General features: G+C 44.9%; 6 protein-coding genes, 1 long non-coding RNA gene, 1 other non-coding gene and 3 pseudogenes across 44 annotated transcripts; 7 read left to right on the plus strand and 4 right to left on the minus strand.

Annotated features, from left to right (window-relative positions):
• Positions 1 to 26,250: 26,250 nt before the first annotated feature.
• On the minus strand, positions 26,251 to 27,492 carry LOC129143400 (guanine nucleotide-binding protein G(q) subunit alpha-like; annotated as a pseudogene).
• A 17,160-nt stretch (positions 27,493 to 44,652) lies between these two features.
• On the minus strand, positions 44,653 to 47,407 carry LOC129143397 (nucleolar complex protein 2 homolog). Its single transcript, XM_054679751.2, is given in 1 exon segment — positions 44,653 to 47,407. A coding segment is annotated over 1 exon segment (2,229 nt). The 5' UTR covers positions 47,388 to 47,407; the 3' UTR covers positions 44,653 to 45,158.
• A 15,797-nt stretch (positions 47,408 to 63,204) lies between these two features.
• Positions 63,205 to 64,147, plus strand: LOC129143403 (rho-related GTP-binding protein RhoQ-like; annotated as a pseudogene).
• Positions 64,148 to 72,120: 7,973 nt separating this feature from the next.
• Positions 72,121 to 95,430, minus strand: LOC129135332 (mitotic-spindle organizing protein 2B). 12 transcript variants are annotated; one of them, XM_063791091.1, is made up of 8 exons: positions 95,352 to 95,430; positions 94,917 to 95,077; positions 94,238 to 94,334; positions 93,080 to 93,237; positions 86,341 to 86,595; positions 75,163 to 75,298; positions 74,457 to 74,571; positions 72,121 to 72,743 (listed from the first exon to the last, which is right to left on the minus strand). In XM_063791091.1, the coding sequence occupies exons 2-8, from the start codon at positions 95,007 to 95,009 to the stop codon at positions 72,716 to 72,718; spliced, it is 882 nt and encodes a 293-aa protein (XP_063647161.1). In that variant the 5' UTR covers positions 95,010 to 95,077; positions 95,352 to 95,430; the 3' UTR covers positions 72,121 to 72,715. The 12 variants fall into 12 exon arrangements, with proteins under 12 accessions (XP_063647161.1, XP_063647162.1, XP_063647165.1 ...); XM_063791092.1 differs by lacking the exon at positions 95,352 to 95,430 and adding an exon at positions 95,228 to 95,314; XM_063791095.1 differs by lacking the exons at positions 94,917 to 95,077; positions 95,352 to 95,430 and adding an exon at positions 95,078 to 95,347.
• LOC129143398 (tubulin alpha-3 chain) lies at positions 78,483 to 85,308 on the plus strand. The gene is made up of 5 exons (NM_001246650.2): positions 78,483 to 78,586; positions 80,547 to 80,769; positions 81,691 to 81,839; positions 82,451 to 83,131; positions 84,925 to 85,308. The coding sequence occupies exons 1-5, from the start codon at positions 78,584 to 78,586 to the stop codon at positions 85,219 to 85,221; spliced, it is 1,353 nt and encodes a 450-aa protein (NP_001233579.1). The 5' UTR covers positions 78,483 to 78,583; the 3' UTR covers positions 85,222 to 85,308.
• Positions 95,346 to 122,770, plus strand: LOC100608221 (sphingomyelin phosphodiesterase 4). The gene is given in 21 exon segments (XM_063791099.1): positions 95,346 to 95,444; positions 95,446 to 95,500; positions 99,271 to 99,354; positions 100,929 to 101,015; positions 102,261 to 102,403; positions 102,563 to 102,638; positions 103,019 to 103,127; positions 103,237 to 103,289; positions 103,414 to 103,565; positions 108,661 to 108,791; positions 110,885 to 110,977; positions 114,062 to 114,144; positions 117,941 to 118,086; positions 118,658 to 118,748; positions 119,194 to 119,294; positions 120,065 to 120,228; positions 120,840 to 121,045; positions 121,387 to 121,620; positions 121,872 to 122,003; positions 122,151 to 122,279; positions 122,430 to 122,770. Coding segments are annotated over 21 exon segments (2,616 nt in total). The 5' UTR covers positions 95,346 to 95,427; the 3' UTR covers positions 122,760 to 122,770.
• Positions 122,771 to 130,164: 7,394 nt separating this feature from the next.
• On the plus strand, positions 130,165 to 135,981 carry LOC107971412 (coiled-coil domain-containing protein 74A). Of its 3 annotated transcripts, XM_054679759.2 has the most exons (8): positions 130,165 to 130,551; positions 131,975 to 132,019; positions 132,907 to 133,155; positions 133,979 to 134,117; positions 134,904 to 135,096; positions 135,179 to 135,252; positions 135,328 to 135,384; positions 135,584 to 135,981. In XM_054679759.2, the coding sequence occupies exons 1-8, from the start codon at positions 130,302 to 130,304 to the stop codon at positions 135,711 to 135,713; spliced, it is 1,137 nt and encodes a 378-aa protein (XP_054535734.1). In that variant the 5' UTR covers positions 130,165 to 130,301; the 3' UTR covers positions 135,714 to 135,981. The 3 variants fall into 3 exon arrangements, with proteins under 3 accessions (XP_054535734.1, XP_054535735.1, XP_054535733.1); XM_054679760.2 differs by lacking the exon at positions 134,904 to 135,096 and having other exon boundaries at positions 130,204 to 130,551; XM_054679758.2 differs by lacking the exons at positions 130,165 to 130,551; positions 131,975 to 132,019 and having other exon boundaries at positions 132,208 to 133,155.
• A 1,470-nt stretch (positions 135,982 to 137,451) lies between these two features.
• Positions 137,452 to 144,513, minus strand: LOC129143266 (uncharacterized; annotated as a pseudogene).
• Positions 144,514 to 153,944: 9,431 nt separating this feature from the next.
• LOC107973633 (POTE ankyrin domain family member G-like) lies at positions 153,945 to 229,075 on the plus strand. 16 transcript variants are annotated; one of them, XM_063791075.1, is made up of 27 exons: positions 153,945 to 154,054; positions 154,259 to 154,412; positions 156,323 to 156,433; positions 158,619 to 158,731; positions 160,829 to 160,868; positions 165,280 to 165,341; positions 167,161 to 167,272; positions 170,331 to 170,513; positions 170,785 to 170,871; positions 174,777 to 174,810; positions 177,073 to 177,245; positions 182,069 to 182,181; positions 183,866 to 183,977; positions 186,809 to 188,444; positions 190,436 to 190,555; positions 192,647 to 192,742; positions 193,429 to 194,042; positions 198,784 to 198,898; positions 199,058 to 199,231; positions 202,005 to 202,111; positions 203,426 to 203,563; positions 206,019 to 206,089; positions 211,395 to 211,465; positions 213,145 to 213,189; positions 213,537 to 213,721; positions 222,335 to 222,455; positions 223,964 to 229,075. In XM_063791075.1, exons 17-27 carry the CDS (start codon positions 193,522 to 193,524, stop codon positions 225,287 to 225,289), a joined length of 2,874 nt encoding a protein of 957 aa, XP_063647145.1. In that variant the 5' UTR covers positions 153,945 to 154,054; positions 154,259 to 154,412; positions 156,323 to 156,433; positions 158,619 to 158,731; positions 160,829 to 160,868; positions 165,280 to 165,341; positions 167,161 to 167,272; positions 170,331 to 170,513; positions 170,785 to 170,871; positions 174,777 to 174,810; positions 177,073 to 177,245; positions 182,069 to 182,181; positions 183,866 to 183,977; positions 186,809 to 188,444; positions 190,436 to 190,555; positions 192,647 to 192,742; positions 193,429 to 193,521; the 3' UTR covers positions 225,290 to 229,075. The 16 variants fall into 16 exon arrangements, with proteins under 16 accessions (XP_063647145.1, XP_063647147.1, XP_063647148.1 ...); XM_063791077.1 differs by lacking the exons at positions 170,331 to 170,513; positions 170,785 to 170,871; positions 174,777 to 174,810; positions 182,069 to 182,181; positions 186,809 to 188,444; XM_063791078.1 differs by lacking the exons at positions 160,829 to 160,868; positions 170,331 to 170,513; positions 170,785 to 170,871; positions 174,777 to 174,810; positions 186,809 to 188,444.
• On the plus strand, positions 204,791 to 204,897 carry LOC112208450 (U6 spliceosomal RNA). The gene has a single exon (XR_002942935.1). It is a non-coding gene; the product is annotated as a U6 spliceosomal RNA (small nuclear RNA).
• A 16,351-nt stretch (positions 229,076 to 245,426) lies between the features above and the next one.
• On the plus strand, positions 245,427 to 277,313 carry LOC134808038 (uncharacterized). 9 transcript variants are annotated; one of them, XR_010150029.1, is made up of 13 exons: positions 246,168 to 247,422; positions 247,774 to 248,118; positions 248,569 to 248,762; positions 249,848 to 250,045; positions 251,649 to 251,872; positions 256,653 to 256,823; positions 258,029 to 258,073; positions 267,896 to 267,993; positions 268,122 to 268,246; positions 268,549 to 268,692; positions 268,999 to 269,172; positions 274,854 to 275,028; positions 275,801 to 277,313. It is a non-coding gene; the product is annotated as an uncharacterized LOC134808038 (long non-coding RNA). The 9 variants fall into 9 exon arrangements; XR_010150036.1 differs by lacking the exons at positions 268,549 to 268,692; positions 268,999 to 269,172 and adding an exon at positions 249,444 to 249,496 and having other exon boundaries at positions 246,056 to 247,382; XR_010150030.1 differs by lacking the exons at positions 268,549 to 268,692; positions 268,999 to 269,172 and having other exon boundaries at positions 246,056 to 247,382.
• Positions 277,314 to 286,330: the final 9,017 nt, after the last annotated feature.

The raw sequence follows: 286,330 nt of genomic DNA on the forward strand, positions 1-286,330 counted from the left end.
TATTGTCACAGCCCTAAATTCCAAAGGGTGTCCTTTCCAAGTCTTCCTTCCTAGGGTTTTTCAGCAAGACTATTTTTGCCCCAACTGATATCCTTTTCTCAGATGAGTGGGGTCAGCCATTTCCGTTTAAATGTTTTTAACAGGCATTTAGTTATTGATTTGATATTTTTCTGCTTTTTCATTGGTGAAATTCTGCTATAAGCTTCCTTCAGGGCATGGTTTTCAATTAATCCTGTAAGTTTTTTTAGGTTTTCTCTGCTTTTTCATTTATCTTAAAATACTGTCTTATACTACTTGTGGTTTCTTTTTTGGCCTTTTATTATTTTGGAAAGTTTCTGCTAAAGTTCACATTTTTAGGAGTTTCCCAGATTTCTTCCTTTCATTGATCCCTAATTTGCTTTTATCATGATGAGAAAATATTCTTTGTATTATTTTAATCCTTCAATTTAATTGATGTTTGTTTTATGGCTTTGCATAGTGTCTTAGAAAATGTTCTGTGTGCATTTGGGAAGAATACAGATTGTGCTGTTGAATGGTGCGTTCCATATGTATCTGTTAGGTGTATTTGGTTTCTAATGTTGTTCATATTTTCTATTTCCTTGTTATCTTGTGTCTAGTTGTTATACCCATTAGTGTAAGTGGGGTATTAAAGTCTCCAACTATCATTGCTGAATTATTTCATTTCTGTCAAGTTTTGCTTCTTGTGTTTCTGTACTCTTTCCCTGAGTGCATACATGTCAATAAGTTTTACATTTTCCTGATTAATTTACCCTTTGTCGTTATAAAATATCCTTATTTCTGTTAATATTTTTGTTGTTGTTTTAAAGTCAGTTTGTCTAATTTTAGACAATTCCTTTTGTCCCTCTAAGAAACAGTCTATTCAGAAGGTGCCGTGATTGTCCCTGGCAGGGAGGGTTGGTGCCCTGGACTTGGTGGAGAGAGCAGCAATGCTGTGTCCACAGGGCTGAGTGCAGCTGCCTAACAGCAGGGACTCACAGTAACAGTGGCCAGGACACCTTGGGCACATTGGCCACAATGATGCCAGTGAGGAATATAACAGAGTCCAGGATGTGATACTGCAGGGACACTGCCATGATGAAGAAAAGGGTGCCGGTGGAGATGGCCATTCCCGCCACAAACCAACACAGTGCCCCCTCTCAGCGGCAATGGCGTCTTCTCATTTCCAACTCCTGAGATCAAGGAGGCAATATGACCAGTGGTGTGCGGTCACCGTGCCGATCGCTATGCCGTGGCGATGCCTACCAGGGAAGTAGACATTTTATTCCAGGGATGTTAGCTATGAGGGGCACACAGCCAGCTTGTAGCCCTCGCTCAGCGCTTGCATGATCCATGAACGTGTGATGTTACGAAGACCAAACGTGTCATCTACGCCCTTCAGTTTCATGCTTCCTCTACGACAAGCTTTGTAACAAGGTGTCACAAAGAACATACATGAGGCCCCAGAAGGGAGAAGGGGTGTGGGTGGGCATGCAGCCCGAGAGCTAGCAGCCTCACCTCCCAGACAGGTTGGAGAAGAGAAACAGATGTTCTTGTTCCCAAGAGGGTCTCGTGTGCAACTCAGAGGAGCGGGCCTAGGGCTCAGACTCCCCCACGACAGGTGAGTTACCCACCTAGAAGAAATGTGGAAAACAGATCAAAATTAGGCACCTTGTTCCTTGCCTCTTACACTGAGGTAGGGAAAGGTGGAACACCAGCTGCTCTAAGCACAGTCCCCAGGGCTGGTGCCCCTGCCACTTGCCCAACACCCCGTAGAAGGCAGCACCTTGATATCTGCAGAGATCTGGTCTCCTCTTTAGCCTCCACAATGTCCACACCCCAGCTGCTCTGCAGCGATGATCTCCTCAGAATCTCAGATGACAAGAGCTTGCTGCAGAAGAAAGCTGTGACAGGTGCCTCATATCCTAGAAGGACCCCAGCCCTCCTCTCCAATCTGTGCTGCAGCAAACCCCAGCATGGAGGCCTTGGAACCTGAAGCTGTCACATTGGCAAGAATACAACTGAAGATGGTTTGACCTAGGAGCTGAAGACTCTAAGAACTATTCTTTCTTAAGCTCAAAGAGATGTTCTTGGAACCAGAAAAGGCTGCTGTCAGGCAGATCTAACAAAGCAAGAGCCCTGGACCTCATAGAAAGGGAAATAAGGGTGAGCTATACTGGCTGGGCATCTGGGAAGAACACTGAAGGTGTTAATAATCTCGTGAGGGTCAGGGAAATTCTAACAAGGTGATCTCCTGCTTTGAGCTCGGCAGGAGGCATCCTTTGCACCTAGAACCTTCACTCCAGCCAGCAGTTCCCTGAGCCAGGGCCAGCATGGCTTTCCTGCCTCGGACACCTGTCAGGGTTCCTGGGGAGAGGGGAGTGCTAGTTCCCCTGGCTGAGTGCATTTTGGGACTCAGACTGTCTCAGAAGAGTCACAGATCAACAATCCCAGGTGGGTCTCCTCTGCTGTTGGTTAAGAAACTCCCTGACCTTCTATAGGCTCCTCCCAGAAACCCCCAGATAACTGTCCACAAATGCTGAGAGCAGGCATAGATGTTGGACAGTGATTCACATTTTCCTGGATGGGAACATGCTTGATCATCAAAATCCTGTGAGGAACAGGGTTCAGAGAGATGTAACTTGCCCAAGCTTTCTCAGACAGGGAAGGGCAGGCTGGAGCTTGAGCAGGGACTCTCGGCTCCTGGGGCCCCAAGCTCCTACTCTCCTGAGGCTTCCTCACCTGGGAGTCACCAGAGACCAGAGGAGCGGTGGCTGGCACCCACCTGAGGATCATCTTGAAAAGATGGACACGATGTCAGTGCTTTTTATCTCTTGCTAACAGGTAAAGATCCCTATCAAAATGACAACTAGGACAAGTACAGAGCCAAGTACACCTGGGTGAGGAGCAGGGGCATCAGCCAGAGAAACAGGCAGCAGCAAGGACCCAAGCCTGGAGGCTGGAGCTCTCCATAGGAGGATGTGATGCTGGCAGCTGTGTCCTGGTGTGATTTACAGGCCACAGCATTCACCTATGTTAAGTGCACCATTTGTTGACTTTTTTGTAAGTTTGCAGAGTTGTGCCACCATCCTGCACTCCAGCCTCAGCATCTCCATGCTGCCAGCAGATGCGCCCTGCCCTTCTGCAGTACCCTCTGCTCCATCCCCAGCCCCGGCACCACTGATCTGCTTCCTGCCCTGTGGATGTGCCTGTTCTGCACATTTCACATCAATTTAACCCTGCGACACCTTGCTGCCTCTGGTTTCTGTCTGTCAGCGTCATGTGGCGGACTCAATTTTGTGATTTGATTTCCCAGGTCTCATCAGGCACACATGCTCTCCATGTTAAAGGGAAAGGCTAGCTTGGAGGAAACAGAGCCCAAAGATACTACACATGGATGCAGATTTTCTTGCTCTTAAAAATGGAAGGTGCTTCATGTCTGTCTCTCTCTTTTGTAAAATTCATGCACAGACTGCCTGTGAGACATTGGAAACGCAGGTACCATTTCTGTTTTACAGTGGAGGAAATGACTGTTTTTCCCACACCCATGCAGTGACAGCCTCTGTTCTCCCTGTTACTGCCTGAGCAAAACCAGGAGGGGACACTCAGGAGCCTTATATTGTCCAGGGACTGTTGGGAGTGCTGATTCCCACATGCGATCCAGCACAGGAAGGCACCTGTCCATAGGAGGAGGGAGAACCTTCCACCATCTGCTTGAGGAACCTGACAATCTCTGGTGTCTGCTTGGGAGGTGTGAGGACACTGGGCCCATGGTGGGCCAGCAGCTTGGCTGCTCTGGTGCTGGAGAGACCCTGAGAAGGCCAAGCAAAGCACACGCACAAAGAGAAATAGGAAGCAGACATTTCTTCTCCTTCGGGGGTTGGGCTGCATATTTTTGCAGCTTAGGGTTAGGCATCCATGTGCCCAAAGAAGGTCCTGGGAAAAGGGGGCCATGCCTCATCCCTCCAGCTGCCCACCCTTTTTGAAAGAATATGTAATGCTTAATACCAGTCAGGCAATATGCTGTGTATACTTCCTTACTTATTCTTCAAAATAACCCTCCAAGGAAGGGACCATTTGAGGTTATCAGAACTCTCCATTTAGAAAATCATTCTTTACATCCTCTCCAGCACCTGTTGTTTCCTGACTTTTTAATGATCGCCATTCTAACTGCTGTGTGATGGTATCTCATTGTGGTTTTGATTTGCATTTCTCTGATGACCAGTGATGATGAGCATTTTTTCATGTGTCTTTTGGCTGCATAAATGTCTTCTTTTGAGAAGTGTCTGTTCATATCCTTTGCCCACTTTTTGATGGGGTTGTTTGTTTTTTTCTTGTAAATTTGTTTGAGTTCATTGTAGATTCTGGATATTAGCCCTTTGTCAGATGAGTAGATTGCAAAAATGTTCTCCCATTCTGTAGGCTGCCTGTTCACTCTGATGGTAGTTTCTTTTGCTGTGCAGAAGCTCTTTAGTTTAATTAGATCCCATTTGTCAATTTTGGCTTTTGTCACCAAGGGAATTGAACAATGAGAACACTTGGACACAGGAAGGGGAACATCACACACCGGGGCCTGTTGTGGGATGGGGGGAGTTGGGAGGGATAGCATTAGGAGATATACCTAATGTTAAATGACGAGTTAATGGGTGCAGCACACCCACATGGCACATGTATACTAGGTAACAAATCTGCACGTTGTGTACATGTATCTAAAACTTCTACCCTAAAACTTAAAGTATAATAAAAAAAAGAAAATCACTCTTTATATATTTTCAAACAACACATTGGTAAACATGTAATGCTGCTTTTTTCAGCATCTCCGAGTGAATAGCCAGTCTTTCATATACACATTGACAGAGAAATCTCTCAATGAACTCAGAAATTCAGAAATTAGTAAGTATGAAAACTTAGTTGCATAGAGAAAAACAGTAGATAACATAGATAGCTGATAAGAGAAGATTTCATACAATTACCGTGAGATATTCTTAGAGATTGACTTTTAAAATTTGAATTTATGGTAAGGCATTTTAAACTTTAATCTGGAACAAATTTAAAATTTCTGAATAGAGAAATTTCTGATGACTCAGGAATAGTAAAAATGGGTGGGGATAATGTTTCAAATCAAGGAAGGAACCTCATTTTATTCTGAACATATTAGTTTTGACTGTTTTCACCCTGAAATTTTCACTACTAAATATATTTGAAAGCAAGTCTTTTTTCCTTAACATTTGTTTCATACACAGAGAATAACACTGTGGGTCTGGGATTCCGATTTTGAAATGAAGCATGGACTCTGAGTGGCCCCTTGTCCTTGTGAAAGTGCACTGGTCTAGAGAGCGGCAGTTGGACCCCAGAGTGTGGCACGTGTTCCTGTGTTCATTTGAATATTCTGTGATGACCTGTCACGGAGGTCATGTGATGATGTATATCCTGCCCTCCATCCCAACTGCCACTGGGTTTCAACTGCCACCTGGGAGACTGCTGGTAAAGATGGAAGGTGGCCTTTGCCGCTTTCCATCTTCTCACTGCAGTTTCTTCACATGGGCCACTTGTACTTAAAATGTCTTCTTAATTTATTTTTTTTACTTCCCCAGCTCCAATTTGTCTACAGATTTACAAATTTGTTTTATAGTTTTATGACTCAATTTGTATTTTTGATCCTATGAAGCTTTTTGCCTTAAATATTTTTCTCTGTTTATAAAAATGTGCTGTTTCCTAGGCCAGTTTTGTACACACTCTTCCATAGAATAGATCCAGAAGAAACACAACAATACTGCCTTCATCATATCAGGAGATCTTGATACCAAATACGGTAAGAGACATTCCATGAAAGGGGGATTACAGGCCAAAGTCTTCTGAATAGAGATGTGAAAATCTTAAATCAGATATCGGAACATCTTAAATCCGGAGTTTTTTTAGAAAATAAACAGATTTTCTGATGGGAAACATAATAGCCTAGTTAAGAGGTTTCGAGGAATTGTTTTAAATTAAAGACATTTTTAAAAGATAAATACGATCAGGTGGATATAAAAAGTTACAAAATAGAAAAAATCATTAGAGGTTATAAAAGGTTTATGAAAATCTTACTTTGTAGTCAAAATTGACTAGGGTAAGAGATTTATTTACAAGGTCTTATTAAAATTAGCTACAATATTAAAAATACACTAATACCAAACTAAAATTTTGATTTAAAAAATAAGCTTTTCTTAAGATATTAATTTGTTCTCAATGAAATTACAAGAGGTAATAATTTTTCATTCTGAAATCTATTATTTTTTAAACTTCTCAGATTTATACCTCAGAAGTTCGACTTTTACTGTGTCTCTTTACACGTAATTTACAGGTCCCATATTATTGCCTTTTGTTTCTTTTCTCCTGGAAAAGGTGCATCTTTTCCAGGCTGGGATGATAACTCTCTCCTTCAAATTTTCATCAGCTCCTTTAACTCCACCCCGCCGCCTCCCCCACCGCAGGTTCTAATTCTGCTGCTGTAATACTAAAATGCTTATTTTTAAAGGTCTAAAATACTAATGTTTGTCTCAGATGCAACACGATTTTGTACTCTTGGCTTTTTGATGTCTTAATTGTTTCAGGTGACCAGGAAACCTCCCATGTTGTTCGTTAGAGCCAGGTACCCCCCTGCTCAAGTTACTAGCTCTTCTGCTTACATTTCTTTTATAGTACAATATTCACTCATGACTGAACACACGCCGTGTCTTGTCAGGTGTGACTTTGAAGTTATTCAATAAACTTCATTTAGACACTGCCCACTCTCAGGCAGGCCTTAGTTCAGCCTGCTCAGATCAGTAGTCAGAAGACAGTGGGGTTCACAGATTTAATTCCCTAAATCACTTAAGCACCAGCCTTGATGGCCACATTTCAGTTAACTTCCACACTCGGAAGAGAGAACTGAGGCACAGAAGGCTCTATAGAACTTCTCAGGTTCATGTAGCTTCCAAATAAGGACTTGAGCCAGACCTTTGTGCACCAGGCCCCGTGCTCTTTGTCACTCCCATCTGCCACCTTTCTACCTCGTCTCATCTCAGTACAGGGATTTGCCTACACAGTCGGTCTGCACAGTTTTAAGTGCAACCTACAGTGCAAGTTCTTCCTAACGCCCAACTCAGATTCAGGAGGCTTATTTCTGCAGATGGTGAACAGGGGACAATGGTTCAAACATTGAACTTAGTGGTCCCCAGCCTTTTTGACACTAGGGACTGTTTTCATGGAAGATAATTTTTCAGTGGACCGGGATGGGGTGGAAGGATTCTTTCAGGATGAACCTAGCACATTTATTGTGCACTTTATTTCTATTATTATTACATTGTAATATATGATGAAATAATTATACAACTCTCCTAGGAGGGCAAACCCTACTGTGAGCTGTACAGGCCAGGGATCTAGGCCACGTGCACTTTATGCGAATCTAATGCCATGGCTAATCTGACAGGAGGTGGAGCTCAGACGGTGATGCAAGTGATGAGAGCGGCTGTGAATACAGATGAAGCTTTGCTCCCAGCCGCTGCTCAAGCCTGGTTCCTAACAGGCCACACACCATCGGTGGCCCAGGGTTTGGGAACCCCTGACTTAACCCATTTCCCATTTAGAAAATAAAAGTGCAGCTCGCTGGGAGCACAGTGTTCTCGGGGAACACAGGAAATGGGTTAAACTGTGAATAAACGGTGCCTCCTTTCTCTGTGGTCTTCTGCAGCAAGATATCAACAGCTGTCTTTATTTAATCCATTTCCCAGAGTGTTGCCTCCAAGATGCAAGACCCTGAGGGCTCCAAAGAATCCACTGTCCGTCGCAAATCGACGGTCCGCCAGCTCAGTTTCAGAGACGTGGTGCTCCACTGCAGGCCTCCTCCTCATGTGCACCCTGGCAGTCAGCCATCTGAAGGTACTATGGAAATTCAGTTACTCGCTCTTGGGAGCAGAAGGATTCCAGACCATTCCTGTGTGCACCCTGGCAGGGAGCCATCTGAAGGTACTGTGGAAATTCAGTTACTCACCCTTGCAAGCATAAGGATTCCAGATTCTTCAGGGTCCCAAACTTCAGATAACTCTAAAATTGCTACACTATATTCTTCTTTATTTCATGTGTGCCAATTTAAATGTACAAGTCAATCACTAGTGCTACAAATGCAGAAGTAAAGATGTATTTCCACTTCAAGTTTGGTTCACTTTTAATAGTAAAGAACACGTCAATGCAAGGTTTAGATATTAATGCAAGGTTTAGATATAATGTCTAGCTGATTGTTAGACATTAGCTAAAATGGAACTCTTCCTGAGATAGTGTTGCCACATTTTCAAACAAATGGACATCATGTGAAACTTGTAAATTAACTTAAAAATTGCAGTAGTACAGAAAGTTCCCATATACCCTCCCCCCTCAGTATCTTTTTTGTGACCACATCTTACATGAATGTGGTGCATTTGTTATAGTGGTTGAAGCAATAGTGATATCTTCTTCTTAATGAAAGTCTAGAGTTTGCACTAAGGCTCACCCTGTGTTGTTCAGCCTATGGATTTTGACAAACTCGTAATGTCATCCATCACCCAGACAGAAGAGTTTCACACCCAAAACATGACCAATGCTGAACCTATTAATCCCTTTCTTCTTTTCCTAGGACCCCTGACTACTATAGATCATTTATTTTATTGCCTCTATGGATTTTCTTTCCCAAAATTCTATAGAATTGGAATCATAAAGTATGCAGCCACTTAGGACTAACTGATTTCGCTTAGCAACATACATGCAAGATTTCATATCTTTTTGTAGCTTAATGGCTTACAAATTTTTATCAGTGAATCGTATTCCATTGGGTCCATGTAATGGTGTGGGTTGGTGCACTCACTGCCTGAAGAGCATCTCAGCTTCTTCCAGTTCAGGCAATTACGAATACAGCTGCCCTCATTCTTGTGCAGATTTTGCAATGGGTGTAATTTAAAAATTTAACTGGGTAAATGTTTAGAATTTTAATCAGTTTTTTGTATAATAACACTATGTTTTCCTTTGTAAGAATTAGGTAGAATTCAGTAAAATCTACTGGGCATTTTTAAAAAAGTTATTGTTGATTTAATTTCTATAATAGATACAAGCCTACTCAGATTATCTGAGTCTCCTTTATGGTTTCTGCCTTTGAAGGAATTTTGCTCTCAGATTTGTGAGCATAGAGTTATTCTAAGTATTCCTTTATTATCTTATTCATATTCATGGGATCAGCAGGAATGATTCCTCTTTTTATTTACATTATTTATAAATTGTGTCTTCTATCTTTTCTCTGCCGTTAGCCTGGCTGGAGGTTTATCAATTCTGTTTATCTTTTCTAAGAAGCAGCTTTTGGTTTTGTTTTGGTCTCTGTTTATTTTATTATTTCTATTATAATGAATATATTTTTTTCTATGTTAATGTTGGGTTTACATTACACAATACTTTTTTCTCTAGTTTCCCAAGGTGGAAGGTAAGAAAACTGAATTAAGATTGTTTTTAGTTTTCTAGATAGCATTGTGAATGGAACTGATGTCACAGAAGTGTGCATTTAATAATCAAAATAATACATATTGTGTATTTTTCACCACAATAATGATTTAAAATCCAGTAATATAGATGGTAAGTGCAGAAGGAGCATATGTAGATTCAGGAACGTTAAACATTGTAACTTTTTTTAAAAAGAGGATATTTACCAGGCCTCTTTCTGTGAGGAGACCCTGTCCTGGAGTGATGCCGTGCATTTGTGTGCTGCCTGGGTGAACACTGCCTACTTCACAGTGATAAGGGTGGCTTAGACAGATACCCGAGGCTCTGTCCCCCAGGGCTCTCCTGATGGTCTCCTTTACCTTCCTTCACCACCAAGGAGGGTGGCCCAGCAGCAGCTCAGCCTGTGCTCTCACCCACCTCCTCTGCACACACCAGTCCTTGTCCTCAGCACCCAAGGCTGCCAGAGGTCCTTCAGCAGCTCCCGTGGCTGACAGTGACTCTATGTTTCCTAGATTTCAGGGACCACCTGGAGGGGAGTGGACCAGAGAGACTTCCTCGGAATAGGCTGTGGCTCTTCACAAGGTAAAGTCTTCTTTCTTTGTCTGAGATGGCAATTTTATTTCTTTAGGTTTCTATTTCATTTGAACTAAGATATGCAAATCTTACCATGGACATTGTAGATGAGTTACAGAATTTCTTGGTGGGCAAATGTATGTGAGAGCCCATTACCAAACTGGAACTTGGTCCAGATGGCACTCATAGATGACAGCTTCAGTGACAAACTGCATGGCAGAGAGCATTTTCCTCAGGAGAAATGTGTTCTTGAAAATAGTGTTGAGTGTGCAACCAAAATCATTTTGAAAATCTTACACAAACTCTTGGGTCTTTCCACAGGTGTCTTCTATGCTTTATTTGGGAGCCATTGCCTTGAGCGCTATTTCCCAGATGGTTTTCTAATGTCACCAACTGAAGAAAAGACCCATGCACACAGGACACAGCATGATCTGATGCTCACAGCGTTTTCCTTCCTCTCTGAAAACGGACTCAGCGATTCTGGCAAGCGGTACTTACTCTGAGATCACCCGTTTGCTAAGGAAAAATCTTAGTACTGAGAAAGGTGACACTTTCCTCCCTGCTTTTGCTGGAGAAACACTTTGGTTATGAGTTATTTCTAGCATAACACAGTTTATTTCAGAAGTCCAGCTCAGTAGCAGACCAAGGCATGAACAACACATGAAAATTTATGTTGGGAAAATATATATTGTACGTCTGCTTGAACTGTGGGTTCTTGATTAATACAAAACTGGTTGATGAAGGTTGTTACCTTCAGGAAAATGCAAATCTAGTGGAGGGACAAAACTCACGGTAACAGTATTTCATCATAGCCACCATGAGGCTGTACATTATGAAGCATGTCAGTGATGAATGACTGGCAGGCTGGTCTGTCATTGAAGCTACACTCTGTTTCTAGCTTCTGTTGCTTCTGCTGTCTCTCTCCTAACATCTGCATATTCCTCCACTTTGTGGTGGAGGAAGCATTAGGGCTGATATAGGGGATTTCCAGTGAGTGTATAATTCAGTGCAGAATTGGCAGGAATATATTCCATGGTTAGGAGCTGGAGAAAGTAAGAAATAAAAATAGACCTTGAAGAATGGGTAGGATTTTCAAAATCAGAGATAAAGATGCAAGAAAGAGAATTCACTTTTTCAAGTTTCTAAGCAATCATATTTACATGCATAGACATTTTGCTGGTTTCTGTCTTACTAATGTATACTATACTGTGTCTAATCACTCTGAGGGCTGGTATTTCGGGTCTGTTCCAGACACTCAGGAATCATTTGTTCAGCTTGTTCTATATGCTGGAAACTGTTGCAGGGATGGATATATGCAGTCCTTGTCCCAAAGCAGCTTATGACTCCAAGAGCAAGGGATAGAATATGAACATGTGTCTTAGGGTTACTTGTAGGGGTAAGAATGAGTTCTGTGGGCAGATGCATACAGGAAGTGGGGAGAGGGAGAATGAGATACAAACTATCCAGGCAGGAGGCATTGCAGTAATCAAAGTGAACTATGAGAGAAGCCTGGGGTGTTGTAAAAAGAAAGAAACTTTGTCATAAGTGGAATGATCAGACAAGTCTTAGAAGGCTGTATTGCAGCCACAGTTCTGACTGGCTACCAATCAGAAGAAGAGGGAAACGAGAACTCTTCTTGGCTTGAGTACCTGAGTAAAGGATCTAACCATTCCCAGACAGGCGGCCCACAAGAGAGAAGCAGGTTAGAAGGAAATACCACGAGTTGTGTTTTGGTCATGTTAGGTAGAGGACATTTGAATGCAGAGTAAGTCAAACTCTTAGGGCAGGGGAGTCAAGAATGCTCCATTGCAGTGGTGTCAGCAAAATGGCAGGGAAGGCAGCTCTAAGCTCCCATCCTTCCATAGGAATGTTGAATAAACAACCAGACACTGTCAGAACCAACTTTGTGAGAACTGGGAAAATAATCAAAGGTGTACGGCAACTAAAAGAATGCTGGATCAACACAAAGGAAACTTAAAAATGATATGAAAGCTGTGTGGCCTTTTTGCTTGTCCCACAAGTCCAGCTTGGTGATAGTCTTGAAGACGGCAGGCTGGATTCCCCAGGCTGGGACCCTTAGCCCTGGTTCCAGAGAGGAGAGCAGATCTGACTCACAAATGATTATGCTTGTCTGTTTTAATCTTTCCAGAGGCTGTCTGAACAAGGTATTCATCATCTCTGTTTTACCTGACCCAGAAACCGTTCTGCTAGGAAAAACAGTGGGCATTGCTTGAAAACAGTGTTCTGTGGTTGAAAAACCCACAGTCACCTTGGGCTGGTGGGAATGTAAAATGGCGCCTCTTCTGGATCATCGTTTGGCAGTTTCTCAAAAGGTCAAACATATAATCACTATTTGATCCAACAATTCTACTCCTAGGTATATCCCCAAAAGAACTGAAAACAAGGACGCAAACATATGCGTGTACACTAATGTTTATAGAAAAAATATTCACAATAATCAAAAGGCAGAAACAACCCAAGTGTCCAATAACAGAAGAATGAATAAACAGTGTGATATAAACATAAATGGAATATCTAGCCATGAAAAGGAATTAAGTATTGATACATACTGCAACATGGATGAATCTTGAAAACATTTTGCTAAATGAAACATCAGACACAGAACACATATTGATGCTTTCACTTATATTAGGTACATAGAACAGGCAATTATAGAGATAAAAAGTAAATATACAGCTTGGGGCTGAAGGAAACGTGAAATTATAAGTTATTGCTTAATGAGTATAGAGTTTTAAGTTGATGAAATATTTTGGAGATAGTTTGTGGTGATGGTTGCAAACCACATAAATGTCATTAATACCATTGATTTGTACACTTAAATTGCTGAAATTGCAAATTTTATACACACAACCCTGACATATTGCCAGGATTAAAAAAATAGTAACAAAAATAGTGAAATAAGGAAGAATGATTTCCTAGACAAGCATGAAAATCCCTTGTAAGATAAGTCTTCAAAACCCTCTCCAAAATGATGCAAAATTAAGCTACTTTTACATTTTTAAAAGAAAATGCATGTAATCTTAACATCAAAACCCTTAACTAAAGTAAGCATTTCTGATCAGAGTGTAAATTAGTTCAACCATTGTGGAAGACAGTGTGGCAATTCCTCAAAGACCTAGAACCAGAAATATCATTTGACCCAGCAATCCCATTACTGGGTAGATACCCAAAGGAATATAAATCCTTCTATTATAAAGATACATGCAGGTGTATGTTCATGGCAGAACTATTCACAATAGCAAGACATGGAATCAACCCAAATGCCCATCAGTGACAGATGAGATAAAGAAAATGTGGTACCTATACACCATGGACTACTATGCAGCCATTTGCAGGGACATGGATGGCATTGGAAGCCGTCACCCTTAGCAACTAATGCAGTAACAGAAAACCAAACACCGCATGTTCTCACTTATAAGTGGGAACTGAACGATGAGAACACATGGACATATGCGGGGGGAACAACACACACTGGGGCCTGTCAGGAGATGGGGCAAAGGAGAGCATCGGGAAGAATAGCTAATGGATGCTGGGCTCAATACCTAGGTGATGGGATGATCTGTGCAGCAAACCAACCCGACACACATTGACCTGTGTACCCTGCACATCCTGCACATTTGTACCCCTAAACTTAAAAGTTGAAGAAAAAAGGCCGGGCGCGGTGGCTCACGCCTGTAATCCCAGCACTTTGGGAGGCCGAAGCAGGTGGATCACGAGGTCCAGAGATCGAGACCATCCTGGCTAACACGGTGAAACCCCGTCTCTACTAAAAAGAAAAATACAAAAAATTAGCCAGGCGTGGTGGTGGCGGGTGCCTGTAGTTCCAGCTACTCAGGAGGCTGAGGCAGGAGAATGGTGTGAACCCGGGAGGCGGAGCTTGCAGTGAGCCGAGATGGCACCACTACACTCCAGCCTGGGTGACAGAGCGAGACTCCGTCTGAAAAAAAAAATTTTTTTTGAAGAAAAAAGTAAGCCTTTAATAAAGCTCTTAAAGAGATATTTTAAAATAAAGGATTTTTTTTTAAACAAAATATAACAATAACAGCAAGCTCCCTAATCTCTTTCCTGGGCATCTCTGACCTGAGAGTCCTGCTGAACCCCCAGCTGCTCCCCCAGGCCACCCCACAGCCCCCTTAACACTCCAGCCTGTCCATCATGTTCAGAAGGAGCTGCTCAATCAGTCCTGGTGTCTTTCTCAGCCCCTTCCAATTCTCTTTCTCACCTTTGGCCTAACCAGCAGTTCTGAATCCTGGAATGAGTTGGGTAGAAAGCTGTGCTTGCTCACAAGTTACTGTTTTTGACCCTGTCACAAATATTTGTTCATTATGTAAATGTTCTGTGACTGCTTACTTGCTCAATCAGGCTGTCTATAGATAAAGAAAAAGGCCCATCTCCCTGTTCTGATTTGTGTGCAAAACTCCCAATATGGAAACTGGTAACTGCTTACTTAGAGATTAATATACAGCACTGTCATTTATTTTATTATGCAATCTTTATTTTTCTAGAACTTTGAGAAGATAACACATAAGTTCATATTAACATATAATCAAAAGACTTAATGTATATAAATGCACACAACATGCAACAAGATAATTCGGGGAGGAGCATGGAATGTGGAGAAGAAGACAATAGGAGAGATCAAATAAAGCCAGGAGTAGAGTTAAATACAAATGCATATACTGCCTATTTAAAATGGGTCGAAATTTTGACTCTAAACTTTCTTGCAGAAAACTCTGAAAAGCTGGCATATACATTTATATAATTTGCAAGCTGCAGGACAATGCAGGCTGTGTGCCTAACTCCCTGATGGTAAGATAATGCAGATGTCCCCAGTGATAGGAGGTAGTAAGCCAATTTTGTTTTTGTTTCCTCTCTAACGATGTATTCTGAATGACGTTTTCTGCAGTGGCATGCTCTTAAGCCCATAGCCAGAGTAATATGCACTTCCCAGCATGTTAGCTGCGACACCCTCCTTTCCATTCCACTCAGGAGAACATACTGGATTACAGACGAGTGAGAATAATGTTGAATGATTAACTTTCTTAAGTAATTTCTTAACTCTAACATTAATAAAATTAAGACTTACAGCCGGGTGCAGTGGCTCACGCCTATAATCCCAGCACTTTGGAAGGCCAAGGCAGGCAGATCACTGGAGATCGGGAGTTCGAGACCAGCCTGACCAACATGGAGAAACCCTGTCTCTACTAAAAAAAAAAAAAAAAAAAATTAGCAGGGCATGGTGGAGGCTGAGGCAGGAGAATCACTTGAACCCAGGAGGCGGAGGTTGCAGTGAGCCAAGATCGCACCATTGCACTCTAGCCTGGGCAACAAGAGCCAAACTCCATCTCAAAAAAAAAAAGACCCACAAACTTTGATCCTTCAGCATTAGTAACAGATTACTCCAATATTTTCATATTCCAACATAATGTTTGAGAAACATAATGTTTGTGAACAGCGTTAAATTATACAAAATCTAGTTATGTACATGGGAGTTATCAGTAAGGATATTTCTCAGTTTTTTTCCAGAATGCATTAAAAAAAAAGTAAATCAATTATTGGCTTCCTTTAGATTGTGTAGAGAAATAAGTACAGTAAATATCTCACTTCCCACACTTCCTTAACCTTCCCTGCTCCTGCAGGCTGAATATTATTATCTGCTGCTTTACATGGCCTGATAGTATTTGGGTATTAACAATATGATTGTGCACTGCTATTGCCTCAAGAGTGGTCCGGCTCTTTGAATGCGTTGGAAAAAACAAACAAAAACTCTCTTAAACGTGATACTGTATTTCACCAGCGGAAGGCAAGCTACACTCAGTTGTGCCTATATGTGACGAATTCTGTACAAAGATTTCGTACACAAGCCATAAAGGCTTTCTAATTGAAGTAAGTAGCCAGAAATCTAATAATATCTAAAGACATCGATCCAATTAAGCTTTAATTTGAGTTCATCTTGGTCTCAAGGGGATTGAATTTAGTGGGTGGAACACAGCAACAAGAGGCAGACATGCAAGGACTGGGGTTGGCAGTACCTGGAAATATCTTCTTCCCCCTGGGGAAGAAAGATTTTAAAAGGCTAGAAAGTCACCTGGGCCTCAGCTTAGTGGGCTGGTCTTGAAATTTAGCTGGACGTTAGGCAGTAAAATCATGTCCTGGACCATTGTGGCTGAGGCAAGTAAAGACTGAAAAATCAGTGGAAAAACTTGGAGCTTGGGGCTGAGAACTGTCAAGAGATGAGATACCCATTTGGTGGGATGTGGGTCTGAATTCAGGGACAGGCTCAATAAGTAGGCAATGGGACCCCTGTGCAGGAAGCGCCTCTATCCCAACAGCCAAACAGATTAGGAGGATCTTGCTGGGATGAGGTCAATGTCTGCATGAATTCCCCGAGACAGAACAGTCTCTATTCTTTAGTACTGGCTCAGTCATGCACCTTGACCCTAAAGCCAGAGTCTGATGGCCCCACTCAGTCCCTCCAGCCCTGTTCCATGACAGGACACACAAAGCATTCTTGATTCAAGCCTAATGCTCTCCAGCACCTTCCTGGCATGCCCTGTGGAAAATGGACAGATTTTGCAAAATATGCTGTCCTCTATTTGCAGCCCTCTAGCTGGACTGTCGTGGCCCCCTTTCTGCACACTGAAGGGGATCTCTGACACTGACACCTGTCAGTACTATGTCTCAACCTGCTGACCCATTGGAAGCTACTTCGGATGACCTCCAAAGTGGGACATTTTATGCTTTCCAAAAAGGGAGAAAATTGACTCAGGAATTGTCCACATGATTTTCAGCTCCTGAAATACTTCAATGACATAATAAATATTTTAAATGATTAGAGTTATTATGAAAATGTTAATGAACTTTAAAAATCCATCAGTTTGAATTAACAATGTTATTTTAGATTTCTTTTGGTACCATGATGAAATTTTATTTATAATACCATTTTTTTGGCTTAACTTAAGGTCTTTACATCTTGTTATATTATTCAAGTTCTCATAATTTTATGAAATTTAGAAATAGTTCTCCGATTATGAATCCTCTCTGTTAGCTAAATTTAATTGTTAGTATAGTATATTCTTTTCCCTTTTCTTTTCTTTCTTTCTTTTCTTTTCTTTTTTTTTTCTTTTTTTTTTTGAGATGGAGTTTTGCTCTTGTTGCCCAGGCTGGAGTGCAATGGCGCGATCTTGGCTCACTGCAACTTCTGCCTCCCAGGTTTGAGTGATTCTCCTGCTTCAGCCTCCTGAGTAGCTGGGATTACAGGTGTGTGCCACAACGCCCGGCTAATTTTTTGTATTTTTAGTAAAGACAGGGTTTCTCCATGTTGGCCGGGCTGGTCTTGAACGCCTCACCTCAGGTGATCCACCTGCCTCGGCCTCCCAAAGTGCTGAGATTACAAGAGTGACCCATTGTGCCTGGCTTCTTTTCCCTTTTCATACTACATCATTAAAGTGAGCCATACTGGCCACTATAAAGTAGTTCTCATTGAGATACTGCAGGTGCATGTTTTGGTTATAAAATTGTTCTCATATAAATATCACAGCTAATATATTAGACCTATGCCGTAAAGGCAAAATTATACACTATGGCTTTGTTCTTGCCATTAATTACCTTTTTGAAAATATTTTATTACATTCTAGTGGAAAAAGATTTCTCTCAGTCAGCAGAGCAAATAAATACCGTAAGATCTATAGTGTGATCAACGTATTCTGTCTTCAATAAATTTGAAATAAAAGAGACATGAAAAGGCATGAAGACAAAAGTCCAAGGTTTAGGGATTAAATTGTGTGTGGCTGCCAATTACAGAAATTAACGGAGACATTTTGTTGCTTGACACTACTTTATAGATTGTGCTAGAAAATGTAGTGGTCAAATTTTAATGTTTTTATGATTGTCATACTGTGATGACTGTGAGAATGAGAATCACAACCTCCAACTACAGGACAGGAGCCATAATTGACAAGGGTTCTGTTATATCCCTGCACTCTGAAATTCATTGCCACCTTTGCAGCAAGACCACTCTACCTATGGGTTGCTCCCAGTCAGTGACTGAGCACACCAAGATACTTAGAGCTGCCCCTGGGAGATGAGGGATTCCTTTGACAGATGACTGGCTCAAGACTCCCAAACAGCCTTGCCAAACCTTCTTAGACATCGCAGCAATCCGGAATGCTTCCACCCAGCATTCCTTCTCTCTTCCCTCTCTCCTTCACTCACGGTGGACATCCATTGTGCTCTGACAGCTCTCCCAGCCCTACCCAGATCTGCCCCCCATTCTCTCTCATGGGCATTTTGCCCATTTAATTCTGTTTTGGCATTTGCTTCTCCGAGGACCCAGATGAAAACACATATGATCAAGGGTATAGTTTTCAAGTTAGCATGTCTAAATGACTTTAAACCAAACTACATTCTATATCTATCTCTGATAATATTTTTGTAGTATCTGATAATTATAAAAGTAACACATGTTCATTAGACAAAATACAGAAAACATGTAAGCCTTGCACTTTTTTATGCCAATGTTTTTTATGATCTTGAGTATTCAATAATGGTGGAAATTTATTTGTGTCACAGAAACCTTTCTTACCCTGGCATGTCTTGGGAACCACATTTAAAAGTCGGTTTTCATAAATTATTGGTAAAATAAACTCATACATCTACACTATGCAACTGTGCAATATAAACATACTGTTACGTTTCCTTACATGGAGAAATTTTCATGCTGCCTTACTAAGTTTAAACACTAAAACAGAAAGAAAGCCCGGGAGGATTCACACCAAAATGCTAACTTTGACATTTTGAGTAGCTACTTTGGGATTTGTGGTGTTTTTGTTTTATTTTCTTGCTTATCTCTGTTGTTTGATAAAGGCGGATATTTCATTGCTATCCTAGGTTTAAGCATCTTCTTTAGGGTAGTTTAAAGTGGATACTCTTATCTTGGGTGCTTCATTCATCTGGAGAACATGGCATGCTTCCTTATCAGTTAAGTCACAAATTTGACAATTAACTGATATTGTTGGTTGACATGTCTTTGATTATGATGTAATACATATTTCAGGGAAAAATGCTTTTCAAAAGTATTTTCCACTAGGAAATATCATTAGTATTAGCGTATATCAGACTATAACAAGAAACAGAAATTTCATTATCCCATTGCTCTTTTTATGATGCTAAATAAGTAGTCCCCCTAGCAGCCCAGATTTATGTTACCAAAAAATCAGTACACTTTGGTTTGTCAAATTAAAATTCAGAAGACTCGAGGGCCCAGATCTGTCTGTAACTATGTGCGAGAAGTCAGATGAACTTTCACACAGCCTTTCTCCAACAAGCGAGATTATAACTTCTGAGGTCTCATTCAACCGTTTCCTTCCATGATTCCAAATAACCATTTTTGCTTTTTGAATTGGTGATAATAGCAGATAGAAACTTGTGGTAAAAATGGGCCCTTCGGCCGGGTGTGGTGGCTTACGCCTGTAATCCCAGCACTTTGGGAGGCCAAGGTGGGCAGATTACAAGATCAGGAGTTCAAGACCAGCCTGGCCAACATGGTGAAACCCCGTCTCTACTGAAAATACAAAACTTAGCTGGGCATGGTGGTGCGTGCCTGCAATCCCAGCTACTCGGGAGGCTGAGGCAGGAGAATTGCTTGAACAGGGACCTGGGAGGCAGAGGTTGCGGTGAGCCAAGATTGTGCCACTGTACTCCAGCCTGGGCTACAGAGTGAGACTCTGTCTCAAAAAACAAAAAACAAAAAACAAAAAACTGCCCTTCTTTTTCACTCAGGGACAGGTTCCCCCAACAGGAAACATCCTCAAGCTAGTACAAGTCCAGGGGTTTTGTTGTAATAATAGAATAATTTTATAGGTATCCAAGGAAAGAAACCAAAAGTATGGTCAGTCTGCATTTGTTTAGAACTGGAAAGTAAAAGCTAAGACTATTTCTGTAGGTTCTCATGTATCTTAAAAGGAGGCAAGGCAGAGAAGATCTATTGGCAGCTCTGCTATTAATTCTTCAGTTTCTCTAGTTAACCAGTTACATTATTAATAATAATAATAATTATTAAGTGCGATTATTAAGTGTGACTTATTATTAAGTGTGATTATTATTAAGTGTGAGTCATTAAAAAATAGAGGAGGTTGCATAGGCATTTCTGGCAGTTAAGAAATCAATCATCTATCCATCCATCCATTTAGCTATATACTTTGAGATGCTCAAATCACTCACTTTCCCAGCTGCCAGGAGTGTTGGAAGTGCTGAGAATGTTGTTAGCTGATGGCTCACAGATGAAGGGAGGCGGCTTGCCCAAGGTGGTCACCAGTTCCAACTTTAAATGTATAACAAATATGGGGAGGGAGAAACAATCTTAGGGGTTGAAAGTCAGCATTTCCATACACCGATGGTCCAAGCATTCTGGGGCATAATTGACAACATGATGAATAATTTTCCTTGCTGAGCATACTCCTTGGCCCAACAATGCTATTTAAACCAATTTATCCCAAGGCACTAATGAAGGATGTGCACAGATGTTTGGCTATTGAGATGTTTATTCAGTGTGGTCAATGAAGAAATAAACTAAGTATCCAAGAGCAAAGGGTTTGTTGAGTAATGCCTAGTATGGAATATAACACAGCTGTTAGAAATGAGGTGGTATCCGCTTTCTTGACATGAAAACTGATCTCAATAGGGACCGAGTGAAGGAGGCAGGTTAGGAAACACATGTATAGTAGGCTCCTAATTTTATTTGTTCAAATCATTTTATAAGTGCGTAAGAAACACTTGGAGAATTATATGTCAAAATACTAACAGTGATTACCTCTGTGTAGTGGTGAGTGGGATTAGATAGGATTTTAATTCCTCTTGACATTGTGCGTTTATTGAATGCTTTATAGAGAATACATGCTTACTGTGTTAGCAAAAGGCCAATATATTTTTTTTTTGAGATGGAGTTTCGCTTGTGTTGCCCAGGCTGGAGTGCAATGGCATGATCTCAGCTCACTGCAACCTCCGCCTCCAGGGTTCAAGTGATTCTCCTGCCTCAGCTCTCCAAGTAGCTGGGATTACAGGTGCCCACTACCACACGCGGCTAATTTTGTATTTTTGGTAGAGATGGGGTTTCTCCATGTTGGTCAGGCTGGTCTTGAACTCCTGACCTCAGGTGAGCTGCCTGCCTCGGCCTCCCAAAGTGCTGGGATTACAGGTGTGAGCCACCGCGCCTGGCTGGCTATTCTTATACTTGAGAGTTGGCCGACTAATTAGTACCTGAGTCCTAATGGACAAAGTCACTTTCTGGTGCTGCTCAAAACGGTGTTGACAAGAAGCATCATGATCATGAAATGAAAGAATGTCTACCATGGCAGGGTAACCAGGAAACAGGAATCCAGACACTTCTGTCTCTCTTTTATTTATTTTTCTTTGTTATTATTTTAGTTTTTAGAGTTTCTAGCTAAAAACAGAGCAGAAATCTTTGTAAAACACACACACACATATACACACAAACACATTATAATTTTCCATATGCTACTTCTCTAGATTTTTCAAAAATCCTCTCATCACAAAAATCCTTCTGCAGACCGTAAACACATGAAGATCTTTTAAACATTCATTCCACTGGCTTTCCTCCTTAGAAGCATTATATTTTCGATCACATTTTAAAACACTAACATTGTAACAACAGAATTCAAACAGAAATAAAACATATTGTAAAAAGATAGGTGTTTTGTTTGAAATAATGGTGTTTATTTTACAATGCATATAATTAGGTCAAATTGTAAAAAGCATTTTTTTCCCCACACAAGAGATTTCATAAAGTATGCACACAGGTTATCCGGAATGCAATAAGCCTTTTCCACCAGTTTTAATGCACCTTTTGTACCAAAGGGCAAACCTATCACTATGGCTTGTGGTGGCTTAAAAAGAAAAACAAGCATAGTATTAAGAGAAATGCTGCAAGATGTGTCTATGAAGAGTACTACAGTGAGTTGTTAGGGCAAGGGGCACGTGGCCTTACACAGGCTGTCCCAGGAAATGCCCGGCCTCATCCTCTGAGGAGGTCTCCGTTTTGGAAAACAGCTCACGTTCTTTTCGGGTTTGTTCATTCCTGGATACTCCTAGTTTTACTGCGCGGGAGCGGGCGGCTTTCCCTTTGGTTTTAGGGGATTACTAAGTCTGGTGCACCCTGCTGTTTTCTTCTTGTCCCGAATTGTTCTCTGCTGTTCCTGCAGCCTCCCTTCCCACTGCTGGAAAGCAATTTGTCAGCATGACTACCAAATCATCTTACCCTTTATGCTGTTCAGCTAATATGAGAATTAAAGCAAGTTTTTTACTGTAATATACTAATATCGACAACAATTGTAACAGCTACCCTATGTCAAGCACTTACCATGTACCAGGTGACTTGGAAAGTCCTCAGTATGTGATGAAGCTTTTTTTTTTTCTTTCATTATGCAGCCCTTTCTTCCCATTATTATTTTTTTTTTTGCAAATAAGTCATTTTGACCCAAATCCAGCATAAATAGCTTTTCACCAATTCCTAACTTAAGACAACTAAAATTTACAATCATGTGGCAGTATAAATTTTAAAATTACAGTTCGTACACTTTGACAATCAAGATAGTCTGAAGTACAAAAAAGTAAATTGCCCTTTAGCTGAATTACCTTTTTAAAATAGGCCTGCTAGTTAATCTACCAAAAAAAAAATACAAGTTTCACGTGTTCTTCAAATTCCTTTTGTAGTTGTCATCTGCTAGTAAACAACATATGCAGGTTCCTAAAAATTTTTTTTCCAGTCTATTCATGACATTCAACAGGGCTTTTTATATGGAAATGTTAAAAACAAGAACTTCTAGGAGATTTATTTACTTTTGAATGGGTGTGTTATTTCCCTTTGTTTCAGATATGAGGCACAAACTTCTGAATTTAAGCTCTGTAAGGCACAGTAGAAACTTCCAATTTACAAATAAGGAATTCTCTGGGGGTTAGAACTGCCATGTCATGCAAAAAGGGAAAAATCATCTGTAAACTGCTACACTGCAATGTGTTAAGTCAGTCATGAAATGGCTGCTTGCCTTGGTATGCAGAAGAAAAGTTTCTGTGTTTTATGTTTTTGTTTTTCAATAAGACATGCCCAAGTCACTATAAAACTCACCACAGGCCTCCATTACCTAAGCATCAACAATAGGAGGCCAGTGGCACACGCTTATAACGCTTGCAATCACAATATAATATAAAGCATGAGTAAACTTTGTTTTTATACAAAACTGAAAAGAATCCCATCCCGCCCCTAGCCCCTTCAATAAAACCCCAAAGAAACAAAAAAGAAAATCCTTTAGCTTCGATTGACTGGTGTGGCTAAAATTAGGTTTCTATGCATCACTGCTGCTAGGGTGATCAATTTTGTCCTTTCTCAAGAGAAGGGATCTTGTCATGCACCCTACAGGAACAGTGAAGCCACAAACCTCAATTCTGCATAGCAAATTCCATCCCAATTTCATAATGACAAATATAACAATCTTTCCCTGTTTTGCTCAGCTTCTTCAAGCTTTGAGATCAGGTTTAATTGACTACATCTACTATAGCTCTATTAAATAGAATATCTTGATTCCCTAAAACCGTGACACTTATGATCTTGTGATGAGGTTTTCTCTATACACAATGTAGGCCGTCAAATGTTGTTTAATTTTTTTTTTTTTTTTGATGCACCAAATTTAAGAATGCCCTTTCAGGCAAGCAGTGGTCTCTAGCTGTTAAAACATTTCCTTAGTGGATCACAATAGCTTCTAAAACTGCCTTTCTAGTAAAGGCCATCAGAGAGGTAAAACTAAACTGTGCATTTGCCAAATAAGAATATGAATTGTATAAAAGCTCATATTCCAATCCTAGATCAAACAGCAAAAGTTCCACTAAGTTGGTTTCCATGTTTGTATAAAAGCTCCGACTGATTTTATGTATTTTGCTATGAAATTACCTTTGGGTCTTATAATCAGTATACCTCTACTCAGGAATGTCCAAATGATTTTATACAGCATGACGCTAGTACCGCTCTGTATGACAGTAAGGTTTTTTTTTTCTTCTTTTCTAAATAGAAAGAAAATATCCCTAGTCAGAAATAAACTGAGAAATTTACATTCTCCTCCCTTAAAAAAGTAAATAAAATAACATTATTCAAAATGTGAATTAGCTATAGACATACAATTACATAGATACATATCGATATAGCACATTCAATCTGCCAAAAAATTAATGATTACAAAGCCAGTATGGATGCTGCAATATCAAGAGAGATGTGCATACAATGATTAGAGCATTTGTAATTGCACTATACCTGCAGGCAGTCTGTTTGTTAAATTACAGGTGCTTTCTGAGCAAGGGGAAAAAAAAGTAACCTGTGTTGTTTGAGGCTGGGAGAATCAAGGATGAGAACATCTCAGTACTGTTTGGTGGTTTTGGTACTCATCTAACAGGCCGTGATTTTTCTCCCTCCCCATTTTGTTGTTCCAAAACAGTGATTTATATGGAAGTTTAGACTAGTGCCAAATAGCACTATAGTTAAAATGAGACCAGTATCATGGCCTAATTCTGACGTCCCAGCAGCTTTAAACAATCATGATTTATTTTCTTAAATCAAATTTCAACTCAAGCTGCTTGACAGAAGCTTGTCAATACATGTGCTGTATTTTTTTTGCATTTGTTGAAAAATTGCACATATAGAATTCCAAACATTTCTCTTGGTAGGTTCAGTTACACAAATACATGTTCTATAGAACATTGAGAGGTTACTTTTAAGTCCACAAATCTTCTGTAAGTTCAACCTAATCAGTTACCAGTTCAAGAAGATCTTGAAGGTGGTAAACTAGCAGGAACTTCAGACTTAGGAAATTAAAGGTGTCAGAATAATACCATCAACCAATGTCCCTGGCAGACTTAATTGAACTTAAAGAACCATTGAGAGTAAAACTGGTTTCAAATAAAGAGACATAAACAGATTTCCTGTTAAACCTCACAAGATACTTTTTACATTGCCGGTTTGGACACTGAACATGGGACGTGAACACTAACAACGTCATCTTAAGGACAAAGAAAAGAATGGACCGTGAGAATCAAATTTACAGTTACAACTGTTTGGCAATTGGCATTTCTAGTTCATTCTCAGCCAGTCATTTTAGGCTTCACAGTCTTACTCGCTAACATTTTAAGATACCAGCTTTTATTTTTTCAGTTCTTATTCATTTTATTTGACAAAAAGTCATTTTAAAATTGTGGCCCAAACACTAAGGAAAAAAAAAGGAAGGAAAAGCTCGAACAACAACAATAAAAGATTAAGAACAACCTCTAAAAAGTTTCTGGGTAGCAGCCATTAGGGTAATGTAGTGTGTGTTGGCATCTTTTTTGGCATCTGCAATTGAAAGAGAGGGTAAGAAAAAGAAGCAAAGAAGGGAGGAAAGACAATGGCACGTGGCATTTCAAAAGAAAGGACTCCTGCGTGTCTTTGATCCTGCCTTCTGCATATTTCTCTGAGCAATCAAGCTATGGCTGAAGGCAAACATCTAAAAGAAATGACACTTAACTGTTAGACGGGCATCCATTGTCCCAGTCCAAAGTGAGACAAGACAGTATATTCTATTAAAAAAGAAACTATGTGTGTATCCAGAGCAACACATTTAAAACCATAGTATTAATACATATAATCCTTCAGCAAAAACTACAAACTTATATTAAGCTGATGATGGCTTACATCGAACGATGTGTCCTGACTGTAACATTTGAGAGAAAAACTTGACCAAGAATGGAACTAGGATAAAGGCCATTGTAACCTGGGAAAAAAATCAGGAGGGAAGTATGAATTAGGGGGAAAAAAAGGGAAATCAGCTTTGTTTTGCTCCATAGAAAAGAAAAAGAGGGAAAGAGAGAGAGAGAAACAAGTCTTATCTTTGTTGAGTGCATGACTGAGAATTTAAAATACATTGAGTCACAAGGTTTTGCCTAAAAAAAAGATAGAGAGGAAATGTGCTGGGACTGTACTTCAGCATCCTCTGTTTTTCCTCTGAATAGTTTAAATAAAATCATAATGTTTACTACAAACTCTGTGGACACGCTCACACAGAGTCCAGGACGGCAATAAATTAGTATTATGCAAATTGTTTTCCACAGAAATACAGTCCCTCTTGTGTATCTTCAATAGCCCACCAGGGAAGGGCAGGGTGGGTGTCTAGGAGGCACAACTAGACCAGATTGTAATCCTTCAGGTTCAACTGGAGGATGGTGTCCTTGACGGCAGCAAACACAAAGCGGATATTCTCGGTGTCTGTGGCGCATGTGAAGTGGGAGTAGATAATTTCGTCACTGGGTTCAGGTCCACGAACATCTTCAGAATGAATTCTCGGGCTGCCTGGGCATCTCTCTGGGGTCCATCATATTCTGGGAAGTAGTCGACTAGATGGGAATACGCGATTTTCTCCTCTGGAAGATCTTTCTTGTTTAACAACAGAATAACCGAGGAGTTCTGGAACCAGGGATACGTGATAATTGTACTAAAGAGAGCCTTGCTTTCCTCCATTCGGTTCTCATTGTCTGACTCCACGAGAACTTGATCATATTCACTAAGCGCTACTAGAAACATGATAGAGGTGACATTTTCAAAGCAGTGTATCCATTTTCTTCTCTCTGACCTTTGGCCCCCTACATCGAACATTCTGAAAATGACACTTTGTAAGTCAAAGGGGTATTCGACGATCCCTGTGGTGGGGACTCGAACTCTAAGCACATCTTGTTGCGTAGCCAGGGTCAGCTACGCGGTCCAAGTCATTAAGATAGTATTTGGTAGAGTCAGATAATTGATATTCTCGTCGTCTATCATAGCATTCCTGGATTCCAGGATCATTCCATAAACTCTTTATTGCATCTACATATGGATTCTCAAAAGCAGACCCCTTCTCCACATCAACTTCTCGAACTAATTGTGCATGAGCTCATACTTGTATGTGCTCATACTTGTATGGGATCTTGAGTGAGTCCATGGCTCTGATCATGGCCTGCATGGCCGTGAAGATGTTCTGATACACCAGCTTGGTGAAGCCCCTTTTATCTTCATCAGAGTATCCTGACCCATGGATGATTCTCAACTGCTTGATAAAGGTACTCTTGCCACTCTCTCCTGTCCGGAGCAGCAGCAGCTTGAGCTCCCGGCGGGCGTCCCGCTTGTCCCTGCGGAGCTGCCGCTCGATCTCGTCGTTGATCCGCCGGGCTTCCTTGGCCTCCTCGCTCAGGCAGCACGCCATGATGGACTCCAGAGTCATTCTTCCAAAGTGCCTCCGCTGCAGCCCCGCCGGCACCCCCTGCTCACAGCGCGCACACACGCCTTCCCGCCATCGCTCCCCCGAGGCAGCGGTGGCTGCCGAGCCCCCGCCGCCTGGGCGCGCGTCCGGGACGAGCTCCGGGAACCGCCGCGGAGGCGGCGGCCAGGGCCGGGGCCACCAGGTGGGCCGGGGGCGCGGTGGAAGCGGATGGTCTGGGTCGACGGGAGAAGCGAGGCGGGCGCGGGAGGCGGGCGCGGGAGGCGGGCGCGGGAGGCGGGCGCGGGAGGCGGGCGCGGGAGGCGGGCGCGGGAGGCGGGCGCGGGAGGCGGGCGCGGGAGGCGGGCGCGGGAGGCGGGCGCGGGAGGCGGGCGCGGGAGGCGGGCGCGGGAGGCGGGCGCGGGAGGCGGGCGCGGGAGGCGGGCGCGGGAGGCGGGCGCGGGAGGCGGGCGCGGGAGGCGGGCGCTGGCTCGGCCGCCGCCGCCGCCGTAGGCCGTAGGGGCCTCGGCAGGCCAGTGACTGATAATTCTTGCACAGGTTGGCAAACTGCTGATGGGCATTTCTTATTCCCAGTGCCAAAAAATAACTTTATGTATTGTGACTTTATACGTTTTTTGTGCTTAAATGGAAGTATGACCATGAAGTTTGGGTAGAGATAAGGTTTCACCATAGCCTAAAAGCCCACAGGCATTGCTGGCAATACAACAAAGGTGAAACTGTAATAGTTTTATTCTCATCTCATAGCATTCAAAATCAGTTTTAGAGAAATGTGTTTTAATATATTCCTCAGTCTTTTCTTCACTTAGTCAACATGACTTCTATAAGTAATGCACAAATAGCATGTACCCAGTAAATAAAATCCTAGTTGAAAATTATCGACCAGCATGACCAACATGGAGAAAACCCATCTCTACTAAAAATACAAAAATTAGTTGGGTGTGATGGTGCATGTCTGTAATTTCAGCTACTCGGGAGGCTGAGGCAGGAGAATCGCTTGAACCCGGGATACAGAGGTTGCATGAGCTGAGATCGCACCATTGCACTCCAGCCTGGGCAACAAGAGTGAAACTCTCTCAAAAAAGAAAAAAGAAAATTATCAATTATCCTTCCAAGTCAAGGCCATTTGATATGGACTTCTGTCTTCTACTCTATGAGATGGGCATAATAATGATAGTATCTAATTCAACGGTGGTTGCTGTGCTTGAATAAAAAAACTCTGGAGAGAACCTGACACAAAACAAGTGCTCATTGATGTAGACTGAGGTTGAGACTACTTTTATTTTCTTCTGTCTTTAAAATGTTAAGTGCAAAATGCCAGGGCTCATGACAGGTATATTTACTAAGGGGAAATTACTGCTTTTTAAAAAAACTACATGTATATCATACCTGATGTTGCCTGAGTGTGGCTAGGGGTGGCTGCATGTTTCTGCACATGGGTGTGAGCAATGAGGAACAGACAGAGACACCTTAGGGAATGGTCCAGCTGATGGGTCCAGGGGAGCCCATAGAGGACACTGCCTTTGTAGGCGTCCAGGACCCAGCTTTAATCTATAGCAGATGCATACAGTCATACAGGTTTGATTTTTGTTGGTCCATGGAGGATTTGTCAGGATCTCAGGGGAAAGCCAGAGGTAGAAGGCATCTAACATTTTGAGCATTTATTGCTTGCAAAGCTGTGTGCTACACACTACAAATGCTGTTTCATTTAACCCTAACAACCCCCATACACTGCCTGTTTGTAAGAAGTGGAGAAAACTTAGGCTCATAGACTGTTCAAATGACTTGAAGGTCACACAATGCTAATAAGGGATTGAATCACATTTGAACTCAGGTACATATGATTTCAAACCCTCATCCTTTCTACTACATGGCACAGCCTTCCTCACAGGCTGACATGCACTAAGCGATTTAATTTAGGAGACTGGGAAGTAAACCAGAAAAGCCATGCGTTATTTCACAATGTGTTTCAAACCTTTCCAGTGAGTGGAATACTTAAATCTGCCATTTTGGATATTCAGTTATGATTTAAAAATTACTTGAGAAGTAAAATTTCCAATCAGAACAAAATCCACCTAGTCTGGAGGGATCATTCTGAGTTTATTGGATTCTGCCTGGCTAAATCTCTCTGTCTGTGTTGGGTGTTCCTCCCATGCAGGTCGGCTACTGCTCTACCAGCCAAGGTCTGGGGAAGGCAGCACCGTGCACCAAGGCACAAACTTCCTTCCTTGTCCTTGCTCCTTTTCCTCTGTTGCCGGTGGGTCTACTCTGTGTGCCCTTTTGCTGAACTGGGAGTGGTAAAACCTACTTGTGTTGGGACTTGCAGTAGAATGGACAGAACTAGTAATTTCGCCTGCTCTGGCCTGTGGCTACTTTGGCCTCCACTTCCTCCACTTGGTCTAGCCTGATTGACCAGAGGTCCACAGAAGTGCTCGGGGCCAGAGTTCCAGCTTAGTAATGGTGATGACTTGCTTTGCTTTGTCTCCTGAGCTTGCTCCATTGTGGATCCTTGACAGGGACAGGGAAATGAAATATTCCTAAATCTCAGCCAAAATAACAACACATCACTTTGATCTCCTAATTGTCCCGAACATTCTGTGTGTGACTGCCAGATTCCATATCTTCCTCTCTTGGACACAGTTAGATAAACACTGCCAAATCCTTGGTTTTAGATTCCCTAACTAAACTCCATGTAAACCAACTTCCTTCTGCTAAAACACTGTCTTCGGACAAAATGACAACATCCAGTGTTTTTTTACATCTGCCCAATTCTGATGAAACTGATGAGGCTGCATTTCAATGGCAATCTTGCCTTCATTGGACTTCATAATTTCTCCAGTTTTTTAGCCCAAAACTTGAAGACCTTCTCTTTCTGTGGTGTATATCTCTAAATCGCTAATTTACTCATTCATTAGGTATTGTTCTCATATTTCCAATCACAGAGCTTAATCTTATCTCCAAGTTTGGGGCACCTAAATTTAGCCCATTTATGTCTGATTTTGTTAAGTAGATTTGCTGCTCCACTCTTCTAGAGACACATGGATTCATCTAAACGGAAAATTTAACAAACTTTTATTTTTATTTTTATTTTTTGAGATGGAGTCTCATCCTGTCGCTCAGGCTGGAGTGCAGCAGCGCCATCTCTGCTCACCGCAACCTCCGCCTCCCCGATTCAAGCGATTCTCCTGCCTCAGCCTCCTGAGTAGCTGGGATTACAGACATGCGCCACCACGGCTGGCTAATTTTTGTATTTTTAGTAGAGACGGGGCTTCACCATATTGGCCAGGCTGGTCTCAAACTCCTGACTTCATGATCCACCTGCCTAGGACTCCCAGAGTTCTGGGATTACAGGCGTGAGCCACCGCACCCAGCCAACAAACTTATTTTTGAGCAGACTGGTTGTACTAAATGATTACATATGGCAGGAGTCTGGGGAAAATTTTTACTTATCTCTATTCCAGAACATCTACTGCAAATGCCATAATAGACTATTGTTCTTATATTATCTGAGCTATTTGAATTATCTGAATAAAGCTGTTTCTGTTTTTCTTGACTCAGGAAATACAGAGTTCTAATGACTGAACTGGGAAGGTAAGGATTGGGTTTAGAAAGAATAAGATGGACTTGACAGCTTTCAAAATTACTTGATAATCCATTATTATCCAATGACTACCTGCATAATAATATAATTTCCATACAAAGTTAAACTGAAAGAGTCCTTTGAGGTTCAATTTCTACACACTTGAATATACCACAATGCAGAACTTCAGTTGTTATGAGTAGACAAAATAAAACTCATTTTAAATTTATTTAACTGAAAAGCAGAGAAATTATTCCCCAAACCAGCAGGCTTTCTCTTTAAGGCTATTTTTCTTTCTCACTGAACGGCAGCATCTACTGTGAGATGCACAGGCGGGGAACAGCTCTAAGTTTCTGATAGGAGGGGCCAATGGTTCATGGTTCAGGAAAGAACGGTTAGTCCGGAAATTCTCTAATTTAGAGAAACATAAAGGGGAGGCATCTGAACTGAAATTCTCTAAAGTGCTGCTTCCTTGTGGCTTACACCGTTCTCGTGTTTATTCATCAGTATGTATCAACAGCCCTTTGGACTGAGAGTTTATGCTGATAAATGCTTTCTCCTCCTCCCCTACATTCTTCCTTTTTTCTTCTTCCACTCCTCCTCCTTCTCTTTCTTCCTCTTGTTTTTCTCCTCCTCCTCCTTCTCTTTCTTCCTCTTGTTTTCATCCTCCTCCTCCCCTTCTTTCTCCGCCTCTTTTTGCTGCTTGGGATATAGTTAGACCATTTGAGCTAGATACGGTTATAGGATTGCTATCACCATGGTATGTGTTGGTATTAAAGATAAGACATATATGGATCTAAGTAATGTCTTCAGTGCCAAGATATTAGAAGCTTTGAAATCCATCTTAAACATCTTTGCAGCACTATTAGTTATTTTTTATGTGACAACAGTTATGGTGATAGGAACGTGTGCTTTCTGGGAGGAAATTATGAAAGGTGTTAAGTACAGGGAGGTTTAAGTTATAAGAAACAACATAAAAGCACACTTTTTTTTTTTTTTTGAGAGGGAGTCTCAGTCTTTCACCCAGGCTGGAGTGCAGTGGCACTATCTTGGCTCACTGCAACCTCTGCCTCCTGGGTTCAAGCGCTTCTCCTGTCTCAGCCTCCCAAGTAGCTGGGACTACAGGCACACGCCACCACCCCCAGCTAATTTTTGTATTTTTAGTAGAGGTGGGGTTTTGCTATGTTGGTCAGGCCGGTCTTGAATTGCTGACCTCAGGTGATCCACCTGTCTTGGCCTCCCAAAGTGCTGGGATTACAGCATGAGCCACTGCGCCAGCCAAAAGCATACGCTTATGCTGGGCTTGAGATGTCACACTTTGCCTACTCCCATTATTCTAATGTCCACTTTAAGGTTATTAAAATGTCCTAAGATCATTCAAGACAGACCAGTCTACATCTTCACTTTATTATCCCCAAGCCCTCAGAGATGCCACAGCTACTGAGAAAAGGTCACCTAACACTTCAGAATCAGAAAGTTCTGCAAAAGCCAAGGGCTCTTCTAAAAAGAGACCACATTGCAACTGCTTCCCGTACATGCCCGTCAACTAATGTGATCACAGAAGTGTTTTAGAAACAGCTTTTATCTTACTTGGTTTTCTCCTCATCAAATGTTTTCAATTTAGTTTTTAGACATTTTAATTTTTCTTGAAAAAGAATCCCCCATTTTATAATTGAATCCTGGCTCTGTCATTTGCCAGTTCTGTGGTCTTCTGCAAATAACCTGTGTGCTTGTTTCTTGCCCCTGCCAATGGTGCCTACAAGACTTTTGTTTCAATGAAATGAACGTATGTGAAAGCTTCATCACAGGGTTGCCGGGCGGGCGGGGAACCGGGTCTGCGCGCCAGCCGGGCGGTGGGCGCGGACAGGGCCGAGGGCGCCCGGGAGCCGTGTCAGGCGGCGGCGAGGAGCGGGCGCGGGGAGCCTTCGGCGGCCGCTCGCTGCGGGGACACCCCGGTGGATGAGCTCTCGCTGCCAGGGGCACGGCGTAGGGGGCCTCGGCAGGCAGTCACTGAGAGGTTCCAGGGCATGCAGGAGTAAGGTAGAAAAATGTTGCCACCCACTTCTGCCAAAAGTCTGGCCCATCAATCAGAAAGCCAGCAGTCATCTCCTTTACTGAGAGAGAGTTGTATTCGTGGCAGCTGAAGCCACCCCTTTATCCTCAATTTTCACCCCACTCCTCTTCAACAGCACCTCTTTCCCTGAATCAGTGTCAGATAATACAAATTGTAGCAGCATCCAAGAGTGGAATAGGATAGGTAATGGGGCCATTGTTAACATTTCATGAAGTCTGCAAAAGAGAGAAAAAGATCTGAGGATTGTAGTTTTCAGGCTAAAGAAGTATCACTGGCTCCAAATGATTAGGAACCGTTTGTTTTTTATAATACTATGGATCTATTTTTCTTCTTTAAAAACTAAAAGTAGCTTACATTTTACACAAATCTGATAATTAATGACATTAATGAGTAAAATATCTGATTGCTAATTAGATAACCCATTGTATTCATTCAGATTTGTTGAGCATTCATTTATTGAGCATTATTACTGAGGCCCTCCTACATGCAAAACGTTCTTCTAGGCACTGGGGATACAGTCAAGGAGACAGTCGAAATCTTCCCTTCAGGGAGCCTGCATTCTGCTGAGGGGGAGACAGACAACACACAGACAATTTAAAAAACCAGAGAGTGAAAAGAACTACCCAGAGTGGATGGAATGGAGTGAATAAATAGTTCCTTATGATGAGAGTAGTCAGGGAAGGCCTTTTTGAGGAGGTGCCTTTTAATTTGAGGTTCCAATATCGGGAAGAAGCTGGTCAGGAGAAGTTCCAATGGGTCACATTTCTAGGTAGAGGGAATAGTTGAAGCAAAGGCTGTGGCTGCAAGGAGTTCATTTTGTTTGAGGAACTGTACAGGCCAAGTAGATGGAGCTTGGTGGCTGAGACCTTCAAAGAGAGCGGATCCAGATGAGGCAAAAGAGACCAGGGAGGGCCAGACCTCACATGCTGGAGTGGCCACAGCGAGTCTGATCTTTTTCTAAGGCCAATGGGAAGTCATTGGAAGGTTTTCAGTGATGACTCACAAGATCGGATTTATATTTTACAAGATCTTCCTGCCTGTTTTGTGGAAATGGATGGTAGGGGTGTGAGAGAGAAAGTGAGAGGTCAGGGTATGTTTGGAAGAAGAGTCGGTGGGACTTGTTGATGGATTAACTGTGGAAGGTGAGGGAGGAAGGAGGAGTTGACGAAATCCAGCCTAGTGTTGGTCATGATGAAATTTACATAATATTCAGAAAACTAGATAAACAGTGGCAGGAGGAAACCTCTCAATCTAGTATCTAGTGGACTAATGTGTGTGTGTGCTATTAGAACTATGGAGAAAATTTTATTAATTATGAAATAATGTGTATATGTTCATGCTTGTGTCTGTCTGTGATGCTATGTAATAGAATATCAAATAGATTTTTTTCCGTTTTCATGGCTCAAAGCCAAGGAGACCAGCCACATCTTGCTTTTACTGAAAGGCATTAATGAAGATTTGGCTCTACCACTAACTCCTGCATATATCTCCTCCCCCTTCCTATAAGCCAAGGTCCGTGAAGGGAGAAGTCTCACTGGGTGTGCACAGCTTCCAAACAGCAGATCTGCCATCCCTGGCCCACTTTACTCATGAAACTGAGTATGTTTGTCTGTCCTCTGGCGAGACTAGCATCTTGCTACTCACTTGAGCATCTGCTTAGACAGAAAAAAATTTGAAGATAAATATTTTAAAAATCAATAGTTTCCTAAATACGAGAAATAATTAGAAATAAAACCAAAAAATTCTATTTACACCATCATTAGGAAAACAGAATGTTAGGAATAATCCTTACAAGACATTTGTGAAACCTCTACTTAAAAAAATACATACACTTTATAAATGCACAGCAATATGTAATGATTTTTAACCAATTTTTAAATCTATCTACTAGTTTACAGAAATATGGTTTTTTTCAATTGAGTATAAGGGTTAAAAGTATCTAATTCCAATCCCAAAAGGATTTTCTTTGCAATTTGACAAAATAATTTCAAAGTTCATCTGGAGAAAGGAACAGTTGAGATTAGTGGGAAAAAAGGAAGCAGAGCTGTGGACACTCCCTGTGAAATGCTATGTACGAAACAAAGTGTTCATAGAAAGCTGCACAGACTCTACAATTCACAGATAAACCACTGAGCACAATGATCTTAAAACAGAAACATGAATTTAACATTTCATAGCGAAGCATCCTAAAGCCATGTAAGGGATAGGCTTTCTTACCAAAGAGTATGTGGAAAGTCATCTATTTCATTCAGGAAAGAAGTCTAATTGGAGACTTAACTCATACCACACACTGGAATAAGTTGTCATACATTAAACAGATAGATGTGAAAACAATATGAAACCACTCCAGAATTTTTTTAAGGCTGCTAAAATAAAAAGTAGGCAAACATAACCTAATCTTGGTTTGAAAAAATTTAAGAAAAAAGAAAGCATTGAATGAAACCACACAGGAAAAAAGAGAACTGACAATATAAACCTGTCTATATGTACATATACATATAAAAATAAAGGAGATTAAAAACAACTGGAGAAAAATCTTATAATGTATTTCCTACATAACATGACATTTTACTAAGCAATTGAAATATAGCTTATTAAAAAAATAGGTAAAAGATACAAGGAGACATCCATAAAAGAAGACAAAAAGCTAATAAATGGCCAGATGCGGTGGCTCACACCTGTAATCCCAGCACTTTGAGAGGCCGAGGTGGGTGGATCACGACATCAGGAGATTGAGACCATCCTGGCTAACACAGTGAAACCCCGTCTCTACTAAAAATACAAAAAATTAGCCGAGTGTGGTGGCAGGAGCCTGTAGTCCCAGCTACTCGGGAGGCTGAGGCAGGAGAATGGCATGAACCTGGAAGGCGGAGCTTGCAGTGAGCTGGGATCATGCCACTGTACTCCAGCCTGGGCGACACAGTGAGACTCCGTCTCAAAAAAAAAAAAAAAAGAATCTGATGGATGCTTTTAGATGAATCTGAATAAAGCACCTCGGTAAATGAGAGAGAAAGCAAGTAACTTTTTACAGGGTCATAATAGGATTTGAGTTGGGAAGGAGTTTGCTGGGCAGAGAACCAAGTTCATGATAATCTAGGAGGAAGAACCAGTGAGTAAATATTCAACCGTATGGAAAAGCTCTGCCCTGTTTGAAATGGCTAACATTTAAGTTCAAACACTGGCAGAGGCATAGGTTGAGGCTAAAATTTTGACTGCGACTGGGTTTTGAAGGGCAGTCCAGTTAATGCTGCTGAGTTTGGCCTTCCTCATGTATGCAACAACAGGATAATAAAGATTTCTAGAGAGGAATTTTTTTTTTTTATTTTTTGGAAGGTAATTGTTGCAAGCAATGTACAGAAAAGACTGGAGGGTGGAGAGAACAGTTTCAGGGAGATCAGTTAAGAGGTGGTTGCACTTTTCCAGTAAGAAAAGTTGCAGCCTGAGGAAAGTAGACTCTGCTAAAAATACTGATACTAATAGAACAGCTGTGGCTCTTTCCACTGTCCTGGCTCAAAGTGAAGTTTTGAACTGTTTTTGTTTTTGTTTTTTGTTTTTCTGAAACCACCCAAGTTGAGCTGCTGGTTCTCTCTGCACTACCCAGTCCCGTCGGGCATCCACGGTTCTACCCTTTCTTTTAGGGGCCTTAAAAAGTGCTGGGTTATTGAAAAATATTTATAGTAGAGTCGAGATGGGCTGACTGAAACATCAGGATGTATACGGGTCACATTTCTCCTGGGTGCTCATGGAGTGAGGTGCAAGCAGCGATCAGAGGAAGACCTTCACGGGGGGCAATGAAGGCAATGCTAGCAGTTCTCCTGGCGGGACGGGGAACAGCACTCCCCTGAACGGTGGTGGACAGACTTCAGCGTGGCTTGGTTCCATCACCTGCCCGACTGCCCTTGGTTTGGCTGTATTGGTCTTCTTTAGGGCAGAAACTGAGTTCTTTCCAAGTATGATCTCTACTCTTCTCTGTGTGATCCCTGGAAGCCATGCAGGTCACCCTGACCTCGTTCTTGTCAGGTTCTCTGTCATCCTATTGACTCCCTGGAAAACCGCAACCTTAATTGTTTATTTGTAGGCTAATGTTATACCTTTATCTTTGAAATCTTTGCCTTTTGATTTTCAAAAATTGTTCTTTCAAAAATCTTGGTTCTTATAAACTAACAGCTTTCCAAACTATCATCTTTTATGTGGACTTCAAAAAATTCACTCTCTTTGTTTTTCTTTACTTTTTTTTTTGAGACGGAGTTTTGCTCTCATTGCCCAGGCTGGAGTGCAATGGTACGATCTCTGCTCACTGCAACCTCTGCCTCCCAGGTTCAAGCGATTCTCCTGCCTCAGCCTCTCAAGTAGCTAGGATTATAGGCGTGAGCCACCATGCCGGCTAATTTTTGTATTTTTAGTAGAGACGGGGTTTCACTATGTTGGTCAGGCTGGTCTGGAACTTCTCACCTAGTTATCCACCCACCTCGCCTCCCAAAGTGCTGGGATTACAGGCGTGAGCCACTGCGCCCGGCCGACTCTCTTTTTCTTTGTGTTTGACTAAATAAGTTTTAAACCTCTGTTCTCACATTCCCCTTAAAAATCTCTCTTAACAGTTTGCATTCTCTTTGCGTTTGAGCTAAATAAATTTTAAACTTCTTTTCTTTCATTTCTCTTAAACTAAAGATATCACTAGCAGTTTGTATCCCTCTATAGGGACATACATGATCAGACAGATATGGAAAAGAAAAGCATACTAAATTATTTTCTAAATATAATTTATTACAATAATTCTTTTAAAAGCTAACTAAAATTATGATATCCTAGGAGGATAAAAATTACTGAAATGGACTCAAGAAGAAACAGAAAAAAGAAAAGGCTAATTCAAATGATAGAAAAAAAAGCTGAAAAGGATGTCAAAGTCCTCAACTATTTCATAATAGAGATGCCCAGTTTTATGCATGTAGCCTTTGAGGATTATATATAATGCCTATGATTATTTTTTAAATTGCTCTGAAGCATTGGTTTTCAAAATATTGGCTGGGCATGGTGGCTCACTCCTGTAATCCCAGCATTTTGGGGGAGGCCAAGGTAGGCAGATTACTTGAGGTCAGGAGTTCGAGACCAACCTGGCCAACATGGTGAAAACCCATCTCTACTAAAAATACAAAATTCAGCTGGGTGTGTAGCTGGGTCTGTAGTCTCAGCTACTTGGGGCGCTGAGGCACAAGAATTGCTTGAATCTGGAAAGTGGACGTTGCAGTGAGCTGAGATTGTGCCACTGCACTCCAGCCTGGGCAACAGAGCAAGACTCTGTCTCAAATAAATAAATATATATCTGCACAATAATCACTTGGGGAGTTTATTAAACATATGAATTCCTTTCTCCTCTCTCCCCATCTTCTCTTTGGGACTTTGATATAGTAGTTATGGGATGGGATCTGGGAATCTGAATTTTAAACAAACAGATGCTTAGAGAACCATACTGTCCTTAGAGAAACCTGTTCTAAAGCCATAGTCTTTTTAAATACGAAGTTTGCACAAACAATTCATTAGAATGGATTAAAGAAATAGAACTTTAGTTATTTTTCCTAATAAAATAATAAATTTCAGTTTCACTTTAATAGCATTTAACTGCTTGAGCTGGCCCCCTCTCTGAGTTCTTATGTCAAATGGCCAATTCACATGCATGGTCCAACAGATATTCTTTTTTTTTTATACTTTAAGTTTTAGGGTACATGTGCACAATGTGCAGGTTAGTTACATATGTATATATGTGCCATGCTGGTGTGCTGCACCCATTAACTCGTCATTTAACATTAGGTATATCTCCTAATGCTATCCCTCCCCCCTCCCCCCACCCCGCAACAGGCCCTAGTGTGTGATGTTCCCCTTCCTGTATCCATGGGTTCTTATTGTTCAGTTCCCATCTATGAGTGAGAACATGCAGTATTTGGTTTTTTGTCCTTGTGATAGTTTGCTGAGAATGATGGTTTCCAGCTTCATCCATGTCCCTACGAAGGACATGAACTCATCATTTTTTTATGGCTGCATAGTATTCCATGGTGTATATGTGCCATATTTTCTTAATCCAGTCTATCATTGTTGGACATTTGGCTTGGTTCCAAGTCTTTGCTATTGTGAATAGTGCCACAATAAATATACTTGTGCATGTGTCTTTATAGCAGCATGATTTATAATCCTTTGGGTATATACCCAGTAATGGGATGGCTGGGTCAAATGGTATTTCTAGTTCAAGATCCCTGAGGAATCACCACACTGACTTCCACAATGGTTGAACTAGTTTACAGTCCCACCAAGAGTGTAAAAATGTTCCTGTTTCTCCACATCCTCTCCAGCACCTGTTGTTTCCTGACTTTTTAATGATCGCCATTCTAACTGGTGTGAGATGGTATCTCATTGTGGTTTTGATTTGCATTTCTCTGATGGCCAGTGATGATGAGCATTTTTTCATGTGTTTTTTGCCTGCATAAATGTCTTCTTTTCAGAAGTGTCTGTTCATATCCTTCGTCCACTTTTTGATGGGGCTGTTTGTTTTTTTCTTGTAAATTTGTTTGAGTTCATTGTAGATTCTGGATATTAGCCCTTTATCAGATGAGTTGATTGCAAAAATTTTCTCCCATTCTGTAGGTTGCCTCCAACAGATATTCTTGAAAGAAAGCGTAGGTGCCACCTGGTCCCCTCACCAGTGTGTTTGCTCTTTAAACGCTGCATGGCAATTTCTAATTATGTGGGTTATACAATATAGTTGTCACTAAAGGAATCCTCACAAAATGAACAAGTGGCATGATTATATTCCTGAAGAGAAGCCACAGATTGAAGACAGAGCACTACTGGATGATGCTTTTCCTATTTGTAGTTCAAGGAAAAGATTTCATCAATCACATTATGAGTCAAACACAAGGATGATCCAATCAGATATGAAAAGCATTGGCTCAGTAATTTTAAGTGATCAGAAATGTTACCGGAAAATAGAGATCCATACACAGTATCAGCAATAGCAAACCTTATCTTAATTGGATATTGTACCTGCGAATTAACTAATAAAAGGATGAGGTCGGCTGGGCGCGGTGGCTCAGGCCTGTAATCCCAGCACTTTGGGATGCTGAAGCGGGCGGATCACGAGGTCAGGAGATCAAGACCATCCTGGCTAACACGGTGAAACTCCATCTCTGCTGAAAATACAAAAAATTAGCCGGGCGTGGTGGCAGGCACCTGTAGTCCCAGCTACTCAGGAGGCTGAGGCAGGAGAATGGCGTGAACCCGGGAGGCGGAGCTTGCAGTGAGCGGAGATCAGGCCACTGCACTCCAGCCTGGGCGACAGAGCGAGACGCAAGACTCCGTCACAAAAAAAAAAAAAAAAAAAAAAAAAGATGAGGTCTTTAATATGCTGAGTACTTAAAATCTAAGCATCCAGAATATTATTAAAATAAATTTAATTAGAGATATCATTTGTAAATAAATGAACATTCACATATTATGGTAATATTTCAACAGCATTGTTTTTGCTGATAAATGTGCATCATTAAACATATTAAGCGTCTTCTTTCAAGCAGCACTATTCAAAGTGTGGTCCATGGGCTTCTGGTGGTCATGAACTATTTGTTACAAGTTCAGGATAAATATGGCAATAAGAGTCAGCATTTAGAGACTTTTACAGCAATTTGGTAGAGTAATTTAGTGTCTATTGAATGTAATCATAAAGAAATTAAACTTTTATTTCGATTGTTTGTGGCTTCTTATTTTACTTTTCTACTAATTTCTTTTTGTTTTGTTTTAACCAAAATAGCAGTACATGATGGATGGGAAACTGCAAAAAAGGATTTCACACAGATAATTTGAAAAACATTGTTTTAAAGCATAGAAAACAATCCTAATTTATGTATAACGTATAATATCCTAATTTATTTTATAAATTAGCTTAGTCCTGAAATAAAAACCTGACAAATATCCCACAATAAGAAACCTACAATTACATTATGAGTAAAATATTAGCAAATCCATCCAGTCTCAAATTAAAATACTAATATGCTATGACCAAATTGAATTTTGTTTTTTCTTCTTTAACTTTTAAACTGCAGTGATGGTTTAATTTTTAATAATGTGTTATTTATGTTATAGTATTGGCTTAAAAGAGACAACAATATAATTACACTGCTAAATATTCATGAAAAATTATTTCATCAACAAAACAGGATATTAAGCAGTAATGAGTACAACTTTTCATAATCATATATTTACTTAGTAGAAAAAATCTGAAATATTATAAACTAAAACATTTACAGTGGCTGTTTTTGTTTTGATTTATATTTTCTTCTTTTGTTTATTGCTAAGTTGCTATGTTCTAAACTTTTAATAACACTTTTTTTTTTTTTTTTTTGAGATGGAGTCTCACTCTGTCGCCAGGCTGGAGTGCAACGGTGCGATCTCGGCTCACTGCAACCTCCACCTTCCAGGTTCAAGCGATTCTCCTGCCTCAGCCTCCCGAGTAGCTGGGACTACAGGCGTGTGTCACCACGCCCACCTAATTTTTGTATTTTTAGTAGAGACGGGGTTTCACCATGTTGAAGAGGTCAAGAGATCATGAGGTCTCCCAAAGTGCTGGGATTACAGGCTTGAGCCATTGCGCCCAACCAGTACTTTTTTTTTTTTTTTTTTAAGAGACAGGATCTTGCCCTGTCACCTAGGCTAGAGTACAATGGCATGATTATAGCTAACTGCAACCTTGATGTCCTGGGCTCAAGTGTTCCTCTTAGCCTCCCAAGTAGCTGGGACTACAGGTGTGTACCACCACTCCTGGCTAATTTATTTATTTATTTGTTGTAGAGATAGGGTCTTGCTATGTTGCCAAGGCTGATCTCAGACTCACAGCCTTAAGCGATCCTTCTGCCTTGACCTCCTAAAGTACTGGGACTAGAAGCGTGAGCCACTGTGCCTGGACTATAACATATATAATTTTATGTAATAAGTTAAAAAATGTATAGTCATTATCGGTATAAAACATTGTATGTGCCTGGAGTCTAAATTCCTATAAAACATGTAAGGATTTAATATTACTCACTTACAGGTTTACACGTTTTCCACCAGCTTCTTTTGGAAGTAATTTACTCAATGGCTCATTTTAGTTTCATCTTCAGGAATGAGCAATTTGTAATTGACAAAGAAAAGCAATAAAAAAACCCATTAGCCTCTCTCAAACTACTGTGCATTACATGCATTTGCATTAACAAAGACAGATTTTTTGTTCTCTGAAAAGTATCAAGCCTTTTTTTCTCCCCGCACTGTGGCCTTACTTATTTCCCAGGTAACAGGGTGGTAGGTCCAGTCTTCTTCCCTTGAAATTTCCCTCCACCTGATGGGTCTGCCTTCTAGATAGATCCTTTCTTTGTTTATGTGATTACTCTGAACTTCCCACCCTTCTTTACTGCCTACCTGTCGAATGCTTTTTCTAATAGTTCTAGTCATCGATAATCATCCTTGGGTTTGACTCATAATGTGATTAATGAAATCTTTTTTTTGAACTACAAATGGGAAAATCATCATCTTTTTTCTTTGAACACTTAAATCACGATAGCATTATTTATTATAAAATCACTAATACTCTCTAAATGTCTTGCTGAAATAATTTAGTTCAGTAGTCCCTTTCCTTTCATGTGTATTTAGACTAGATTCCTTAAAGAAATCATAATTTCTTTTAGAAGAATACTTGTCACACACACCAAAAAACAACCCAAAGTGATTGCGTTGAGTGAAAAGAACAAGGTGAGAAATTGTGAATGTATTTAATAGTATTGCATCTTCATTCGTTCTCTCAAAAGAATATTTGCTGAATATTTACTATGTGACAGTTACTGCTGTAGGAGCTGGTGATATGACAAGGAACATACAAGATGGGGTCTTTGCCATCAAGTTGCACGCATGTATACGTACATGCATATGTGCATATGCATAGACATACAGTAAAACATCAGTCTGCAACAAAACAGATTAAGAGGACAGAGAGTGTATACTGGTTATTCTTCATCATCTATCTAGATCTATTCTCTGCCCTTTGCTGCTTGGCTCTTTGTGGCTCCTGTTTTCTATTGCTCATGAAGAGCGAATGCCCTGTTCTTTAGGAAAACATTGTTGGGCTTTTAGACGGTGGGCCAGGAGGGCAGATCCCATTCTCTGTTATGGGACATTTCATCAGAAGTGAGTGGAGACTTGGAACTAATGGGACTTTTGCAGATTACTGACAGTTCTGGGGACTCAACAAAGATGGCAGTGGTGTGGCATGGTCCACGTTCAGAAGAGGGGTGCCACCTTTTAAACAAAGGAAACAGTCAAGGGAAGCTGAGATTTATGTTCAGTATAGAAGGCTTTCTGAGGAGGTGCCATGCAAATTTCTGATTGAATTGAGAAAGTGAGTCATTCAAATATCTGAGTGAAGTGTTCCAGACAGAGAAAACCACAGTACAAAGGAAAGTGAGGAGCAGCAAGAAAGCCAATGTGGCTGATGAAGTGACTGAGGGGGTAGTGATAGGAGCTGAGGGTGGAGAGGTAGCCAGAAGCTGGCTACATAGAGTTTTTTAGGCCATATTTTGAAGACTTAACAAAAAATTATGAGTGAGGTTGGAAGGCATTCAAAGGTTTCAACTTCGCGATTTGAAAGTGACAAACTATGACTTACATTTTAAAAAGATAACTGATGACTGTGTGGCAAATAGACTGTCAAGGGCAGAAGTAAAAGCCAAGAGGCCTATGACACTAGAAGACTAGGTGACTCAGGACAGAAACTTGTACCGGGGTTGCAAGTAGTGAAGGTCGTGACTGGTCGGATTTAGGAAATATTTTGAAGGTAGAGCTTGCAGGACTTGGTGGATTGAATGTAGAATGTGAGAGAAAAGTGCGAAGTTCAGGATGGCTATAATGATTTTGGCCTGAATAACTGGAAAAATGGAGTTGATATTTATTGACATGGGGAAAACTATGGGAAGAATTTGGGTGGGAAATGAAAGTCCCATTTTGGACATATTAAGTTTGAGTGCATTTCATATATTCAGTGCACATGGAGAACAGAGGGTTGAATATTTGAATCTGAAGTAAAATGGAGAGATTGGTGTTGAAGGTAAGATGTGAAGCTTGTTGCTGAATGTGGCATCTAAAGCCAATTGGGTTGGACGAGATCATTTATAGATGAGCACTGAGCAGGTGCTTTGCTGCATTCTGAGGATGGGAACAGGGCTTCACGGGCACAAGATCTTTGCAATCACGCAAGACCTCTTGTTCAGAAGGGCCCCATGCTTTGTTGAGTGCTCTGCTCTCACTATCTTGAAACTTTTAATAATTTTTGAATAAGAGCCCTGCATTTTCATTCTGCACTGCACCCTGCAAATTATGCAACGGGTTCTAGTTGGGAACATAAAGATCCAGCCAAAGAAAGAGCCAATGAAGTAGACCGAAAACCAAGCAAGTGTGAGGAGGTGTCATAAAAGCCAAGGGAGTAAATTGTGTGACATGGACAGCATGACCCACAGACTCAAAAAGATGCTGCAAGGTCAAATTACCTCAGGACTGAACATCAACCATTGGATTTAGCAACTTGGGTGTGCTTGTTGCCCATGCTGGAGTGGGTTGAAGAGAGAAGAAACGAAAAAATGTTGAATGTGAACAACTTTTTTTTTTATATATATACAATGGCCCTGCCTCCCACAGCTTTATTTCTTTCAGTTTTAGATGCAAAACAAAAAACTTTAAAGGAAAATATGACTTCAAAGGAAAGGAACAAATTTCCAAAGACTTGGGGGAGTGAATGCAGAGCCTGGTGCGGACGGACAAGGTCTGTAGACGGAGGGCAGAGGTGGTGGAAGGGGCCAGGGACCTGCAGGCCTCCCCCTGGAACTGGGACTGGTCTCCGTCTGCTGACGTCAAGGTCAGCTCCCCCGCGGAGCTGACTTCAACAGCCCACAACTGTGGGGCTTCAGCAGCCACGCCAGCCCAGCCTAGCTCTCGGTAGGTTTGGCCGTTCATGCTGAAAAATAAATATTAAAGCCTGTCCCCTGTCTACTGCTTCCCCCAACTGCACAGACGCCAGCCTCTAGGCCTGAGAGGTGGAAACACTGGCCACCAGCCCGGCAGCCCCTATAGGCCCCCCAGATAGGCTGCCTCAGTCCTCCTCTGAGAGCTGCAGATCCTCCAGCTCATCCTCCGGCCCCTGGGCCAGCCGCTGCAGCTCCCCAGGGGCCAGCCCCGCCTCTGCGTCTGGGTCTCCATCCTCCAAGTTGCTGCTGTCCTCCTCGCCCTCCTCCTCGTCCTCTTTATCCTCTTCCACCCCATGCCGAGTGCTCAGGAGCCCCAGTATTCCTCTTTGCAAGAATCCCTCGGTGTCGTCCTATTCAGAGCTGTTCAAGTCAAAGAGGTCTTTAAATTGCTTCCTGTCCTCATCCTTCCTGTCAGCCACCTTCCTTCGTTTGATCTCAGGGAAGTTCAGGTCTTCCAGCCGCTCTTTGCCACTGATCTCCAGCTGGATCTCCCAGTCACGCAGCTTGCGCCAGTGGCTGTAGTACAAGGTCAGGGGGGTCCCCTCTTCCAGGGTCAGCTTCTGCCAGGCTTCCACTGCCTGCTGGTCAGAGACGCCGAAGGAAACCCTCTGGCGGTGGCTGCAGATGTGTTCCGAGTTCTCCTGAACCTTCCCAAGCAGCTGCTGCACCTGCCGGCAGTAGTTGGCCACCTTGCACTCCCGGAGGAACGACTTCAGCTGCAGGACCACAGGCAGCGCCAGCTCCGGGAAGCCGATGCAGTGTGCCTGGCTGTGCAGGTACTCCAGGGTGAGGTTGTACAGCTGCTCCACCAGGCTGTCCTGGTACGCCTTCTCCTGCAGGTTGACATTGGACAGCTTCAGGATCACGGAGAAGTTGATGGGCTTGGAGCTCATGCGCCCCAGCTTCCTGCTGAAGTCGACCTGCTGGAACATCTCCAGGATGAAAGGCAGCACTGGGATGAAGGCCCTCGAGCTCCCCGAGAGCAGCGTCAGGGCACGGATGCAGTGCATTCGCAGTGGGTAGAAGCGGGCAGTGGGGATGAGCTTGATACAGCCAATGATGACCCGGGCATGGGAGTAGACCAAGGGCTGGAGGGCTTCGCTGGGGCCCACAGTGCTCAGGACCCAGCACCACAGGAAGAGGCAGTGCACGTACTGCCAGTTGTACACAGACGTTTCGTTCTTGCAGGTGGTCATGGCGTTGTGCAGGTGTAGGGCGAGCTGGCGGATGTAGAGGAAGGCGTGCTGGTAGGCCACACCCGGCTCCAAGGCCAGCAGCTCCCTCAGGGTCCGCTGCATGAAACTGATGAAGGGGAGGGCACCAGGCGAGGTGAACTTGCAGTTCCTCACATACATGATGTACATTTGCTTGAGGACGGGGCCAAGGAAAGTGTCCTTCTTGTGCCGGCAGACCCTGCTGAGGACCAGGAAAGCCAGCACCCGCAGGGACTCCTCCCCTGTGCTCCATACGACCACCATTCTCTTAAGCAGCATGCGGCACTGCTTGGGGAAGGTCAAGAAGCAGGGCACCAGCACGCTGATGTGCCACAGCACGGCCGCCAACACCATCGTCTCCGACACACAGGACACCAGCTGTATGACCCAGCCCAGGTACGCCTTGATGTCCACACGGAGCTTCCCCCAGAGCGGGCTGCTGGACGGCTGCAGCATCCTGCTGCTGTCCTTTGCCGCCTTTCCAAACAGCAGCTTCTGGAGACAGCCAATAAGGTCTCTGATGCAGAAGGTGACCAGAGCATTGAACACAGCACTGTCCGTGACCTGGAATTTGTTGGCCTCAGCACTTTCCTGGTCCCCTTGGGTGGTGGCCACAGCTGCTCCGAATGCCTGTACCACTTCATGGAACAGCTTTGGAGTGAGGTGTTGCTTTGCTGCCTGCTTCCATCTCTCAACCATGGCGAGGGTCACAGGAACACAATTCTTCCCCTTCAGCCCTCTGGGGACTCTGTCCCCATCTTCCCCCGCCTCCGCTCCATCCTCATCCTCACTGGCTTCCTCCAGCACATCTGGCAGGGAGTTGAACGGCTCCTCTTCCTCCTCAGAGCTGTCCGAGTCACTGAAGTTTAGCTGGCTCTGGTCATTCTCCTGCAGGAACTTGTAGAACTCGGGGTCTCTGTCCTTCAGCTGAGAGAGCTGATCTTTGTGCTCAGAGGCACAGCCTTTACGCCGGCTGGCCGAGGGGCTCCGGCCCGGCTCATCCGGACTCCGGGCAGCCTCGCGTGCCTCCCGCGTCTCCGCTTCTGGAGAGTATTCGGACTTAGAGTCAAAGCCCGAAGCTAGGAACTCGTCCACCGTCAGCTCCGCCAGGCGCCTCCTGCGCCGCCGCGCACCTGCCATGATACCAGCCCGCAGCTTGCGCCCCACTTCCGGCCCCAGAATGCCTCGTGGCTGCGCACTTCCGTCGCCCAGGCCCCGCCCCGTTCCCCGCCCCGCCGCGCCACACCCAGCCGAGTGGCTCTACGGTTCTCCGACCGCAGCGCCCGCGGCCTCCGGGCGGGAGGGCGCGTTCGCGTGCTCGGTGCGGGCAGCCCCGGTGGGGCCCAGATGCGCCTCCCGCTCGGCGCCCGGCTTCGTAGGACGCGGCGACGCCGGTGTCCGTCCTGGGGAAGAGAGACCAGGAGTCCCGCCGCGCCCGCAGCCCACCCGGCGTTCCGAGGGCACGCGCCTGCGAGAACGCGAGGCTGTGACGGCGGGCCCCTATGCAAAGAGCTCCCACAAATCAACAATAAAAAGCAGAGGGTCCAGTAGAAAGCGCGAATGGCGGTGGGAACCGCACTGATGTTGCCAGCTCGACAGAAGCCGGGCGACCCGAGAGCCAGGCTGGCTTCGCTTCCGATCCGCAGAGACCAGGCCAGCGCCACGAACACCACGCAGGGCGCTCCCTGTCCATGGCCCTCTGGGTGCGGACGGCGGCTCTTCCGCGACCCTTCCCGGGGACGCCGCATGGGGCGAAGGCGGTGGGGAGGCCAGCGCCTTCCTTCCTGCTACCAGCCTGACACCCGGGCCCCCGGGCCTGGACAGCCAGACCCCGCGACAGGGTCGCCCCGGGGCGCAGGCGTGGATCCCCCAGACCTGGCGCTGAAGGGGCGCGTGAGGCGGACGCAGGCAGAGTGGCCTCAGGGTCCCATTCGGCCTCTTGGTGCCGCGGGGCCCCATGGCTCCCCAGAGGAGAGCAAGTTAGGGGGTCGGGGGAGCGGGGATGGCTTCCGGGGGAGGAGGAGGGCGAGGCCTAGGGGGCTTCTCGGAGGAGGAGGAGGGCGAGGCTTAGGGGGTTTCCCGGGGGAGGAGGAGGGCGAGGCCTGGGGGGCTTCTCGGAGGAGGAGGAGGGCGAGGCCTAGGTGGGGCTTCTCAGAGGAGAACGGCAAGGCCTGGGGGGTTCCCGGAGGAGAAGGCGAGGCCTAGGGGGGCTTCCCGGAGGAGGAGGAGGGCTAGGCCTGAGGGGGGAGCTTCCCGGAGGAGGAGGAGGGGTAGGCCTGGGGGCGGGGCTTCCCGGAGAAGGAGGATGGCGGGGCCTGGGGGGCTTCTCGGAGGAGGAGGCAGACCCGGGGCTCAGCGCTGGAAGGATCCGCGTCCAAGGTCTAGTCCCCGAAGCCTCTCGGGAGGCCGGGCGGGCGGCGCCGAGCGAATGTGAACAACTCTTGCAGTCACTTTTCTTGGAAATGGGAAGCTTAAAATTGGGTAGGAGCTGAGAAAGATACAGGTTCAAGAGAGGGCTTTTTTAAGATGGAGGTATGTGTTATAAATGAGGGATTAAGTACCCCTTGTGGAGTCCTTAAGGAACATTCCAATAGGCTGTGGAGATGACATTGGGAAGGCATATGAATAAAGGATTTACTGTACTCACAGGTTCCAAAGAGGGAGGCACGACATACCTTGTGGGGATCACCTGGGCAGAGCACCAACAAAGCGGGCTCAACCAAGCAGGTGGGGAGCCAAGGGCAAACAGGTTCCTGTGGACAGTTACCCTTATTGGGCATCAGGGTGGGGTTCACCAGCAAAGGCAGGAGGGGATATCATGGGTGTGCTTAAATGTCACTAGGCCATGGTCAGGGGAGAGCAAGAAGGGGAACTTGTGACAGGGACCAGCCTTGTCACATTGGTGTACCTGGTCATCTGGGAAAGGTGCCCACAGCTTGTTTGTGGAGATACTGAGGAATCAGGAAAATGGGAAGTTTTTAGAAGTTGCAATTCAAGATGTTACGGTACATCATTTTTCTTGGCAATGACTCATTAAAAAAGAAGAAAAAACTAATGAGGCAGGAATGGAAATAATTCCAGGAGCAAAGTCCTTTAGGAGGAGTGGGGAACAGGATCCAGTGCAAAGTGGGGGGTTGGCCCTAGGAGCCAGGGAAAGCCGAGTGCATGGAGACAGATGTCTGTGCCTGCTGCATGTTGTAGAATGATCCATTCTGATTTCTCCTGTATCAAAATTGAAGCCTTCAGCTGAGAGTGAGAAGCAGAGAGGAAATGTTGAGGTTTGAAGAAGAGAAGAATACAGAACGGTCATCTAGGAGGATGGGCAAGCAAGGAGACCAGAATTGGCAGGCAGTGCAAGGGCTGCTGAACAGCCCGAGCAGTGAAGTGGCTGAAATAAGAACATCAGGTGTCTCTGGTGATTATTTCTTTTTTGTAGTTTTCTGATTTTCCGGATGTTCCCTAATAGGCATATCTTACTTCCACAGTTATCCTTTTTTAGACTGTTACAGAGGGGTGAAAAATAGAACATATAATGTAGGAGAGAGGACTTAGGATTTGGGGAGGTGAGTGGGGAAACAGAAAGAGATAGAAGACCTCATTCTGTTTGCCTATAAAAACAATGCCTGCAATAGATGAAAAGTCCAGTTTTCTGCAGAAATGTACAAAATGTTTTTGACCTTTTATTCAGGCCAACAGATTTACTCCATTTCTAGGTCTGAGCCACCAATTGGGTTTCTTCGTTGAGTCTGAGTGTTTGATAGGCCAAGTGGTGGAAACTGTTCCCAAGTTCTGAAACTAGGGGAGCCTCCATTCTGGGCTCTGCAGTGGTGAGGTGCACTCTCATCCCTGCCACATTTTAGTGGGAAGCCTGGTGAGGCTCATTCAGGGACTATGAAAACATCTCTTACACCAGAACCTCACTAATCTTGTAAAGTTTGCTTATTTGTTAAAATGATTAAAAGTAAACATTAGAAGTTGAGGTCCTTGATATCTGTTTTCAGAGTGTCTTAGCCACTCTCTATTTATTATGTCTTAATAGATTTGCCTGATTTTTTTAAAATTTCAAATCAAGGTCACTGTTGTGAATGGGAATTTCAGAGATAATACATTGTTATGAAGGGCCGGGCGTGGTGGCTTACACCTGTAATCCCAACACTTTGGGAGGCTGAGGTGGGTGGATCATGAGGTCAGGAGTTTGAGACCAGCCTGGCCAACATAATGAAACCCCGTCTCTACTAAAAATACAAAATTTAGCTGGGTGTGGTTGTGCACACCTATAATCCCAGCTACTCGGGAGGCTGAGGCAGGAGAATCGCTTGAACCCCGGAGGTGGAGGTTGCAGTGAGCCGGGATCATGCCACAGCACTTCAGCCTGGGCGACAAAGCCAGACTGTGTCTCAAAAATAAATAAATAAATAAATAAGTTCCTCTGAGTTATTTACCATCTTTCTGTTGAAATCTTTATTGAAATTATAAATCTCAGCTATCAGAACAAGATGTGGGAATTAAATGCTATGACTGTTAAAACACACGGAGCTCAGCTGTGTGGACACAGAGTAACTCTGCGTGGGGTGTGAGGTAGGGTGTGTGTTTAGAACTCTGCAAGTTGAAGATTTCAGAGACAAGGGCAGCTGCAGAAGTCCTGAGTTTTACACTAGGACAAAAGAGAATAGATTTTTCTCTTATGGTGGAAAGAACATTTAACCCCGCAATATGTATTTAGATGATGTCATACTTTCTTCTTGAAATATACAAGCCCTTTGATGAATTTCTTTCATCTTTAAACTCTTTCATAAGGAATCTCTTAAATAATAAATCTTTCTAATACATTTTTCAGTCTTTGTATTCATACACCAATGTAAATTCTTTTTTTTTTTTTTTTTTTTTTTTTTGAGACAGAGTCTCGCCCTGTCGCCCAGGCTGGAGTGCAGTGGATCTCAGCTCACTGCAAGCTCCGCCTCCCGGGTTCAAGCGATTCTCCTGCCTCAGCTTCCTGAGTAGCTGGGACTACAGGTGCCCACCACCATACCCGGATAATTTTTAGTAGAGTCGGGGTTTCACCATGTTGGCCAGGATCGTCTCCATCTTCTGACCTCGTGATCCACAGACCTTGGCCTCCCAAAGTGCTGGGAGTATAGGCTTGAGCCACCACACCCGACCGTAAATTCTTAAAAAGACAGCATATTTATTAAGTTCATGTGTTATTGCTATTGGAAACAAAGACACAGTAGATAAGGAGTATTGCATGAGCACTGGATCTGAGTTGAAAACTATGGAAGACACTAACAGAACTATCTTCAAGTCCGTTAAAGGGAATTATTTGCAGCCAGGCATTTTTTTCCGTGAAGTAATATCTATGACTTCTTAGTAGATGGTCTGAAGTGGCAAGGTAGGAACTTCAGTTATTGTAGGTGAAAACCTCAAGCTATGGCTGGGCATGGTGGCACATGCCTGTAGCCTGTACTCAGGAGGCTGAGGCGGGAGGATCTCTTGAGTTGAGGAGTTTGACACTATAGTGCACTATGATCACTCCTGTGAATGGCCGTGGCACTCCAGCCAGGCCAACATAGTGAGACCCCATCTCTAAAAAAAATTGAAAATTAAAAAAACTTTCAGATATGCTTAGAAGCAGATTTTTCAAATCCCATGGGGAAGGGCTTTAAGAAGAGTATGATCAGTAACCAGCTAAACAATGATTAAAGCATCATCTTTAGAAGATGGTGAACGAAAGGAATCTAAATCATTGCCTGAAACTCTTTGCAGTCAGGCAGCTTAATTGGGTGTCTTTGAGAAAATTATTGTCTCATTTATCATATTTGTGCAATGAAAATAATACCTACATTGTACGCTTGTGGAATTTAAATAACAAAATATTTTATGTATCTACATATCTCCTGGATATAGTACAAGTTTAAAACATTGTAGTTTATCATCAGTTTCCTGAGAGATGGCACCAATGGCAAAACGGTCACCAAAGCTATTCCTTTAGAATTAGAGGACAGTCCCCACTTCATGGACAACATGTGAGTCTATGCACCCACAGCATCCGTCAGCCTGTCCTCTCTCCTTTTTTAAAGAGCAAAACAGGAATTCTGTTGTGATTGAAGGACTTTCTGTCCGTCCCTGGAATCCTAGATGCTTTGAGATACCTGCATAGAAGTTGCAGACTTTTTTCAAACACTGATGGAATGAAATACTGTCATTGTCTCTCTTTTTTCATAGCTAGCATAGAAGACTGATCTTTTTGGGGGGGATTGGGTGGGTGGCAACCTCATCCAAGGAGGGGCTACATAAGTCATAGAAGACCTTGCCAATCCAGGTAGGTTGTAACTTTAGGTTCTGTATGGCTGGTCAGGGAGTCAGTCACTGGCTTGACTCTGACCTTCCAGGAGCCTGGCAGTTGAAGAGGATCTCAGGGTGATCAGATAGAGAACTGCAGAAGGTGAGAGTCAAGTTAGCCTCTTCCAGACTTATTACAGTCCCCTAAAGCATTAATGACCTTTTTGCCTAAAGCCGATACATGGACATTTTTAGTTCATTGACCTTCAAATAATTGCAGCTGTTTGGAAAGCTATTGGTCATAGAAACTGGTAGTACTTCCAAACTTTTCAGTGATGTTTATCATTTTTTTTTTTTTGAGATGGGGTTTTGCTTTTGTTGCCCAGGCTGGAGTGCAATGGCGCGATCTTGGCTCACCACAACCTCTGCCTCCTGGGTTCAAGCAATTCTCCTGCCTCAGCCTCTGGAGTAGCTGGGATTACAGGCATGTGCCACCATGCCCGGCTAATATTGTATTTTTAGTAGAGACGGAGTTTCTCCATGTTGGTCAGATTGGTCTTGAACTCCCAACATCAGGTGATCCCTCCGCCTTGGCCTCCCAAAGTGCTGGGATTACAGGCGTGAGCCACCGCACCTGGCTGATGTTTATCATCTTAATAGCATCTGTCCTTTAACCCTGCACACACACTCCAAAAAAGTTAACTAAAAGAGACAATGATTAATTTTATATTCTGATGTTTTCTTATGAACACATTTGTGGCCACTTTAGTGTCCAGCAAAGCATTTCTTTGGCGAGTGATTTAAGGAGGGGTGGAAAGTGGAATAGAAGAAGTCTCTGGAAAGTCTTTAACAATGCGGCTTATTTTCTCCCTGTTTGACTCCAAGGAATTACCACTCATGGAATCTGGCCTATTAGAAAGAACTTTTTCCTTTTGTACTTGATTCAACTTAATAAATTATGTTAACCAGCTATGGCGAATGATGAGCATTCCTCAAACCACAGAACAATAGGCTTCATCGTTGAAGCTCTAAAAGAGCAGGAATCTATCTGCTCCAATTCTCTTCTGCTGGGCACCATCTTCTAGCTCTGCTGCAGTCTCTCATTCATAATTCTTCCCCTAGACCAAGTTCTTCTTTTTTACTGACCTCTAGGACACCTGACATGCATTCCTCTTCTGACTGCCTTTGTTGGCCTGAATGCTGAAATAACATCACTGAACTAACATCTCCTAAAGAAGACATTTGTTATCAGAGGCAAATCCTCAATGAAGATTAACCTGTCTTTAAAAGATCATGAGTGACTGGCATATGAGATGGCATGAGACTAAGAAGTGTTCCTTTGAGGCAGACCCACAATGGTCTGTGTGCTTGCCTCTCCGATCATATCACCAATTATCAAATCTTGGTGCACCGTCGCATCCCATTTGTCACACATCTGATTTTTCTTAAATAATTATACTGTTCCTTTGTGAGGATTAACCTGTCTTTGAAAGATCATGCGTAAATCAGCACAATCTGAAAGATTCAGAGCTTTTTTACCTTTCTCTCTGCTAGGCACAATGATTACCATCTCCAGCCTTATTCTTCACAGCCACTCAATCGTGGTCCTTGCAGTTTTGCTTCACTCCACATACACCATTTCATTTCCCTTCCCACAGTCACTTCCTAGAACAGATATAGAGGGAGGCCCTGCTTTGCATGCTAATGAGGGACCACAGAAATGACTGCAAACAGAAAATGGAACGCGATCTCGTGCATCAAAGGGGAATGTTCTGACTGTTCTGTGACTTTTAAAAATATTTTGTCAAAACATTAAAAACTATTGTAGGTTATAAATGCACAGGAACATTTTCAAAAATAGTAACACTAATATTTAGTGTAGTGTAATTTAAAACATCAGAAACACGAATCAATATTTTATTTCTTTGTAAAAATCTTAATGGAGTATAGTTTGAATGAAGCTGGCCCTCCTCTTCTTGTAGTACTTACAGTGCAGAGTGAGCTATACCTTGACAAACTGTCATTCTCCTAAGTTTGAATCAGCTTCCAACTATTTATTGTTTGTGCTTTCAATGTCATGAAATACCTCTGATAATTCCGTTAATGTGAGTTTTGTTTGTTTTGTTTTGTTTTGCCATGTCACTTTCTTGGGACATCTTTATCCTAAAATGAATGAACACATCTATTTTCATTTATGTTGTTAAGTCTGCCTTCCCTAAGTTCCTCCGGAATGCCTCAAACAGTGGCAAATTACCTCCAATAGCTATTTCTTCCATAACTCCATTTACACTCAATTTGAATTTCACTTTCAGAGTATATTAGTCAGCGTTCTCCAGAAAACAGTATACGCACACACAGAGGCATAAATATTTATTTCATCTTATATATATGAAGATTTATAAGATATATAAAGATTTATATAGGTATACATGAAGATTTATTTTATTATGGAAATTGGCTTACACAATTAGAGAGGCTGAGAAGTTCCACCATCTGCATTCTGGAGAACCAAGAAAACCAGTGGAATAATTCAGTCCAAAGTCCAAGTCCAAGGCTGGACAACCACAGTGCCAGTGTCCAAGTGCTGGAGAAGATGGATGTCCCAGCTCAAACAGGGGGAGTACATTTGCCCTTCCTCCACCTTCTTGTTCTATCAGATGATGCCCACATTGGTGAGGGTGATCTGATCTTTACTCAGTCTACTCATTTACATGGTAATGTCTTCTGCAAACACCCTCACAGACACACCAGAACTAATGTTTTACCAGCTGTCTGGACATCCCTTAGCTTAGCCAAGTTAATGCATAAAATTAACTAGCATTCAGAGTTCTCTATTTTTGTTTATTTGCTGTGCTTTTATCTTTCTGACACTTCACTGTTGGCCAGTTTTCTCTTTTGATTAGCCATTATTGAAAATGTTATGCAGGTTTATCATTGGAAGAAAAGGAAAAAACACAGCTGCATGGTTTGCTGCCAGTGTGTGAATTGAATAAAAGATGTGGGGCCGGGCGCGGTGGCTCACACCTGTAATGCCAGCACTTTTGGAGGCTGATGCGGGCGGATCACGATGTCAAGAGATCGAGACCATCCTGGCCAACATGGTGAAACTCTGTCTCTACTAAAAATACAAAAATTAGCTGGGCATGGTGGCACCTGCCTGCAGTCCCAGCTACTTGGGAGGCTGAGGCAGGAGAATCACTTGAACCCAGGAGGCAGAGGTTGCAGTGAGCCGAGATTGCGCCACTGCACTCCAGCCTGGTGACAGAGCGAGACACAAGACTCCGTGTCAAAAAAAAAAAAAAAGATGTGTGGTGACCAATCACCAATAGATATTGAAAGAAGTGACATGATTGGTCACTGATCATAATGCGCCTCTGGTATACATGCAGCAATTTATGGGTTGAAGGTCTAGCAGTGAAGTTTCTCCTTTATGCAATTATTCATAGTTAATAGACCATAGCAACTGATATCAGAACTGTGTTGTTGGGGGACTGGTGTCATTGGACTAAACTGTGGTAACTGAAATCTGCGTAATGTTGGAGCTGTGCTAAGCAAGGATGGACTGATTATTACTAGGACAACTTTCTGGCTTCTCTTTTTATTTTTAGTGCATCTAATTCATCTGACATTTAATCGATCCAGATTTTCTTCCAGGATGACTAATACCTTAGTCAAGGTATACCACTCAAGGACCTCACAATATCTTACATGTAGTTTTCACCTAAACTAGGGTATAACAATTATAACCATCTTCCTGGTCATCCTCAGCATGTATACTGCAGTTATATCCTAAGATTTCATCTCTATTAAGCTCCAGGGAGTAATAGGTGTTCTTTAGCCCTCTGCAGGATTAGAGAATTGAGGCTGCTTTGTTACTGTTGTTGTTCACAATCAACTTCCACAGGAAGTGAGTTACAAGACTCTAGACCTTTGTTAATCCTGAACTTTCTGGGCATCTTGTCTGAGTGATAGATCTTCAGTAAAGTGTATCCTAAGAGCTGTCCTTTCTGTTTCCTTGGCCTTCTTCACAAGCCTGCTCTCCAAATACCCCCACTCTGGGAGACTGACTAGCTCCCAAGTTGGAACACAGAGTTCTCAAGCTTGTTGCTTTGTAGGTGACACCAACAGAGGAACTTCTGCCTGATGTTCTATCTGCTAACTCCCAAATCAGAGTCTGGAAAGAGTAATCTTGCCTTGCTTATTTAGTCAAGGATACCTCTCTTCTTAGTACTGCTATAGAGGGATGTAAATGCCTCTTCTTCACAGTTGACTTCGGTAGCTGGGAAATAACAACAATATCTCTAAATTTTTATTTGTATGTAACACAAAACTCCTGCAAAAGAATAAGAGATAAACAGGCAGAGGCTGTTCTGCCTTTTTATTCTGAGCCCCCAAAGAAAAACCTGTAGTGTCATGCTGGGCAGAATTTTGTAACTATTTTGACCAATAGAGTATAATGGAAGTAATGCCATGGTGCCCTCCAAGCTAGATGGTAAGAACACCTTGCACTTCTGCCTTGCCTACTTAGGACATTTGTTCTTAGAACCCATCTGCTATACATGCTGTGAGGAGGACAGAATAACCCGTGTGCAGAGGCTGTGCAGAGGCAGTTTGGCCTGTAGTCCATCTGAGGTCCCAGCCAATAATCAGCATCAACTACCAGGTATGTGAATGAAGATACACACAGGTGATTCCTGTTCCCAGCTGCTGTCACACCTAAACTTTGAGTCTTCCAAGCAAATGCCCCAGATGTGACATAGCAGACATATAAGCAGTCTGCCCTGTGTCCAGACTAAACTCCTGACCCATAAAATCTGGGAATACAAATGTTGTTATTTTAATACAATTGTATGGCACTGAGATTGGGGTGGTTTGTTTTGCAGCAATTATAACTGGAACAAGAACACTTGACCCTGTAAGACACTTGAAATTATATGAGTTATGACATCAGTAAAGTATCTTTTCTTATCTACACTTTCTGTTGTAACCACAATGCATATGGATAATTTGTGAAGTGAATAAGGACATGGTGAAGGACTGATTCCAAGTGGCTGGGAGAGGGAAGGGTGTGCTGCATAGATTTCATGTTCTTAGATACTAGTGAGAAGAGCTGTAACACATTAATCACTCCCCTTCTCTCACTCGTACAATGGTAGCACTAGGAGCACATTATCTTTTCTTGTGAAAGTGTTGCATTAAGAAATTTCTTTTGGAGTAGCCCCCAAACTGTAACAGAATGTGACGTGATAATTTCCCACCATCATCAAGTACTGCTAAGATGTAGAAGTCTCCTTACTCCTTGTAGACAAATGGTTGATCCTTGGAGGGGCCTATTTGAATTTTTTTTGTTTTGTTGGTCTTTTTTTTTTTTTTTTTTTTGAGACAGGGTCTCACTCTGTTGCCCAGGCTGTAGTGCAGTGATGCAACCACAGCTCACTGATGCCTCGACCTTCCAGGCTCAGATCCTCCCACCTCAGCCTCCTGGGTAGCTGAGAATACAGGCATGCACCACAAAGTCTGGCTAATTTTTTGTAGTTTTTCATAGAGATGAGGTTTCCCCATGTTGCCCAGGCTGGTCTCGAACTCCTGGGCTCAAGCTGTCCACCCACTTCAGCCTCCCAAAGTGAGCCACCTTTCATCTCCCCATCTCATCTTATGACTCTGTGCTTGAACTGGTGTATTTAAAGATTAAGGACCTTTCTGACCAATGTCAAATGAGCCATCCAGATGGTTCTGGTTCTCAGAAAGATCAGAGGCAGTCTGAATAGCAAGTAAGGATCAAGTCAACCACCAATTCACCAAACAAAGCCAAAACATTGGCGTCAAGGAATAAGCGAATTGCTGACATAAGTACCTGCTGCCCCAGAAGTTACTTGTTTCAACTATTTGAGTTCAGCACATCATCGCAATTCTAAATACTTAAGTTATCTTCAGCAAGTGAATGCAACTTATAACCTATTCTTCCATCCTTGGGTAGGTGGGGGAACCATTTGCCATTTTCAGAGTAAATTCAACTGAGTTAGAAGGAAGCCCCTATAACATCAACAGAAAGCAAATTCTATAGTCAAGTCTCTCAACCATTAAATTTTAGGATTATATTCTAGTGGTACTTCTTAGAAAAAAGAAAGCAGTAAAGCTTCACCTATGAGATAAATTAGAGGACAAAGTGTTACTTCCTGTCTTCTTGCAATCTTGGCCGGGCACCGTGGCTCACGCCTGTAATCCCAGCACTTTGGGAGGCCGAGGCGGGCGGATCACGAGGTCAGGAGATCGACACCGTCCTGGCTAACACGGTGAAACCCCGTTTCTACTAAAAATACAAAAAAATTAGCTGGGCACGGTGGCGGGCACCTGTAGTCCCAGCTACTCCGGAGGTTGAGGCAGGAGAATGGCGTGAACTCAGGAGGCGGAGCTTGCAGTGAGCCGAGATCGCGCCTCTGCACTCCAGCCTCGGCGACAGCGAGACTCCGTCTCAAAAATAATAATAATAAAATATAAAAATAAAAAAGTTGTCTTGACCATCTTGGGGTGAAACAGCTGGAGATTAAAGGAAGAAATGGCCGCCGAGCACAGTGGCTCACGCCTGTAATCCCAGCACTTTGCGAGGCCAAGGCAGACAGATCCCGAGGTCAGGAGATTGAGACCATCCTGGCCAACATGGTGAAACCCCGTCTCTACTAAAAATACAAAGATTAGCTGGGCATGGTGGCGTGTGCCTGTAATCCCAGCTACTCGGGAGGCTGAGGCAGGAGAATCGCTTGAACTAGAGAGTCAGAGGTTGCCCTGAGCCGAGATCGCACCACTGCACTCCAGCCTGGTGACAGAGCGACACTCCATCTTAAAAAAAAAAAAAGCGGGGGACGGGGACGGGGGTGGGGGAAGAAATGGCAAGGCTCTGGGAGGAATAAAAAGAAAAAAAAAACAAACAAAACGAAAGAAAATAACCAGAATTATATCTTTGTTAAACGAGGGGCCAAAACCAGAAAGCTTTGTACAAGGTTTTGTGTCTTGGCAGCAAGCATTGCCCTTACAACATAGAATGTCATTGCAATCATATGGTATCAGTAACCAATGAATTACGGCCAGAACACCTAGGACCTGTTCTTCTAGACTTTAGATGTGAGTTCTCCTTCTCACAAATCTCAAATGCATGTTCATTCTGAACACTGGCTGGTTTTTTGACCCTTTTTGCTGACCTGAAAGGGTTATATAGGTAGAATAAGACTGAAACTATTGCCTGGAACATCCCTCAGAGTGGCCAAAATATTTCCTTTATGACCATAAAGCAATTCCAATTCACATTGCTTTCTGTAATAGAGCTTTCCTTTCCTTTCCTTCCTTCCTTTCTTCCTTTCTTTCTTTGTTGACAGAGTCTCACTCTGTCGACTAGGCTTGAGTACAGTGATGCTACCTCGGCTCACTGCAACCTCCGTCTCCCGGGTTCAAGTGATTCTCCTGCCTCAGCCTCCAGAGTAACTGGGATTACAGGTGCACGCTACCATGCCTGGCTTGATTTTGGGGTTTTTAGTAGAGACGGGGTTTCACCATGTTGGCAGGCTGGTCTCGAACTCCTGACCTCAGATGATCCACCTGCCTCAGCCACCCAAAGTGCTGGGGTTACAGGCATGAGCCAGGCATAAGCCAGTGCCCAGCCTGTAATAGAGCTTTCTGGACTACTGAGTTCTACAGTATTTTCCTGTATGATTATTTTCAATTTCTGTCTCAAGACTTGAGTTAGGCTCTTTCAATAAGGCCCAAACACACTACCAATTAATAGCATTATGCTGCGCTTTTTATTTCAACTTTGGTCCCAGAACCCAGAAATGGGAGCCTGTGTCTATTATCTATCTCATTTTTAGTGGTCTTTGTGGTCTGCATGGTGAAGATGTAAAAGCTTTAACTAAGATGTAGGAATGGAGAAAAGAAAACCAGGAGAGGACTTGCTTACATTCTAAAAGTGGGTTGTAGGGGAAGAGGAAGCAAAGCTGAGACTTCTGAGTAACTGGACTTATGCTAAGATGCCTAACTGAGGTGGGGGATTATTTAGTTTTGGATGGTTACATGCTAAACTAAAGAAAAAAAAGTATTGAAGTAAGACAAACATCTAAAAACTTTATAATATCTTAATTTGATTTTTTAAAAATTATACTTTAAGTTCTGGGATAAATGTGCAGAATGTGCAGGTTTGTTACATAGGTATATATGTGCCATGGTGGTTTGCTGCATCCATCAACCCATCATCTACATTAGGTATTTTTCCTAATGCTATCCCTCCCCTAGCCCCCCACCCCCGACAGGCCCCAGTGTGTGATGTTCCCCTCCCTGTGTCCATGTGTTCTCATTGTTAACCTCCCACTTATGAGTGAGAACATACAGTATTTGGTTTTCTGTTCCTGTGTTAGTTTGCTGAGAATGACGGTTTCCGGCTTCATCCATGTCCCTGTAAAGGACATGAACTCATCCTTTTTAATGGCTGTGTAGTATTCCATGGTGTATATGTGCCACATTTTCTTTATCCAGTCTATCATTGATGAGCATTTGGGTTGGTTCCAAGTCTTTGCTACTGTGAATAGTGCTGCAATGAACAAACATGTGCATGCGTCTTTATAGTAAAATGATTTATAATCCTTTGGAAATTTAAATCCTTATAATCCCAGTAATGGGATTGCTGGGTCAAATGGTATTTCTTGATCTAGATCCTTGAGGAATCACCACACTGTGTTCTACAATGGTTGAACTAATTTACAGCCTCACCAACAGTGTAAAAGTGTTCCTATTTCTCCACATCCTCTCCATGTGATCGCCATTCTAACTGACGTGACGTGGTATCTCATTGTGGTTTTGGTTTTTTAAAGAATTCTACATTAAACATCTTGATGAATTACTAAAGGAATTTCTGTTGGTAAGAGAAAAAGCATGACTACTTTCACTGAGAGTATTCAGTACTGTTCAGGTTTTATTCCCAGTGCAATATGACAGGAAAAATGAAATATACATATTAGAATTAAACATCAATTACACAGCCACTGATATAATTTTCAGAAAATGAAATTAAAAATTAATAAAAACAATGAGTTAAGAGGACAGATAAAAGATAAAGTGAAACTCAAAAGAATTCTCATGAATCAAACTGAATAAAATTGAATTTGTACAAGCAAAAAGTTTCTATTCACATTGAAAACTCTAAAATATCTTGATATACACTTAGAAAAAGTGAGTATTCCCTATGCGGATAAATCTACAGAATGTTACTTGGACTACAAGAGTTAATTAATGGAGAGACATCATCTGACTAGATGAGAATATCCAGCATTATTTATATCTTGATTATCTCAGCCTCCTCCAAACTAAATATGTTTTATAAAATTTTAATCAAATTATTGTTTTTTTTTTGGAACGTCAGTGCTTGACTTCAGATTTCTTTTGAAAGAAAAATGTATATGAATACCTTATATTCGATAAGAATGTGAAAAGATTTGCTCTACTATGTATCAAAAAATGTAAAGCTAATCAAAACAAAATTAAGGGAAAAGCTATATTATAAATATTGATTAAAATCATTATAAAAACCTTCTGCAATGGAATAGTAGGCAAAGCATTTCAACAGACAAGTCACAAAAAAAGAGAGAAAAGTAGGCTCTTCAAATGAAAAGCTGCTCAACTTTCTTCCCACAACAAAGATGTGAAACAGATAATTAGGGTTTGATCATTGGTTCTTTTGTTTTGTTTTGTTGGTTTCTCTTTTACATATAAGAGGTTTAACAATTTGACACCCAGTGTCTTTAAGACAGAAATGTCACTTATGTCAGTGTTAATGTAATTTTGGAGGAACAAACATCGGGCTGTATCTATAAAGTGTTCTTAGTTTTTTTGTTTGTTTGAGATGGAGTTTCACTCTTGTTGTCCAGGCTGGAGTGCAATGGCACGATCTCGGCTCACTACAACCTCCGCCTCCCGGGTTCAAGCGATTCTCCTGCCTCAGCCTCCCCAGTAGCTGGGATTATAGGCGCACACCCTGACGCCTGGCTAATTTTTGTATTTTTAGTAGAGACGGTTTCACCATGTTGGCCAGGCTGGTCTCGAACTCCTGACCTCAAGGTGATCTGCTTGCCTCAGCCTCCCAAAGTGCTGGGATTACAGGCGTGAGCCACCGTGCCTGGCCAAAAGTGTTCTTAGTTTTTGACCTAGCAATTCCACCTGTAGAATTTTTTTTTATATAAAATAGACATATAAAAAGATAAAAGATAGGCTGGGCACAGTGGCTTATGCCTGTAATCCCAGCACTTTGGGAGGCTGAGGTGGGCGGATCACCTGAGGTCAGGAGTTTGAGACCAGCCTGACCAACATGGAGAAACCCCATCTCTACTAAAAATACCAAATTAACTGGACGTGGTGGCGCATGCCTGCAATCCCAGCTACTTGGGAGGCTGAGGCAGGAGAATCGCTTGAATCCAGAAGGCGGAGGCTGCGGTGAGCCGAGATTGTGCCATTGCACTCCAGCCTGGACAACAAGAGCGAAACGCCACAAAAAAAAAAAAAAAAAAAAAAAAAAAAAAAGATGCTTATGATCCGGCGGATCCTCCTGGGTTGGCCAGGCCGGGGAGAGGGCGCGGGCGCCGAGTGGCGGGGGCAGCGGGCGGGCGCGGCGACCGGGGCCGGGGCGGGGATCCTGGCGGCGACCGCGGAGGCGGCACCGCCCCGGGCCCGCCGCCCCCTCCCCTCCGGCGAGGGGAGCCGCTGCATGGGGCCGGTCGGGGGGGCGGCCCTGCGGCGCAGAGCGGCGGCGACGGCGGCGGACCCCCCAGGCGGGCCGGGGCTGAGCCCGGGGCCGGGGCGGGGGCTCCGGGGGGACCATGCCCGGAGGCCGGCGGGCAGCAGCATGGCTCACGGGCCCGGCGCGCTGATGCTCAAGTGCGTGGTGGTCGGCGACGGGGCGGTGGGCAAGACGTGCCCACTCATGAGCTCTGCCAACGAAGCCTTCCCGGAGGAGTATGTGCCCACCGTCTTCCACCACTAAGCAGTCAGCGTCACCGTGGGGGGCAAGCAGTACCTCCTAGGACTCTATGACACGGCCGGACAGGAAGACTATGACTGTCTGAGGCCTTCATCTTACCCAGTGACCGACGTCTTCCTTATATGCTTCTCGGTGGTAAATCCAGCCTCATTTCAAAATGTGAAAGAGGAGTGGGTACCGGAACTTAAGGAATACGCACCAAATGTACCCTTTTTATTAATAGGAACTCAGATTGATCTCCGAGATGACCCCAAAAGTTTAGCAAGACTGAAGGATATGAAAGAAAAACCTATATGTGTGGAACAAGGACAGAAACTAGCAAAAGAGATAGGAGCATGCTGCTATGTGGAATGTTCAGCTTTAACCCAGAAGGGATTGAAGACTGTTTTTGATGAGGCTGTCATAGCCATTTTAACTCCAAAGAAACACACTGTAAAAAAAAGAATAGGATCAAGATGTATAAACTGTTGTTTAATTACGTGAGAAACATCTTCAGTGGCCAAGGAAACTGGCCATTTCTCTGAGAAAGCAAATGAAATGCTACAGCTATACCCAGACCATTTATAGGTAATGAAGCAGTTCAAAACTTGAAAGAAAACAAAACCTGTCCTCAGAATTCTATAAAGTTTATTAAGAATGTTCCTTAAAGGTTTAAGAAGCAGTAAGCAGTATCTGAAGCCACAATCTATTATAAATACTTTATTTCAACTAGAAGGTACAATCTCTCAGAGGTTTCATAGTTTAAAAAGCTACAATCACATCATGTTGTAACTACATAAAAAACAGAGCTGTAAATGGAACTGCTTGGCTTTGACCATATACATTTCTGCACAGCCCTTACAGAATCTGCACAAAGAAATATCTCCCTTTGTTCCGGTTAATTGTTCTTGTATGTAAGTTGCTTTCTATTCCAGTATATCCAGAGTGGTGAAATAACAAGGCCAGCCACATAGCCAAAGGTCGCTCCAAGCGTACAGGAGATGGGCCATACATGAGGAGAGAATGTATGAGATCAAAAAAGAACAAATGTTTTATTATTACTTGAGCACAAGTGTAACCTAAATATTTCTATATTAAAGCTTAATGTGCTTTCTTAAAGAATGCTGAAGTGTAATAAGGTCATAACTGCATTTATCATGAACACTAAAAATGTACACATTTTAGTTCACGTGCATTAAACTGTAACAAGGCTTCGGGCAATTGTAGATTTAGTTTGACGCTCCCCAAAGTGCATGAGACACATGCTAAAATTACAAATTAAAATTTTGGGTCAGACTTTGCCATAATGCTGGACTCAATTTAGCTCTCTGAACTAGATGGTAATTTTTTTTTAATTCCCACTTTGGCTGTGTACATCAAATGAAATGAGAAGTGTGTATGCTGACTAAACCACGAGAAACTTTCTTTAAGTTGTGTTAAAGAGGAAAGACCTAGAATCCAAGCATGTTACATGAAAATTGTAACAGAGCAGCTGCTTCCACCTTTCAGATATAGATGTTGGAACCACAGCAGAAGTTATAGTTACATACACACCTAGAATGTAAGTTAAACAAAATACCGGCTTCGGGAGACCCATTTTCTCCAGCCATATTACATTAGGCTAGAAGTAATTAATGTTGATTTATTTCATCTACAAGCAGTTGGTCCCTAAGTGACAGGCTCTGCTTCAAAAAAAAAAGTTGGAGAAAAATTTTCATGTTCTTCTGTGAAGCTTATTTGGTACACTGGAGCCTTTTCTAATCTTTCTCTGGGGGGAACAGGCCGCAGAACTGTGTTAGAGGTGAACCATCTTAATTACTAGTTCTATTACCTAATTCAGCTTCCTTGTTTGGTCTGCTGTGGATCTGCCTTATTGCATATGCCATGCATCAGATAATGGTGTTAGACAAAGCTTCATTGTGAACAACCTAATGCATTTTAGAGAAACAATCTCATCTACACATTTTTTTCTAGCCTTTCCTACATTTAAACTTGCTGTTGCCTAAATCATAATTTTTAAAATGTCTTTGGTGGGCTTCTGTTAATTCACATGACTTGAGTTTATAGCTGTGTCTACTGCACAGATTGGGTAATGGAACACTAAACTTTTATACTTGAAAATGACAGGCTTAAATGCTCATATCAGTCACAAATCCAGGATGTACTGTCTTGTTGTATGTGAGCTTTGCAGAGATTTTTAAAAATATAAGCATCACCTTCACATTGAAGAGTGGAGAGAGTCTACTGGATGACTGGCCAGGAACTTTCTCTCTGAATCAGACATTTGGATGTCTTCTTTCTTCCAAGAAATGGTGGTTCACATTAAAGTATCATGGCCTTATGTATGCTCAAATGGAATCTTATGTAACTTTCTTATTTAATTTTGGTCTGCTATTTTTAGATAAAATTGAAAGGAATTGTATAAATCAATGAACATATTAGCTAAGTTGTCCAACACATGTTATAAATGAATTACAACAGTAAACTATTATACATTTCCAAAAAAAAGATATATTGCACAATGTTCACTGCTATATAGTGTACAATATCAAAAATTGGAAACTAACTTGTATGTTATAATTTATTTCAGTTATGAGTGGTAGAAAAACCATTGTAGCTCTTGTCAAAACCTGCATAGGCAGTCTAAGGTAAATATAACGCTTGATTTTATCAGGGCCCAGGTTCCTTCTGTCTTGTGGCCACTGTATGAGCCGCAACCCCAAGGTGGAAGATGGCAGTATGTGTTTATACACAGCAATGAGGAAGGGAGATAGGAAAGCAGTGTGTCCCTTTAGGAAAGATCTTGGAATCTGCCATGCCGTATTTCTACTACATCCTGTTACTAAGAACTTAGGAACATGATTGCACCTTTATTGGTAGTCTTTATTCTGGGCAGCCATCTGCCTAGCTTAAAATGTGGAGGGTCCTTACCATAGAGGAAACAGAGAATGAATTTTAGCAAACAACTAGTGGTTTCTGCCACATGACTAAATGACCAACAGGGAAACATATTACAAGACATCATACAATTAACCTCTATTCAGTTGTTACAGACTCAAGCAACTCTACATGAATTGGCATGTGAACTTCTTGCAAAACAGGGTGTTTATTAAACAGTTTTTTAAAAGTGTGTGAAAAGCCTGCATATGTCCACCAAAAGACATGTAAAAATGCTTATTCCTTTATTATTTGTAATATCCCAAATTTTGAAATGCCACAAATATTCACCAGAAGTACAATGGATAAGTAAAGTGTAGCATATTTATCTAGTAAAATACCATAGGTTATGGGAATGAACAAAGTGTTGCCAGATACAATAATGTGGATGACTCCTAATGTTGCAGCAAAAGAAGACAGGCACAGAACATATAATTTACAACCCCACTTACATAAAGTTTAAAAACAAGTAAAATTAACCTACAGTGCTAGAAAGCAGAATAAAGTCAAGGAATGCTAGTGTCAGGAAAGGAGAAAGCAGCCTTCTGAGGGGCTTCTGAGGGGCTGCTAATGTTCTATTCCTAGAACTGGGTGTTGGTTTTTGGGGCATATTCACTGTGTAAAAATTCACCAAGTTACATGCTGTGATTTGTGCAATTTGTTGTATGGATGTTACACTTCAGTATGATTGCAGAAGCCTAGCTTATCTAACTGAGTTACTGACAGTAATTCTCAAAATGGAAGGTGGGCTCTCGTGCCTGGACAGATGTCCTCACTGCAAGCTGGCATGCAGGGAACAGGTGAGTGGCTTCTGGTCACCAAGGGCAGCTGTGTCACCTGGACATGAGGGCAGATCCCAGGTGAGAGCATCAGTAGGACAACGCTGTCTTACTTCCTGCGGTTCTGTGCTGGCAGCCACAGAAATTGATGGGGACGCTTCCAGCTTCAGTGCTTGTGTTTCTTGCTCACTAGCTCAGCTGGTCTGTAATAACAAAGAAATGAATAGTGGGGTGAAGACATATTCCACAGGATTCAGACTCTACTTACAAGTTCTTTACTTAAAAAGCGCACTCTGGGCCGGGCGCGGTGGCTCACGCCTGTAATCCCAGCACTTTCGGAGGCTGAGGCAGGAGGATCACGAGGTCAGGAGATCGAGACCATCCTGGCTAACATGGTGAAACCCCGTCTGTATTAAAAATACAAAAAATTAGCCGAGCATGGTGGCACGTGCCTGTGGTCCTAGCTACTCGGGAAGCTGAGGAAGGAAAATCACTTGAACCTGGGAGGTAGAGTGAGCCAAGACAGCGCCTCTGCACTCCAGCCTGGGCAACAGAGTGAGTCTCTGTCTCAAAAAAAAAGAAAAAGAAAAAAAAATGCACTCTGTCTGGTCTAGAGGTTCCCGTGGTTCTTACTCCTGGATCCTATCACCCCTCCTGTCTCTACACAGACCCCTACTCCACTCCCAGCTGGCCGCCTACCCAAGCACCACTGCCCTTGGCATCCTTGGCTAAAGTGGTGACTGCATGGGCAGGTGGAGTCTGACAAGTCACAGTGACCACTAGCAGTGGGAGGTCACTTGGCCTCACCTGACCACAGCCCTGACCACACCCTCTGGCATGTGAGTTTATCCACAAGGAACAAAGCTGAGATGAGACAATTTCACTACATAACTTGCTCACGCGGCATCCTGTGGTATGCTAGCATTATTAACACTGGAAGTTCTTTTGAAGATTTTGAAAGTTTAATTGTCATGAGATTTTTCCAAACTAAGTTCATGATATGGATTTTTAAATTGTATCTAATTTAAGCGACATTTCAATTCAAATCTAAATCTAAAACTGATAGACCTAATGATTTCAGGTGATTAATTCTTTTTTGTTTTTGTTTTTGTTTTGTTCAAGATGGACTCTCGCTCTGTCACCCAGGCTGGAGTACAGTGGCACAATCTTGGCTCACTGCAACCTCTGCCTCCCAGGTTCAAGTGATTCTCCTGCCTCAGCCTCCCAAGTAGCTGGGACTACAGACACCCACCACCAAGCCCGGCTAATTTTTGTATTTTTAGTAGAGACAAGGTTTCACCATGTTGGCCAGGCTGGTCTCAAACTCCTGACCTCAGGTGATCCACCTGCCTTGGCCTCCCAGAGTGCTGGGATTACAGGGGTGAGCCACCGGGCTGGCCTATTTAGCATCTTTTAACTGAATAAAAACATCCTATATAAAAGACCAAATACATTACTTCATTTGAAAATTAAAATATAGGGTTGGGCATGGTGGCTCACGCCTGTAATCCCAGCACTATGGGAGGCCGAGCCAGGTGGATCACCCGAGGTCAGGAGTTCTCATGAGATCTGGTTGTTTAAAGGTGTGTAGCATCTCCCCGCTCTCTCTCTTCCTCCTGCTCTGGCCATGTAAGATGTGCCTGCTTCCCCTTCCGCTATGATTGTTAAGTTTCCTGAGGCCTCCCCAGAAACAGAAGCCGGTACAGCCTGCAGAACTGTGAGCCAATTAAACCTGTTGGTTTTTTTTTTTTTTTAATAAATTACCCAGTCTCATGTAGTTCTTTTTTTTTTTTTTTTGAAATGGAGTCTTGCTCTGTCACCCAGGCTGGAGTGCAGTAGCGCAATCTCGGCTCGCTGCAACCTCCATCTCCCGGGTTCAAGCAATTCTTCTGCTTCAGCCTCCCGAGTAGCTGGGATTACAGGCGCCCACCACCACGCCTGGTTAATTTTTATATTTTTAATAGAGACGAGGTTTCACCATGTTGGCGAGGCTGGTGTCAAACTCCTGACCTCAGGTGCTCCACCCGCCTCGGTCTCCCAAACTGCTGAGATTACAGGCGTCGGCCACCGCGCCCGGCCTCAGGTAGTTGTTTATAGCAGTGTGAGAATGGACTAATACACTTGGCTATGAAAATGAAAACAATCACGAAGGCAGGGTCCCTCCCTACCTCCCCACATCCCTGTTTTGTCTGGAGCTGCCTTGGGTAACGCTCAGCCGGGACCAGCACATTACACAAGGTAATGTCCACGTGCCGGGATCAGTAAGGATGAGCTTTCTGTCTGGGGTAAGAGTAAAGACTCTAACCCAGCACCACCTCGAGGGCCTCAGGCTCACTTTCTGTTGCTTGAAGTCTGCGATGTGCTCAGGAAGTCTGCACTCCTTTGAGGCCTCAGCAACAGTGTCCTTGAGCTGAGCTTCCAGCTACAAAACGAAGACACACTTGTCATTAACACAAAGGAAGCACAGCCTTACCAGTTAGATCTTCCCCAAAGGACTTGTAAGAGAGCAAGACCTTAAAGGACCTTTGTATTTTTTCACCCTTTATCAAATCTTATCACAAATTAAAGTTTCAGAAATACACCGCAGGGCTCAGCTGAAGTGGTTGGTTAGTAATAAAACAAGTTTAAATTCGAATTTAAGTTGATATTTTGAGATGAGATTTCAAGAAAGGGTACTGATTTGTGAAAACAAGTACTTCTGATTTCTGTAAAACACTGATTCATTTTTTAAATGGACAATTTCAGACACACACACAGAATAACAGGAGAGAGTAATGAATCTCCTGTGCCTGGCACCCAGCTTTGACAGTGAGGAGAGGACCTTTTTTTTTTTTTTTTTTTTTTTTTTTAGACAAGAGTCTTACTCTGTCGCCCAGGCTGGAATGCAGTGGTGTGATCTCAGCTCACTGCAACATCCACCTCCTGGGTTCAAGCGATTCTTATGCCTCAGCCTCCAGTTTAGCTGGGATTACAGGCACACACCACCTCGCCCGGCTAGTTTTTGTATTTTTTTTAGTAGAGATGGGGTTTCACTGTGTTGGCCAGGCTAATCTCAAACTCCACCTCAGGTGATCCGCCCACCTCAGCCTCACCAAAGTGCTGGGATTACAGGCAAGCCACCGTAGTCGGCTGACGTGAGCAGCTTGAGCTGAGCTTGCTTCATCTCTGCCTACGCACAAACCGCTTGAGAACAAATCCCAGGCAACGTATCACTGCATCCGATGTGGAATGGTAATCCTTAGTTAGGGGTTTCATTAACTTGAGTTGTAACTGGCTGCAACTACAAATATATTTAGGTTGCAAAATAAACTAAGAAGAAAACAAACAGATATCCTGTGGCTAAACAGCAAAGAGCCCTGAACTTGAGCATGTGCTTTCAGACCTTCTCATTTGTGGGATTCGTTAAGTAAATTTTAATAGAATTTTTTTGAGACAGATTCTCACTCTGTCACCCAGGCTGGAGTACAGTGGCACAATCTCGGCTCACTGCAACCTCCACCTCCCAGGCTCAAGTGATCCTCCCACTAAGCCTCCTGAGTACTTCATGCTAGATGTGCATGCCACCACACCCAGCTAACTTTTTGTATTTTTGGTAGAGATGGGGTTTCACTATGTTGCCCAGACTGGTCTTGAACTCCTCAGCTCAATCGATCGGCCCACCTCGGCCTCCCAAAGACCTAGGATTAGAGGTGTGGGCCACAGCCCCTGGCCTTTAATCGAATTTTAAAGTAAGCATTGCTTAAAACATGTCACTCATCAACAGCAGAACATTCAGAATACCTAGGGCAGCAGTTCTCAAATTGTGGGCTGAGAACCTTGGGATCCTGAGACTTTGTCAGAGAATAAATACCCTCTACTTACTGAAAAGGGAATTTGTAAAACCTAGCACCACAGGAATCTCTTTTAATAATTAATTAGCTATCTGTGGGAACCAGGAGTTCTTCATGTACTTCATCCGGAACAGTGTATCCAAACAGATTGAGTGCAGAAACAGACATGAGAACCCGAGCACGTTCTATTAAGCCAGATATTAAAGAAACATTAAAAAATGTAAAAATGCGGCTGGGTGTGGTGGCTCACGCCTGTAATCCCAGGACTTTGGGAGGCTGAGGAGGGCAGATCACCTGAGGTCGGGAGTTCGAGACCAGCCTGGCCAACATGGTGAAACCCCATCTCTACTAAAAATACAAAAATTAGCCGAGAATGGTGGTGCATGTCTGTAATCCCAGCTACTCAAGAGGCTGAGGCACGAGAATCGCTTGAACCCGGGAGGTAGAGGCTGCAGTGAGCGGAGATTGTGCCACTGCACTCCAGCCTGGGTGACAGAGCAAGACTCCATCTTAAAATAAAATAAAAAAAATGTAAAAATGCCATTCTTCTCACTAGATTTTTAAAGAAATAGTTACTTTTCATTACAAACTTTACGTTAACATGTAATGGGTTTTTGTTGTATTGAAAGAATTCTCAGTTTTAATTTCTGCTGTGGTGCATATTGAGAGCTGTAATCTACCTAAGTAGAAGCTCTTTGGGATCCCCAGTAATTTGCAAGAGTGTAAAGGAGTGCTTAGGCCAAGACGCTTCAGAAGCACTGGTCTAAAGCAAGTGGCTTGAAGCGTCCTAGACTAAGATTTGTCTTTCTACTGCCATTGGCCCTTTATGGACTGCAGGTGCTCTTATTCAATTAAGCCGGGCCATATCACAGCTCAGCATAAATACCCTCTACTTACTTAAAAGGGAATTTTAAAAACTTAGGACTAGGAACCTCTTTTAATAATTTCACAAATAGATATTGAGGGATGAGCACAAAATAAATGCTTGGCAGATCAACTTACTTGGGTTCACATAAAACTTAAGATGATTTTAAAGTAATTTACATAACACAGCCCAAGTTTTCAAAGATGTTTTATTAAGGTCATACAAAAGTCCAGTCAATACCATCACTGAAATATCTAAATAGCTTCCTCCCCCCCCCACCTTTTTTTTTTGAGACAGAGTTTTGCTCTTGTTGCCCAGGCTGGAGTGCAGTGGCATGATCTTGGCTCACTGCAACCTCCGCCTCCCAGGTTCAAGCAATTCTCCTGCTTCAGCCTCCCAAGTAGCTAGGATTACAGGCACCCAATACCATGCCTGGTTAATTTTTGCATTTTTAATAGAGACGGGGTTTCACCATGTTGGCCAGGCTGGTCTCAAACTCTTGACCTCAGGCCATCCGCCCGCCTCGACCTCCCAAAGTGCTGGGATTACAGGCGTGAGCCACCGCATCTGGCTAAACAGCATCCTCTTTCTGAGCTTCTTGGATCTTCAGATCTCCTGCCACATCATGTCAGCTTTCTGCATGGCTACTTCCATCTCCTCCTCCTTGTCCCACACCTTCTGCTTCTGGGAGTAGAGCTCTGCCATGAGCTCATTGAGCTCCAAGAACTCCTGCAGGGCCAGCTTTTGCTGCTGATGGGCATCTTTCAGTTCTTTGGCTTGGGATTTCAATGTCTCTGAAGCTTCAACCAATTGCTGAAAAAAAAATTACAGATGTTTTATGTTTGCTTAACAAAGGTCTGGAAGGCTGTACATTTAGTCTTACACTATATTAAAGAGTTACAAGTGACAGCCAATGCTGGTTACAGATTAAAGCCACAGATGGGAGAAATCCCCTGCTTGGAAAAAGCCCTGTGCTCACCTCACCCCAGCCAAACATTCAATGGGAAGACCACCTGGGCTCAGGTGCTGAGCAACAACCCCACACCAAGAAAGACCCTGCAACTGCATGGAGTAACTTACAGCAGGACAGCTGGCTCTGTAATGCCAACCTCTGCCCGAGGTCTTCTACACAATTGCAAAGGTGAATAAAGCATTTGGGCACTCAATCTAGTTACTTAAACACAAGAAGAAGCAGAAGCAGAAAAAAATACATAGGCAAAGTGCTGAAGATTTAAATCAGGCCAGGCACTCATGCCTGTCATCCCAGCACTTTGGGAGGCTGAGGTGGGAGGATCACTTGAGCCCAGGAGTTCAAGACCAGCGCCTGGGCAAAATAGTGAGACCTCATCTCTTAAAAAAACTAAAAAAGAAAGAAAAGAAAATTAAGAAGAAAGAGATTTAAATCAAAGACTCCCTGGGTGGAGGGCCACAAGTAGGACTTACCACAAGTTCAGCTGCACTGACAACCCAACCTTACCACTTGCTGCACTGATGACCCTGACCTCCCTGCAGCTGATCTGGCCAACAGTCTGGCTGTTTAGTCACTGTCACACTTGCTGGACTAAGACTGGAAGTGATGAGACCTGGAGCAAGCTGGCAGGGTGGCTCCCACATGGGGAGGAAAGGCCTCCCCAGGCCTCTCTGGGTCCAGCTCAGAGTCACTGTGACTGTGTCAAGCAATGAGATGCCGCCCAGCCCACACTGCAATCCCAGACAAGTCATGCAGGGGGATGATACCACAGATGATCTTAAGAAGCAATTTGGGTTTAAAATCTGCCCCATTTTAGAGGACAGATCACAAACTACAGGTCCAAGGACTTCAGTGTATAAATGAATGTATTTTAGAAAACAGAGCCTATGCAGTGAGCTGAGATCGCATGACTGCAGCCTGGTGACAGAGAGAGACTCTGTCTCAAAAAAAAAAAAAGAGAAAAAAGAACCTAATTGTGTTATTACTATACTTAATGGCATTTGAATATAAAGTTCACATATCTTACTAAAAACCAAATTTATAAAGGAGTTACGGGGGAATCAGCCACATTTTAACATATGTCCTCTTTTGCAATTCCCTGTCCTTACTAAGATGCCCCTTCTAAGAGCAGGGGGCATGGTGTAGAGAGAAGGACGAGGTCACTGGTGTCAGGCGCAGCGTGTCACTGCAGATAACACAGTGCCCTCTGGACATCGTTCCTCATTCAGAATGGGCGGGGCTGGGGGAGTTGCTGCTTACTCTGCGGGGTTGAACTGGAGATGGCAGATGATGACTGTGAAGTGGGTGCCTGCTGCAGGCAGCATGCTGAAAGGCACCCATGGCAGGGAGCCAAGCCCAGCTAGCTGACATGGGCTGTGTAGCAACTGGGCACAGCAGGGGCCCTGGAACCAGGCTTGGCCCTGGTGTCCTGCGTGCAGCAGGGACAGTCCATGAGCGGGAGTCCCAAGGAGGTCTTTAAACATCTGTATGAACTGAACCTTACAAAACTCTGCAAAGCCTCTTAAGCCTTTCTCACCCAGAACCGAACTGCCTACCTTGTGCATGTCCTCCTTCTCCTGCCACACCATGTGGTGCTGCTTCTCTGGCCCGCGTAGCTGCTGTGTGAAATCTTGTCGAGGCACCGCCTTGTCCTCAAGTTGTCACTCAAGCCTGTTTGAATATGAGCAAAAGAGGAAATAATTTGTGTTCCTTTCTGTGTAGCAACTATATGTAAACGTTGTTAGCTGACTTATTGAAATGATTTAATAATTCACAGGACTCTTTTTAGTGCTGTATACTAAATAAAATACACAAGGCAGCAATACTTAGGGGCCAGAAACACTGTTTACTACAAGTCAGTTATGGAATCATAACTTACAGTAAAAATGGGCATGTCCAAGGCTCAATTTTTCTTTTGTCATTTACAGTAGAATAAATAGTTTGTTGCTAATTTTCTACACTGTCTACTGGGAATATGTGTTACTTTTATAATCAGAAAAATAAATATTGCAGCCATGTAGCATATAATGATGTTTCGGTCAACAACAGACAGCATATATATAACAGTGGTCCCATAAAGTTATAATACCATATTTTTCCTGTTTAGATACATTTTTCTGTGTTTAGATACATAAATCCTTGCTGTACAGGTCTGTTGCCAAGGGGCAATATGCTATACCATGTGGCCTAGGTGTGCAGTAGGCTGCACCACCTTGGTTGGTCTAAGAACACTCTGTGATGTTCTCACGTCAACGAAATTACCTGATGATGCATTGTCGAGAACGTATCCCAGCCGCTGAAGGACGCGTGGCTGGACTGAAGAGCACCGTGTGATGTGGGCTACAGCTGAGTTCTGTGCATGATGTGGTTGGAGCCCTGAGGAAGGGGGGGCTATGGACTGAATGGTGTCCCCCCCCCCGCCAATATTAGACGCTGAAGCTCTAATCCCCAATGTGACTGTAGTTGGGGACAGGGCCTATAAGGAGATGGTGAAGGTTAAGTGAGGTCATAAGGGTGGGCCCTGATCCAACAGGATTCGTGTCCTTATAAGAGACCAGAGAGCTTGGGTGCTACCTCCCCGTGGGAGGACATGGTGAGAGGTGGCTGTGTGCAAACCAGGAAGAGAGGCCTCTGGGGCTTTTAGCCTCCAGAACTGTGAGAAAATAAAACCCTGCTGTTTAAGCCACTCAGTCAGTGGTATTTTTTAGGGTGCCTGGGGCTAATACAGAAGGATTCACCCTCCTGGGGAGAAGGGGCCAGTGGCCTCCTCTGATTTTCTCGGCTGTCCGCAGAACTCCGTCCCTGCCCCTCCTCCTTTTGCCAAAGCATCTTTCTAAGGGAAGACCTGATTGCACTGTTCAGAGGTCCCCAAAGGCCACAGAAAAGTCTCAACTCCTGGACCTCATGAGTCCCATCCCACTGGGGGAGCTCCCTCTCTCTTCTCTGCTCTCCTCTCAGGAGGGAAAGTTAAGGGCCTGCTTGGCCACCCTCCAGGGAGATGCCATGGTGGGATGCTGCATCCTGGTGATGAGCTGGGGGTAAGCCAGCACGTCTCCTCCAGGGCTTTTCCCAGAACTGAATACACACTAAGATGATCTTTAGGGATGGAAGAATCAAACTGGGAAGAATCACACACCTGTAGTCCCACCCTACAAGGAAGTCTGAGGCTGGGGGATCACTTGAGCCCAGGAATTTGAGTCCAGCCTGGTCAACATAGTGAGAACCATGCCAAAAAAATAAATAAATAAAAAGGAAGAATCAGGTGACTGTTCCAAACTCCTCCAAAATGGGTATTGGGTCCCCACTCTGCTCTTCCCGGGACAGGGGTGTGCCTTTCCCTTTCTTGTTGGCCATAAACCCACTCCCTCTCACCAAAGAAATAAGAAAAGAAAAAGTGTTCACAGCACTTTGAGTTATGCGAGGTGTGCAGAATTTATCAGGCCCAGAGAGACAGGAATATGGACTTCAGTCACACGCCTTGTACTCATGCCCTGGGGTGACTGTTTAAAGGCATTTTGTTCCTGACTAGCTCAACCCATTATCTTCCTGTTCCTGGAATTTGTGATACCAAAGACAATGCAGACAATGTAGAGACAATAAATAGCTTTTTTTTTTTTTGAGACAGAGTCTCGCTGTGTTGCCCAGGCTGGAGTGCAGTGGTGTGATCTCGGCTCACTGCAAGCTCCACCTCCCGGGTTCATGCCATCCTCCTGCCTCGGCATCCAGAGTAGCTGGGACTAAAGGCACCCGCCGCCATGCCCGGCTAATTTTTTGTATTTTTAGTAGAGACGGGGTTTTACCGTGTTAGCCAGGATGGTCTCGATCTCCTGACCTTGTGATCCGCCTGCCTTGGCCTCCCTAAGTGCTGGGATTACAGGCATGAGCCACCGCGCCCAGTCTTCTTCTTTTTTTTTTTTTTGAGATGGAGTTTCACTCTATTGCCCAGGCTGGAGTGCAATGGTGTGATCTCGGCTCACTGCAAACTCCGCCTCCCAGGTTCAAGTGATTATCCTACCTCAGCCTCCCAAATAGCTGGGACTATAGGTGCTCACCACCATGCCTGGCTAATTTTTGTATTTTTAGTAGAGGAAGGGTTTCATCATGTTGGCCAGGCTGGTCTTGAACTCCTGACCTCAAGTGATCCTCCCACCTTGGCCTCCCAAAGTGCTGGGATTACAGGTGTGAGCCACCACGCCTGACCCAATAAATAGCTTACGTTATTTTCATATAAATTCCTCAGGCTAGGCCAGCCAAGGTGGGAGGATCCCTTCAGGTCAGGAGTTCAAGACTAGCCTGGACAACACAGCAAGACTTCCTCTCTAATTTCAAAATTCGTAGTAAACAACTTAGGAACTGCCTCTTCTTTTCCTTTATAAAACCCACGTATAACTGCTGCCAATATATTAAGACAACTTGCATCTCCAGGGTTGCACTTCCCAAACTTGGCCCAAATAAACTCTATTTTTTTTTCAAGATGGAGTTTCGCTCTGTTGCCCAGGCTTGAGTGCAGTGGCGTGATCTCAGCTCACTGCAACCTCTGCCTCCCAGGTTCAAGGGATTCTCCTGCCTCAGCCTCCTGAGTAGCTGGGATTACAGGCATGAGCCACCATGCCTTGCTAATTTTATTTTATTTTTTGTATTTTTTGTAAAAACGGGCAAGGTGGGTCTCACCACGTTGCCCAGGCTGGTCTTGAACTCCTAACCTGAAGCAATCCTCCTGCTGTGGCCTCCCAAAGCACTGGAATTACAGGCATGAGCTGGTGTGCCTGACCCAACCTCTCCACTTACGTTAATTTTGCCTCCTTTCTTCCTTTTTTTTTTTTTTTTTTTGAGACGGAGTATGGCTCTGTTGCCCAGGCTGGAGTGTGCAGTGGCCCAATCTCGGCTCACTGCAACAACTGCCTCCCAGGTTCAAGCGATTCTCCTACCTCAGCCTCCTGTGTAGCTGGCATTACAGGTGCCTACCACCAGCCCGGGGAATTTTTGTATTTTTAGTAGAGACGGGTTTTCACCATATTGGCCAGGCTGGTCTCGGGAACTCTTGACCTCAGGTGATCCACCCGCCTCGGCCTCCCAAAGTGCTGGGATTGCGGGCGTTAGCCATCACGCCCGGCCCGTTTTCTCCTTTTGGGTCACAAAAGTGATTGAATCCTGCCACTTCCCGGGTGCTGGGTGGGAACAGGGAAGAGGGGGATAATTGCGGTGCTGCTGTGACTTGGGTAGATGGCGGCAAGGCCTCTCAGAGGTGGCCTTGTTTGCAAAGATCTGAATTAGGCAGGGAGAGGAGCAGGCCTGGGGCAATCAGGGAGGGGCAGTGGCACACTGGGAGCAAGGCAATGTTCCCCGACCCACAGAGGCAGCGCAGTAGCTGTTCCAACCCTGGTCAGAAGACACCCCGGAAATGCCTCAGCAACCGCGCAGCCTTTGATGACCCCGCTGCCTTCCCGCCAATCCTACATCCAATCAGAGAGCGTCCCCAGTACACATGTTGAGCAATGGCCAATCAGAACTGGGATCCAGCCCTCAGCCCGCCTCCCAGGATCTCCAAGCCAATGGCGGCCTGGCACCGGCGGGCCAATCCCGTGCAGCGCGCACGGGCAGGAGGTTGCAGTTGGGCGCTCAGCAGCTGTGGCAGCCGGTTGAGGTCTGGAAGTAGCGTTGGGCTGAAGCAGCGGAGTTCGCCATGGTAAGACCCGGGTCACTCCCGCCCCGCTGATGCCCAGGCAGACGAAGTTGGCCTCGGGTGGACAGAGGGACGTTGTTGCGGGCCTGGGCGCTGAGAGGAGGCCAGAGAAGGACGCAGGGTCTAGTGCGGGACAGGAGGACACGGGATCGTTTCCTGGATCTTTGGGTCCCAGAGCAGGGACGGCGGCTTTTGTTTTAGATGAAGCTGCCGGCCTTTAGTGAACGGGAGCATTGACGGTGTCCCGTCCCCCAGAGAGCAAATAGTGGCGTCGCCTCCTGAAGACGGGAGGGCGCTGCTCCCACTTCACACGTCTTTGTGCTACTGGAAACAACTGAGGAGCCCCAGGAGCCTTCGCTGACGGGGGTTGGGGCTGTGGACATTGGTCAGATGAGGAATTAAGGCTCAGACGCTGCTGCAACATTGCCTCGTTCACCTAAAGGCAACCGTTAGGCCAGGCGCGGCGGCTCACGCCTGGAATCCCAGCCCTTGGGGAGGTGGAGGCGGGCGGATCCCCTGATGTCTGGAGTTCAAGATCAGCCTGACCAGCATGGCGGAACCCAGTCTCTACAAAAAAATACAAAAATTACCCGGGCATGGTGATGCGAGTCTGTGGTTCCAGCTACTCGGGAGGCTGAGGTGGGAGGATCAACCGAGCCTGGAACTTTGAGGCTGCAGTGAGTCGTGATGGCGCCACTGCACTCCAGCCTGGGCCACAGAGACCCTGCCTCAAAAAACACAAACAAAAAAAGCAGCCTATTAACATAGCAGATTCCCAAGTCCCAAGTCTGAATAGCTGTGGTTTGTCAGTTATCCTTTTTTTCCTTTCTTTTTCTTTCTTTTTTTTGTTTGAGACATCACTCAACAAATGTTGTGTTGCCCAGGCTGGAGCACAGTTGCAGGATCACGGCTCCCTGCAGCCTTGAACCCCTGGCTTCCAGCAGCCCTCCCACCTCAGCCTTCCGAGTAGCTGGTACTACAGGTGTGTGCCACCACACCTGGCTAATTTGTAAATTTTTCATAGGGACAGGGACTCACTATGTTACCCAGGCTGGTCTCAAACTGGTCCCAAGTGATCCTCTCACCTCAGCCTTCTAAAGTGCTGGGATTATAGGAATGAGCCACCACACCCAGCTTGGCAGGGTTTAAAGAAACCACCAAAGGACAGTGCAGTGTCCCAGCACTGATGACGTCTGGGAGCCATTACAGGCTTCAAGGGGTAGAGAGAGGGAGTGGTTACAAGAAATTGGGAGGGTAGTTTTATGAAGAGGGCAGCCTGCCAAAAGTGTGGCCTTGAGAGGGATTCAGGTCACCCACAGCAGTTGAGCAGGAAGGGGCCAAGGAGGGAGTACCCTGGCACTGCTTTCCTCCAGCCCCCCAGTATCCCACTGCTGCCTGCCATTGACCAAACCAGCAAGAAGCCAGAGGGCGAGGAAGGCCTCTGATGCTGTTCTCAAGGGTCAGCCTTCGAGAGCACAGAGCAGGTGGTGAATGATGGACGGGGTAGATCTGGGGGGCAGAGAGACACACACTGAGCACCTGGGCTTGGACCATGGTGACCTGGGACCTACTCTCTATTTCCTTACCCAACCCGACTACCTTATCCTTTGATCAGGACATAATCAAAAACTGCTACATATTCTTCAGAGAATTACTGTGACGGGCTATAATGTGGGGTTGATTATTGACATTACATGGCTTCCAAGTTTTAAAATAACCTAAGTTTTGTGTAGGGGCAAACAGGTTCTAGGGCTACCTCTAGAACTTACTAGCTAGTATGGTTTACAGCAATTAGTTTTCACAGCGACAAAGGGATCAGTCACTAACCCTCCTAGGAAATATCGATTGTGAAAGCGCCAGATACTGAAGCACTATATAAATATTAAATTAGAATATTTTGCATGCCATATAGTTTCAAGTTGCCTTGAAATGAATGGGTTCACTTTTATGTTCCTGTTCACAGCGCGAGTGTATCTCTATCCACGTGGGGCAGGCGGGTGTCCAGATCGGCAATGCCTGCTGGGAACTGTACTGTCTTGAACATGGAATTCAGCCCGATGGCCAAATGCCAAGTGATAAAACCATTGGTGGCGGGGACGACTCCTTCAACACGTTCTTCAGTGAGACTGGAGCTGGCAAACACGTGCCCAGAGCAGTGTTTGTGGACCTGGAGCCCACTGTGGTCGGTAGGTGCCTGGGCACTGGATGGCAGCTTTCCTGAGAGGGTGGGAGAGCATTGGTAAAGCCCCGTGTGGGCTCCTTTGAATCCTCCTGCTGAAAGGATGGGATAGACAGGCATATGCCCATGGCATTGTTAGGAGAGAAACTGAAAGGTTCGTAATGAAAGTGTCTGTGAGACTCGGCTCCTAATTTAGGAAAACCTGACCTACAGGGAAAAGCTGCTTTGCCAGCAGTAAGATGGGCTGTGAAGAGATTCCCTTGTGCGTGCCTCAGCCCTGCTCAGGTGGCCCTGCCTGCAGGGTGCAGTGGCATTGGTTCCCTCCCGAATGCTGTGCATTCTCTTATGCTGGTGCATGAGAGTCTTGACCTGCGTCTTAGGCATAGAAGGTAAGTACAGAACAGTCATTTGCTTCCTTCAGATTCGCAGCCTGAGGTAGTTTCCAAGGAGAGCTACAAAGAGGCAGCACCTTTCAGTGGCCCCCCAGGAGATGACAGCATCACCTGAAAGCCTGTGGGACCCAGGTCATCCAGGGTGCCCTGATGGGACTGCCCTGCAGAAGTCACACTGACCTGGTGACTGCCCAGGTTGTAAGAGTTTCTAACTTACAGCCTTTGATGTAGCTACACGTAGGAAAGAATTATGTACCTGCGTAGGAGTGCAAGAGCTTATTTCCTTTCACTGGGAACTGGTTGTGCTGACATTTATACAACAAGCTGAGTTTAACTTTGTAGAGTCATAAATTGCATATGCAGTTTGGTTATCACACAGAGACATTTTCTACCAGACACTGCCACTGTTGACCTATGACATGTAGGTCATGTACTTTGAACAGCATGTGCTCTGTAGAAGTGAACACTCCTGGAATGTGTCCATCTTGGTGAGTACAGGCCTTAAAAATTCACAGCACACACTGTCTCTTTTGCAGATGAAGTGCGCACAGGGACCTACAGGCAGCTCTTCCACCCGGAGCAGCTGATCACCGGGAAGGAAGATGCAGCCAATAATTACGCCAGGGGCCATTACACCATCGGCAAGGAGATTGTTGACCTAGTCCTGGACCGGATCCGCAAACTGGTAAGAAGAGAAGGTTTCATGTGGCCATTGTCTTGCATGGGAGAGGTAGTTCTTGGAATGTGAAAGGAAGTCATTTTATCAACACTTAGACCAGCATCTTGGCCGGGCGCGGTGGCTCACACATGTAATCCCAGCACTTTGGGAGGCTAAAGCGGGTGGATTACCTGAGGTCAGGAGTTTGAGACCAGCCTGGCCTACATGGTGAAACTCTATGTCTACTAAAAATATAAAAATTAGCTGGGTGTGGTGGCACACACCTGTCCTCCCAGCTACTTGAGAGGCTGAGGCAGGAGAATTGCTTGAACCCGGAAGGCGGAGGTTGCAATGAGCTGAGATTGCACCACTGCACTCTAGCCTGGGAAACAGAGCAAGATTCCGTCTCAAACAAACAAACAAAAACTTAGACCAGCATCTTGAGTCCTACTGAGTCTGCAATGGTGATTTGTCCGTAGATCTTTGCTTTTCTTTGCTTCAAAGTGTACTGCGTGTTTATTATGGATGATTTGAATCCATATCAACTCTTTAGAAGCAAAGAGAAGCGGCCCTGGCTTGTTGGAGGTTGGTGGTGTGGCTTCCACGGGCATTGGCTCACGTTGTCTGGTTTCTCTCAGGCGGATCTGTGCACAGGACTGCAGGGCTTCCTCATCTTCCACAGCTTTGGGGGCGGCACTGGCTCTGGGTTCGCATCTCTGCTCATGGAGCGGCTCTCAGTGGATTACGGCAAGAAGTCCAAGCTAGAGTTTGCCATTTACCCAGCCCCCCAGGTCTCCACAGCCGTGGTGGAGCCCTACAACTCCATCCTGACCACCCACACGACCCTGGAACATTCTGACTGTGCCTTCATGGTCGACAATGAAGCCATCTATGACATATGTCGGCGCAACCTGGACATTGAACGTCCCACGTACACCAACCTCAATCGCCTGATTGGGCAGATCGTGTCCTCCATCACGGCCTCCCTGCGATTCGATGGGGCCCTGAATGTGGACTTGACGGAATTCCAGACCAACCTCGTGCCGTACCCCCGCATCCACTTCCCCCTGGCCACCTACGCCCCAGTCATCTCAGCCGAGAAGGCCTACCATGAGCAGCTGTCTGTGGCCGAGATCACCAATGCCTGCTTCGAGCCAGCCAATCAGATGGTCAAGTGTGACCCCCGCCATGGCAAGTACATGGCCTGCTGCATGTTGTACAGGGGGGACGTGGTCCCCAAAGACGTCAACGCGGCCATCGCCACCATTAAGACCAAGCGCACTATCCAGTTTGTGGATTGGTGCCCGACTGGATTTAAGGTATGACTGGGTGATGTGGAGGCCTTTCAGCAAGCAGCAGATGCACAAAATAACACTGGCCCTGAAGGCCCACGTCCTTTGGGGAGATTATCCCTGTTCCATGGGCTAGGCATGTGGGCATAAATTAGTGAACCAGAGTTGATAATTGATTCAGTGATTTTTTTTTTTTTTTGAGACAGTCTTGCTCTGTCAACCAGGCTGGAATGCAGTGGTGCGATCTCAGCTAACTGCAATCTCTGCCTCCCGGGTTCAATCAATTCTCTGGCCTCACCCTCCCAAGTAGCTGGGATTACAGGTACCCGCTACCACGCCCGGCTAATTTTTGTATTTTTAGTAGAGATGGGGTTTCACCATGTTGGCCAGGTTGGTCTTGAACTCCTGACCTCAGGTGATCTGCCTGCCTCAGCCTCCCAAAGTGCTGGGATTACAGTCGTGAGCCACTGCACCCAGCTCAGTGATGTCTTTTGAACTCTCTTTCTGAGTCATCACACTATATATCTGTGGTGAGCTTTATTTATTTATTTATTTTTTGAGACAGGGTCTCGCTTTGTCCCCCAGGCTGGAGTATAGTAGTGTGATCTTGGCTCACTGCAACCTCTGCCTCCCAGGCTCCAGCGATTCTCTCACCTCAGCCTCCCAAGCAGCTGGGACCACAGACATGCACCACCATGCCCGGGTAATTTTTTTTTTTTTTTGAGACAGAGTCTTGCTCTGTCACCCAGGTTGGAATGCAGTGGCGTGATCTCGACTCAATGCAACCTCCACCTCCCGGGCTCAAGCAGTTCTCTGCCTCAGCCTCCCAAGTAGCTGGGATTACAGGCACCTGCCACCACGCCTGGCTAATTTTTGTATTTTTAGTAGAGATGGGATTTTGCCATGTTGGCCAGGCTGGTCTGGAACTCCTGGCCTCAGGTGATCCACCCGCCTTAGCCGCCCAAGTGCTGGATTACAGGCACAAGCCACTGCACCCAGCTAATATTTGTATTTTTAGTAGAGATGGGATTTTGCCATGTTAGCCAGGCTGGTCTCAAACCCCTGGCCTCACGTGATCTGCCCGCCTGTCTCCCAAAGTGCTGGGGTCACAGGCTTGAGCCACCACACCTGGCCTGATGTTGTCATTTATAGAACAAGTTTGCTGATCCCTGCTCTAGTTGACCCTGTGCACTGCTGCCAGGACCTCAGGTCATGCTATTCCCGAGTTCTGAAACTTGGAATGCTTCCCCTTTGGTTACCACCTTGGAATGTCACCCCCTACTTAGGCAGGCACATGGACCACTTTGACCACTTCCTGCTGCTGTGGTAACAGCATTCATATGACTCTTGACCCAGGATCTGCTACCTTTGCATATCCACAGTGGCTTGTTTTGTGGGTCAGAAGTGGGTATGATGTTCCTTGTGATAGCATGGGCAAGAGTTGTGTACTCTGAATCTATCTGGGTGGAAGAAGTTTAGCTACAGAATTTAATTGTAATCTACAAAGAAGACAAGCAGCATACATTTTCAGAGGGAAGACTGTCTTCACCTGGGCACCTATCACATGTCACAGGTACTAGGACACAGCCCTTTAGGTAGCTTGGGATCCCACCAGGGTGGCTACCTCCAAGGTTCCTTTCTCTATTCCTCGTCTGGAACTATCACCCTGCCTGGTGCAGAGAAGGGCTTAGTGATGTTTGTGAGGTGAACTGAGCATTCTCCGTGTCACCTACAGGGTGTCTTCTGTTTGAGGAAAAGTAGCTACCATTTCTAGGTTTGATATAAGCTTCACGGACTGCTTTCTTTCCCTTCTCTGGCAGGTGGGCATTAACTACCAGCCCCCCACAGTGGTCCCCGGGGGAGACCTGGCCAAGGTGCAGCGGGCTGTGTGCATGCTGAGCAACACCACGGCCATTGCGGAGGCCTGGGCCCGCCTGGACCATAAGTTCGATCTCATGTATGCCAAGCGGGCCTTTGTGCACTGGTACGTGGGCGAAGGCATGGAAGAGGGAGAGTTCTCTGAGGCCCGCGAGGACCTGGCAGCTCTAGAGAAGGATTATGAAGAGGTGGGTGTGGATTCCGTGGAAGCTGAGGCTGAAGAAGGCGAAGAATACTGATGGGAGGGTGTGGTGGGTTCTCCCCTGCCACCCCCAGGATGGCTGCTTCCAAGTTGTTTGCAATTAAAGGTTCTGTATAAAAACCAAGACCTCTGTGTGTCGTGCAGCTTAGCTCTGCCTACAGGAGCTAGTGGGACCCCAGAGCCTGCATGGACAGCGGTGGGGTGCCAGCCTGCCCTGCTGGCGTGGGGTTGGGTGCAGCAGGTCTGTACATAAGCAGCTGCCACAGAAGTAACCTGACCAGGGGAAAACAGTGTTTCTTCAAAGCCAGGCGTTCAATGTATAGATTTCCTAAATTCTAGGAAAGCAGAGTCAGGGTTTTCAACTGAATCTGTGATTTTTCGGGCTTCTTTATTGATGGGTCATGCTGGCTAAAAGGGAGACTAGAAGTGTTGGAGGTCTGTGGATGGGGCTTGTCCATGAAGTCTCTAAAGCTGTGGGTCAAATGTGTAAGGTCAGGACATTTTAGAGGGGGAAAGAATATTAACCGAGTTCCGCACAGCATTCGTGACCCACAGAAGGTTACAACACACCCATGCTGACCCCAGTGCTCCACGGTAACCTGGAAGGCAGCGTTCGCCCTCTGTGCACACACACAGCCACCCTGTCCCTCAGCACTGTCAACAGTCTTGGTAGAAAACCTCCCATGAGGTGGGAGATCGAGACCATCCTAGCTAACATGGTGAAACCCCGTCTCTACTAAAAATACAACAAAACTAGCCGGGCGTGGTGGTGGGCACCTGTAGGCCCAGCTACTTGGGAGGCTGAGGCAGGAGAATGGCATGAACCCGGAGGCGGAGCTTGTAGTGAGCCAAGATCGCACTACTGCACTCCAGCTTGGGTGACAGAGCAAGACTTCGTTTCAGAAAAAAACAAAACAAAACAAAACAAAAAAACCTCCCACATTTCACTCCAAGTGAAGCTTGTTGATGTCTATTTATAAAAGACCTGGCAATCCAGACACCTTTTCTCAGAACCCAAATCAGGTTCAGGAAGTTGACCCATGGTGAAGGGACCTGGTTAGTTCACTGTGGCACAACCAGGACCAGCACAGAAACTTCATTCTAAGTGTGCCTTAATATGAAAAAAAAAAAAAGAAAACGGTAGAGAGCATCTGACCTGGACCCTCTGCATCTCAGAAAGGTTTATTATCAACTGAAGGAGGTAACACGTAGCCTTTGCTGGGGACAAAGATGTGACAAGTCTCTGCGCCATCCTAGGTGCTGCCCTGCATAGGGCTCTTCCCAGGCCCGCCCCCCTTGGGCAGCCTGGTAGCGCTGGGCTGCCGTGGCATCCTCTGGCTGGATCCCTCGCGGCTGCTGCGTTCCGCCAGGGCCAATGCTCCCCCGAGGGCAGCGCTGCCTTTATTTCTCCCTAAGGAGACACAGAGCACAATGATTAGGAATGGACGTGCCCTGTAAATGCAGCACCTGCTGTACTCGTGCTCCTTGGCCAACATTTGTGTCTACACATTTCCATCAAAGTCGCTTCAGCTAGAGGCCCTGCATCAGCCTCAAGTCCTGAGACTCAGAACCACTAAAGACAGGTCACATCCCAGAAGCCCTTCGCAGTGTGCAGGGGACCCTTTTGGATGTGTCCTAGGAGCGAAGCCACGCAAGGAGCACACTGCCACGGGAACATTTTGAAAGGACACATGCCACGGGCCCATTTAGGGAAAGGTAGGTGTGCTGGTCCACACCTAGCCTGGTCAGCAAACCTAGTCTGCCCTGATGGTGCCATCAGCGGCAGCAGCAGCAGGGACGCGCTGCCTCATCCTCAAGGTGTGTTCATGCTGGACTGCACATCTGAGCTGCCCCAGATGGTGACAGGCAGGAAGTACTGCAGTCACCAAGTCCTGGAATTGGGTTTCTGATTTTGATTTTGGTAGCTCTTTCATTGTTTCCTACCTACCTGAGTGTTCTGCAGTGGTCAAGCCTCTTGCTTTCGGGTTTAGCTGCCAGATTCCATGACAGGGTTCCTGCCACAGTCTGAATGCTTGAGACTTTCCTTCTGACCACCAGAGGCTCTCTTGGATGAAGACCACTGGTTCAGAGTTTCTTTGATTTGCAATTTGCTTACTTTACTCTTTAAGATAGCCAAGAAAAATCTGGAACCACACTTGGGCCAGAGCTTTATTTTAATGGGATGGATTTCCCTGGACTCAGGGTGTTGACAGCATCGGCAAGACTGAGAGGACCCTCCAAGGTACAAACGTGCCCGGGTAGCAGGCTTGCCCGTGGGGTCACAGCCCCCCATGCGGAGTGCCTTGGCCAGGGCTCTCCCCTGCTCTGGCCTGGTGGGGTCTGGCCCGTGGGCTCTAAACAGGGCATGTGTCCCCTGCCTGACTCAGTGTTGGGTCCCCCATTTCATCCCCCCAGCGTTTCCTTTGTCCTGACTGAGGAAGTGCCTTGACCACTCCAACCTAATCAGCTACATGTTCCCCCTGCAGGCTCAAACCCTGGCTGGGGCTTGCATGTTCCCAGACACTGATACACGTTTAGGTTGTTGCCTGGAACACTGAAAGATCTGACATGTTGCTAAGCACGTGGAAACTGGTCCCACCCCAGCCAAATTCCTTGCACCCTCATAGAAACTCCACACCCCACCCCCTCAGTGCGGTGTGCCTAGGCACAACCTCTTTCCTGGCTGTCCCTCGTGAGGGCACGCTGCAGCCCCCTCTGTATGTAAGCTCCCTAACAAATGCTTTGGACTGACCTCCCTGGCATTAAGTGTTTCTTCCTTTGGAATCCCAACTGGCTCTCATCTTGGAAAGGTTTGGGGCAGTCTCTTGCGGGAACTCCCCTGCCATCACTTTTAGGGTGACTCCAGACAAGGGTTCAGCCAACAGAACACCCAGCCTCAATCCTGGTCCTTCCCTGGCCTCTTATCAAGTGTAGTCAAATACCCTGCAAAGGGAAACTGGATTCCTGGAGAAAAGATGCAACCGGGTGTCTAGGGATCCATTAGGTCATTTGTTTCACCATCTGTCACCCTGAACAAGCAGAGACTCCTGTGTCTGAGATGCCGTGGACCCCCGCTCTTCCAGAGGTACCTCCAGCTCCCTTTCTATGCTAATACCACAAAATTCTCCCCATACCCTGCAGGGATAGGACGGCCCTCCTTATGAGTTTCCGGGGAGTTCTTCCTCAGAGAATGAGATCTTTGCTCATTCTTGCCTGGTGGTGGTGAGGGTTACAGTGGTGTCATGCTGGGAACTCTGTCAGCTTGTCACACTTGACTCAACAAAGATGGAGTCAGGGTTGCCCTGAGCCAAGGAGGAGCGCAGTCAGGAACACTTGGTGGGTGATGATTGGCCACCTCAGCCCAGCAGTGACTCGTGAAAAAGGCACAAAGCAGACAATGGCCACCACGCATCTCTTGTGGTACAAACTGCCATAATTCTAGTCCCCACTGACTGGTCAAGGGGCAAGGATTCTGTCTTCCATGAGCAGACGGGCCCCGCCACCCTGCAGCAGCTCCCACACTGAGCCAGCATCCTCCTCTGAGGCCACAGTCCCTCCGCAGGCCAGGCCAGACAGAGTCAGATCTTCTGTAGCCGCAGCCTAATCTGGGTGCTTAGGTGCCCATGCGCTCTCAGCTCCCCACAGCACACGGCATGGCAGGCCGCAGACCTAGGCCTGACTCAGAGTCGGCTTCCCTTCAGCTTGCTGCCATCTGAGCTTCCTCTCCTCCCCTCAGTGACCCAGTCCCTTCTGGAAACAAGGATGAGAGCGAAGCAGAAAAGAGCAAATAATGCTTTTTTTTTTTTTAGAGTGGTGGGGGAGGGGGATTTAGAGACTGAGTCTTGCTCTGTCACCTGGGCTAGAGCACAGTGATGCAATTACAGTTCATTGCTGCCCGGAGCCCATGGCCTCGAGGGATCTTCCTGCCTCAGCCTCGATGTAGCTGGGACTACAAGCATGGGGCCACACCTGGCTAATAATGCTTATCTTTAAATCTGACAGGGTTGACAAACCCTGGAAATGTGAAACCAACATAACTGTAAGCCATAACTGATATTAAGAAAATCCTGGAAATCTTCAGGAATTGCGTGCTCTCGGGGCTAGTGGGGAGCCCTGTTCAGGCTTCCTCACTTTATGAAGGATGAGAAGGCCCAGAATAGAATGGCCTGCAGTGCCTTGCAGTGGCAAAACCAGCTTTGCTTAGCCCTGCTCCCTCAGGAGGGGCTACTGAGTCAGACGGGCTAGACAGTGGGATTGAACCAAGTGTGGCTGCAGGTTGGGGTGTGAGGGCGGGGTGACTGATGCCCCTACGCCTGGTCCCTGGAGGGCCCTCCTAAACGCCAAAGATAGTCAATGACCATTGAATGTTAAAAACAGCCTGGCTCAGCAGGGGTCAGTGGCTCATGCCTGTAATTCCAGTGCTTTGGGAGGCCAAGGTGGGAGGATCCTTTGAGGCCAGGAGCTAGAGACCAGCTGGGACAACATAGTGAGACCTCCATCTCCACAAAAAATTTAAAAATTAGCCAGGTGTGGTAGTGTGCACCTGTAGTCCCAGCTACTCAAGAGGAGGTGGGAGGATTGCCTGAGCCCAAGAGGTTGAGACTGCAATGAGCTATGAGTGTGCCACTGCACTCCAGCCTGGGTGACAGAGCAAGACTGTCTAAAAAATAAATAAATAAAAAGTAAAAGAAAATGCAGAATTAGCTCAAATACTTTAATCTAAAATATCCAACATATTATTTCAATATGTAGTCAGTACATAAGTTATTCATAAGATGTTGCATTCACCTTTGTTCTTTTTCTTGTTTCTTTGTAGAAATGGGTGGGGTCTTGCTATTTTGCCCAGGCTGGTCTCAAACTCTGAGCTTCAAGTGATGCTCCTGCCTCAGCCTCCCAAAATGTTGGGATTACAGGTGTGAACCAATGCCCAGCCTCATTCACTTTGGGGTTTTTTGTTTATTTTTGAGACAGGGTCTCACTCTCTCACCCAGGCTGGAGTGCAGTGGTGCAGTCACAGCTCACTGCAACCTCAACCTCCCAGGCTCAAGCAATCCTCCAACCTCAGCCTCACAAGTAGTTGGAACTACAGATGTGTGCCACCATGCCCTGCTAATTTTTGTGTGTTTTGTAGAGATTGGGTCTCCCTGTGTTGCCCTGGCTAGTCCTGAACTGCTGAGCTCAAGAGATCCAGCAGCCTCGGCCTCCCAAGGTGTGGTGGGTTTTTTGCATTCCCTTTTGTACCGGTCCTTTGGCATCTGCTGTGCATACCACACGCAGTGCAATGACCACGCCAGCCATGTGTGGCTCGAGGTTCCTGTAATCAGGCAGCACAGCTCAGGTGAGACTCACGGCTTCCACACTCCAAACGTCATCTTACACGCATGCTCTGGACAACTTTAAAAACGTATAGTTTCCCTAAACTTAAGTATAATGCTTGACTGAATTTATTTTTCCCTCAATGACTCCAGACTCTTACCAAGACAAGCATCGCCCCTCTGTGCTTCTAGGGTTTTCTATTTCCCCTTCCCTGTGGGTATGAGTGAATCTGGTGGTGGTTGTCCCCACAGGCCGTCTGGATGGCTGGGGGACAGGCATCCAGAGGACCCAGGGTGCCTGCTGCGGCTCACAGAGGCAAGCTCGAGAGGGCCTGGCCCACAGCCTGGAGAACTCCACACCCGAGTCCTGTGGGAAACCTATGGCCTCCATGCCCCCCAGCCAGATCACTCCGACAACCCCCCTGCCATCTGGGGTGGCAGAATCCTCCACCCCAGATTCTGCCATTACCAGGGCAGCTGGAGCTCTGTGTGGTCAGATGCTGTAATATGTGGGCCTCAGAGAGCTCTCAGCATTCCATCTGTGGCCTCTGCCTCTCACTCAGCAACACAAGTCTGCCCCATTTCCCTCCACCTCCTCCTCAGGTTCCACTCTATCCCCACGGGGCCTCGGTGCCCTCATGTCATGGCTTTCTGCCACCCAGCCTACAGGACCTGGGCTATGCTTCCAGGACACAGCCCTCGAGAAACAAATGACCCTGAGGGGCCCAGCACTCCAGGCCACTCCTGTCCTCGGGTAAATTCTCTTGGAGCCCCCATTCGCTCACACGGCACCCCCTAATCCTCCCGGCCCCTCTATGCCTGCATTTCCAGTGCCACAACCCCCATATACATCTTGACTGTGCCCCCCACCTGCCTCCTCCTGCCCTGGGCCTACCAGCACCTGGACAGCACTCTGCCTCTCCCACGCCCTCCCACTGCCCCAGCTCACACCTGTGGGGCTCTGCCGACCCTTCCTGCTCCACCCTGTGTAACCCTTGCTGCTCTCTGGGCTCTGAAGCCTCCTCCCAACTACATTGCTAGCGGTTTTTCTTTTCTTTTTTTTTTTTGAGACAGGGTCTTGCTCTGTTGCCCAGGCTGAAGTCCAGTCACAAGCTCTTGGCTCACTGCAACATCCCCCTCAGGCTCAGGCAATCCTCCACCTCAGCCTCCCAAGTAGCTGGGACTACAGATGGGTGCCACCACCACGCCCGCCTGGCTAGTTTTTTTTTTTTTTTTTTGAGACGGAGTCTCGCTCTGTCGCCCAGGCTGGAGTGCAGTGGCGCGATCTCGGCTCACTGTAAGCTCCACCTCCCAGGTTCACGCCATTCTCCTGCCTCAGCCTCCCAAGTAGCTGGGACTAAAGGCACCTGCCACCATGCCTGGCTAATTTTTTTTGTATTTTTAGTAGAGACGGGGTTTCACCATGATAGCCAGGATGGTCTCGATCTCCTGACCTCGAGATCCGCCCACCTCAGCCTCCCAAAGTGCTGGGATTACAGGCGTGAGCCACCGCGCTGGGCCCTGCCTGGCTAGTTTTTGTATTTTTTGTAGAGATGGGGTCTTGCTATGTTGCCCAGGCTGATCTTGAACTCCTGAGCTCAAGGGATCCACCTGCCTTGACTTCCCAAAGTGCTGGGATTACAGGTGTGAGCCACCACACTGGTCTTGCTGGTGGTTTTCCTCACTGCCTCTCACTGGACTGAGTGTGATCATCTCACTTCCCTGCCATGCCCTCTGCCCTGAGAGCTAGGCCTGGCACCCAGAGCCCTGAGTGAGTGCTGAGTGAGCAGCAACGTCTCCTGGAGTGACAAGGACTCTGCTCCCAGTTTCTCCCTCCTGCTGGACACTTGCCCCTCAATTGCTCATCTCAGCCTACAGTCCATACACCCCTACTCCAGGCCTGTCCTTCAGGCCCTCTCCACCCTCTCTTGGGCCTGAGCTCTGGGTGGCAGGGAGGTGGCCGCTGTCAGGAGGCGCATGCAGGAGGCGCGACCAAAGACCCCTGGGCTCTCATAGGCCCCTGGCTCTGGGCCCCTGATCACACCTGGTGACACCTGGAAAGTGTCCCAACTCAGGAGTGAGGCGGGCAAGGGGGCTGAGTGCTGGAGTGTGGCCATGGGACCAGCACATGGCAACTGTGTGGCACTGCCCAGGAGACTCTGGGAAGGTGGGAGTCTCTGTTTCAGCCTCCAGACTTCCTGTCCAGGTAGGGGACAACTTCTAAGAGGCCAAGGTGTTTGTCACGCCTGGGGCTGTGCTCTCCAGCAGAGCACACTGCACCCGGCCGGCTGTCTTACCCTGGAGAGGGGCTCTTTACACTCACCACTAGCTCGCCTCTGGGGTGTGGGGGTGTCGGTCCTGTCCCCGGATGCCAGCCCGACTGTGGGGTCTAGAGACTGCCACACCATGTCTCTAAGAAACCGAGTCAGAAATAGTGCCCTGTGGCTAAGCGGCAGGGCAGTGGTGGCCTGCATGATCCTGCCCTTGCAGCTCAAAGCTGCTTGGGCCTCTTGGGGCCATGCAGTTTCCACGAAAACAAGGGAGAGCACCAACCCCCAGAGATAAGCCAATAAACGCAACCTGCAAAAGGAGAGAACAGGCAGCAAGAGAGGCGGAGGGAACCCGGGGGGCCTGGAGAGAGAGGCGAGTGTGTGGCAGCTGGGCTGCGGAGCAGAACCGGAGAGGCCGCAGGCTGCGGGCTGGAGGAAAACGAGGGCCTTGCAGGGGGGCTACTGTTCCTGGCAGAGAGAAAGGAGGCCTCTGGAGGTCAGAGAGAGACACAAAGAGAGCAGACAGAGCGAGGGTCAGTGAAGAGGCCAGCATGCAGGTGCCCGGGCCCTCTGGGGTCAGCGGGCGTGGGTGCCCAGGCCCTGGCACTCCCCCCATGAAGGCAGCCTGCTCTCTACGCCTTCTCAGGATGCCTGTGCGGGTCTCCTCGTGCTTCCAGGCAGGGAGCCAGCTCTGGGCCTCCTTCCATTGGCCTGGGAGGTTGTGCTGCATTTCAGGGAGAGCCATCGGGAGCAGAAGCAACATGCGGAGAGGATGAGCAGGGACAGAGGCTCCACCATGACACTCTCAGTCCCAGCATCTCCTCAGCCCAGTCACCACACTGGAGAGGGAGGAGGCCCTTCAGACCCCGCAGGCCTCTGCACCCTGGGAGTTCCGCGTCTGACTCTCTTCCTGCAATCATCAGAGGCAGGAACTGGGCCCAGGTGGGGTAAAGGCAGGAAGACCTCTGCCTGCCCTGCTCCCTGGGCACTTCCCTGGATGCTGTATACCACAGGACAGAGATCGAGACTGTCTTTTGAAAAACATTTAGAGACAAGATCTCACCCTGTCACCCAGACTGGTCTCAAACTCGTGGCCTCAAAGGATCCTCCCGCCGTAGGGTCCCAAAGATTATAGGCGTGAGCCACGGCGCCCAGCCCCAAACCGTCTTGATTCCCGACTTTTAGGATGAAGGCCTGAGTGAAGAGGTGGGGAGGAGCTAAGCGGAGGAGCCCTACCCAGCCTGGACCACCCTGGGGCACGCACTCTGCGTCCACCTGACCTGGACGTGCCTCCTAAGGCTGGCAGCGAAGCCCAGGAGCAGAGCCCACGGATGGGCCCTGCAGGTGCTGGGCCTAGACCGACAGACAGGCCTGGCCACTCAGGGCCACGCCGCCGCTGTGCCGCGCCTGCCCCCTCCCCGCCCGCCACCCCCGCCACTGGGGCAGGGACAGCGGGCCCAGCTCTGACCTCGGGTCTCGGGCACGCTCGACGTGGGCAGAGACACGGCCGCAGGGTCCTGGGGCTCGCTCGCTAGCCTCTGCCCGGCACACATGGACTTCAGCATCTGGAAGACGGCGAGGGGGGCCACGTTCAGCTTCAGCAGGTCCACCAGGATCCCAGCGGGGACAGACGCGGGGCCGGTGAGCCCTCTCCGCCCGGCGCGGCCACCTCCCTGAAGACCGGACAAGGACGGGGGCGGGGGCGGGGGCTCCTCCTGACCAGCGGGCCGGGCGTACCCGGAGAGCAGAGGTCGGGGGTGTCTGGCGAGCATGCGGCCCCCACCCGCCCCGCTCACTTGAACACGTCGGGGTCGATACCGCCGCCCGCCGCCTGAGCCAGCTCGTACAGCTCCATCTCCTCGGTGCTCAGCACCTTCTTCCGCCGCAGCGCCAGCTTCTGCCGGGCCGCCTCCAGCCCCGGGGGCGCCGCCGACCCCGGCCCAGGCCCTACGCCCTGCGCCGCCATCCTCGCGGCCCGCCGAAAGGTGCGCCCCGCCCCGCCGCGCCCCCTAGCGGATGCGCCCACCGCCCTCTCCCTGCAGCGCCAGCGTCTGGCCTCCCGGGCTGCCCTGGCGGGAGCGGCGGGAGCGCGGGGACGGGGCCGCCTCCGCGGCGTCATTGGAGCCCAACAGTTGGTGGGCGCTCACGGTGGCTGAGCGGCGCGCTAGGCGTCGGGAGTGGCATGGCGGACTGCAGGGGCCAGCTGCTTGGCGGTCAGGGCGTCCCTGATAGACTTGCATTGGTCGTGCTCGCTTAGGTGGCAGCACCCAGCCCAGTACCAGGCATACATTGGGCGCTCAGTCAATACCTGTTTCAAGAAAGCGTGCCATTTTCTGGTCCGCACCGGTGCACCACTAGGGGTCGCTTTTCGGGGGTCGGGGGGGTGGGGGGCACTAATCAACAACCCTGCTTACGCGCACGCGCATTCCTTGCTAGGGAAAAAGTGCGTGAGCCCTACCTTGGGGCGACAGAGGCCGCCACAACGCAGGCGCATTCAGCTAAGGACCACTCCCTCTCCCCGCACTCCTGCCTAGCCATTTCCCCTCCACGGCCGGCCGGCCTTCTTCGCTTTGCGCACGCGCCTTTTGAGGTAACGGCCCAAAGAGGTAGAAGCGCTTTTCCCGCCCGGCCGCGGGGCGTGGCTCTGCGCGCAGCTTGATGACGACGTTTTGGCGCGGTGGCGGAATGGCGGCTTCCACCTCTGAGGCGGGCGACGCTATGGGTCCCACAGGTGAGTGGCGCGGGACGCGCGCGTGAGACGGTCCGGCGCCCTGGGGGCTTCCCCGAGCCCCTGCCGAGGCCATCTCCGTTCCTCCGCGAGCCCCAGGACTCGGGCGGCCCGGCGGCTCTGCCCAGGCCGGGCAGGCTGGGGAGTGGAGGGCCCCGGCTGAGTCTTCCTGCCACCCCTCTGGGCCATGCCTTTGTGCCACCTTCCCGCGCGGCTCGTACACTCTGTTCCGGTCCGGTAGGTGTTCGTTGAAGGTTACCCGTCGTTGAAGGAATTGAGGGAAGGAGAGTTTTGTGTCGAAGTTGAGCCTTGGGCTCAACAGGCGGTGTGGGAGGAAGAGCCGGGTGTGGGTCCCAGCTCGACCCTTCCCCTGTGTGCTCCACTTCTCCGAGCCTTGGTTTCGGAGGCTCCCGAAGCCCAATTCGCAGGAGAGTTGGGACCAAGTGGGCGCGTGCTGTTAAGGGAGGTTTTGGCATGACAGAATTTGCTTGGAATGATTGGCGTTGCCCAAGGGCTGTCGCTGTCAGAAAAACAAAACAAAACGAAACAAAAAAACAAACGGGTCCGAAGCAGCTCCTGGAGAAAATAGGTGTTGGAGAGTCGCGACGAAGTGGACTCTAGGTGCATGGCACGCAGAGACCTGTGACGGGGGAGGGTGGCCATGGCAGGGTCAGAGAACAGGGGTGTGGGAGACACCTTTTGGGAGTTCTCGGGTTTGAATTTCCTCTCTTTGAAAGTTCCTAGAAATTCCTCTGGGCCTCATTCTTTCAGTCGCTGCCCATGAAAGCTTTTACTGAGCAGAGATGCTCTCCCCTTCATCATCTCTAGAGCTCCGCACTTATCCAGCAGTCCACAGTTTAATGCTGCTTTGATCATTTTGCAGTAGTGCAGTGTTTTCTTGACCAAGTGCCTTAGGACTGAGGCGTTTTTCTTTAACACTGCAATTGATAGCTAGGTTAAGAATTGAGGCCGGGCGCGGTGGCTCACGCCTGTAATCCCAGCACTTTGGGAGGCTGAGGCGGGCGGATCACGAGGTCAGGATATCTAGACCATCCTGGCTAACATGTGACACCCACTCTACTAAAAATACAAAAGACAATTAGCCAGGCGTGGTGGCCGGCGCCTGTAGTCCCAGCTACTCGGGAGGCTGAGCCAGGAGAATGGCGTGAACCCAAGCGGAGCTTGCAGTGAGCCAAGATAGCACCACTGGACTCCAGCCTGGGCGACAGAGTGAGACTCCGTCTCAAAAAAAAAAAAAAAAAAAAAAAAATTGAAAAAACTTGGGAGATGTTCCTATTGCCAAGTGGCAGAGAGGCAGAGATTCCTGTCTCCTCTCACTCTACAACTGCCTACATGGCGTCTTTACACCCAGCCTCTCTTCCTCCACAGACTGCCAGGTGCCACCCCAGTGCTGTTACTTGTGCAGTGGGCAGAGCTGGGCCAGGAAAACTGTAACTAGGCCACCAGTGGGACTTGGCAGACTTCCTGTCTGTGAAGTCTAGGTCTGAGCATTTTTTATTTTTGACCTGGGTGAGCTGAGAGGTAGGAATCTGGAAAGCTGATCTTAGTTTTCTTTCCTTTTTTTCTTTTATTTTTCTTCCATTTTTTGAGACAGAGTTTCCCTCTGTCACCCCGGCTAGAGTGCAATGGTGTGATCTTGGCTCACTGCAACCTCCGCCTCCTGGGCTCAAGCATTTCTCATGCCTCAGCCTCCCGAGTCGCTGGGACTACAGGTGCCCGCCACCACACCCAGCTAATTTTTGTATTTTTAGTAGAGATGGGGTTTTGCCTTGTTGGCCACACTGGTCTCGAACTCCTGGCCTCAAGTGATCTGCCCACCGTGGCCTCCCAAAGTGCTGGGATTACAGGTGTGAGCCATGGCGCCCGGCCTTTGATCCTAGTTTTCTGATGGCTTATTCAAAGGCTCCCTTGGCAGAGCTTGCTCTTCCCCTCTGTTCATTGCATAGTGCACGGGTAATATGGAGGGGATTTGCCCCTGTCTCAGTTTTGTGAGGCGGTCTTTGTATTGGAATCTTGGTTCTGCCACTTACTAGCTGGGTGGGGGTAAGTGAGTTATCCCATTTCTGCCTCTCCTTCATCATCTGTACTGACCTGCAGTCATAGTACATCTGTACCCATCGGGTTGTTGTGAGGTTGGTTTTTCTATTCTTGTATGACAAACTTAGCAGTTTAAACCAGCACCCTTTTATTATCTCATAGTTATGTGTGCAGAAGTCCAGGCAAGCTCAGCTGTGCATTACAAGATTAAAATCAAGGTGTTGGCAGCTTTGCTCTTATCTGAAAACTCCAGGGAAGAAGCTGCTTCCAGGTTTATTTAGGTTGCTGGCAGAATCCAGTTCCTTGGAGTTGTAGAACTAAGGTCTTTGTTTCCTTGCTGGCTGTCAGCTGGGGACTACTCTGTAACTTAAGGTCCACTAACTTAGGACTCTAATTGGATGTGCAAAATGCCTTCACAGCAGTACCTAGATGAGTATTTGATTGAACAAACAGGGGTCGGGAATCTTGGGCTGCTATCTTTAGAATTCTGCCTACCACTGAGGATTAAATGAGGAGATATATAGAGAGCATTTAGAGCGAGTCCTGGTATATAACAAATGCTGTACAAGCATTACCAGGGATTCAGTACCACAAACTTGGCTCTGAAGCTGGCCACTATGGGCTGCAGGAGAACAGTGTTTCTTTTTTTTTTTTTTGAGACAGAGTCTTGCTCAGCCTTCTAGGCTGGAGTGTAGTAGCGTGATCTCAGCTCACTGCAACCACCTTCTCCTGGGTTCAAGGGATTCTCGGGTCTCAGCCTCCTGAGTAGCTGGGATTATAGGCACCCACCCTCATGTCCGGCTAATTTTTGTATTTTGGTAGAGACGGGGTTTTACCATGTTGGCCAGGCTGGTCTTGAACTCCTGACCTCAGGTGATCCTCCTGCCTCAGCCTCCCAAAGTACTAGGATTACAGGCAGGAGCCACCGTGCCCGGTTGAGAACAGCATTTGTATAAAAGATGGGAATTGCTGGCCGGGCGTGGTGGCTCACGCCTGTAATCCCACATTTTGGGAGGCTGAGGCGGATAAATCACTTGAGTCTGGGAGTTCAAGAGCAGTCTGAGCAACATGATGAAACCCCCATCTTTACAAAAAGTACAAAAATTAGCTGGGCTTGGTGATGTTTGCCTGTAGTTCCCGCTACTTGAGAGGCTGACGCAGGAGAATCACTTGAGCTCAGGAGTTTGAGGTTGCAATGAGCTATGATCGCACCACTGTACTGCAGCCTGAGTGAGCAAGCAAGACCCTGTCTCTAATCAATAAGTAAGACATGAGAATTGGCAATGTAATGTGTGTTGCGAATTGGTAATGTAATGTGTGATATTCTCCTGGGCATTGTGAAACTATGTAATATTTTGTTAGGGCCAGGTGCAGTGGCTCACACCTGTAACCCTAACACTTAGGAGGCCAAGGCAGGAGGATCAGTGGAGGCCAGGATCCTGGGCATCACAGCCTGACAAACTAGCCTGGGCAACATAGCAAGACCCTGTCTCTAAAAAAAAAGGAAAATTAGCCAGGCATAGTGGCATGTGCCTGTACTCAGGAGACTGAGGTGTGAGGATTGCTTGAACCCAGGAGTTTGAGGTTGCAGTGAGCTATGATCGTGCTGCCGCATGCCAGCCTGGGCAACAGAACGAGACCCTGTCTCTAAAGAAAAATATAAAAAGATTCTGCTGTGTTGCAGATGTTGAGATTTTGTCTTTGTTTTTCCACAGTGGTTTGGTAAGAAGGCCATTTTCAACTCTCCACTGGAGGCTGCTATGGCGTTCCCTCACCTGCAGCAGCCCAGCTTTCTACTGGTAAATATCAGCTGCTTGCATGAGTGTCAGTGTGGCCATAGTTCTGTAGCTGTGGGACTTGAGTGTTCTTCCCATTGACTTGAAGAACTCTGTAGTGGTTGTTTTTTAGGGGCATGTGATGGAAACAATGGCAGACTCCTTAACTTGACTGTGCCTCCTTATTACTACAGGACCTTGGGGTTACTCAACCTCTGGGCTCTGGGTTTTCTCATACAAGACAAGTTCATTCAAATTCTATTTTCTCTACTTCCCAAGGGTACGAGGGGGAGGAGCAAGTGAGAAGGATGTATATCAGAATGTTCATAACTTGTAAATTCTTAAATAGATACGAAGCATTCTAATAATCAGTCATAACTGTCATCAGTGAAAAATGGAGACACTGTTGTGCGGGGGGCTGCTAGGTTGCACTTTAAGTATTAAACATGATGCTGAGAACTGGGTGCAGTGGCTCATGCCTGGAGTTCCAGCTACTGAGGAGACTGAGGCAGGAGGATTACTTGAGCCCAAGAGTTTGAGACCAGCCTGGGCAACATAGTAAAGACTCAAAAAGGAAAAAAAAAATGATACTGAGAGGTGAGAAGTTAGATATAAGGCAAGTATTGGTGATGAAAGTTCCTAATTTTAGTTCTTAGGAGGTGTTTTTGTAAACATTTATGTGGAAGGACATTCTTCCTCAGTGCACCCCACTAGAGTCAACAGGTCTGGCCCATGGCCAGACAGCTCAGGTCTCCATCTCTGTCTCAATCACTGTGAAATCCACCGTCGTTTGGAGGTAGACAAGGCCTTAGATATCCTTTGGCAAAGCTCTCTAGGTTGAAATTCTAGCTGTTTCTCCTGATCTTAATCCATTCGCACAGATGCCCTTTTTCTCCTTGTAGTCAGGGTGCTTTCCTCACATCCCACGACTAGGTAGATTTCATTAGTCCTTGTCCTGAGTCTTTTCTGGCCTCTCCATTGCCGTCATGATTAGTGTCTACTTGGCTGAAGCGGTCTATAATTTTTGTCTGCCCTGTGTTTTAAGATCATTGGTTTAGTAGGTTCAGTGTCTATTGAATAAAGGACAGCTCGTTTAAGAGAGCTTCTGCCATAGCCGTGATGTTGTTGGGCGTTCTTACTGATGATCACAACGGTGTAATCACGGTGGTCCATCAGGCTGGAAATTTCCAGTTGATGCGTACAAACTCAGTGGTACTCTGTGGTTTGTGAGGGGTGCCCTTACACAATCAAGATCCTCTTCTGGCTCTGGGGCTGACTCTGGGACCAGCCCCTACTTATGGATTGGTAGAAGTCAATCCTGTTCTGATCATGTGCAGCACTCTGAGGGGGTACTGGGAAACAAGGCTGATAGTTCCTGGTCCAGAGAGCATAGAACTACAGCCTCTCCTAGGAGTACTCTTTGGGCCACTGACACACATGAGGGGCTGGGGAACCAGGCCAGTGGTTATGGGTCTGACTCATAACCTATTGCTTGGATTTCTGTTTGACTCAAGCCACAGTTTGACTCAAGCCAGAGTATCACTAAAAGCTGCAGAGTGAATGTCCTCATGAGTTTTTTGCTTTGTTCTGTTTTCTAGGCTAGCCTGAAAGCTGACTCTATAAATAAGCCCTTTGCACAGCAGTGCCAAGACTTGATTAAAGTCATTGAGGACTTTCCAGCAAAGGTATAGCTCTGCTAATGTCTCTCTTTGGAGCATGTCTTATACATTCGTTAAAGAACTTTATTATAATTCCTAATTTCCCTCCCCACCCCAACCCTGAGCACTGCCTGGCACAGAGGCCTGGCCATTATCATGACCATTATGTTTACGGACACATTTAAACATGTGAACTTGTAGATCAGGGGTTCTTAGCCACAGGTGCTCTGTCCCTCAAGGGACACTTGGCAATGTCAGAGACATTTTTGGTTGTCACATCTGGAGGTAGATGGGGAGTGTGTGCTACTGACATCTAGGAAGTAGAGGCCAGGGTTGCTGGAAACATTCTGCAAAGCACAGGACAGCTCCCTGCAACAAAGAAGTATCTAGCCCAAAACGTCAATAGCACCAAGGTTCAGAAACCCTAACGTAAATACTAAAAATATGTATTTAAATCACACCTGGAATTGTCAAGCCCAGGAAGCTGGCCTAGAGAAGGAGTTAATACCAAATGGCAATAGGTCAGTTAGGTTTCAGGGGCTTCACTCTGGAAAGGATGTTGCTTTCCTTTCTGATAGAGCATCCTTCAAGTCAGAAGTTTCCATCACTTTTTAAAGAATCTTTTTTTGTGGTGGCTCATGCCTGTAATCTCAACACTTTGGGAGGCCGAGGTGGGAGGATCACTTAAGCCCAGGAGCTCAAAACCAGTCTAGGCAACATACTGAGAACCTATCTCTACAAGAAATTTAAAAATTAGCTGAGTGTAGTGGTGTGTGCCTATAGTCCCAGCTACTCAGGAAGCTGAGGTGGGAGGATTGCTCGAGCCCAGGAAGTCAAGGCTGCAGTGAGCCATAATTGCATCACTGCACTCCAGCCAGGGCAACAGAGTGAGACCCTGTCTCAAAAAATATGTATTTCATGTATTTTTTATTTTATATTTTTTAATTTTCTTCATTGTTTATGTTTATTTATTTCTCTTAATTTAGTCTTCTATCACACACAAAAAATGTATTTTGATTGGAGGCTGACTTAGCTGGCCCAAGCCTAAAGCAACACTGCTTGGTATGCCATGTACCCCATTGGAAGAACCCAAAGCTGCTCTTGTCGTTGGCACCATGGCACCAGGGTTCCTTTGGGTGCAGGGTTGATCTCGTAGGTCTCAGCCAGGGAGTGGCCTCCTCAGAAGGAGCTGGGCAGCAGGTGGTGCAGGACTAGAGCCGGGGCAGTAGTGGGTGCTGGTCCTGCCCGCGGCCTCACCACACATTGTTTCAGGAGCTGCACACCATCTTCCCATGGCTGGTAGAGAGCATTTTCGGCAGCCTAGATGGTGTCCTCGTTGGCTGGAACCTCAGCTGCTTACAGGGGCGTGTGAATCCTGTGGAGTACAGCATCGTGATGGAATTTCTTGACCCTGGGTAGGTAGGTTGGTCACCGGAGAGAGGCTGGGTGATTCCTCATGGTGATTCCACCTTTAAACCACTCTCTGAATTTCTTAAGATTAAGAAACAATCAAAGCAAGATAATTCGCAGTTCATTTGCCCTGTTTTTGTTTGTTTGTTCAATTTCATGTTCAGTGGCCCAATGATGAAGTTGGTTTATAAGCTTCAAGCTGAAGACTGTAAATTTGACTTTCCTGTCTCCTACCTGCCTGTAAGTAAACCACAGTGACAGGAGTGGTGCTCGGGGCAGTGGGCCTTGCACAGCCCTGTGGTGATGGGCAATCTCCTTTAGTCCTCTGAGGGCAAATTGAGGAGCGATTTGTTCTGGGGATATGAGAGGCAAAGGAAATGGGTATTGCATGGCTGCTACCCTTGCTGTCTGCAGCTCTTTATGAGATGGTAGGAGAAGTTCTAAGCAAAGACTCTTGTTCAGGCACTGCTCAGAGGCAGGGCACTGTCCCCACAGGTGGGTTCTGTGTTTGGGTCTCTTCCCCAGCAGCCTTCCCAAAGTGCTGCCGTGCATGTGGGGCACTGCGTATCGGGCACTACGCGCCAGCACCTGCCCACAAGCCTCACTGCCTCTCTCTGCAGGGTCCTGTGAAGGCGTCCATCCAGGAATGCATCCTCCCTGACAGTCCTCTGTACCACAACAAGGTCCAGTTCACCCCTACTGGGGGCCTTGGTCTGAACCTGGCCCTGAGTATCCTTTGGTGGCCCTGAGGTAGGGAGGCTGTGGGTGGCCCAGCACTTGACACTGAGCAGGGGGTGGCTCATCAACCCTGCGTGTTTGCCCCTGACGCTGCTCTCAGATCCGTTCGAGTATTACATATTCTTCTTTGCCTTGAGCCTCATCACTCAGAAGGTAGGGAAGGGATGCCTTTTGCTGGGAGAGGTGGGGCCACGGCCCAGGGCTTCCCTGCACTTGTTGGTGCTTGGTGGCCTGGCAGTGTCCAGAGCCCACGCTAACAACTAGCTTGGTTTTCCAGCCACTCCCTGTGTCCCTCCACGTCCGTACTTCAGACTGTGCCTATTTCATCCTGGTGGACAGGTACCTGTCATGGTTCCTGCCCACCGAAGGCAGTGTGCCCCCACCACTCTCCTCCAGCCCAGGGGGGACCAGCCCCTCACCACCTCCTAGGTAAGGCTGCCCTTTGTTAAGACCTGGCCCTTCCATAAGGGAGTGGCCTGGTCACTTGCATCGCCCACGGGGACAATGTTGCCACCCTTTGTCCAGGGTTCCCCAATTTTTCTTATGCCTCATTCCCCATCCCCAGCTGTCTTAGCACAGACTGGAGGGTGGGGTGTGGAGGGCAATCTGTCCTTAGTGTTCAGTGTCTTTGGCCATCACTGAAGCTATCAGGTCCCTGGAGGCCTCCACGGCCTGCATGGCAATGGGCTGTGTTGTGTGTGGAGCAGCCCTCCCCACAGGCGGTGTCTGAGGCAGTGAGCAGGGTGGAAAGGTTGTCCTATGAGCAAAAAAAATGGAAATCTCTATGGGCCCCTGGAGCAGGTCTTGAAGGGGAGGCCCTGGGCCAAAGAGCCTGTTTTGCCAGTCCAAACAGGCTGAGCCTGATGCGTGCCTGCACAGGTCGGGAGTGTAAACCAGGGGCTCTCATGCCTGGCTGTCCTGGGTCCTCAGTGGGCACTAATGCAGGGCCTCTTGGCCGACTTCCCAGGAGACCCTCTTGCCCCAGCATCAGCTGCCTGTGCACCTCTGACCCTCCTTAATCTCACTGGCCTATCGCCTTCCCCAGGAACCTGCATGCAGGCCCCTTCCTGCAGATGCTGGCCCACCCCAGATCTGCTGGCATGTGTAAGGCAGGCCAGGCCTTTACCTAAAATTCACGTGTGGACAGATTCCCCAGAGGGTGGAGTGGAGAAAGGGAGCGGCAGGGAGGAGATGCTGCCCAGGTGGCGGCAGTGATCAGTGACCCTGAAATGTCGCTGATCCTGTGGAGGACTTGGAGGTGAGGCAGATTCACACCTTCTTAGATGCAGAATTCAGCTGCCAAGCAGTTTTTGATGCCTGGTTTTTTTGCTTGTTTTAACTTTTTGCATTTTTTATTTTAATTTTTTCTTTTAGAAATTGTATATGTGGGCTGGGAGTGGTGGCTGACGCCTGTAATCCCAGCACTTTGGGAGGCCGAGGTGGAGGGATCGCCTGAGGTCAGGAATTCGAGACCAGCCTGGCCAACATGGTGAAACCTCATCTCTACTAAAAATAGAAAAGTTAGCTGGGCATGGTGGTGCACCCATGCCCGAGTAGTAATCCCAGCTACTCGGGAGGCTGAGGCGGGAGAATCGCTGGAACCCAGGAGGCGGAGGTCGTGGTGAGCTGAGATCACACCATTGCACACGCACGTGCGCGCGCACGCACACACACACACACAGAAGAGAAATCACATACGTATGGTTTGGGTTTATTTATTTTATTTTATTTATTTATTTTTTGGAGATGGAGTCTCGCTCTGTCGCCCATGCTGGAGTGGTGCAGTGGCACGATCTTGGCTCACCACAACCTCCGCCTCCTGGGTTCAAGCGATTCTCCCACCTCAGCCTTGCAAGTAGCTGGGATTAGAGGCACAGGTCAGCGTGCCCGGGTAATTTTTGTATTTTTAGTAGAAACGCGGTTTCACCATGTTGGCCAGGCTGGCCTCAAACTCCTGACCTCAGGCAATCAATCCACCTCGGCCTCAGCGAAAGTGCTGGGATTACAAGTGTGAGCTACTGCGCCCAGCATTTTTTTTTTTTTTTTTTGAAACAGGGCCTGGCTGGGTTGCTCAGCCTGGAGTGCAGTGTTGTGATCACAACTCACAGCAACGTTAACCTCCTGAGCTCAAGTGATCCTCCCACTTCAACCTGCCAAGTAGCTAGTACTATAAGCATGCACCCCTACACCTAGCTTTTATTTTATTTTTTTGTAAGATGGGTCTTGCTGTGTTGCCCAGGCTGCTCTAGAACTCCTGGGCTCCAGCGATCCTCCTGCCTTAGCCTCCCAAAGTTCAGAGATTACAGGCATGAACCACCGTACTGGTCCATTGTGGGCTTTTTTTGTTTTTTTTTTGACAGGGTGTTTCTCTGTTGCCCAGGCTGGAGTGCAGTGGCGCTGTCTCTGCTTCAAGTGATTCTCCTGGCTCAGCCTCCCAAGTAGCTGGGACTACAGGTGCCTGTCACCACGCCCAGCTAATTTTTGTATCTTTAATAGAGACAGGGTTTCACCATGTTGGGCAGGCTGGTCTTGAACTCCTGACCACAAGTGATCTGCCCACCTCGACCCCCTAAAGTGCTGGGATTACAGGTGTGAGCCACCGCTCCTGGCCTAGCCATTATGTATTTTTAAAGACAGTCTTACTCTGTCACACAGGCTGGAGTGCAGTGTCATAATCATCACTTGGTGGCACAATCATCACTCAAGCCAGCCTGTCACCTCAGTGACTATAGGCATGCATCACCACAGCCAGCTAATTTTTTTTTTTTTTTTTGCAGAGATATGGGGATGCCTCGCTGTGTTGCCCAGGCTGGTCTTGAACTCCTGGCCTCAGCAATCTTCCTGCCTCAGCTTCCCAAGTAGCTGGAATTACAGGTGCAAGCCACCACACCTAACTTTTTATTTTGAAGTAACTTCAGACGTACAGATAAGTTTCCACACATAATAAAAATAACTTGCAGGCCGAACACAGTGGCTCACGCCTGTAATCCCAGCACTTTGGGAGGCCAAGGCGGGAGGATCGCTTGGGGCCAGGAATTCGAGACCAGCGTGGGCAACGTTGGGAGACCTCGTTTCTACAAAAAAAAAAAAAAAGGCCAAGTGTGATGATGTGCAACTATGGTCCCAGCTACTCAGGAGACTGAGGTGGGAGGATCTCTTGTGCCCAGGAGCAATAAGCTGTGAGCTGTGAGTGTGCCACTGCACTCTAGCCTGGGGTAACAGAACAAGATCCTGTCTCAGGGAAAAAAAAAAAAAAAAAAAACTTTCATAGACCCTTCACCCAGATTTCCAAATGGTTAACACTTTGCTGCATCTGTTGTTTTCCACCTCTATTGTATGTGTTTTTTTTCTCTAAGCCAATATGAGTAAGCTACAGGATATGACACCCCTTGACCTCTTAATATTTCAGTGTATTTCCTAGAAGCGAATGCATTATCCTATTTAGTCACAGTGCCTGTAACCACAGCAGGAAGTTAGTATTGCCACCAGGCCTCACACTGTGTGCAGTGATGTTTCACAGGCTCACCCACTGTATATAGTGATATTTCTAGTCCCCTTCAGTCAGGAATGGTCCCTTGCCTTTCTGTCTTTCCTGACCTTGACCCCTCCAGAGCATGTGGCCGCCCCTTAGGCTGTCTGGTATTTGCTGGTGACTAGGCCCAGCATGGGCTTTGTTGGGAGGAGCACTGTAGTGGGACACCTGGTTCTTGCCAGGTGCCCTTTTATCACTGGGTTAAAAAGGTGCCAGTCAGGTTTTTCCATTGTAAAATAATTACTTTGTGCCCAGATTAAATAGTAATGAGGCTGGGCGTGGTGGCTCATGCCTGTAATCCCAGCACTTTGAGAGGCTGAGGTGGGCGGATCACGAGCTCAGGAGTGTGAGACCAGCTCAGGCAACATAGCAAAATCCCATCTCTACCAAAAATTTAAAAATAACCAGGTGTGGTGGTGTGCGCCTGTAATCCCAGCTACTTGAGAGGCTGAGGTGGGAGGACTGCTTGCACCCAGGAGGCGGAGGTGGCAGTGAGCCGAGATCATGCCCCTGTACTCCAGCCTAGGCTACAGAGAGAGACCGTATCTCAACCAAAAAAAAAAAAAAAAATTGGCCAGGCGCAGTGGCTCACGCCTGTAATCCCAGCACTTTGGGAGGCCGAGGTGGGCGGATCACGAGGTCAGGAGATCGAGACCATCCTGGCTAACACGGTGAAACCCCATCTCTACTAAAAATACAGAAAAAAATTAGCCGGGCAAGGTGGCGGGCGCCTGTAGTCCCAGCTACTTGGGAGGCTGAGGCAGGAGAATGGCGAGAATCCTGGGGGGCGGAGCCTGCAGTGAGCCGAGATCGTGCCACTGCACTCCAGCCTGGGTAACAGTGAGACTCCGTCTCAAAAAACAAAACAAAACAAAACAAAAAATTAATAGTGAATGCCTGGGCAACATAGCATGACCTTGTTTCTACTAAAAAGAAAAACATCAGCCAGGCATGGTGGTGTTGGTCCCAGCTACTTGGGAGGCCTAAGTCTAGGAGGTTGAGGTTGCAGTGAGCTGTGATTGCATCATTGCACTCCAGCCTAGGCAACAGGATACGATCCTGTCTCAAAAAAAAAAAAAATTGATAATGAGAATTTACCAGGAAGATGTATGGAGACCATGTAATTATCAGTAGTATTAACATCCACTTTTGATTCTCCCCTTTTTTCAAATTGATTTTATTTGCAGACAGGGTCTTGTTCTCTTACCCCAGGCTGGAGTGCAGTGGTACGATCTCTGCTCACAGCAACCTCAGCCTCCTGGGCCCAAGAGATCCTCCCGTCTCAACCCCCCAAGTATCTGGGACTACAGGCAGGCATCACCACACCTGGCTAATTTTTATATATTTTTTTGTGGAGACAGGGTTTTGTCCTATTGCCCAGGCTGGAAATTTCTTAATTTTTTAGAAACAGGGTCTTGCTCTGTCACCCCAGGATGGAGTGAAGTTGGTATGATCATTTGTCACTATAGCCTCAACTCGTGGGCCCAGGCCATTCTCCCTCCTCAGCCTTCTAAGTAGCTAGGACTACAGGCACATGCCACCAGGCCCAGCTGTTTTATGTTTCAATGTTTTTGTGGAGATGGGTTCTCACTTTGTTGCCCAGGCTGATCTCAAATGCCTGGCCTCAAGAAATCCTCCTGCCTTGGTCTCCCAAGGTGCTGGGATTACAGGTGTGAGCCCCCATGCCCAACCTCACTATTGATTCTTGACCAAATCAGCTATTAATAGGGCGGTTACCAAATGGTGGTTCTCTAACTTATCCCTCCTTCATTGATTAGTGGGTCAGTGGTCACTCTGCGGTAAGGAAGACTTCTCTCTTTGCTCTTTATTCAGGTATATCAGTGTGGATCAGGGGGCTGGTGGGGAGGTATGCATTGTGCTATTGAACAAGTTGTAATCTGTCCCTGCTCTCGTTGATTTTGATATCCAGATTGCCCCTGGCTAGGCCAGCGGGAGCCTGTAAACTCGGGCCTGTTTCTGTGTCTCCCTCAGGACACCAACCATGCCCTTTGCTTCCTATGGCCTCCACCACACTAGCCTCCTGAAGCGACACATCTCTCATCAGAGGTCTGTGAATGCAGACCCCGCCTCCCACGAGATCTGGAGGTCAGAAACTGCTCCAGGTGAGAGTTGAGCTGGTCAAAAGAAACTGTTCAGCCAGCTGGGCACGGTGGCTCATGCCTATAATCCCCAGCACTTTGTGAGGCCGAGGTGGGCAGATCACCTGAGGTCAGGAGTTTGGGACCAACCTGGCCAACATGGTGAAACCATGTGTCTACTAAAAATACAAAAATTAGCCGGGCACGGAGGCAGGCGCCTGTAATTTCAGCTACTTGGGAGGCTGAGGCAGGAGAATCACTTGAACCCAGGAGGTGGATACAGCAGTAAGCTGAGATAGTGCCATTGCACTCCAGCCTGGGTGACAGAACTGGACTCCATCTCAAAAAAAAAAAAAAAGAAAAGAAAAGAAAAAAGAAACTGTTTAGCCACCTTCCACTATGTGGGGCAGAGTCCCAGAGGCGGCCCCTCAGCCTGGGGCTGATTCTAAATTGTTGGTATTTTCCTGCTGTGACATTTAGAAAACATGAAAATAAATCTGCCCACCCTTTTAACTTGAATGTCACTGATGGTGTTTTTCACCCCAGGATCCCCTGTCCATGGAAATTGTTTCGTTTTGCCTGTGGTGATATAATTGTTGCAGAGTCTTTTGGTTTCCATGACACTGAATGGTGAGGGGTCTGTGCAGCCTCCACAGGCCTTCCATTGATTCAAGGGATCCAAGTAGTAGGTGACAGATTTCCTTGTCTGCCCAGAGGGGCTCCAGCCTGTCAGGATGGTATGGGCTGGCTCACTTCCTGAGTGCTGGCCAACTCCCAGGTCCTGGCTGTATCTTCTAGGCACACATCAGAGAGATTCAGCAGGTGCTGCTTCTGACGCTGGATCCTGGGGCTGACTTGGTAGCCACAGCCTTGCTTTACAGCCTGACATGTAGATAAGATAGGATTCTATCTCCCATCTTGTATATAATAACTCCTAGTATTTGGGGTGCTACACTTTTTGAAGCCTCCATACCATTTCACAGCATCCTCGCAGGGTGGAATGGTAAGAACCGTTGCCCCTGTTCACAGAGGGGACCATGATGCCCAGATGGCTCTTGGCTGTGTAGACCGTGGGCTGTGCTGGCCATGAAGAGGGCAGAAGATCATGACACAGGGCTTATAGGGCAGAACTGGAAAGTTCTGCTGTTCCCTGGACCAAAGCATTTTTTTTTTTTTTTGAGATGGAGTCTCCCTCTGTTGTCCAGGCTGGAGTGCAGTGGCTTAATCTTGGCTCCGTGCAAACTTCACCTCTCAGGTTCAAGTGATTCTCCCACCTCAGCCTCCTGAGTAGCTAGGATTACAGGTGCCCACTGCCATGCTCAGCTAATTTTTGCATTTTTAGTAGAGATGGGGTTTCACCATGTCTCGAACTCCTGACCTCAAGTGATCCACCTGCCTTGGCCTCCCAAAGTGTTGGGATTACAGGCGTGAGCCACTGTGCCCAGCCCTTTTTTTTTTTTTTTTTTTTTTTTTTTTTAATCAGAGTCTAACTTTGTTGCCAGGCTAGAGTGCAGTGGTACAGTCTTGGCTCACTGCAGCCTCAAACTCCTGGGCACAAGCAATCCTCCCACCTCAGACTCCCAAGTAGCTGGGATTATAGGTGTGATGCCTCACCACACCCAGCTAATTTTTGTATTTTTTGTAGAGACAGATTTTCACTATGTTGGCCAGGCTGGTCTTGAACTCCTGGCCTCAGGTAATCCACCCACCTCGGCCTCCCAAAGTGCTGGGATGACAGGGTTGAGCCACCATGCCTGTTGGTTGCCTTTTTACTCTATCAATAGTATTTTTTCATGCTCAAGAGTGTTGATTTTAATGTAGTCTAGTTGTCTATTTTTTTTCCTTTTGTTGCCTGTGCTTTGGGCATCATATCTAATTAATCATTGCCAAATCTAGTGTTATGAAGTTTTCTCACATGTTTTCTTCTGAGAGTGTATGGTTTTAGTGCTTATCCTCAGGTTGCTTACCCATTTTGAGTTATTTTTTGGCGATGGTGTGAAGGAAGGGCCCAGCTTCGCTGCTCTGCACATGGAATGAGTTCCCAGCTCTGCTTGTTGGAGACACTGTCCTTTCCCCACTGGATGGTCTGGCACCATCGTCAAGAATGGTTTGACTAGCTAATGCTTTTTTGCAGGTTTTTGTTGAAATGTGGCTTCATCACTATTCCTTGGAGATGTATCAAAAAATGCAGTCCCCTCACACCAAGGTATGTTTCCACAGTTTTTCTTCCCACCTCCTGCTTCTGACCCTGCTCAGCCTGCTGCTTCTTATCCTGCCTCGGAGCGAGTTTTCACAGGCTGGATGGTGGGAAGCAGAAACCCACCACCCACCTGTCACTCAGAAGCCGAGTAAGAAGTGGGCATCATTCTCTAGTTTCCGGTGGCGGGCAGGGGGCGTTGCACACTGACGTGTAGACACTTGAGGCCTGGAAGTCTGGCCTCTCTGGGGCCCTCCCTGTGCAGCTTCCTGAGCCCCCTCCCTGGCAGCAGGAACAGATGAGGTTGTGGTGCTCTTGCTCGGGGAGTGGGGGAGCTGCGATGCCTCTGGGAGCCACTTTCTCGTCTGTCTCCTCGACCATCAGCGGTGCCTTTGTGCTTTCCCATGAAGGGGTGGCCTGGAGCCTTCTTTGCCTGCTCCCCCTACTCCCCCACCTCCTCCAGAGCATGAGCAAGCAGCCCTTCTCGTGGCGAGTGGCACCTGGTGCCCTCCTGCATGCAGCCTGGCTTGCCTCCTCTCCCTCCTCCTCGCCTCTCCCCACTCTCTCTCTGGGCAGCATGCTGCCTTCAGATGCATGGAGGTGGCGGAGGCCCTGGGTCGTTCCTGCTGTTGCCGTTCCTGGAGCTAGCACCACCCCTGGACCGGTCAGAGTGAGAAAGCAGCTAGGTGAACCTTAGATCTCCAGTCAGTCATCTCCATGGAGCAGCTTGACTCATGCCCATCCGTGCCCTTGCCTGAAGTGGCATCAGCCACGTAGTCTGGTGCCCATGGCGTCTGTGCATCAGTATACTTGGGAAACTTTGGCTTTGTCACTGACAGAATTATTGAGGGCTTCCTCCAGAATGTGGGTGATGGAGTTAAACTTCAGAAGAGCATCCTGTCACTTTTCCTCTGGTTCTGGCAAAGAGCTGTGGGTCTGCTTCTGCCACAGTCTGCAGCCAGTTCCATGGCCCCATGCTTTGCCATGTGGAGGCTCTCTCAGAGCATAGGGTCCCCCAAATCCTCACCCTCAGAATCACATGGGTGGAGAGTGGGGAAAAGCTGAGGACCCCATCTTGGGCCTCCTGAGTCACGAAGAGCCTGTAGTGCCCTTCCTGCTTCCAGAGCAGACTTGCTGCATGTCCCTGGCTGGTGCCTGGGGGCCTGGTTATTCCCCGGGCCCGCTCCTCCCACAGGGCTCTGGGACACTCACTCAGCACTCGTGCATGTGGCGTGGCGTGGCCTGGCAGGGGCAGGGGCCACTGCACTGCATTGTGTTCCTGTTGCTCCTTCTGCCTTCTGAGGGAGTGTAGTAAGCACACCTACTTTCAAGAGTCAGCCAGAAAGGCTCTTTTGGGCTGTCACCTGTGAGGATTCTGTGTCCTCACGGGCCAGAGGAAGGGCAGGGGGCTGTCCCTGTGGAGGGCAGGAGGTGCAGTTCCCTTCTTCCCCACATTTGCTTCCTCTTGGCCAGACCTTGGGGTAGGTGGGCCCTGCCCAGAATACCTTGCAGTAGCTGGACCAAGTACCCAGAGACGCTCCACTCTTCGCCTCTTCCAGTTCAGGCAAAACACAAAACGCAAGAAAACTTGGTGGGTGGGAGTCAGAGAAAGGCAGCTGTGGAGGTCTGTGTCTCCTAAGGCTTCTTGTCGCTTGCCCAGGCCTGTGCTACACGTACTGCCATACAGAAATCCCTGTCCGTCCCCACTAGCCCTTATTTTCAGATGCAGGAAGTGAGGCTCTTGGGGTCATCCTCCTCACCCTGCTTGAGTCCAGGATGCGTGCTTGCTCCCCAGTGGCCCTGTGGGCAGTAAGGATGGCTATGGCACTGTAGGCCACTGTGTTCCTGCAAGCAAGGGCAGAGCCACACTCTATGTGTCTGATTCCTCCCTGAGCCCCAGGTCTGGCACAGAGGAAGGCTGTGGAGGGCAACACCTCCCTGCCCTGCTCCTTCACTCCCTGCTCTGCGTGTCATGGCGACTGGCGTGTGTTCTGATTTCTCCTGTGTGGAGCCCAGTGGGTGTGCTGCTTGGGCAGGAGGCATGCTGCTGGCGGGGCAGGATGTGCACCAGGCCGGCTGTGGCTGCACTGGGCTGAAGGGGTGCTTCGGCAGCCCGTGGTGCTGCAGGGCAGCAGGTCGGAGGGTCCTGGCTAGGAGCCAGCTCAGCCTCAGGTTCTTGCTGCCTCTGGGTGTGTGTGGCTGTGGCCAGATCCTCAGGGGCTCCCGCCCTTGGGAACCCGCTGTATCTGGAGGGTGGGAGTTTCTGGTGCGGTAGGAGAGGCTGCCTCCAGGAGTCAGAGCTGATGTGCACACCACCTTAGCTGACGTCCGCACTGTGAGGGTGGAGGGCAGGGCCTGGTGGCCTGAGCCTGTGCTCCTCGTCTCTGTGCTACCCTTGGGGACCTGTCCTCCCCCTCAGTTCTCAGAGAGCCAGTCATGGAGGGGACATTGATTGAGTTTTAGACACAGAGGAATTGATCATGTCTTATACCAATTTGGTAAATTTCTTAAGACAACCCAGGGAAATCCAGTCAATTCCACATGTGTTTTCTGGGCAGAGTCCTCCTCCTGGAACATGCTCTGCTGGTTTCTTTTCTGAGCCTCAGGATCTTGAGGTCTTGGTGGCTGGCAGCATGTCCCAGCGAGGGCCCTGGGCTCTTGGAGGGCTCTGGTTTGCATGTGCCACACGTAGTGTGACCTCAGAGTCACTGGGGAGAGTGGGTCCCATTTTGAAGGGCAGTGAGCTGGGCCCTTCCAAGGAGCTAGAGAGGCCTTTAGGCCCCAGCAATACTGAGGGGCCACCCAGGTGACCTGGAGGCCCCTCTGCCCGGGCCTCCAAAGCGAGGAGAGTGTGGCCACAGCCCCGGCCTGGCTGCGGAGGCGGGTGCTGCGCTGGCCCGTGGCTGCTGGGACTGCAATTGTTTGGATTTTCACTGACCGTGCTTTGTTTTTGTTTTTTTCTCCTCACTCCTGGGCTCGTTCTCATTGCTTTCTTTCTCTCTCCGCTTCCCCCTCCCGTGTCTGGTCCTATCTCTCCCCTTCCCCACCCCGCCCTCTTGTCCTCTGCTCTTCTGCCTCTTCTGACATCTCTCTGTTCCTTGTCTCAACTACCGACTCAGTGTCTCCAGCGCCCTCTACAGCCCTGCCCAACCCAGCCTCCAGGCCCTCCACGCCTACTAAGTACTGGCTCATTCGTTCCCTTCCCCCTGCCCAGAGTGCATGTCCATGCCTGGCAAAGCAAGGGGCCGCCGGGGCCGGCTGCTGGTGACTCAGAGGCTAGTTCCAAGCAGAGTGTAGCCCCTGTGTCGGGGGGAGGCAGGGGTCAGCCTCCAGCCTGGCTTGGCCCCTGGCTTTGTAGACTAGTTTGGTTGGGGGTGGGGGTGGTGACTGTGTGGCAGAACGAGGCATGTGGGCATGTGGCCCTGGCTGTCCAGGTTCCCGGCCAGTGGAGGTGTCACAAGCTCTCCAGTGTTGGAGGCCCCGTGCTTGGCCCTGGTTTGAAGAGCTGGAGTCCTCAGGCCTCAGCAGTGGCTGGGTTCACTGCACTCTGCAGGGTCTGGCGCATAGGAAGGAGCTGAAGACGCAGAGGCCTGGGACTTAACGGGTGGTGTGGGTTCTGCCTTGTTCAGAACTGTCACCCAGCCTGGAGGTGCTGTGACCCAGAGCCTGCATGTGAGGCAGGGGGGTGGGAAGGACCTGGGGCTTGACCCTATAGCCCACAGAAGCTGTCAGTCCTTGACAGCCCAGCCAGGACCCGGCCTTCACCTGGGGAGCCCTGGCCGCTCATACACACCTCCAGAGGCAGATTAGAGTGGGTGGTGACCTCATAGAGGTTGCAGCTGCCTAGGCAGAAATGACAAGTGTGTGGATGGATTTGAGGTCAGTGAAGCAGAGTTCAGACCTCTAGGGAACTTCAGGGATGACAGAGGAATCTGTGAGAGCCGGGGGAGACGGGCTGTGCTCACAGCCAGTGATCTGTCCCGTTCACCTGGGAAGGAGCACACATGATTGAACAGGAATTTGAGCACAAGATGAGAAAATGTGTTGGCCCCTTAGCGCTGGTGGGCTGGATGGCGGCCACAGCACACGGGGGCACCTCATTCCGCAGGAGCCACTGCAGAGGAGAGGAGGGACCCGAGGGCTTGTGCCAGGGAGGGAGGACAGTGTCCAGAAAGCATCTGGCAAACCCCATGGTGGGAGGGTGACCAGCGAGACCCAGGTGGGGTGAGCTGAGGTGCTGTGAGTCTCAGCCCAGTGGGAAATGTGCGGCTTTGGGGACACATCCTTAAGAAGCAAGCAGGTGACTGTGGCCAGGGACTCCATGTGGGAACATGGCCCAGGAGGGGTGCAGAGCTGAGGGAGAAGTTTGGCTCAGCAAACCTGTGGGAAAATAGCCTGAGAGGGTTCCATGTGACTGCCGGCGGCAGGGGTGGACAGTGGGCCCTCCAGACCCTTCAGAAGGACCAGGTGAGGTGGGTCAAGTGCACCAGCAGGGGAAGGCAGTTTTCCAGTTCCCATGTGGAGGTCTTCCCTCCCCTGAGCTGCAGGGAGGATGTTACGGCTCAGGATCCCAGGCCAGGATTGGAGGGAGGGCCTGGGCTGAGACTGGAGGAGGAGAAAGATCCTGGTCTAACTTCCCACCCCACTGGTGCCCTACTAGTTGGGCAGTATAGGTACAGGTATTATGTCTCATACTTTTCTCCTTCCGTCTTTTTTTTTTTTTTTTGAGACAGAGTCTCACTCCGTTGCCTAGGCTGGAATGCATTGACATGGTCTCGGCTCACTGCAATCTCCACCTCCCAGATTGAAGTGATTCTCCTGCCTCAGCCTCTTGAGTAGCTGGGATTACAGGCATGTGCCACCCACCCGGCTAATTTTTGTGTTTCTAGTAGAGACGTAGTTTCACCATGTTGGCCAGGCTGGTCTCAAACTCCTGACCTCAAGTGATCCGCCTGTCTTGGCCTCCCAAAGTGTTGGGATTACAGGTGTGAGCCACTGCACCCAGCCTTTTCTTCCAAAACAATGCAAATTCATTGCCCAAAGACTTAACGATACAGATAGAGAAAAATAGCCAGCCACGATGGCTCATGCTTGTAATCCCAGCACTTTGGGAGGTTGAGGCAGGCGGATTGCTTGAGCTCAGGAGTTTGAGACCAGCCTGGGCAACATGGCGAGACCCCTGTCTCTACAAAGAAATACAAAAATTAGCCTGGTGTGGTGGTGTGTGTGCCTGTGTTCCCAGCTACCCAGGAGGCTGAGGTGGGAGGATCCCTTAAGCCCTGGAGGCAGAGGCTGCAGTGAGCCCAGACCACGACACCACACTCCAGCGTGGGTGACAGAGTGAGACCCTGTCTCAAAAAAAAGAATGCCTCCCACCCCATAGCTCCATTTTCAGACTCAGCCACTGATCTCTGGGCTGTGTCACTTGGACCTGTGGGGACAGTTTCCTGACGGGGAGACTTGAGTGGGTAGCAATATGGGCAGTGGCCCGTGTGGGGTCTACAGCATCCCAGGATATACCCAGAGGCTGGGCCCTGCACCAGCCTCAGCAGCACAGATGTGTTAAGGCCCAAAGGGCTAGGGGACAAGTGTGGAGAGGCGAGCGTGTCCACTCAGACTCAGGGTCCTGCCCTCAGCACCCCCACTTCCCTGCCCTCGTCTACTCTCGATGCTCCCACCTGCCCTCCCAGTGCTAAGCAACCAGAGGAAGCCCATGGCCACCAAAAAGGCTTTCCTCTCCGGCTAGATCTCCAGGATCCTGCTTGTATGTTACAAATCAAAAGTTTGGCCTAGGCTGGACACAGTGGCTCACGCCTGTATTCCCAGCACTTTGGGAGACCTGAGGTCAGGCCAACATGGTGAAACCCCATCTCTATGAAAAATAAGAATTAGCTGGGCATGGTGGCACACACTTGTCGTCCCAGCTACTCAGGAGGCTGAGTCAGGAGAGTCGCTTGAACCTGGATGCGGAGGTTGCAGTGAGCTGAGATCGCGCCACTGTGCTCCAGCCTGGGCGACAGAAGAAGACCTTGTCTCAAGAAAAAAAAAAGTTTGGCCTAATATGCTTGACTGTGCTTTTGTCTTGGGGTTTTCCTGACCACAGGTCCCTGGGCAACAGAGGAAGTGACGCCCGGGGCTTCTACTGGGCCGAGTTCTCATCTGGCTGTGTCCAGGATGAGGAGCAGTTGGAAGGAATTGGGGAGGAAAGTGAAGCCATGGGGTTCTTAGTTTTGAACAAGATCTTAACTCTCACCAAGGCTGGAGTGCAGTGGCACGATCCTAGCTCACTGCAGCCTCAAACTCCTGGGCTGAAGTGATCCTCCCACCCTAGCCTCCTGAGTCATTAGGACTATAGGTGTGCACCACGACACCCAGCTAACTTTTAAAAATTTTTTGTAGAGACAGGGTGTCCCTATGTTGTCTAGGCTAATCTCGAACTTTTTAGTGATCTTTCCGCCTCGGCCTCCCAAAGTGCTGGAATTACAGGTCCAAGGCACCACACCTGGGTTCCATGTGCTTTCTGCACACGCTTGGGAGGCAGGTGGGAGACCCTGGATCCAGAGCTTGTGGGTGATGCTGGCTTTCTCCTGCCCTGGGGATCAAGACGGGCACCAGTGCCCAAGGGCACAGCCTGTGCCACCCGCTGCGGATTTGCAGCGGTGCAGAAGCAGGGCTGGGAGGCCCTCTGCAGATGTGTCTGTCTTAGTGAGGCCTCCCCAGGGTGGGCTGTGTGGGCGCTGGGCCAAGCACTTCCCTACCACAAGCTGGTCACAGTTCAGACCAAGCAGTGCAAGGCACGTCTGCTGAGTGCCAGACCCAGTGGTGCCCCAGGGGTTGGCCCCACTCCTAGCCTGGCTCGTGCCTCCTGTGGGGAAGCAGAGCAATTTGCTCGGGGTGGGATGTGGTCAGACCTGGAGGCCGAGTGCTATGGGTGCCGCGCTCCTTCCCAGGCCCTCACCCCTCCTTCTCCACCCAGGAGTCGTTCACGCCTACTGAGGAGCATATGTTGGTGGTGCGCCTGCTGCTGAAGCACCTGCACGCCTTTGCCAACAGCCTGAAGCCAGAGCACACCTCACCCTCCGCCCATTCCCACGCCAGCAGCCCCCTGGAGGAGTTCAAACGGTGGGTGGCCCTTGCGGCTTCCCACCGCTGCCGTCTCCCCCACTTTCCCCTCCTAAGGTGTCGCCCACAGCGACCTCTCCCCAGGGCATGGAGGGCAGGGTGACGGGAGTCCCTTTCTGTTCAGAGCACGTGAGGCCTCTCCAGGCCTAGGCAGGTGTCCTCTCACCCCGCCCAGTTGGCTCCCAGAGCCTCTCTCTCCAGACTGGCCAGAGAGGCCCCATTGTGCTGCCATCTCTTGCATCTCATATTCTTCAACCCTGTCAGAAGAGCTGGGGTGTCCATGACTGCCAGGCCCACCAGGGCCAGCAGAGTGGGCTGTCTGTATGGGACTGAGGGTGAGGCGTGTGCAGGAGCTGCACTGACTCGGCCGCCTGCGTGCTGTGTGTCCTTGGGATGTTCCCTAGCCTCTCTGAACCTTGGTTTCTTCCTCTGAAGAATGGGGCTGAACCTCCCGGAGGTGTCCAGTGCTCTCCCCCGGTGGAGCCAACCCTCACTGATGGGCCCTGGGGTCATCTGTGAGCAGGGCCTCCTTACTGGGCAAGCAGCAGGTGACCCTCCCCATCCCCTGCAGGGCTGCTGTCCCGAGGTTCGTCCAGCAGAAACGCTACCTCTTCTTGGAGCATTGCTTTGGCCACTGGCCCCTGGACGCATCGTTCAGAGCTGTGAGTGTTGGCCCCGTCACACGTGTGCCTGTGTCCTCTGTGTGCCTTGAGGTGGGAGGTCCTCTGGGGCAGATAAAGGAGGAGAGCAAGTGTTATCACAGAGGCCTTGGCAAGGAGGGGGTCTTGGAGGGCCACATTGTTCTGTTTGAGTTTCCAAAGCCAACCCTCAGGAAAGCCTTGCCCTGTCCCACCTGTCTGGTGCAGGGCAGGTTCCTACCCTTACCTGACCAGGGAGTACTCTGCCCCCTGGGCTGGGAAAAGCCCACCCTGGCTTCTGGAGGGCCAGCAAGAGCCAAACCTCACAGGGCTGTGCACGTCTCTCCTGCGCCCTCTGGAGGAAGTGAGAAGAGTCAGTCCCACCCAGCTGCCGCCTGGTATCTGGGCTCCAGGCCACTGAGTATTTGGCCCCCAGCCACTGAGCCCTTGGCACACACCTCCCCCACAGGTCCTGGAGATGTGGCTGAGCTACCTGCAGCCGTGGCGGTACGCGCCTGACAAGCAGGCTTCAGGCAGCGACTCCCAGCCCCGGTGTGTGTCGGAGAAATGGTGAGCCTCAGCTACTCTCACAGACATGCCACTGGCTCCCCCAGGTGGATATTGTTCCAGTGGGTGGAGGCCAAGCCAGCGGCCTGTGCTGGGGCCAGCCTGGCCCTGGCCCCCGTGGCCTCCTGAAGTCCTCTCCCAGCCCCTGCTGAGTGGAACACAGACCAGCCGTTTCTAGGCTCAACTTTGCCAGGCCCTAGAATTGGTTTCTCATAGAAGCCGTGGGTGACCCATCCTGCCCTGTCCCCTCTCCCTTCTGTCCCAGACAAGTGTTCAGCCACCCTGAAACTATCCCTTGATCTTCATCAGCACAGAGCAGAGCAGCAGTGATCAAGCAGGGGATGAGGGAAGCCGTCTTCCCCTCATCCCCTGCTTGATCCTCACAGCAGACCCCAGGCTTCCGTGGCACCTGGCATGGCCACTGACCCCTCCCCTCCTTGCCCAAGGCATTCCCCTTTGGACCCTCTGGGGGATCCTCCCTCAGCCTCCTCAGGCTCTGGGCTGGCCTCTGCCATGGTGGCTTCCATCCACTTGGAAAGGGGCCTCAGCCTTGCTAAGGATGTGGCATCCTCAGAAGGCCTGGGTCTTACCTGCCTCTGTCCTGCCCTCCCTGCCTGCCCGTGGCCCCCTGGGCTGTCATCTGTGACAGCTTGTCACCTTGGCCAGGGAGAGTCTGAAAGCCCAAGGGTGAGCAAGGGCATTAGGGGCATGGACCGGCGCAGACCCCGCCTCCAGTTGGAAGGCTGGCGCCAACCTGCCACCTTGGTCCCCAGGGCGCCCTTTGTCCAGGAGAACCTGCTGATGTACACCAAGTTGTTTGTGGGCTTCCTGAACCGCGCACTCCGCACAGACCTGGTCAGCCCCAAGCACGTGCTCATGGTGTTCCGAGTGGCCAAAGTCTTTGCCCAGCCCAACCTGGCTGAGATGATTCAGAAAGGTAAGTCCACAGCCTGGGCCAGCCGGGTAGACGTCAGCCCAGCCAGACCAGGGCCAGGCCCTTAGCTGGGGGTGGCTGGTCTTTAAGAGGGACCCACACGTCCAGAGTGGGCCCCGGCAAAGGGTGCTGTGGAGACTCCTGGGACACATCTGTGCGGTGAAGTCTGAAACTGGCTGGATCCTGCCTGCCCTGCAGCCACCAGGCACTGGGTGGGGGATCGCAGGTGTGCCCACAGAGCGGGCCGGCACAGTCCAAGTGCGGCCCCGTGACCCCGCCGTTTCTCCCTGGCAACTCGTGGTGGCCGCTTCAGGAGGTGAGCCTGGTCTCTGCCTTGCATTCATCCTGGCTGGGTTGGGCGTTGGTTTCTGTCGATCCTCCTGTTGTTTACCTCCTGCAGACACTGCTAGGGGCTCTGTGAGCCAGCAGCTCCCCCATCCGCCCTCCCCATGTCAGCCACCTACTGTGTGGGAGATGCTGCCAGGCAGGGCCTCAGGAGGACACCCCTGGGTCATGGCTCCCCAGACACCTCAAAGACACCCCAGAATCCTAAGGGCAGCAGTCGGGTACTCTGCCCCCGGGAAGTGGGTGCCAGTTCGTCTCCTGCCTTCTAGGTGAGCAGCTATTCCTGGAGCCAGAGCTGGTCATCCCCCACCGCCAGCACCGACTCTTCACGGCCCCCACATTCACTGGGAGCTTCCTGTCACCCTGGCCACCAGCGGTCACTGATGCCTCCTTCAAGGTGAAGAGCCACGTCTACAGCCTGGAGGGCCAGGACTGCAAGTACACCCCGATGTTTGGGCCCGAGGTCCGCACCCTGGTGAGTGGATCGGCGGTGCCTGTCCTCAGGGCCCCTGGAGCCATGGGGCTGAGCAGAACCTGGGAAGTGCTATGATCCGGCAGGAAGGAGGGAGGCTGGGTGTAGATTTCACGCCATATCTCCTTCCCCCGTTTTAGTAAAGTCTAATTTTTTCCTGATAACGAAGGCAGTGTTTGTTGGGAAATTTCAAATGTAGAAGATCATCCTTTAGTCTTTAAAAATCCTCTGGCAGAAGCCACTCCTCCTGACGCTCAGCAGTCTGGCTGTGCATTGCTCTTGGGGCTGCCTGGGTGGCAGCACAGGCCTGTCCTGCTGGTGACCTGCCCGCGCCTCCCTTGCAGGTCCTGCGCCTCGCTCAGCTCATCACACAGGCCAAACACACAGCCAAGTCCATCTCCGACCAGTGTGCGGAGAGCCCGGCTGGCCACTCCTTCCTCTCATGGCTGGGCTTTAGCTCCATGGACACCAACGGCTCCTACACAGCCAACGACCTGGACGAGATGGGGCAAGACAGCGTCCGGAAGACAGATGAATACCTGGAGAAGGCCCTGGAGTACCTGCGCCAGATATTCCGGGTACGAGCTATGGGGCCTGCCCCACCACCATCAGGGTCCCCTTCCCTGAAGGATCCACTCCACCCAGCCTGTGGTCAGCCACGTACCAGTCCCAGGCCCCACACATATGGACCCAGTGTTGTGGGAGGCAGGCCCACACCCCGAGCAGCATATCTGGGTCCCCTTGTTGCCACTGTTGTAGGCTGGTGGGGTGAAGACTGGTCCCCTCTCTTCATCTTGATGCTGAGGGCAGTGGCATTTCTCTCTGGCAGCTCAGCGAAGCGCAGCTTAGGCAGTTCACACTCGCCTTGGGCACCACCCAGGATGAGAATGGAAAAAAGCAACTCCCCGACTGCATCGTGGGTGAGGACGGACTCATCCTTACGCCCCTGGGGCGGTACCAGGTGAGAGGCCCGTGTCTCAGAGGCGCATGGGCTGGGCCCTGACCCGTCCCCAGCTCCCTCCTCCCTCGTGAGCAGAGGCCATCAGGCTTCTCTGAGTTGTGTGCGGGGCTGTGTTTTCTGACCCGACCCCATGGCCTGGCTTTCTAGATCATCAGTGGGCTGCGAAGGTTTGAAATTGAGTACCAGGGGGACCCGGAGCTGCAGCCCATCTGGAGCTATGAGATCGCCAGCTTGGTCCGCACGCTCTTCAGGCTGTCGTCTGCCATCAACCACAGAGTGCGCAGGAGGGCAGGCCTGGCCTCTTCAGAGAGGGTTCTAGATGCTCCTGCTTGGGGTGCAGTCCCGGGGTGGCCTGTGAGGGTGGGGTACTGCTGTCCTGAGGCCTCTGGTGCCACCACCCCACACCCCCGTGCCTCTGTGCTTCAGTTTGCAGGATAGATGGCGGCTCTGTGTTCCCGGGATGACTTCCTCGGCAGCTTCTGTCGCTACCACCTCACAGAACCTGGGCTGGCCAGCAGGCACCTGCTGAGTCTTGTGGGGCGGAGGCAGGTGGCCGGCCACACCCGCGGCCCCAGGCTCAGCCTGCGCTTCCTGGGCAGTTACCGGACGCTGGTCTCGCTGCTGCTGGCCGCCTTCGTGGCCTCTCTGTTCTGCGTCGGGCCCCTCCCATGCACGCTGCTGCTCACCCTGGGCTATGTCCTCTACGCCTCTGCCATGACACTGCTGACCGAGCGGGGGAAGCTGCACCAGCCCTGAAGGTGTCAGCTGCCTTCAGAGCAGGCTGGAGGGATTTGCCATACAGCCCCACCCTTGGGCTGAGAGGACCTGGGAAGCCCCTCCAGGAGGGAACACGGTCATCCTCGGGCTTCTGGAGCAGGGTTCCTGTAGCCGCAGAGGCATCTGGAGGAAACGCAACCAAGAAGGGAAGGCAGGTGGGCCCCAGCAAAGGAGTGGCTACCAGGGCTCAACAGCCACGCTCTGTGACAGTGCAGAGCTCAGCGCCGGCCTTTCCGTCCCTCCGCCAAGGACTCATGGCCAAGCCAGCTCTCGGGGCCTTTTTTCCAGTGCCCATTTGGCTACTCTGCTGCACCAAGCTTGGGAGCCAGCCTGCCAAGAGCCGCCTGGGCCTCGCCTCCCCACTGGCTGGCCTTGAGGTGGGCAGAGTGGGTTGTGGCGCCTCCTCTCTCTGTGTGGGACCAGGACGGTGGCTTAAGTCTCCACTCCAGGAAAGAATCAAAGTTTCTAGAGTTGTGAGAAAACCAGAGAGTGGCTCTCCTGATTCTTCACTCTGGGGTGCGTTCTTCATGTTCTCCCAGCTGTTCCAAGACTGGGCCGTAGAATTCCATGTTTCAGGAGCCTAAGACCCTCCCAGAGCCCAGGTGCTTCACCGCAGACCCCAAGCCATTGAGCACATCACCCAAAGCAGTGGCCAACATCGCGGACCCCTGTGCCTTGTCACAGATGGGTGCTGGTCCTCAGGCGTTGGGGACACTGCTGGGTCAATGGGGTCGGATTTTGCCAGTTTCTGCTCTGCAGCCAAAGATGGTCAGAAGCATTGTCACTTCACTAACATCAAGTTCTCAAAGACATGGCAACCGTTCAATGGTACTTAAGTATTCAAAATATTTGTATATTTTGAGAGAATCTACAGATTCTCTGACAGAAACCAGCACGGGGTCTTCACCTTCATTCACCCCACAGGTGACATGCGAGGGAGAACAGCATCTCGGTGGTGATTTCCAAACCAAGCCTTTGTTTTCGGTGTGGGGTTTTGGGGGTTTGCTTTAATGTTTTTAAAATTGTAAATGTTGGGCTTTGTATTTTGATGTAAACGGAGAATAATGGCATTTTAGGGCCTGTGACCAAAAATCAAGCTTGTAACGACCATGGATCTGAATAAACCTGTCCTTGCTTGTGAGTCTTCTGGCACCTGGGCTCAGTCTCTAGGAGGTTCACCTGTACAGAGTCCCTGAGCACATGGGGGCTGCAGAAACAACTGTTGGGCACCCTGTCGGCCCCTCCCCCCAGTGTCCAGAGGCCTGGGCCTCTGGCTTCCTATGCTTTCCTCTCTCAGAGGCACAGTAGACTTTGCCCTGCCTTTACAAAAGATTCAAAAAGTTAGGCATGGTGGTTCACATGTGTGGTCCCAGCTACTTGGGATGCTGAGTTTGGAGGATCGTCAGGGTCCAGGAAATCAAGGCTGTAGTGAGCCTTCATCACGCCACTATACTCCAGCCTGGGTGACAGAGTGAGACCCTGTTCTCAAAGAAAAGCTGACCACCGGGAACATGTGCTGCCAAGTCTATGGCTTCCAGAAGCTCTGAGGATTGCGGGAGTTGCTGGGAGCTGAACTGTCTGGCCAGGAGCGGGGGGCAGACAAAAATGCATTGAGAACCAAGAACAGCAAAGCTGAGTGAGGGGTCAGGGTCCTGGGGGCTGGGACCTGGACAGCGATGGCCACAAGGCCAGCTGGTGCTCAGTGGCTTCTGCCTGGGGAGCAAGGGCGGCAGCCGGCAGCTGGGTTCCAGCCACTTCCAGGTAGGGGGGTAGGGACCTCGCCAATAAAATGGGATTTAAATTTTGCCAAGAACTCTCACTGTAGAGAAAATGGGACTGCTGGGACGAGAGCAAAATGCAGTTGGGGCCCGGCCAGGAGGCACTTGTGAGGGACTTCTGGGGAAAGACTGGAGTTGGAGCAACTGAGGGGAAGCAGTTCTGTCTGGGGCACAAGGAGGAGGGACGCCAGGCTGGAGGCAGGAGCTCCTGCACATTCTCGTCTCCACCCCTGGATGCTTCCAGAGTGGTTTGCCCTAACTGCCACTGCCACCGCCTCCTCAGCTCCTAGGATGCCCTTGACTTTTTGCCATTGGGCCACACTCCCCTGCTGACAGGCCAACTCCAGATGCTTTTCTGACCACGTGGCCCAGAGCCTCTGGCAGCGCAGCTTCAGGCTGTCCTGACACCACCCCTGCCCCCTGCACCTCCGCATCGGCCTCCTTGCCCCGAGGCAATCCCGTTCCCTGGATCCCATTCGTGGCCCACTCCCTTCCATGATCTACCGCTAGGATATACCAGCGCCCCTGTGATCCGAGGTAAGTCAGATTCTGATCATCTTGTGCAAGCAACTCACAAGCAGAGGCCCTGTGCAGTCAGGAGAAATCTATACCTTTCCCCTTGGACATCCAACAGCAAGTTAGATCCCCTAAAGGCCAGCTCTCACCAATAACCCTGACATTTCCAATATAAATGAGAGAGAACTCTCTGTTTTGAGACAAGGTCTTGCTATATTGCCCAGGCTGGAGTGCACTGCACCATCACCGCTCACTGCAGCCTCTTAACTCCTGGGCTTAAGCAATCCTTCCGCCTCAGCATCCCAAGTAGCCAGGACTACAGGCATGCACCACCGCACCCTGCTAATTTTAAAATTTTTTTTGTAGAGACGGGGTCTCACTGTGTTACCAGGCTGATCTTGAACTCCTAGGCTCAAGTGATGGGACCGCCTCCGCATCCTGAAGTGCTAGGGTTACAGGTGTGAGCCACCACGCTGGAGAGCGGACTCTTATGTAGCCTTCACTGTAAAAATTAAGCTAGCTTCCCTTGACTCCCCAAACCAGAATTCCTAGCATAATTTTCTCAAGTCACAAGGTGCCGAAATATATCAAATTATTTCCCAGTCAAGAATTCCTACTTTTGGCCAGGCACAGTGGCTCACGCCTGTAATCCCAGCACTTTAGGAGGCTGAGGCAGGAAGATCACCTGACGTCAGGAGTTTGAGACCAGCCTGGCCAACATGGTGAAATCCCATCTCTACTAAAAATACAAAAATTAGCTAGTGTGGTGGCGCATGCCTCTAATATCAGCTACTTGGGAGGCTGAGGCAGGAAAATCGCTTGAACCTGGGATGCAGAGGTTGCAGTAAGCCGAGATTGCACCACTGTACTCCAGCCTGGGTGACAGAGACTCCCTCTCAAAAAATAAATAAAAAATAAAAGTGATAAATTGGCAGCTGGCGCCAGGGACAGGCCATTTCTTGATGGGCCACACCTATTTCACTAAAGTGTTAACTGAATGCCGATTCCAGGGAGAATCAACTTCCCAGGCATGTGCATTAAGAGACAAAGTGGTGGAGTATGACCTTCCGGGGGCACCCCACCCGAAAACCTCAGATGGGCATGCATACAGTTTCCTAAACACACTGCATGTCTTTAGGAACTCCCAAGGGTAGGGAGGGTACTGTACATGTGGGCAGCCCACCCTAAGGGAAGGATCATGGGAAAGGGGCTAGTCTAGAAAGTCCTAGGATCAAGGTTAAACACCACACTTGACTTTCATGTGCCCACTTAGGTCTCTTCCAAGCGTACTTTCCTTTCTTTCCTGTTCTAAAGCCTTTTAAAATACACTTCCACTCCTGCTCTGAAACTTGCTTCGGTCTCTTTTTCTGCCTTATGCCCCTCAGTCGAATTCCTTCTTCTGAGGAGCCAAGAATTGTGGTTGCTGAAGACCCATCCGGATTCACTGCCAGTGACTTGGACACCTTCCACTGCTAACACTATTAACTCGGACACCTTCCACTGCTAACACAATAACACTGGGTTATTGTGTTTATTTGGAGAGTAAGTATGGTTTAAGGAGATGTGTATGGGTGCCAGGTTGACAAGGGGTGGACTTGTGATGGTTAATTCTATATGTCAACTCGTCTGGGCCACTGGATGCACTCATATCTGGTTACACATTATTTCCTGGCAGGTCTGTAAGGGTGTTTTCAGAAGAAAGTGGCATTTAAATTGGTGGTGCAAGCAGCCATGCATGCATTTCTGGAGTAGCTTCCCTATAGTTTGCAGGAACCAGAGCGGGCAATAAGAGCCCCATCCTCCAAATACTGGGGATCTGTGCTCTGATTGATGATGGCTGCTGTTGATTGTGAAAATGCAGACAAAGAGGCAGGCAGCCACTGCTGCAATCTCCACTGCTATGTTTGCAACCTCCCTCCTCAACCCTCACTGCCTCCCCAGGGACACACCTTCCAGGAGGTTTTTATGGATCACCACCTCCTCTTGCCTTCATTTTTCTTTTCTCCTTCCTGGGAACCAGATGTTTAGGACTAGGACATTCAAAAGCAACCACATACCAGGCACAGTGGCTCATACCTGTAATTTCAACACTTCTGGAGGCTGAGGGAGGAAGAGAGCCTCAGCCCAGGAGTTTGAGACCAGTCTGGGCAACATAGTAAGACAAAAAAAAAAAAAATTAGCCAGGCGTGGTGGTGTGTGCCTGTAATCCCAGTTACTAGGGAAGCTGAGGCAGGCGGATGGCTTGAGCCCAGGAGTTCCAGGCTGCAAGTGACCTATAATCGCGCCACTGCACTCCTGCCTGGATGAATTTCTCTCCACTCAGGATATCCTCCCTCCCAGCAATAATATTGCTGCCATTAATTCCAGCTGTCCATAAACCATAATTACTGAATACATGTTGCCATAATTTTTTTGAGCAAACTGTCATCTGTTAAAAATAATAATAAAGATTATATTTTATCTTAATTTATTCCTTCTCTAATGCACTTCCCTTTTTTTAGATCCAAATTTCCTATATCATTTTCCTTCTTTTTTTGAAACAAGGTCTCTCTGTGTTGCCCAAGCTGGAGTGCAGTGGTGCAATCATGGCTCACTGCATCTCAGCCTTCTCAGTAACTGGGACTGCAGGTGTGCACCACCATGCAGGCAAATTTTTTAGTTCTTTGTGGAGACAGGGTCTGGCTATATTGCCCAGGCTGGTCTCCAACTCTTGGGCTCAAGAGATGCTCCTGCTTTGGCCTCTCAAAGTGCTGGGATTACAGGCATCAGCCATGCACCTGACTTTTCATTTCTGTTGTGTTTTTGACTTCTTACATTTTCTTTTAGTTTTTTGAGACAGAATCTCACTCTGTTGCTCGGGATGGAGTGCAGTGGCAGGATCCCAGCTTGCTGGAAACTCCACCTCCTGAGTTCAAGCAATTCTTCGGCCTCGGCCTCCTGAGTAGTTGGGATTACAGACATAAACCACTATGCCTGCCTTTTTTTTTTTTTTTTTTTTTGAGATGGAGTCTTGTTCTGTCGCCCAGGCTGGAGTGCAGTGGTACGATCTTGGCTCACTGCAAGCTCTGCCTCCCGGGTTCACGCCATTCTCCTACCTCAGCTTCCCGAGTAGCTGGGACCACAGGTGCCCACCACCATGCCCGGCTAATTTTTTGTATTTTTAGTAGAAATGGGGTTTCACTGTGTTAGCCAGGATGGTCTCGATCTCCTGACCTCGTGATCCGCCAGCCTCAGCCTCCCAATAATTTTTGTATTTTTAGTAGAGATGGGTTTTCACCATGTTGCCCAGGCTGGTCTTGAACTCCTGACCTCAAGTGATTCGCCCACCTCAGCCTCCCAAAGTGTTGGGATTAGAGGTGTGAGCCACTTTGCCTGGCCAACTTCTCGCATTTTCTTTTCTTTTTTTTCCTTTTTTTTTTGAGATGGAGTCTTACTCTGTTGCCCAGGCTTGAAGGCAGTGGCATGATCTCGGCTCACTGCAACCTCCGCCTCCTGGATTCAAGCAATCCTCCCACCTTAGCCTCCCAAGTAGCTGGAATTACAGGTGCATGCCACCACGCTAGCTAATTTTTGTATTTTTTAGTAGAGATGGGGTATCACCATGTTGGCCAGGCTGGTCTTGAGCTCCTGACCTCAAATGATCTGCCCAACTCAGCCTCCCAAAGTGCTGGGATTACAGACATAAGCCACCCTGCCTGGCCTTCACATTTTCTTTAGATTATTTCTTAGAATGTCTACCTCTCTGTTCCCATTATCAGTCTGTAATCTCATGTTGTCCACTTTTTCCATTAGAGCCCTTAGCATATTAATCATAGTCGTATTCCATTTCTTGGTCTGATAATTCCAACATCTCTGCCATATTTAAGTATGGCTCTGATGTTTGCTGTGTCTTCAAACTGTGTTGTTTTTTATTATGCCTTGCAAGTTTTTGTTGAGGGCTGGTCGTGCTCAACCAGTAAATGGACTTTCTGTGTGAAGTTTTATGTTGGTCTGGTTAGGGGTTGCGCCATGTGTGCTGTTTGTTAACTGGAGGTGTCAGAGGCTTAAACCTCCGCTAGTGTCTTAGTTTTTGTCTCCCTGTTGTCTTTACGGTTTCCTAGAGATTTCTCGAATAAGCTCTGAGATGAGCAGTTCTTTCACTTGTACCCCCTGTTATTATACAGGAGCCCCGCTGACGTGGCAGTAAGATGTGGGGAAGGCGAGCCAGAGCAGGCTGGGGTTAGCTATGTTCCCTTCCTCCAGGTTTGCTGGTATCTGGCAAAATTATGATTGGCCTGGCTGTGATTTTTTTTTTTTTGAGGGCAGGCCTTGTAAAAAAAAATAAGACTTACTTTTTATTTCTATTATTTTTAAATTTATTTATTATTATTATTATTATTTTTTGAGACAGAGTCTCACCCTGTCGCCCAGGCTGGAGTGCAATGGCGCGATCTTGGCTCACTGCAACCTCCACCTCCTGGGTTCAAGTGATTCTCCTGCCTCAGCCTCCGGAGTAGCTGGGATTACAGGTGTGAGCCACCCCGCCCGGCCTCTTATTTTTAGGCAGCATCTCACTCTGTCACTTAGGCTGGAGTTCAGTGGTGCCATCATAGCTCACTGCAGCCTCGACCTCCGGGGTTCCAGCAATCCTCCTGCCTCAGCCTCCCGAGCAGTTGGGACTACAGGCGCAAGACACCATGCCCGGGTTTTTTTTCTTTTAATTTTTATAGAGACGGGGTCTCACTTTCCATTCAGGCTGGAAAGGATGCCTGGATGCCTTTTATTATTTTTTTTTTAGACAGAGTCTCTGTCGTCCAGATTGGAGTGCAGCGGTGCGATCTCGGCTCACTGCAACCTCTGCCTCCCGGTTCAAGCTATTCTCCTGCCTCAGCCTCCAGAGTAGCTGGGATTACTGGCTCCCGCCACTACGCCCGGCTAAATTTTGTATTTTTAGTAAAGTCGGGGTTTCGCCATGTTGGTCAGGCTGGTCACGAACTCCTGACCTCAAGTGATCCGTCCGCCTCGGCCTCCCAAAGTTCGGGGATTACAGGCGTGAGCCCGGGCGCCCAGCCCTGGATGCCTTGTAAATCACTACTCACCCAGGAAGAGCCAGCGACAGGCCCCGCCCCCGCCAACCGCCTCGCGCCCTCCGTCGCCCGGTTTCCATGGTGACGGGGCGCCAGGCTAGGGCGGCCTGGCCACTGACCCGGGGTGCAGTGGCAGCGGGAGGGTACCTGGCGATGGCGATATGAGCGGTGCAGGGGTGGCGGCTGGGACGCGGCCCCCCAGCTCGCCGACCCCGGGCTCTCGGCGCCGGCGCCAGCGCCCCTCTGTGGGCGTCCAGTCCTTGAGGCCGCAGAGCCCGCAGCTCAGGCAGAGCGACCCGCAGAAACGGAACCTGGACCTGGAGAAGAGCCTGCAGTTCCTGCAGCAGCAGCACTCGGAGATGCTGGCCAAGCTCCATGAGGAGATCGAGCACCTGAAGCGGGAGAACAAGGGTGAGCCGGCGCGGGGCCCTAGGCCGGCCCTGCCTCCCCAGGCACACTCAACACTGCCGCTCCCGCAGCACAGAAACACAGCCATCAACTCCAGCACACGCCTGGGCTCGGGGGAACACAGGACAGTAAGCCCGCCCTGCCACGCTGAGCTGTCCCCTCCTCCCAGAGGGAGACCCGCGTGGCCCCCGGGTAGTGCCGACCCTGTCTGCCTGTCTCGTAGGGCAGCAGCATTTCAGATGCTGACTCCGCCAGTCCTCCCCTCTCCAGGCAGGGTCAGACACACCTCTGTTAAAAACTTTATAGAGGGGCCCGGGCGCGGCGGCTCACGCCTGTAATTCCAGCACTTTGGGAGGCCGAGGCGGGCGGATCACGAGGTCAGGAGATCGAGACCATCCTGGCTAACACGGTGAAATCCCGTCTCTACTAAAAATACAAAACAATTAGCTAGGCGTGGTGGTGGGCGCCTGCAGTCCCAGCTACTGGGGAGGCTGAAGGAGAATGGCGTGAACCCGGGAGGCGGAGCTTGCAGTGAGCCGAGATCTTGCCACTGCACTCCAGTCTCGGTGACAGAGCGAGACTCCGTCTCAAAAAAACAAAAACAAAAACTTTATACAGGGAAACATGCCCAAGTGCGAGTGCGCAGCTCAATGAATTTCTTCCAGCTAAACACATCGGATCAGGAGCAGGCATTCCCCCGCCCCCCACCCCGTCCCCGCTTCGCCTGTGCCCATGCTGTCCTCCGGCGGGGCCTTCCCAACTGCACCCTTAGCTGCTCCTCACCCCCACGCCCCCCTTTCTCCTTTCCTCCTCCCCCACCCCTCCTGCCCCGAGCAGAAGGAGGGCCCGCCAGGATGTGGGATGTGGCTCCGCTCCTCGCTCTTGCTTCAGGAGGGCTCCAGTAAGGGCACCAGTGCCCGTGGCCTCTTCTCCCGCCCCGTTCCCTGGTGCTGCCTTACCTGAGTGCCGAGTATCCCATCACCAGGCGTCTGTTTTGTCAGGACCCCCCTTCCCCATGTCTTCTCGAGCCTCAGGACGCCCAGTTCCTCATGTCTTCTTGAGCCTCCGCCGCAGTCCCTGATCCCCAAGGGATCATGACACTGCCATAGCCAGGGGTTCCGGAGTTCACCTCTGTACCCCTAAAGCCCAGGCCCTGCCTGGGCAGTGTGGATGCCCTCCAGTCATCTCAGATGGATGAGGCCCATACGCCAGGTGGGCTCTGCCTAGGGAACAGGCAGGGCCATTCCTGGCCTGACACCCACGACGAAGGCGTGGTGGAGAGCGGGATCCATGGGGGCAGGGCCCCATCAGCCAGTGGGGAGCCAGGACTCTCGGGCTCAGCAGCCGGGAGAGGACAGGCCAGGCTTCTTCTCTCAGAATGGCTGTGGTTTCACAAGTGCTGAGGAGAGCGTGTGCTTGCTTTCAGATCTCCATTACAAGCTCATAATGAATCAGACATCACAGAAGAAAGGTGAGAACTGGGCCCTTCAGTGACTGATGGGATGCTCTTGCCACCCAGGGGAGCCCCTCCAGACTGTCCTTGCCCACCTGGCTGCACTGGCCCCTGTATGCCAACCCAGTGGGGACAGGTTCTGGGGGACCTGGACAGATGCCGCTACCTCTAGCCGTGGCTGGATGATGTTACGCAGCCAAGCACAGCATGTGCTGCTCTCGGGAAACCCAGGGCCTGAGGTCATTGCAGTGGGGAGGTGGGCACAGGGTGCTCCCCAGACCTCCCTCCTCCAAGTAGAGCTGAAATGGGAAGGAACCCCTGGGACAGCCCCTGCCCTGCTAGATCTTTGCCTCAGATTGCTGCTGTGGCCAGGCCCAGGATTTCCAGCCCTATGGCTCTGAGTCCTGACATGCTGGGGGCCCAGGGGCTCTGGACACACTCCATCCAGGGATCCCTTCCTGCCATCTGGGCAGCAACCATGGGGACAAAGGGAGGAAGCAGAGTCCTGTTTCCTTGCCACTTGTCCAAGGCACTTCCCCATCCTGACAGCGGCCCCCACCCAGCCCAGGATTCTGGGTTGTGGTCTCGAGCTCACTTCCCGTTATCTTTGGGGCTGGGGCTGACATCAGGAGGACATCTGACTGGTGGATGGAGCCAGCCTGGGAACATCGCAGCTGGGGCAGTGCCTAGGGCTCTCCCTTCCCAGGGAGACATGGAGAAGGGGGTTGAGGGAGGGCCCTTCCCTAGCCGCTGTGGCAACTCCAGTGAGCTGTTCTGGGCAAAGTGTGGCCCAAGTCGGCAGCCCCAGCCCTGCAGTGCCGGGGACGCTGACAGGACACGGGAAGAGGCCATGCTCTCCCTCGGGACCTGCTGTTCCATGTGTCCCAAGCCCTCCTGCTTTCCAGATGGCCCCTCAGGAAACCACCTTTCCAGGGCCTCTGCTCCCTTGGGCACTCGCTGGGTCTGCATCAACGGAGTGTGGGTAGAGCCGGGAGGACCCAGCCCTGCCAGGCTGAAGGAGGGCTCCTCACGGACACACAGGCCAGGAGGCAAGCGTGGGCATCTTGCGGGCGGTAGCGCCGACACTGTGCGCTCTCCTGCAGACAGCCTCTCCACGTCAAGCTTCCAGTCTGTCAAGTCCATCTCTAATTCAGGTGAGCAGGCTGGCGTCCATGTGCTCACAGGGGTGAGTGCCCCACAGGGACCCCAGCCTGGGTGGCCTCTAGGGGTGCTGACCAGGTGCCCTCTGCTGGGCCAAGCTCCAGGATTTGGGGGTGAAGGTGCAGCTGAAAAGAGCCCTGCAAGCTGAAGCCACCGGGGTGGTGGGCAGGACCAGGGACCAGTCACAGGGCAGTAAGGCCTCACAGCAGGCACCCCAGGGTGGGGCAGCAAGCAGGCAGGAGGGGCCTCCCCGGGTGGCCTTCTAGGGAGGATGTACCTTGGCTGCCCAGCAGCAGCCCTGCTTGGCCGTGTCCCCACCACAAGCAGGCAGGACACAGGAGGGATGGCACTGCCCACAGAGCCCTTGGCTCATGGCACATTCTGCAGAGTGAGCCGGGAGCAGAGAGCCTCTTTTCCCCACTCTGTGAGGCCAGGCATTTTCCTCAGCCCAGCCCTAACCCCCACCATTCCTGCGATGGGCCCAGGTGCTAGACGGGCCTTGTCCTTGCCGAGGGAACCCATGCAGGCTGGGTCCCAAGCCTCTCATGCAGTTTCATTTTACCCAAGATGGGGCCAGCTTCCACTATGTTGATTGTTCTAGAGTGTTCACAGGCACCACCCATGGGCTTCATCCTCAGAACCACATTGATTCCCCCCAGAACCCTCCAAGGCAGGCTTCCCTTTACAGAGGAGGAAACTGAGGCAGGGACAGAGGCTTCTTGGGTACACACAGCTGTTCCTGGAAAACTTGGGCAGTGACTGTTGGTGCCTGCAGTGACCGGCCTTGTAGGGTCTGACTTGCAGCCAACTCTCAAGGCAAGGCCAGGCCCCAGCCCGGCTCCTTCAACAAGCAAGATTCAAAAGCTGACGTCCCCCAGAAGGCGGACCTGGAAGAGGAGCCCCTACTTCACAACAGCAAGCTGGACAAGGTTCCTGGGGTACAAGGGCAGGCCAGGTAAGGCTTGGGTGTTCCTGGGGTGCAAGGGCAGGCCAGGTAAGTCTTGCCTGCATCCTAAGGGCCCCATGACTACATTTATTAGGCTCATGCCCTGCAGTCAGCCAACTGCTCTGCCCCTAGCTCCAGGGGCCTGTCTCCAGGGCTCATGATAGCAGATGACGGCCACGCTCTACCCATCGGTGGGCGCTGTCTTCCTCCCTTCCCCTGGGGGTCCTGCAGAGTACCTGTGCTGACCTGAGCCCACGAGGGGGGGCAGTAGCAGCCCCTAAACCACTTCCTCAGAGAAAAGTAAAATAATATTCTTACCAAGAGAAGGCTTGCTGCCCCTGGCCACAGCCTGCCTTTGGAGGGCACTAGGCCAGCAGGTCAGAGTAGGAACAGGTTCTGGTGATCCCTGAGTTTCTGGGACTGCCCTGGGATGCTACAGAGCACACACTTTCAGCAGCGCAACCAGCAGGACAGGCTCCTGCATCTGCACATCCCGAGACCAGGCCTGGAGCAAGATGCCCCACTGCGTGTGGGGTCACGACCAAGAGCAGCCTGGCAGCTAGCCGGTCACCCACTGAAGCCCATCTGACCCTTAGGGCACCTTCAGAGGGGAGAAAGGGACAGGCCCCAGTCCCAGAGACCCCCACCTGGTGCCCAGAGCACCCTGCTCAGTGGGAGAGGGGAACCAGGCCCTCTTCCCCACATTGGCCTGGGCGCTGCCTGGGGAGGTATGCTGGGTGGGTGGTTAGACGCACCTGGGCAGGTCACCTCTGGCTGCTGCAATGACTGTTTCAGAAAGGAGAAAGCAGAGGCCTCTAACGCAGGAGCTGCCTGTATGGGGAACAGCCAGCACCAGGGCAGGCAGATGGGGGCAGGGGCACACCCCCCAATGATCCTGCCCCTTCCCCTGCGAAAGCCCACCACACTTAGGCAGTGCGAAGTGCTCATCCGCGAGCTGTGGAATACCAACCTCCTGCAGACCCAAGAGGTGAGGCCCTGGGTGGTGGGGGTGGCCCTGGGCAGTCTGGCACCGCCACAGGCCCCACCACGCCCCTGCCCCTGCCTTTCAGCTGCAGCACCTCAAGTCCCTCCTGGAAGGGAGCCAGAGGCCCCAGGCGGCCCCAGAGGAAGCTAGCTTTCCCAGGTGAGTGCCTGGTGCACCCCTGCCCCATCCCTGGGGGCCTATCCACAGCTCACTGCTGACTCTTCCTTCACCCAGGGACCAAGAAGCCACGCATTTCCCCAAGGTCTCCACCAAGAGCCTCTCCAAGAAATGGTAAGTCCCACAGGCATGGGGACAGTGGGGCAGCCCTGCAGCCTGGGCCCCAGGGAGGGAGTTGGGAAGGGAGGGTGGCAGCGCAGAAGCAGAGCTCGCTGAGGCCTCTCTGTGCCCCCGTGAGGGCCATGCAGGCCGCACTCCCCACACACTCCACTCCCGGGGATGCTCACGGTGACAGTCCCTCTACCCGCCCCAGCCTGAGCCCACCTGTGGCGGAGCGTGCCATCCTGCCCGCACTGAAGCAGACCCCGAAGAACAACTTTGCCGAGAGGCAGAAGAGGCTGCAGGCAATGCAGAAACGGCGCCTGCATCGCTCGGTGCTTTGAACCACCCGCATCTGGTCAGTGCCAGGCCCACCAACCTGCAGCTGGAGACTGGCTCTCTATAGCATTTCCTGATACTTCCGCTACTTTTAGGCCTGGCTAAATTCCAAGATAGATAACACTCAAGATAGATAAAGTACTTGATCTCCAAACTGACAAACTGTTTATTTTCTAGCTGTTATTTTGCTATTTGGCATTTACATAAAAGCACACGATGAAGTAGGTGTCGTCTTACCTGTTGAAACTGAAAATAAAGCTTGTTTATTTCCAAGTTGTGTGCCTGCTTCCTCACTGGCTATCAGGCGTCGCGTCCCTTCCCAGTCCCAGCCCTTGGCCTCTAGCCCAGGCCCCGCTGTCTGCAGGGACCTGCCTGGGCAGCCCAGTCTTGCTCATCCTGGGACCTGCCAGCGGCCCTGGGAGACAGGCATTGGCAGAGCCATGCACATCCTCCCTGGAAGCGGGAGGGCTTTTCTGGTCCCCTGGCTGGGCTGAAGCTGCGTTCCAAACACATGATCACTCTGTCTCTTGCCCACACTGCACACTCCTGGGGGCAAGAGGCTGTCCTCTCCTGCCATGACACAGCACCGCAGACAGGGGGTCCAGCCAGGCTCGCCCTCCTCCTCGGAGGGCTGTCTCGAGTGCCGTGGCCATGCCCGCACCACCCCTTCCGCCACAGCACAGACATGTCCATGTCGGGGGTGGGGTGGCCAGCTTAGTGCCCACCCTCAGCCAGCCACACAGTCTTCCCAGGCCCACGGCCCCACTTCGTTGGCATTAATCTCAGCCTCTTCCTGCTTCAGGGAGCAGAACTTTGCCAGGAAGCTGGGGATGAACCAAGCCAAGGAATGGGACAGTGTGTCAGAAAGGACAGCCCAGGCCCGGGGGCTTACAGCATCCTAACAGGACAGCAGGCCCAGTTTCATGGAGCACGGGACACAGTGACGAGTCCTGACAAACACAGGAATAACAAGATTATAACAATCACAGATGATGGGGTGGTATGCATTAAAAGGGGCGACTCTTGTCACCAAAGGGCTGCTGGCCGGTGCCCAGGGTAGCGGGCAACATAGGGAGGCGCTCACTGCATGGCCCCACCCACCGCCAGGCCTGCTCTCTCTGGGTGGCAGCGCGTAGTGTTCTGAGGATGCGGGTCCAGAGGGCCTGGCTCTTCATCCTTCACAATGGGGACATGGCCCTCACATGAGTGACACAGGGGTGCCGGCAGCAGGATCCCCCGTGCCCCTGCTCCCTGGGGGCCCCACAGTGCTCAGCAGGAATGCCGTGAGGGCTGAGGCCCAGCTGGTGGTGGGGAGCTGGCAGCAGCCATGGGCCAGCCCTCCCTCCGATAGGCAGCCTGTGCCCTGGACTTAGGGGCTTCTCTGGGGGGTGCCCCACCTGCCCAAAGCAGCACAGCCTGAACCCAAAACTGTGAGCAGAGAATCCGATGTGTGTTTGAAGGGTTTCCTATGTCCTCTGTGTTCTCCTATAGAAAGGAGCAGGGGTGTGTCGAGCACACACAAGATGCTCTAACAACACCCTGAGCGCACCCTCATGCTGCTGAGATGGACCCGGACCCTGGACAGGCCACAGCGAGCAGCCTGCTCCACCACACCCGTCTCAGTCTGTACAAGTGTGGGATTTCATTTGGCAGATCCCCAAGGCAGGAGAGAAAAGGAGGAAAGCTAACCTAACTCCAGGCTCTCCATGGACGCCAACACCTAGAAGTGTCTGACAGGAGGCATGCGTCCTTGGCCCCGATGAGGCTGCGGGCCATCCCTGCAGTCCTGGCTAAGCAGCTGAGAGGCAGGCCCTGTGGATGCTCCGGGCACAGGTGTTGAGCAAGGTGGTAACCGAGTGCTTTTCCAGGCTGTGGCTGCCTGGAGGTCACGCAGTGGTGCACCGACCTGAGGAAGGGGTTGGTGCCTGCAACAGAACAATGGGCATGAGCCTGAGGCAGCCGGCGCCGCACCCGTGGCCTGCACACTCGGCAGTGGTCTGGGAAGTTGCAGCCCCAGGACTGGCTGAAGCACCAGGAGGAGCCCTGCACGCTGCCTGCCTGGCCATCGGGCTCTCCTCCCAGAGCCTCATTGTCAGTGAAGAACTGAATCTGAATGGGGTTTCGAGCCCAGGGCTTTGCCTCTGACAACCTTGGGGACCCAGCCCTGGCTCTGCTGTGTGCCAGCTCTGGGCTCAGGGACACTGACTCCTGTCAACATGACTCTCTGGAGCCACATCGCCCAGATGGGGTCTTGTGTGCCCAAGCTACTGGTAGGACCTGTTAGCCCCGCTGAGCTCCCTGGTGGCCTCTGGGAAAAGCAGGGTCTGTCCTTGAGCCATAGGCTTTCTCACCCCTCAGCCACTGAACACAGCCACCCTGGACAACTGACCTGACACAAGATGAAGGGGCAAAGGGACACAGAAGAAGAGCAGAGACCCCTCTCTCTCAGGTGACCACTGGAAAACCCACTGCTGCCCGCACAGGGGGACTCAGAAGACGGGAGGGAGGGGCCTGAGCTGGGAGGGGCTGGAGTGCACAGAGGCTGTCCCTGCAGCACTGGAAGCCTGGTGTTCCAGAATGACCACTGCCTGCCCTGGGCCCCCAGACAGCTCCCTCTGGGTCTGCCCACTGTATAGCCACTGCTGGTCCATCCACAGTGGACTCTGGGTAGGGTAGTGGGTGGGCACATGGTGGCACACTTGGGAGGTCCTTGTCGTTTGCAACACACAAGGCTGTACCTGTGACCTGGACAAGCCCTGGCCTGCCCCGCCTCACAGCCCTGCTCTCGAACAGGACTCTTCACACCCCGGGAGGTTCTGGCGAGGCTTGCAGCAAAGCCTAGATGTCTCTCTGACTCTCGGATTTCCAAATCTGAAGCCAGAGTGACCTGCATCGATGGGTGCCCAGAGGTCCTGCCTGCCACCTCCCTAGGGCCCCAGGCAAGCAGAGACGCATCTGTGTTGGGGAGGTGAGGGTGCGTGGGCTCCGGGGGTGGGGGCAGAGGCAATGGCCAGTCTGTCCTGGGCCCAGTGTATATGAAGACAGAGCAGACAACCTGCTGGCACGTGAACACAGGATGGGGTCTGGGCACTGTGCCCTCCAGCTTGGACAGCAGAGGCCTGGGGCTGCAGTTGGGGGTTGCTCCCCTGCGCCGGCCTGGCCCTCCTGGACACTCACCCAGCTTGCAGATCAGGCGGACGGTGCCATTGTTGCTGCAGTGAGAAGGGTCCAGGTTTATCATGCACTTGGGCTCCAGCCTGGCCACCAGGCCCTGGAGCACACTGGGGATGCTCTGCTGCTCATTGTCCTCAAGCCTGTGCTTCCGGGTACATACCACTGGGGCCTTGGGGAGGCACCATGGTGACCACACTGGGCACACATGGCCCAGGGCCAGGCAGCCACCCTCCGCGAAGCCCAGCCCAGCTGGATGTATGTGATGGGTGGGCTGTGGATGGCAATCATGGTTGGCATGAATATGCGGTACAGGGAATGGTTGAAGAGGGTGAGCGGATGTTGGCCAGGATGGCATCCAGGAGCAGCTGGCATAGGTACTGCTGTTTGGTCAGTGGCACCGGGGGCAGTGGGGCAGTGGGCTGGAGCAGGATGGGCGGTCAGCAGCCCGGAACCCGAGGGTTCCCCATGTAGGGGGCTTTCCCACCCCAGGCCCGTCCTCACTCACAGCCAGATTCCCGAGGCCTCTCTCTCAGCCTCCACCCTTGTGCAGACAATGTTGGCCGATCCTGGGTATAATCCCTACCCCCACAGCTTTGTCCTCCCCAGAGTCCCTGCCCCCTCTGGGCCAGGTGGCAGAGGCACCGATGGGGGCCGCAGACAGAGAGTGACTTCTCCCACGTTCCCACCCAGTACAGCAAACCTGGCCTGGAAGAGGCCTGGTGGGCAGGGTCTCAGGTCAGGCCCAGCCCCTACCCGGCCACCCTAACCTTGAAGGCCCCTCCCAGTGGTGCTCCCAGGAGCTCTTGGGGGAGCCCCAATTCTCCCAGGGATGCCCAGGATCCCACTCACCACTGCCATGTCATTCTTGAGTTCTTTTTTTTTTTTTTTTTTTTGAGACGGAGTCTCACTCTGTCGCCCAGGCTGGAGTACAGTGGTGCCATCTCAGCTCACTGCAAGCTCCACCTCCCGGGTTCATGCCATTCTCCTACCTCAGCCTCCCAAGTAGCTGGGACTACAGGCGCCTGCCACCACGCCCGGCTCATTTTTTTTGTATTTTTAGTAGAGATGGGGTTTCACCATGTTAGCCAGGATGGTCTCAATCTCCTGACCTCATGATCTGCCCGCCTCAGCCTCCCATAGTGCTAGGATTACAGGCATGAGCCACTGTGCCAGGCCAATATTTTTAAATAAAAAATTACAAAGCTGTTTTTCTTAAAATGTTACAATAAAATTGTATCTGTGTGTAAAATGTATCTATTTTATGTGTACGTGTGTGTGAGTGTGTGTGTGAGAAAGAGAGACAGAGAGAGACAGAGAGAGAGAGAGAGAGAGAGAGTTATGAATTACGAAGCATATGTACCAAAACATTAGGAGTAATTATATTTGAGTAATGAGATTATGAATGATTTTCACTTTCTTCTTTATACCTTATCAATCATCATCTCAAAATTTACAATCAGAATTCATTATAAGCTATTGTTTGCTTATTTATTTATATTCACAGTGGCACGATCTCAACTCACTGTAACCTCAGCCTCTCAGGGTCAAGCAATCCTCCCACCTGAGTCTCCGGAGTAGCTGGGACAAATCAAAGTTAAGTTTTCTTCAGTTTAAAATAACTTGTTATAATTATGTTGTTTAGCCTCATGGTAACCAGAAAACAAAAATCAATAATAGACACCCTAAAAATGAAAAGCAAGCAATTAAAACACACTACCAGAAAAAATTCACTCACTACAAATAAAGACAGGAAGGAAGGGAAGGAGGAAAGAAAAGAAAGAGAGAGATCAGAGAGAAGAGAAAGAGGAAGGAAGAGAGAAAGAACAAAAGAAAAAAGAGAGAATAGCAAAACAACCAGAAAACAAGTAACAAATGGCAGTAGTATGTTTTTAACCGTTAATAATAACCTTGAATATAAATGAATTAAATTCTCCAATTAAGACAGAGTGGCTGAATGGATTAAAAGACAAGACCCAATTATATACTGCCTACAAGAAACTCAGTTCACCTATAAACATACATAGACTGAAAGTGAAGACATGAGAAATAATATCCCACACCTGTGGAAACAAAAAAAGCAGGAGTAGCTCTACTTAGATTATATAGACTTTCAGTCAAAAAAAGAAAAAAATGAAGATAATTATATAATGAGAAAAAGTAAACAGCAGCATAACAATTATAAGTGTATATGCAACCAGCACTCAAGCAACTAAACACAGAAGCAAATATTAACAGACCTTAAAGGATAGACTGCAATACAATAACAGAATACCTCAATGCTCCACTATAATCAACACCCCACTATCGTCAATGGACAGATCATCCAGACAACAAAACATCATCAGTTAAACTGTACTCTATACCGAATAGACCTAACATTTGCACAGCTTTCCACTCCGCAACTGCATAATGCACATTCCACTGAATAGAATATGGATTATTATCCACAACAGACTATGCATTAGGCCAAAAACAAGTCACAACACATTTTTAAAAACTGAAATCATGGCCGGGTGCGGTGGCTCATGCCTGTAATCCCAGGACTTTGGGAGGCCGAGGGGGGCGGATCACAAGGTCAGGAGACAGAGACCATCCTGGCTAACACAGTGAAACCCCGTCTCTACTAAAAATACAAAAATTAGCTGGGCGTGGCGGCGTGCGCCTGTAGTCTTAGCTGCTGGGGGTGCTGAGGCAGTAGAATGCCGTGAACCCAGGAGGTGGAGCTTGCGTGAGCCAAGATCACGCCACTGCACTCCAGCCTAGGCGACAGAGCGAGACTCTGTCTCAAAAAAAACAAAACAAAACAAAACTGAAATCATATCAAGTATCATTTCTGACCACAGTGGAATAGTACTAGAAATCAGTAACAGGAGGAAAAACTGTACAAATACATGGAAATTAAAATACATGCTCATGAACAACCAACAAATAAATGAAAAAATAAAAAGAAAATTAAAAATTTATTGAAAAAAGAAACACAACATAACAAATCCTGTGGGATGCAGCAAAAGCAGTTGTAAGAGGAAAAGGGCATAGCTATAAACACCTACATCAGAGAAGTAGAAAGATCTCAAATAGCCAACCTGACAGTACACCTGAAGTAATGAGAAAAACGAGAAAAATAAAATGCTAAAATTAGCACAAAAAATATCATAAAGATTAGAGAAGAAATTTTAAAAATAGAAACAAAAAATACAAAAAGTCAATGGAACAAAGAGCTGGATTTTTTAGAAAAAAATCAAAACTGACAAGCTTTAACTAGACTAAGGAAAAGAAAAAGAAAACAAAATCATAGATGAAAAACGAGACATTACAATGGATAACACAGAAATATGAAGGATTGTAAGAGATTACTAAAAACACCTATATAAAAACAAGTTGGAAAATCTAGGAGAAGTGATAAATTTCTGGACACATAACAAATTCCCAAGATAGAATGATAAACAAAAAACCGGAACAGATCCATAATGAGTAATGTAATTAAAGCAGTAATAAAAAGTCTTCCGTCAAACAAAAACACAAGAATCATGGCTTTATTGCTGAATTCTACCAAACGTTTTTAAAAGAACTAATACCAATTTTACTCAAAGTATTCCCCAAAAAATGAAGAGAAAGGAAGTCTTCAAAACTTGTTCTATGAGGACAGCATGACCCTGGTACAAAAACCAGACCAGGAAACAACACAAAAAGAAAACCACAGGCATTTTAAATATCCTTGATGAACACAGATGCAAAAAAATTTTCAGCAAAATACTTGAAAATTGCACTTGACAACACAATAAAAAGATGATCTGCCATGATCAAGTGGGATTCATCCCAGGAATATGAGGATGATTCGATAAAACACAAATAAATAAATGTGCGACATCACATTCAGCAAATCAAGAACAAAAACCATATAATCATTTCAGTAGATGCTGAAAAAAATAAAAATCAACATTCCTTCATGGCAAAAATTGAACAACATGAGTACAGAAGGAACATAGCGCAATAAAGGCCATATATGATAAACCCACAGCTAACATCATAATCAATGGGGAAATGTTTAAACTCTTCCTCTAAGGCCTGGAACAAGTGTGGCTACTTTTACGCCACTTTTATTCATCATAGTACTGGAAGTCCTAAGTAGGGCAATTAGACAACAGAATGCAATAAAAGGCATCCAAATTGGAAAAAAGGAAGTCAAACTGTTTGTTTGCCGGTGACATGATCATATATATATATACAGAGAGAAAGAGAGAACCCTAAAGATTCCACAAAATCACCTACTAGAAATAATTTAGTCAAGTTGCAAGATACAATATCAACATATAAAAATCAGTAGCACACCCATGCACCAATAGTGAAATACCTAAGAAAGAAATCAAGAAAGCTATCTCATTACCAAAAAAATTATATCTAGGGATAAACTTAACCGAAAAGACAAAAGATCCCACAATGAAAACTATAAAACACAGATGAAAGCTATTAAAGCAGACACAAGTAAATGGAAAGATATCCCATGTCCATGCACTAGAAGAATATTGTTAAAATGTCTATATCACCCAATGTGATCTACAGAGTCAATGCAATCCATGTGAAATTACAAAAGACATTCTTCATAGAAATAGAAAAAAAAAATCCTAAAATTCACATGGAAACGCAAAATACCTCAGATAGACAAAAGAATCTGGAATAAAAAGAAAAGCTGGAGGCATCACACCTGACTTCAAAACATACTACAAATCTGTAGTAAGCATGGTAATACCAAGACAGCATAATACTATCAAAAAAAGGGGCGGGGGAGAAACAGAGAAACGAAGGAATGACAGACATAGACAAGTGAAACAGAATAGAGAAATCAGAAATAAATTCACGCATTTATGGTGTACTCATTTTTAACAAAGGCACCAAGAACACACATTCGGGAAGGACAATCTCTTCAATAAACTGCTAGGATAACTCAACACCCACATGTACAGGAATACATCTAGGCCGTTATCTTACCATATACAAAAATCTACTCAAAATAAAGATTTAAATGTAGGACCTGAAACTATAAAACTACTAGAGAAGAAAACATAGGATAAATCCTTCATGAAACTGGTTAGGACAAGGAATTTTCAAATAGACATCAAAAGCACAAGCAACAAAAGCAAAGATGTAATTACATTAAACTTGTCAAAAGCACAAGCAACAAAAGCAAAGATGTAATTACATAAAACTTAAAAGCTTCTGCAAAGCACAGGAAGAAATCAGTAGAACGAAGAAACAACCCAGAGAATGGAAGAAAGTATTTGCAAACTATGCATCAGCCAAGGGGTTAATACACAAAATATATAAATAACTACTCAAAAGCAAAAATACAAATAATTTGATTAAAAAAAATCTACCCCAAATCTTTGTCTCCCACCATTATTTTCCCACCTTCTTTTCCCGACCGCCTTTTTGCAACGCGCTCTCCTGCTCACTATCCTCTTTTCCCTTTGGCACTAACCACCCTCTTTACCCCCTCCATCTATCCCAAAACTCTTTTCCTCCTCTTACCGCTTCCGCCGCACTGCCGTCTCGGTCGCGGTTACCGCCAGTCGCAGCGAGGCGAGCCACGGTGTAGCGGCTCCAGCCTCCAGCGTACGGCTGGTGATTACCCATTCCTGGTCATTACCCATTCCTGGTCCTCTAAGCCGGGCACTGAGCAGCTCCACAGGAAAATACGGGAACGTGGAAGAGCCTGACTTCCCTTCAGCAGCAGTCGTATACCGCGGTTATATACAGGAGGATTCCTGACTGCATGTTCTGATTGGATGAGAAAAACCCTCCAGGGTTACTTGGATTGGACTTTATTATCATGTTCTGATTGGATGAGAGCCAGTCTTAAGACAACCAATCACAGCATGAAAATAAAGTCCAATCAGAGTAGGCCTAGAGGTTTTTCTCTCATCCAATCAGAACATGTAGTCTGGGAACCACATGTGCCTAACCTCAGTACGTAAAGCATGCGGAGGTGGCGTCAGGTCATTTCAGGCTCTTCAGTGTGGGCGTTTGGTATCCGGCATGGCTGCTACCTGTTTCTGGCTGGAGCCTCGGACACTGGCTCACTGTAGTTGGTGGTGTCAACAGAGCGGTAGGAGGGCAGCCAGTAGCGGGAGCTTCTCCTGCCGGGCAGGAAGACGAGTAGAAGGGAGTGGCACCGAGGCATGCTGGAGGCTGGAGCCTGAGCCCCTAGGGCTCGCCTTGCTGTGGTTGGTGGTGACGTGGGACACTGCAGCTCGGCCAGAGTGGTAGAAATGTCCTGGTGTAGGTGAGTTATCCGGGGATGTACTGCCCGCCTGTGGGGGCAGGGGTTGGGTGTCCTATTGGGGCTCACTGCCCGAGGCTGCTGCCTGTGTCAGGGGGCTGGTTGGGGGCACTCTCCGAGGTTGCATTCCTGGTGGTGTGGGGGGGGTTCGCTGGCTATCGGGGGCTACACTGCCCGCGGTGGTGAGGGTGGTGGAGGGGAGGCAGGTTGTGTGCACTAACGTGTACTGCCGGTGGCGGGGGACGGGTTAGGGGCGCTATTTTCTGCTGCACTGCCCGGGGCGGGGAGTGGTTTGGGTGGTTATTTGGAGCTACAATGCTGGCAGTGGGGGGTGGTTTAGGATTGTTGTCGGGTGCTGCACTGCCCTTAATCAGGGTGCGCTATCAGGAGCTGCGCTACCTGTGGTGGGGTGGGGGTGGCGATTTTGAGGCACTGTCTTGTGCAGCAACATCTGTGGCTGGGTCAGGTTGTGGGCACTATCGGGTGCTACACTGCCTGTGGAGGGGGTGGTTGGGGGGGTATTGGGGTTACACTGCCTGCAACTGGCACAGGGTGTGTTGGGTGTGCTGTCCTGGGGCTACACTGCCGGCGGCAGGGGTCAGGTTAGGGTTGCTATGGGGGCTATACTGCCAGTGGTGTTGGTCGGCTGCAGAGGTGGTGGGGACAGCAACAGCCATGGTCTCCTTGCTCCTTCGGGTGACTCTTTCTCTTTTCCAGACTCCAGAGTTCCTGCTCGTGCAATCTTGAGCAGGGCAGGGCCCCCACACCCACTGCGGTTCTCCGGCCTGCACCTCCCGCCCACACCCCATGCTCTGTGTTGGGGAGACCACCTGGGACTACCGGGTGGGGATTAGTGGGCATCGCGGGGGACTGTGGGAACAGGGCACTGTGGGTGGAGGTGTCAGGAACGGGAACCAGCAGTTGAGTGGGGAGGGCTGGCTGGGTCTGAGTTTCTCCTACTCCTGCTCCCTGAGGAGTGCAGCCCTGGTGGGCCCAGCAATTTCTGGCCAGTTGCACCTGGATGGGGGCGGTTTCAGCGAAGGCACTCACACCCGCCCCAGTTCCTGGCCAGCTTTTGCCAGAAAGAGAGGCTGGACTTTGGCGGGTGGGTGTGAGTGCCTTAGCTGAAACTGGTCCCTGCCACCCAGTGGCCAGCGTGACAAGGTGAGGCTCTAACGTTACCACTCCCTGCATCCCATTCTAGGGTTTTCTGGCTTTGCCCGTCTAGCTGCTCCAAGCCAGGCTGGAGGAGGAGGAGGAGAAGGAATCACCTGTGGTACGCTGGAGCCTGCATATGGCGTGACTGTGCAGCTCGCCTCGTGTGATTGATGGCAGCCACCGAGACTGCAGCTCGACAGGAGTGGTAGGAGGGTGCCCGCGGGGGCAAGGTGGTAGGAACCTTGTAGGGTGGGCTGCTGCATTGACGGCGACAGCAATTATATTGGCATTGGTGCTAGTGGTGGTAGTGGCAGCAAGTCTGGGGACCGGGAAGGGGGAGTAGGAGCGCTGCAGGGCCCAGCCCGACCCGGGGTGGGGAGGAACCTGCCGGTGCTGTACCATGGGCCTCGGTGGCAGTGGTGGAGGTGCACTTAGGGAAAGGAGTCCTCTCCCTTCTCTTGCAATCTCTGGAGGGTGCCCTCCTTCTGACCCAGGCATGAGTGGCAGCATTGTCTCATTCTTAACAAAATTTAGGGGGTGACTGTGTGTGTGTGTGTGTTTGTGTGGCTTTTTTTTTTTTTTTTTTTTTGAGGCAGAGTCTCGCTCTTTTGCCCAGGCTGGAGTGCAGTGGCGTGATCTCGGCTCACTGCAGCTCTGCTTCCTGGGTTCACACCATCCTCCTGCCTCAGCCTCCCTAGTAGCTGGGACTACAGGCGCCTGCCACCACGCCCAGCCAATTTTATTTTTGTATTTTTAGTAGAGACGGGGTTTCACAGTGTTAGCCAGGATGGTCTAGATCTCCTGACCTCATGATCCGCCCACCTTGGCCTCCCAAAGTGGTAGGATTATAGGCGTGAGCCACCGCACCCAGCCATTTTTTTCCTTCTTTTTTGTTGTGATAGTCTTAGACTTTTTCAAATTTCGTGAATTGTGGAGGGGATTAAAGGTGTCATAATAGGCCTTCTAATTCCTGTACCTGTTCTTTTTGCTTTTTCTAGTCTGTATATTCTTCTCATCTTCTTGTTCCTCTTCATTTTCTTTTGCTGCTGCTTCTATTTCATGTTTCTATTCTTGTTTCTCCTTCTCTTTTTGTTTTCTTTATGCCAAGCAATGGCCTTAACAAACAACAAGCCAAAATTGTCACTGTGTTGTATTTTTAAAATAACTGGTCCTTTACTATGTTTTAGGGATGAGGAAAAAAATCAGTTGTATAATTAGTTACTTGAATAGCTATGCTTTCACGATTGTGTTAACCCACTTATGCCTAGTGTTCCATTATTGGAATGGTAAGCCTGAGGGAGTTAATTACATCCTACTGCTCAAGGTCATTGAGAAGGTCTGATTTTTCACTCATGCAAAAATTTAAAAAATTGCAGCCTCTGGCATAAATGGGCTAATGCGTTATAAGTAGTTATTCAGAGAATCAAAAAATGAAGCATCACATAAAAATATTGGTGGCAAACAGCCATTTCATCTCTCACATATTTGGAGCTATGCAAGAGTCACGGGGTAAGTTCTAATTTATGGTATTATTAAGTGAACTGTATTGCCTTCATTTTCTTTCTCTGCCACCATTTCCTTTCTTTTTTTCTTTTTTTTTTTTTTTTTGAGATAGAGTTCCGCTCTTGTTGCCCGGGCTGGAGTGCAATGGGGCGATCTCGGCGCACTGCAACCTCTGCCTCCCAGGTTCAAGCAAGTCTCCTGCCTCAGCCTCCCGAGTAACTGGGATTGTAGGCATGTGCCACCATGCCCAGCTAACTTTGTGTTTTTAGTAGAGACGGGTTTTCTCTATGTTGGTCAGGCTGGTCTTGAACTCCCGACTTCAAGCAATCCACCCGCCTCAGCTTCCCAAAGTACTGGGATTGGAGGTGTGAGCCACCGCGCCTGGCTCTCTGCCACCATTTTCAAGAGTATTGTCATCTGCCTGAGCAAACCTGGTTCATCACCACCTCTTTGCAAGAGAAAAAGGAAGTGGGGAGAATTGTGTGTAAATTTTTTTTTTTTTTGAGATGAAGTCTCGCTCTTGTTCCCCAGGCTGGAGTACAATGGCCTGATCTCAGCTCACTGCAACCCCCGTCTCCTGGGTGAAAGCAGTTCTCCTGCCTTGGCCCCCTGAGTAGCTGGGATTATAGGTGCCTACCACCACGCCCGGCTAATTTTTGTATTTTTAGTAGAGATGGGGTTTCACCATGTTGGCCAGGCTGGCCTAGAACACCTGACCTCAGGTGATCCACCCACCTCGGCCAGCCGTGTATATTTTAAGGCAAAGATTCACAACCAAAAACAAGGCTTTATTAACTGTTGTATCTAAGAACCTGCAGTGTGGAGCCCTCTTTTATTCCTAGTATTACTACTTTCGGTATGAACTTTTTATTTTTATTTTACTGATTCCTCTAGAAGTTTATGCATTTTCTTGACTGCTTTAAAGACAATCTATATTGTATCATTTTTCAAGCCCGTAGAAATGTGTAAGGCCTATAATTTGGACACTTGTTGTTTTTAAGGTTATGAGCATGTAATATACTGTTGATACATGGAAGAATATGTATAAATACCACTAGATAGCTTATATTGAAGAGATAATATCTCAATTTTTGTCCAGAGTTGATTGGGCGCAGTTTCGTTAGGTGTGTTTGTCAATACATTGTGTCCATGTTTTAAAACATATAGAAATTTGAATACTCTTTAACCTCATATAGTCCTTGATTATAGGTTTAATATTTCTAAAGACTAAAGACGTCACAGCTCCCTTTAAGATTCAGTAATACTAATAAAACTTGAGATATACAGGGTTAGAATCCAACAAATTCAAAGGAAAATTGTTAAATTATATAGCTGTAGAGCAGGAATGAAACCCAGGTTCTAAGTTCCAAGGGGGCCATGAGCTATCATCATACGGGTGCATCAGTGACTGGGCATAGAGTTGGCAGAGTTATGTAAGAGCGTGAGCTGTGGATCTTAATTACGTGAACATGAATTTTTCAACTGCATGGTGCCTCAGTTTATCCATCATTACAGTGGGGACAGTAGTAAGTTTTTCTTTTTCTGCTCAGTTGTCTGAATTATTACCCCAGTCTCTCTTGTTGCCACTCTTGATGCCCACATGAGAGGATCTAAGGTAATTTCTGACAACCTGGGACTCCTTAAGGAAAAACAGAAGGTTCCACAAACCCCATTTTAGGAAGAAACCTCTGTTTTCCTCATGGAACCCCAAGAACTTTAAGCAGACAGGTCCCTCTCAAAAATCTAAGGCTCTCCTGTTTTGCCTTGCATTGTCTGACCTTTTTGGTTTGGGTGGGCATCGGAAATTAGTAGGGGAGAGAAATCTAAAGAAAATTGTGGATATGAAGATGTATTTATTGTAAGAAATGTTATGAAGGAAAGAAATGTTATATGAGAGAGGATCTTATATGGCAAATGGTTGTCCTAAAGTAGAGTGACTAATTACAAAAGAGGGAAATACAGGTCTGGTCAGATAAATTTAATCATGTCGTAGATGGTCTGTGGAAGTTGTGTTATGGTTCATAAAATGGGAAAGAAAAACAACAACTGCTAGATCTTTTCTTGTCTAGAAGTGTTGTGTATGTGATGTATATATAATGGCTCGGCTTAAAAGAAAATGAAAGCTCTTAAATATTTTGTGAGAAAAATAGAAGCTGTAATGCCTTTTATTTCATGTGACTTCAGTAATGTTTGGGAAATAAAGATGGTGTTAAAAATCAGTGGTAAAATAAAAATATCTTCAAAATTTATCCATTTGGTCTAATTTAAGTCAGAGGTTAAGTTTTAGAAGTGCTTTAATGTCATAAAGTGATGCTTTGACTTTGGAAAATAGTTTTGTTTACCTGGTTTGGAGCCGTTAGATTTCTGGGTAAGGTCTCCAGACAGGTTGGGTTAGCCATGTCTCCTAGCTATGCTGGAAAGAGTCAGATTTTATCTACAGTTCTGTCTTGTATCCTAGACTCTGCGCCTGGTATGCAATTAAAACTTACGCTGCTGCTAATCTCTGGGTTCCATTTAAAATCCTTCCATCACATGAATACTATCCCCTATACTAAATTTTTCCACAATTAAATACTTAGAATCATTTTTGCTGACTTGGCCCAACCATTAGTGATATATTTTAAAAGTGCTTATAATGTGTCACAATATATTTAGCAAATGTAGGGGATGATGTTTTTACTTTTGTCACCATTTACATAGCATTTATGTCGCAATGCTATCTCAAGTATTTTTAATCATTTAAATGTTAGATAATCGATATGCTTTTGATTCCTTTGTTTCTATGTAAATATAATTATGAGATATTTTGTAAATATTATCAATTGCATGTTTCACTTACAGAATATACAATAAAATTAGGATTATTTTTATACACTACATCATATTTACTTGTTGGCTTTACAATAACTTACAAATAATATTCTGGATTACCTGTGTGACTCATGAGAGAGGGAGTTTGTGCAATTATAGTCTTTACAAATTTTTACTAGATTTTTCAAGACTTATGCTAGAACTTTGAGAACAAGGTAATAAATAAGCATATCTGTTAATATCACCTTTGGTCAACTCTTGGCTAGACCCAATGATAATGTAGGAATTAACATAATTTTTCCTACTAAAGGTGTTGGATTTGTTCTGAGAGACCACAGTTTAAAGTCATTGACAAAGAAAGTTTAAAAATTGTTAGATTAAAACCTTTTAGTGTGTTTGAAATTGTTTTGTAGAAAAATATCCTGGTTTGCATTGATAGGTTTTTTTTTTTATAAGAACTAGACCAAGAGAAAGGGAGAGTAGTGATAAATGTCCGTGTTTTCGAGTTGAAAAGTAACAATCAGTGTATTACAACAGATGGATTTGATGTCAAATTACAAATGCTGAGAATATTATATGTAACTGATTTGCCAGAGTAATTATACAAAGCAAAGAAAGGAAAGGCATCTAAATAGGAAAGGAAGGGGTGAGATTGTCTGTGTTTTAGACTCCACAAAAAACCCATTACAGCTGATAAACACTATATTCAATAAAGTTGAGAGTTACAAAATTAACATTGGTTTCTATACACCAATGACAAACTATTATCTGAAAAATAAGGTAATTCCATTTATAATAGCAACAAAACAAATCTATAAATCAAAGAGCAAGGAGTAATTTTAATGTAGGATGTGAGTGATTTGTATACTGAAAATTATAGCACATTGATAAAGAAATTGAAAGTGACAAATAGAAAAAGTCCTATATTTATCAATTGAAAAAATTAATATTGTCAAAATTTCAATGCTACTCAAAGCATTCTACAGATTAAATGCAACCGCTATCAAATTCCAATGTCATTCTTCACAGAAATAGAAAAATTAGTCCTAAAATCTGAATGGAACCACAAAAGACGCTGAAAAACCAAACAATCTTTAGCAAAAAGAACAAACCTGGAGGCATCAGACTACCTAATCTTTGACAAAGCAAACAAGAAAATGGGAAAGGACACCCTATTCAACATATGGTGCTGGCATATTGGCAAGCCACATGCAGAAAAATGAAGCCGTTCTTCAAAAGGTTAAATACAGAATTACCACATGACTCAGTAAATTCACTCCTATGTATACACCAAAAATAAAACAAATGCCTTACACATGCAAGTATTTATAGCAACAAAAAGTAGGAAACAACAGAAATGTCCATGAATTTTGGAGTGGATTAATAAAATGTGGTCTGTCCATAAAATAAAATATTACTTGGCAATGAAAAAGAAAAACATATTAATACATGCTCCAAAAAGAATGAACATTGACAACATGATAAATGAAAGTAACTATATTATTATGATTCCACTTACGTGAAATGTCCAGAATAGGCAAATCCTTCCAGAATAGGCAAATTCTTAGGAAGTAGATGGATGATTGCCTAGGGCTGGGAGGGGTTTAAAGGAAGAATGGGGAAAATGGGGAAAGATTGCTAATGGGTACAAAGTTTCTTTTAAGGAGCATAAAAATGTTCTAAAATCGTGGTGATTGTTTAACCAGTTAATACACTTAAAAACCTGAATTTTATACTTTAAATGAGTGAATTAAATAATATATAAATTATATCTCAATGAACCTGTGAAAAAAGTAAAAAAATATGTGGTATGCATTAACAAAAAGTTCTTCATTTTATTTCCTAGGGTTTTGGGGAAAAGGTGGTGTTTGATTATATGAGTAAGTTCTTTAGGGTGATTCACGAGATTTTGGTGCACCCAACACCTGTGCAGTATACACTGTATACAATTTGTAGCCTTATATTCCTCACCCCCTCCCACCCTTTCTCCCAAGTCCCCAAAGTCCGTTGTAGTATTCTAATGCCTTTGCATCTTCATAGCTTAGCGCCCTCTTCTAGCGAGAGCATACGATGTTTGCTTTTCCATTCTTACATTACTTCACTTAGAATAATAGTCTCTGATCCCATCCAGGTTGCTGTGAATGCCATTATTTTTTTCCTTTTTATGACTAAATAGTATTCCATAAGATGTATATATGTATGTATGTATATGTGTATATATATATATCACAATTTGTTAATCTACTCATTGATGGGCATTTGGGCTGGTTACATACTTCTGCTATTGTGAATTGTGCTGTTACAAACTTGCATATGCAAGCATCTTTTTTATATAATGATTTCTTTTCCCTTCTGGGTTGATACCCAGTAATGGAATTGCTGGATTAAATGGTAGTTCTCCTTTTAGTTCTTTAAGAAGTATGTTTACCATAGTGGTTGTACTAGTTTGCCACTAGCAGTAAAAAAGTGTTCCCTTTTCACCAAATGCCCACCAATATTTTTTATTTTTTGATGTTTTGATTATGGCTGTTCTTGTAGGAGTAAGGTGGCATGGCATTGGGTGTTTTTTTTTTTTTTTTTTTTTTTGAGATGGTGTCTGCTCTGTTGCCAGGCTGGAGTGCAGTGGTGCAACCTTGGTTTACTGCAACTTCCACCTCCCAGGTTCAAGTGATTCTCCTGCTTCAGCCTCCCGAGTAACTGGGACTACAGGTGCCTGCCACCATGCCCGGCTAATTTTTGTGTGGTTTTCACCATGTTGGCCAGGGTGGTCTCAATCTCTTGACCTCCTGATCCACCTGCCTCAGTCTCCAAAAGTGCTGGGATTTCAGGCGTGAGCCACCGCTCCCGGCCCGACATTGTGGTTTTGATTTACATTTGCCTGATCATTAGTGATGATGAGCATTTTTTCATGTCTGTTGGCCATTTTTTGTATCTCCTTTTGAGAATTGTCTATTCAAGTCCTTAGGCCATTTTTTGAAGGGATTGGTTTTTTTTCCTGCTAATTTGAGTACCTTGTAGATTCTGGATGTTAGTCCTTTCTCAGATGTATAGATTGTGAAGATTTTCTCCCTTTCTGTGGGTTGTCTATTTACTCTGCTAATTGTTCTTTTGCTGTGCAGAAACTTTGTGGCTTAATTAAGTCTCACCTGTCTATCTTCATTTTGTTGTTGCACTTGGTTTTGGGTTCTTGGTCATGAAGTCTCTGCCTAAGCCAATGTGTAGAAGGGGTTTTCCAATGTTATATTCTAGAATTTTTATGGTTTCAGGTCTCAGATTTAAGTTGACTTTTGAATAAGGTAAGAGATGGGGATCCAGTTTCATTTCTTGGGATGTAGCTTGCCAATTATCCAAGCACCATATGTTGAGTAGGGTGTCCTTTCCCCACTTTATATCATTGTTTGCTTTGTCAAAGACCAGTTGGCTGTAAGTATTTGGGTTTGTTTCTGGGTTCTCTATTCTATTCCATTGATCTATGTGCTTATTTTTATACCAGTATTATGCTGTTTTGCTGACTATGGTCTTGTAGTATAGATTGAAGCCAGGTAATGTAATGCCTCCAGATTTGTTCTTTCTGCTTAGTCTTGCTTTGGCTATGTGGGCTCTGTTTTGATACCATATGAATTTTAGAATTATCAGGAGTCGGCGCCGTGGCAGCTTCGGGATAACTTGAGGGTGCATCCTGGGGAAGAGACACCTCCTGTCCGTGGTGCTGACTGCTGAGGACAGCGCTTCGGCGTGGCTTCTCCATGGCCCAGCTTCTTTGGTGCATTTTTCTTTCATGGTGAGTACAGAAGCTTTCGTTTTCTGGAATGTTTTGTGTATTTCTGCTGGATTTTCACTCCTTTTTCTTTTCTCTCTTGATATCTTACCATTAATTTTACAGTAGTACTCATTCCCTGAGGGCTTTTGAGGTTGGAATGTGTAGGAGGCTTTAGGGCTGTTTCTGAGGGAGACTCCCCATGTAGGTGGAGAGAGAGGAAGGCTCTGGCTGTGGGAGGAAGGGGAAGCCCGGCCCAGGTGGGGTGTAGGGGCCAGGCCCCAGTTTGGCTGCCTTGCTTTCAAGCCTCAGGTGGAAGGAAAGGATCCAACTTAGCCTCCAGGGTTTGCTAATTTTGGAGATACGGTCTCGCCCTGTTTTTGGAGATACGGTCTCGCCCTGTTGCCCAGGCTGGCGTGCAGTGGTGGATCTCAGTTCACTGCAACCTCCATTTTCTGGGTTTAAGAGATTCTCCAGCCTTAGCCTTTCCAGTATCTGGGCCTATGCCCCATGCCCAGCTATTTTTTTTTTTTTTTTTTTTGGTAGCGACGGGGTTTCCTCATGTTGTCTAGGCTTGTCTCAAACTTCTGAGCTCAAAGGAATCCTCACGCCTCAACTTACCAAAGTGCTGGGATTACAGGCGTGAACTACTGCGCCTGGTCTGGTGAATTTTTAAATCTGTGTCCCTGACTTCGGGACATAGGGGTCACTTTTCTCCACTCCCTGCAGTGCCTGCCTAACTCTGTCCCTCTAGTCATGGCCACCTGACTGGGGGAGGGGACCTTGCATGTGGTTTACTGTCCTCTTGGCAGAAATGTCTATTCAGGGTCCCTGCTCAGTTTTGGGTGGATCATTGTTTTTTTTGTTGCTACTTAGTACTGTTAATGTGTTGTGTATTTTCCATAACAACCCCTTAGCCAATAGGTGATTCCTCAAAACGTTCTCCCAGCCTTTCTTTTTGGGTTCATTTTTTCCTTTTCCTTGGAAAAACTTTTCACTTTGATGTAGCCATGCATGTTTTCTTATGGCCAGGCACGATGGCTCATGCCTGTAATCCAAGCACTTTGGGAGGCCGAGGTGGGCAGATCACTTGAGCCAAAGAATTTGAGACCAGCCTAGGCAACATGGCAAAACTTCTTCTCTACAAAAAATACAAAAAAATTAGCCTGGTGTGGTGGTGTGTGCCTGTAGTTCCTTCCAGCTATTTAGGAGGCAGAGGTAGGAGGATCTCTTGTGCCGGAGAGGTCAAGGCTGCAGTGAGCCATGATCATGCCACTGCACTCCAGCCTGAGTGACAGAGTCCCTATAGTTATCACTTCTATGATTCCCTCAAATTTTCTAACAATTTTTTTGAGACAGAGTCTCATTCTCTTACCCAGGCTGGAGCACAGTGGCATATCAGGGATTGTGAGTCCTCCAACTTAGTTTCTATTTCTCAGGGTTCCTTAGACATTCAGGGCCATTTGTGGTTCCATGTGATCATCAGCACTGTGTATTCACATTTCTTAAATTTCTGTGCATAATAAAGTATATAATTAGAGAGTATGCTGGGACTGTTGTTCCTCTGGGACATTTTGATTCATATATGTTTTTAATAAGGATCAGATCAGGGTACAGGGCATATCTGTTCTCTCATACAGGTATTCTTGTTTTGTGAGAACATTGGAATTGCTCCCTTCTAGCTTTTCTGAAAAATATAGTATTTTGTTAACCAGAATCACCGAGCTGTGGTATAGAACACAAGAATGTATTTGTCTCAACTAACTGCAACTTTGTTTCCATAACCAATCCTCCCATTCCCTCCTTCCCTCTCCTCAGAAAACCACTACTGTGCCTTCTACTTATCGAAGGCAAAGTTTTCTGGATTCCATATAAGTGAGATGAATCTGCTTGTTTTTCTATGCCTGGCTTATTTTATTTAACATATTTTCCAGGTTCATCCATATGGCTCGAAATGAAAATTACGTTAGTTTGTTATGGATGAAGAGTATTGCGTTGTGCAGCTATACTGCAGTTTCCTCATCCCTTCATCTGTGGATGGACAGGTAGGTTGATTCCATATCTTCTATATTGTGGATACTGTCATGAAACATGGGAAGGCAGGTCACTCCTTAAGGTACTGGTTTCCTTTGCTTTAAATGCATACGCAGTGTGAGGAACATCCCAACTTTTTCACAGTATATTCACTAATTCACATTGGCATCAACAGCATAGAAGAGTTTCCCTTTCTGTAAATCTACATTGGCTGCTACTTTCCAAAAATGTTATTGCTGTTTCTGGTAATATTCATTCTCAGTGGAGTTTGATGGTATCTGATGTTGGAGTGTGATTCTGACTCACATGTTTGGAGTGATTAGTGATGTGGAGAAACTTTCTTTTTCACCTGTGAATCAGTTTCATGGCCTTTGCAGAAGTGGTTGTGCAGGTCCTTTGCATATTTTTAGCTTGTGTATTTTTTTTAATCTTTTCTCCACTTAGTAGCTTTAGTGCTTGAATGTGTTAGACAGCAACCCCTTCCAAAATTACGATTTTCCACAATTTTAACCCAATCGTCCTTTCCGCCAAGGTAAGATGCTTTCTCTTTGGGTTCATTGTTTTCTCCCCAGTGCAGCAGCTCTGAAGTGTTGGTCTCACAGGTGTATATTTGCTTTTGTCAGCAGGGATTTCTGTGTCCAATCAGAGAGGGGAGAAGAGAGATCACAAAGTCATTGTATTTTGTATAGGTATTTTGCCTGTGAGTCCATGTGGTATTTGGTTTTCTGTTATTGTGTTAGTTTGCTTAGCATAGTGACCTGCAGGTCCATCCTTATTGCTGCCAAAGCCATTAATTTTTTTTTAAGCTGTGTAGGATGTTGCGGTATCTATGTACAGCACTTTTAAAACATGTAATCAACTGTTAAGGGGGGACATAGGTCGATGTTATTTTATATTTCCATGTGAATAGCACTTCCAAGAACATACCCATGCCTGTGTCATTTTGAAAGGAGGATTTATGATTTATTTTCCTTTGTGTAGATACCCAGTTATGCGATTGCTCATTTGGATGTAGTTCTAAGTTCTTTGAGGAACCTCCAAACCACTTCTCATAGTGTGAGAACTAGTTTTTATTCCCACCAAGCGTGTAGCGGGGTTTGGTTTCCTCCGCTGCCTTGCCACCATGTTAATGCTTGGACTTAGGACAAATGGCCATTCTGACCGATTTGAGATGGTATCTCAGTGTGCGTGAGAGTTGCATTTCTCTGATGATGGTGATGTTGAGGTGTTTGTTCATATTCTCTACCCATTGTTTGAATGGTTTGTTTTTCTGCCTCTTGATTTTTTTAAGGTCATATTAGAGTCTGGCTATCAGACCTTGGTGGGAAGCATAGTTTGGGAACATTTTCTCCCATCCTGTAGCCTGTATGTTTACTGTGCCAGTGATTTATTTTGCTATCTGGCAGTGTTATAATTTCTTAGGCCCAGCTTGTCCTTTTGGTTTTTCTTGCTGTTGCTTTTTGTCTAAATGCTTTCCAAAGCCTGTATTGAGAAAGATATGTCCTAGGTTTCTTTGTAGGACTTTTATAGTTTGAGGTCTTCTGCTGAAATCTTTCATTGACCTTGGGTTAGTTTTGCATCTGATGAGTTAAAACTCCAGTGTTGTTTATCTGCATGTGTCTAGCCACCTAACCCAGTGCCCTTCACTGCATAGTGAGCCTTTTGTCCTTCTGACCTTTGGTGTTTCAGCATGGCTTTGGAGTTTCAGGGCATTTTGTGGTCCCATGGGAATTTTAGCATTCTTTCTCTATGTTGCTTTCAAGAAACAAAATTAGCCCTGTCCTAAAGATGGACAACTAGAGGGTCGAGTGGGACATTTGGGTCCATGCATGCATCGTATAGGGATGAAATCAGGGTATTTAGCATCCTTTTTTGCCTTGTAGAGTTTTCGTGTTTTTGAGTGAGGAGAGTGAGAACCCTCCTTTCTGGCTGTCTTGAAGACTACCCTTTGGTAAACTTTCCCTAATCATCCTGCTGAGGAATAAAACAGCAGGTTTCATTCCTCTTACTCAACGTGTCACTTTGTACTTGTTTCCTATGCCCACCCATGCCCAGCCTTCTGTTCCAACCCTGGCAAGCACGATGGTGCTTTGTAGGTCTGTGTGAGATAAAGTTTCCTAGATTCCTCATGAGTGAGGTGATGCTAGGTTTGTCTTTCCTTGCCTAGTGTGTTTCATTTACCATAATGTCCTCCAGGTTCCACAGTGTTGCCACGGATGACCTGATTTCAGTACCCATGTCTGGCTGAAGAGTATCTGGTTGTGACTGGATACTGCAGTTTCTGGATCCCATCCTCTGCGGGTGGACAGGTAGGTTGATTCCTTATCTTGGCTATTGCGACTGGTTCCACGGTCAGCGTGGGAAGGCAGATGTGTCTTCCGTGTACTGATTCATGTGATTCCAGTAGCAGCACAGCTCAGTGAAATGGTCGTCATATTTTTAGTTTTCTGAGGAACCTCCTGCCTCTGTAGTGTGCGTACTAATTTACCTGTTAACAGTTGTGGATAAGAGAGCTCTCCTCTTTGGAAATTCACAGCAGTATTTGTGGTTTCCCTTTTAAGATACATGAAGATCTTTGTTACACTCATTCCACCGAGAGAGACACAGTATCTGAGTCTTGTTCTGATTTTCATTTTTGCCATGATTAGTGATTATTTTATTTTATTTTATTATACTTTAAGTTTTAGGGTACATGTGCGCAACGTGCAGGTTTGTTACATATGTATATATGTGCCATGTTGGTGTGCTGCACCCATTAACTTGTCATTTAACATTAAGTATATCTCCTAATACTATCCCTCCCCCCTCCCCCCACCCCACAACACTCCCTGGTGTGTGATGTTCCCCTTCCTGTGCCCATGTGTTCTCATTGTTCAGTTCCCTTAGTGATGTTAACCAGGTGTTAACAAGCGTACTTGTTTTCAGTTTTATGTGTTATTTGCAGAAAAGCCTCTTTGGTTTCTTTATCCAGTTTTGGTTTGGTAATTAATTTCTGTTTTCTGGTGTTTTTTGCTAGTTAGCAATGTTAGTTACTTACACCTTTTCCAAAAAATGCCTCATCAGCTGTGTTTTTCTCCAAATGCTTCTTATGATCCTTTGTATGTTTGTTTCTTTTCATTCATGTTTTTCATTCTTTCTTGCCCACAAGCCATGTAGTCTGATGCGGTTTCAGGTGTGTGCAGTGTTCTGGTTTTCCGTTTTGTTGGTGACTGATGAAGTTAGAGAAATTCACTAGCATATATATCAGTCTGTTGCCAGTGAGTTTTGGTTGTTGCTTGTTTGTGTTCTTTTTTGTCTTCTTTATTTTTTCTGTTTTCCTTTTTGCAAACTGTGAGCATAGATCCAGGTTGACCCTGGTATCTGCACACTATATGCTTTCTTCTTAGAGAGTGACTTTTATCAATTTTGGATTTAGGTCTTTCATTCATATTGAATGAATTATTGTGAATTTTGCACAATAAGTATCCTATGTTATTTTGCCTAGGGATATCCAGTTCCCCGAACACTGTATTGGACAGACTCTCCCTTCCCAGGGTGACTTTTGTGGTTCCTTTCAAACATGTGCTTTCTGTTACGTTGTGAAAGGAAAATATTGTTGTCCCCCAAAATCACTAAGGAAAACTCAGGCTGGAAACTGCTTAGGGCCAACCTGCCTCCCATTCTATTCAAAGTCACCCCTCTGCTCACTGAGGTAGATGCATATCTGTTTGCCTGCTTTGGAGAAGCTAACCAAAAACTCTAAATAATGTAATTATTTGTGTATCACTTATCCATGACCTTGAAGCTCCCTCCCTGCTCCCAGTCTTCCTGCCTTTGCTGAAAGTTGTTCCACCTTTCCAGAACGAACCTATATACTACTTAACATATATTGATTGATGTCTCATGTCTCCCTAAAATGTATAAAACCAAGCTGTGCCCTGACCACCTTGGGCACATGTTGTCATGACTTTCTGAGGCATTGTCACAAGTGTGTCCTCAACCTTGGCAAAATAAACTTTCTAAATTAACTGAGACCTGTTTCTGATTTTCAGGGTTCACCTTTTGGTAACCACGGGGGTATTCTGAGTGGAGATGCCCCTGACCTTTGGCAAATCTCCTGTCAGTGCTTGGGACCAGCGTGAGCTCACTTTACGACCCAAACCAATAGGACAATTTGCGGAGTTCTGAGAGCACCCCCTCCAGAGAATCCCTCATCTCCAAAAATTTGGTCAAGATCTAAAGTTTATTTTGCTGTACTGTACAACTCCTCTTTTTTTTTTGGAGTTTTACTTCCATCCAACAAGACAAGTTTTTGTACCTCCGTGATGTTGGAAGGCAGGTAACTCCTTTATGGAGTTTGAGCTCACTTCTAATAGGCGCATTTTTTTGTTTTGTTTTGTTTTGTTTTGTTTTTTTCCTGCTTCTAGGATGGTAGAGAGCAGTTTACAGCCTGAGACCCATCACTAGGTAAGAAACTAGTTTTGGATTCTGTCTTGCAAATTCCTTTTAAAGAATAAAGTTAACACTTAACAACCAGCCGGTGTTAATTTCTGCTTACACTTGGAGTGCTCAGAAATCATATAATTTGTGTGACCATGGTTAATTTAGCAGTATTTTATCCTAGCTGAAATATGGTAATAAGATTAAAAGAGTTTTGTTTAAAGGAGCATAATTGTGTAAAAGTCAGCTTTATTAAAAGGGTAACATCCAGATGTGTGTGCATGTGTGCATGTTTGTGTTTGAAAGGCCTTCATGTTTTTGGTTTTTTTGTTTGTTTTACTATCCTAAGACCTTGTATTTTTGTTGTTGAGCAAACATGTTGTTTTTTTTTGTCTTTTTTTTCCTCAGTTGACTGAATTGTTTTCACTTGATTTTTCTTGACTAAAATAGTTATTGCAACAGAGGCTACTCTTGGGTTTTTAAGGAAGAGTGTAGTTTAATTTTATGCTTAATTTGGCTAAAAGAAAAATATTAGTGTCTCCCTGTAGCACCACCAGACTTTTTCTTTCTGTGCTTCATGAAGTAAATTTTGCTATTTGATTTTCACCTCAGTTGTTTCCTTTAATGTTCAAATTTAAGGCTGTTTAGTTGACAACTGCCTAGGGTTGTGAAACAAGTTATCAAGAATCTGAAAGTCTAAGATAGAAAAAAAGGGGGGAGGTCTTTAAATCTATAAAATGTACTGTGACAGCCCAATGCGTTCACCTTTCCCGCTGCCTAGAAAGAACCGATTTATCAAGACAGAGGAATTGCAGTGGAGAAGGAGTAACTCACACAGAGCCGGCTGTGTGGCAGACCAAAGTTTATTACTCAAATCGGTCTCCCCGAGCATTCGGGGATCAGAGTTTTTAAAGATATTTGGTGGGTAGGGGCTTTGGAAGTGGGGAGTGCTGATTAATCAGGTTGGAGATGGAATCATAGGGGGTCAAAATGAGGTTTTGTTGCTGTCTTCTATTCATGGGTATGATGGCACAACTGGTTGGGCCAGATTACCGGCCTGGGCAGGGTCTGCAACACATAACAAGCCCTGATCTTAGGTTTTACAGTAGTGATGTGATGTTACCTGCAGGAGCAGTTTGGGGAGGTTCAGACTTTTGGAGCCAGAGACTGCATGACCCCTAAACTGTACATTCTAATCTTGTAGCTGATATGTTAGTCCTGCAAAGGCAGACTGCTCCCCAGGCAAGAAGGGGTTCTTTTCAAGAAAGGGCTATTACCAGTTTGCTTTCAGAGTCAAACTGTGAACCAAATTCCTTCCCAAAGTTAGTTGAGCTTACACCCAGGAAGGAACAAGAACAGCTTAAGGGTTGGAAGCAAGATAGAGTAGGTTAGGTCTGATTTCTTTCACTGTCATAATTTCCTTAGTTACAGTTTTGCAAAGGCGGTTTCAGTACTTCTGTAGATACGCCTGATAGATTTTTAGATGTATTTATGTGTTGTGTACAGAATGTTGAACTACTAAAAATATATAAAAGCTTTAATTAATTGGCGTAAAGAAAAATAAAGGCGCTTAAGTTAGATGCTAAGAAAGACTTGTCAAATGCTTTTTCAACTTTATGTAACTGAAGCAAAATCTTTAATAAATAAGCTAGCTTTAAAATTATTGGTAAAATAATATTAGACATATCTTAAGAATTGGCAGCATACATTTTTGTTTACATTTAGTAATCAACCAATTTCATACATATTCCTGCCAAATACTATAAGGTGTCAAAATTTGGCATTGGGGTTTCAAAAGTATAAACCCAGCCCAAAACAGAATGATCTTTACTTGTGTAATTTTTAATAATTAAGACATTGATAATGGGTTTAATAAAAACAGCTGCATGTTGAATTTAGTAAGATTACTAAATTCAACTTCTAATCCTGTGGCGTTTGGCAGTCTAGTCCACAGACAGTAAGGAAAGGACTGTTACTGCCTTTGTTTCAAATCTAAACTATAAACCACGTTCCTCTCAGTGTTAGTTCGGCCTATGCACAGGAATGAACAAGGACGGTTTGGAGGTTATGAGCAAGATGGAGCCAGTTAGGTCAAATCTTTTTTTCACTGTCTCAGTTATAATTTTGCAATGGTGGTTTCATAACTTTAAATCATGACTATCACAGATTTCATAAATAATCTAGGTAAACAATTAAAATAATTAGGTAAATGTAATGGGATAAATACTTGTAGACAAACTGGTCACAATTTAGAATAAAGTTCAGTTAAATAATAGATATTTCATTATTTGGGTATTTTCCAATACACATATATTGTAGGAAAACATTCTTGCCAATAAAGTGTGTCCTTTTTTCTTAAAAAAAAAGATGAACACGTTTTGTCTAATTCAAAGCTTATTTAAAGTTATGCATAAAACAAGGTAAAAGGAACCAGGACATAAAAAAAAGATGTAAAGAAAGTTGTAAAGAGGTAGTTTTTGAGGTAAAAAGAGCTTAAAGAGAAATATTAACTATATAAGAAAAAATCCTGTATAGTAAGTTTAGTCCTAAAATAAAATAACTGGTTGTTTAAAAAGAAGCAATGTTCAGAACAAATCAGAAAGTCTGACCATGTCATGAACAGTCAGTGTAAGTCACAATAAGGATTTATATATTTAAAAAATCCAAAAACTTTTATATAATAAAGTTGTCATACTAAGTTTTGGTTTGCTTCGGAAAAAAATTGAGATTTTTAAAAATTGAGGTTATTACATCCATGTATCTTCCTGTATATGCTTTCAAAATCCTTGCAACATTGAGTTACAGGGCTTTTAACTCCTAGGTCTAAAAACGAAAACCAAGTCCTGCTAAATCTTAAACACCCACTGCAATTAAAGCCTCATCTTCAGGCCCCATAGAAGATGCCAATTTAAATAAACTGCTGCATTCCTGAGACACAGGGCAAGAAATGAAAGCTATTCAACTCCTCAAGACCCAGGGACTATTGTGAAAGAGGTGGGAGCATAAGATTGTAAGGGCCGATTTTGAAAGATAAAGTAGGTTCAGTTTCTCTGTACATTAATTATTAATGTCAAAGGCACACTGATGCAAAACCAGTATATGGACCCCTGTGTCAGATTAACAAGGTTTTTTTGAAGCATTAACCAACTCCTTAGTACAGGTTATAAAAGGCTTATGGAAATTATATTTTATAATCAAGATGACATTTTATAGATTGTTTAAATAATTTTTAAAAACAAATGTAATTGGCTTCATGCTGTTTTTATTAGGGCTTCTTGTTTAGAAAATTAAGTCTCCTGTCTCAAATAATGAAGGTTTTCACTTTTTAAAAAATCCTTGAATTATCACTTTGGTGAAATAAATGACTTTACAATGACCTGTAATCCTATTTTTAATATCAAGTGTTTTAAACATTTTATGTTTGACAAACTTTCCAAATTAAATTATATATTATGTCTTTTTCTATCCTAAATAGAACATTAGGTTCTCTAAAGTCTAAAAATGACTTAATTTGGCTTATTTGGCATAAAATTTATACCAGAAGCATTGTCAAATAAGAAACGGTGTTTGGCTTTCTTTCATATCCATTTGTATGAATATGTTATTGATATGTGTTCCAAAATGATGGGAAACTCCTGTAATTCTGATATAACTTAGTGTACATTATTTGTAATAGTCATAATTGTTATGTTAAAATTATCACATGCCACGGAGGTAACAAATTCCCTTGTCAATTGTGTCTTTTAACTATGGCTGCCTTAACTTTTTTTTCATCCACAGACAGTTGTCTTGTTTTGTCTTGTTTTAAACCCTCTTTATAAGGTGGGTTTATAATCAGCTGTAGGACTCTAACAGGTGCACTTAAATTCAGGTTTTCTGATAATTTTGGAAATTGTTAAATTGGAATAAAGCAAAAAATTTCAGAACTCTCATGGAGAGCTGAAATGTTCATGACTATCAAACAGAACAGGATTTAACTGAAATAACTGAACCAATAGAAAACTGAAGTAATCTTTTTGACTTTTTGCTTAAAACATTGCTGATACTTTTAGTTTTTCAGAGTCAAGAAAACTTTTCTTTTAAGCTAGTAACAGCTTTCAACAATAAAGTATATTCCTGTGAACAAAATTTGGAGCATCTTTGTTTTTCTCTACCTAATTTCTCCAGAATTTGGAAACTGCGGGTATTCTTAATTTATGGCAATATAGTTATTTACATAAGTGCAATAAGAATCTGTTTTATTTTGCAATAGGACACAGTTGGAGAATTTGGTTGTTTTATCAAGGGTTTGACGGAAATGGTGTGCTTTCCTTTAGGAATCAAACCTGACTTATAGAAGCCAATAAAGCCCTTGGAAAAACTGGCCTCATATTTTGTGCACACAGTGCCTGTACAGGGTTTTGACCTGTGGTAAATAAAGAATGTCACTTTCCAACAGGTGCAGAAGACCCAGGTTTATCTTGGAACCTGAAGAGGAGAGGAAATTCATGGAAATCATAGGTATTTGATGGCACAAATCCATGGCTGGGCTTGGCTTTAAAAAAGTCTTAGATATCTAAGATTCCTCCTATGAAACAAAGTTCCATCAAAGCCAATTTAAAAGCCTGTGTAAAAAATAATTATTGTTGTTGCACTGTATGCAAATAATTAGGCCAAGAATAATAAAGCAAATCAGTTCTAACATGATTTATCTTTAGTAAAAATGGAAAACTGGAGAGAGAAAAAATTATGTTTCAAAACTACAGTGGACCTGTTTTTAGATTCTAGTCTTGCCTAATGTTTTTTCAATTTTTATTATTTTCTACAGTTTGGACCGAATTCTAATTTTTGTTGGCTACAAGTCTTCAAAGTAATGTTTTCAATTTTTTTCAATTATTCCTAAATGAAGCTGTGCTTTCTTAAAACCCTGGGAACTGAAGCCAGACCACTTAAAGTTCAGAAGAAAATAACAGCAACCTGTTTACATACAAAAGCCACTTTCATACCTTCCTACTGAGGTATGGACTACAGAGTAATGTGGCTTATATTGATTTTTCCAGGATTGTTCTTTTGTTTGTTGTTGTTTTTTCTCCCTTCCTCCCCACTATTTTAACTTCACAGGATGTGAGACTTCATAACCTGCTAAAAATGAGCTTTTCGGACCTACCTATCTAGGAATAAACCCTCCTAGCCATGAGAGATCAGATGAAACCCGAGACCAGAGACTCATTTTCCTGTAAAATGCTTTTTCCAAACGATTTTTTAAAAAGAAAAGGGGGGAGATGTGAAAGGAAAATATCTTGGGCCCCTAAAATCACTAAGGAAAACTCAGGCTGGAAACTGCTTAGGGCCAACCTGCCTCCCGTTCTATTCAAAGTCGCCACTGTGCTCCCTGAGATAGATGCATATCTGGTTGCCTCCTTTGGAGATGAATCAGAAACTCAAAAGAATGTAACCATTTGTGTATCACTGATCTGTGACCTGGAAGCTCCCTCCCTGCTTCCAGTCTTCCTGCATTTGCTTCAAGTTGTCACATCTTTCTAGACCAAAGCAACGTACTTCTTACATATATTGATTGTTGTCTCATGTCTCCCTAAAATGTATAAAACCAAGCTGTGCCCTGACCACCTTGGGCACATGTCGTCATGACCCTGAAGCTGTGTCACGAGTGTGTTCTCAACCTTGGCAAAATAAACTTTCTAAATTAACTGAGACCTTCATTTGAGTTTGCTGCTGGACACCCTCATTGTGTTCATTGGGCTGTGTTTCCCTTTTAATGCTTATCACGAATGGCTTGGGTAACTAAAACTTTGGGAAGTAATGTAAAGTGGAAGAGTGTGATGGCACTCCACCGACTTTGTGTGTGTAGGAACTGCTTTGGGAATGCGGGGCATTTCATTGTCCCACGGGATTTTTAGTAGTGTGTTGTGATCCTGTTTGGAAAACAAAAATATCAATGGTCTATGTTTTTATTTAAAGGGTGCAATGGACTTTTTTACATGAATCAATGAAACTGCAGGACCTAGCGTCTGTTTCATGCTACAGTGAGGATTTCTTGATGGAGAGAGCATTCCAAATCCTTTCCAGCAATATTGAATATTATGCTATGATATTGTTAAGCCTAGTCACCCTGCTGTGCCACAGAACACCAGAGTACCTGCATCTCACCTGAGCATCCCTTTGAAGCCATTTCCAATCCTCCCCCCAGCCTCTGGTACCCACTGTTGACATTGCTACTCTATGAGATTCACTTTATTAGATTCCACGTGCATGAGATTGTGCAGTATTTGTGTTTGTCTTCCTCTGCCTGGTTCATGTTTTTTAACTTAATGTCCTCCAGGTTTCTCCATCTTTCTGGTAGTGAACTGATGTCCGGAAGTTTGATGGCTGAAGAGTACACCATTGTGCATATATCCTTCAATTCCTGCATTTTTTCATCTGTGGAAAGACAAGTAGGTTGATTCCACACCTTAGTTATTGTCCAGAGTACTTCATGAAACATAGGAAGGGGCGATACCTCCTTAAGGTAGGTTTCCTTGGCTTTGCAGGTATACCCAGTGTTGGGATGGCTAGAGGGAACTGGTACTTGTGTTGTTAATTGTTTCAGAAACCTCCAGCTGTCTCTCCCAGTGGGTATACGAATTTGCATTCTCACCAGTAGTATGTAGGAATTCCTCTGTCTGCAAATCTACACTGCCCTTATCTTCACAAAGTTTTATTGCTGTTCCTGGTCATACTAGTTCTCTGGGGAGTTTGGCAGTATCTGAGTGTGGTTGGGATTTACATTTGGGGGATGATTACTGATGTAGAGAAACTTTTCTATTACCTGAGAGTCTGTTTCAGGTTTTTTCAGAAATGCCTGTGCCAGTCTTTTGGGCATTTTTAGTGTGTGTATTGGTGTTTGTCCACTTAGGACCATTAGTTTCTTGAATATGTTAGATAAGAAGCCCTTCCAGATCCACAGTTTTCCATAATTTTCTTCTAGTCTGCAAGATGCCTTTTATTTGGGTTCACTATTTTCACTCCAGTGTTGAAGCTGTGTGAAGCTCTGAAGTTGTCCTTAGTCTCACATGGTCACATTAGGTTTTCTTAGCGGTGATTTCTGTGTCTCTTTGAGAAGAAAAGCGAGATGGTGAAGCCATTGTATGGTCTATGGGTATTTGATTCCTATGTGTTTTCTGTTTGTGGCTTAGGTTCAGAGGTTCAAGTTTCCCCACAGTAGACATACACCCTATGCGTTTTCCTTGGAGATTTTGGTTTCAGGATTGAACTTAAGATGTTCAGTAGATTTTGTGTCGCTTTTTGTGTCTTGGGTAAAGGAAGGGCCTGATCCTTTGCACGTGACCCCCCCAGTTCCCTCAACCATTGTGCCTTTGGTGTGCTTTTGGGAGAAAAGCAAGAATCCCATGGGTTCAGCATTTGTCATTGTGGGTTGATTATTTGGCTCCTTCATTGTGTCCATTCGGTTATCTTTCTGTGTTCATGCCATAATGGATGGATTGGGCCACTGTAGGCTCTTTGTTTTGTGTGTTTTCTTTTATTTTCTTCCTTTTTTTCTATTTCTGTTTCCAAAGCTGGGTTTTCTAAAATGATAGCTACTTTTATTGTGATCGAGTGGTATGCCTGCCGGTTCATTTCACTACATGGCTATACAGTAGAATTTTGATGCTTGGGGTCCTAATGTACCTGTCACCCAGGTGGTGAACACAGCACCAGTTGGGTCTTTCTTCCTCCAAGGCTCCCTGTCTCCCTCCTTTTTCTGTCTGGAAGTACCCAACGTCTGTTGATTTCATCGTTATGTTGATGTGTATTGGGTATTGGGCTCCCACTTATAAATGAGAACCTGCAGTGTTTGGTCTTCTGTTCTTGCCTCAGTTGCTTAGCAGAGTGGCCTCCAGTTCCACCCATGTTCCTACCGAGGGCATGATTTTGTTTCTGTGTTTGATTTTCCTTAGTGGCTTTTTAGCATTCTGTAATGTATAGGAACCACGTTTTTAAAAATCCAGTTTTCTGTTGGTGGGCATCTAGGTAAGTTCCACATCTTTATTCCTGTCAGTAACACTCCCGTGGACATGTGAGTGTCTGTGTGTTTTTGAGAGACGCATGTATTTTTCCCGTGGGTAGATGCTCGGGGTGGGATTGCTGTGTCAAAGCGTAGCTCTGCTTTCTATCCCTTTTTTTTTTTTTCCCAGAAATCTTCAGACTGGTTTCCACAGTTTGAGATCAGTTTGCATTATCTCCAAGAGAATAGCCATGTTTGCTTTTCTCTGCTGCCACACCAGCATGTTATGTTTTGACTTAGGACAAATGGCCACTCTGACCAGCGTGTGATGGCACTGGTACCTCATCTCTGATGATTAGTGATGTTGAGCGTTTCCTATGCCTGTTGGAATGGCAATCCCTTGGAAATGTCTTCTCAGTTACTACCCATATGTATGTTGCTCAGGCCACTGTGTGGCCCCAGCACTGTTGGTTTCCATTGGGACTTGGGGATTGTTTGTCATTGTTAGCCAGGACAAATGTTACACTGCTGTTCCTACAGTGAGTAGTGGGAGTGGGGTATGGGGACATATGCTTATGCCCACAGTTGTATCAGAAATCCCACTGCCTTAAGACAGTGTCACGGGAACCCAGTCCCAGCCTTGCAGCACTGGGTAGCCCTGTGGTATTTTGACTTTGGGTGTGTCTGCATTGTTGAAGTCACTCAGCACGTTGCCATGCGTTTATCCACTTAGGTCAATGTTAAGGGAAGTTCATCACCTCTGCTTCATCAGTAACTGATGTCTGGTGCATCAGCTGAATGCATTTCAGGCTTTTAAGCAGTTCCCCCGGATCTATGGGTAAAAAAGCTTTTCACCATGCCCACCTCCTCAGTGAGTGACCAACGTCTCATTGTTAGTGCATCTGATGCACAGAGTTTAGTGGTCTGAGGGAGGTCAGTCGCCAAGCAGAGATTGAAATCACATTTGTATTTACATTATTACTTTTCTACATCTTGGTTTCTTGCAGGGTTTCACACTATTTAGTCTGGACTGAATCCTTGAATTACTTTACTTTGTCTACCAAGGCTTTCAAAGAACTTGATAAACTTGTTCTAATTAGCCAACATATTCATCCATGATGTCCGTATACCAGGTCTAAAAATAAAACATTTCTTAATGCACACAAGGCATGGAAGACAATCTACACATTTTCAAGTGTAGACTTTGCTTGTGACTCTTTTGTGAAGAATAGTCATTGTTACTTTAGGAAAACCCTGAGTCTATCCAACTCTTGTTAGAATTGGATAAGTGTAAAAACCTACAATAGAATGCAAGTGTGAGAGCCAAATCCTCTGGTAAAATAAACTCATATTATTCTTTATATATGTCTGGTCATTGTATTAATAAAATCAGTTGTTTTGGCTGAAACACATGGTTGGCCTTTACAATAGATGTGAAAATGGGCTTATAGATCATTGCTCTTTATTGTGAATATTAGGTTGTATTTATTGCCAAACTCTTTCAACAGCTTCTAAGGAGTGAATTTTCAGTGCATTGTTGTTGTTCAAGTACAAGCAGCCACTTCAGTTTTACCACATTCATCTTCCACACACTGATGAACCATATGGAGACAGCAGGAACTTCAGTAGAACCAGAGGGAGTAGTTAGGACAGACATTCTGATTCATTCATTCTGATTCTCACTATTGTCAGTGAGTAAAGTTCATTGAATTTTTCTTCTGATGAATAAAACGGACAATTTTCTCAGTGCATTGGCTTACTTTTGGAAGAGCAGCCCAAAAGACTTTACTACTGATTAGTAAAGTCTAAACTGCTTTCTGTGTATTTTTTTAATTCAACTTTTATTTTAGATTGAATAAAAATGTGCAGGTTTATTGTGTGATACTGAGTTTTGGGGTATGATTGAAGCCATCACTAAGGTAGTGAGCATCTCACTTTCTCCTTCTCTTCACTCTGTTACAGAGAACAGACCCTCCCAGTCTTCAGTGCATTCTAAATACTGGCTAATTCTGGCCAATGGAAGGCATCTGTGGAAGAAAAAAGCCTCAGGTCATGTGCTATCTGTCTTTATTCACTGTGACATATTAGGTAATGGTCACAGCCACTCACCATGGCCCCAGTTTTTAATAACATGACCCTGCTTTTGTGTTCCAGTGACTTCTGTTGTTTTCCCAGTCCTAAGTATGATAGAAACTTCCCGCTGCTGCTAATCTCTGGGATCCATTTAAAATCCTTCCATCACATGAATACTATGCTGTGTACTAAATTTTTCCATAATTAAATACTTAGAATTATTTTTGCCTACTTATTTTGCCCCTTAGTGATATGTTTTAAAAACACTTATAATGTGTCACAGTATATTTAGGAAATGTAGGGAATGACATTTTTACTTTTTTTAGCATTTACACTAGCATTTATGGAACAATGCTATCTAAAGTATTTTTAGTAATTTAAACGTTATATAACATATGCTTTTGATTCCTTTGTTTCTATGTAAATAAATATACTTGAGATATTCAGTAAATAATATTGAATACGTTTCATTTATATAAGATTATGATTATTCTTTTTAAACAATACATATTTGCTTGTTGGCTTTATGATAACTTAGAAATAATATTCTGGATTAACTGACTCATGAGAGAGTTCGTGCAACTATAATGTTTCCAAATTTACTTGATTTTCAAGACTTACACTAGAACTGTGAGAACAAGGTACTAAATAAGCATATGTATTAATATCACCTTTGGTCTACTCTTGGGTAGCCCCAATTGTAGTGTAGGAATTAACATATTTTTTCCTACTAAAAGTATTGGATTTGTTTTGAGATACCACGGTTTAAAATCATTGACATACAAAGTTTAAAAATTGTTAGATTAAAATTTTTTAATGCATTTGAAGTGATTTTATAGAAAAATAATTATCTAACCTGGTTTGCATTGATTGGTTGTTTTCTTGGATAAGAACTAGATGAAGAGAAAGGGAGAGCAGTGATAAATGTCCAGGTTTTCAAGGTGAAAGTAACAATCAGTGTATTACAACAGATGGATGTGGTGTCAAATTACAAATGTTGAAAATGTTATATGTAATCATCTAGCCAGAGTAATTATACAAGGCAAAGAACTGAAAGGCATCCAAATAGGAAAGAGACTGGAGTGCAGTGGCACCATCTCAGCTCACTGCAACATCCGCCTCCCGGGTTCAAGTGATTCTTCTGCCTCAGCTTCCCAAGTAGCTGGGACTACAGGCACGTGCCACCACGCCTGGCTAATTTTTGTAATTTTTTAGTAGAGACGGGGTTTCACCATATTGGCCAGGCTCATCTTGAACTCCTGACCTCGTGATCCACCTGCCTTGGCCTCCCAAAGTGCTGGGATTACAGGCATAAGCCACCGCACCCAGCCAACATAGAAATAATCTTAAATACTCCATCAAAAAAAAAGTTAAAGCCGATAAACACATTCAATAAAGTTGAGAGTTACAAAATTAACATACAAATAGTATTCTTGTTTCTATACACCAATGACAAACTATTAACACAAACGATAAAGTGATTCCATTTATAATAGCATCATAACACATATATAAGAAAATAGACTTGAGTGATTTTAATGATGTGAAATATTAGTATACTGAAAATTTATAGCACTGTTGAAAGAAATTGAAAGTGACATAATTAGAAAAACATCCCATATTTATGGATTCGAAAAAATTAATATTGTCAAAATTTCAATGCCACCCAAAGCAATCTAGAGATGAAATGCAACCACTATCAAAATCCAGTGCCATTCTTCACAGAAATAGAAAAATTAGTCCTAAAATCAGAATGGAACCACAAAAGCTGCTGAAAAACCAGAGCAATCTTGAGCAAAAAGAACAAAGCCAGAGGCATCAGACTACTTGATTTCAAATGATATTAAAAAGTTGTAATTAAAACAGCACAGCACTGGCATAAAAAGAGACACCTAGACCAGTGTGATAGAATATAGAACTTATAAATAAATTCACGTGGCTGTGGCCAATTGATTTTTGATAAAAGGACAAAGAATACACAATGGGGAAAGAAAATTCTCTTCAATAAATAATGTAGAGAAAAACTGACTATTCTCACATACAAGAAGAATAAAATTGGATCGTTATTTCACTCTTTATACCAACATCAAATAGCAGTGGATGAAAGACTTAAATATAAACCTGAAACCGTAAAACCGCTACAAGCAAAGATAGGAGAAAAGCATATGACAATGGCCTGAGCTATGGTTTTCTGCAGATGACCCCAAAAGTAAAGGCAACAGAAGCAAAAATACACAAACGAGATTCCATAAAACTAAGAAGCTTCTCTGCACAGCAAAAGAAACAGTAATAGAGTGAAGAGACAACCCACAAATGGGAAGAGAATATTTTTAAGCCATACATCAGGTAAGGGGTTGATATCAGTAATATGTAAGGAACTTAATCCAGAAATGAGAAAACAAGCTTACTAAAAAATAAGCAAAGGATTGAATAGACATGTTCTAAAAACAGACGTACAAAAGGCCAGATTTTTATCAAAAAGGTTGATAAAAAATCAACATTCCTAATTATCAGAGAAATACAAGTCAAAACCATGAAGATATTACCTCACAGATGTTACTGAGGCTATTATAAAAAAGATGTGGCCGGGCATGGTGGCTCCCACCTGAAATCCCAGCACTTTGGGAGTCCGAGGCAGGTGGATCACCTGAGGTCAGGAGTTCGAGACCAGCCTGGCCAACATGGTGAATCCCCATCTCTACTAAAAATACAAAAAATTAGCTGGACGTGGTGGCACGCACCTGTAATTCCAGCTACTCTGGAGGCTGAAGCAGAAGAATCGCTTGAACCTGGGAGGTAGAGGTTGCAGTGAGCCAAGATCGCACCACTGCACTCCAGCCTGCATGACAGAGCAAGACTCTATCTCAATAAACAAATAAAAAAATGATGGAAGATAACTGTTGATTAGAATATGGAGAAAACCATTGTACACTGTTGGTGGGAATTGAAGTTAGTACCACCATCTTGGAAAATAGTATGAAGCTTTCTGAAGAAATTATAAATATATTTACATTATGATTCATCAATGCCTCTTCTGGATATATGTCTAAAGAAATTAAAATCAGTATGTCAAAGAGACATCTGCAATTTCATGTTCATTGCAGCATTATTCATAACAGCTATGATTTAGAAACAACCTAAGTGTTTATCAACTGAAGAATGTATAAAAAATATGTGAAAAATTGAAACCCTTATACACAGCTGATGAGACTTTAAAGCAGTCTGGCAGTTCTTCAAAAGGATAAATACAGAATTACCACATGACTCAGTAAATTAACTCCTATGTATACACCACAAAGAAATTAAAACAAATGCCTACATAAAAAGTAGCATACAAATATTTGTAGCAATAAGAAGTAGGAAATAACAGCAATGTCCATGAATTGCGGAGTGGATTAATAAAATGTGGTCTGTCCATAAAATATAATAGTATTTGGCAATAAAAAAGGAAAAAGGTATTAATACATGCTCCAAAAAGGATGAACATTGAAAACAGAAGTGAAAGCAGTGAGTCACACATAACTATATATTATTATGATTCCATTTACATGAGATGTCCAGAATAGGCAAATCCTTAGTTAGGAAGTAGATGGATGGTTGCCTAGGGCTGGGAGGGGTTTAAAGGAAGAGTGGGGAAAATGGGGAAAGATTGCTAATGGGTGCAAGGTTTCTTTTAAGGAGCATAAAAATGTTCTAAAATTATATTGTGATTGTTTATCCACCTAGTTAATACTCTAAAAAATTAAAGTTTACACTTTAAAGGAGTGAATTAAATAATATATAAATTATATCTCAATGAGCCTGTGAAAAATAAAAAAAATGTGATATGCTTACATAGATATACAAAAACTTCTGTTTATTGTATTTTTTTATTTCCATAGGTTTTTGGGGAACAGGCGGTGTTTGATTATATGAGTAAGTTCTTTAGAGGTGGTTAGTGAGATTTTGGTGCACCCAACACCTGAGCAGAATACGCCGTATCCAATTTGTAGTCTTTTATTCCTCACCCACCTCCCACCCTTTCCCCCAAGTCCCCAAAGTCCATTGTAGTAGTCTAATGCCTTTGCATCCTCATAGCTTAGCTCCCACTTGCGGGTGAGAGCATACTGTGTTTGATTTTCCATTCTTAAGTTACTTAGAATAGTAGTCTCCGATCTCATTTTGCTGTGAATGCCATTGTTTTTTTCCTTTTTATGGCTTAATGGTATTCCATGGTGGGTGGGTAGGGGTGTGTGTGTGTGTATTCTGTCTATAATATATATCATAATATCTTAATCTCATTGATGGGCATTTGGGCTGGTTACATATTTTTGCAGTTGTGAATTGTGCTGCTGTAAACATGGGTGTACAAGTATCTTTTTCATATAATCACTTCTTTTCCTCTGGGTAGATACCCAGTAATGGAATTGCTGGATTAAATGGTAGTTCCACTTTCAGTTCTTTAAGAAATTTCCACGCAGTTTACCGTAGTGGTTGTACTAGTTTACATTCCCACCAGCGGTGTAAAAGTGTTATTTTTTCACCATATCCCCACCCACATGTATTATTTTTTGATGTTTTGATTATGGCCATTCTTGCCAGGAGTAAGGTGGCATGGCATTGTGGTTTCGATTTGCGTTTCCCTGATCATTAGTGATGATGAGCATTTTTTCATGTTTGTTGCCATTTTTATATCTTCTTTTGAGAATTGTCTATTTAAGTCCTTAGCCCATTATTTGAAGGGATTGGTTTTTTTTCTGCTGAGTTCTTTGTAGATTCTGGATATTAGTCCTTTGTCAGATGTATAGATTGTGAAGATTTTCTCCCATTCTGTGGGTTGTCTGTTTACTCTGCTAATTGTTTCTTTTGCTGTGCCGAAACTTTTTGGTTTAAGTCTTACCTGTTTATCTTCATTTTGTTGTCACACTTGCTTTTGGGTTCTTGGTCATGAAGTCTCTGCCTCAGCCAATGTGTAGAAGGATTTTTCCAATGTTATTTTCTAGAATTTTTATGGTTTCAAGTCTCAGCTTTAAGTCGACTTTTGTATAAGGTAAGAGATGGGGATCTAGTTTCATTTTTTGGCATGTGGCTTGCCAATTATCCAAGCACCATATGTTGGATAGGGTGTCCTTTCCCCACTTTATGTTTTTGTTTGCTTTGTCAAAGATCAGTTGACTGTAAGTATTTGGGTTTATTTCTGGGTTCTCTATTCTGTTTCATTGGTCTATGTGCCTATTTTTATACCAGTATTATGCTGTTTTGCTGACTATGGCCTTGTAGTATAGATTGAAGCCAGGTAATGTAATGCCTCCAGATTTGTTCTTTCTGCTTGGTCTTGCTTTGGCTATGTGGGCTCTTTTTTGGTTCCATATGAGTTTTCAAATTATCTTTTTTAGTTCTGTGAAGAATGATCATGATATTTTGATGGAAATTGCTTTGAATTTGTAAATTGCTTTTGGCATTAAGGTCATTTTTACAATATTGATTTTACCCATCCATGAGCATGAGAGGTGTTTCCATTTCTTTACGTCATCTGTGATTTCTTTCAGCAGTGTTTTGTAGTTTTCCTTGTAGAGGTCTTTTACTTCCTTGTTAGGTATATTCCTAAGTATTTTATTTTAGTTTTTTGCAGCTATTGTAAAAGGGGTTGAATTCTTGATCTGATTCTCAGCTTGCACATTGTTGGTGTATAGCAGGTCTTTTGATTTGGGTACATTAATTTTGTGTCCTGAATTTTTGCTGAAATTATTTATCAGTTTTAGGAGCTTTTTGGAGGAGTCTTTAGGGTTTTCTAGGCATACAATCATATCTTCAGCAAACAGAGACAATTTGACTTCCTCTTTACCGATCTGGATGCCCTTTATTTCCTTCTCTCGTTCGATTGCTCTGGCTGGGATTGTCAGTGCTATGTTGAATAGAAGTGGTGAGAGTGGGCATCCTTGTATTTATTGTTGCAGTTCTCAGAGCAAATGCTTCTAACTTTTCCCCATTTAGTATTATGTTGGCTGTGGGCTTGTCATAGATGGTTTTTATTACCTTAAGGCATGTCCCTTCCATGCATGTTTTGCTGAGGGTTTTAATTATAAACGGATGCTGGATTTTGTCAAATGGCTATTCTGTGTCTGTTGAGATGCTTATGTGACTTTGCTTTTAATTCTGTTTATGTGATTATCACATTTATTGACTTGCCTGTGTTAGACTGGAAGAGCTGGGGTGTTCTCAGGAGCCACCGTGTGCCGCGGCAGCTTCGGGATAACTTGAGGCTGCATCCTGGGGAAGAAACACCTCCTGTCCGTGGCGCTGACGGCTGAGGACAGAGCTTTGGTGTGGCTTCTCTGCGACTGGCTTCTTCAGGGAGTTCTTCCTTCATGGTGAGTACAGAAGCTTTCGTCTTCTGGAATGTTCTATGTATTCCTGCTGGGTTCTCCTTTTCTCTTTTCTCTCATTCCATCTTAGTATGAATTTTACAGTAGTACTCATTCCCTGAGGGCTTTCGAGGTTGGAAAGAGTAGGGGGCTTTAGGGCTGTTTCTGAGGGAGACTCCCCGTGTAGATGGAGAGAGAGGAAAGCTCTGGCTGTGGGAGGAAGGGGAAGCCCAGCCCAGGTGGGGTTTTGGGGCCAGGCTCCAGTTAGGCTGCCTTGCATCCACACCTCAGGTGGAAGGAAAGGATCCCAGCCACCTCTAGGGTTTGCTGATTTTTTAATTGTTTTTATTTTTTTGGAGATAGGGTCTGGCCCTGTTGCCCATGCTGGAGTGCAGTGTCAGATCTCAGCTCACTGCAACCTCCACTTTCTGGGCTCAAGGGATTCTCCAGCCTCAGCCTCCCCAGTAGCTGGGCCTGTGCCACCATGCCCAGCTATTTTTTTTTCTTTTTTTTTTTTTTTTTGTATTTTTGGTAGCCACGGGGTTTTGCCATGTTGCCCATTTTGAGCTCTCGAACTTCTGAGCTCAAAGCAATCCTCCTCCTTCGGCTTCCCTAAGTGCTGGGATTACAGGCGTGAACTACTGTGCCTGGTGTGCTGAAATGTGTTTTTCATGTATTTTTGGTAGAGACAGGGTTTCAACTATGTTGCCCAGGCTGGTCTCAAACTTCTGAGCTCAAAGCAATCCTGTCACCTTGGCTTCCCAAAGTGCTGGGATTACAGGCATGAACTACTGCACGTGGTCTACTGAATTTTTACATTTGTTTCCCAGCCGTCCGGACACGGGTCACTTTTCTCAACACCCCCCGCCCCTCACCCCCGCCCCGGCAGCGTCTGCCTAATTCTGTCCCTCTAGTCAGGGCCACCTGACTGGGGAAAGCTCCCTTCCGTGTGGTTTAATGTCTTCTTTGCAGAAATGTCTATTCAGGTTCCCTGCTCGGTTTTGGATGGATCATTTTAGTACTGTTAGTGTGTGGCATATTTTCTGTAACCACCCCTTAGGATATGTGATTCCTCAAAACGTTCTCCCAGCCTTTCTCTTTGGGCTCATTGTTTCCTTTTCCTTGCAAAAATTTTTCACTTTGATGTAGCCATGCATGTTTTTTTATGGCCAGGCATGATGGTTCATGCCTGTAATCCAAGCACTTTGGGAGGCCAAGGTGGGCAGATCACTTGAGCCAAAGAATTTGAGACCAGCCTAGGCAACATGGCAAAACTTCATCTCTACAAAAAATATGAAAAATTAGCCAGGCATGGTGGTGTGTGCCTGTAGTTCCTTCCAGCTATTCAGGAGGCAGAGGTAGGAGGATCACTTGTGCCGGAGAGGTCAAGGCTGCAGTGAGCCATGATCATGCCACTGCACTCCAGCCTGAGTGACAGAATCCCTGTCTCAAAAAATTTTCTTTAATCTCTTCAGTAACATTCATTTCAATGAGTGAAATGACATCTGAGTTTGGTTTTGAAGTACTTTTTTTGATGAATAGTGATGTTGGGGACCTTTTCTCTGACCTGTTAGTTTTATGTCATCTTTGCAGATATCTCTATTCAAGTTCTGTGCTCAATGTGAGTTTGGATATGTATTTTATGCTACTTAGTATTGCTTTTTTCTGTGTACATGTTTGGTAACAACAATTTATCACCTCTATGATTCCCTCAAATTTCCTAACAATTTTTTTTTGAGACAGAGTCTCATTCTCTTACCCAGGCTGGAGCACAGCCGCATATCAGGGATTGTGAGTCCTCCAACTTAGTTTCTATTTCTCAGGGTTCCTTAGACATTCAGGGCCATTTCCATGTGATCATTAGCATTGTGTATTCACATTTCTTAAATTTCTGTGCATGATAAAGTATACAATTAGAGAGTCTGCTGGGACTGTTTTTCCTCTGGGACATTTTGGTACATGGATGCTTTTAGTAATGATCAAATCAGGGTACTTGGCATATCTGTTGTCTCGTACAGGTATTATTTCTCTGTTGTGATAACATTCAAATTGCTCCCTTCCAGCTTTTTTGGAAAATGTACTATTTTGTTAACCAGAGTCACCCAGCCGTGGTATGGAACACAAGAATGTATTTGTCCCAACTAACTGCAACTTTGTTTCCATAACCAGTCCTTCCATCTCCTCCTTCCCCTCTCCTCCGAAAACCACTACTATACCTTTTACTTAATGAAGGCAAAGTTTTTGGATTCCATATAAGTGAGATGAATTTGCTTGTTTTTCTATGCCAGGCTTATTTTATTTAACAGTATATTTTTCAGGTTCATCCATATGGCTCCAAATGAAAATTATATTATTTTGTTAGGGATGAAGAGTATTACGTTGTGCAGATATACTGCAGTGTCTTCATCTCTTGATGTGTGGTTGGGTAGGTAGGTTGATTCCATATCTCCTATATTGTGAATAGCGATTCATAAAACATGGGAAGGCAGATAATTTTTTCGGAACCAGCTGCCTTTGCTTTAAATGCATACCCAGTGTGAGAAACTCCCAAGTTTTTTTCACAGTATATACACCAACTTACATCAACATCAATAGCATATACGAGTTTCCCTTTCTGTAAGTCTACACAGGTTGCTGCCATCCAAAATTTTTATTGCTGTTTTGGTAATACTCATTCTCAGTGGAGTTTGATGGCATCTGATATCGGAGTGTGATTCTGACTTACATGTTTGGAGTGATTAGTGATGTGAAGAATCTTTAGTTTCACCTGTGAATCAGTTTCATGTCCTTTGCAGAAGTGGTTGCGCAGGTCCGTTGCGTAGTTTTAGCTTGTGTATTTTTAAAAAATCTTTTCCCCACTTAGTAGCTTTAGTGCTTGAATATGTTAGATAGCAACCCCTTCCAAAATTACAATTTTCCACAGTTTTCCCCCAATCATCTTTTCCGCCAAGGTAGGATGCTTTCTCTTTGGGGTCATTGTTTTCTCCCCCATGTAGAAGCTCTAAAGCGTTGGTCTCACAGGTTTATATTTGCTTCTGTCAGCAGGGATTTCTGTGTCTCATGAGAGAGACAGAGAGAGAGAAAAAAAGAGATGGCAAAGTCATTGTATTTTCTATGGGTATTTTCACCCTAAGCGAGAACATGTGGTATTTGGCTTTCTATTCTTTCCTTAGTTTGCTTAGCATAGTGGCCTGCAGGTTCATCCTTCTTTCTGCTGAGAGCATGAATTTTTTTTTCAAGCTATGTAGGATTTTGTGGTATCTATGTACAACACTTTAAAACATCTAATCAACTGTTAAGGGGGGACATAGGTCGATGTTATTTTATATTTCCATGTGAATAGCACTTCCAAGAACATACCCATGCCTGTGTCATTTTGAAAGGAGGATTTATGATTTATTTTTCTTTGTCTAGATACCCAGTTATGCGATTGCTCATTTGGATGGTAGTTCTAAGTTCTTTGAGGAACCTCCAAACCATTTCTCATAGTGTGAGAACTAGTTTTCATTCCTACCAAGAGTGTAGCAGTGTTTGCTTTCCTCTGCTGCCTTGCCACCATGTAAATGCTTGGACTTAGGACAAATGGCCATTCTGACTGACTTGAGATGGTATCTCAGTGTGTGTGTGAGTTTCATTTCTCTGATGATGAGTGATGTTGATGTTTTTTTCTTGTCTATTGGTCACTTGTACGTCTTTTTTTTACAAGTATGTCTCCATGTCTTTTTGCCCATTGTTTGATTATTTGTTTTTCTGCCTCTTGATTTTTTTAAGGTCATGTTAGAATCTGGCTATTAGACCTTCTTCAGAAGCATAGCTTGGGAACATTTTCTCCCATCCTGTAGGCTATGTTTTTACTGTGTTGGTGATTTATTTTGCTATCTGGCAGTGTTTTAGTTTCTTAGGCCCAACTTGTCCATTTTGGTTTTTCTTGCTGTTGTTTTTAGGGACCAAGTCATCTAAATTCTTTACCAAAGCCTGTGTTGAGAAAGGTATTTCCTAGTTTTTCTTGTAGGACTTGTATAGTTTGCAGTCTTCTGCTGAAATCTTTCATTCACCTTGAGTTAGTTTTTGCATCTTGTGAGAGGTGAGGCTCCAGTGTTGTTCATCTGCAAGTGGCTAGACACTATCCCAGTGCCTTTCATCGCACAGTGAGCCCTTTCCACATCTGAATTTTGGTGTTTCAAAGGTCAGATGGTTGCAGGTATGTGAGTTGCTTCTGGGTTTCCTATTCTGTCTAGGTGGAGGTGGGTCTGTAGCTTTTCTGTGAAATTTGAAATTGGAGATCGTGGTCCATCTGACATCGTCTGGATCTCCCAGCATGGCTTTGGAGTTTCAGAGCATTTCGTGGTCCCATGGGAATTTTAGCATTCATTGTTTCTTCCCATTGCTTTCAAAAAACAAAATTGACCCATCCTAAAGGTGTACAAGTAGAGGGTAGAGTGGAATATTTGGATCCATGCATGCATCACATAGTGATGAAATCAGGGTACATAGTGTCGTTTTTTGCCTTGTAGAGTGTTCCTGTCTTTGAGTTGAGGAGAGCCAGAACCCTTCTGTCTGGCTGTCTTGAAAACTATCCTCTGGTAAAGTTTTCTCTACTCACCCTGCTGAGGATAGAATAGCAGGTTTCATTCCTCTTATGCAGCATGTCACTTTGTACCTGTTTCCTATCCCCACCCGTGCCCAGCCTTCTGTTCCAACCCTGGCAAGCACTGTGGTGTTTTATAGGTCTATGTGAGATTAAAGGGTCTTATATTCCCCATGAGTGAGGTAATGTGAGGTTTGTCTTTCTCTGCCTAGTGTGTTTGATTTACCATAATGTCCTCCAGGTTCCACCGTGTTGCCGCAGATAACGTGATTTCAGTACCTGTGTCTGGCTGAAAAGTGTTGGCTTGTGAATGGATATTGTGGTTTCTGGATCCCATCCTCTGCGGGTGGACAGGTAGGTTGATTCCTTATCTTGGCTATTGTGGCTGGTTCCGCAGGCAGCATGGGAAGGCAGATGTGTCTTCTGTGTACTGATGACATATGCTGCCAGTGCACACCCAGCGGTAGCGCGGCACAGTGAAATGGTCGTTATTTTTAGTTTTCAGAGGAACCTCCAGGTGGCCTCTGTAGTGTGTGCACTAACTTACCTTGTCAACAGTTGTGGACAAGAGAGCTCTCCTCTCTGGAAATTCACAGCAACATTTGTGGTTTCCCTTCTTTTAAGATATATGAAGTTCTTTGTAATACTCTTTCCTTTGAGAGGGACACGGTATCTGAGTCTTGTTCTGATTTTCATTTTTCTTATGATTAGTGATATTAACTAGGTGTAACAAGTACATTTGTTTTCAGTTTTATGTGTTCTTTGCAGAAAAGACTCTTTGGTTTCTTTGCCCAGTTTTGGTTTGCTAATTACCTTCTCTTTTCTGCTGTTTTCTGCTAGTTAGTGGTGTTAGTTACTTACACCTTTTCCAAAAAAAAAGTCTCCTTAGCTGTGTTTTCCCCTATACCTTTCTTATCATCCATTGGATGTTTATTTCTTTTCATTCATTGTTTTCATTCTTTCTTGCCCCCAAGCCATAGTCTGATGAGTCTGATGCAGATGCAGGGGTGTGCAGTGTTGTGGTTTTCCACTATGTTGGTTACTGATGAAATAAAGGACATTCACCAGCATACGAATCTATTGTGAGTTTTGCTTGTTTGTTGTTTGTATTCTTTTCTTTCCCCCATATTTTTTCATTTTCCTTTTTGCAAACTGTAAGCATAGATCCAGGTTGACCCAGGTATCTGCACACCATATACTTTCTTCTCAGAGAGTGATAGTTTCAAGTTTTGGGTATAGGTCTTTCATTCATGTTGAATAGATGATTGTGAATTTCACACAATAAGGACCCTATGTTGTTATTTTGCCTAGGGATATCCAGTTCTCAGAACGCTGTATTGGACAGACTCTCCCTTCTTGTGGTGACGTTTGTGGTTCTTTTTAAACATGTGCTTACACTATATCAATTTGAATTTACTCCTGGGCACCCTCATTGTATCCATTGGCCTGTGTTTCTCTGCTAAGGCCTATCACAAATCATCTGGGTAACTAAAGCTTTGGGAAGTAGGTTAAAGTGGAAGTGTGTGATGGCTCCACCGACTTTGTGTGTGTAGGAACTGCTTTGGGGGTGCGGGGCACTTCATTGTCCCACAGGACTTTCAGAAATGTGTTGTGATCCTATTTGAAAACAAAAATTTCACATGGTCTATGCTTTTACTTTAAGGGCACAAGGGACCATTTGACATATGGATCAGTGTGTTGTGATCAAATTACAGGACCTCGTGTCTCTGTTTCAGGCTATAGTGAGGATTTCTTGGTGGAGAGAGTATCCTGATCACCCCTTCCCGCTATTTTGAATATCATGCTAGGATATTGTTAAGCCTAGTCACCCTGCTAAGCTGTAGAACACCAGAATTCTTGCCATTCATCTGAGTGTCACTTTGTAGCTGTTTCCAAGCCTCCCATCAGCCTCTGGTATGCACTATTGACGTTGCTCCTCTGTGAGATTCACTTCGTTAGATTCCACGTGTGTGAGATCGTGCTGTGTTTGTTTGTCCTCCTGTGCCTGGCTCATTTCCTTTAACTTAATGTCCTTCAGGTTTCTCCACCTTGCTGGAAGTGACCTGATGTCCAGAAGTTTGATGGCTGGGGAGTATACCATTGTGCAAGCATCCTTCATTTCCTGCATTTCTTCCTCCATGGATGGACAGGTAGATTACCTCCGTACCGTGGTTATTGTCCAGAGTGCTTCATCAAACATGGGAAGACAAGTATCTCCTTAAGGTTCAAGTTTCTTTGGCTTTGCCGGTATACCCAATGTTGGGATGGCTACGGGAACTGGTAGTTGTTTTGTTTCAGAAACCTCCTGCTGTCTCTCCCAGTGGGTATACAAATTTGCATTCCTACCAATACTGTGTGAGAGTTTCTCTGTAAGCAAATCTACACTGCCCTTATCTTCAAAAGGTTTTATTGCTGTTCCTGGTCATACTCTTCTCTGGGGAGTTTGACAGTATCTGATGTGGAGAAACTTCTATTACCCGCGAGTCTGTTTCAGGTTTTTTCAGAAATGCCTATGCCAGTCTTTTGGGCATTTTTAGCGTGTGTTTTGGTTTTTATGTTTTTTTCCACTTAGGACCATTAGTTTCTTGAATATGTTAGATAAGAAGCCCTTCCAGATCCACAGTGTTTCATAATTTTCTTCTAGTCTGCAAGATGCCTTTTATTTGGGTTCAGTATTTTCTGCCCTGTGTTTAAGCTGTGTGAAGCTCTGAAGTTGTCCTTAGTCTCACACGGTCACATTAGGTTTTCTTAGCGGTGATTTCTGTGTCCCTTTGAGAAGAAAAGCGAGATGGTGAAGCCATTGTATGGTCTATGGGTATTTGGTTCCTATGTCTTCCTTTTCTGTTTGTGGCTTAGGTTCACAGGTTCAAGTTTCCACACAGTAGACACGCACTCTATGTGTTTTCCTTGGAGGTTTTGGTTTCAGAATTGCCCTTTGGTGTTGAGTGCATTTTGTGTCACTTTTTGTGTCTTGTGTAAAGGAAGGGTTTATTTCAGTCCTTTGCACGTGACCCCCCAGTTTCCTCAACCATTGTGCCTTTGCTGTGCTTTTGGGGGAACAACAAGAATCCCCATGGGTTCAGTGTTTATAATTGTGGGTTGATTATTTGGCTCCTTCCTTGTGTCCTTTCGGTTATCTTTCTGTGTTCATGCCACTAATGGATGGGTTGGGTCACTGTAAGCTTTTTGTTTTGTTTTGTGTGTTTTCTTTTATTTTCTTCCTTTTTTTCTATTCCTATTTCCAAATCTGGGTTTTCTAAAATGATAGCTACTTTTATTGTGATCGAGGGGTACGCCTGCAGGTTCACTTCACTACATGGCTATACAGCAGACTTTTGATGTTTGGGTTCCTAACGTATCCGTCACCCAGGCGGTGAACACAGCACCAGTTGAATCATTCTTCCTCCTAGACTTCCTCTCTCCCTCCTTTTTCTGTCTGGTAGTACCCAGCATCTGTTGATTTCATCTTTATGTTCATGTGTATTCAGTGTTGAGTTTCTGCCTGTAAGTGAAAACCTGCGGTGTTTGGTCTTCTGTTCTTGCCTGAGTTCGCTTAGCAGAGTGGCCTGCAGTTCTGTCTATGTTGCTGCTGAGGGCACGATTTTGTTTCTGTGTTTGATTTTCCTTGGTGGCTTCTTAGTATTCTGTGGTGTATAGGTATCACATTTAAAAACATCTCATTTTCTGTTGTTGGGCATCTAGGTCAGGTCCACGTCTTTATTCCTGTGAGTAGCACTCCCATGAACATGCAAATGTCTGTGTCTTTTTGATAGACACATGTATTTTTCCCTTGGGTGGATGCACAGGGTTGGATTGCTGGGTCGAAGGGTACCTCTGCTTCCTTTCTCTCTTTGTTGTTGTTGTTGAGAAATCTTGAAACTGCTCTCCGCAGTTTGAGACCTAGTTTGCATTAGCCCAAGAGTGTAGCCGTGTTCGCTTTTATCTGCCGCTACACAAGTATGTTTTGTGTTTGGACAAATGGCCATTCTGACTGGTGTGTGATGGCACTAGTTCCTCATCTCTGATGATTAGGGATGTTGAGCATTTTCTCGTGTCTGTTGGTCTTTTTCAGGTGTTGTTTTGACTAATGTGTTTGTGTCATTTGCCCATTTTTTTCTTGGGTTATTTTTCTGCTTCTTGATTTAGGTAAGGTCCTCTAGATTCTGGCTGTTAGAACTTGGTCAGATGCTTGGTTTGGGAACATTTTCTCCCATCATGTAGGCTGTGTGTTTACGGTGTTGGCAGTTGCTTTGCTGTCCAGCAAGTCTGTAGTTTCTTAGGCCAGATTTGTACTTTTTGTTTGTTCTTGCATTTCTTTTGGGTACTGAATTGTCTAAGTGGTTTGCAAAAGCCTATGTTGAGAAAGGTGTTTGATAGATTGTCTCTTAGGACTTTCATATTTGAAGTCTTCTATTTCAATCTTTGGTTCATCTTGAGTTAATTTTCCATATAATGAGAAGCAGGGCTGCAGAGTTAATTCTCCTGCATGTGGCTAGTCATGTATCCCAGTGCCATTCATCGCATAGTGAGCCTTTTCTTTATTTCTTATTTCTGTGGTTTTGTCAAAGGTCAGATGGTTGTAGTTGTGCCAGGCTACTTCTGCATTTTCTATCTTGCCTAGGTGAAAGCTAGGTCATTTTTTCTGTTATGATCTATTCTGATTTCTTTAGTTCAAGAACTGATAGATAAACTTTAGAAACGGAAGAACCCACATATATTCTCAAGGTTAGAAACCATCACCATCATATTCTGTGATGCTATGGACTTTATTGAGTTACATCTTTGCCCTTTTCCCTCAAGTCTCTCCTCTGGATTTATTTTGTGAAATTAGATTCTGAATCACATTTTGTTGCATAAACTGTGCTTGAGCAAAAAAAACTTTTTTTTTCTTTTTTCTAAAAACATCCTTAGTATACATGGGGTGAAGAACAACAAACATGTCTCCTCTTTCCACTAGTCACACCATTACCCTCTTTTCCAGCCTCTTTGCTGCTACATGTGGCCATTCAAATGAGCCCTGGCTAAGTACATGTGGATAGAAGTTAATGTTTGCTTCTTGCAAGCCTGGCCCGTGATTCTATGTTGTGATTTAGAACATAAAGAAGAAGTGAGACTTGCTGAATGAGACTCTTGAACGCTTCCTCTGACAAGCTCCAAGGCACACTAGTTGTCTTGCAGTGCTTTGGACAGCTACTCATTTGTTGGACAATAATTTCCCAACCTGGGGATAACCCAGAGCATTTTCCACGTTCATATTTTGCTTCAGTTGCTCATGGGTTTGATCAAAGCTAGACAGTGACTGAACCAGGAGGCTCAGACCCCAGGCCAGCATGGAGTCCTGTGGTTGAAGACAGGCTGGACCATCAGAGGAAGAAAACAAGTAGCCCTTTTTTCTGGATTTTCACCTTCTCTGTTTTCAGGAAACCTGAAGCTGGTTATGTTATTCAGACATGACTGAAAAGAGATTATTTTGAGTTGTTTTGGTGGCACCAAGAAATTTGCCAATGTGACAGCCAAAGCAGAAAGACCAAGGCATTGGGAGTGGGAGAGCCACTGATGATGCTGGGTCTGGTAGGCTTTTCGAGATCTCCCAGCCCCAAAACAGCCAAGCAGCTCTGTCCTGGGTTGTGAGTGGGCTCAGCCCCTGTGCACACCCATGCTTGGATTCTGTCACACATGGCACCCACAGGAGGCAGCACCCCCTCCAGGAGACTGGTTGGCAGGATCCTGTCTCCACACGTGAAGACAGCAGGCAGAACCCACATGTCCTCTATTTCTCCCAGTGCCAGTCGCCCATGGGGGTTCACGATGAGACCCACGGGTCCAACCTGCAGGCAGAGTTGCCACCCCAGCCTGAGGCAAAGTGGACCTTTTTCTGCCAGAGGGGTCTCCTTTCCCATTGGCCAGAATGGCCTCAAATGACAAGGACAGAACAAGGCACAAGTGCCCATTAGAGTGTCTGAGCCCCCCTGGTGTCTGCTTCCACACATCTCCTGGGAGGTCCCAGCAGGCACCCAGGCCTGGGCCACAGCTCACCCCACACTCAGAGGTGGGTAGCACAGCTGCCCTGTGCAGCCCTCAGGGAGGAAAGGGAGAAAGATGACAAAAGCAAGACACAAGAAATGCAGCAAAGGCACACTAACACACACATTGACACTCATCTGGGGCAGGCCATCCTCTCACCCATGACCAGCAGTGCAGGCAGCTGAGAGCCAGGCAGGAGGCGGTGCCACCATCCCGAGTTAGGACTGGAACCAGAGAAGAACACAGAGTCCATAGAGTCAAGGGCCACTGACCTCAGGACCTGCAGTTTGCAGGGAGGGGATGCTGTGAGAGAACTGTTCCAGGTCACAGCTAAGTATGTCTGACTTTAAGAAAATACTTCAAACCAAAGTACATTTATGGAAGACTCTCGATGATATAAAAAAGCACAGTTTAGAAAATGTGAAAGCAATCACCGAACATATTCATATATTTTCATCTAAATTAAGTTAGAGTTTTTCTAAAACTGGGATCAGGCCAGGTATGGTGGCTCAGGCCTGTAATCCTAGCACTTTGGGAGCCTGAGGCAGGAGGATCGCTTGAGGCCAAGAGTGGAGACCAGCCTGGGCAACATGGTGAGACCCCTCATCTCTACCAAAAATACAGAACTTGGCTAGCCATGGTAGCACACCCCTGTAGTCCCAGCTACTCAGAAGGCTGAGGTGGGAGGATTGGTTGAGGCTGCAGTTAGACAAGATTGCACCACTGCATTCCAGCCTGGGTGGCAACCTGTCTCAAAAAATAATAACAATGATTCCCGATTTAACTATTCTGGAGTTGTGTACAAGAATACCCTTATTCTTAGGAAATGCACACTTTGGGGTAATTATGTCTATAGTTTACACTGAAATCATTAAAAAAGGTATGTAAACAGGCAAAGTAAGTGGGACAAAATGGAGCAAATTTCTACAAATTTTAGAAATTGGTGAGTCTTGGTTAAGAGAAGGAGGAGGATTCTTGGTACTATTCTTGTGACTTTTGAAATTATATAAAAATTTCAAGTTCCTAAAAACTGGCTGTAGAACTATATGCTCAGAGTGAGCATTTATTTTGTAAAATAGTGATTAAGATGAAATCTTTAATCAGTTAAAAATCTGATCAAGTAAAAGTAGTAATATATTACGGTATTTTTGACATCAAATCATTGTAAAGGGGCGATAACTTACAAGTTTGTCTCCAAGCACAGTACATTTTTGTGGATTTTTAAAGATTTCAACTTCCTGTAATTCTTACCTTCCTCCACCTAAAGTGACACAGTTTACCAAATAATTTGGAGTAATGGTTAGATTGGGTTAGATTCCCAAGGCTTCCTCTTTAAAAATCATACATTTAATTCGGGTAGGGAATGACTTGGCTTCTTTGTTCCTGTGAAAGAAGTATATAAAAATGTCCCCTTAGTAACTATGCAGTCAGCTTACTATCTCAGCAAAGTCATTGTGAACTTCTTCCATGTCTCAGGTTGGAAATAGGAGCCAATTCAAGGTAGATTAAAGACTTAGGGCTGGGTGCGGTGGCTCATACCTGTAATCCCAACACTTTGGGAGGCCAAGGTGGGTGGATCACGAGATCAAGAGATCAAGACCATCCTGGCCAACATGGCCCATCTCTACTAAAAATACAAAAATTAGCTATGCACGGTGGTGGGCGCCTGTAGTCCCAGCTACTTGGGAGGCAGGAGAATCACTTGAACCCGGAAGGCGGAGGTTGCAGTGAGCTGAGATTGCGCCACTGCACTCCAGTCTGGCGACAGAGCCAGACTCCGTCTCAAAAAAAGAAAAAAAGACTTAAATGTCAGACCTGAAACTATAAAACTACTAGAAAAACATACAGAAAACTCTTCAGAACATCGGCTTAGGCGAATAATTTATGGATGAAATCTCAAAAGCACAGGCAGCAAAAGCAAAAATAGATGAGTGGGCTATAACTTCTGCACAGCGAAAGAATCAACACAGTGAAGAGACAGCCCCTGGAGTGGGAGAAAATATTTGCAAATTACTCACCTGACAGGGAACTAATGTGTAGAGTATACAAGGAATTCAGACTCCTCAAAAGTTAAAAAATCAATGCCATTAAAAGTGGGCAAAGGACAGGAATAGAGACATACAAATGGCTAAGATGTATATGAGAAACTGCTCAACATCATTGATCAGGGAAATGCAAATCAAAACCACAGTGGGATATTATCTCACCTCAGTATGGGTATTATTAAAAAGACAAAAAATAACAGATGCTGGTGAGAATGCGGAGAAATGGAAACTGCTACTCTGTCAGTAGGAATGCAAATCAGTACAAGCATGATGGAAACCAGTACAGAGAATTCTAAAGAAAAATAGAACTACTGTATGGTCCAGCAATCTCACTGGGGGCGTATTTATCCAAAGGAAAGAGTTCAGTGTAACAAAGGGGAACTTGCATGCTCATTTTTATCACAGCATTATTCAGAATAGCAAAGACACAGAATCAATCCAAGTATTCATTAACAGATGCATGGATAAGTAAGATGTGCTACATAGACACAGTAAAATACTATTTGGCATAACAAATAATGAAATCATGTCATTTTCAGAAACATTTGCAGACACAGAAGGACAAATACTGCAGCATCTCACTGACATGGGAGCTAAAAAAAACTTGATCCCATGGACACAGAGAATACAATGGCAGTACCAGAGGCCGGGAAGACTGGGTATGTGGAAGGGAGAATGAAGAGAAGTTGGCTATTGGGTACAAACCTACGGTTAGAAGAAATAAGCTGTAATGTTTGACAGCAGGCTATGGTGACTAAGTAATGTTATTATGTGTAAATATTCGAAGTAACCAGAATACAAATTTTATGCATGTAACAAGTATTTGTATGCACCTTACAAAGAGGTAAAATATTATGTCAATAAGATGGAGAGGTTATGCCCAAGGCTCCAGAGAGGGGCTCCTTGGATCTGCACAGCACATCCTGCACACCTGTATCCACTGCTCCGCTATGCTCCTCATATCTGGGCCTTCATGCTCTGGTCCCCGAGGCAGGTGGTGCTGACTCAGGTGGCCACACTGGAACTGGGTGTTGGTGGCCCAGAGGGTGGGTGCTAGAGGCTTCCTGCCCTTCTTTTTCCACTGGGACCAGATGGAGCCAGGCAGTGACAGGGTACCACCTTCTTGACTGGATCCTGGAACACAGGAGTGCCACCTGGCCCCTCGTCATCCCAACTTAGCACCCAAAGTACCCTCGGGCCCAGGCCATGGCTGGGCTGGAACTCAGGATGGTTAGGATGCAGCTCAAGCCTTGTGGCATCTCTGGGTTCTCTGTCCACTGAGGGTGCCCTGGGATGCAAAGCTGGTGGGAAGAGATTGGCATTTCCCCAGCCTATCCTTACTCATGCCAAGCACCCCAGACTGTCCTTCCTGGTGCATCACCCTGGTCACATTCCCCAGGGCAGCTCAGGGCTTTGTTCAGGGATTTCCCATAGTCAGGTGCCTGATAAGTGTTGAGATGTGCAAGGCTACATGGGCAGATGGGTAGGTGCTCTTTGGTGAGCACCCCCAGCAGGGCAGTCCCACGCCCAGGTGTCGGCCTGCTCCTGCTTGTGTTTGACTGTTACAGCACTTCATGCCAGGGCCACCAGCTCCCATCCCTCCTGTCAGGAAGGACACAGACAGCAAGTGCCTGGGGGGTAAGGCATTTGCCAGGTAACACAGGTGGCGAGTGCCGGAGCTGGGATTTGAACCCAGATCATGGCACTCTGCATGGGGCAATGGAAGGTTTGAGAATGCCCATGTAGGAAGGAAGGGCAGCCTGGCCCCACTGAGCCCAGCTTCTCCTGTGACCCTGGAGGAAACTACTCAGCCCCCAGCTGGGGAGAGAGTCCAGGAGGCCAGGCTTCCCCTTGCTTCCTGGCTCAGGGGATTACAGAGGGACAAGGAAATTTAGTGTGTGTCGTCTTTTTGTTTCATTCAAAATTTAATTTAGTATCAAGCAAGAGAAGCCTTAGCTTAACCCTGTGTATCAGGCAAGACTTCAGTTACAAAATAGTACTTTTTTTTTTTTTTGCACTTGTGATTGGCTGCCCCTCTACTTCTTTTGGTAAGAGCAGGTTGGTGTGCAGGCTCAGAATCCATTTTTCCTCCCACACCAAAGCACCTATGGTTTGCGTGAAGCAGCCTGGAGCCTGGCTGCATAAAGCTTTGCAGCAGGAGGGTCCCGGTAGGAGGGTCGAGGTGCCACTGCCCTGGTCCAGCTCAGAGGCCAGCACCAGGGAGGCTCAGTGTCCTGTTCCCAGAATCTGCACATGGGGTTGCCTTTCTGCATCTCTCCATCGGTGGTAGGTGCTCCTCCAAGCCCCCTCTTGCCGGCCTGGACACAGCAGTCTGCACCTTGACCCTATTGCATGCCAGTGGAGCAGAGCCCCCTAGGCCCGAAGCCCCACAGCTGTTGGCCCTGGCTTGGACACCGGGCAGGGGGCACCGGGGCAGGAGCTGGCCGCGATCCTGTGGCCCCAAATGCCCGCTTGCTGATGGCCTCGTGTTCCGGGTGTGGAGCAAAGAGGAGCAGGTGTCGAAGGCACCTCAGGCAGGTGCTGGGCTCGGTGGGCGTCTTGTGCTCCGCGATTTTGAGGCCATTTGCAGCCAGCTCCGTCAGGCCGAGCTCCCAGCTGCAGCTGCTGCCATGCACAGCAGCACCGCCAGGAGTGTCCTGGGGGCTTTTTTCAGAGGAGGCTGTCAGCATCTTCAAGTTCCAGACGCTTAGCCCCAGTCCTCCTTTAAGAGGCTTTTTTTTTTTCACCAGAGGCTTCTCAGTGGCTTGAAAGCTCAGCTGACTCCCACGAAATTTGCCGGGAACTCAAGGCTGTCGGTGACATTTGTGGCGCCAAGACTTAAGCAGGCGGGTTGCATGCATCGGCCAGTGTCTGTGCCACGTGCACTGACGCCACCTGAGATAAGCACGCCGCACGCGCACGCCGCACGCGCACGCCGCACGCGCACGCCGCACGCGCACGCCGCACGCGCGGCAGCGGCTTGGCTGGCTTGTAACGGCTTGCACGCGCACGCCGCACGCGCATGCCGCACGCGCGGCAGCGGCTTGGCTGGCTTGTAACGGCTTGCACGCGCATGCCACACGCGCATAACGATTGGGCCAGCCTGTAACGGCTTGCACACGCACGCCGCACGCGCGTAACGGCTTGGCTGGCCTGTAACGGCTTGCACGCGCTTGCTGCACGCGCGTTAACGGCTTGGCTGGCCTGTAGCGGCTTGGCTTGGCTTTGCATTCTTGGCTTGGTTTGGCGCTGGTCACTTGGATTGACGTTTCCTGCTTGGATTGACGTTTTCTCTCTCGTGTTCCTTTGCTGGGCTTGACCTTTCCTCTGCTGGGTTTGGCATTCCCTTGGGTGGGCTGGGTGGTTTCTTGGGGGGGGGGTTGGCCCTTTCTGGGGTGGGCGTGGGGTCGCCCGGCGGGGCGTGGGCTTTCCCCGGGTGGGTGTGGGTTTTCTCTGAGTGGGGTGGGCTGGGCTGGAATCCCCTGCTGGGGTTGGCAGGTTTTGGCTGGGATTGACTTTTCTCTTCAAACAGATTGGGAACCCGGAGTTACCTGCTAGTTGGTGAAACTGGTTGGTAAACGCAATCTGCTGGCTACTACCGGTTTCTCCTGGCTGTTAAAAGCAGATGGTGGCTGAGGTTGATTCCATGCCGGTTGCCTCTTCTGTGAAGAAGCCATTTGGTCTCAGGAGCAAGATGGGCAAGTGGTGCTGCCACTGCTTCCCCTGCTGCAGGGGGAGCGGCAAGAGCAACGTGGGCACTTCTGGAGACCACGACGACTCTGCTATGAAGACACTCAGGAGCAAGATGGGCAAGTGGTGCCGCCACTGCTTCCCCTGCTGCAGGGGGAGCGGCAAGAGCAACGTGGGCGCTTCTGGAGACCATGACGACTCTACTATGAAGACACTCAGGAGCAAGATGGGCAAGTGGTGCTGCCACTGCTTCCCCTGCTGCAGGGGGAGCGGCAAGAGCAAGGTGGGCACTTGGGGAGACTATGATGACAGCGCCTTCATGGAGCCCAGGTACCACGTCTGTGGAGAAGATCTGGACAGGCTCCACAGAGCTGCCTGGTGGGGTAAAGTCCCTAGAAAGGGTCTGATCGTCATGCTCAGGGACACTGACGTGAACAAGAAGGACAAGCAAAAGAGGTAACCAGGCCTGGGCTGGGAGGAGGTGGGACGTGGGGGGATGATGGGGACATACCCTCCTGGCGGGGGAGGAGGGGGACCTGGCTTTCTCATCTCCGCAGGCGTCACACCACCCTGGATGTGGAAACCTCAGAGAGGTCAGGGTACAGGGCCTTTTATGAACAGCAACACAAAAACAAAACTTTAGCTGATTTCCAATCATAATTTCCCTCGTAGAACACTAATAGACTGTTTTAAAGTGATTTAACTTGCAAAATTAATTGTCAATGCAGCAGATTATTTTTAATCTACAGATTTTAAAACAATGTTCTATACATTATAGAAAAGTGTATATTGAGAACTAAGAATGAAGCCCCATAACACATCAACTTCAGGGCTAAATATTCTTCAAATAAAATCCAGTATGGATTTTATATCAATGTACAGTATGTAAATATGTTCTTTACTGAGGAACCATAGAAGGAAACTGAAATGGGAAGATGGTTTCTGTGGTTGAATAGGAAGATTGAATTTTCTTAAGATGTGAGCTTTTTGGCCAGGCACAGTGGCTCATGCCTGTAATCCCAGCACTTTGGGAGGCGGGCGGATCATGAGGTCAGGAGATCGAGACCATCCTGGCTAACATGGTGAAACCCCGTCTCTACTAAAAAATATTAAAAAAATTAGCCGGGCGCGGTGGCAGACGCCTGTAGTCCCAGCTACTCAGGAGGCTGAGGCAGGAGAATGGCGTGAACCCGGGAGGCGGAGCTTGCAGTGACCCGAGATAGTGCCACTGCACTCCAGCCTGGGCGACAGAGCAAGACTCCGTCTCAAGAAAAGAAAAAAAAGATGGGAGCTTTTTCTATTTATCACTTTTACCTAAGCCAAATAAAAATAGCAAAGTTTTAGCGTTTTTAAATTACACATGCTGTCTTTTATTATTGTGATAAATTAATTTTTTGTAACAGAATGGAAAAAGGCTTGCTTTTCCAGATATCAAAATGTGCATGTTATTTATTTCCACAAATTGTTTACTAACAGCTGAAAAGACATCAATGAATACAACAGAATAGGAAATTTAGAAATACCCAAATATATGTAAGAATTTAGCGCTTGATAATGGTGATGTTTTTTATTATATAAAAAAGATGGATTGTTCATAATTCATGTTTGGAGAAAACTAGCTAGATTTTTATGTCACAGAAATGAGTATAGATTAAAAATTTTAAATATACAAAAAGAGAAACATACCAGAAGAGAAACATACAAATGCCTATTTATATATGCAGATATATATGTATATATGTATATATATGTGTATATATGTCTATATATGTGTGTATATATGTGTGTATATATATGTGTATATATATGTGTATGTGTATATATATATATATACACACACTTTTTTTTTGATGGAGTCTGACTCTGCTGCCCTGGCTGGAGTGCAGTGGTGCGATCTCGGCTCAATGCAGCCTCTGCCTCCTAGGTTCAAGCAATTCTCTGCTTCAGCCTACTGAGTAGCTGAGATTAGAGGCGCCTGCCACCGCGCCTGGCTAATTGCTTTGTATTTTTAGTAGAGATGGGGTTTCACCATCTTGGCCAGGCAGATCTTGAACTTCTGTCCTCGTGATCCACCCACCTTGGCCTCCCCAAGTGCTGGGGTTACAGGCATGAGCCACTGTGCCTGGCCTATATTTGCAGATACAATAAAATAAGCTCATTTTAAAATTGGGCAAAGTACTTTTTTTGCATATCTACCAGTGACCTATGCACATAGGAAAAGATAGCGTTCCTGGTAGAAGAAGGAATTTAAGTTAGAAGAGGAATGAAATAGTGTTTTCTATTTAAGTTAGAAGAGGAATGAAAGGCCGGGTGCAGTGGCTTACGCCTGTTACCCCAGCACTTTAGGAGGCTGAGGCAGGTGGATCATGAAGTCAGGAGTTTGAGACCAGCCTGGCCAGTGTGGTGAAATCCCATCTCTACTAAAAATACAAAAAATTAGCTGGGCATGGTGGCACAAACCTGTAATCCCAGCTACTCAGGAGGCTGAAGCAAGAGAATTGCTTGAACCAGGGAGGTGGAGGTTGCAGTGAGCCGAGATCGCGCCACTACATTCCAGCCTCGGTGATAGAGTGAGACTCCATCTCAAAACAAAACAAAAAGGAATGAAATACTGTTTTCTGTCCACAAAGTTTGTGAGGATGAAGAACAGTGGTACTTATGTAGTTGTTTAAAGTTTAAATTGCTACAGCTTTTCAAACAAACACTTTAGTGGTAAGAACCACATTTTAAAAATGTTACGCTTTTTACTCATCAATTCCATTATACTGAAATATCTTTACCAAATAGAGGTCTGTTTTTTTAGTATTGATTAAAATAGCAGTGTATTTAGAAGAACCCATGTAAAGATTTCATGGACAAATTTCAGTGCATCCATAGGATGGAATAATATGTAACAATTGAGGTTGTCAGTAGATACAGAGATATGTCGACATGCAAAGATGTACTTTGCTATAACAAGTGAGAAAAAAATCACTTTGTTACACATATACATGAACAGAATCTGCTCGTGTTAGCTGAAAATATGTAGAAAATATAATCAAACTTGTTTCTGGGGATTTGTAAGTGAAGTTTTTCCCTTTCTCTTACCTGTGATTTCTGCAATGAACATCTGAAGTTTTAGTTAAGGTTCATTAGTAATGCAATAATCCTTGGGAAGAGAAGGAATATGCTTCTTGCATAGATGCAAATAATTTCTCACATTCTATTATTTATTTTTCTTTCTGTGGTTGGCTATCTTCCGTGAACTTTTACCCTCTTCAGAAGTAGAGGGATTGTGTTTACCTGTTCCTGTAGATTTTATTGTATATACATTTTATTCCATAATTATCTTTTCATTATATATAAACATGTAAAAAGTATGAATTAATCATTTTAGTTGTTATATATTTATGAAAATTAAAATAGCAAATGTAAATGATTATTACTATTGCAAATGTATTGCACTACTCTATAGGAGTTTTCTTTAAAAATATTGAACTCCCAAGCTGTGTTCATCCATTCTTTCAATGCATTTAGTCATCAGACATAAGCCAGACACCTATTATGTGGCAGGCGTATTCTACTATCTCTCAAGATCCTTCCATCTTTGAAAACTTCATGTTTATCTGCTGGGCTTGAGCAAGCTGAGAGATTTAAAATTGGGGCATTAGGACTTAATCTCAATTGAAGCTTTTCCTCCGTCCTTTCAAACAGAAGCATTTCTGAAGGTAGAAAATAGTAAAAGACAACCCTTAACTGCCCTTTTGAAAATTTAGAAGTCTTGGATAAAGACTGTTATAGTTGTTTTAAGAACTAAAATGTGGTACATAAACAGCATGGAATACTATGCAGCCATAAAAGAAGGAACGAGAGCATGTCCTTTGCAGGGACATGGATGGTGTTGAAAGCCATTATCCTTAGCACACTAACATAGGAAGAGAAAACCAAATACTGCGTGTTCTCACTTATAGGTGGGAGCTAAATGGTGAGAACACACAGATACCTAGAGGGAAGCAACACACACTGGGGCCTATCAGAGGGTGGAGGGTGGGAGGAGGGAAAGAAGCAGGAAATAGAATGAATGGGTACTGGGCTTAACACCTGGGTAATAATCTGTACAACCAACCCCTTTGGTGCACGTTTACCTATGTAACAAACCTGCACATCTGGCACATGTACCCCTGAATGTAAAAGTTGAAAAAAGCTCCACAAATAGTTTCATAATTCCGTTTTAAAAAGAGAAAATTTATAAAAGTCTTAAATCCTAATATGAATGATTGGAAATACCTGATGTAGATATATTGTATAAATCTAAGTATTGAAAAAAATGAGCCCATGCTATTCATTTGAATTCCAAGTTTTCTTTGGCTTAAAGTTTATTGAAAACCAAAGTAAGAATTGGTTTATTTTAGAAATTTGTTTTTGTTTTCACCTCAGCTTTCTTATTCCATAGTTCTTTTAAGAACTAAAATTTATCTAAATGCTGGTCATCTGACTGGAACCGACCCGGACCTGTTGTAACATATTCTACTTCATGTAAGGCACCAGGGATTGTGTGATGCCCCATTATTTTCTGCCTCAATAAGAGAATTATTTAAATGCCGCCAATTATAGTAAATCATGAATTGTAAGTGGTATTTCAGTGGAGACAACATGGAGACAATGATCATCTTAGAATCACTAAAATGCAATGTTAGCTGTAATATTTAAAACACACCTCAAAGTGTAGGTATAATTGTATCATCTCAGTTAATTCAAATGTTGTCTTTAGTGGTATTAGTAAAAATTAAAATATCTAACAATTATTGAGCTGTTATTTGTGTTAGGAACTATTCTATATCTTTTGTGCAGAGTCTCATTTAAGCATTAGAGTGGTTTCCTGTGAGAAAGCTACTATTTTCATTCCTATTTTATTGATGAGGAAACTGAGACCCCAAAAGGCTAAGCAACAGCCAGGAAGTGACAGAGCTTGTAGGATTCCAGCCCACGTTGAATGTCATCCAAGGGCTATGCTCTTTGTATTCATATAGGCTGCCCTTTCATTAATACAGCGAGCAATGAGAGATAATAAATAGTGTGCTTTTTTCATGGGAAAGTTAAATGTTTGTTTTGAAGGCAGAGTAATAGCAGGCTATTCAGTGTTTGCAATTACATGAGTCATTGCTATGGCTGTAGCTAGTGCACTACAATTTCCTAAAAAGTCTTCTCACTCTCATAGGACTGCTCTACATCTGGCCTCTGCCAATGGGAATTCAGAAGTAGTAAAACTCCTGCTGGACAGACGATGTCAACTTAATGTCCTTGACAACAAAAAGAGGACAGCTCTGATAAAGGTACGCAGTAGCCAACTATATCAGTGTGAGGTGGGTTTGATTTCAATACATAGCATAAAAATGAGTTTTCTCCTTTAAATATAACTTGGTGGTGAAAGCTGTGGAATGTTATTTTGAATTCCTAGGATTTGTAATTTGTTTTTGGTCTAATACTGACAGGCCGTACAATGCCAGGAAGATGAATGTGCGTTAATGTTGCTGGAACATGGCACTGATCCAAATATTCCAGATGAGTATGGAAATACCACTCTGCACTACGCTATCTACAATGAAGATAAATTAATGGCCAAAGCACTGCTCTTATACGGTGCTGATATCGAATCAAAAAACAAGGTATAGATCTACCAATTTTTATCTTGAAAATACTGAAAAGCATTCATTTTTAACACTGACCTGTGTAAGGGCCAGTCTTCCATATTTGGAAGCTCAAGCATAACCTGAATGAAAATATTTTGAAATGACGTAATTATCTAAGACTTCATTTTAAATATTGTTACTTTCAAAGAAGCATTAGAGGGTACAGTTTTTTTTTAATGCACTTGTGGTAAATACTTTTTTTTGAAAACACTGAATTTGTAAAAGATAATACTATTTTTAAATTTTTCCCTCCTAGGATTTTTTCCCCCTAATGAATGTAAAATGGCAAAATTTGCCCCGAAATAGGTTTTACATGAAAACTCCAAGAAAACTTAAACGTGTTTCAGTGAATAGAGATCCTGCTCCTTTGGCAAGTTTCTAAACAACAGTAATAGATACGAGGTGATGCGCCTGTCAGTGGCAACGCTTAAGATATTTCTGATTGCTCATGAGGCAGAAGTGGAAAGCGGAAAAGAGAGCAATCAGAAATATCAAGGCCAATTTGGAAATTAGGTAATAGAGGGAAAAGACCATGAAGAGGTTGTGTGTGTGTGTGTGTGTGTGTTGTTGTTGTTGATTGATTTGTTTCCTTTGTATGGTGAGACAAGGTTCTCTTCAATTTTAGAGAATGACAGTTTTCAGTTTGAGAGAGGGAGTTAGTGGGTTGTAAACTGAATAGAGATCAATTTTAGGAGGCCTCTGAAGAACCAGATTGGCAGTGAATAGGTGGTAATGTAAGGGGAAACCCTTGAGCAGAGGGAATATCAAGTAATTAACTGACTTAGTATCCTATTCTGGTAGAAATGGTCAATTAGAGTCTCAGCTCTGCTTTCAAATCTAGAGTGTCTGGAAGGGAAGGTAGAAGATAAATAAGTAACAAGATCAAGTTGGATTTTGAGTTGACTAGACCCTGTTCTTCTCTTACTGGGGAAAATCATGTGGTGTTTTCAGCAAATGGGTCTCTCTCCTACTCTTTACTCTTTTTGGCCAAATCTTCAAATGAGAAAGGGAATTGGTCATGTGGGTGAGAAATGAGACTGAAATAATTGTCTGTTGCACTAGCTTTCAGCTAGAATTGTGCATCCCAGTAACCTGAGGAAAATGTTTAAATAATCAACAAGTCTAGGCTTTTTCTGAATATTTTGATACAGTAAGTCTAATAAAGCCTGGATATGTATATTTGAAAATGTTTCCTTGAAGCCAGGCATGGTGATGCATGGCTGTAGTCCCAGCTGCTAGGGAGGCTGAGTTGGGAGGATTGCTTGAGCTCAGGAATTCGAGTCTAGCCTGGTCAACATAATGAGACCCTGTCTCTAACAACAACAACAACAATTTTCTCAAAATCTGGAAACACTCCTGCTTAAGAGCCACTGAATACATAAATGTAATATGTAAATTCTTATGTCTCAGAAACTTAAGGTATCTCTACAAGAGTTGGAGTTGGATATGTGCTTATTTCTTTAAATCTTTCCTTTCCAATAACATTAATCTGACTTTTTTTTTTTTTTTTTTTTTTTGAGATGGGGTCTCACTCTGTTTCCCAGGCTGGAGTGCAGTGGTGTGATCACAGCTCACTACAGCCTCAACCTCCCCAAGCTCAGATGGTCCTCCAACCTCAGTTTGTTTTTTTATTTTTCAGTAGAGATGAGGTTTTTGCTATGTTTCTCAGGCTGATCTTGAACTCCTGGGCTCAAGCGATTCACCCACCTCAGCCTCCCAAAATGCTAGGATTACAGGTGTGAGCCACCATTCCTGGCCTAGTCTGACTTTTATCTCTGTGACTGAGACATTAAAATGAATATTATTGGTAGTATGTATCAGCTTACAAAATAATACATTTTCCTTCCTACCATCAGTTATTCACTGCCATTCAGAAGGTCTTTAGAAATTTGCTGTGAGTAGTCTTTCAATAAGTAGAGGATGGCCCTCTCAGGATTTTGTGTCTCTTTGTTCAGTCATTCAAGTGCTTAGGTCAGTAAGTCATTAAAGCAGAGTTTTCTCAATTAGAATTGTAGCAAATTCTAAACCATTTTTTGTCAATTGATGCTGTATTATGGACTATCCAGTGTGTCTCTTAAGTATGTAGAGCTTTGGCATAATCAGAATGGCAGTTTTAAACACTAAAAACCATGGAGTTATTAAGAATACAGATAGGAATTCTGTTAATTTAGTTTCAGTAGTCCTATGAACTGATGATTTAGTTAATCTGGGAAAATTAAATACAAATAGATTTTAAATAAATGTTGGAAAATTTTTTCAAATGGGCAGTATGAGTTTTAATAGCAATTTTTGTTGTATGTTGGAGGTTGAACTTTTGGTAAAACATGAAACTAAAGAAATATTTTACATGCAGATTCTTGCTTTATACACAATTTATCTTAGGGTTGAGGATATAGAGACAAAAGATACAGCCCCTGCCCTCAAGGAGCTCTTTGTTTAGATGGGAAAAATATTACCATCCAATAACACCATGCCAAATGCTGAGTTAGAAGCAAAGAGCCTTGGAAGCAGTAAATGTTTCAAGTGAGTTTTTGAGATGATTAGAGTTACTGTGGTGAGGCAGAGAAGGGGTGTTTCCAAGGGAAGGAGCAGCGTGTGGGAAAGCACAGAAGAGTGAGAAGGAAGCGACTACATTTTATTTACTTTCTATGCGTGTAAGTCCATAAGATCTTATATAAAGTTTCCACTTCGGTTGAGGAATATGTACTTTTTTGAATTACATAGGTTTTTGTTTTATATTGTTTTACAGCATGGCCTCACACCACTGCTACTTGGTGTACATGAGCAAAAACAGCAAGTGGTGAAATTTTTAATCAAGAAAAAAGCGAATTTAAATGCGCTGGATAGATATGGAAGGTATAGTTCTTTCTTTTAATCTGTGTTCTAGATGGATAGCAGTCACTCAAGTCATAAATATTAAATTTATAAGATTAATGTATACTTACTGGGATGTAGTGATCAGTATCAACACAAATCAGTTAGGCAGAAAAACAATTACTTGGACTGGGCAACATAAAGACCAGTTTTAGTAGGATTCGTCTTCTCATTATATTGACTGATGTTATTTGTTATGTGACGTTTTTGGTTATATGATCTTATGTTAGCTAAAGGCATTTCATATTAATTTTATGAACTTTGAACTTTAACTTTTAGTTTACTTTATGACTCAGTATTGAACTTCTTAACCCTTTCTAATAGTTTTTAACCTCTGTGTCTTACATGCTTTTCCACTAAATATGCTGTATTAAACATAAATAGGGGTTGAAAATCCTTTTGTCTTTTCAATGACTCTGCTTTAAGTTGCTTTCTTTGAAGAATATTAATGTTAGCTTATCCCTACATGACAATTAATTGCTGTTCCCACATGCTGTGGGTTCAACAGCTTTTTTCCTTTTTTATTTCCAGTGTATTTTGGTGTTTTTAGTTTTAATTGGTATGGAGAGAGGGAGTGAAGATAGTTTTAAGTGGATACACTTTTCCTTTAATGAAGGCAAGATGTAGGTGGGTGATAAAGAGAAAAGAGCTAGGCTTTGGATTCACACAAGACTGGGTTAATTCCTAACTTTCTTACTTGCTAGGTGTGTGACCTTGGGGATGTTATTTACCACCAAATGTGTTGTCATATATGAAAAGTAGGAGAATATATCCTTCAAAGTTGGCTGTGCATAAGTAAGAAAGATAAATGTAGGATTTAATTCAGTGCCTAGCACATGGTTATTGGCACCATTAACTGAAACTCCTATGACTACTATTCTTACCATTGTTAATATTACTGCTTTCAGCATGCAGAGAGCTCTTATTTCTCTTACCCCCTAGCTGATTTTCTATTACAGCATATCAGTCTAGGGAAGCTGTGACGAACTCTTCACTTAAATCTTTGTCCACTTCAGATAAGTGGCCCTAACATTGTTTCTTGCCCATCAAAGGATGTTAAATTAGTAGCTTCTGCTATGCAATACCCCACTGAGATAAGAGGGTTTTTTTTGGTCCCTTCCTTTTAACCTTTGTGGTATTTTACAAAGATGAACACTTGAGCACTCAAGATGCTTGTGTCTTTTAGTGCATGTAAATGTTTGATTCTGCACAGACAGGCAAGATGTTACATTGGTAAAGTATATCAAATTAGCTTTAAAAATAACTTTACTACAGTTCCTATCTCTGTCATTTTAGAACTGCTCTCATACTTGCTGTATGTTGTGGATCAGCAAGTATAGTCAGCCTTCTACTTGAGCAAAATATTGATGTATCTTCTCAAGATCTATCTGGACAGACGGCCATAGAGTATGCTGTTTCTAGTCATCATCATGTGTAAGTGTTTACATTAAAAGGCTAGTTAATGCGGAATTGAGGTTTAAAATAATTATAACAGTTGCATCTTACATATCAGGTGAGATGTCATAGTTTGGTTCAGGTAGTTTTCGTGTGGCAGTGAGTTAGTCCCCTGCATCAGCCAGAAATCAGACAAAAAGCAAGACAAGTTAGAAGTACCAATGGGTGCGGGATTCTTTATCTCAGGACTTTTAAGATCTTTATCCTTAGAGATCCCAGCATTGTTCATTTGATCCAAGTGTAACACCTATGCATGGGATAAAAAATAGTGTCACATCTTTAATTTTTCTGATTAGTTATTTGGGTCTTGAAATGTCCAGTTTAGCGGAAAGTCTTGTACTGTCTTCTGGGGACTATGTCCTACATCTCCTTGAATTTTTCAAGAACCGAAGGGGTTCACTAAATCCAAGGAAGACAGTCGCTTTTATCAAGTCAGAAGGAGGAGAAAAAAAGACATTGCAATCATTCTGTTGTTTCCATTGATTCTGTTGCTGCTTTGTGGCCACTCAAACTGGTCCTGCTGCCTTAAGATGAATCAGTAGATTCAGATCCCTCAAGTCTTCATGGCGATTCATACAGTGACTTTGATGTTTTTTAATTCCCATACCTATGCTTATATGCTCAGCCATTGTTCCCAGAGCACCAGTCCCCTGCTCTGGCTGCTGGGCATCCTGACTTTATCCGCACACAAAGTGAGAAAATTGACCCTTCCCCACATATTCAGAACCTAATGTGGAACCCGCATCTTAGCAAGGAATTAGCTGAGACCTTCATGGTAAGAGATCCTTTGAGGCTGTTGGTCTTTTCTCTGGCAGATGTTAGGTGGGCTTGTTCTAAAGGGTGAGAGGGGTTCAAATAATGTGGCAGAAAGAGATCAGTGTTTGTTTCCTCTTTGCTACCAGATCTGTACTGTGAGGCACCTTTATATCCTGTATAGAACGTTGGGCAGTAGAAAGTCCCATATGAACCTTGCCCTGAGCAGTGGCTCCCAGCTGTGGTTGGCCCCTTGAGTGATTTGATTTACATGATAATGAAAATTGTCCAAGCTACTTCCATCTCTAGCTCAAGATTTTAAAATATTTTCAAATTCTAGCTCACAGGAAGCCATTGAAGAGAATTCTCAGAATCTCAAGTAGGTTAGTTGGACTTAACAGAGCCAAGCCTTGTCCATGACTCATCACTAATCCTGTGTAAAAGTAGGGCTTTGTGCTTGCTTTGGCGGCACATATCCTAAAATTGGAACAATACGGGGAAAGTTAGCATGGCTTCTGCATAAGTAGGCAGCACAAATCTTTGAAGCATTCCATATTTTGTGCAGTCACTGGAAGGTCATTTGACTATTTGCTGACTAGCTCTAAGGAAACAGTGTGAATCAAAGCAAAATGGGTGCCAGCAAAATATTGAAATTGTGATTTGTGCTGCAAAAATAGTCATGTAAGATGGTCTATGAGATGACTTAGACCTGAATAACATGTTCGGTGCAAAATATATTGCTAGTATGTATGTTGAAAATGACAGAATGTCAGCTTGCTACTTCTCCGTGGAAACTAAAAAAAAATAAAAGTAGACTTTTGGTCTCCCATGTCAGCTGGAATTGAACATCAATAGAAAGCATTATCCTAACAGACATCTACTGGCTGAGAGTTTGAGTCTGTAGAGAAGGATCGTTGGTCCAAGTCAGGTCTTAACATCCATTGGTTTTTCTGCCCTTGGCATGATTGATCAACTCCGTAATAGTGGACAATCACATTATCTACTTTAATGAGATATTTATGAATAAATTTAGTTATAAACTATGACATAGTTGAGATGCCCTGAATTATAAGCCATAAAGAGCAGGACAACTAAGAAGCAAAATTAGGACTTAATAACATTTCCTGAAAACTACAACATTTGCATATTAGAACCTATGAACAAAATTCGCACTGGGTTTTATTTGGGATTCCAAGATAATTTCAGTCATAAAGTTTAGGAACAAATTATTCCGTTGTTTTACTATTTCTTTGAGCATTTAAAAAAATGTTATCTTGTTAAATCATTATAACAACCTAGTAAAATAAGGCAGCATAGTCCTCACTTTGTAGAAGAAGACATTGAGCCTAAGAGAAGCAGCTTGTTCAAGAGCAAATAGCTGTTCATTATGGAGCTAGGACTTATTTAGAGTTGGGACACTTTCTATTATGTCAGGCTAATGCAAGTTAATTTACTGGGTCACAGTGCCCTCGATTTATGAGTATTTCATCTTACTTTTTTTTCTTCTTTAATTAGAAGCTTCATGAGAAGTTTGTAGAACGTACGCATAAGTGGATGGGATAATACTGTTAAGTTCTGATATTCTGATATTGTTTGAAATACTCTAGGAATTTTACGTTTGGTAAGTTTCCAGATCAGTATTTTAAAACAGTAATTTTATTTGTTATATTTTTATACATAGAATTTGTGAATTACTTTCTGACTACAAAGAAAAACAGATGCCAAAATCCTCTTCTGAAAACAGCAACCCAGGTAAGACTTGTGATAGTGAATTACTTTAGGTCAGTTGTCCACAATCTTTTTGGCACCAGGGACCAGTTTTGTGGAAGACAGTCTTTCCATGGGCTGGGGGAAGGTGGGGATGGTTTCAGGATTGTTCAGTCACATTACACTTATTGTGCTACTTTATGTTATTATTACATTGTAATATATAATAAAATAATTATACAACTTACCATAATGTAGAATCAGTGGAAGCTCTGAGCTTATTTTTCTGCAACTAGATGTTCCCTTCTGGGGGCAAAGTGAGACAGTGACAGATCATCAGGCATTAGATTCTCATAGGAAGCACACAACCTAGATCCCTCAGATGGGCAGTTCACAACAGGGTTCATGCTCCAATGAGTATCTAGTGCTATCACTGATCTGACTGGAGGCAGAGTAGAGGCTGTAATATGAGCCATAAGGAGTGGCTGTAAATACAGATGAAGCTTCCCTGGCTTGCCTGCTGTGCACCTCCTCCTGTGTGGCGTGGTTCCTAACAGACCATGGATTGGTACCAGTCTGTGGCCTGGGAGTTGTGGAGCCCTGCTCTGGGAGGTCCTACCATAGATTTAAAAAGTAAAAGTAAGGAATGTTTGTTCACAAAAGAACAGTGAAGCACAGGTCATGTTACATATGCTTGTGCCAACAAGGTCTCACTATTACTGACTTCATTCCTCCTATTTTGAAGTTGAAAGAGATGCATTTACTTTGTTGGAACAAGAGGTGTTCTTCCACCGGCTGGTTAATTGTCATGATAACAGTAATTTTGTTAGAAGAAGGTGCTCTGCTACCATTTGCCAAAAGATTGTCATAATGTACAATTTGCCCAATGCAAGGGTCAGCAGATTATAATAAAAATATAAAAATGTTTCACAGTAACAAAAATGCTAGTATGCTACCTGGATGTGGACACCTAATACATGGTACAATCCAAACTGTATGAGGACACCTTTAATTTAGCTACCTATTTATCAGAGAGCTTCTGTAAGTTAGGTTTTATAAGTTGCAGGAGACAAAGATGGAATAGATGTAGTTTTAATCTTTAAGGTGCTCACAACAGAAGTGTTTCTATTTCATTTCTGTGGTTTTTCAACAGAATTTACAAAGAAAACATTTTTATTAATGTTTTCACTTGTCCACTTAACAAATAACTGTCAAATGTCTTTTAGATACTAAGCAGTTTTTCTAAGGCTACAGAACACAAAAACACAGACAGGAGCTTGTTATTATTATCATTGTCATTTTTATTATTTTGCTGCTTTATTCAGTGCTTACTGTGTGCTAGATGCCCACTGGAATCTTATAATTATGATTTATTATATGTGATATTGATTGTGTGCCAGACATATGTGATGAGGAGTGAAAGCTTTAGAAAGAAAGGAGGCAGGATTTAATGTAAGCATGCAGAGTGAGAAGAATTTTTCAGGGAAAGAAGCAGAAGAATGACATTTGGCAGAAGGAACATGGAGTGAGATTGTGTGTTTGCCAGAAGGAACATCTAATGAGGTTGCCCGTTTGGGAGGAAGAGCAGAAAGTGCAGAAGACAAGATGCTTGAGTGAACATGGCAGGGTTTCTGAGCAGTTCACTTTTGCTATTACCAAAAGTGTGAGATACCAGAGGTTGGGAGTGAGGTGAATACTTAGCTAAGGCAAGTTTACGATAGGCTTTTTAATACTATAGAAATGAGTAGGTCTTTTCCTGTGGGCCATGGGAAATTTACCAGGTAGAATGCTTTGGACTGCAAATACTAGATGAGCAGTGGCTAAAACAGTAGGAACCAGAGTTGTTTTTTTGTTCATTGATATCCTAGGGATCCCACTTGTCCCTCTTTCAGCTGTGCTGTTGGCAGTGTTTTATTCACGTCTCCTTTTGTGGTTGGCTAATCGGCAGCAGCTCCAAACATCTTGTTCTCACACAACATCGCAAGGGCTGCTTTTCTTCACATGTGTCTTTTAAACAGGGAGAAAACTTAGAAGCATGCAAGGGGCTTCCTGTAACATTTCATTGGCTGGGTCACACCACATGCTCATTCCCAAACCAGGCACTGGGAAGGTAAATACCTGATTAGCTTAGAATCAACATTTCTCTTCCTGAGGCTGAGGAGGGGGATTGGGATATTAAATATCCCAATAGACTTATGTTTTTTCTGCCAGAAAGAATGAGGAATGGCTATTGATAGGGAGCCAACAATGTGTGCTGGAGGGGCTCATTGGAGAAATTTGAGCAGGGGAGTCACAAGATTAAATTTGAGTATTAAGGCATTCTGGTTATGGTGTAAAATGGGTTAGCAAGCTTTTTCTTTAAAGGACCAGGTGGGAAATATTTTAGACAATGTGGTCTCTGTCATATCTACTTAACCGTGCTGTTGTCTGCTGTTGTCATGTGAAAGCCACCATGATTATATGTAAGCAAACAGGCATGACTGAGCTCCTATAAAACTTTATTTACAAAACCACAATGCAGATTGGATTTGGCCTGTGGCCTATAGTTTCCTGGGATTGATGGGAGATAATCATGCAAAGAAACCAGGAGACAAAGGAAGCTTTTGCAGTAGTCAGCTATAGTTTCCATGTCACACATCCTTGGAGTAGCATCAATGTATTATAAGGTTTTCACCCGTCCATGGTGAAATAAATAACGTTAGAAATCTCAGTTACTCATTTTACTATGTTGGCCTTCGTTATGCCTTTTTCACTTGTTTTGCTTAATTTTTTTTCCTGTAAGAAATAACATTAATAGTTGGCAGTTTTCTTTTAAATAGAAGTCATTTTGTAAACGTTTATGTTCCCAGTGGCAGTGGGAATATAAAACAGAGGCAGAAGAGAGGTATAGTCAATATGATTTAGTGATATTTGAATGAGAAAGGCTTGGGGGACAGAGAGAAATCTCAGATGATGTACAGGTTTCCAGATTGTACACTAGTATTTAACCTAGACATGAGGAAGGAGTAGGAAATTTTCTGGTGAATACAGAAGAGCAAAGAGCAGCAGGTCAGCAGGAATGAGTAATGTTTTTCTATGCATGTTTAATGGAATATTCGTGTAGGGTATTTTGTGTAGGTAATTGGATAATCAGCATTTATAACTCGCATCCTACTAGTTTGACTCTCAGTAATAAGACTTGTCAAAGATCCAAGAATCTGAAAGTCAGTAATAAATGTCCATGTGCATCATCGTCCGTGACAGAAAGTCAGCATCCACAGAACACAGAATTGGGGCAGATGAACTTAATAGATAAAGATGAATATCGGAGTTGTTCCTCTTAGGGAATGATACTCTCCATGACCTGTGTGAGTCACAGCTGCCAGAAAAGAAAGAGCAAGGAGCGTATGAAGGCAGCACAGCAAATTCGGTCCTAGAGTGCCCTGCTTGGCTTCATGTCATAGTTCTGACTTCTAAATAATCATTTTCTGCAAAATGTGCTTTGTGTTTTTCCCTTTTGCCGCCTGCAGCCAATCAGAATCTTTTTAGCAGGACATAATGAAAAAAAGTAAGAGAAAGAGTGTTTTTTTGTATGGGATAGTATTTAACGTAAACTTGAGAGTGAGTACCAGGATTATACTTAGAATTTATGGACTGGATGGGAAGACTGGATAGAAATCTAAAGATTGCTGACTCAAACACAATGTGGTTTCTTTGATTTATTTTCACAGCTCTGAATTCACGACTGTTAATTGTATTCATATGCACTATAACTTTACAAAGCATCTTCCCAAACCAAATATTTACTGATTTATTATAATTTGTATGACTTTATTATAGAACTGACTTTCCAAGTGTTCATGAGAATTGTTTAGAATTTGCTACATTGTATCATCTCAGCTGTATCCACATGAGCTATCTGTCACCTTGTCTTAATGAATAATTGTTCACTAGGAATATTGGTTTTGACATTGAAATGATCTATATCTAAATGCAGATAGGACCCGGGACCACTTTTGAACATTAATGTCCAAGCATCTTAAAATTACACATAAGGCTTTCATAATCTGACTTCTGCCCCACTCTCCATCTTTAGCCCTTTTCCCTGTGTGCCCTGTCTCTGGCATTACTGAGCTGCTGGCAATGCCCTACTCACTCATCCTTCTATTGTAGGCAAATACTTTCACTCTTTCAGGCCTCGCTCCCGCTCTTGCTGCTGCGTGGCATGCTGTCACCCTTTCCTGCCCTCTACCCCTTTTAATCTGGCTAGTCTCAATATTTAAGTCTCTGCTTGGGCATGTGTTCTAGAAAAGCCATCTCTGACATGCTTTATTTTAATTCTTTTTAAACCCTAATGCCTAGCATGTATTTAGCAGGACTCAATAAAATATTTCTGAGTAAAACAAAGACTGTTTTTACAAAGATGATGTGCAAGACTCTCCCCTGCAGTCTTGGAGCAGAGGGGACAGACATGTGGAGGAATAATGTACAGTTTAGGTGGTAAAGATGCAGTAGAAAAATCAGTAAAGTATTAAGGCAGCCTCAAGGAAGGAGGTACCTGTTTATTTGGGGAAAGACTTGCAGAATCAAGGAAGACTTCATATAGCATTGTTTCAAAAGATGAAAATAAGGCCAGGTGTGGTGGCTCACACCTGTAATCCCAGCACTTTCAGAGGGAATCACGAGGTCAGGAGATCGAGACCATCCTGTCCAATGGTGAAACCCCATCTCTACTAAAAATACAAAAATCAGCTGGGTGTGGTGGTGGTTGCCTGTAATCACAGTTACTCAGGAGACTGAAGCAGGAGAATCACTTGAACCAGGGTGGCGGAGGTTGCAGTGAGCTGATCACGCCACTGCATTCCAGCCTGGTGACAGAGGAAGACCCTGGCTCATAAAAAAAAAAGAAAAAAGAAAAAAGAAAAAAAGAAAATAAATTTGTCAGAATAGTGGAGGGAAACATTTTAGATATTAGGAAGATGTTGTACACTAATAAAGGTGTCAGCAGTGATTTTGGAAGTCATTTATAAGGTACTATTAGGAAGTGGAGAACAGTACACTGTGTCACCTTATATGTTTCTGCTGTATTTTAAAGCTGTGTTTCTGGTGGTTTTGTTCATGGATGTTGGGTGAATGAATTTGTGAGGGAATTTTTGACATGTTTGTTTGTCTTCAATCTGGTGACATCTGGTATCTCCCCAAGTGGGTTTTTGAAGTTTCTGAGAATTATTTCTTAAATGACAATTTCACAAAAGATGAAACACTCAGTTTATGAAATAAAATGAAATGTCTCAAATCTGTTTTTAAAAGGCAATAGTTTTTAACTGTTTTAAGTGGTTGATTTTAACTGAATATATGGATTTTTCAACAGAACAAGACTTAAAGCTGACATCAGAGGAAGAGTCACAAAGGCTTAAAGGCAGTGAAAATGGCCAGCCAGAGGCATGGAAACTTTTAAATTTAAACTTTTGTTTAATGTTGTGTTTTTTTTGCCTTAATAATATTAGATAGTCCAAATGAAATTACCTTTCAGACTAGGCTTTGAGAATCAGTAGATTTTTTTTTAAGAATCTTTTGGCCAGGCAAGGTGGCTCACGCCTGTAATCCCAGCACTTTGAGAGGCTGAGGCAGGTGGATCACGAGGTCTGGAGATCGAGACCATCCTGGCTAACATGGTGAAACCCCATCTCTAGTAGAAATACAAAAACTTAGCTGGGCGTGGTGGTGGGTGCCTGTAGTCCCAGCTACTCGGGAGGCTGAGGCAGGAGAATGGCATGAACCCAGGAGAGGGAGCTTGCAGTGAGCCGACATCCATCACTACACTCCAGCCTGGGTGACAGAGCGAGACTCCATCTGAAAAAAAAAAAAAAAATTTTAATAGATTCTTAAAATTTATTGTAATAAAATCAGCAACCTTATTAACAGAAGAATCAATCGATTCTAATTTAATATTTGATATTTAACTTCAACATAACCCACTATAAAATTTAAAATACTCTTACTTTAAAATATTCTTATCTGCCTTCTTGATTAGCTTATAGCTAATCTCTCCTTTTGGAATAGAGGCAAAAACAAATTTCAGAACTTTGTTTGTTCTTTTATTTTTACAACACCCTAACATGATAAAGAAAGTAACATCAATGATTGAATCATATTATTAAGCAATAGAAATTATGAACAATGTAACACTGATTCCCTGAGCTGGATTCATGGTTAAAGAGTAATCATGGCCTGTGATTGAAAATCCACAGTTTTATATTGTCAGTCACTGATACCAAGGTTAAGGACATATCCTGCCTTGTGGTCTCTCGTTGACCTCAGTGTTTCTGTTCAGGGAGGGAACCAGGTCATAAAAGCAACCCAACTGCCTATTACAAGAACCATATCTTGCAGAATGGGATCTTTGATGTTAGTGCACAAACACAATAACATTCTAATTTATTTCAGTTGCAGAAAATCAGTACAGATTAAAAAATTTTATCTGCTGTCATTAGTACACATTAGAATATATTAGAACTGGACTTAAGCAGATAATCTGGATACATAACACTATCATATGACAGTATATAATTTCAATTAAAATGTGAGAATTTGCATTTCTTTCTGTTTGGTGTTGATTTTGGCTCCTAATAGTTTAAAGGGTGCCTATAATCCAGTTAGGAATCTTTTAAAAAAGCACTTCAGTGCGCTGTAGGGGCTCACTAGTTAGGGTTTCATGAGGTAAACTCTTTTCAAGTGAGGAAGATTTTGGAACACTACAAATCATCTGCTGATTCATTTTTGGTAGATTTAACACATAACAAATTAAATTTAGTCCAAACAAATAGTGAGAAAGTTAAGTTTGCTGGTTCATGTTTTTCTTCTCCCTTTGTCTAAGGTGAATTATTTTTCACATGTTAGAAGCCAGTGATGTGGCAGTAGCTAAACATAGATTAAAAAGTTAATTCTTAATTTTAATTATTATTTATTTATTTTAACAGTTTAATTTTAATTACTTTCTAATTTTTATTGTCCATACTTGATTACTTAAGAATAAAATTATTTTAAAAACATGCACTCCAAAAGAGGAAATGTCACAGAAATACAACAAGCAAATTAACCTTCTGTTTTTACATCTGCAGAAAAGATCTCAAGAACCAGAAATAAATAAGGATGGTGATAGAGAGGTATACCTTTATATTCAAATGTTTGTGTTGAATTAGATTTTTACATTATGTTGTTTAACAAAGTGTAGTAAATGTAGGCATACATGATCCTATCATGTAAGTAGCATAAATCATCAGTGAAAAATTTAATAGTTAACTCAGAATTCTGTACATTGAATTTTAAAGAGGTGCAAACCCTAGAGCTATTATTTCATTATTATGGAATAATCCCGAATGGTGCCATAAAATGCTAGGTAATGCCACTTTAGGAGCTTTAGACCAATTATTTTATCTTTCTTGGTTTTAGTCTGATTATCAATAGATAATGTGCCTAAAGTAGATAATTTCTTATTCTCTGTATTTTCCAGCTAGAAAATTTTATGGCTATCAAAGAAGAAATGAAGAAGCAGGGAAGTACTCATGTCGGATTCCCAGAAAACCTGACTAATGGTGCCACTGCTGGCAATGGTGATGATGGATTAATTCCTCCAAGGAAGAGCAGAACACCTGAAAGCCAGCAATTTCCTGACACTGAGAATGAAGAGTATCACAGGTAAGCCTATGGCAACATTGAACAGGAGGTAACTTTGTGCTGTCAAACTAATCCTAATTTGAGCTAATATTCATGATGAACAAATTTTATACTTTTATTAGGATATTCAGCCTTGCCTGTTAATCAGAAAAATGAAAATCAGCAAACAATCAGTTACCGTTTTTTTCCAGTCATTAATTTATTTGAAAAATAACCAGTATTGGCAAATGTGAGGGAAAAGGCATTTTCTTCTCTTTTCAGTGAAGTTTTCTTTTAGCTTCGGGGTACATGTGCAGGTTTATTATATAGGTAAACTGTATCATGGAGGTTTGGGGTACAGATTATTTCACCAGCCGCATAATAAACAAAATACTCGAAAGGTAGTTTTTTGGTCATCTCCCTCCTGCCACGCTCCACCCTCAAGTAGGCCCCAGTGTCTGTTATTCTCCTCTTTGTGTCCATGAGTTCTCATGTTTAGTTCCCACTAATGAGTAAGAATATGTGGCATTTGATTTTCTGTTCCTGCATTAGTTTGCTTAGGATAATGGCCTCCAGCTCCATCCATGTTGCTGCAGGGGAAATGGTTTCATTGAAAAAGACATTTCATATACTGTTGGTAAATACATTTTGAACATTAATTGAGTAGCATATTCACACACACATATATAACAGAGTAAGCATATATAATACATGTTAAGGATATTTGTATAGATATGTGTATACTTATGTGTAAGGACATTTATTATAGTATTATTATGTAAAAAATTTGGAGCTAGTCTAATTCCTTATCAATAGGAAATAGCTCAATTTTGATATCCCCAAAATAATGTATTATGCAACCATTTTTAAAAAATGAGGTTAGATGTAGGGTATACTGATTATTTCACAATTAAAATGTATTTAAAGCATTTAGTTTGATGACACATCTTAAGAGTTCTTGTTAAAATTCTTGTAATATCTGCTGTGTTGCAAATGGAAGCTACATGCTACATTGACACTGTACCTTGTTAGCAACAAGATTGCTAGTTACTAAATTTTTGTTGTCAGTGCCTGAGTGCTGAAATATTGGACCCTCAATCTGAATATTGCCAAGGGATTGTACATGGGGATCTATATTTAATATAAACATTTCAGTATATTGGGTAAAACTTTTATTAAAATACATCAAAGAATCTTTGATCTACTAAACCAGGAGTTGGCCAGCTTTTTCTGCAAAGAGCTAGTTAGTAAATATTTTAGGCTTTGTGGACTACATATATTTATTTTCTTGAGACAGGGTCTCACTCTGTTTCCCAGGCTGGAGTGCAGTTGTGTGATCATGGCTCACTGCAGCCTCGACTTTCTGGGCTCTAGTGATCCTCTGACCTCAGCCTCTACTAGCTGAGACCACAGGTGTGCAACATCACACCCAGCTAACTGACACTATGGACTGTAAAGTGAATAAGCTTGTCTGTGTTCCAAGATACTTGACTTACAAAAACAGGCAGTGGGCTGGATTTGGCCCACAGGTGCTTATTTGCTGACCCTTGTGCTAAAAGGAAGGTGCTGCTAATGCAGTGACTTTTATTTGTAAAAGTGCCCTGCATGTGTGACATTATCCTCCCTTTGAGAAAAAGATATATTTCAGTATTCACCTCACCATATTTTTCCAGTGACTTCATATGATTTTGAAAACTACATTTATAAAATAAGATTATTTTCTGCATTTCTCCCACTTTATTCCTGTTAATAGAACTCAGTATTTTGCTGTGATCAATTACTTCGTATATTTGATGAGTGTCAACTGTCCTAGAATTTGCTGATTTTTATCAAGCAAGAAATATTCTCCTTGAGAGTTTTAGTATTTCTTGGTCTTTATGTATAAGCACGAACAAAATAATAATCAGCTTATGTAATCTAGAAATGTTCAAAGGGCCTTTAAAACCTTGGTCTGACATTTCTAAATGCCATATGTGTATAATTTTTATAACCTTTAGAATATATAATTGTTACATAAAATTTGAAAACTCCACCTGGTATGTAAAATTTGGAAGCTACTATTTCTTGTCTATCACTTTTCCATGACTGTGGATGAAAATTACATCATTCTCAGTCATGAGCGTTAAGTATGTTGTCCTTAAAGAACTGTCTACACTCATGAACTCAAATTTTCTTTCCATTCACTCTTGATCTCAATGCCGGTAAGTCTTCAATTTCAGCACTCCTCCAGAGTTGTTTTTCCTCAAGATTATCACTAATTTTTTTCTGTACTAAATCTAGGCATTTTTCTTACACCTCATTTCATCTGTCAGCAATATTTGAGCCAATGGAGGGCATCTCCTCCCTAATGGCATCTTCACTTGGCTTTCAGGACCTCACTCCCTCAGGCTTTTCCTCCTGCCTTTCTAGTCCGTTTATCATGGTTTGTTTGCTTGCTGTTCCTTATCTTTCTCCTTTTGGACATAGTTGTTTCTCATGGCTCAGTCCTCAATCTTCTTTCTCATAATTTTTTTTTTTTTTTAAGACTGAGTCTCGCTTTGTCCCCCAGGCTGGAGTTCAGTGGCATGATCTTGGCTCATTGCAACCTCTGCCTCATGAGTTCCAGCACTTCTCCTGCCTCAGCCTCCTGAGTAGCTGGGATTACAGTTGTGCGACACCATGCCTGGCTAATTTTTGTATTTTTAGTAGAGACAGGTTTCCCCATGTTGGCCAGGCTGGTCTGAAACTCCTGACATCAGGTGATCTGCCCACCTTGGCCTCATGACATGTTGGGATTACAGGTGTGAGCCACCGTGCCTGGCCCCTCGTGACTTTTTCTACTGTGTATATGCTGGTGATTTCCAAATGTATGTCTCCAACTTAGATCTCTTTCCTTAATTCCAGATCTCTATATCATCCCACCTACTTGACATCTCTATTTGATTAGCTGTTGGGTATCACACACTTGTCAGATCCAAAATTGGGCTACTGATGTCCTTCCTGAAATCTACACCTCATGTAGTCTTTCCTACTTTGGTTAACAGCAACTCTTCCAGTTGCTCTGCCAAAAACCTCAGTGTCTGATCTTTCTCTCTCAGTCAAGATCTTCTTGACTGATCTTTATCTCTGTCCTGATACTTCACATCTAATCTCTCATTAAATCTTGTCAGGTCTATCTGAAGAATATATCCAGAGGCCAGTCTATCTTGTACATCTGAGCCACCGTCATCTGCAGTTTAGATGAGTGTCATAGACTGGGAATTGATAGTCCTGGTTTTTAAAAACTTCCCCTTTCATCAATTCTTATCTCAGTGGATGTATTTAAAACATAAGTCAAATGTTGTCATTCCTCTGCCCCAGCCCTTCTGATTGCCTCCCATTTCACTCTGAGTATGTGGCAGAGTTCCTCCTAATAACTGAAAGGCAGTAAACCATCTGGCATGTTACCTCTCCTGCTGAAACTTCTGTTTCTTATCTCTATTGCTGTGTTTCAGCCACACTGAACTTGTTGCTATTCCTGACCTATCCCTAGTGCTTAAAGACTCCAGGCACACCTCTGCACTTAGCAGTTCCCTGTATCTGGAATGCTTTTTCCCCAGATATTCTTCTAGCTTACTGTTTCCATTACTTCAGCTCTTTACTTAAAATCCCCTTTCTAAGAAGAAGAAAAAGGGTAAAAAGAAACCCATTAAGGAATAACCACTTCCTGAGGAAGAACCATGTACCAGCACAATTCCTAGTCCAGAGAAAATGAAGAAAATGAAAAAAAAGAGAGATAATGAGGACTAACAGAAAGGAATTAGGATTGTATCATCAGGACGCGTCAGGCTTGAGATTCAACTGGGAACATACCAGGGATGCTCTCTAACGTAATTGAGGGAAGGTTCAATGAAACAAAGTGATTTATCATCTTTAACTTCAAACCTATTTGTGTCTTGACATCAACTCTGTTAACATCATCATTTTTTAGAGTCTTTGATGTACAAATAAAAGTTTCTTTGTATTAAGGAAAAATCCTCTTTCTCAGCAGGGACTTTTCTGGCCATCCCAACTTTCCCACCACCCTTCCCATCAAACACATAAAGATTTCATTTTCCTGCTTTAGTTTTTCTCCTCTAACGTACTGTGTATTTTGCCGTATCTGTCTGTTGTTATTGTGTGTTTATCTCACTCTCATGAATAGGGTTCTTATTGTTCATTACCATATCCTCACTTCCTAGAAAAAGGCCTAGCCTATCAGACGTAGCTACCTAATAAATAGGTATTAAATGAATGAATGGAGTTTATCCCGGGTATATTGTTTGATTGATTCTCACTTAAAAAATGTTTGACAAGGTTCATTTTAACAATTTAGCCTGGTAATTATATGTATTTTAAAAATTCTTTCGGCTTTTTATAATAAGCTACATTCTTTATATTAATATTTTTTCACTTAGGGAGAAAAGCCCAATATTGTGGTTATTCACTATTCTTTTACTGGTAATCATGATAATTGCAATTATGGTAAAATGAGTTAGAGAAATTACAAACTTTACTGGTATTTTATTTATTTAGAGACAGAGTCTCGCTCTGTCACCCAGGCTGCAGTGCAGTGGTGTGACCTTGGCTCACTGCAACCTCTGCCTCCTGGGTTCAGGCGATTCTCCTGCCTCAGCCCTCTGAGGAGCTGGGATTACAGGTGCGTGCCATGACACCCGGCTAATTTTTGTATTTTTAGTAGAGACGGGGTTTCATCCTGTTTGTCAGGCTGGTCTTGAACTCCTGACCTCAGGCAGTCCACCCACCTCATCCTCACAAAGTGCTGGGTGGATTACAGGTGTAAGCCACCACATGCGGCCACTAGTATTTTATTTTTTTTAGGGTGGTAAATGTAATGGACTCACAAATTCTTTCCAAGGGATTATGGACCTTCGGTATTTGAAATAAAAAGTTGGAATTTTTGCTTCTGATAGTAAGACTATACTGGTCAGGCACTGTCTATTCTGATGGAGCAGCTGTTGCTGCTTGGCTGTCTTTCAGAAGCAAGCTGCTCACACTGATATTGGTTGGTGAGCAAGGCCAGTGGTCATTGATCGATTGACTAGATTTTGAACTGGCTCTGGCTGGCTTCTTGTTACCATGGCTACAGGTCAATTCTTTCCTAAGTTTGAGTCAACTTTAACCAGAAATTTTCTGTTCAAAAGTTGCCTTCCATTAACTATGTTCAAAAAGAAACTTTTTAATATTCCAGAATTGTGGATTTAAAGTTTTGGTTATGATGACTTGGTTAATAATAGCTCTCAGGAAGATTTTTTTTTTTGATACATCATCTTAACCAGAAGAGTTCTCTGTATAATTTATTTCTTAAAAATAATTGTTTTGTTTTTGTTTTTGGTATTTTTAGAAGCTTTTGCTCAAGTCCTAACATAATCTCCAGTAGGAGATTTTAGTCTCTTTGTCAGTTCATGTATGTATATGATAGTCATATTCTGTCTTTTTAAATTCCTTTTCTTGTTCACTTTTTTCTCTGTATAATAATAGTGATATTGTTATACATTTTTATCTCATTAAAAAGTGGTTACAATTTTCTGCTGGCAAATCTAGCTTTTTCTATATTTTGACTGAATAGGTTAAAAGTGAAGAAAATTTACGAGATCATTTTATTTTCAAACAAAATCATAAGTAATAAAAATTGCTATTTTGAATTATAAATAATGACATTTAGATATTTTAAAAATAAGGATACCCCCCCCCCCCGATAGTTTGGCTTTGTGTTTCTATGCAAATCTCATGTCAAATTGTAATTCCCAGGTGTTGAGGAAAGACCAGCTGGGAGGTGATTGGCTCATAGGGTCGGTTTCCTCCATGCTGTTCTTGTGATAGTGAGTGAGTCCTCACAAGAGCTGGCGGTTTCATAAGGGGCTCTTTGCGCTTCACTTCTCTCTTCTCTCTCTCCTGCCGCCTTATGAAGAAGGTGCCTGCTTCCCCTTCCCCTTCTACCATGGTTGTTAAGTTTCCTGAGGCCTCCCCAGCCATGCGTAACTGTGAATCAATTAATCCTCTTTCCTTTATGAATTACCTAGTCTCAGGTATGTATGTGTGTGAATTACCCAGTCTCAGCTATGTACATATGTATATGTGTGAGTGTATATACACACATACATATATATGATACATATATGTGATGTGAGATATATATATGTATATACGTCCATTTTCTTTATTCCACTCATCAGTTGATGGACACTGGTTGATTCCATATCTTTGCATATTGTGAATTGTGCTGCAGTAAACATATGTGTGCGGGTGTCCTTTTGAGAGTACGATTTTTTTATTTTGTGTAGATATCTGGAAATGAGAATGCTGGATAAAATGGTAGGATCTACTTTTAGTTCTTTGCGAACTCTCCATACCGTTTTCCATAGATTTGTATGAAGTTGCATTCCCACCAGCAGTGTATCACTGTTGTCTTTTCACCGCATCTATGCCAACATCTGTTGTTTTTTTGATTTCTAATAGTGGCCATTCTGGCTGCAGTGAGGTGATATCTCACTGTGGTTTTATTGTACATTTCCCTGATGATTAGAGATATTTAGCATGTTTTTATATGCTTGTTTACCGTTTGTACATCTTCTTTTGAGAAATGTCTATTCATGTAATTTGGCCACTTTCCAATGGAATTATTTGCGTTTTTCCTGCTGATTTGTTTGAATTTCTTGTCGGTTATAGATATTAGTCCTTTATTAGCGTCATAATTTTCAAAATTTTCCCATTGTATAAGTTGCTGTTTTACTCTGAAGATTATTTCTTTTGCTGTGCTGAAGCTTTTTAGTTTAATTAGGTCTTATTTATTTATTTTCATTTTTGTTGGATTTGCTTTTAGGGTCTTCCTCATAAATCCTTTGCCTAGGCCAATGTTTTCAGGTCTTAGGTTTAGGCCTTTCATCCATCTTGAATTAATTTTTGTATATGGTGAGAGATAGAGATCCAGTTTCATTCTTCAACATGTGGCTATCTTTTTTTCCCAGCACCATTTATTGAATAACCTGTACTTTCTCCAGTGTATGTTTTTGTATCCTTGCTCAGAGATCACTTGGTTGTAGTGGCTTTATTTCTGAGTTGTCTGTTCTGTTCCGTTGATCTATGTATCTGTTTTTATACGAGTACCATGCTGTTTCTGTTACTGTGGCCTTAGAGTATCATTTGAAGTCAGGTAATGTGATGCCAACATATTTGTTCCTTTTGCTTGGTATGTCTGTTGCTGTTCAGGCTCTTTTGTGGTTCTACATGAATGTCAACATTTTAAAATAATTCTGTGAAGAATGACATTGGTACTTTGGTAGGAATTGTATAGAATGTGTAGACTGCTTTGGGCACTATGGTCATTTTCACTATATCAGTTCTTTCAGTCCATGAACATAGGATGTATTTTCATTTGTTTGTGTCATCTGTTATTTTCTTTGGTGGTGTTTTCCAGTTATCTTTATATAGATCACTCACTTTTTTCATTAAGTATATTCCTAGGTACTTCACACTTTTTTGCAGCCACTGTAAAAGGGATTGGATTGTTGATATGACCTCTCAGCTTGGTTGTAGTTGGTGTATAGTGGTGCTACTGATTGGTATTCATTTATTTTGTAACCTCCGAGACTTTACTGAATTCATGTATCAAATCTAGGAGTGTTTTGTAGGAGTCTTTAGGGTTTTCTAGGTATAGGATAATATCATTGGTGAAGAGATAGTTTGACTTCCTCTTTTCCAATTTGGATGCCCTTTATTTCTCTTGCCCAATTGCTCTGCCTAGGACTTCCCAGTTTTATTCTTAATATGCATGAAATAAAAGTAAAATGGAAAGTGCTTAACGATGAGTTTATTTCACATCTCTCTCTCATACACAGATAAAATTATTTCAAAGTCCTATGTTAAAAACATAATATTAGACCCTGTCTTGTTCTAAAAGGAATTTTTAAGTTGTTTATAAAATACATAGGAATCAAGAATATAAGTAGAAAGTGTTTCCAAAAAATAAACATAAAAAGTATGGGTTATAGGACACAGACCATTAGCAGTCCCTGGCCTGTTAGGACCTGGGCCACACAGCAGGAGGTTAGAGGCAGGTGAGCAAGTGAAGCTTCATCTGTTTACAGTCACTCTCTGTCTCTCGCATTACCGCCCGAGTTCCTCCTCCTGTCAGATCAGCGGTGGCATTAGATTGTCCTGAATGTGACCTGAACCCTGTTGTAAGTTGCTCATGCAGGGGGATATAGGTTGTTCACTCCTTATGAGAATCGAATGCCTTTCTGATCTGTCACCATCTTCCATCACCCCCAAATGGGACCATGTAGTTGCAGGAAAACAAGCCCAGGGCTCCCACTGATTCTACATTTTGGTGAGATATAATTATTTCATTATATATTAATAATAATAGAAATAAAGTGCACAATGAATGTAATATACTTGAATCATCCTGGAACCATCCCCCACCTCAGGTTCCTGGAAAAATTATCTTCCACAAAACCAGTCCCTGGTGCCAGCATGGTTGGGGACACCTGGTTAACAGATGTGAGACCCCTTTGCCTTGTCTTGGAATAATATGCAGATATGCATTGTGTGAATGACATCTGATGGCGCCATCTTGCCCTGTAAATCATTTTAGGGACACCTCCAGTATTTCATGAAAATTAAAATTTCTTCTAGTGACAAACAAAATGATACTCAGAAGCAATTTTGTGAAGAACAGAACACTGGAATATTACACGATGAGATTCTGATTCATGAAGAAAAGCAGATAGAAGTGGTTGAAAAAATGAATTCTGAGGTATTTTCTTTAGTTATTTTCAAATGTTTTTATATGTGTGCATATTTTAAAGAACTGTATTTTGGAAATATAAAGGATTTTTAAGTCATATATATGTGTGTATATATTCTATATATCCTTTGTCATATATCTATATACGTACATATAGGATAAAGCCATGTTCTTAATTCACCTTCATTTGCCTGCAACAGTTGAGTAGTGACCTGCACAATGGCCTCAATCCAAAGGAGAAGTATTTGATGTTTTTCATAAGAATTGATGATCTTTCCACATCAGAAATAAGTTTTGCTACTGAAAACAGATTTTCTTGTTTTTGGACATTAGTTTTTAAAAAAATGTTAATAGAGAAGTCAATTGATTATTTTCACTGATAAGAAAGTAGGAAATGTATAGGTGGGTCAGAGGCCACATTGTGGATACCATTATCCTTACTTTTGCAGAGAGGAACAGTTTGCTCCAAGTAGTTTCTCATTTCAATGTAAAGAGGTTTGAAAACAATGACATGCCATGATACACATTTAGTAATAATTTATTGATAAGTATTTTGTTTCTGGAGAAATAGTTCAGTATATTTCCCCTATTTCACCATTACTACTGTTTCAAACATTATAAAGAGGAAATAAAAGTTACCGCAATGGCAAATAATCTCATGATTTCTAAGAAAATCTCTATAAGTTGTATCTTATTTACCATTCATATTTTGAAACAAAAGGTTTCTTTTGTATTTATATATTTACACCACAGAAGTAAGTGTGGTTTTGTGGAGGATCACTAGAAGTAGCATCAGCAGACCTGGGGAAAATCCTGCATCTGTGTATATTTTTTGACCTCTCCTTTTAAGAATCGTGATCTTAAGTGAGTTCAGTATTGTATGTAGAAGTGCAATGCCTAGATACAGATGTGTACAGTATGGAAGGGTACAGTGCTTAGATTTGACAGTTATAAATAAATGTAAGTCTTATAACTGAGTATAGAAATATTAGAAATGTAGAATATCGGTAAAACGTTCTTCAGTAAAAGAAACTTAAAGAACTTTGAGAAATTGCTTCTGTCCAAATATATGCATAGCTAAGGCTCTTAGGATGGTGTGGTTGATAGGTTAGATATCAGAGTGTAAACCTAATCTTAAAAATATTGTCAAATTATTAATCTTATATTTTATGCCTCTGGGTTTTTTGTAACTCAGAAAAAGGCTTTTTAAATTCTGAGATTCTTAAAAATCTTCTAGTGATTTATTTGTCATCGTCTTTAAATAAATATTTAATCTTTTAGGAATTTAGGAGCAGATTCCTAAAAGTTTAAATATTTATTTAAAGATGATGAAAAATAAATCACTGGAGGAATTTACACTCTTAATAGGTTTGAAGTTTTGTCCAATTTTTTTCCAGTTAAATATCCACTATGGGGATTCTTTCATTATACAGATACATGTTATTTTTGAATTTCAGAAGAAATCATGATATGTCAATCTATTGAGTGCTAACTAAAAGTTCTCTTTGTTTACTTAGCTTTCTCTTAGTTGTAAGAAAGAAAAAGACCTCTTGCATGAAAATAGTACGTTGCAGGAAGAAATTGCCATGCTAAGACTGGAGCTAGACACAATGAAACATCAGAGCCAGCTAAGAGAAAAGAAATATTTGGAGGATATTGAAAGTGTGAAAAAAAAGAATGATAATCTTTTAAAGGCTCTACAATTGAATGAGCTCACCATGGATGATGATACCGCCGTGCTCGTCATTGACAACGGCTCTGGCATGTGCAAGGCCGGCTTTGCAGGTGACGATGCCCCGCGGGCTGTCTTCCCTTCCATCGTGGGGCACCCCAGGCACCAGGGCATGATGGGGGGCATGCATCAGGAGTCCTATGTGGGCAAGGAGGCCCAGAGCAAGAGAGGCATCCTGACCCTGAAGTACCCCATGGAACACGGCATCATCACCAACTGGGATGACATGGAGAAGATCTGGCACCACACCTTCTACAAAGAGCTGCGAGTGGCTCCCGAGGAGCACCCCATCCTGCTGACCGAGGCCCCCCTGAACCCCAAGGCCAACCGCGAGAAGATGACCCAGATCATGTTTGAGACCTTCAACACCCCAGCCATGTACGTGGCCATCCAGGCCGTGCTGTCCCTGTACACCTCTGGCCGTACTACTGGCTTCGTGATGGACTCTGGTGACGGGGTCACCCACACTGTGCCCATCTATGAGGGGAATGCCCTCCCCCATGCCACCCTGCGCCTTGACCTGGCTGGGCGGGAACTGACTGACTACCTCATGAAGATCCTCACGGAGCGTGGCTATAGGTTTACCACCATGGCCGAGCGGGAAATCGTGCGTGACATCAAAGAGAAGCTGTGCTATGTTGCCCTGGACTTCGAGCAGGAGATGGCCACGGCGGCCTCCAGCTCCTCCCTAGAGAAGAGCTACGAGCTGCCCGATGGCCAGGTCATCACCATCGGCAACGAGCGGTTCTGCTGCCCCGAGGCGCTCTTCCAGCCTTGCTTCCTGGGCATGGAATCCTGTGGCATCCATGAAACTACCTTCAACTCCATCATGAAGTCTGATGTGGACATCCGCAAAGACCTGTACACCAACACAGTGCTGTCTGGTGGCACCACCATGTACCCTGGCATGGCCCACAGAATGCAGAAGGAGATCGCTGCCCTGGCGCCTAGCATGATGAAGATCAAGATCATTGCTCCTCCCAAGCGCAAGTACTCCGTGTGGGTCGGTGGCTCCATCCTGGCCTCGCTGTCCACCTTCCAGCAGATGTGGATCAGCAAGCAGGAGTATGATGAGTCAGGCCCCTCCATTGTCCACCGCAAATGCTTCTAGGTGGACTCTGACTTAGTTGTGTTACACCCTTTCTTGACAAAACCAAACTTCTCAGAAAACAACATGAGATTGGCATGGCTTTATTTGTTTTCTTATTTCATTTTTTGTTTTGTTTTTTATTGGCTTGACTCAGGATTTAAAAACCGGAATGGTGAAGGTGACAGCAGTCGGTTGGAGGGAGCTTCCTCCAAAGTTCTACAATGTGGCCGAGGACTTTGATTGTACATTGTTCTTCTTTTCAATAGTCATTCCAAATATTGTGAGACGCATTGTTTCAGGAAGCCCCTTGCCCTGCTAAAAGCCACCCCACTTCTCTCTAAGGAGAATGGCCCAGTCCTCTCCCTATTTCACACAGGGGTGGTGATAGCATTGCTTTTGTGCAAATTACATAATGCAAAATTTTTTGAATCTTCGCCTTAATACTTTTTAATTTTGTTTTATTTTGAATGATCAGCCGTCGTGGCCCCCCTCTTTTGTACCCCAGCTTGGGGTGTATGAAAGCTTTCGGTCTCCCTGAGAGTGGCTGGAGGCAGCCAGGGCTTACCTGTACTCTGACTTGAGGAGAGTTGGATAAAAGTGCACACCTTAAAAAAAATTGAGGAAGCACAGTATTTCAGTACAGTGGACAGCTTAGCATGTTGACAACTGAGAATAAAATGCTCAGTTCTGAACTGGACAGTGTAAGACACAATGAGGAAACACTGGAAATGGAAATTCAATTACATCATTGTAGACTGGCTACTGCTCTACATGATTGTGACCAAAGTCAGATAGCTGAAAGAGACTTCTTTCCAGAGAACAAGACATGAACAGGTTTATTTACAGAAGACAATGAATTCTCATTTATCTCACCTAAAAGAGAACAGATTCTTTCTCAACAAGTCTAATGTAGACAGTAAAATCAACAGGCTAAAAATTAAGCTCCATGAAACAAGATAAAACTCTGAGAGAAAAGACGGGGCAGGCCGCCATCTTTCCCGTTCAGGCAACTTAGTCATTCCAGCCTGCGGGCTTTGGAGAGTACAAACCGACGAGGGACAGAAGAGATCCCATAGCACAGCATAGCTGCTTTACCAAATCATGGCCAGACTGCTTCTGTAAGCAGGCCCCTGATCCTGTTCCACCTCACTGGACAGGACCTCCCAACTGAGGCCTCCAGCTACCCCCACCAGCATTCCTTGGCCAATGGAAATGTGAAATGTTCCTGGGACAGAGCACCCGGAGAGGGGCAGGCCCCCACCTTTGCTCTTTCGGTGACTAGCCATTCTGGCCTGTGGGCTTTGGAGATCCCAAGCTGACAAGGGGTGGAAGAGGTACCTCAGCACAGCACAGCCACGCTACAAAAACGTGGCCAGACTCTTGTTTACGTCAGTCCCTGACCACATTTCTAGTCAGCGGGTGAAGTCTTTCAACCCGGTTCTCTGGCTACCTTGACTGCTGTTCTCTGGACCACAGCAGCCCTACAGAAAAGTGGCCGGACTCTCTACTTGAGGGGCAGATCCTCCTGGCCTGGGTCTCTAGCCAGCCCACCACTGGAGCTATCAAGCCAGTAGCAACTCTGCAGTTCCTGGGACAGAGCTTCCAGGAGCAAATGAAATCCTTTCTGCCACTGCCTCTGCAGTGGAACTGCCCTTGCTACCCTCAGAAGATGCAACGGAGCAAAGACCCTAAGTGCCCTATCAACACCTCCAATAAGCTGCAGTTGACCCAAAGAACAAGCCAGTCCATCTCTCACGGGTACCACACACCCTCCACTACTCATCACCAGACAGGGAACCCTGGCTTGGGCCCACAGCACAGACCCTCCATCCTGGGCTGATTACACTAAGTGATTGCTAACTCACATGTCTCTGGGATGGAGCACCCAGGAAACAAGCAAAGTGGTGGAGCAGCAAGTCAGGTGATGTGGAGCCCAGAGGTCAGGGATGGCTATCTCTCTAGGGTCCACTTGCCCTTGTGAGACACTTTATCCCAGCACTTTAGGAATGCTGAGGTCATACCAGCCACATCTCATGTGCAAGATTGCCCAGCAGAGATCAGGTCCGAGAGTTCCCTTTTTAAAAAAAGGAGATTTGCTTAAAAAAAGAAGTCTAGCCATGTTTGTGTAGAGCAGCTGTGCTGTGCTGGGGGTTCACTTTTGAGAGAGTTCTCCTCTGAGACCTGATCTCTGGAGGCTGGGCAGTCTTGCACTTGAGATGGGGCTGGTCTGATCTCAGCACTCCTTAGTCTGCTCGCCTCTCCCATGGCCCCAGCCTGGCCACACCTGCTTATGGGGCACTCTTAGATGCCCACACCATAGCTTCCATGCTGGTGGACTGTACCATATCAGTGGAGAGCTGCAGCAAGGTGGCCCCTACAGCCACGCAGCAGCCTGCACATTGCCTCTCCGTACGGCAGCCCTTTATTTGGAAACTTCCTAAATCACTTTGCTGTGTGTGTTTACACGGGTGGGTTTTGCTTTACTTGCCCTGAGAGCACACGGGAGTGCAGCACACACCCCAACCCACATCAACTGCCATTAAAGAAAAAAAATTTCAGCCCAGAATTTCATGTCCAGCAAAATTAAGCATCATAAGTGAAGGAGAAATAAGATCCTTTTCAGACAAGCAAATGCTGAGGGAATTTGGTATCACCAGATCTAGCTTACGAGAGCTCCTGAAGGAAGCACTAAATATGGAAAGAAAAGATCATCACCTGCCACTACAAAAACACACTGAAGTACACAGTCCAATGCTGCTAAAAACCGACCACATATGTAAGTCTGCAAAATAACCAGCTGACGGCATGACGACAGGATCAAATCCACACATACCATTACTAACCTTAAATGTAAATGGGCTAAATGCTCCCATTGAAAGACACGGGGCAAGCTGGGTAAAGAACCAAGACCCACTGTAATATGCCATCTTCAAGCAACCCATCTCATGTGCAGTGCCATACATAGGCTCAAAATAAAGGAATGGAGAAAAATATTTCAAGCAAATGGAAAACAGAAAAAAGGTGTTGCACTCCCAGTTTCTGACAAAACAGACTATACCAATAAAGATAAAAAAAGAGAAGGACATTACAAAGGTGGTCCTGACCTTTGATAAATCTCATTATTACTTGATACCAACCTGGGCTATTTTTATTGCCAAAACCAATAGGATAATTTGCTGAGGTTGTGGAGCTTCTCCCCTTCAGAGAGTCCCTGATCTCCCAAAATTTGGTTGTGATGTAAGGTTGATTTTGCTGTACAACTCCTTTTTTGAACATTTTACTCATTTCCAACAAGGAAGGCAAGTTTTCCTGCTTCCATGACAAAGGAGAGCAGGCACCTCCTTTCCTGAGTTTCAGCTTGCTTCTGACAGGGAAGGTGAGTGTAAGTTTTTCCAGCTTCTAAGATGGCAGAGAATGATCACCCACTCTGAGCCTTATTTCCAGGTAAGTAGCTGAATTAGAGTTTTGTCTTAAAATTTTTCCTTAATGACTAAAATTTAAGATTACCCACCAGCTGCTTTTAATTCCTCCTTACCATTAGAACACTCAGTTAATCATATGAATTGTGTGTTTGTTTGTTTTGCCTAACTCTTTTTGTTTATGTTTGGGGTTTTATTGTTGTTTCATTTTTCTCCCATCTCTTCCTGACTTCGTCAAATCCAAAGGAATGTTCCAAATTGTGGGGAGCAAGGCATCTGATTTGGCTAAAACCCCTGTGGCTGCAAAAAAAACAAAAACAAAAAACAAAACAAAAAACAAAAAACAAAAAAAAACAAAAAAAACCCCACAAAAAACAAAAAACCAAAAAAAAAATCCAGTTGGAAATTTTTTAAAACTTTTTTTTAACTTTTAAATTTTATTATTATACTTTAAGTTTTAGGGTACATGTGCACAACGTGCAGGATTGTTACATATGTATACATGTGCGATGTTGGTGTGCTGCACACATTAACTCGTCATTTAACATTAGGTATATCTCCTAATGCTATCCCTCCCTCCTCCCCCACCCCACAACAGTTCTCGGTGTGTTATGTTCTCCTTCCTGTGTCCATGTGTTCTCATTGTTCAGTTCCCACCTACGAGTGAGAACATGAGGTGTTTGGTTTTCTGTTCTTGTGTTAGTTTGCTGAGAATGATGATTTCCAGCTTCATCCATGTCCCTGCAAAGGACATGAACTCATCCTTTTTTATGGGTGCATAGCATTCCATAGTGTATATATGCCACATTATCCAGTCTATCATTGATGGGCATTTGGGTTGGTTCCAAGTGTTTGCTGTTGTGAACTGTGCCGCAGTGAACATATGTGTGCATGTGTCTTTATATTAGAATGATTTATTATTTTTTCAGTATATACCCAGTAATGGGATTGCTGGGTTAAATGTATTTCTAGTTGTAGATCCTTGAGGAATTGTCACACTGTCTTCCACAATGGATGAACTAATTTATACTACCACCAAGAGTGTAAAAGTGTTCCTATTTCTCCACGTCCTCTCCAACATCTGTTGTTTCCTTATCTTTTAATGTTGGCCATTCTAAGTGGCGTGAGATTTTATCCCATTGTGGTTTTGATTTCCATTTCTCTAATGACCAGTGATGATGTGGTTTGCTTCACATGTTCTTTAGCTGCATAAATGTCTTATTTGGGAAGTGTCTGTTCATATGTTTTGCCCATTTTTTGATGGGGTTGCTTTTTTTCTTGTAAATTTGTTTAAGTTCTTTGTAAATTCTGCATATTAGCCCTTTGTCAGATGGATAGATTGCAAAAATTTTCTCCCATTCTGTGGGTTGCCTCTTCACTCTGATGATAGTTTCTTTTGCTCTGCAGACACTCTTTAGCTTAATTAGATCCCATTTGTCAATTTTGGCTTTTGTTGTCATTGCTTTCGGTGTTGTAGTGATGAAGTCTCTGCCCATGCCTATGTCCTGAATGGTATTGCCTAACACAAGGACATTTCTGTGCCTGAGTGCCATACCACCCAAAGTGATTTATAGATTCAGTGCTATCCCCATCAAGCTACCATTGACTTTCTTCACAAAATTAGAAAAACTACTTTAAATTTCATATGGAACCAAAAAGGAGTCTACATAGCCAAGACAATCCTAAGCAAAAAGAACAAAGCTGGAGGCATCACAGTACCTGACTTCAAACTATTCTACAAGGCCACAGTAACAGAAACAGCATGGTACTGGTACCAAACCAGATATATACACCAATGGAATAGAACAGAGGCCACAGAAATGGCACCACACATTTAAAACCACCAGATCTTTGACAAAACTGACAAAGGTAAGCACTGGGGAAAGGATTGCCTATTTAATAAATGGTGTAAGGAAAACGGTCTAGCCATATGCAGCAAACTGAAACTGGGCCACTTCCTTACACTTTATACAAAAATTAACTTAAGAAGAATAAAAGAGTTAAACATAAGACCTAAAAGCAAAAAACCTAGAAGAAAATGTAGGCCACCGACCTCAGCGGAAATGTACTTGTAGTGAAATGCATGGTACAAACACACATTCCCTACTTCCTTGAGTGGGTGAGGTTGGTGGCTGGTCCATCTGCTCCAAGTGGACCCTTACAGATGTGGCTGGTTGCCCTTTGAGCCAGCTTGGCCTTGCCTGGCATGCACAAGCATCAGTGAATAACTGTGCTATAAATGGAGCCACATAGAGGAAATGAGCAGCAGGCTCAAGACCAGGGTGTGCACTGCCTTTGGCGCTCCAGTCCGTGCCTCAGGGATGGTATGGCACTGCGAGCTTCTTGGTTGCCAAGAGGCAGACCACAGGCTATCTTGAGGAGGACTTTATGTTCAAGTGCAGAAAACAGCCAGGATTACCACCCAGGGGATTGGCCTTCTGTCGCCGTGGCCAGACTTAGAATTTGTGTCAAGGCAGGGCAAGCTCACTCGGAGCAGCGTGTTGGTACCTGGGGCCTGTGCATGCCAGGCAAGGCCAGGCTGGCTCAAAGAGCAACCAGCCACCTCTGCAGGGGTGCACCTGGACCAGGTGGCCTAGCCACCAACCTCACCCACAGAAGGAAGCAGGGATGACCAGGTTACGAGAGCCTGAGTAGCTGACACCTGAGGGCTGATGCAGCAGAGGCCTGAGGAAAATCAGATGGCACGTTTAACTGTTTAATGGATCTTAAGTTAATTTTTCTATAAAGCAGATGTCACCAGTCCATGCGTCAGAGCTCGTATGGCACTGCAGACCACAGAAGGCCGAGTCCCCTGGGTGGCAATCCTGGCTGCTTTCTGCACTTGAACATAAAGTCCTCCTCAGGATGGCCTGTGGTCTGCCTCTTGGCCCTACCTTTAGGGTAGAAGAACCAATATACCATGTTCGGCAGCAAGTGAGGTTGGTGGCTGGTCCGGTTGCTCCTGGCACACCCATGCAGAGGTGGCTGGTTGCTCTTTGAGCCAGCTTGGCCTTGCCCAGCATGCACAAGCCTCAGTGCAACTACTGTGCTACAAACGGAGCCACAGAGAGGGAATGAGCAGCAGGCTCAGCAGCAGGGTGTGCGCTGTCTTTGGGGCTCCAGTCCATGCCTCAGGGCTCGTATGGCATTGCAGGCTTCTTGGTTGCCAAGAGGCAGACAACAGGCCGTCTTGAGGAGGACTTTATGTTCAAGTGCAGAAAGCAGCCAGGATTACCATCCAGGGGACTTAGCCTTCTGTGACCCTGGCCAGACTCAGAATTTGTGCCAATGCAGGACAAGCTCACTCGGAGCAGCGTGTCAGTAGCTGGGGCCTATGCATGCCAGGCAAGGCCAAGCTGACTGAAAGAGCAACCAGCCACCTCTGCAAGGGTGTGCCAAGAGCAGGTGGACCAGCCAGCAACCTCAGCTACTCAAGGAAGCTGGGATGGCCAGTTTCCTACAGCGTGAGTGGCTGCCTCCTGATGGCTGATAGAGCAGAGGCCTTAGGAAAAGCAGATGGCCCTGTGGCGTTACCTTTAGGGTAGAAGTACTGATGTGCCATGTGCAGCAGCAAGTGAGGTTGGTGGCCGGTGCAGCGGCTCCTGGCACACCCTCGCAGAGGTGACTGGTTGCTCTTTGAGCCAGCTTGGCCTTGCCTGGCATGCACAAGCCTCAGTGCAACAACTGTGCTACAAATGGAGCCACAGAGAGGAAAGGAGCAGCAGGCTCAGGAGCAGCATGTGCACTGCCTTTGGGGCTGCACTCCATGCCTCGGGTAATATAGCACTGCGGGCTTCTTGCTTGCCTAGAGGCAAATCACAGGCCATCTTGAGGAGGACTTTATGTTCAAGTGGAGAAAGCAGCCAGGATTACCATCCAGGGGACTCGGCCTTCTGTAGCCCTGGCCAGACCTTGCAGAGGTGGCCGGATGCTCTTTGAGCCAGCTTGGCCTCCCTGGCATGCACAGGCCCCAGGTAGTAACACGCTGCTCCGAGTGAGCTTGTCCTGCCTTGGCTGCCACCTAATTGCTGATGGAGCAGAGGTCTTAGGAAAAGCAGATGGCACTGTGGCCCACCTTTAGGGTAGAAGAACTGATATACCATGTCCGGCCGCTAGTGGGTGTGTGGTACACCTGCTCCTGGCACACCCTTGCAGAGATGGCTGGTTGCTCTTTGAGCCAGCTTGGCCTTCCCCGGCATGCACAAGCCTCAGTGCAACAACTGTGCTACAAATGGAGCCACAGAGAGGAAATGAGCAGCAGGCTCAGGAGCAGGGTGTGCGCTGCCTTTGGGGCTGCACTCCATGCCTCGGGTCGTATAGCACTGCGGGCTTCTTGCTTGCCTAGAGGCAGACCACAGGCTGTCTTGAAGAGGACTTTATGTTCAAGTGCAGAAAGCAGCCAGGATTACCACCCAGGGGACTTGGCCTTCTGTGGCCCTGTCCGGACTTAGAATTTGTGTCAAGGCAGGAGAAACTCACTCGGAGCAGCGTGTTAGTACCTGGGGCCTGTGCATGCCAGGCAAGGCCAAGCTGGCTCAAAGAGCAACCAGCCACCTCTGCAAGGGTGCGCCTGGACCAATTGGAGCAGCCACCAACCTCACTCACTGAAGGAAGCAGGGATGGCCAGGTTACAACAGCCTGAGTGGCTGCCACCTGGGGGCTGATGGAGCAGAGGCCTGAGGAAAGTCAGATGGCACATTTAACTCTTTAATGGATCTTAAGTTAATTTTTCTATAAAGCAGATGTCACCAGTCCATGCCTCAGAGCTTGTATGGCACTGCGGAGCAAAGAAGGGCGAGTCCCCTGGGTGGTAATCCTGGCTGCTTTCTGCACTTGAACATAAAGTCCTCCTCAAGATGGCCTGTGGTCTGCCTCTTGGCCCTACCTTTAGGGTAGAAGAACCGATGTACCATGTCCGGCAGTGAGTGAGGTTGGTGGCTGGTCCGGCTGCTCCTGGCACACCCTTGCAGACATGGCTGGTTGCTGTTTGAGCCAGCTTGGCCTTGCCCAGCATGCACAAGCCTCAGTGCAACTACTCAGCTACAAATGGAGCCACAGAGAGGAAACGAGTGGCAGACTTAGGAGCAGGGTGTGCGCTGCCTTTGGGGCTCCAGTCCATGCCTCGGGTCCTATGGCACTGCAGGCTTCTTGGTTGCCAAGAGGCAGACCACAGGCCGTCTTGAGGAAGACTTTATGTTGAAGTACAGAAAGCAGCCAGGATTACCATTCAGGGGACTCGGCCTTCTGTGGCCCTGGCCAGACTTAGAATTTGTGTCAAGGCAGGACAAGCTCACTCGGAGCAGCGTGTCAGTAGCTGGGACCTATGCATGCCAGACAAGGCCAAGCTGGCTCAAAGAGCAACCAGCCACCTCTGCAAGGGTGTGCCAGGAGCAGGTGGACCAGCCAGCAACCTCAGCTACTCAAGGAAGCTGGGATGGCCAGTTTCTAACAGCATGAGTGGCTGCCTCCTGATGGCTGATGGATCAGATGCCTTAGGAAAAGCAGATGGCCCTGTGGCCCTATCTTTAGGGTAGAAGTACAGATGTGCCATGTGTGGCAGCAAGTGAGGTTGGTGGCTGGTGCAGCGGCTCCTGGCACACCCTCGCAGAGGTGACTGGTTGCTCTTTGAGCCAGCTTGGCCTTGCCCGGCGTGAACAAGCCTCAGTGCAACCTCTCTGCTACATATGGAGCCACAGAGAGGAAACGAGCAGCAGGCTCAGGAGCAGGCTGTGCGCTGCCTTTGGGGCTCCAGTCCAAGCCTCGAGTCGTATAGCACTGCGGGCCTCTTGGTTGCCTAGAGGCAGAAAACAGGCCATCTTGAGGAGGAGTTTATGTTCAAGTACAGAAAGCAGCCAGGATTACCATCCAGGGGACTCAGCCTTCTGTGGCCGCAGCCAGACCTTGCAGAGGTGGCTGGTTGCTCTTTGAGCCAGCTTCACCTCCCTTGCATGCACAGGCCCCAGGTACTAACACGCTGCTCTGAGTGAGCCTGTCCTGCCTTGGCTGCCACCTAATTGCTGATGGAGCAGAGGCCTTAGGAAAAGCAGATGGCACTGTGGCCCACCTTCAGGGTAGAAGAACTGATGTACCATGTCCGGCCACTAGTTGGTGAGTGGTGCACCTGCTCCTGGCACACCCTTGCAGAGGTGGCTGGTTGCTGTTTGAGCCAGCTTGGCCTTGCCCAGCATGCACAAGTCTCAGTGCAACAACTGTGCTACAAATGGAGCCACAGAGAGGAAATGAGCGGCAGACTTAGGAGCAGGGTGTGTGCTGCCTTTGGGGCTCCAGTCCATGCCTCGGGTCGTATGGCACTGCAGGCTTCTTGGTTGCCAAGAGGCAGACCACAGGCCGTCTTGAGGAGAACTTCATGTTCAAGTGCAGAAGGCAGCCAGGATTACCATCCAAGGGACTCAGCCTTCTGTGGCCCTGGCCACACTCAGAATTTGTGCCAAGGCAGGATAAGCTCACTTGGAGCAGTGTGTCAGTAGCTGGGGCCTATGCATGCCAGGGAAGGCCAAGCTGGCTCAAAGAGCAACCAGCCACCTCTGCAAGGGTGTGCCAGGAGCAGGTGGACCATCCAGCAACCTCAGCTACTCAAGGAAGCTGGGATGGCCAGGTTCCAACAGCCTGAGTGACTGCCTCCTGATGGCTGATGGAGCAGAGGCCTTAGGAAAAGCAGATGGCTCTGTGGCCCTACCTTTAGGGTAGAAGTACTGATGTGCCATGTCCGGTAGCAAGTGAGGTTGGTGGCTGGTGCACCAGCTCCTGGCGCACCCTTGCAGAAGTGACTGGTTGCTCTTTGAGTCAGCTTATCCTTGCCCGGCATGCACAAGCCTCAGTGCAGCAACAGTGCTACAAATGGAGCCATAGAGAGGAAACAAGCAGCAGGCTCACGAGCAGGGTGTGCGCTGCCTTTGGGGCTCCAGTCCATGCCTCGAGTCGTATAGCACTGCGGGCTTCTTGCTTGCCTGGAGGCAGACCACAGGCCGTCTTGAGGAAGACTTTATGTTCAAGTACAGAAAGCAGCCAGGATTACCATCCAGGGGGGACTTCTGTAGCCCTGGCCAGACCTTGCAGAGGTGGCTGGTTGCTCTTTGAGCCAGCTTGGCCTCCCTGGCATGCACAGGCCCCAGGTACTAACACGCTGCTCCGAGTGAGCTTGTCCTGCCTTGGCTGCCACCTAATTGCTGATGGAGCAGAAGCCTTAGGAAAAGCAGATGGCACTGTGGCCCACCTTTAGGGTAGAAGAACTGATGTACCATGTCCGGCCGCTAGTGGGTGAGTGGTGCACCTGCTCCTGGCACACCCTTGCAGAGGTGGCTGGTTGCTGTTTGAGCCAGCTTGGCCTTGCCCGGCATGCACAAGTGTCAGTGCAACAACTGTGCTACAAATGGAGCCACAGAGAGGAAATGAGCGGCAGACTTAGGAGCAGGGTGTGTGCTGCCTTTGGGGCTCCAGTCCATGCCTCAGAACTTGTATGGCACTGCAGGCTTCTTGGTTGCCAAGAGGCAGACAACAGGCCATCTTGAGGAGGACTTTATGTTCAAGTGCAGAAAGCAGGCAGGATAACCATCCAGGGGACTTGGCCTTCTGTGACCCTGGCCAGACTCAGAATTTGTGTCAATGCAGGACAAGCTCACTTGGAGCAGTGTGTCAGTAGCTGGGGCCTATGCATGCCAGGCAGGGCCAAGCTGGCTCAAAGAGCAACCAGCCACCTCTGCAAAGGTGTGCCAGGAGCAGGTTGACAAGCCACCAACTTCAGCCACTGAAGGAAGCCGGGATGGCCATGTTCCAACAGCCTGAGTGGGTGTCTCCTGATGGCTGATGGAGCAGAGGCCTTAGGAAAAGCAGATGGCCCTGTGGCCCTACCTTTAGGGTAGAAGTACTGATGTGCCATGTCTGGTAGCAAGTGAGGTTGATGGCTGGTGCACCGGCTCCTGGCGCACCCTTGCAGAAGTGACTGGTTGCTCTTTGAGCCAACTTGGCCTTGCCTGGCATGCACAAGCCTCAGTGCAACAACAGTGCTACAAATGGAGCCACAGAGAGGAAACGAGTGGCAGACTTAGGAGCAGGGTGTGCGCTGCCTTTGGGGCTCCAGTCCATGCCTCGGGTCCTATGGCACTGCAGGCTTCTTGGTTGCCAAGAGGCAGACCACAGGCCGTCTTGAGGAAGACTTTATGTTGAAGTACAGAAAGCAGCCAGGATTACCATTCAGGGGACTCGGCCTTCTGTGGCCCTGGCCAGACTTAGAATTTGTGTCAAGGCAGGACAAGCTCACTCGGAGCAGCGTGTTAGTACCTGGGGCCTGTGCATGCCAGGCAAGGCCAAGCTGGCTCAAAGCGGAACCAGCCACCTCTACAAGGGTGCACCTGGACCAGTTGGACCAGCCACCAGCTTCACCCACTGAAGGAAGCCGGGATGGTCAGGTTCCAACAGCCTGAGTGGCTGTCTCCTGATGGCTGATGGAGCAGAGGCCTTAGGAAAAGCAGATGGCCTTGTGGCCCTACCTTTAGGGTAGAAGTACTGATGTGCCATGTCTGGCAGCAAGTGAGGTTGGTGGCTGGTGCACCGGCTCCTGGCGCACCCTTGCAGAGGTGACTGTAGTTGCTCTTTGAGCCAGCTTGGCCTTGCCTGGCATGCACAAGCCTCAGTGCAACAACTGTGCTACAAATGGAGCCACAGAGAGGATACAAGCAGCAGGCTCAGGAGCAGGGTGTGCGCTGCCTTTGGGGCTGCAGTCCATGCCTCAGGCGTCATATGGCACTGCGGGCTTCTTAGTTGCCAAGAGGCAGACCACAGGCCGTCTTGAGAAGGACTTCATGTTCAAGTGCAGAAAGCAGCCGGGATTAGCATCTAGGGGACTCGGCCTTCTGTGGCCTTGGCCAGACTTAGAATTTGTGTCAAGGCAGGAGAAGCTCACTCAGAGCAGCATGTTGCTACCTGGGGCCTGTGCATGCCAGGCAAGGCCAAGCTGGCTCAAAGTGCAACCAGTCACCTCTGCAAGTGTGCGCCTGTGGTCTGGAGGGTGGTGGCTCCCTGTGTTAGTCCTCCAAGCCCATATTTTCCTTCTGCACTGCCCTCACAGAGGTTTCCGAAGAGGCTCTGCCTCTGCAGCATGCTTCTGCCTGGAAACAGTGGGAGGTAGTTTTGCAGGGTGGAAGCCTTCACCAATGGTTAAGCAGCATCTTCATGATGCTGACCTCGTGGTAGTGAGTTCTCATGAGATCTGCTTGTATAACATGATGTGGCACCTCTTTCCTCTCTGTGTCTTGCTCCTTCTTCTGCTGTATGAAACATTTCCTTGCCCCTTGGTCTTCTAGTATGATTGGGAGGCACCTGAGTCCTCCCAGAAGCAGAAACCACTATGCTTCCTTTGCAGCCTGCAGAACTGTGAGCCAATGAAACCTCTTTTCTTTTTGATCATACAGAAGGTTAGTACTGTGAAGTGAAGCTATGAAATTCCTTCAAGGCCTTTTCCCTATGAAATGCCTTCAAGGCCTTTTCCCCATTGTCTTGGCAAGCAGCACTCAGCTTCTTTTCATGCAAATATCTGAAGCCTATGTGAATTTTTTCCCTGAAAATGGACTTTTCTTCTTTTACCACATTGCCAGGCTGTGAAACAGAGAGCTGATAATGTAGAAGCAGGTTCAGTAGTGGGTAAAAGACAGAGGTCAGGAGAGTTGGGAAAGCTTAGAAGACAGCAAGATGAGGAAAAGCTTGGACCACTGTAGAGAATTGTTAAATACTTGTGATCAGAAGGCTGACAGAAGGATGGACAGTGAAGGCCAGACTTAAAAGTTCTCGGATGAAAACCAGGAATTTCCTGTGAATAGGAGCCAAAGCTACATTTGATTTGCCCAACAGAGGCTGCACAGTGACCTTGCCCTGGAGATCTGTGAAACTATGAACTTGGGGGTGATGATTTAGGATGTATCTTGTGGAAATAACATCTAAGCAGCATAGCTCAAGAGGTATCCTGTCTGTGTCGAACAGCCTGTGTTGTTATGTATGAGCTAAGAAATGACCTCAAGTTGGAACTTCTACTTAAATGAGAAGCGGAGCTCAAAAGTTTGGAAAAGTTGCAGCCTAGTCAAGTGGTCAAAAAGAAAAGCTGATTTTCAGGGGGAAAATTCAATATGGCTTAGAGTATTTGCATAAAAAGGAACTTAGTGCAAGTATCCAAGACAAAGGGTAAAAGGCCTTGAAGACATTTCAGAGACCTTTGCAGTAGCCCTTGCTCTCACAGGCCCTGGGGCCTAGCAGAGACGAATGGCTTCCTGGGCCAGCTCCATGGCCCTGCTGCTGTGTGCATCCTCAGGACACTGCTGCCTGCATCCCTGCAGCCCCAGCTCCAGCCATGGCTGAATGATGCACAGGTACAGCTTGGGTCACTACTTCAGATGTGGCTCCAAGCCTTGTTGGCTTCCACATAGTGTTAAGGCAGCAGATGAAGAGAGCAAGAGACTAGAGGCTTTGGAGCCTCTTGTCTGGACTCCAGAGGATGTAGAGAAAAGCCTGGGTGTCCAGGCAGTAGCCTTTCCAAGAGGCTCATGGAAAACCTCTGCTAGGGCAGCAAAGAAGGGCCATGTGGGGTTGAAGCCCCCTCACAGGGAGGCTCCATTCTCCAAACCCCAGATTCATAGACCCACCAACATCTTGCACCCTCAGTGTGGAAAAGCTACTGGCATTCAAAACAGCCCTGTCCATGAGAGGCAGCTGTGGGTGCTGAACGCTGCGAAGCCACAGGTACAGATCTGCCCAAGGCCTTGGGAGCCCAGCCCTCACAGCCCTGTGCCATGGATGTGGGACAAGGATTCAAAAAGGATGATTTTGGAGCTGTCGGATTGAATGACTGGCCTGCTGGGTTTTGGATGTTCATGATCCTGTGAGTCCCATCTGTGTTTTTCTTTCGGGCACTTTTTTTCTACTGGCTGGGAATGCTTACCCATTGCCTGTACAATCATTGTGCCTTGGAATTAGTTAACTTGCTTTATAATTCAGAAACTCAGGGGCAGATCGGACTGTAGCCTTGTCTCAGACGAGACTTTGGGCTTTGGACATTTGAGTAAATGCTGGAATTATTTAAGATTTGGGGGACTGTAGGGAAGGTATCATTGTATTCTGCAATGTAAGAAACAGGAGATTTGGGGGATCAGGGACAGAATATATGATTTGGCTCTGTGTCCCTACCAAAGCTCATGTGGAATTGTAATGGGCAAAGTTAAAGGTGGGGACTGGTGGAAGGTGATTTAGTCATGGTGGAGAGTGGAGTTTGGAAGGTGGGGGTGGTTGGGAGCATTGGGGGGGATTGTGTTGGGGTTGCGGGGAAAGGCAGAGGTGGGGGGCAGATTCTTCACAAAAGGTTAAACACCATCTTTGTAATGCTGTCCTTCTGATAGTGAGTTTGCTTCATGGTTTAGGAGCTTTGAGATTTGAATACTGGCCTGCTGGGTTTTGGATGTGCATTGGGCCTGTGGTCCCATTTGTGTTATTTTTCTGGGAAATTTCTTCCCTTTGGAGTGAGAAAGCTTACCCAGTGCCTGTACCATCATCGGACCTTAAAAGAACACCATTTTAAGTTCAGGGACTCATTGGCAGAAGAGACCGTAGCCTTGTATCAGATAAGACTTTGAACTTCTTACATTTGAGTTAATGCTGGAATGAGTTAAGGCTTTTGTAAACATTTGAAAAGGCATGACTGTATTTTACTCTGTGAGAATGACATGAGATTCGGGGGAGGGGGTCAAGGTCAGAATAATATGGTTTGGCTGTGTTTCCCTAGAAAAACTCATGTGGAATTGCAATCCCGAATGTTGGAGGTGGAGCCTGGTGGGAGGTGATTTAATCATGGATCGGAGGTGGGTGGGGTTGGAGGGAAAAAGAGGTGGGCAGCGTGGTGAGGAGTAAGCTGGCTGTAGGGTGGTGGGAGGGTGGGGGTAGTAGGAAGGAGGAGTAGCCTGCTGCAGAGGCAGAGGCTCATGGAAAACCTCTGCTAGGACTGTGCACCTGTGGCTTTGCAGGGTGTAGCCCCCATGGCTGCTCTCATGGGCTGGGCTGGTGTTGAGTGCCGGTAGCTTTTCCATACTGAAGGTGCGAGCTGTTGATGGGTCTATGAATCTGGGGTCTGGAGGATGGTGGCCTCCTGCATAGGGGCTCCAAGCCCATATTTTTCTTCTGCACTGCCATAGTACAGGTTTTCCAAGAGGCTCAGGCTCTGCCTCAGGCTTCTGTCCGGAAACAGTAGGGGGTGGAGGTGGGTTGGGGACGGATCCTTCACTAATGATTAAGCACCATCTTCTTGATGCTGACCTCGTGATAGTGAGTTCTCATGAACTTCCTCATAGTGTTAAGCCACTGGTTGGATGGAGCATGAGCCTAGGGGCTTGGGAGGCTCTGTATAGATTTTGGAGGATGTATGGAAATGTCTGGGTGTCTAGGCAAAAGCCTTCCTAAAAGGCAGAACCTCATAAGAAACCTCTACTAGGGCAGTACAGAAGGAAAATATGGGGTTGGAGCCCCCACACTGGAGGCCACCATCATGAAGACCGCAGATTAATAGACCCCCCAACAGCTTGTACCGTCAGTGGGTAAAAGCTACAGGCGCTCAACACCAGCCCAGCCCATGAAGACAGCCGTGGGGCATAAACCCTGCAAAGCCACAGGTGCAGAGCTGCCCAACGCCTTGGGAGCCCAGCCCTTACATCCCTGTGCCCTGGATGTGGGACAAGGTTTCAAAAAGGGTAATTTTGGAGCTGTAGGATTGAATGACTGGCCTTTTGGGTTTGGAGTTTCATGGGGCCTGTAAGTCCTTTCTGTGTTTTGTTCTTTCTGGCAAAATTATTCCTTTCGGCTGGGAATGCTCACCCATTGTCTGTATAAGCATTGTACCTTGGAAGTAGTTAACTTTCTTTATATTTCAGAGGCTCATCAGCCTAAGGGTTTGCAGCCTTGTGTTAGATGAGACTTTAAGCTTTGAACATTTGTATAAATGATGAAATGATATAAGACTTTGGGGGACTGTAGGGAAGCTATCATGTAGTAGTTTGCAATGTGAGAAGGACATGAGATTTGGGGAGCCAGGGAGAGAATAATAAAATTTAGCTCTGTGTCCCTACCAAAATTCGTGTGGAATTGTAATGGGGAATGTTAAAGGTGGGGCCTGGTGGAAGGTGATTTAATCATGGTGGAGTGTGGGGGTTGGAAGGTGGGGGATAGGGAGAATGGGGAGATTATGTTGGGGGTGAGGGGTGAAAAGTGATGGTGGCTCCTTCACAAATGATTAGACACAATCTCCTTATTTCTGTCCTTGTGATAGTGAGTTCTCTTCATGATTTTGGAGCAGTGAGATTGAATGGATACTGGTCTCCTGGGTTTTGGACTTGCATTGGTCCTGTGGTCCCATCTGTGTTATTTTGCTGGGAAATTTCTTCCCGTTGGACTGAGAAAGCTTACCCAATGGTTGTACCATCATTGTGTCTTAAAAGAACACCCTTTTAAATTCAGGGACTTATAGGCAAAAGGAACTGTAGGCTTGTCTCAGATGAGACATTGAAGCTTTTACATTTGAGTTAATGCTGGAATGAGTTAAGACTTTTGGCAACTTTTGAAAAGGTATGATTGTATTTTGCTCTGTGAGAAGGACATGAGATTCGGAGGGGTCAGGGTCAGAATAACATGGTTTGGCTGTGTTTCCCTACAGAAACTCATGTGAATTGTAATCTTGAATGTTGGAGATGGGGACTGGTGGAAGGTGATTTAACCATGGATGGGAGGGGGTTGGAGTTGGAAGGAAATAAAGTGGATAGTGTTGGGAGGAGTGGGTTGTCAGTAGGGTGGTGAGAGGATGGTGGGTATTAGGAAGGGGGAGTAGCCTGCTGCAGAGTCACATCCTCATGGAAAACCTCTGCTAGGGCAGTGCTCCTGTGGCTTTGCAGGCTTTAGCCCCCATGGCTGCTCTCATGGGCTGGGCTGGTATTGAGTGCTTTTGCATACTGAGGGTGCGGGCTGTTGGTGGGCTTATGAATCTGAGGTCTGGAGGATGGTGGCCTCCTGTGTGGGGGCTCCAAGCCCATATTTCCCTTCTGCACTGCCATAGTAGAAGTTTCCCAAGAGGCTCTGCCTCTGCAAGAGGCTTCTGCCTGGAAACAGTAGGCGGTGGTGTGTAGGCGGTGGTGGATCCTTCACCAGTGGTTAATCTTCTTGATGCTGATCTGAAAGTGAGTTCTCATGTGATCTGGTTATATAATGGGCTGTGGCACCTCTTTTCTCTCTGTGTCTTGCTTCTATTTCTGCCATATGAAACATCTCATTGCCACTTGGCCTTCTGATGTGGTTAGGAGGGGCCTGATCAGTGTGGGCCTGCTCAGTGGACCTAGTCAGTTGGGACTTGGTCAGTGAGGCCTGTTTAGTGGGAGCCTGGCCAGCAGGGGTCTGCTTAGGGAGGGTCTCATTAGGGGGATCCAGTAGTGGGGGTTTTGGCGAGTGGGGACCTATTGGCAGCCAGTTGTTTGGTGTCTGGTCAGTGCAAACCTGGGCTGTGGGGCTTGACCAGTGGCGACCTGGTCAGCTGGGCTTAGTGGTGGCCTGGTCAGCATGGGCTGGGTCACTGGTGACCAGGTCAAGGGCTGCTATTCAGTGGTGGCCTGGTCAGCATGGGGTGGGTCACTGGTGACCAGGTCAAGGGCTGCTATTCAGTGGAGGACTGGTCACATGGGACCTAGTCAGCAGGGCCTGGTGGGCGTGTCCTCATCAGTGAGGCCCTTGTCGGTGGGGCCCTGATCAGGGAAGCCTGGTCAGTGGAACCTCATCAGTGGGGGCCTGGTCAGTGAGGACTTGGTCAGTGGTGGCTTTTGTACCACTGGTCTACGGGGTAACCTGGTCAGCGGGGACCTGAGCAGTCGGTGCCTGTTCAGTGGGGCCTACTCACTAGAGTCCCAGTCAGGGGCATCTGGTCACCTCAGGCCTGGTTAGTAGGGGCCTGATCAGTGGCAGCCTGTTCCCTGGAGGCCTGGTCAGTGGGGCCTCATCTGTGGGGCCAGGTAGTGGGGTCATGATCGGTGGAATCTGATCAGTGAGGCTTTGTCAGTAATGACCTAGTCAGTGAGGCCTTGTCAGTAAGGACCTGGTCCATGAGGCCTTGTCAGTGAGGCCTTGTCAGTAAGGTCCTGGTCAGTGAAGCCTTGTCAATAAGGACCTTGTCAGTGAGGCCTTGTCAGTGGGGCCTTGTCAGTAAGGACCTGGTCAGTGAGGCCTTGTCAATAAGGTCCTGGTCAGTGAGGTCTTCTCAGTTAGGATCTGGTCCATGAGGCCTTGTCAGTGGGGCCTTGTCAGTAAGGACCTGGTCAGTGAGGCCTTGTCAATAAGGTCCTGGTCAGTGAGGTCTTCTCAGTTAGGATCTGGTCCATGAGGCCTTGTCAGTGGGGCCTTGTCAGTAAGGACCTGGTCAGTGAGGCCTTGTCAATAAGGTCCTGGTCAGCGAGGTCTTCTCAGTTAGGACCTGGTCCGTGAGGCCTTGTCAATAAGGTCCTGATCTGTGAGGCCTTGTCAGTAAGGACCTGGTCCGTGAGGCCTTGTCAATAAGGTCCTGGTCAGTGAGGACTTGTCAGTAAGGAGCTGGTCCGTGAGGCCTTGTCAATAAGGTCCTGGTCAGTGAGGACTTGTCAGTAAGGAGCTCATCCATGAGGCCTTGTCAGTGAGGCCTTGTCAATAAGGTCCTGGTCAGTGAGGCCTTGTTAGTAAGGACTTTGTCAGTGAGGCCTTGTCAGTGAGGCCTGGTCAGTAAGGACCTGGTCAGTGAGGCCTTGTCAGGGAGGCCTGGTCAGGGAGGCCTGGTCAGTAAGGTCCTGTTCAGTGAGGCCTTGTCCGTGAGGCCTTGTCAGTAAGGTCCTGGTCAGTGGAGTCATGGTCATTGTTGGCCTGGTAGCGGGGGTCTTGTTAGTGGGTCCTGGTGATGGGGGTCTAATCAGTGAGGGTGTGGTCAGGGAAGACCTGATGTGTGGGGTCTGGTCAGCAGGAACCTGGTCAGTGGGGACTGCTGAGCGCTGCTTGGAGAAGCCAGGTGCATTGCACGTTATCGAGGGCCCTGTGGACAGCTGGGATGGCCCAGTGATGCCCAACGGCCCGGTCAAAAGTGGACAAAGCAGTTGTTTGGATGGACCTGGGAGATGTTGCTCAGAGATTCTGACAGGACAAAGGTGAAGAAAGGGTCAGAGTGTCTGGAGAGATGGTCACAGTCTATGGGCTGCACAGGATGGAGAAAGCCAGGGAACAGGCAGGGTGGGCAGTGGGGTGCAGGGAGAGGCAGGTGCATGGTGGGACGTCAGACCCTGTGAAGGCTGTGAGGGTGTCAGGTGGGTTGGGCTCCAGGTGCACTCTCAGTGCACTGGGTGGGTCTCACCCCAAGCTCCCTGGACCCCAGCCAGGTGATGTGGTCACTCACTGGGGGACTGCTCTTAGGCCCCGGCTACCTACTCTGGGCAGAGCTGTCCCATCTCAGGATCGGACTTTCTCGGATCCTGTAGAGGGCACAGCCTCCACCCAGGAGGGGCAACCCCATGGTGCAGCCTGAGCTCTCCATGGGCCTGGAGCATCCCCTGCCAGCCTTGTGCTCCCCATTCTCCCAAGTCCCACTTTTCCAGTGTCAGCCAGCAGGGATGCCCCGTCCTCCCTTCCCCATGTGTCTCCTGGGCTGAAACTTGTGGCAGATTGGGACAGGGATGGTGCTTCCCTCAGGCCCATTTGGGGAGGGGACTGGCTCCCAGACTGGTGCAGGTCCTCAGCTCTGCCTCGATTGGCTTAGAGTGAGATGGATCAGTCAGTTCCCTGAAGGTGAAGATAAGAGACTGTCCCTGCTGTTGGGAGGCTAGTCTAGGGATGGAGGACTTAACAGGTCCTCCCAGGCTGTCAGGCCTGGGCAGCACTGTCTTGTCTTAGGACTCAGAAAGTCCAGTCCTGAGATGAGACAGTGCTGCCCAGGGCAGGTGGCTGGGACCTGACATTTCCCCAGTGATTGACCACATCACACATCCAGGGTCCAGTGAGCCTGGCCTGAGATGTGCCCAGTACACTGAAGGTGCACCTGGAGCCCACTCCACCTGATGCCTCCACAGCCCTCGCAGGGCCTGACCTCCCAGCATGCACCTGCCTCTCCCTGCACCCCAGCTGTCCACCATGCCTGTTCCCTGACTTCCTCCATCCTGTCCAGCAGGATGGGATGGACATGGGGACAGCCTGTGTGCACATTTCGTGGCGAGTGGGAGTGACACACCATCTCTGGGAGGCACCATGGTTCCTGCCAAACCCGATCCCAAGACTCTGTCCTTGAGGTGGTTTTACCAAACCCCAAACCCAGAACTGCGGTTGTGGCTCAGGGGTCAGCTCCTGCTAGTGCCAGGACACTACTGGGAGGCTGGGACCCGACCAAAGCCCATGGTGTCTCTGGCCTGAGGACAAGGTGTCTTGGGACCATAATGCCAGCCCACCAATGGCCATTGGGGGCTGAGCCCCAAATCATAGGGGCTCAGCCCCAATATTTGTCCTTCCCTGGCTCCTTCTGGTTCAGTCCCATCAGGGCCCTGGATCCCAAGACTCAGCATCCAAGGTCCCCTCCAGGAATCCTGGCAGCTCAGCATACTTTATCCTGTTTCATCTGAGAGCAAAAATGTAAAATTGGATGCACAGAAAAGTGACTCAAAGTGCTTAATGACTAGAAGTCTAGGAGCAGCAAGAAGGTAATGTGGAGGGAGGGACCTCCATGACCGGTGTCTGCAGAGCCAGGGGTACAGGCACCCAGTGCTGTGGCCTGGCACCACCTGCATCTCAGAGGGTGGATGGCACACTCCTTACCCAGAGGACAGCAGGCCTGGTCACCAGCTTTTCTACCTGTCCCTGTAAGCATCACATTGCTGGAGGAAAATCTCATGCCAGAGCTTGGACCATCCCTAGCTCAGGGGTTAGGGGTTGTCCCTTGGTGACCTAAATGAAAAAACAGGTCCAGAACAGAGTTCCTGATGCTGGACACTCATTCAGTCTTTGAATCATGGGAGGGGAGGCCTGGTACTAGGTAGACCTAACCTCTTTGAGGAACTACAGAGCCCAAGGCTGGAAACCTCCAGAATCCTCCACCCCCTGATCCTCCCTGGGGACCCCTGTGGCCTGTCTCACTGAGCACTCTTCCATCTATAGATGTCTGGGCTGCTGTACAAGGGAGTCCCCTTTCAGGTTTGGTGCTAGACATGGTCACTCCTGCTGGATGTCTAGGTGGTAGAAACCAAGGACCTAGGGAAATACGAGGTACAGCCTTTCCACGCTCATCCAGAGCAGGACAAACAGGCCAGGCGGTGTCAGGAGCCCAGGTCTCCAGCTGGAGGGAACGTCAACCCTGCGGTGGGAGCAGGGGCCCTTTGCACATCCTAGGCACAGATGGTAATGTAGACACCACAGGTAAGCTGGGCTTGGTACCTACCCCTCCCCGGATTCAGAAAGAAACCAAACAAGGAGCTTTGTGTGGAATGAAACCTCCTTTCCTCCCGGAAGCACTGCTGACTGTTTGGTGGTTGCCATTTGTGGCAGTGAGCCTTTGTTTGTTCTGAGGTTGGGCTGGTTTCTCCTCTTGGCCCTGCCCTACAGATCATAAAGGAGAACAGCAAGAGGTCCCCAGCAAACATCCACAGATGGCCTTGGAAATAAGTCACCTTGTGAGAAACATGTCATGTTCTGGGAGGGATAAGGCATCAAGTAAGGCCTATGGGGTTGGAGGATCCCTGGGCAGGTGGGGCAATCCTTGGAGTCTTCCCATGGGAATAGGGAGGTCCTGAGGCAGAGGCAGGGGTTCCACAGGAGGAGTCACAGTGCTACCAAGGGCTCTCCTGTGCCAGGAAGCAGTCAACACCATGAACTGAACACCTGCTGGGCTCCAAGCCCTGGTCCAGGCTGGGGCATGTGGGGCCAGGAGGCAGCTCAGAGAGGGAGGCAGAGAGAAGTGTGCTGAGAGGGCACCCATTTCTGGGTGTAATGTGGTCCAGAGATTTTGGCTGGGAAGGGCTTCCAGAGTTTCATATGTGTTACGGAGCTGCTTCCTCTCCCTAGCCTCACCCTGCAGGAATGCCAGTGAACATATTGCTGACATCTTGGAGCTCAGTACCCTCATACTGTAACGGCGTCAACAGATCTGCCTGTGCTTGGACTTCCTGTACTACCCATTCCTGAGGGGCGATGCTTCTGCAGGGCCTGTGACTTGGTGCACAACTTCAGACACCATCATCTTGCAGCAGCACCGCACCCTCACTAGCCAGAGTGTTGATGACTTCCTCAAGGCCAAGGCCACATTCAAGGCTTCGGACTTCATTGATGCGCTTGTGCTGAGCAAGGTGGCTTCTCCAGGATCTTAATTCAGGAGGTAGAATGGAGCTTGAGATCAAGTGTCTGATCAAGGTACTTGAACTTGATCTGGAGGGCTCTGGGGAGCCATGGAAGGTGCTGGATAAAGGAGTGACAGTCAGCTATGTTTTCGAGATGACTGTAGAAGGCTGCCTGGAAGGAGTGAACAAGAGCCAGGAGACCAGGGAGGGAGCTTGTGGGGCAGGTCTGGAGATGGCAAGGGGGAGGGATCCTGCTTGGATGAAAGGTCTTCAGGGACTGTCTCAGGTTACACACAGGTGTCCTCAGAGCTAGTGTGTTCAGAGTCTTGCCTCCAGGATGAAAATGGGAAGGAGTTGTCAGACGAGGACATATAAATTGAGGCTGGCATATTCATGAGTGCTGATGGTGGTCCCGGTGTGGGACTACTGTGGGAACAGGGGTCTCTCCATCCAGGGATATGATGGATGGACCCTACGTCACTCAATTCTGCCCTTCCTTTCCCTCCTCCCATTCTCCCGAAAGCCTCAGTGTATGGGCGCTGTTCATCCTCTGGTGCTGAAGCAGCCAAGAGACACAAGTCTGCCTGGCTGCCTCTTAGGATATGACAGCAGAGCCAGTGGCCTCTACTAGATCCTGTACAACCTCACAAAACACCCAGACATCGGGAGTGCTGCCAGCATGTGATGCAAGAGTCCTAATCCTGAAGACATTGAATGGTGGGTGCAGGGCCTCATGGCCTGTTCCCCAGCCCCTCTCATTGGCTCTGCTCCAGGTGGTGAAGGGGGAAAATGTTTTTGTCAATTCTGTCATGATTGCCTAACAAGAAAAGGAGCAGAACCCAGAAGCAGTAAAATCAGTTAGTAAAATCAGTTTTCTTTTCTGAACTACATTTCTGCCATCTCTAATTGAGGGGAATTCCTTCTACTCCACGAGGTTGCTTGGAGAATGACTGACAGTGTATGTAGAGCAGGTGCCAGCCAGCAGGCGTTTGGTGTCCAGACCACTCTTCCCCCTTGATTTTCTGCCTATATTTTCATTTTGTTCCCAAGACCCTCACTCCCCTTTAATTTTGCTTTTCCCTCTGATTCCCACCTTATCTTGTTTCCCATGGATTAACCAGGATGTAAGTGGGTAACAGTCATGTATGCATGTATGTGTATGTATGTATGTTCTCTGTTGGTGTTGGAGTATGGTGTGTGTGTGTGAGAGAGAAAGAATGTGTGTGTGTGTGTGTGAGAGAGAGGGAGAGAGAATGTGTGTGTGTGTGTGTGTGTGTGTGTGTGTTGGGGTCACTGAGGGACTGAAACTCTCCACACCAGGCTGTGGTCCTGCTCACTGCTGGAGGCGCTGTCAGGGCTCTTGCCATTGACCCTCCAGGTCTCATTCTTGCATTGCAGACAGGGCATTCTGGAGGAATCATGTCCTTGGAAGAAGCCCTGAGGAGTGACTGGTGTGTATTGGTGGATAAATAACCCAACTCCCTTGCTCTGGGTGGGATGACTCTGAGGCACATGTTCTATGCTGTCACTCAGAGGTACCCGGCAGGGCTGAGTCCTGGCTGCCCACAGTGGAAACTTTCTTGATGAAGGTCCCTTTAACTGCTACATTCCATTCCTGTCTCAGTTCCCCACTCCTCTACTGGTGTTGCCTGCAATTAGTACTCTAAGGAAGAACTGGCAGTAGAATTACTGTCCTGGAGTCATCTCCAGATAAAATTTTTATACTTGAATCTTTGCCTCAGGATCTACTTCCAGGAAACTTAAACTAAGACACACATTTTTCTTTCCTCCAATCTTCATAGACCTGTCATTGTGCTGTTTTTACCAAAAAGGATCATGAGGATCAGAGAGGAAAAGTCACTTGCCCAAAGTCACACAGCTGAACAGTGGTGGAGTTCAACTTTGACCGTGGGCTGTCTGGCCCCAAGGTGTATGCTTGCTTCTCTCCCAAGAGACTCCTTTCTTATCTGGCTCAAATGAATGAAAGGAGGATGTTAAAGGTAGGATCTCTGAAGCCTGTGCCAGTGGAACCGCAGCTCATGGCTGGCACCTGTGTTCTCATTCTTACCTCATTAAGAGTAAAGTTTATTGAGTTTACCTAATTTAAGTATCTTTAGTGAGATCATATATTATTAGTAAGAACTGAGACCAAACAGATTTTCTGACTCTAAAAGAGAGATTTTCACAGAAACAGATACATACCTATAAGTATACAGACACACATACACACATTTCTTTACTGCTCATGAAAATTAGTCCTTATTAGAATGTGGGATGTATAAACGTAAGAGAATTTTCATGTTAAAATTGACAGATACATTTTTAAATTGTCCTAAAAGAAATTTAATTATTTTTCTTTTAGAATTTTCCATTATTAATGTTATTTTTATGAGAAACTATATAACTTTATTGATAATACATACAATAACCCTTTGTTTTTCACATTGAAAATACAGTGTATTTTGCAAATAACTAAGTCCTAATTTTGTATTAAAATTTTAAATTTTCAATCTTTTCTTATTATATTTTAAGTTCTGGGATACATGTGGAGAACGTGCAGGTTTGTTACATAGGTATACACATGACATGGTAGTTTGCTGCACCCATCAACCTCTCATCTACATTAGGCGCTCATCTACATTCGGTGCTACATTATGATGTGGAGAAATAGGAACGCTTTTACTCTGTTGGTGGGAGTGTAAATTAGTTCAACCATTGTGGAAGACAGTGTAGTGATTCCTCAAGGATCCAGAACCAGAAATACATTTGACCCAGCAATCCCATTACTGGGTATATACCCAAAGGATTATAAATCATTCTACTATAAAGACACATGCACACATATGTTTATTGCGGCACTGTTCCCAATAGCAAAGACTTGAAACCAACCCAAATCCCCATCAGCGATAGACTGGATAAAGAAAATGTGGCACATATACACCATGGAATACTCTGCAGCCATAAAAAAGGATGAGTTCATGTCCTTTGCAGGAACATAGATGAAGCTGGAAGTCATCATTCTCAGCAAACGAACACAGAAACAGAAAAACAAACACCGCATGTTCTCACTCATAAGTGGAAGCTGAACAATGAGAACAAATGGACACAGGGAGGGGAACATCACATACCGGAACCTGTCAGTGGGTGGGGGGCTAGGGGAGCGGGGGAGGGATAGCATTAGGGGATTTAATAATTTTAAAATTCAATTCTGTTGAAATGTTTACTCCAAGAAGCAATGTGTTTTTGAGAGCTAATCCTGATATATTCAAATCTTAACGACTTAAGTTGATGGAGTGGACTTCTTTTAAATTAGTGATTCCCTAATTTACCTGACACTTGGAATTTCCAGGCCATGTTGAAAATACAGATTATCCAGACTCTTACCTCTGCAGATGTATTTAGTGGTTCTAAAATGGCACCCAGGAGTCTGGATTTTTCCCAGGGGCCTTGTGTAATTCACACTGATGACCAGGCAAGTTTGGGAAATTGTGCCTTAAGGAGATTTTTCATTAAGCAGTCTTCATTTGAAAAGAGGATCATTTATCTTCTAATACCCCATGCTTCCTCTTTCTCCTGCTCTCTTTGTCTCCTGTTGTCTTTCAGTTCCTAGAAGCTTTAATTGAATGAAAGTTCCTAGTAGATCTGTACCTACTAAAAACCACACTTCTGAAGCTACGTGGCCACCAGAAGACACAGCTAGTCTGCCATGTAAAAAAGGAAAGGTGGTGTGTGCCCTGAAGGTGCAGGGGTGAGAGGCAGGGAAATGGAGACCCCAACAGCCAGCAGCAGTGGCCCTCATCACAGCCCTCCAGGAGATATGAAAGGAGGTCAGACCTTGGACAGTAGTCTTGACTTCCTGCTATAGAACACATTGTTAACACTGAAAAAGATGATCTGTTCTAGGGGAATGGTGAAAGCTGACTGTAGCACTTGTACTTTTTGTTTGTTTGTTTGAGATTGAGTCTTGCTCTTGTTTCCCAGGCTGGAGTGCAATGCGTGATCTCAGCTCACTGCAGGCTCTGCCTCCTGGGTTCCAGCTATTGTCCTGCCTCAGCCTCCCGAGTAGCTGGGATTCCAGGTGCCCGCAAGTGTGCCTGGCTAATTTTTATGTTTTTAGTAGAGACGGGATTTCGCCATGTTGGCCAGGCTGTTCTCCAACTCCTGACCTTGGCCAAAGTGTTGGGATTACAGGCATAAGCCATTGTGCCAGGCCTGTGTTTTTAATTTCATCATGGCACAGCTTCAAAATGACATCTAAGTAGCTGACATAAAAATGAAAATTCTGTGTACTTTGATATTAGCAGGCTTCAAATACAAACCAGAATATGAGTAAATTGTTTCTTAACCAAACTGAATAATTTTCACATTGGCAGGCCATTGGCAGGCCATTCAGCATCTGGCTCATGTTTGGGCCAAGCTGGGTGCCTCATGAAAGTCTGGAGGGAAATACAGAGGGCAATTCTCCATAAGCATTAGGCTCAGAAATATCCTGCTTCCCAGTGAAAAGTTTAAGTTGACTTTCACGCCACCTTCATCAAACTGAGGTTGGTCAACACTTTTCACCACTGCCACTGGACACTTTGACTTCCAATTTTGCTACCTGCTGTACAAAGATACCCCCTTCCTTCCTTTCCTGCATTCTCCCTACAACCTTGTCTTTTTTTGAGTACATCCACTCTGTCTCATCATTGTCCATCTCTGCTTCCCAAAACCTTATATAGTACAGAAATTGGCCAATCAAGATTACCATGTGGAAGAGCATCCATTTACTGAATAAGGTAGCTGGCTCCTGGGGGCAGAAAAGTGATTAGACACAGAGATAAAAATCATAATCCCTGCTCTCCTGGACTCACTGTCCAGTGGGGAGACAGACAGATGAACAAATACAACTTGAAAACTACAACAATCAAGTGAATTATATAATTTAGACTGGAGAAAGAGCAAACGTTGTCATAAGACAGTGTGTCCACTACTTACTCTCTAACAGATTTCCTCATAAACCACTAGGCTTGCCAACTTGTTGAATGAGATAAAATTGGAGGGTCAGGGGAGGGGAAATACATATGCTTCTTAGTATTTCATTCCATAAATACATAAATAATGAAACCATTAATGATATCATCATGTTGATTCAATAAGTTTGAAAGCAAAATTGATAGTAATCTTTGGATGAAATTGTATATGTGGCTATGTATCTACATACATAGACATACATATTGCTTTCTGAAATTTTCAATGACTTTATGCTTCTTCTGAAGCAATTCGAGTTTAGTATTTGAGACCCCTGGGTCAAAACATCTTCTTGAGTATACTGAAGAACATTTGGATTAATTTCAGACATGTATTTTGGTTTATATAGTGTTTTTTTATCCATGGTAACTTATTTACTGTTTAAAAACATATTGAGAACAAACAACAGCAGCAACCCTGAATTGAGTGAAAGTCCTGAGAAGGGCTTTGCCCAGTCAGTGCATGTGAATGTTTACACTAATCTGTCTGAACCTAGGAACTGGCTGAATGAGCTAGCAGATGGCCTGTCTGGCTGCATTATAAATGATAATTTATTTTTATTTGTTTTACTCATTCATTCATTTTGAGACAGGGTCTCACTCTGTCATCCAGGCTAGAGTATGGTGACACAATTATGGCTCACTGCAGCCTTCAACTCTCAGGCTCAAGCAATCCTCCTGTTTCAGCCTCCTGAGTAGCTGGGACTACAGGTGCACACCACCATGCCCAGCTAATTTTTAAAACTTTTTTTGTAGAGACTGGGTCTTATTATGTTGCCCAGGCTGGTCTCAAACTCGTGGACTCAAGCGATCCTCCTTCCTTGGCCTCTCAAAGTGCTGGGATTACGGGCTTGAGCTACCACATATGGCCAGAAATGACATTTTAAAACCAACTATTACGTACACAGATATATGATGCTCTCCGATTGTTTTATCTAAAAATAGGAGTGCGTTAGGTTTATTGGCTCATTTTGTTTTATCAAACAACTTAAATGCAGTTATGAATATTTTTGTTTACCCTCATAACCTGAGAATTTAGAATGAATATAATTATTGCCATTTTCACAAGTAAAATTGGAACGAGAATATAAAACAGTGGAATACAGGTGCAGCTAAGAGTAGCAGAGGTAAGCCAACTATAGAATATTAAAATTTCTTCCATGTGTGTTGTTAGAAATCTATAAAACCAAAATTTTTTCATGCCTGGAATCCCAGCACTTTGGGAGGCCAAGACAGGCAGATTACCTGAGGTGAGGAGTTCGAGACTAGCCTGGCCAACATGGTGAAACCCCGTCTCTACTAAAAGTACAAAAATTAGCCAGGTGTGGTGGGCACCTGAAATCCCAGCTACTCAGGAGGCTGAAGCAGGAGAATTGCTTGAACCCGGGGAGTGGAGATTACAGTGAGCCAAGATTGTGCCACTGCACTCCAGCCTGGGCGACAAGAGTAAGACTTCATTTCAAAACAGCAACAACAACAACAACAAACAACAAGAACAACAGCAACAAAACCCAACACTTTCTAATACAAGGAAACTCACTAAGCTTTATAAGGCCATCCCTCCAAGTATTATCCTTTCCGGCTGCCCCAACATTAATGACAGCAACTGGTACTAGCCATCTGACATACAATCCCAGTACATTTTTGGGCTCTGGTGTTTTCTAGGAATTTTTTCTTTACAGACTTATTGAAATTAAGCTCTATTCCCTCAAGACCTGGTTTTCATAAACTGTATAGTTTTGCAGTTGAGGGGAAATGGTCTTAGGTCAGTCAATCCACTGTTGACACAGAAATGAAATGAGGTAACCGTAGGATTATTGTTAAGATTGAGAGGTGTATGAATCATCCTATGCTCTTTCCCAGCCCCCAAGTGACCATATAATTAAAATATCCTTGATATTTCTATGTAGTTTAAGTTTGTAATTCTAGAACCCCTCAATCTTTCTCTATTCAACTTAAATGAAAAGACATTTGAGTATCCAGAAGACACTCAGCACTCAGAAGCAAAGGAAGAAAAATGGAAACATAATGGTCAATGCCCATGTTCTACCCCAGGATCAAATGAGGCATTAATATTGAGAGTTGTGATTCTGAATGAGTCTTAACCTCATGCACATCTTAGTTGTTCAAAAATGTGTCATGTCAGCAAGGTGGTAACAGTGAAGATTTTCTACAATCAAAATAGTATAGTTATGTTCTGTTGTATAAAATAGAAATAAATGGACCACATTGATCAGAAAAATCACCCTAGCATATTCCGACAGCTTAATTTTTAAAAAGCTATGTTATATTAACAATTTAACCACATAGATCTGTCAGCTAGAATACATGTTGCATATTTAATTGACAATAATTTTTTTTGCTCTCTCAGGTGTAGATAGATTTTGGGGTTATCAAATGGTTCTGACTTTTTTTTTTTTTTGAGATTGAGTCTTGCTCTGTCACCAGGCTGGAGTGCAGTGGCAAGATCTCAGCTTACTGCAACCTTTGCTCCCTGGTTTAAGTGATTGTCCTGCCTCAGCCTCCTGAATAGCTGGGATTACGGGTGCACGCCACCATACCCAGCTAATTTTTGTATTTTTAGTAGAGACGAGTTTTCACCATGTTGGCCAGGATGGTCTCAATCTCCTGACCTCGTGATCTGCCTGCCATGGCCTCCCAAAATGCTGGGATTACAGGCATGAGCAACTGTTCCCGGCTGGTTCTGACATATTTTTAAGAAAGACTAGGCTGATGCTATGGTAACTCAGTTATTCATGATACATGTCATCTTGTAAGTAGGAGTATTCAATATTCATGGTTTTGAAGCAATTTCAGAGTACTATAATCACCACACTTGACAGACTTCAGAATTCATTGAAAATCTCTGGAAATAATTAGCAATTTGTTATCGTAGACTCTAAACAGACCTTCAAAATGCATTACATAGATTTGGTAAAACAGATTGTCAGTCTGCCAAAAGTAATCACTTTGGTTTGATTTGCATTGAATGAAAATTTTTAAATGTAAAGCTAAACTCTTCAGGATCACTGCACTGGGTTTCTATAGGACAACACTGAACAGGGCTGCCACTGAAACACCTTGGATGAGAGCCTCAAACTCCCTGAACACAGCTTCCAGCACACTACTGGGAGAATGATTGGGACTCAAAAATATGTGCAATGAATGTACTTACGGGCTTGTTGGAAAGGAAGTAAAGAGGTTGTATGTAACTACCTCAAATTAATACTGCTACAGATAAAGTAGTAATCAGTACTGACAAAGTAATAGTAGCGCTAAAGTAGTACTAATAGCCCTATACTAGTAGTAGTAATAAAGTGGCATCACTATTGATTCTATCCGTCTACCTACCTACCTGTCTGGATGGGAGGGCATAGGATTTGACCGTAAGATTGGGCTTAGCAGTGAAGACAAAAGAGCTCATGCATGCTTTGGACAGGTACGCACTCGAACTTGGTATCATGTGACTGTTCTGAATTCCAGAACCAAGGCTAAAAGGTGGAAGTTTTGTTTGACTGTGTCTCACATTTTCCTTTTGGTCTATTGTCTAACACATGTTGCTAGAATTCTTTTTACTCTGACTACCTTTTATGTATAGACAACGCCATTATTGACGAGATCACTCCCAAGCGGATTGGAGATTGTCCCAATACTTAGACCTATAGCAAGGCCTTGGGAGAAATGGTGGTGCAGCAGGAGAGCAGGAACCTAACCATTGCCATCCTAAGGCCCTCCATTGTGCGGAGCAACGTGGCACCAGCTTTTCCTGGTAAGCCCACTTACCTGGATTCTGTGTTTTGCTTTCAAACTAACATTCTTCTAGCCCAATTATTTTCTGATGTCTTTCTTCTTCTTCTCCTCGGGATTTATAGTTAAGTGCAGCCAATCAAATATCAACCCATTATACTAGGGCAAAATTCCACTTTGGGATCATGTGGCTCTTCTGGCAGTTACCCTATCTTAGAGTTGGATGGAGATCTTAAATTAGCTTCTAAGTACTCTAGTCTCAAAATTCCCATGGGTGATGTTTTCATATCTTGGCTTTCCCACTGTAGCTTAAACATATCAGAATGTTCTTGATGGCCAAATTGGTAGTACTGCAACTAACTGCCAGGGTTACAAAGCTCACAGAAGGATCTCAGTTTGGGAATACTAATTTTTTTTAACCTCAGTATACTGCTATGTCCTTTTGAAAGTACTTTGAATTATACCATCTTCTTCAAAGCAAGTCCGTGAAGCTTTGGGGGCAGATACATTCCAGCTCCACCACTTACTGGCAATGCAACATTTTTGAGTTGTTCTTTCCATAGAACAGGACAGATACTACTTTGGAGAGTTGGTTTAATGAGACAATGTATGAGGAGTGCTCAGTCTCTAGTAAAAGGTAGATCCCTACTAAAAGGCTCAACGAATATTAGTCCCTTCATCTTCTTTTCCCGTATATCTGGTCTCCCATTATACGCATTTCGACTTTTATACTGTAAGGTAAAGAGATGGCTTAGGGCTTAGGAAACAAACTGAAAAAGACATTTCCCTCTAACTACTCTTAAGCATAATCTTTCCTGTAACATCTTTAAGCAAGTCAACACACATTATTACCAATCATGTTTTCAATGTTCTCCTAAGGAGGCTAAAATCAGGAATGAGGTGAAGTGTGGTTGGTGAATTGCTTAGCAGATCATGATAAAAGGACAAGGTCCATTGTAGCCCTAAAGTTGTCATAAAACGCCACAAAACCATTCATGACTCCTGCTAGGAACAACAATCCTGGCCAAATTTTAATTCTTGCACAAACTGCAGAAAATAGCCAACGCTTTGCTGATCTTTGGGATCTTAATAATACTGAATTAGATAGTTCTATCGGCTGGAGTCTCAGTGCCCTTGTTTGAAATTTATTAAGATTAGACGGCAGATGTTCCAAAGATACAACAATTTTATGAAATGTGTAACCAATGGAAATTTTCTTTCTTTTAGGGTTGGGTTGATAATCTAAATGGATGTAGCCGACTCATTATTGCGGTATGTATAGGGATGAGGAAGTAACTGTAATGTAGTGGAGGAATAGTAAGAAAATTCTTAGTGCTGGCTTAGCTTCATTGATCCAAAAACATAAATGCTACTTTACTATCAATTGAAGCATATTATTTCAATTATTCTGGTTATAATATGGAGGCAGGATGAAATTATTTTTATTCTTTTAGAATTTTTTTTATCAGGAAAACAGAGGTAAAGTGCTATCAATTACTATTTAAGAGTTCTATTTTGAAAAGTGAGAATTAAGGATTTTTCTTTTCTTTTTAAAAAAACTTTTTTAAAAATTAAAAATAAAACAAGCAAAAGTCTTATGAAAATGAAGCAAGTAGCCCTGCCACTCTATGTACAGTAATAATATTTGTCACAGTTATTATGTACAATATTATAAAAAATGTCGCATACAGTACAAATTAAGGCCCTTATTTCTCAAAGGACATCAAGTCTTATGCCCCGTGGGAGGGAAGATGCCACTTAATTATTGCACCATTTTGAAAAACAGAACTCGTCAAGGCGGATAGTGGTTTTTTCCCACCTGGTCTTCAGTCACAGATGTGGGCTGGGGCGGTGGCATTGTCTTTGTCGTCGAGGTAGACCCTATGTAGCCACACCGCCCTGCCCGGTTCTCTGGGTGCAATAAATACCAGTCACAGTTTGGGAGGGGGCCGTGCGCAGGTGGGGAGGCCTCTGGGCTGCATGTGCTGCTTCCTGTGCAGGGCAAGGTGGGCAGAGCGCAAGAAGGCGCGGTGGCACCAATGGCCCTGAAATGGCCAGTGGCCCCTGTGCTTGTGGTGGTGGAGCGTTAGCTTGTCTGAGTGAGCACACTTCCAGCTGCATCCATCCCAGTGGCAGTGGTCGGGCTTGTCACTTGTGTGCTGCGCAGATGTGCCTGCAGGGGAGAATTCTTGCTGGAGGTCTTGCCGTAGCCGCATAGGTATGCCCGGTGTTGCGGTTCCCAGGCCAGGAGCAGCTGCCACGCTTGGGCTTGGCCTCCAGCAGCTCCAGCGGGGACGCCGGTGCCACCACAAGGAGGCCGCGGGTGACTGGGGGTGCCAGGCCCAGGGCTGTGGGGGTGGCGGCCACCGCCTAAGAGACTAAAGACGGGCGTGGAGGGGCGGAGCTGGGTGGGGGGTGCCTCATGAAGGCCGGGCTGGGTGTCTCAAACCAGGGCCACGGAAGGGCAGCGGGAAGGAGGCGTGCGGGCCGTAGGGGCTGAGGGGCAGGTGTTGGGGGCGGAATGGGAGGGACCTGGGACCTCGCATGCATGAAGCCGCAGGCCCGGGGCGCCCTAGTGTTTGAGGACGCATGGTCCATACCTGAACCTGGGTGCGCAGCCGCAGCTGCCGCCATCTGCCTCGGGGTTGGGCTTTGACTAGGCCGCTGGGCAGCGCCAGTTGAAAGTGGTTGAGCAGGCCGGGCGCAGTGGCTCACGCCTGTAATCCCAGCACTTTGGGAGACCAAGGCAGGCCGATCACGGGGTCAGGAGATCGAGACCATCCTGGCTAACACGGTGAAACCCCATCTCTACTAAACATACAAAAAAAAAAAAAAAAAGACATTTGATGTGGGAGCCAAGATGGCTGAATAGGAACAGCTCCGGTCTACAGCTCCCAGCGTGAGCGACGCAGAAGACGGGTGATTTCTGCATTTCCATGTGAGGTACCGGGTTCATCTCACTAGGGAGTGCCAGACAGTGGACACAGGCCAGTGGGTGCGTGCACCGTGCGCGAGCCGAAGCAGGGCGAGGCATTGCCTCACCTGGGAAGCGCAAGGGGTCAGGGAGTTCCCTTTCCGAGTCAAAGAAAGGGGTGACGGACGCACCTGGAAAACCGGGTCACTCCCACCCGAATATTGCGCTTTTCAGACCGGCTTAAAAAACGGCGCACCACGAGACTATATCCCACACCTGGCTCGGAGGGTCCTACGCCCACGGAATCTCGCTGATTGCTAGCACAGCAGTCTGAGATCAAACTGCAAGGCGGCAGCGAGGCTGGGGGAGGGGCGCCCGCCATTGCCCAGGCTTGCTCAGGTAAACAAAGCAGCCAGGAAGCTCGAACTGGGTGGAGCCCACCACAGCTCAAGGAGACCTGTCTGCCTCTGTAGGCTCCACCTCTGGGGGCAGGGCACAGACAAACAAAAAGACAGCAGTAACCTCTGCAGACTTAAATGTCCCTGTCTGACAGCTTTGAAGAGAGCAGTGGTTCTCCCAGCACGCAGCTGGAGATCTGAGAACGGGCAGACTGCCTCCTCAAGTGGGTCCCTGACCCCTGACCCCCGAGCAGCCTAACTGGGAGGCACCCCCCAGCAGGGGCACACTGACACCTCACACAGCAGGGTATTCCAACAGACCTGCAGCTGAGGGTCCTGTCTGTTAGAAGGAAAACTAACAAACAGAAAGGACATCCACACCGAAAACCCATCTGTACATCACCATCATCAAAGACCAAAAGTAGATAAAACCACAAAGATGCGGAAAAAACAGAACAGAAAAACTGGAAACTCTAAAACGCAGAGCGCCTCTCCTCCTCCAAAGGAACGCAGTTCCTCACCAGCAACAGAACAAAGCTGGATGGAGAATGATTTTGACGAGCTGAGAGAAGAAGGCTTCAGACGATCAAATTACTCTGAGCTACGGGAGGATATTCAAACCAAAGGCAAAGAAGTTGAAAACTTTGAAAAAAATTTAGACGAATGTATAACTAGAATAACCAATACAGAGAAGTGCTTAAAGGAGCTGATGGAGCTGAAAACCAAGGCTCGAGAACTACGTGAAGAATGCAGAAGCCTCAGGAGCCGATGCGATCAACTGGAAGAAAGAGTATCAGCAATGGAAGATGAAATGAATGAAATGAAGTGAGAAGGGAAGTTTAGAGAAAAAAGAATAAAAAGAAATGAGCAAAGCCTCCAAGAAATATGGGACTATGTGAAAAGACCAAATCTACGTCTGATTGGTGTACCTGAAAGTGATGTGGAGAATGGAACCAAGTTGGAAAACACTCTGCAGGATATTATCCAGGAGAACTTCCCCAATCTAGCAAGGCAGGCCAACGTTCAGATTCAGGAAATACAGAGAACGCCAAAAAGATAGTCCTCGAGAAGAGCAACTCCAAGACACATAATTGTCAGATTCACCAAAGTTGAAATGAAGGAAAAAATGTTAAGGGCAGCCAGAGAGAAAGGTCGGGTTACCCACAAAGGGAAGCCCATCAGACTAACAGCAGATCTCTCGGCAGAAACCCTACAAGCCAGAAGAGAGTGGGGGCCAATATTCAACATTCTTAAAGAAAAGAATTTTCAACCCAGAATTTCATATCCAGCCAAACTAAGCTTCATAAGTGAAGGAGAAATAAAATACTTTACAGACAAGCAAATGCTGACCGATTTTGTCACCACCAGGCCTGCCCTAAAAGAGCTCCTGAAGGAAGCGCTAAACATGGAAAGGAACAACCGGTACCAGCCGCTGCAAAATCATGCCAAAATGTAAAGACCATCGAGACTAGGAAGAAACTGCATCAACTAACGAGCAAAATCACCAGCTAACATCATAATGACAGGATCAAATTCACACATAACAATATTAACTTTAAATGTAAATGGACTAAATTCTCCAATTAAAAGACACAGACTGGCAAGTTGGATAAAGAGTCAAGATCCATCAGTGTGCTGTATTCAGGAAACCCATCTCATGTGCAGAGACACACATAGACTCAAAATAAAAGGATGGAGGAAGATCTACCAAGCAAATGGAAAACAAAAAAAGGCAGGGGTTGCAATCCTAGTCTCTGATAAAACAGACTTTAAACCAACAAAGATCAAAAGAGACAAAGAAGGCCATTACATAATGGTAAAGGGATCAATTCAACAAAAGGAGCTAACTATCCTAAATATATATGCACCCAATACAGGAGCACCCAGATTCATAAAGCAAGTCCTGAGTGACCTACAAAGAGACTTACACTCCCACACATTAATAATGGGAGACTTTAACACCCCACTGTCAACATTAGACAGATCAACGAGACAGAAAGTCAACAAGGATACCCAGGAATTGAACTCAGCTCTGCACCAAGCGGACCTAATAGACATCTACAGAACTCTCCACCCCAAATCAACAGAATATACATTTTTTTCAGCACCACACCACACCTATTCCAAAATTGACCACATACTTGGAAGTAAAGCTCTCCTCAGCAAATGTAAAAGAACAGAAATTATAACAAACTATCTCTCAGACCACAGTGCAATCAAACTAGAACTCAGGATTAAGAATCTCACTCAAAGCCGCTCAACTACATGGAAACTGAACAACCTGCTCCTGAATGACTACTGGGTACATAACGAAATGAAGGCAGAAATAAAGATGTTCTTTGAAACCAACGAGAACAAAGACACAACATACCAGAATCTCTGGGACGCATTCAAAGCAGTGTGTAGAGGGAAATTTATAGCACTAAATGCCCACAAGAGAAAGCAGGAAGGATCCAAAATTGACACCCTAACATCACAATTAAAAGAACTAGAAAAGCAAGAGCAAACACATTCAAAAGCTAGCAGAAGGCAAGAAATAACTAAAATCCGAGCAGAACTGAAGGAAATAGAGACACAAAAAACCCTTCAGAAAATCAATGAATCCAGGAGCTGGTTTTTTGAAAGGATCAACAAAATTGGTAGACCGCTAGCAAGACTAATAAAGAAAAAAAGAGAGAAGAATCAAATAGACACAATAAAAAAGATAAAGGGGATATCACCACCGATCCCACAGAAATACAAACTACCATCAGAGAATACTACAAACACCTCTACGCAAATAAACTAGAAAATCTAGAAGAAATGGATACATTCCTCGACATATACACTCTCCCAAGACTAAACCAGGAAGGAGTTGAATCTCTGAATATACCAATAACAGGAGCTGAAATTGTGGCAATAATCAATAGTTTACCAACCAAAAAGAGTCCAGGACCAGATGGATTCACAGCCGAATTCTACCAGAGGTACAAGGAGGAACTGGTACCATTCCTTCTGAAACTATTCCAATCAATAGAAAAAGAGGGAATCCTCCCTAACTCATTTTATGAGGCCAGCATCATTCTGATACCAAAGCCGGGCAGAGACACAACCAAAAAAGAGAATTTTAGACCAATATCCTTGATGAACATTGATGCAAAAATCCTCAATAAAATACTGGCAAACCGAATCCAGCAGCACATCAAAAAGCTTATCCACCATGATCAAGTGGGCTTCATCCCTGGTATGCAAGGCTGGTTCAATATACGCAAATCAATAAATGTAATCCAGCACATAAACAGAGCCAAAGAGAAAAACCACATGATTATCTCAATAGATGCAGAAAAAGCCTTTGACAAAATTCAACAACCCTTCATGCTAAAAACTCTCAATAAATTAGGTATTGATGGGACGTATTTCAAAATAATAAGAGCTATCTATGACAAACCCATAGCCAATATCATACTGAATGGGCAAAAACTGGAAGCATTCCCTTTGAAAACTGGCACAAGACAGGGATGCCCTCTCTCACCGCTCCTATTCAACATAGTGTTGGAAGTTCTGGCCAGGGCAATCAGGCAGGAGAAGGAAATAAAGGGTATTCAATTAGGAAAAGAGGAAGTCAAATTGTCCCTGTTTGCAGACGACATGATTGTTTATCTAGAAAACCCCATTGTCTCAGCCTCAAATCTCCTTAAGCTGATAAGCAACTTCAGCAAAGTCTCAGGATACAAAATCAATGTACAAAAATCACAAGCATTCCTATACACCAACAACAGACAAACAGAGAGCCAAATCATGAGTGAACTCCCATTCACAATTGCTTCAAAGAGAATAAAATACCTAGGAATCCAACTTACAAGGGATGTGAAGGACCTCTTCAAGGAGAACTACAAACCACTGCTCAAGGAAATAAAAGAGGATACAAACAAATGGAAGAACATTCCATGCTCATGGGTAGGAAGAATCAATATCGTGAAAATGGCCATATTGCCCAAGGTAATTTACAGATTCAATGCCATCCCCATCAAGCTACCAATGACTTTCTTCACAGAATTGGAAAAAACTACTTTAAAGTTCATATGGAACCAAAAAAGAGCCCGCATTGCCAAGTCAATCCTAAGCCAAAAGAACAAAGCTGGAGGCATCACACTGCCTGACTTCAAACTATACTACAAGGCTACAGTAACCAAAACAGCATGGTACTGGTACCAAAACAGAGATATAGATCAATGGAACAGAACAGAGCCCTCAGAAATAACGCCACTTACCTACAACTATCTGATCTTTGACAAACCTGAGAAAAACAAGCAATGGGGAAAGGATTCCCTATTTAATAAATGGTGCTGGGAAAACTGGCTAGCTATATGTAGAAAGCTGAAACTGGATCCCTTCCTTACACCTTATACAAAAATCAATTCAAGATGGATTAAAGATTTAAACGTTAGACCTAAAACCATAAAAACCCTAGAAGAAAACCTAGGCATTACCATTCAGGACATAGGCGTGGGCAAGGACTTCATGTCCAAAACACCAAAAGCAATGGCAACAAAAGCCAAAATTTACAAATGGGATCTAATTAAACTAAAGAGCTTCTGCACAGCAAAAGAAACTACCATCAGAGTGAACAGGCAACCTACAACATGGGAGAAAATTTTCGCCACCTACTCATCTGACAAAGGGCTAATATCCAGAATCTACAATGAACTCAAACAAATTTACAAGAAAAAAACAACTCCATCAAAAAGTGGGCAAAGGACATGAGCAGACACTTCTCAAAAGAAGACATTTATGCAGCCAAAAAACACATGAAAAAATGCTCATCATCACTGGCCATCAGAGAAATGCAAATCAAAACCACTATGAGATATCATCTCACACCAGTTAGAATGGCAATCATTAAAAAGTCAGGAAACAACAGGTGCTGGAGAGGATGTGGAGAAATAGGAACACTTTTACACTGTTGGTATGTGTGTAAACTAGTTCAATCACTGTAGAGGACAGTGTGGTGATTCCTCAAGGATCTAGAACTAGAAATACCATTTGACCCAGCCATCCCATTACTGGGTATATACCCAAATGACTATAAATCATGCTGCTATAAAGACACATGCACACGTATGTTTATTGCGGCATTATTCACAATAGCAAAGACTTGGAACCAACCCAAATGTCCAACAATGATAGACTGGATTAAGAAAATGTGGCACATATACACCATGGAATACTATGCAGCCATAAAAAATGATGAGTTCGTGTCCTTTGTAGGGACATGGATGAAACTGGAAACCATCATTCTCAGTAAACTATCGCAAGAACAAAAAACCAAACACCGCATATTCTCACTCATAGGTGGGAATTGAACAATGAGATCACATGGACACAGGAAGGGGAATATCACACTCTGGGGACTGTGGTGGGGAGGGGGGAGGGGGAAGGGATAGCATTGGGAGATATACCTAATGCTAGATGACGAGTTAGTGGGTACAGCGCACCAGCATGGCACATGTATCCATATGTAACTAACCTGCACAATGTGCACATGTACCCTAAAACTTAAAGTATAATAAAAAAATAAATAAATAAAATAAATAAATAAATTAGTTACATTTATACAAATTATGTACATTTATACAGATATATACATTATAAATATTTGTATAAATGATATATGAGATAAATAAAATAATACTGGCCACTGGAAAAAAAAAAAAAAAAAGAAGTAGCCGGGCGTGGTGGCGGGTGCCTGTAGTCTCAGCACTTTGGAAGGCTGAGGTGGGCGGATCACGAGGTCAGGAGCTGGAGAACATCCTGGCTAACAGGTGAAACCCCGTCTCTACTAAAAGTACAAAAACCAATTAGCCGGGTGCGGTGGCGGGCGCCTGTAGTCCCAGCTACTCCGGAGGCTGAGGCAGGAGAATGGCGTGAACCCAGGAGATGGAGCTTGCAGTTAGCCGAGATCCAGCCGAGATCGCGCCGCTGCACTCTAGCCTGGGCAACACAAGGAGACTCCATCTCAAAGCAACAACAACAACAACAAAAACCAGCTGAGCAGCGCGGGCCTTCTGGCAGCGGGTCCAGCTCCAGGGCGCCGTAGGGCAGCGGCGTGCGGTGTTAGGGTAATAGGACGCAGACGGCGGGGTCGCCGGGGGCTTCGGGGTGGCCTCGGCCCCAGGCCATCCAGCCCTGTGGACCGAATGGAGTCCCGCACGCTGTTGAGGTAGTTGTGGGTTCCCCTGGCCTCGGGCTGGGCGCGGGGTCAGCGCGCCTGCAGGCGGCGCTTGCGGTACGGGCTGGCGAAAGTGGAGACGGACGGCAGGATGGATTCACTTGGCGACATGGCGGGAAGCTGGGAAGAGGGACACCGGTGAGTGGCTGCCCGGGAGGGCTGGTCGGGGCGCGGACAGGCGGGCATGGTTCTGCCAAGGATTTTGCTTTATTTCTCGCAAGATGGGCTTATTTCCTCCTTCCTGCAGTTTATAATTGCATGAATTAGTGCAGTGAATTGAGGATGCAGTAAAAATATCTTCAAAAATTATTAAATTCGTTATTATAAAACACATAGAAGAGTTTATGTGTGTGTATGGAAAGCAGGTATACATCAATAATTCTTAATGAATACAAGAAAGAACTACCAATATTGGGGCAAATTTTTCAAATACAAACATCAGTGAATATAGGCAAGGCCTTTTCTTTTTTATTATTCTATTTTAAGTTCTAGGGTACATGTGCACAACGTGCAGGTTTGTTACATAGGTCGACATGTGCCGGCAACGCCTTTTCAATAATGTCTTACAAGGAGAAACGTGGCTCCTCTAGGTGAGCAGCCCTCAGTGCGCATCTCCCTGAAGTCCACATTGATCCGGCAGAGCTGTGGGGTTCACAGCTCACACTGAGGCATTTAGGGCCTAAACCCCACTTTACTCTTTTGTACAATGAATGGGAAATCAGTGATCTAAATGAGTTTAAATCTTATTAGGGATTCAGACTGCCCTTCAGACTCTGTCTCTATTCCTCCCAGAGCTGGGTTCAACATGAATTCAAATACAAATATGAGACAATGAATTATGGTAGTGACAAAGACCTTCCTTTGAATTTCGGATTTTTCTAGCAGCCCCTTTCTGTTTCCCACCTGCCTTCAACTCTTTCTCCTAAAAAAGTTCAGTTGGGGTGAACGTTTGGTGACTTAGAACATCATTATTTTAACGGGATCCCAAAGCGGTTTTCATTATATGCAAAGCTGCATATTTATTTACATTTTAAAAAATGTTCTAAATTGGTTTCTTATGTCCAAAAGAAGGGGAGCTAGTTATAAGAAAAGAGAACTGAGTAACATAAGAAAGTGCTAATCATTTCAAATTAAAGTGGGAAACATGCAAAGCAGAAAGAATCAATTTCATAAACTCAACAAATTATTAACATAAATAATTCCAAACTCTTGTATCTATATAACATCAGTGATCTGTGAGGGGAAATGAGATTCTGAAGAAAAAGTAAATAATAAGGCCATTTTTCTAAGCCAAAAAAGTTTTTGTCATTAATTGTGGAATTTCACCAATTAATTTTTTTTCAAATAAAACTTTCTTAAACTTTTAGTGCCTACTATTGCTTGTAGGTTAGTAAGCCCTAGCAGAAAACAAAATCATTAATGAAATGGAAAACAAACTTTAATGGGAAATTTATGTAATCTTAATTCTTAACGTGTCTTATGAGTTAATTTTTAAAATGTGAAGGTTTATTCTTGGTGTTTGGTAATTAAGTTTATTAATCTCTCACAAATATGAGGAATTTTATTCCCTAAAGGAACGTGAGGAACACGAGTAGTTCAAGAAAATGCTGAAGATGCGCTTGGCTGGGAAGCTAGGATAGGCTGACGAAGTCAGACTTAGTGTGGGAACCTGGTAAGCAGTGGATCGATGTTAGCTGTTTTCACTTATTGCACTAGTATAATCAGTTTGATGATACATACTTCAGCCCCAGCTGTTACTTAAGACCTGGTTTCACATTTTATGTTCTTTTTCCTGTGCAGGCTGGGAAAGGGTTTCTTCTGTCCATAAAAGCTACTCCAATGGCTGTGAGAGACTTAATTCCAATTCCAGGTGATACAGCCGTCAATCTCCCACTAGCTGTAGGATGGTGTGCTGCAGTTCACAGGTGTGGATGCTCAAGTGGGCTTTCAAAGATGTCATGAGAGGGAGGGTTATTGTATTAGGCACATTTTCCAAATATAGGCATTTCATTGTACAAGACCCCAAATGTGAGAGGGTGTTTGTTTCAGTGTTTTATAGAGTTCCTAATATGCCATCATATATACATTCAGTTGTTTTCAAAATACAGTTTAGTACTTGGCTACTCACAAAGTAATAAAACATTTAAATCACTTAACCATACAATTCTTGATAACCAAAAGGCTTTTCTTTCTATTCAGTAGTTTAACATTCAGCTTTCTTTTTTAGGGCAAAGGAGATAGAAGTGGATGAAATGAGAGAGTATTTTTTTAACTGAACTCTGATTAATGCCAAAAGTGTTCAATCACTATGTGTGGGGAAGTTTCCTGGTACAAAGGAAAAAAAAGGTTGTTCAAACACTTGGCTGTGTTAGTAAGTGGTAAACAGAATTAAACTTTTCTTATGTGAACTCACACATATGTGCTTCATAATATGTCACTCCTATTTAACATCTCTTTCACACACACAGTCATCCCCCCCACACATACCCTTTTGCTAGTCTTCTTCCATTTTGCTTATTAACCAAAAGAAAGAAAAAAATATGGAAGCCTTCTTGCATAGGTTGCGTTAATCAGATGAGTTATTGAAGCCACTCTGTCTAAATATTATTTTCTCTTATTTTTCCTTCATTAGTTTTCCATTCTGTTGTATTTATTTAATTTTTATTTCATTTTCCAGACCTAAGTCAATGTTAGTCTACCACTGTACGTCTGGTAAACTCAATCCCTGCAACCGGAGCAAAATGCATAAGTACTTTAGCCATGTAACTGCATAATTACTAGTGTCTGACACAGAGAAAAAATAGGCAGTGTGTCATGGAGCTTAGAGCCTACATGGGGAGAAAGACAAAAAGTAAGCAAAGAGACAAAATAATGAGAAATTGTAAGTGTGTGGTAGTTAACTAGAATGTACTGTGGTTACCAAGGAAAGCAGTCATTGGGAACACATACGTGATTGTAAGCAGTAGGGGGTCCATTGGCTATAGAGATTTTAAAAAACAATGATGAAATAAAGCAAAAGTTGACAGTTATAGAAAATCTCAGTGATAAAATACTGAAATACTCCTCCCTGCTGGGGCAGTGGGTCCTATACACACCCCTTCCCTTCTTGATATGTCACTGAGAATGCAACGTGATCAGTGACCAATGAGATTTAGAAAAGTCGGGTGATCTTATTCCTTCCTTATTGAGTGTGTAATACTGATCACTAATTTATGCAACTTGTTTCTCTTGGATGTGCATTAACTACTCTACTAGTGATTTGTAAAAGTGAATAGGAATCACTATGGGAAAATAAAAACAACACGCAGATTCCATGGACCCTGGGACCAAGGTCTTGGGTGATGCTGAGGAAACTATATTTTTAATAAGCATCTAAATGATTCTTGATGCTTGGGGAAATGCTCTTTGAGAAACCCTGTACTATACAAATGATTAATTTGTCTGAATGTAAGGGATTTAATCTGGTCAATGTACAAAAACCATGGAAATCAATTTGAGTACAACTTAAACATCTAATGATGGTAGAAGATAAAAGTAGGGAGTTTTGCTATTCTGTAGGATTTCTTAGTACCTACTAACTAACGCACCCCTTCTATCCCTGTTACATAGGTACCACTAGCTCTTCATATTCCAATGATAAGCCATGGTACCGCACTGAAAGTTCTATTGCAGGGCAGCTAGACACTGTGGCTCATTTATATATTGTGGCTTTGAATTGGGAAATGTTTTTCCAGGAATGAGAAATACCTGGCCTGCATGTTTCCTCTACCTCTCTCACACCTATAGCAAATACTGTGGGCTGATATGACATTGGTTATCCCTGTGCCAAGGCTCTGTTCTAGATTCCCTTCTAACACAGCATTTCTGGAAGCTATTACCATTAATTTGATGTTGCATTCAAATTAAAGTCATTTGTGTTTCCTATCAGGGACTCTTAGGAGGGATAAGAATGCTGCCTACTGGGAGCAGTAGCCATGTTAACAGGAGGTTGAGCATATATAGTCTCAGGTGATATTACAAGGAGTGATAGACAGCTGGGTGGGTGAACATAGGCTGTCTCTCCATAGAATTGTCTCCTTTAGTGTCCCTTAAGAAGAGTTTTTAATATCCTGCATATAGGTCTTAAGCATCTTTTATCAGATTTATACCTAGTGCCCAGGTAATTGATGTTTCTTTTTTTTTTTTTTTTTTTACTAATTTAAATGTCTTTTGTAAAAATATATTTTCTAATTGTGGATGATGTCAAATGCAATTGATTTTTGTATATTGACCTTATATTCAGCTATCTTGCTAAACTTATTATTGCTAGAAATTGTATAAAATTTCCTCATGATTTCCTATGTAGACAGTTAATCTGCAAAAATACCAGTATTAGCCCCATTTTTTCAAGCTTTAGGTCTTTATTTTTCTCGTTGATGGCACCATCTCAGCTTACTGCAAGCTCTGCCTCCTGGGTTCACACCATTCTCCTGCCTCAGCCTCCCGAGTAGCTGGGACTACAGGCACCTGCCACCACACCTGGCTAATTTTTGTATTTTTAGTAGAGACAGTGTTTCACCGTGATAACCAGGATGGTCTCGATCTCCTGATCTCATGATCCACTTGCCTTGGCCTCTCAAAGTCCTGGGATTACAGGTGTGAGCCACTGCGCCCAGCCTTCTTGTTGAACTTCTACTATAATGGTGAATAAAAATGGCAATAGTAGGTATTATTGTCTTGCTGCTCATTTTAAGCAGAAGACTTCAAATATTAAATTCACCTGCCATTTTTAGGATAAACCCAACTTGGTCATGCCATGTTATCTTTTTTTATATTTTGTTTAATTCAGTTTGCTAATCATATAGTTCCCTTGTTTTTCTATTCTCTGAAAGTGCTTTTGTAATAGTGGAGTAATCTATTCCTCGAAAACTTGGGAAAAGCACCTTTAAATTATCTGGATTTGTAATTTTTTGTGAGAATATTTTTTATTGCTTCAGTGTCTTTAATAGTTAAAGAATTTTGCAGCCTTCATTTTCTGCTGGAATCAGTTTTAGTAAATTATATTTGTCTCTTTTTCTAAGATTTTGTCTGTTTTAACATGTGTTTACATTCATTTTTTTATATTAATATTTTTGTCTTAAACTGTATCTGTAATTATGCTTCTTTTTTAATTCATAATATTTGTGTGTCTTCTCTTTTCTTCTCAGCTAGTCTCCAAAGGGTTTATTTTATTTCTTTTTTTCAAAGAACCAACTTCTTCGGGCTTTATTGACTTTTTTCTTTGTTCTTTTTTTTTTTTTTTGAGATGGAGTCTCGCTCTTGTTGCCTAGGCTGGAGTACAATGGCATTTTCTTGGCTCACCACAACCTCTGCCTCCCGGGTTGAAGCAGTTCTCCTGCCTCAGCCTCCTGAGTAGAGTAGCTGGGAATACAGACATGTGCCACCACACCTGGCTAATTTTGTGTTTTTAGTAGAGACGGGGTTTCTCCGTGTTGATCAGGCTGGTCTTGAACTCCCGATTACAGGCATGAGCCACCGCGCCCAGCCTATTGACTCTTTATTATGCTGCTTTGTTTTCTATTGCATAGATGTATTGCCTTATGTCTTTTTTCCCCTTCCTCCTGTTGTCTTTGATTATGTTTTTCTTCTCTTTAACTTAGAAATATAGCCCATGAATATTTGGCTTGTCTAATACATCATTTATGGCTTTATATTTCCCTCAATGCCACTTTGACTGTATCCCACACATTTTGTTGTATAATGTTTATGTTATCATTACTCTCTAATCCTTAAACATTTTTCATTTGAATTTCTTCTTTGACCTATGAGGATGTAGAGTCCAGTTTTCAACTGCCAAATTACATTTTCTACATGTGCATGAGTTTCTACTTGTCCCTCACATCAGACAGATAGTAGCTTAATGGTTAAAAGTCTTGAGCTTTGAGATGTAATAGACTTGGATTCAAATCATAGCTCATTCACTCACTCTTGTATTCATTAAATAGGCATTATTCTTGGTGCTGAGGATGTATCACTAAACAGAAATCCATGCTCACATAGATCTTATATTCTGGTATGCATCCCACCATTTAGTAGACTCCACTACTTATTAGTTGTATCAGTTGGAAAAAGTCTCTCAGTTTCTCCCTGTAGATCAATTTTTTTTATCTGTCAATGAGAATAATAATTATTCTATTCTAGGGAGCTCTTCGGAGAACGTAGTGAGATAAAGTGCTTAGTACAGTGGTTAGAACAGTGAACATTTTAATAAATGCTTGCTATTACCATATGGACAGCTTTCTCAGAAAGCCTTTCCTAACCCAGCCCCACCCCTCCCCTTCCTGGCACCCAGACAGAGCTAGATGCTTCTTTTGTGTTCCTCCAGAGCATATTGTACTGGCCTCTAGCAGAATACTCAGGCAAAAGATTGTAATCATGAATTGTCCACATCTCCCACCAGACTGCCAGTTCTTTAAAGACAAAGAATATATCGTATGTAATTTTTTTTACCTCAGCATCTACCACAGTGCCTGGCAAGTGTTAAATGGTAAATAAATATATTTGAAATGACTAAAGGAAGGATTGATACAGATTTAGGAAAAGGAAAGTAAGTGTATGTTGCTGAGATATTTATTGATTCATTCAGTCAAAAAATGTTCATTAGGCACTGATTACCAGTCAGCCACTTTTTAAGGTACTGTGTAGGTTCAAACAAAACAGACAAAATTTTGTTATGGTACTTAAATCTTAGAAAGGAGAAATATACATCAGATATGGTTGAGTGATTGCAGAAAAATAAAACAGATTAAAGAAGTAAACAGTATTGTGGGAAGGCTGCTATTTGATATGTGATGGCCAAAGAAAGTCTCTCTGATAAGGTGTCATCTTAGTAGAGACCTGCAAGAAGTGAGAGGACAAATCAGAGGGACACGTGGATGAAATATTCCAAGTTGAAGAAACAGTAAGTGCTGAAGTTCTTTAATCATATTCAAGGACAGCAAGGAGGCCAGTATGGCTGCAGCAGAAGCACTGAGAGGGAGAGCGGTAAGAGGTGAAGTCAGAGTGGTGGGCAGAGAGAGTGAGGATGCAGAGAGTGCAAGCCCTTGCAGACCATGGCTTTGCCTCTAAATGAGAAGAGATTCCATTGAAGGGCTGTGAATGGGGACATTCCTGTAATACACTCTGAGTTACATTTTACAAGAATCCCTCTGGCTGCTACATGGAGGTCCGACTAGGGTTACAGGGGTAGTGGCAGAGACCACTTAGGACAGTATTGCAACATTCCAGGCTACAGTAGTGGTTTGGATCAGAGAGCTAGCAGGTGGAAATTATGATTCTGGGTATTTTTCAAACAGAGAGCTGATAGATTTTGTTCAATTGTGTGTGGGTTGTTAAAGAAAGAGAAGAATCAAGGATAACCCCAAAGTTTTTGGCTGAACTACTAAACAAATTGAATTAGCATTTGGTTAGAGGTAGAAGACTGGTGAAATAGCAAGTTTGTGTATGTATTGGGAGGGGGGTGGTTAGCAGTGGGTGTATCAGGAGGCCCATTTTAGAGCTGTTAAATGTGAATGTCTCTTACACCTCCAGGTGGAAATGTTGAACAAGTATATGGATATATAGATCAGAACATCAGTGTTGAGATCAGAATCTCTTATGCTATCAACCTGTACATAACTTTCTTATTTACCACCATCTTTTTAAAGTATAAATCCCTATGGAACAGATGATTCTTGTGAATCTTCTCTGAAGAGGAGTTATGTTTTTCAGATAGATTTTTAGCTGGCATTTTTTAAAGTAGGGCAATAATCGTATTACTATAATAACTGACATCATAATTGAATAATGAGCTTAGGCATATGCTTTGCAAAAACCTACATACCTTAATTAAAATTGAATTCAAATGAGTACCTTTTCGAAAGAACTACTGAATTCACAAATGTACATAAAAAGTTCTTAATTAAGCTTAATCTAAGTATTAATATAAAAAGAAAAACACTATTATGAATAAAACCCTGGATACCAGAGTGGACAATTGAGTCTGACATATTCCTGGAGAAATATTTAAAGTAAGCTAAAACAAGAAAATCTTGCCTTTAGAATTTTTTAGTTAAACTTTTAAAAAAGATTCAAATAAAATGTTAAGAAACTTTCTAAATGGTTCTGAAAGTAATGGCCCAGCCAGGGAAATAAAGTTTCTAGCCTGTGTCTTGGGGCTTTCAGAATAGACTAGGTAACCTTAGAATTAAATGTGGATTTATGTTTTTCTGAAGAGTACCCCCTTTTGTTGACTACATGTGCTTCCCCAAGAATTTGTTTTAGAGTAGGTGTTTCAAATAAAGGGTCCAATTCTTAACCCATTCACATTGTTTCATTTTGCAGATAACCAGTTATCTAGCATAAAAATCTTTACGTTGTTCTCAGAAATTGATTCTTGACTCTACACAGCAAATCCTTCATCTTTATTGTTCTGACCCATTATAAATACCTTCCAGTGTGATGGGCTTATATTCTCCTATTCTCCTCTAGCACTTACTCTCTTTTTTTCCCCAGGATTCCAGGTCTTGGCAACCTGTGAAATTCCAATTCCATTTGCGAGAGCTTTGAGGAGGCCATATGCTGATTTCACCGCAAGCAACTTCACAACCCAGTACTGGAATGCCATCAGCCAGCAGGCCCCTGCCATCATCTGTGACTTCTATCTGTGGCTCACTGGAAGGAAACCCAGGTGAGAAGCTGAGTCAATGGCTTTGAGAATGTCACTGCATTTGGGAGATTGAGGCCCCAAAGTCTTTAGGGCTTCCTTCAGCCGAGGATTAAAGGAGACAACTGAATCTGACCCATATATACAGATTGAACACACCTACTCTGAAAATGCAAAATCTGAAATTCTCCAAAATCCAAAATGTTTTGAGTGCTGACATGATGCCACAAGTGGAAAATTCCACACATCTTACCTCATGCGATGGGTCACAGTCAAAACACATTCAAAACTTTGTTTCATGCATAAAATTATTTAAAATATTGTATAAGATTACCTTCAGGTTATGTGTATGTGGCTAAGTGTGTATGAAGCATAAGTGAATTTTGTGTTTAGACATGGCTCCCATTCCCAAGATACCTCATTACATAGAAGCAAATATTCCAAAATCTGAAAACAGTTGAAACCCAACACACTTCTGACCCAAGCATTTCAGATAAAGGATACTCAACCTGTATAAGTTTTGAACAAACAAAGCAGTCATAGTGAGAAGCCACAGAAGCCTCCTACATTAAAAATGCTCCAGCATAATAAAGGAAGGTAAATGTTAAAGCACCTGCTTGATGAATTCAGCAAGTGATCATTCACGCAAAAAGAAAAGCAACTGAGACTCTGTCGCTAGGGTTTTTCAAATAGGTAGAGAATCTTAAATATCCAGTAATGATGACAACCTCACTTACTGGGAGCTTACTCGTGGGGCTAAGGAGGATGCATGATGATCCCATTTTTATTGTCACAGCTACCAAAGGAAGATACCCTCATCAACCCAATTTTACAAATGGAGAAATAGAAGCTAAGGGAAGAATCTGAAGTAGTCTCAAAGGCAGTGACAGGAAGGATGTGGAGAAAGCTGAGTGTCAAAGTCAGTATTCATGACTAGATTTACTGCTACTTAGAGATGAATGAAGAAATCAGAGGGAACGCAGTGTGCTGATGCTAAAGCAGCTGTCACCACCCAGCTGTGTGACATAGGACATCTTCTTTCTCTGTCTCACTTGAATAATATGATGTGTCAGAGGAGACATGATTGTAATTGCCTAAAGCAATTCTTGTGATCAAGAATCAGAAGCATGAACAGTATTGCTCTCTGTGTTAGCCCCTTTATAAGGGAGGAAGTCATCTTCAGCATGTTGAATTGTCATCTTTCTTGGCAGTGCAAATGACTAAAACTTAGCCAATGTAGAGTTTGTCCAAATTTGGAGCAAAGTGAAAGGAAAACATTGTGATTATGGGGAAAATATTTGTATGGGACTATTAAATAAAGACACGAAAAGAAGAAAACCCAAATATTATAGGCAGAAATGCTAAACGTTATAAAATATATCAGGATTGGAAGAAGGCATGGATAAAGAACAAAGTTCAGTTAGGAAAGAGAAACACAGAAGGAAGAGACACAATAGAAGTCATTATGTATTCTGTGAGAAGTCAGACAGTAAGATTTGTGGGAAATGGGTTGGTTTGTTGTATGGTATGTATTTTAGCAACAATCTTTATGGCAGAGAAAGCTAAAATCCCTTAGCTTGCGTGAATGATCACTTGCTGAATTCCTCAAGGTAGGCATGATGAAGGAGGGTTTAGAGGAGACACAGACACAATGAACTGACCTAGATAGAAAGCCTTAGTATACTCAGCTAGGAATAGTGATTCTGAGGACACACTGTGACCTGACTGTGTCATTACATGTATGGTAGTGATGGGGATGATAGAAGGAAGAACTGATGGCATATTTTCACCCCCACAAAAATCAGTTAAATATTGGGACACTAACCTTCCAGGTCAAGAAAAGTCACATGCCATAGCCATGGTATTGCACATCATTCATCTTGCATTCTTTGAGAATAAGAAGATAAGTAAGTAGTTCAGAAGTGGGAAGCTTTGTCCAGGCCTGTGTGTGAACCCAATGTTTTGTTTAGAAATAGAACAAGTAAGTTCATTGCTATAGCATAACACAAAATTTGCTTAAGTGGTGGTCAGCAAATCCTTGAATGCTGCTTAATGTGACGAGGTTGGTAAAATCCTTTGTGCAACACTCTTACTCCCTGAATGTTTTGCTGTGCTGGGGCCTGTGCGTGCCAGGCAAGGCCAAGATGGCTCAAAGAGCAACCAGCCACCTCCTGCTGGCAGGATTTGTTTTTGCATCCTGTGAAGAGCCAAGGAAGCACCAGGGCATAAGTCTACTCACTTATATCTGTTTGTCTGGAACATAACCCATGTTTGTTTTTACAACAAATAAAATTGATGTTGAATAAAAACTGAGTGGTCATTGTCATTAATCTTTGAACCCAGATTAACCTTTTGGTCATACCTAGTCTAAGAGAAAAGAGATATTCTTAGCAATAAATACAGAGCCCAGCTATGTCAGTGAAGATCTCAAGTGCATAGACAGTAGTATAGGGAAGAGTCAGAGGCCAAAAAGACAGGATGGCAGACATTGAACAGAGGAGAGTGTGGTGTTTGCCTTTGCATCAACTGAGATTATGGAATAACACCTGAGGCTTGGGGAGAGCACCTACAAGATACCAATAAAGCATTCTAAGAACATCTATGAAGTGAGAAGATTTGAATTACTGTTGTTCTTGTGATTACGATTGTATTTATGGTTGTTACTTCATTTGTATTAATCACCTATGTGCCCAAGTGTAATCATGAAGTTAGATTTTTCCCAGATTTTTTTATTAGACTCAAGAATTCCCATAGACAAGGGCAATGTCACTATCCTATTTATACATTTCTTCTCTCAGTTCTGCAGAGCCAAAATATAGAGTCCAATCTTTTAGACAGGTTATGCAATAAAGGCTGACTTGGATTATCTAACTGGTACATGAGGCCCCGTGTGGTATTTTACTCCAGAGGAAATTGGCACCTGTATATAATTGTAGTTAAGTTGATCCCTTGATATCAGAAAAGTTTCTGCTGTGCAGTCCTTTTTGATGATTTAATAATATACATCCTCATTTTAGACAGTACCAGTGGCCATAGATGTACTTGGCAGCAGAATATTACAGATTGTAAACCTTGAATCTGCGTTTTAGTAGCAAGAGCATTTGGAGTCTTGTGCTTCCCTTGTAGACATCTTCTTAACATCTACATCCTATCTTTTGTCTACTGTTGTTACTGCTACTAGTTCCATAGACATTCTAATTTTCATTTGGGATATACATTTTTGTTATTTGTAAGCTCCCTCTTCTTTTTCATTTTTTCACCCCCTTTCAGACTGTTCTAAAATCAGAAAGGAAATTCTCCTCCATGAGCATGTATATGTTTTTGGCTCTTGGAACTTGAGATGGTGCAAGTAAGTACAAGCACATTTTCCAGATAAGTCATGTGAAGTGATTTACATTTCATAATATGATCATTTCTGATTGATCTTATCTATTAAGACCACCCATAGAGATGGCTGTAATGAATTAAGGACATCAAACAATGTCAAGTTGTTCATTGCATGTATTTCAGAACATTGCCGAGATAAAGCCAGGTGGAGTCATTAATTTCACCAGCTGGTTATTTCCTTGTTGCAGTGCCAAAGATTGTCATTTTTGAATTAAAGCCTCTCGTTTTTCTAACTCATCTTTCATTGTTGATCATGGCAAGTGAATAATTAATGAATGTATATGTTTAGGTTGTGAGAAATTTAAAACACACCCTAAGAGTTGTAATGTTGATTGCTTTTAAATGTTGTAATGGTTTTGAGAGTGTCTGCTAATGATTCCTTAATTACATACTTGCTTTTCTTAGAAAATCAACTCATTTCATTGGGATTAATTTTCTCTTAAACATTTAAATTCATATTTTAATAAATCACTATGCGTGGGATTCCATTATATATTTGAAAAGATCAAGTTCAATTTTTTTACCCAGGTAACATACACAATGGCTCAAGATTTGTGTTCTTTGATCTCACAATTTAAAAAAATATGCATTAAGCACCATGGAAATCCCAGCAACTTCAGCAAGAAAGAGTCTTTGTTCCATAGTTTCTTATGCTTGATAAATATGTGGACTAAAATAAATGGAATATCTTAATTCAGTTTTTGCTTCATGAGACTGGTTGAGTGAACATAGGCCTAGTGCTTTGACAATTGGCCTATTGTAGAAGATTGATATTCTAGTAGCCTAAATAGAATCCATTTCTTATAAGAACATATATATTTTGGAAAATGTGGTATTTCTCAGAAAACTGCTGAAATGAATTATGTATCTTTTCTATCTTTACTTCTATTATTTTCAAAGATCTAAAGCTTTCACTTGAAAATTAGTCTTTTGGAAAAAAAGACATTGAAACTAGTGTTAAATTATATTTCATTGAGGTAATGAATATGAAGATTCATTTGCTGTAATCTCCTTGTGATCTTCTAAAGTAGTTTCTTGTGCTTTTAAAAATAACACTATAATGGTCTATATGTGTATCAGTTTTTACAGTAATTTGTCTGAACTTTAGCTTATACCAGTGTGCATGAAGAACCAAGTGCAGTCTGAATTAGCACAATGCAAATAGAAAACCGACCTTTTATTTTCCTCACAAAATAATATCTAATATAAACCTTATGTAAAATAAAGAATTTTTAAGTGCTTGTAAATTAATAACAAAATCATACATAATGTCAGTGGAGGAGAAAAGTTAAGGATTTTATATCACATTAAAATGCATTTCTAAATTGACATAGTATTGTTATAAAACATATTCTTGAATATTGTATCAGAATTTATCACCACTATTGAAGTCAAAATAAAGATGGATCTCTAAAGTATACAATTTATTTGGGAATCACAGAATTGTAGTTCTGAACAAAACTGAAAACCACGGTGGTCTTCTATATGTGTGAAGGACAAAGAGAAGATTGGGGGTTTACTAGCAAGGGAAATGCTACATATTGTTTTGAAAGAAAGCTCACGGACACTAGAGAAGATTTTGGGAGCTGGTCAAACAAGCCTAATGGGAGACAAATCTTTTGAGACTTCCCAGGAGCCCAACTAGAAAATCCCTTAGTCAATTTTAGGTGAAAAAGGCTTAAATTTGAATTTGATTCTGGGGAAGTTTGTCATTTGTTTGGATTCAAAAAGCCTAAAAATATTTAATTAAAGTAGAATTACATATCCTTGAGAGATAATGGTCACTTATTTAATCAGAGTAATAATGGAAAGACTTCAAAAACAAATTCAAAAGTTACATAGTCAAGAGAAAAAAAATACTTAGACCTGTATTAGAGATGACTTAGTTTTTTCAGGTGGTCAAAACCCGAATGAAGACAGCCCAAACCACAAGAAGCTATCTTAAAACATACAATATCTGCTTGTTAGGTAGAATACTTAGAGAGAGAGAAAAAAACCTTTTGTAATATGACCATTTCTCTTGGTATATGCCCTTTTGCATAAACTGGAAATTAAACCCCATGAAAAACTACTTTAATTCAATTAGACTCTGGAAGAGTGTGTGTCTAAGGTTATAAGTAAACCATATTATAGAATAATAATACACACACACACACACACACACACACACACACATAAGTAGTACCTCCACCCGGGGAAATGGATGGCTTTTAGAAAAAGTAAGAGCATGTGAAATTTCCTGGTTACATAGAACAATTGGGATACATCAGGAAAAGCCAAGAGTACAGAATTAATCTATACTGGAAAAACATTGTTTTTTCCAGTTTTTTTGAGACAAACATTCTCAGTGTCAGGTTATAATACCTGAGTGCAAAGTGGGGAAAAATGCAATAGAAACTGACAAAAAAAAAAAAAAATTGAGACAGTCACCACTTTAGTTAAGCAAAAAGATGTACTGTTTTAAGGAGAGACGTAAGAAGAGCAGAGGGCATTGATGTATTAACTGCAAATTACACGTAGTGAGATGCATAAAAAGCCAAACCTTTGAGATTAAATCTGAAAAACTTTAAGAGGAAAACTCTACCTCCTGAAATGAAGCGATCACTTATTTTTCTTTATTGCTGCTTCTAAAAAGAGGATACATGTACAGAATGTGCAGGTTTGTTGTATAGGTATACGTGTGCCATGGTGGTTTGCTGCACCTATTGACCCGTCCTCTAAGTTCCCTCCCCTCACCCCCATATCCCCCAACAGACCGTGGTGTATGTTGTTCGCCTCGCTGTGTCCATGTGTTCTCAACGTTCAACTCCCACTGAATGAGAACATGCAGTGTCTGGTTTTCTGTTCTTGTGTTACTTTGCCAAGGATGATGGCTTCCAGTTTCATCCATGTCCCTGCAAAGGACATGCTCTCATGTCCTGCGTAGTATTCCATAGTGTATATGTAACATATTTTCTTTATCCAGTCTATCATTGATGGGCATTTGGGTTGGTTCCAGTCTTTGCTATTGTACTGCAATAAGTAGAATGATTTATATTCCTTTGGGTATATACCCAGTAATGGGATTGCAGGGTCAAATTGTATTTCTGGTTTTAGATACTTGGGGAATCACCATGCTGTCTTCCACAATGATTAAACTAATGTATATCCTCACCAACAGTGTAAAAGCATTCCTATTTCTCTACAGCCTCACCAGCATCTATTGTATCCTGACTCTTTTAAATAATCACCATTCTGACTGGCATGAGATGGTCTCTCATTGTGGTTTTGATTTGCATTTCTCTGATGATCAGTGATGTTGAGCTTTCTTTCATATGTTTGTTGGCCAACTTCTTTTGAGAAGTGTCTGTTCATATCCTTTGCCCACTTTTTAATGATATTATTGCTCATATTAACTTTGAAATGACTGAAAATTCAAAATAAAGACAAGAAAGATAAAATTATATTTTTTAAGTTATAGGTATGAAGTATTTTTGAAAAGAAAGAAATCTCTAGATTATATATATACGTATGTGTATATATTTATATGTGTGTATATATAATATATATATTGCTTTCAAAAAAAAATTATTAGAGTCAAAATAGTACCATCTCCAGATGTTTTTATTTAGCTTGGTATCTAAAATCATTTAGGTGACCCATTCCCATATTTGGAGAATTTTTAAAATTTGTTGTCTACATCTGTGATATTCAGTATAGTAGCCACTAGCTACTTAACTTTTAATCAGTTATAATTAAATGAAATTTAAAATTCAGTTCTTCCAACATACTAGCTACATTTCAAGTGCTCAATAGACGCACTTGGCTAGTGGCTACTTTATTGGACAGGGCAGGTACAGAACATTTCCATTATCACAGAATATTTAACCAGACAGTATTGATCTAAATGGTTTTTTTTTCTTTTTTTAACTGGAGTGCAGTGGTGCAATCTCAGCTCACTGCAACCTCTGCCTCCCAGGTTCAAGCAATTTTCTACCTCAGGCTCCGAAGTAGCTGGGATTATAGGCGCCCACCACCACACCCAGCTAATTTTTAAATTTTTAATAGAGACAGGATTTCACCATCTTGGCCGGGCTGTTCTTGAACTCCTGACTTCATGATCCACCAGCCTTGGCCTCCCAAAGTGCTGGGATTACAGGCACGAGCCATTGCACCAGGCCAAGTATCTTGTAGAGAAAATTTATATTATGATTCAGATTTCCATGTTGCCCATCTTTTTTATTAATCTTATAGACACTTATTGGAGTGCTTATTATGTCTTAAGTGCATGAGAAGTGCAAAGAGTATAAAGACAAAAATGATGTAGCCAAATCAAGGGGTGGAGACAGACATTTAAAACATAATTGCAACCCAACATGAATTCTCCAGGGAGAGGAGAGCAAAGGACAATGAAGGCAGAAAGAATCACGCTTGCAAATCCATGAACGGTGTGGGTGTGTTTGGGAAACTCTGGGTAATTTATTTAGCCCTAGACAAGTAAAAATAAGGACTAGAAAGGTATGCTGAGGCCAGATCTTGAAAGATTTCAAATAACTGCAGTCAGGTTACACTCCATTGAATGAAAACCCAGTTGAAACTGGTTTAAAACACAAAGGTGGTGTATTGATGTACAATGGAAAAAATCCAGCACTAGAGTGGTGAGCAGCTGTGATTCAACTAGAACTCTGGCTGCCTTGGTTTTTGAATCTCTCAACTCTGCCACTTTGTTCTGGTTTTATCCCCATGATGAATAAGATATTTGCTGTAGCTTCAAGCTTTGCACACATAATATGGCAATCTTTGGATGAAGAGAGGCTGGCCCTCTCCAAGATTTTCTCCCAAGATTGATGAAACTTGTTTTCTAAAAACCCTCAGCAAGTTTCCCTCCCATCGCATCAGCTTAGTTAAGGTTACCTGTCCACTTCTGGCCAGCCCCTGTGGCCTGAGATTATGCCATGTACTAATTTGTTGAGAAACCTCAGACATAAGCCAATCACTGTCTAGAATGTAAGAGTGCATGGAGATCAATCTGCTTTCCTCTGAAGCTGGGGTGAGATTATGTGTTTCTGAGGCAAGGTCGCTACTGGAGAAGGGTGAATACCTGCGTGATAATTCAGAACTCATCAAGAGATAGAAGACTGGGTGTTAGGGGGTTAGCATTCTGAGTGGAGCATGGTTTCTGGAGTCAGACCTGAGTTGGTGTCCTTTATCCACACTGCGTGGTGTAACTTTATGTAACTGAGCCTCAGTTTCCAAATGGAGATTATAATGGTCATTGTCTTTCGTACCGTTGTGAGATGTAAAGGGGTTAACACAGAAAAGGCACTTAGAATAGTGCCTGAACCACAGTAAGCACTCAGCAAATATTAGCTTTAAATTCATACTCAAATATGGGAGGGAGTTTGAGCTTTATCTTTTAGAGTCTGACACTCCCATTGAAGGTCTTTTGTATCTTGACAGCTAGAAGATTTCCTACTACTTAAATAATAATAAAACATTAGAACTCAAGTGATGCTGATGATGACAGGAAATGTGAATTAGTTGAGTAGTTGGGACGGAAATCACATGGCCCGCAAAGCTGAGAATATTATCTGGCCCTTTACAGAAGTTTGCCAACTACTGAAATAGAGGACCAGAAAAATGTCTTCTGATATAAAACACCTAAACATGTTAAGCCTGGTGCAGTGGCTCACCCCTGTAATCCCAGCACTTTGGGAGGCCAAAGTAGCTGAATCCTCCCACCTCAGCCTCCCAAGTAGTTCCATATCAGCCTGGACAACATGGTGAAACCCTGTCTATACTAAAAATACACAAATTAGCTGAGCATGGTGGCAGTTGCCTGTAATCCCAGCTACTTGGGAGGATGAGGCAGGAGAATGGTTTGAATCCAGGAGGCAGAGGCTGCAGTGAGCCGAGATCACACCACTGCACTCCAGACTGAGCAACAGAGTGAAACTCTGTCTGAAAAAAAAAAAAAGATAAAATATGTTTTTTATAAAATAGTTTTAATGCATAGCTGAACTTGAGGCAAAATAAGGAAATTCCTAAGTGTCCCGAAATGACAGGAAGGTACACACCTATACACAAACAGAGTGAGAGAAGTTGAACAAGCACACACAAATATGACAAATGTATATTGAGAGCCAAATATATGTCAGGTACATATTGCTCTGTGCCTGGGGAGCAGGGACAATAAGGTAGAAAACAAAACAGACATGGGATTAACCTCATAGATCTTAAAGTCCAGTGAGGTAGGCAACTTCTATAAGAAATAAATGTATATTAAATATTTTGAAAAGTACTGTGAAGAAAAAGAGCAAGACGCTTTGAAAGAGAGTAACAAGTGACACCTGCTTTAGGATTAGGTGCCTTGAAAAGGACTCCAGAAATAGTGCCACTGGAACTCAGGAGGAGTTAATGTGTTCACGGAAATGGGAGAGAGCATTTCTTTTAGGTAGATGCCTAGGCTCTGCCAACTTTGCTTGATTCTATCTGACTCTATTAGACAAGTTATAGAAGTATAATAATGCCTTTGCTACAAAACCAGAAATGGATAAATACTTAAGAAGAAATTTTCACATCTCGTCAAATGTGCGTTTTGATGCTATAGTAATTGTTCCAATTTAAAACATTGATTTTTACATATTTTCTTCTTTCCTTTTTTTTTTTTTTTGAGACCTGTTCTCACTCCGTTTCCCAGATTGGAGTGCAGTTCTCAATCAGCTCACTGTAACCTCAAATTCTTGGGTTCAAGGGATTCTCTTGTCTCAGCCTCCTGAGTTGCTGGGAATATAGGCACACACAGCTACAGCTGGCTAGTTTTCATATTTTTTGTAGAGATGGGGTCTCGCAAAGATGGGGTCTCACCAGCATCTTGCTGATGCCGGTCTTGAACTTGTGGTCTCAAGCAATCCTTCTGCCTCAGCCTCTTGAAAGTGCTAGGATTACAAGTGTGAGCCACCACACCTGGTTTATACATATTTCAATAGTTTTAATATAACAGCAAAGTCCATTTGAGGCAGAGGACAGACTTTTTAAAAAAAATTATAGTAACATCTGTCTTGCTCTTACCACCAAGGCTGGAGGGCAGTGCATGACCATGGTTCACTGCAGCCTCAACCTCCTGGGCTCATGTGATCCTCCTACTTCAGTCTCCCAAGTAGCTGGGACCACAGGTGTGTGACACCATGCCCGGCTAATTTTTTTTTTTTTTTTTTTTTTGTAGACATGGTGGTCTCACTGCGTTGTACAGGCTAGTCTTGAACTCCTGGTTTTAAGCAATTTTCTGGTCTCAGCCTCACAAAGTGCTGGGATTACAAGTATGAGCCACCACACCTGGCTAGAGAACAGACTTTTAATAACAAAAGAAAAGTCCTTTTTATTCTAAGGTTGACTTTAGGAGCCTGTTTAAAGGCGGGTAGATGAAACTGCTTACAGAAAGCTAGCTTTGTGTGCTGAACTTGATACTATTAGAGGTTTCTTGAAAGATCTGGGAAAAAAGGTTTAAAATTGCAACTGGAAGATGTTTGCTAGACTAGAAATGGAGAGTCCCAAGCACTCAGGAATTCAGCAAATGGCTGCTGGTTAGGTTTTTGTTTTTATTTTTTGGGTTTAAGATACCCTCAAACTCTAGTTATTTCTGAATTGAAGATGACCAATTGATGGATATGTTTGTATTAGTAAAATCAAAAGCTTATTAGTTTATATTTCACGTTAACAAAACCCATAAAGAAATTATTCTTTGCCTTTGTAACCCATATGTCAGCTTGGATATCCCTGCCCTTTAATAAAATGTAATTAATGAATTCTCCAAGAATTGTTGAGGATTCTCAGGTGGCTAATTGTTCATGGTCATCTCTGCTGTTGCTGGGGATGGATCTGTTTTGTTTATGAATCATTTTCATTTCACATAGACTCCATAACAAGTCGATCCAGACCAGGTAAAGGCCTCATTCTTCAT

This window comes from Pan troglodytes, chromosome 13 (assembly GCF_028858775.2).
Source record: "Pan troglodytes isolate AG18354 chromosome 13, NHGRI_mPanTro3-v2.0_pri, whole genome shotgun sequence".
In the NCBI taxonomy this organism is placed as follows: Eukaryota; Metazoa; Chordata; class Mammalia; order Primates; family Hominidae; genus Pan; species Pan troglodytes.

Excerpts from the sequence above, each read along its gene's own strand:
- LOC107971412 (XM_054679758.2), top strand. The coding sequence starts at position 132,306 with ATGGGAAGGAACCCCTGGGACAGCCCCTGCCCTGCTAGATCTTTGCCT. Across the intron at positions 133,156-133,978 it reads CAAGTCCATCTCTAATTCAG|GCAAGGCCAGGCCCCAGCCC; the intron begins GTGAGCAGGCTG and ends CCAACTCTCAAG. Across the intron at positions 134,118-134,903 it reads GGGGTACAAGGGCAGGCCAG|AAAGGAGAAAGCAGAGGCCT; the intron begins GTAAGGCTTGGG and ends TGACTGTTTCAG.
- LOC129143398 (NM_001246650.2), top strand. Across the intron at positions 80,770-81,690 it reads CCTGGAGCCCACTGTGGTCG|ATGAAGTGCGCACAGGGACC; the intron begins GTAGGTGCCTGG and ends TCTCTTTTGCAG. Across the intron at positions 83,132-84,924 it reads GGTGCCCGACTGGATTTAAG|GTGGGCATTAACTACCAGCC; the intron begins GTATGACTGGGT and ends CTTCTCTGGCAG.
- LOC129135332 (XM_063791089.1), bottom strand. The coding sequence starts at position 94,888 with ATGACGCCGCGGAGGCGGCCCCGTCCCCGCGCTCCCGCCGCTCCCGCC. Across the intron at positions 94,386-94,564 it reads TCGACCCCGACGTGTTCAAG|ATCCTGGTGGACCTGCTGAA; the intron begins TGAGCGGGGCGG and ends GTCCCCGCTGGG. Across the intron at positions 75,299-86,340 it reads CTGAGATGCAGAGGGTCCAG|TCCATAGCCCCCCCTTCCTC; the intron begins GTCAGATGCTCT and ends GACACCATTCAG.
- LOC107973633 (XM_063791075.1), top strand. The coding sequence starts at position 193,522 with ATGGTGGCTGAGGTTGATTCCATGCCGGTTGCCTCTTCTGTGAAGAAG. Across the intron at positions 203,564-206,018 it reads GTTTCTAGTCATCATCATGT|AATTTGTGAATTACTTTCTG; the intron begins GTAAGTGTTTAC and ends TTTTATACATAG. Across the intron at positions 222,456-223,963 it reads TTGAAAAAATGAATTCTGAG|CTTTCTCTTAGTTGTAAGAA; the intron begins GTATTTTCTTTA and ends TTGTTTACTTAG.